The sequence below is a fragment of the Procambarus clarkii genome, chromosome 39, assembly GCF_040958095.1.
Source record: "Procambarus clarkii isolate CNS0578487 chromosome 39, FALCON_Pclarkii_2.0, whole genome shotgun sequence".
In the NCBI taxonomy this organism is placed as follows: Eukaryota; Metazoa; Arthropoda; class Malacostraca; order Decapoda; family Cambaridae; genus Procambarus; species Procambarus clarkii.
In genome coordinates, this window is record NC_091188.1 from 239994 (window position 1) to 509766 (window position 269773).

Sequence of the window (269773 nt, forward strand, 5' to 3'; positions counted from 1 at the left end):
TCCAGGACTCGCTGCCGTATAAGAGAGTGCTCAGGATGCAGGCTCTGTAAACCTGGATCTTTGTGTACTCGGTCAGCTAATTGTTGGCCCAGTCTCTCTGTCAGTCTGGAAATAGTTGTAGATGCCTTACCGATGTGTTTGTTGAGTTCTGTGTCAAGAGAGAGAGGGAGTCGGAGATTGTGGAGCCCAGGTACAAGAAGTCGTCCACGACTTCATTTGTAATCAGAAATGCAGATGTTAGGTGGGGAGTCCCCACCTAACATCTGATGTTAGGTGGGGAGTCCAACAGTCTCATGACCTGTTGCAGGTCTTCAGCTAAGTGGGCAGTGACTGCTGCATCGTCGGCAAAAAGGAAGCCATGCAGACACCTCAGCGGAACCTTTGACTTGGCTCTTAGCCTGGCAAGGTTGAATACATGCTTTAAGTATGCCACTTATGAGCCTGGGGTTGTTTAATCTTTCGGGAATTATTTGGTTGGTGAGGAGAGGACAGAGTGTGTTATAGAGGCTTAGTGTTTTGGAGAGAAGATGTCTGCTAATGAATTTATATCCGGTGTATTACTGAATTCAGAATCTCAGTTGATACTGTTGTGCGTATTTACAAGTTTGCTTATTGCTGCTTTACTATGTAGTCTGAAGGTTACTTTCATAGTATCTCATGGTGGTACAGTATGCCCATATTTGCTATGAGGAAGGTAGGATAGTTGTTGGCTGTTCTGTTAGTCATTATACCAGAGGCAAGGGGGAAGGGCTGTTATGTTAGTCCATATGTGATTCAATGTTGTAGCGGATGTTTACATGATTCGGGTGGGCTTGGTCATCATGGGGATTAGCATACAGGAATTCATGCTGTTTAGGAAGCAGTAAACTTGGGGACTATTTTGTTGACAATGGTCAGTGTTGAAGTCAGTAATTCTCAAAGGTCAAATAGCCATATTGTAATTGGAAATAGCTTTTCCCCAAGATGCTTGTGCAATTACCTTCAGTTTAAAAAGAGTTCAACCATCTGGGTTGTTCAGTACAACAGAGATTAGTTGTTCAACTTAAACCCTGCTAGTAAACTAGTAACCTGGTGTAGGAATACCCCTCTGGCTTCAGTGTTGAGCAGAGCGGGGAGAATCAGTGTGGGCCGGTCAACAACTGAGAGAGGTCATCCACTCTCGCCTCTCCCCCAAATAGATCAGTAGAAGACCAGCTGGTCGCATTAAAAGGTATAGTTTGCTACAGTTTGTATAGGGAAATAGTTCATTTTCATGCCTCGATAGGGAGTGTTAAGATATAAGGACTGATTTTATTTAGTTTTTGTTTTAGATTTTGTATTAATAAATAATTAGTTTGTTGTATTTTATTATTTCCATTTTTGAATGTGTACATGTCCTGGTCACGGGGTCTCCACGAGCATGAAGTTTAGTTGGGCCGCAACCCTAACAAAGTTTTAAGAGTTCATTTATCCCTTTTGTTTGCTATAATTCCCACACTTAACGTAGATTCATCCCCCCCCTCTTTTTCCAAGTAATTTGGGGATCAAGCCCCAAGGTTATAATGACTAATTGGTCCCGACCCCAATTAATTGACGCTTCTGGTTAATGGTCTGGTGGTGACGGCGTAAAGGGATGCCTTGAGTTTGTTAAAAAACCTAGTATGACGTCACGTGGCTGTAGAAGCTTAGCTGATCAAACTGCTAAGACCACGTGGCGTGGGACTCAGCTATAGACTATACTCTGGGGGCCTTTGGAAGTTGGTTAAGTTTCAGTTTGCATATTCACGGGCAGGGTAGAAGGACAGAGTAGAGCCAATACGTGTCCCGTGTTACATATCAATCAATGTATATCTTGTAACCTTTAAATATATAATAAAGCAAAAAAAAAAAAAAAAAAAGCATTCCCACAACCAGACCATCACCAGAGAAATCTTAACAAAAACACAGAAATCATCGATAGATACAGCGATAGCAGCCGGCTTGACATCAGCGAGGCACTACACATCAAAAAGTCAACACCAGCAATCAACAGCCAATTAATGCACAACTATATTCTACCCACTTCAAAACTCCGTACCAATATAGAAGCATCAAGAGGAAGTATGGGCCAATAGGCCCTTTGCAGTTACTTTCATTCTTCCCTTTCACTTATCCAATTTATACCCCTTGAACCATGTTCTTTCTGTCTTGTGTTGGTCAAAAGTTTGTCCACCTCATCCAAAACCGTTTCAACATATCACCTCACCCAAATGCGACAAGATGTTTAGCATTAGAATTAGTAAAAAACTGTTAAGTGTTTTCAGGTTACAAGTTTTGTGTGTGTAAACTAAAGTCTTTGAAAATGTAATAAGTTATTACGAAACGCGTTCAAGCGTCGCGTCAGACTAGAAATAAAAATGAATTTTGGAGAATTGATTTTTCAATTACCATCGACAGTAAAAAGAAACATAAGTAATAGTGAGAAAATTTGTGTTAGAATTATTAATCTTACTTTTTCGGTCATATTTAACAACATATTATATACTGTATATGACAGTGTCAGACCACGGAGGAAGAATTGAAATTAGGAATTTCCTTAAGTACTTTGGTATGTAAAATACATCTTCAGAAGGGTCCCTTCTGAAGATGTATTTTACATACCAAAGTACTTGAGGAAATTCCTGTTTCAATTCTTCCTCCGTGGTCTGACACTGTCACATTTTTCATCACGTGTTAACTTTCGTGATTTACACACATACTGTATATATATAAACCCATTGAACCGCCTACCCGCCGACCGAAGGCATAAATGACAACTCTGCAAACTTTAAAATCTAGCTTGATAAAAATCACCAGGGTTAATGTGGGGGGGGGGGGAATTTGACAAACTGCCGGCTTCCTGTCCTCGTCGAGACCACTTAAGTGTTAGTGTCCCTCAGGTAAACTCTACTTTTTCTTCTTGTTGGTAGTAGGTGGAGTGAGCATGAAGTGCCCGTCCTCCCGACCACTGGATCAGGGCACCGCTCCTGTGCCAGGCAAGTCCGCTACGGGCTCACCATAGCCCGTGCTACTTGGAACTTGTTCCGAGTAGCTGAATCTATAACAACATCATCCCGACCACTGCTGCTGCTGCATGTTAACTCTGGCATTGTGGTGTTTAAACGTCGGGGATGTCCGAAAGCGTTCCACTGATTTGGATTTTCTAATATCGTTTCCTCTGCATTTTTCATCTGCGCTATGGCTAAAAATAGTAAATATATTGCAATATTTAATAAAGTAACTAAATACTTCAATTAGAGGGTTATATTTTGGTAAGAAGTGAAGGGTAAGGATGATGGGAAGCCGAGGTCACTATGAGGCTTAAGGCGTAGTGTTGACATCATGGCGGGTGGTGGCGGGCAGACACTGGCGCTCTCTCACTACCTCTCTCACTCACACACTCATCAACACTTCACTAAGTCTTCACAGTATTCACTCCTAGATCTTGTTGATGATGTTATTGTGGCCTGGAGCAGGGAAGATGGCTGTCTTCTTTCTCAGCTACTAACTCCAACCAATTCTAAAGTCCAGGTAATTTTGTGACGTGATGTAATGTGTGTACAAGGTATTTATATACAAGAAAGTTTTTTGGGGTTTATGAGAGTACATAGCATTGATGATTTTACATTTTTGTAAAACCACTATCATGTATAGCATTTCGGGCAGATCCTTAATCTAACGGATAATTTTAAGTAGGTAATTTAAGAACATAAGAAAAAAGGTAACTGTAGAAGGCCTGTTGGCCCATACGAAGCAGCTCCTGTTTATAACCACCCAATCCCACTCATATACATGTCCAACCCATGTTTGAAACAATCAAGGGATCCCACCTCAACCACATTACGCTGTAATTCTTATATATATATATATATATATATATATATATATATATATATATATATATATATATATATATATATATATAATATATATATATAATATATATATCTATAACATACACACACACACACAAGAGTTATTACATTCTTGTACAGCCACTAGTACGCGTAGCATTTTGTGCAGGTCCATGGAATACGATCCCCGCCGCGAAGAATCGTTTTTACAACCAAGTACCCATTTTACTGTCGCGTTAAAACAGAGGCTACAGTTAAGGATTTTCACCCGGTAAATCCTCCCCGGCCAGGATACGAACCCATGACAAGGCGCTCGCTGAACGCCAGGCGAGTGTCTTACCACTACACCACGGAGACTGATAATTGAATTGGTTCCACAAATCAACAACCCTGTTACCGAACCAGTATTTATCCAAGTCTTTCCTAAATCTAATTTCTAGCAAATTTTTTTTTTTTTATGAGACTTCCAACTGCATTTTGAACTGCAGTAATGTCTTGGCATTTATGGCTTCGATGGGTAGGTAGTGCCAAGGGTTAATAACTCAATGGATGAAAAAGCATCTACTGTTTTCAGTCCTTCATTGTGGCTTGTTGAACTTGTTGCCCTTCAGATGTGCTACATGTGACCTTTTAAAGAATTGGTCTGAATTAATATCCTGTTTCAGTATTTTACTGAACATTGTATTGTATTAGAAAGTATTGTTCAGTACTATACTATATGTTTCAGTTTATGAATTTTTAAATCCAACTTTCCTGTGTGGGAATGTCCCCTCCATTTGGAGGAGGACGTGCAAACCCGTAGACTTAAATTGGGCTTGTAAAATCCGTAGTTTTTCTTACCCCCCCCCCCCTTTTTTGTAAGGTGTGAAGTTCGCAGACTAAAGTGAGTAGTAGTGTGCAAGACCGTAGACTAAAATGAGAAGCAGTATGCAAGACCGTAGATCATAATAAGTAGTAGTGTGCAAGACTGTAGACTAAAGTGAGAAGTGGAGGACATAAGCCAAAATGAGTACTGTAGTGGTGAGGAACTCTTTAGTAGAGAATACCTACTAAAAATCAATTGGTTCATATAAAAAATACAGAGTATTAATGTCCTCCTGTTTGTTCAGTATTTTATAGTTATAGTTATATAGTTAGAAGTTATAGTATATAGTTAGAAGTTATAGACTTCTATAAAGTTTTATAAAAAAAAATTATAAAAATAAAAAAAATGTTGGTTTATGAATATAGGAGGAACTTTGTCAAGTAAGATGTTTCAGAGTAAAAAGATGTGAGGATAAAACAGGGATGAGTTCATAAGAGGTGTAGCTTAGAAATAACATACAAAAACTTAATGGTGCAGTTGTTAAGGACATACTTTTGTTGTTTTTATAGATGTTCAGGTAAAGTTAATGTACAAATGTTTCAAAACTCAACCATTTTCATTTTAAAACACAAAGAGTGATGAAACCATGAAAAACATTAAAAATACTGAATAGCCTAATTAAAAAAATTTATAGCAAAACTCTCAAGAGTGTCGCAGGGCGTTCTACACAGCACGGTGGTTAAAATGGACAAGCAAATTTAGAATAAACTGTTGGGATGTGGTCCAATACACCAGATTCGGTGAAATAGTTACACAGTTGGTGGTACAATAGGCCAGGAGGTCTAAAATCTTTTACAGTTTCACATTCAACAATATAGTATTCAAGTAAATGTCTTAAAGGTTTGTCACAGAGTTTACAAGTTAAATATTCTCATAAATATAAGTGCTATCGTTTTAGGAGGATGGGGTTAGTTTGCGGGGTTATTTCTGTGGCACTCAACTTTCCTGGTATGAGAGTTGATTTCATACCAGGTTGACAAATCTCCAAGGTAAATATGGCCATCTAAAGATGGTCTCCATGCTTGGGTACAGTACTACATTATTTTTATTTTTTCATTTTCAGAAATTAGCTCTATCCAAGCCACCAGTTTGGGAGGTGGAACATATAAAAATAAACAAAAGTGGGAGTGATGTTGCCTTGATTGGCCACCGAGGTGTTGCCATCGTTGAGTTGCCTCATCGTTCTGGCACTCCTCCACTGTATGATGGAGGGAGAAACACAATAACGTGCAGGTAAAGTTGTGAGTTTAGTATTAATATACGTACAGTACTCTAAATATGGATTAAAATACAATTTTTCTGTCTTCATTAGACTGTCATATTGAATACTGTCATATGAGGCAATGTAACCTAGGCTACTTCCATATGAGAGTTGTTCCTGGGCATTCCCTCCCATGACTGAGGGCAGATATTTGGGAAACATTCTGTGCTCTATGAAACTGAAGCTCTATCGACCAAGCTGTTGAGTAGTTTTAATAAGGAAATAAAATTCCAGTTTGGCAGCAGGATGCTGTTTCTGTAAACTTTCCCCAAGACTGCTCAATGGCTCGGTCAATAGAGCTTCTGCCTCACACGCGTGGGGTCCACAGTTTTTCAAGTGCCCAGGTGAATGGAATACATGTACTACCAATACATCCACTTCTCATTGAAATACTGTAATTCCATTTGAGACCCTGAGAGGCATGACCAAAGGTGTTAAATAACCTCACTGAAGAGGGCTGCTGCAATAGATACTCTTTAAGGCAATAATATAAACATTAAGGGTCCAAGAATTTCTAGCATCCTCTATGTACTGTAAATATAAAAGGCATAATTAGCTGACCTCGTTCTGACATTGAAGCGGTAACTTGATAAACACCTCCAATGGGTACCCGATCAATGAGGCTAAGATTCATACATCAGACTGCATGCAGTGGTGTCTACAGCCTGCTCAACTAGACAGTCAGTCAGGAGTTATGGTTAGAGACCAGGCAGTAGGGACATTTATCCCTGGAACAATCTCAAGGTAACCTCAAAAGTACTGCCACATACCTACACATACCACTACTGCACCCCAACATTCATAAAAAAATTGATGCACTGAAAAATGCCAGAGGTGAGTATACGAAAGCAATGAGAGAAACTGAGTAGCAATTTGTAAATGACACGGCAGAAAAAAATAAAACCCAGGCAAAACTGCTGCATAGCTGTGTACAGAGGAACATGCAGTAAAGAATCCTTTGATCAAACTGAGAAATCAAAAATAAAAATTTAATGGAAAGTGATAAATTACTGTGAAAAATTCAACTAAAGGTTCCAGGTTTACAAAACAGAGTGGAGACCAAAACCAGGAGACAATAGGCAGGCAGAAGCTATGTTATACAGTACCTTATGCTAATCACTGAAGAAGAGGTAAAAAAAATACCTAAAGGAACTAGATAAAAGAGCTAGGAATTAATTAGGTGTCACTAGCCTCTGAAGGATGCTGCATACTTTATATCCACTAAGAATTTATATAAAGTGCTTGAAACTAGTGAACTTCCAGAATTCTAGAAAGAGGGCAAATGTATTCCCAATATTCAGTTACAGACTGGCATAAAGCACAAACCTCATGACTATTGTCACAAGCATGCATTCCTTACAGTGCACTGGAGAAATTAATTGGGAACACATCCCAGACTTTAACGTAACGATTTCAGTACTCGTTACACCAACCCGAAATCATTTTGCCACCATGTGATCATTGCATCCATTTCACTTGATACTTCATTTAGTTTGTGTCCCGAGATGTGCTGGCCTAGCGCACAAGTATACCTGGGTATACTTATCTCGATTGCCCTGATGCTATGTGAACCTTATCTAATTCATTTTGTTTATACATTGGCAATTCAAGAATGGAATAATTAAAAAAAATTGGTTTGTTCTACGTATGATTTTTCAGCGCAAAAGTTTTGTTTACTGCTGGTAATATAATGCATATCACTTTAGGGTGGAGTACGTGGCCGAGCGATTCTTCTCATGTCATCCTAAACTGGAGGTGGTGGCTGCTGCATGGCATCCAGGGTCTCTGGAGAACAACCACATAGTTATCCTTGCCTCGGATAATTACCTGCGGTAAACTGTTTACATTTAAACTACAGTAATTGTTGTTGTTATTTGGCCATTAAAAATAATAGTCTGTTTATTATAAAAGTGACAATAAAATTTGTCAAGTATTTTATATAGCTGTATTTTATAGTGTATAGTATATAGTTTAGTATATACAGTACAGTACTATATTATAGTACATTATAAGTATTTTATAGTACAGTAAAAGTGTTTTATTGTACTGTATATAGTTTATAAATGGATATCTAATGAGGAAGCTTGCTTCATAACTTGTCAACTTTTATCTTTCTTGAACATGTATAATTACAGTGCTGTATATATTTCTGAGCTATCCTTCTCTTTTTTACTAGGCAAGATCCTTCCTGGTCCCATTGTGTTGGGGATTATGCACAGTTAGAGGCCAGCAATCTTCATCGGCATGACAGGGATCCTTCCAAAATGTTCGATTGTGTCTAAGCATGATAATTAACATCATAGGAGGATGACCTCCATTTCAAATTAGTCAAATTTTTTAAGGCACATAATAAATCAACAATTATTATTGTACAAGTGTTCAAGGTCAGCTTTGACTACCAGCTGCAGAGTTTTCAGTGGTTGAATGTCTGGGTTTCTGATTTTACCAACCAGCACTCACCAAGCAAGCCAGGGTCATTGGTGCCTTCTCCTTTGTTGGGCTCACAGTATAGTTCGGGAGTTTGCAACTGTGTGACATACACTTTGGAGAGTTCGGATTCCTCTGGGCTCTGTGCTCCGGCTCCATTTTGTCTGTTTTCCCCATGGTTCACCGTCTCATCTGGGTGAGGGGGGGGGTTACTCAGTCTCTTGTCTCTTTGGAGTTGGACACTTCATGTAGCTCTGCTTCTAGGTCCTCAGGGTTGGCTGTCCAGGGTGTCCAACATCCTCACAGACACACTGTCCCAGTTCCTTCCCATTTCCATAGAGTTGACTGTCAATGCTTTCGCCTTCCTGTGGGTTTGTGAGACATTCGGGTGCTCGAACATGGACCTCTTTGTGTCGGCATGGAATCGGCGCTTTCCCCTGTACGTGGCTCCATTCTCCAATTATGAAGCTTTTGCAGTGGATGCCTTTCAGCTGGACTGGTCGAGGTGGGGATTCCTCTACTTCTTTCCCCAGGTCTGGCTGTTGCTCTGGTTCCTGGCCATGTTGGAGTCCCTACCTGGGAAGGGTGATCTTTTTCGCTCCCTGGTGGCCAGCTCAGCCTTGGTCTCTGCTGCAGCTTGTGTTTAGGGTCGATACTACTTCGGCTCCATTACGTAAGCTTTTTCATGCATTGTTTCTCCTCAGGCCTGATCATGTACCGCCTGAGCCTGCTTGGTGTTTAGACCGTGTTGCATTTCTGTCTTGTTTTACTGTGTCCCCTTCGGTCCATGATTGTTCATTTTAAGTCTTGTTTTTTTGGGTTTCTCTTGCTTCCGGTTGTCATGTTGGAGAGCTTCGTGCTCTCCTCTGAAGGTGGAGGTTTTGTTCTTTTAGCCCTGGTAGGCATTTTGTTCATTTTCACCCAGCATCTTTTCTGGCAAAGAATGAGTCGGTTAGGTTCCAAAGGAGTACTTTTGTCATTGATGGTTGGTTCAGCCAGGGATGCATTGTCCTGTGGCAGCTGTCCAGTACTATCTTCGTGCCGCTGATTATGCGTTGGTGGATTCCTTCTGGGTGGATCTTCTTTCCTTGACCCTTGTTCCAAGGCTCGTCTTTTTCAGGTCGTCTACAGTATTATTAAGTCCCGCTGGCCTGCGGTCTACCCTTGGGACCATGTTAGGAAGTATGCCGCTCTGTTGGCAGTGTTCACAAACGTGTCCCGGGCTAACATTCAGGTGTGGCAGGTTTTGGAGATCTTGTATCTTTTACTGTTCCCTAGACTTTGGTGCACTTGTGTGGCTTTGGGTCATCTCTAAGTCAGGTGTCTCATCTTCGTTGTGAATCCTGCGGTGTTTCCTCCTTCCTGGTGAGTTCGCATGTTTTCCATCTCGCTGGGTAGTTAGCTTCAGGGAGCCACAAGGGGCTATTCCCAGAAAACCACCATTTTTTTTTCTCTCTACCACAGACGTGGCCACACATTTACAATTAGTGTAAAACCACCACTGAATGTTATTAAATGCCAATTTTTGGGTGAACCCCAATGTCTCCTTGATTCCCTCTATCTCTTCCAGATTATCAAGTGGATACCTACATTTGCCCTAGAACTGAGGGCTGAAACGCCAGCTGGCCGTGAGCTACTTTCTTTTTCCCCTTCCCCTCCCCGCAAGTGGGGGAGAGATTGTCATTTGCCCCACCACCCCTACCACAAGTGGGGTGGTGGGTGAAAGGTCTCATTCTGCCCACCACCCCAACTCATGGTGTGGGTGGTGGGGAGAATGAGATCTTGTTAAGTCTAAGTGAATGCAATCGTTTGTTTGCATAGTTGAGGAAGTTCGTTAGGTGGGTTTTGTGGCTTCAATCCCTTTTGAAGACAGCAGTGATTTGTTTTGACTTGCAGACTTTATGGTTGCCTTCCTTAGTGAGGTGGCAAAAATAAATGTCACCACTCCCTGTGCCTCTTTGAGTGAGCAAGGTTTTAGAGTTGGTTTTCTGTAGGTCTTTAGAACTCCACAGCTGATGTGACATAGTAGATGGTACCATATCAGTATGTAGTAACTTCAGGGAGCCACTGGGCTTGCCCAGATATTGGCTTTTCATTACTTTCAACACTGGCATTTTGGTGCCGGTGCTACTGCCCGGTAGTGGCCTGGTGATCCTGCTGTTGGTTAGTGTGTGATTCTTGGCAGGTTCTGATAGATTGAGTGGAGCTTCAAATGGACTTAAAAGGCATTCTAATGCATTTTCTAGTAGTGGTGCTGGGCTTGATTGATCAAACTCCATTGTCTTCCAAGCACCAGTAAAAGCTGATGGATATTTTATTTATTATTACTATATTTTATTATATTTTAAAAAGATCCCTGTTACTCTGGGGCATATTGTTGACCTGCCTTACTTTGTATAATCAAGTCCATTAGAACACACATTGTTCTTTCCTTAGGGAAAAATTAAATGTCATGCTGGAAAAGGCTATTTGTAATGCATTCAAAACCATATTTTAGTGTCCTAAAATTCTAAATCTGTTTCAGAATATACAACTTATCAACAAATGAAATTCCAGAGCAAGCAATATCTGTTGGATCAGGAAGAGCAGGTGTTATTAGTAGTTCCAGTTTCACTTGTAGTTCTAATCTAGGAGAAAGTGCAGTTTCATTTGATTTCGGTCTTCCAAGTGAACCCGTAAAATGCCTGTCTGGGAATCCTGTCTCCAATGGAGTGATCGAAAATTTGGTAAGAGATCCTGACTTCATTATAATTTTGATTACTCATGTCATATGTTTTAGCAATGTTATTAAGTTCTGATAGAAAAATCACTCAAGATATTATAATGCTAGGTTCATTTTTTGGTGGTTCTGAGACTAGAAGTGGCAAGAGTTACATTTGAGGGTGAGGCTGCAGGGGTTCTCAACCTGGGTTATGCATGCTCTTAGGGGTTCACTAGTGGGAAATATTTGGGGTATGCAGCCATTTTCATGTACTGGTACGTTGGAGTTTTTATAAAATTTACTTGTAGAAAGCATCGTGTACCTGTCGTACACATACCCCACAGGTCCTAGGTTGAGAACCTGTGGTTGGGGAAACTGACTTGGTGTATAGTTGGGAGGTTTTACCAAAGTTAGAGAATTGTAGATCAAATATTTTCTCTAAAGGAATAAAAATATATTTACAATGGGTCCTGTTTCTAACAAATTCCTAGGGGGTTTGAACAGTGTGATTGGAGCAAAATGTTCAATTCAGTGAGGCATTATTGGAGGCAGACTCCATACACAGTTTCAAATGTAGATTTGATAGAGCCCAGTACACTCAAGAATCTTTACACCAATTGATTAACAGTTGAGAGGTGGGACCAAAGAGCCAAAGCTCAACCCCCGCAAGCACAACTAGGTGAGGTGAGTACAAGACTTGAGTACTCATTACTGCTAAATAAGACTAAAGAATTAACATACCCTCACAGGTGATGGGTATATGATTAACCTATTACATACTGGGAATACCATGGGGAAACTGACCTAACTGAAAATAACAGGTACTGTATACTGTAAATAAACATGAAGTGAAATGGCAGCAGGCCGCATGTCCGCCATGTTTGTGAGTGACTCACGGTTCCCCTCAAGTATGGAAATTTCCACTATAACTAAACATTCATAGGAAGTAAAAACATACGTGGACTTCACAGCATTCACGCACACATACTTGACTGTATGGCTCCAGAGATCTATAACTGACTTTGGGCCAAGGAAACCTCAAGAAACTCTCATGCATTCTCCCCACACACGACAATGTTGGTACTCCCTGACCACAACATCCTGTCTCCCGCCTCAGGCCTTGCCCACCAGACTCAGAATTTCACTCGACTTCAAAACCCGACGCTCTTGCGTGCCCTCACGCAAGAGGGCACCCATACAAAAGTACGAATACAAGCCTACATACCAGAATACAGTACTGTACATCAATAATACTCTCCTCCTTCATATATAATAAGACAACAATACAAGACATGAACCTAGCATCTTTATTACATCTTATATGGGTAATAAATTATCATCTTAATATAAACAAATCCACAAGGGCCGTGACGAGGATTCGAACCTGCATCCGGGAGCATCCCAGACACTGCCTTAATCGACTGAGCTGTGACAGGTTAACCCTGTCATAGCTCAGTCGATTAAGGCAGTGTCTGGGATGCTCCCGGACACAGTTTCGAATCCTCGTCACGGCCCTTGTGGATTAGTTCATTTGCTGCATCACGTTAGTGTGATCTCTGTGTAAATCTATAATAAATATAAATACGTTACGATTCAGTTTATTCACTCGGTTAGATAACTGGATTGTAATAGCCACGTCGAATCCTGGAACATACCCGGAAAGGGTTTTGGGAGTTGTTCTACTCCCAGAGCCTGACCTCGGGCAAGGCTCAACTTGTGATAACTTGGTCCAACAGGCTGTTGTTTGGAGCAGTCCACATATCCACTACAACCTCGTTGGTTCAGTACTTCTTGCTAGAACTTGTATAGATGTTTCTTTAAGATATCCACCTTTGTTCTAGCAATATTTCTAATGCTTTGCTGGGAGGGTATTGAACAGCTGTTGACCCCTGATGTTCAGACAGTGTTGTGTGTGTGCCTATGGCGCTTCTACTTTTCACTGGTTCTGTTCTGCATTTTCTTCCTTGTCAAGTCTTGTGATGAAAAACAACGTTGTTTGTTCATTTTCTGATATATGGTTTGATCATCAAATTCACACTATATGGTATGTGAAAAATAATGTCATCCTTGGCATGATAGCACAATTATGGAATGAATTGACATGGCTATGATTAGGTTCATTTACCTAAATCATATAAAATTTCATACATCTATTTGATCTAAGGGTTACTTAAAAAGAAAATGTATTATGACATTAAAATTAGCATATACAGTACAGTACTCTGATACCAGTCTATGGTTTACCATATTTGAGAGTATTTTCCTTTAACTAAAGCTTGTTCAATCTAATTAGTTTTCCTAGCCAGTAATTGAGGTGCATTATTTTTATTATTATTATTATTGGCTTATTTGTGTAGTACATTATCTGTGTCTAAAATTTCATCCAATACTTCAATAGTATTTTTTTTATACATGGGCAGGTTCAATTCTAACACCTGATGACACATATTAAGTATCGGTTAATAAGACAATATCATCCAAAATATTAGTATCAGTACCAATGATGATTCTAATTCTACTTTATACTCTCCATCACTTTCAGCTGTTTACTAAGGAAAGATCTATGTGCATAGGAATAGGTATGCAGATTAAAATACTTTACAATGTTTCCTCAAAGAACTTTTCCAGAGATCCTTGTAGGATCAATGCAGGTGTTCTGACCCAGATGATGGGGAGCCTCCTCCTCAGAGTTCTGAAATTTAGAGATTTTAATGTTGTTATTATTGGTATTTAAACTAATTGTACCTTTCAGATTGACCCAGAGAATGTGAAGAGGCAAACATATTTAGGCCTGCAGTGGCCAGTGTTTATACTGTATGGCAACGGAGAAGTCTACTTCACAATTACAATCCTCGGCTCAAACAGGTACACTCCCATAATTGGGTGTCACAGGGATACCGCATGGTTTTGTTGTTCTGTTTTATTCTGTTTCTTCTAATGGGTTTCCTTTCATTAACTCAAGAATGCCTCATTGTATTAACTTGAATTCTACATAACTTGTGTTTTTAATAAAAAAAAAATTGTACTTTGAGCACTGCTACATAAATGACTTTTTATAATACAGGTACTATTATATATAGATAAGTACTAAAGTATTGATTGTAATTTGTTTATTTTTGTAGTACATGTATTGGTAGAATTTCTGTAGAAAAAATACTTTATTTTATTATTCACTTAAATTTACTTTTGGAAGTCAAAACCAGAAATGACAACTAAGAAGCAGAAATTAGGCAAGCAATTACGAAAGAACTGGTTATCAACAGTAAATTAGTACAAAGCACTGCAGATAGAAGTAAGTTCATAATCTTTGGGTGTTTATAAAAATAAATATCTAGGGTGGACAGAGCAGCAGAAGTGATGAAAATCATTGAAAATATAATAGGTTTAGGAGAAGGCCTCATTTCAAAGGAAAATGTCTGTGATTTTAGGAGAAAAGGAAAACATGAGAAAGTTAAGAATCCCCCTTAACCACTGGACTGTGCTGGCCGAGAAAACTTGTTCACCAAAAACTACTCAGGCCGAGAAAACACCAATTTAAGATTTCGTACCCATTCAAAATGCGAGCACGGTTGGTTGGGTATAAAAGGACTCCTGGTACCTCCGGTGAGAGGCAGCTATCTTGGAAAAAAGTCCCAGAATGCCCTAGGACTGCTGGCTGGATCAGTTCGGATCCAAATAAGAGTGGTAGACGGTTGGAACAGGTTAAGTGAGGTGGTGATGGAGGAACCATCAATAGTGTTAGTGTGATATAATAAAGAATGCCAGCATTCTTTGTTATATCACACCACGAGCATAGCTCTCTTCCTGTAACTTCACTTAGGTAATCTCACACACACATACATACAAATACATATATTTTTTTTTCTAGACCACCCATGCATAGACTGTATGGCCCCCTGAGTATGACTCCATCATGTGACAGCAACTATGGGCTGGACTCGTGTAGTCTTCTCGTACTGCAATCCTCACCTCCGGTGCTTGTTATTGCTACCACGGCTGGGCAGCTTCACCACTGCATTGTCATTGACAGTGACATAAACAATGAAGGGGAATTACCTGTAAGTAAAGAGATATATCTGGAAAAACACATTAATTGATCTTCCCATGAGCAGAATAGTAGTTCAAAAGAAAGGAATGTATTTGGCAAAATGTTTATCAAATTTTGAAGTAATGTAGGTAGTGTTTACCATAGTTTTGACTATATTTAATTGTATATACAGGTATTTATATTTTATTCATATGCTATAATTCACAGCCTGAAGACAGTATCAACAAGTTTGGAGCCAAGTTTACTCCAACGACAGTCAAACTACACGTGTACGAGACTATAGAGCTGCAGTTATCTCTTCTCCAAGATGATGAACATTTCACTTCGCTCCTCTCTCTCCATCCAGACCCTACCACACCCACTCGGTACATTCAGATTTCATTTTGTATTTCAGAAGCTTTCTTACCTCTAAAACATTTGTCTATACAGTAGCATATTTTTATTGTTTAAGAAAAGTTGTCTTTAATTTAGAATTTTGCTATTGAATGCATTTGTGATACGGATTGATGTGGTATAATGAATGAGATTGACACTTTGTATATGAAGCAATAATTTTATCGTTGAAGAAGAGGGGAATAGAGGCGATGGTTATTCTTCTACATTATATATACAAACTGATGTTGCCATGTTTTATTCACAAGATTTGGCAGGGATGCTATACATTGGGGAATTTTTTGTTGTTGCTAAATCACATACCCACTTCTTTAATTTTAGAAATAAAAAATGTATAAAGATTTACAAATTAATGAATATTTGATAGTATTTTACAATTGACATACTCATAATACATAGGTAATGAAAAGACTGAGATACTGTTCTAGATAATTAGTGTAGTGGTATTACTTTGCTCAGATGCTGATCAGTTATAAATGTCTCGTGAAAAGTCAGGTTTCACTCTGGGATATCGTTCAGATGCCAGGCTTCAGGCACTTGACATAATTGGGCAAAAAGACAGTAGTGTGTTTATCTCAATGCATCCACCAATTAACCAAATCACATGAAGCAAAGAACATATCCCCACACACCCAAACGATATTTAGCAAAATGAAGCAACACCAATTATCACTAAACTATTACTACCCAAACTACTCAGTGCCACCTAGTTGGAACACCAGCCACCACACCCTCTTTATTGGAGCTGGCAATCCCAACTGGTCGGCCGAGCGGACAGCACACTGGACTTGTGATCCTGTGGTCCCGGGTTCGATCCCGGGTGCCGATGAGAAACAATGGGCAGAGTTTCTTTCACCCTATGCCCCTGTTACCTAGCAGTAAAATAGGTACCTGGGTGTTAGTCAGCTGTCACGGGCTGCTTCCTGGGGGTGGAGGCCTGGTCGAAGACCGGGCCGCGGGGACACTAAAAGCCCCGAAATCATCTCAAGATAACCAACCTAATGCCCTGACATGCATTAAGAAGTCAGGCACACATGGCAGTCTGAATGGTGCATCAGTACTCAGTAGCATTCTTTTCCAGTAAGGCTTGGATTACTGGCTGCCTTTGGATTGCCTTTAGGTGATTCACTGTTGAAATTTTAAAAAGTGGTTGGTCCACTTGTCCCTTTCCTCTGTGATTGTGGACTCTGAAGATAATTGCACCTCTCTCACTTCTGTCCTATTTCTGCAGACTCAGAGGTGGACAGGGTTACCTTTCGATGAATATCCAAGATGTTTGGGCATCTGTAGGATCCATATGCCTTGGCATGGAATCATTAATTGCCTCTGTATTTGGCTCGCAAAGCACCCGGACTAGATGAGATACCTTATTACCCGAGGTTTTGATGGGATACTATATGGCCCAAGATTTTGAAGGCATAGAGAAATGTCAAATTATGAATTATCTTCAAAGTCTCGCTTCAGGAAGGAGATGTAGATGACAATAGAAAATTGTAAATATTGTGCCAATATATAAAAATGTTAATGTGGCAAACTTTAATTAAATAATAAATGCCGGATATTTATTTGGGTATACAAGAATGCAGCCCTCATGATTATCCAGGACCAGATGTACAATGAACAAGGTAAGGACAAAATAGAAAGAGACAAAATTCATTAGTTTTTGCAAATTAATGAGCATTTATTTGCCAAAATAATGACCTTCTTTTTGACAGGTACTGGGTGAGTCACGACGCAGGTGTCCATGGCATTACTGTTCCGTTGATTGAGCATCTCCTTCAGTACACTGACTTGCCTGATGGTTAGCAAAAATATTTTGATTTTCATTACATCAGTTTTGTTTATATTTTATTAACATGGCTTAAATTTTATAAAAATTTTATTGAACCCCTGAACTGCGCACCTGTTTTTGGCAAAAATTTCATGGTGCAGTTGTTAAGGACATTTTTTATTTTTTTTTATAAATGTTCAGCTAATGTTAATGTCAATGTTTCCAAACTCAATAATTTTCATTTAAAACCACAAAGAACGATGAAAACATTAAAAACCTTAAAATATGGCCAAATTAAAAAAAAACACAACCCTCAGAGCGCCTTAAGGTGTGTTGCACAGTACAGTACAGTTAAAATGCAATATATAAATTTAAAATAAATAAATATATATGTACAGTATGTATATACAGTACTTGTACAGATATATACATGTATATATTGTGTTTTATTAGATGTTTAAAGGTTACAAGATGTATATTGGTTAATACAATGAATGCCTAAAGGTGATGGATTTCTTGGATCTCCTCTGCTTCCGGACAGGAACCGAGGACGCAGCAGGCATTTTCCCTCTGGATCGCCACACTGATGCGCTGAAACAAGTAACTGGTAGCCCTTGGGTCTCTGGTGATGTCAACGAGCCTGGAATTCTTTGAGAAATCCCAAGGCACTCCTACCCCAGGGGTCGAGCATCTCAGATGCTATGGGAACAAAAGTGTACAGCATTGACCTTCCAATCGACTGTATTTAACTAATTTTGCTATTTCTCTGTGGTTGGCTACACCCCCTGCTTGATCAGCACTGAAGTGCTGACACAAATACAGAGCTGGAAAACAGGATTGGTCAATGAAAAATGAGAGAGCTAGAGAAAAAACAAAAAGTAGCATCAGTGTTGGAAGAGGCCTAACCCTCAAACTTAACAATGCAAACAAATACGAAACAACTACATGGTAGTAAGAAGAGAGCCAGAAAGAAACATTAAGACAAGGATAATGGACAAATGTAAAACAGAACAAGGTGTTTTCTATCTTTTTTTTTTTTTAAGCAACTGCATGTTAAGGATAAGATCTAGAGATTGAAAATGGGAAAAAGATTCACAGAAAATGAAAAGTAAATGTGCAAAACACTAAATGAACAGTTCCAAAATGTGTGTGCACAATGAGGGTTTCAGAGAACTAGACCCAATGCGGATTTCAAGGGAAATCTAATGATTACATAGAGATGTCTTGAGACGAAGTAGAAAAGTTACTCAAGAAGCTAGGAAGAAATAAAGCTGTTAGCCCAGATGGCGTTTCACCTTGGGTTCTGAGAGAATGTGTACCTGAGCTGAGCATTCCACTTAAATTCATTTTTCACATTTATGTACATATTAGCAAATGTATATGCTGGTATAAAGGCAAACTTAGTTCCAATCTACAAAAATAGTAGCAGAGAAGAACCTCTAAATTACAGACCTGTATTGTTGACAAGTGTGGTGGTCAAAACACTGGAAAAAATAATTAAAACTATTTGGTTAGAATACCTAGGAAAACGTGATACAATAACAGTCTGTGATTTTTGAACAGGAAGATTTTGTGTAACAAATCTGCTTAGTTTTTATGATAGATTTTACAGGAAAGAGTGGTTAGGTTGACTGCATCTGTTTGGATCTAAAAAAGGCTTTTGACAGTCCCACACAAGAGGTTGTTCTGGAAACTGAAACATGCTAGAGGGGTAACAGGAAGACTTCTAACATGGATGAACACTTTTCTGACAGAAAAATGAGGGGTGATAATCAAAGGCAATGTATCAGACTGGAGAAATGTTACTAGTGGAGTATCACAGGGTTCAATTCTAGCACTAGTAATGTCCATTGTCTATATAAATGATTTACCAGAAGGAATATAGAACTATATGAACATGTTTGCTGATACTAAGCTAATAGGGAAGATAAGAGACTTGGACAGTTGCCAGGCCTTTGAAGATGACCTGGACAAAATAAGTGTGTGGAGCAGCACTTGGCAAATGGAATTCAGTTTGAATAAGTGTCATGTTATGGAATGTCAAAAAGGAGGAAATAGTCCCCCACACAACCTATAAATTATGTGGAAAGGCATTAAAGAACTCTTGACAAAGGTTCTGGATAGTAGACTGTCACCAGAAGACCACATAAAGGACATTGTGTGAGGAGCATATGTTATGCTCTCCAACTTTAGAATCGCTTTCTGACCATCCCCGCAGTCACTTTGTGTCTCGATAGAATTCTTGGTGAATCGGATACTTTTGATATCGTTTGCCTTATGCATTTCTGTTCTCATATTGGCATCTTTAGTGATATTTAGCGCCCTATAATTATTCCACACATTTGATGGTGCAACATAACCTTCCCGGGTTGGTGCCTTCTTTTGATAATTATCTTTAGAATTGCTTATAAATACATGGATAGTGAAATATTACAGAAACTGTTCACTAGTTTTGAGACCAAAACTGGAATATGCAGCAGTTGTATGGTGCCCATATCTAAAATAGCACATCAATAAATTGGAAATGGTGCAAAGACATGCTACTAAGTGGCTCCTGGAACTGAAAAATCAAGAGCTCTGAGGAGAGGCTAGAGGTGTTAAATATGCCAAAGCTAGAAGATAGATGAAAGAGACTATATGATCACTATGTACAAAATAATAACAAAATTGACAGGAATTTTTGAAGTCTGCATCTTCAGGAACAAGAGGTCACAGATTGTAAGGAAATAAATGTGCCAAAAAAATATAATTGCACACTGTCCAAGAAAAACAAATGTGGTTGTAGGTGTAAGAATCTGAAAGAACATAAACACCGTATGTAACGAAGACAAGTAGATCATCCCACCTCACAAACAAGAAGGGGGAATGCAGCAAATGCAGAAATAGGTAAAATTAACAGCTCGTTAATGGAGTTAGACAACTCCAATGCAGGGAAAGTCAAAGAAGTGCCTAAAGGAAATCTCTCCAATGAGAGGAAGATAGGTTCCCATGGAAAGGAGAGTAAACCAGGAGGTTCAAACCAAGTACTATTAAGAGCTGGTAGGAATTTGAACTCTGAGCAGGTATCTGTGGTAGGGCAGGCAAAATCCAAGCTGGCCACCAAGGAAGGGAACCTTGCCATAAAGTAAAAAATGAAATAGGAAACTAGGGCATGCAGGGTGGGTGATAAAAACATAATCATGAAGCTTAACCAGAAACCAAGGGGCAATGGCCTCCAGTGGAATTAAGTAACCAACATCACTTAGCTTAGCATGAAACAATGGGACAGGTCCAAGCAGAGGTTCGAGTATCCTATGCATGACCAGGCCAGTGATTGAGGGAGTTGGCTGGCTAAAACTTCAGATGGTCCCACTTTTGTGCCTAGTAGTGTAGTAGTAGTCATGTATAACATGGTTGTTGTGTTTGTATTGGGGCAATGGTCATTTGCCCTGTTACCTTCCGGATCCTAGTTTGTTTAAAGCAGGTGCTTGTTTTGTAGAGTTCATGCTTTCTGGTGGTTTTTTTCTCAGTTTTTGGTAGTCCTCCAATCCCCAAGCTTCCCTCACTTCATAGAGCCAGGTTCTGGTCCTGGTCCTTTCTCCTCTCCTGGTAAGCAAGACTGGGTCTCAGACATGGCTCTACCAGGACTGTTTTCAGGGTAGCTTCTGAGGGGCTCCTTATAGAAAAAGGAGGGACTTGGTTACATTAGAGACTATTTGGTTTAATATTGGTGCTTTTCCTTCTTCCTGCAAGTGCATCCCTACCTCTGATCATGAGCATGTTTGTACCTTCCTTCACACAACAATGCCTATGTCATAACACACAGAAATCATAATAGCGTGATGCATCAAATGAACAAATCCACAAGGGTCGTGACGAGGATTCGAATCTGCGTCTGAGAGCATCCCAGACGCTGCCTTAATCGATTGAGCTACGACATGGTAATAAGAATTGCAACCAGAAATTCTACTGAATTTACTTGGATCCTGCAGCCTCTCCGAGACACAAACCAGGATTTTGCACAGTTCTCCCCATGCACTCGAGCTATGTCAATAGGACGTTCTACCTCTTCGCCCTTACTTCATTATACACGTCTTACGTCTGGGATGCTCTCAGACGCAGGTTTGAATCCTCGTCACAGCCCTTGTGGATTTGTTCATGCCTATGTCATGTCTATTATATAAATTATACATTAATTTTTCAGATGCAGCTTTTTCAGTAAGTGAAGCTCCGTGTATTGTGGATCATTTACTTTGTACAAGATCACTCACTGCAGCTGGTCCGATGCCCGTGGTGGGCTTAGTCGCTAATCCTTCCCATACTCTCTATGTTCTGCTGGCTTCTGGCAGGATCATTCACATTAATCTACAGGCAGCTTATGTACCTAAAGTTGTCCAACTCCCAAATGCTGATTATGATCTTGCTGTGTCCCCACTTAGAAAGGTATAGTACCAACTGTAGATATACTGTATACAGATAATACTATATGCATGCCTTCTGCTTGTCTGTGTATGTATACATACATACATATATATTGTGTGTGTGTGTGTGTGTGTTTTAACTAATTTTTTTCACATAATTATGCAGGAATTGTTATACAGTATATTTTTATTTAAATATATTTTCTAATATTAAATGTTACAAAGTTTTATTTCTTTTTGTGATAATATATTCCCAGGCAGGGCAGAAATGGTTGAGCACATTTCTTTTTGCCTGATTGTAATAACCCCGGTACTTCTCTCCCTTTACTCCACTCAACACCCCAGCTCAACACTGCTCACAGCTCAGTATGACCCCCAGTGAACTACTATATGGCAGTGTAAATGTAAATGTACAGCTAATTATTAAACTGAAATATTAAATAGGGGAAAGAAGCATGAATGAAAAGGTTATGAATTTAATTATGACTAAAAAAGTCTTACGCATACTCGACTGCCACCACCTCCTGACCATTTGAATGTGTCTAAATTACTGACCTCCCAGGAAGAATAACTCAATAATCATGGAAATTCAAGGGCATATGAATCTTGGTAATAAAAATGTTTTGGGAATGAATTATGCAATTTTACTTTACTTATTGAGGAACCAAGGGCAACTATAATATCAATGAAATGGAGAGCACGGGAGGGGGGGGAGGGGATTCCAGTGCCGCATATAAATACAGAGCACCACTTGGTTTCCGAACCCCTTGGGGGATGAGACCCGTTGGTTATCATGTAAGTTCATAAACGAGAATTGGAGGGAAAAAAAAGTTCAGTGGAACAGGCTTCTCCCCCTCTAAGTTTTCCTAAGTCCATTTAAGCCCTGCCTTTCCAAGCCTAAGCCAATGAGTCCAAAATCTTGCTCCAGGCCTGAGGGCCCAGCCAATGGGACGTCTGGCACTACCCTGGGGGACTCCGCCCACTAGGCCTCCCTGACAGTTATGTTTTAATCCCGTAGAATCCTGAATCGTTTCCACGCTACAACAGGACGCCGGCTGGACGTTATATGGCCCCCAGCCACCTCACTCAAAACTTGAGAACTACGGTTTATTGGCCCTGAGTGAACTGCTCCTCGAATTTGTCAATGGTTATGGCATTGGCAAGGGGAAGAGGGGAACGATTGGAGGGGGGGGGGGGATTGGGTAGGATTGAGGATTGGAAGAAGAGGGACATATGGCCTGAGATGGTCGGACAATGTCCCTTGTCTACAAACGAGGAGTTTATGACTGAAGATGGTCAACAAGAGAGGGAAGGGGAACAAGGAAAGGAAAGGCAAACGAGGGAAGGGGAAGGGAGAGGAGAAAGGGGAAAGGGGAAGAGGAGAGCTATGATCATTACATGATGCTTTGTTCACCTAACAGTTATTAGAGACCTGGGAGTTAAGCAACTGTTGTGGGTTGCATCCTTGGGAAGGTCAGTAGTTGACCTAGGGAGACCTCAATAAGTATAATGGACTTCTTGTTACCCAGCAACAATAATTATTTTATGTTGTCAAGAGTTGTCCTTGACAGTAAGGGGACACTTTTCTCACTAGTAAGCTGCCCTTCAACCAGTGATATATATTATAATGTTTGGACTGTATAAAAACTATTATTATTATCCCACTAGTTTGAGAGTAATACAAATATAATTATAGTGTAGTATAGTACCTGTAACGTATGCTGATACACTGAAAATATAATTATCAGAATGTTCTTTACTAATATTTTTCTCTTTGTTATGTTGGCAGTACAAGATTTGTTGTATATTTTTAGTTTCAAATATTTTGAGATTGGGAGATGCAAATAATACTCCTTGTTCTGCAGATAATTTTATTAATAGAAATTAATAAACATTACTATTATTACTGGTGTTAATAAATTTGTAACAAATCAAGAAATGCTTCTGCACTAATTAATTCATAAGCAGATTGGATTGAATGCCAAGAGGATCTACACAGGTACTAATAAGTTATTTGTCCATTAGGTCCACACGGAGAACTTTGAGGATCACATTAGATGTGTTATGCAACGTTTGTCGTCTCAGCCGCTGTTGGTCTCTGGTTCAAACTCAAAAGTAACCCCTGGAGAGTACCTGAATCTTCTCAATCGTATAACAGCAACTCTTAGGAAGAACTACATGCAACCTCAGCGAGCTGCTAGAATAGACATACAGAGAAGGTAGTTTCTGGCGTAGATATATGATTGTAAAACTAAATTCCAATAGCAAAGCTAATTTGATTGCTGGCTTGAATTCTCTTCTTTTTTTTTTAATTCATTTAGCATTTTAAATACATAATGTAATAAAATCACAGGGTTAATAATTCACAATTTATGGTTTTACATTATTGCCAGAAAATTCTATCTGGATTTTAATTTTCCTTTCTTCTTCTTCACATTAACTGCCCATATATTGCACTTTGAGAGCTACAGCAATATCAATGCTCAAAGTAAAAAAAAAAAAAAAAGGCAAACATGAATATAACATATAAATATGCAGACTAAGTCACATAACTGCCAAAAAAAAAAAAGGCAAACATGAATATAACATATAAATATGCAGACTAAGTCACATAACTGCCAAAAAAAAAATGCAAGGCCAAAATTTGAAGTCCTGTGTCAAGATGATTTGCAAACAAGGAGCAAAATGCACGCACGCACGCACGCACGCACGCACGCACGCACGCACGCGCACACACACACACACACACACACACATACATATATACACATATACATACATATATGGGGAAGCCGGTGGCCGAGCGGACAGCACGCTGGACATGTGATCCTGTGATCCAGGGTTCAATCCTGGGCGCCGGCAAGAAATGATGGGCAGAGTTTCTTTCACCCTATGCCCCTGTTACCTAGCAGTAAATAGGTAACAGTTAGGAATTAGGAGTCCTGGGAGTTAGTCAACTGTCATGGGCTGCTTCCTGGGGTGTGTGTGTGTGTGGTGTGGAAAAAAAAAATAGTAGTAGTAGAAACAGTTGATTGACAGTTGAGAGGCGGGCCGAAAGAGCAGAACTCAACCCCCGCAAGCACAACTAGGTGAATACACATACATAAATACATACATGCATTCATATGCCTCAAACCACACAAGAAGTAGGAACCCTACTTCTAGTTTATTCAGCATGGCTGAATAGTTAGAACTCAACCCATCCTCCTGTTTAGATAGTAGTTTTTGTAACTGCACCATAGTACAAAGATTGACGTATTAATCGATTAGTAGAATTTGGTTCTATTCACTTTACAAGTCCAAAAAAATGAAGCTAAAACAAACTTAAATATTCCTAGGCCTAGTATAGCACACATATGTACTATATTAGGCCTCAGATATCATGTATTAGGCCAAGGAAGGTTAGGTTAGGGTATCAAAGGCCTGGCACAATTCTTAGGTTTAGCAGTGGAAACCTATTCATTAGCCAGAGAGCTAATGCATTTACCAAGATGGGTGTGTTTCATTATTTTTAGAAAATAAATGTCTGGGTAATCTGAAACATTGGATGGAATGAAGTGATCTAATTTCCATTGTTCTAGATAATCTGGACGTCTGTGAATTAAGAAGTTCAGTATATAATAATTGCTTTTGTGGCAATAGTAGCAGTGTGGTGTAAATTATGTTCAGTGCATATATGCTTGTTGTCTTTTGTTACCCATGTACCATATGTTCTTAATCTCGGAAACACTCATATTTTGTAGGTCAGACATACTTAACGAACAGAAGCAAAGATTACAAGCTGAAGTAGATGACTTGCAAGTGAGAAAGAAATCGTTAACAGAGAAAGCCCATGAATTGGCAGAAAAGTATGAAGAAGCCAGTGATAAGAAGAAACAATTAGTTGAGAGGTACAGTATGGTCAACATCCTTTATTGTAATACCTCCACCTTGAATATTTTACTGTGTTTACATTTTAGCTAGAATAGATTACATTATGTGAAGTCTCACTCAAGTGAATAATAATGTCCATGAAGCCATTTAAGTGTTTTGTAAATTAAAATGAATGTTTTAAGCAGTAAATTGACACTTTCCTTAACCGTATATTCAGAGTATAAACATCTAGTTAATAGCAGACTTTACTCGTAGATGACATTTTGGCTGTAAGGTCTTTCTTGTATCTAACAAATACACAGGGCAAGAAGTTTTAGAGGGAAAATATGTCAAATGGATGAGGTCCAGTGGGCATGGGATTACCAGGTCACAATTAAGTTTTGTAAATGTTTAACCAATGGGGTAGTACTGTAAAATTTTACTTGTGCTCATTGGTGGTGTAGTGCATGATGGCTTTAGAGTTCATGCCCTGCCTTCTAGTGTTGCTTTTCTCAATAAGTTTAGCATATCTGTAGGCTACCTTGAGGATCAGTATGTGGTTCAGAGGATCAATATCCCAGCTACCTGGTCTCTGACCAGGTCTTCAAGTTGGTCTGGTCAACCAGGCAGTTAGATGCCACTTGTGCAGTTAGCAGCACCTAACAGCATTCTTGAAGTTCATAGTTCCTGTTTGTGGTACATTCATCATTGGTGTTATTTACACAGGGCATACTTGCATAAAGTTTGAATCCAAGTTCCTGGATATCTCGCCATCTTGGGCTGTTACAATTACCACATAGTTTTGAATAAATCCCTCTAATGTAATATTATTGATAGGTATGCTTAAGATGAAGGTGTTGATGGCAGTGGATGTTGTTTGATATTTGCTGTCTCTGAGAGAAGGCATTGTCATTCTAGTTCCGTGCTGTGGCTGTTAATGTTTATGATTTTTGTTGCTTGTTTTCTGTGTTTTCTAATGAGGGGTAAAAGATATTAAAGGTTTAGGAAGGAATAGTGATGCACTGTATTGGGACACATCAAACAGGAACTACTTACTTAAATTATAACTTCCCAGAGAACAGCCAGGTTTGAACTGTGGACAAGGATAGACTGTGCACTGATCCTTTTGAACCTTGGACAGGGAGGGTAGACTTCACCCCACTCCTTAACTATTCACCTGGTTGTAAACTAGTCCATGTTCACCTGGTTGTAATTAATCTGTTTAATTAATTGCCTGGTGCAACTAACACTCTAGAGGTGTGACTTTTTAATTGCTAAGGCCAGACAACCTGGCACCTTCCATATCCTGTATGACTGACTCATTGTATGTAAAATAAAATACAAAACACCTTTATGGTGTTACACCCTGTGGTGGCAGTCATCTTTGCTGTTGACATGCTTCTGTTTTGAAATATCAACTTTATATAAGTCCTGATTTTTCACTCACCTTTGCTTATTTCTTATACTGTATCTTAGTTACTTTTCAAATTCCCAATACAGTACATTTGTATGTGATGGGACGCCAGTCATGGTTCTCATCCATGTGTCGGGGAGCACATGAGTGAGTGACTACGAGCAAACCAGGATAGTGTTAACCTTGCACGGGATGTGTTAAGGACAAGATTGGATGGAAGTTGTTTGTAAAGGGGGGAAGGGATGTACAGTATTTGTATAGTACATGATAATTCAAGAGGAATTACAACTGGTGCTATAATGTTGTGGGTTGCTGATGTGGCTAATGGCTGGAATGTGGTTGGGCTTGATTATATGCTATATTGTACCTGTATAGTATACTGCATGCAGTGTGAATAATAAAATGAATATCAGTTATATTTTGCATTTCTAATATACCCTTTTCACTGTATTATTCATCATTTTGAGTGGCCTGATGCTTTCCCTCACAATAAGTGAGAAATAAAGTAATGGTGATGAATGACTGAATCATTGTTGTCAACATTGCCATTAAAGGTTTGAAGAGAGCAAGGTATCCATCTCTTAATGGATGTCTACTCAGATTGTACACATTTTGCATTTATTTTTCAGATTAGAGAGGGTATTGAGCCTAGTGATGAGAGCATTACCTGTACTATCCACGGGAGAGAAGAACATGATGCAGGAGTTAGAGTCCATGCAGAACCACACCTCCACGTTAATGAACCAGTTAGCACAAATTAAGGCAAAGGACAAATGGCAAAATAGTCAGGTGAGACTTGACATAAAAAAAAAGAACGTAAGTCAGGTAATTTGTTTGAATGCATTTTTATTGAAACTTATTTTTTCTGTGGCGAGCCCCTTAGGCTCCCCGGAGCTATACAAGGTTGTTGTATATATTTGACCATGGCAACAGTCAATCGATGGAGTTCTAAGCCTATAGGAGACCAATGCCAGTACCTGGCCCCCTCAGAGAGGCACGGGGAGTAATAGCTTATAGACACCCTCATGTAATTGGAAGCAGTTTGTCTGCCATATACTAGGTCAGGCACCCAAAAAGGTAAGAGTCCTAAAACAAACTTCAGCTGGTGAAAAATTGCTAACCGAAAGCCAAATGAGTAAACAGAACTCCCCAATCAGAAAACGAGTAAACAAACAAGACGTCGCCTCAGCTGCTGTGCCGCTGTCTGCGCATCCTCCCCCTTCCCAGGAGGGAAAGGGGTGGGGTCTTAGACCTTCTGCGCCGGCTACCCGACCCCATTTCAGTGGCTGTTGTGTTTGATGGCAGTCGATCGACTCTGGCTCCATCCTTTTGAGCAGTGCTATCCGTAGCGGTGTTGCTCTGTGTGGTGGTGAGCGAGCCACGAGTATTGAGGCTGCATGCACCTAGGACCACCTTCCCTAGGTGCCCTATAAGTACTACCCTTGCTGTTTAGGGTTATCTTCCATAGGCCGTTCGGAAAACTACCTCCGTGTGGTTCTTTTGCTGCTCGGTGATTGCCCTCCCTTGGGGTCAGCTGGGGTTGTTCTTCCTCCTGTTTGACCTTGGGGTAGGAGGGCTCAATGTGGGTTTGACTTTGGGTAGGAGATTAATGCAGGATTAACTTCGCCATCCTACGCTGGACGCGTTCTAGTGAATTTATATCCATTCCATAGTATGATGACCAGAACTGAACTGCATAATCTAATTGGGGCCTAACAAGAGTAAAATATAGCTGAAGAACAAATCTATCGAATGCTCATGGGCATTTGGCTTCGGTCTTGCACTTTTTTCCCTGCTGGAGCTGTCTTCGGACTGGCTTGAGGAGGATGTGGAGGAGCTGTTTTTTTATATTAAGCCTCTGAACTTGGGTTAGATGGCCGGCACGAGAGTTAGGGGTTCCCCCTTTCCCTCTCCCGGGGAGGGGGGAGCTGTGCAGACAGCGGCGTGGCGGCTGTCAATCACAAGCTGTTGTGACGTCATGCTTGTTTAGATTGGGGAGTTCTGCTTGATCGTTCGAATTTTGGTAGCAATTTTTAACCAGGTGGGGTTTGTTTTGGGACGCCTATCTTTCTAGGTGCCTAACACTGTAGATGACAGACATAGAATGCCTCCAACCACATGGGGGTTTTTATAGGCAATTGCTCCTTGTACCTCTCTGAGGGGGCCAGGTTCTGGCTCGTGGTCCCCGGTATACTAGAACTCCAATCCAACTGACTGATGCCACGGTCTAATACATACATATCAGCCCGGTATATCTTCGGGGAGCCTCTAGGACTTGCGTCCCTAATGATTAGGGACATCATTATGTCCCTAATCAAGTCATCATTGTAAAATTTTCTAGTTGTTTCCACTATTTGCTGTATAAGCAAATCTGTCACACATTGGCAAAAATGTCATTTGTGTTTGACTTTATTTAGGCCGCTTCCTGTGATTCACTCTGGTATAATTGTATTCACCACTTTTTCAATTCTAGGTCCAGGTCCAGGACGGACCTAAACATCATCGTCCTTTCATTTTCTAATGTGTGGTCTGGTCAACTTATTTCAGCCACGTTATTGTGACTCATCATCTGCATTTGCATCTGGTGATTTATATACCAGGACAATAACCACCTTTAGAATTTCTATTTTGATTATCAGCAACTTCCATCATATCATTTGCGGTGGTTAGCAGCTCTATGCAAATGGGTGTGTCTTTGATGTATAAGCTGACCCCACCCTGTAGCCTGCATTTTATGTCACATACAGTATGTAGATATTAAGTTCTGGTATCCATATCTCACTGCCATAATAATTCAGCTCTTGCATCAGTAATGTACATTGTCTATATAAATGATCTACCAAAAGAAATACAGAACTATATTAACATTTGCTGATGATGCTAAGCTATTAGGGAAGATTAGAGAATTAGATGATTGTCATGTCCTTCAAAATGACCTGGACAAAATAAGTTTATGGAGCAACACTTGGCAGAAGGAATTTAATATGAATAAATGCCACATTGTGGAGTGTAGAATAGGACAAAATAGGCCACACACACATCCTTCAAATTACAGTACAGTATGTGTTAAAACTTTACTTTAAAGAATTCTCATAAAGAGAGAGATCTAAAGACGGTTCTGGATAAAAAATAATATTGTTACCTGGGGATCACATAAAGAACATTGTGTGAGTAGTGTATGCCACTTTTCTGACCTTAGACTTGCTTTTAAATACATGAATGGCAAAATATTAGATAAATTATTCACGACCTTTGTGAGCCCAGAGTTAAAATATGCAGCAGTTGTATGATGCTCATATTTTAAGAAGCACATCAGCAAACTTCGAACGGTGCAAAGACAACTAGGTGGCTTCCAGTACTAAAAAATAAGAGCTATAAAGAGAGGTTAGAGGCATTAAATATACCAGTTAGAATATAAAAGAAAAGTAGGTAATATGATCACTACATACAAAATAGTTACAGGAATCTATAAAATTGACAAAGAAGAATTTTTTAAAACTGCTACTTCAAGAACAAGAGGACATGGGTTCAAACTAAGGAAACAAAGCTGCTGAAAAAACATAAAGTTAACTTTTGCAAACAGAATAGTAGACAGTTGGAAAAAGTTAAGTGAGAAGGTGGTGGAAGCCAAAACTGACAAAAGTTTTAAAGCATTATATGACAGAGTACTGGGAAGACAGGACACCACAAGCATAACTCATCCTGTTACTACACTTGGGCAATTACAATAAATGGAAGGAGTGCCTCCCATATAGTTTGAAATATGTGAGAGGTGCTCATCTCTGTCAAATATATTCTGGTCGCATGCCATAAGTATGCTCCAGATTGAGAATGAAATGAATTCCATAATACAAATATCAATACCATACTTGTATAGATAGTACTGAACGACATGCTTGGGCTGTGAGCCAAAACTCCCTCATACTAAATAACGTCTCAATTGTATCTTCTCAGTGGTTTCGTTTTAGCCCTGTCACCTCCATCTGGGTCAGTAAATATCTTTTAAGAATATCCTTATAGTTTAGCTATATAATATGTTCATTTGGAGTCCTTCAGTCATGTAAGAGCTTTGTGGTGTTTTCCTCCTTGCTTTTAATTGCTGGTTTTCTGTGAGGAGCCCCATTGGCACCCTGACGCTATCATACATTCTTCATTGCATGATATCTTCAGGAAGCCTCTGGGGCTCGCCTAGAAACTGGTGTTTCATTATATTTAATGCTGGTTTTATAACTCCATTATCAGAGTCGGAAGTCTGGATGTGTTTGATTTGCATGTCACATACCTTAATACTTTCATTGCAAATGATTGCTTCTTCCACAGATGGAAAAAATTCTGAATACAGAAGCTGAAAAAAACCACCGGGTGGCATGTGTGTCGGAACAGCAGCTCAAGGTCCTCAAACAGGCCTTGACCAATGAGTAAGTCAATATATGAATTTTGTAATAAGTTTTTGTGCCGTTGCATAGAACAATGTGTGAACCATTTTTTCATAATTTGGGCATTGATACTAAATATTGTAGGGCGTTTACTTTTGATTTGCATGTAACAAGCAAGTTATACAATTTTACAAACTAAATGAACAGTTCATCCTCATTTTAATACATACAAGTATGATGCCGGGTATAACATACCACATGTGATAAAGCATTTAACTTCACAGTGAGAGTTGGAGACATTAATTAGATCATAACATATTTCACTTGCAGGTATTCAATATTGTTCACTTTAGTATAATGTCCAATATTTATACCAGTGTACAATACCCCCTAACCAAACTTAACAAACCCAGCAGGTCAATTCACATAACCTAGGCATATTCGTGTGCCCACAAACCCGCACACTTAATGTGCATAAATGCCATGTTATGGAATGTGGAATAGGAGAACATAGACCCCACACAACCTATAAATTATGTGGAAAATCTTTAAAGACTTCTGATAAAGAAAGAGATCTAGGGGTGGTTCTAGATAGAAAACTATCACTTAAGGACCACATAAAGAACATTATGTGAGGAACTTATGCTACGCTTTCTAACTTCAGAATTGCTTTTAGATACATGGATGGCGAAATACTAAAGAAATTGTTCACAACTTTTGTTAGGCCAAAGCTAGAATATGCAGCTTTTGTATGGTACCCATATCTTAAGAGGCACATCAACAAACTGGAAAAGGTGCAATGACATGCTACTAAGTGGCTCCCAGAACGAAGGACAAGAGCTACAAGGAGAGGTTAGAGCCATTAAATATGCCAAAACTAGAAGATAGAAGAAAGGTGCAATGTGATCACTACGTACAAAATAGTAACAGGAATTGATAAAATTGTTAAGGTAGAATTCCTGAGACCTGGAACTTCAAGAACAAGAGATCATAGATTTAAACTAAACAAAGCTGCCGAAGAAATATAAAAAAATTCACTTTTGCAAACAAAGTGGTAGACAGTTGGACAAGTTAGGTGAGGTGGTGGTGGAAGCCAAAACAGTCAGTAATTTCAAAGTGTTATATGACAGTGTGCTGGGAAGACGGGACACCACGAGTGTAGCTCTCATCTTGTAACTACATTTATGTAATTATACATACACACGCGCGCACACACACATGGACAAAATGATTAGAGAACAAATTAAATTTTATATTGTGTAAATTGTTTTAAATACATTGCTGAAATAATAAACTCCTGGAACTCTGGACAAAATTATTCATTGTGTACAAATTTCATATATTGATCAGATGTGAAATATAATTTCCAAGTACTGTCTCCTGGTACTTTTTTTCTTGAGCCTAAAACAGACACTGACATTTTCAGGGATGAGAAGTTGTCAAGTCTACTGGAGCGAGTGAAACAAGTTAAGCACGACCTGCAGTTATGATGAGTGGTGTGGGAATAACACAGCCTCATTAGGATTGAGGGATTGTATTTGAAGTGTCGCATGTTTTGTCATTTATTCTAATGATTCAGATGCTCTTATTGGTAACGGAACATGTTTGTTTTTTATTCGTACTGGTAAATTAATAGATCACATTTTAAACGTTATCGAGTTTTGGAAGATATTTTTGGTTATTTTTTATTTTCTAATACTATAGTAAATTTATATGTTCAATAAACTAAAGGAATTGTCTGTAAAATCTTTTTTTTCCATGCTCAAGTAGTTTTAATTTTGAAGATCATGAAATTGATATTTTAATATTGCTAGACTGATATACTGTAAATATTTTTTTACATTTCCAGCTCTTTTTAATATTAGCAGATCTTTGTATTCTTCTCATATTGCAATCCTAAATGGTATCTTGGAAGTTTTAAATAAGCATTGTGACTCATGTGTGTGTATGTGTATGTATATATTCACCTAGTTTTGCTTGCGTTGGTTGAGCTCTGCTCTTTCGGCCCACCTCTCAACTGTCAGTCAAATTTTTTCCTCACGCACACAAACTTAGACTCCCCCTTTCTCCCCAAGGAAGCAGCCGGTAACAGCTGTCTAACTCCCAGGTACCTATTTACTGCTAGGTAAACGGGAGTATCAGGGTGAAAGGAACTGCCAATTTGTTTCTGCCATGGCCAGGTATCGATCCCAGATTCCGGTTCTTAGGATTGCAATTCCCAAGTGCTGTCCACTCAGCCGCCCCCCCCCCCCCCCCCACGTGTATATATATACAGAGCACCACTTGGTTTCCGAACTTTAGTTATCCGAAACTTCCAGTTTCCCGATTGGGGTTGGGGAGTCATGCTACCCGAACAAAGTTCGGGTAGGAAGGGGTCCACCAAGCGTCACGCCGGCTTGTGGTGGTGGGTGGGCGATGGTCCAGTTTGCCCACTGTGACTTCACAGATTCACGGCCTATTATTCCTATTATTTTGAATTGCCATAAGGCTGGAATGTTCATTCTGTGCTTTTGTTTTACATATCTGCACAATGAAGAAACATCTGTGCACCATGTTGGCTCCAAATGCACGCATTGCGTCAGTGATGGCTGACTGGTGGGTGGATGGACGATGGAGCTGAGGTGGGAGGCAGTATGAATGAGGGGGGGGGGGGGGAGAATCAGTGAGAGAGGGGGGGGGAGAGAGATGCTAGGAGGGAGGGGGAGGTATGGAGAGATGTTAGGAGGTAGGGAGAGATGCTCAGAGGGAGGGGGAGGTAGGGAGAGATGCTAGGAGGTAGGCAGGAAGGGATGGAAGTACTGTAGTGAGAATTAGGGAGGGAAAGGCAGGCTGGCAGGCACAGGCAGGCAGGCAGGCACAGGCAGGCAGACAGGCAGGAAGGCAGGCAGGCTAGCTTGCAGGCAGGGAGTGAGTGGTAGTCACGCGGTTGAACCGCGTGACCTTGAGAGATGGGATGTAGGGGGGGCGGGTGGTTTGTTGGTGGTGGGGGGTGAGACCGGCTCATTCCCGAAGATAAGCCTAACACACACTACCCGTTAGCATGATGGCAGGGGGGGAGGCAGGCTGGCTGGAAAGGAAGCAGGCTGGCAGGCAGGCAGGCTGGCAGGCTGGCTGGCTGGCAGGCTGGGAAGGAGGCAGGCTGGCAGGCTGGGAAGGAGGCAGGCTGGCAGGCTGGGAAGGAGGCAGGCTGAGAAGGAAGCAGGCTGGCAGGCTGGGAAGGAGGCAGGCAGGCAGGCTGGGAAGGAAGCAGGCTGGCAGGCTGGGAAGGAGGCAGGCTGGCAGGCTGGGAAGGAGGCAGGCTGGCAGGCTGGGAAGGAGGCAGGCTGGCAGGCTGGGAAGGAGGCAGGCTGGCAGGCTGGGAAGGAGGCAGGCTGGCAGGCTGGGAGGGAGGCAGGCTGGCAGGCTGGGAAGGAGGCAGGCTGGCAGGCTGGGAGGGAGGCAGGCTGGCAGGCTGGGAAGGAGGCAGGCTGGCAGGCTGGGAAGGAGGCAGGCTGGCAGGCTGGGAAGGAGGCGGGCTGAGAAGGAAGCAGGCTGGCAGGCTGGGAAGGAGGCAGGCAGGCAGGCTGGGAAGGAAGCAGGCTGGCAGGCTGGGAAGGAGGCAGGCTGGCAGGCTGGGAAGGAGGCAGGCTGGGAAGGAAGCAGGCTGAGAAGGAAGCAGGCTGGCAGGCTGGGAAGGAGGCAGGCTGGGAAGGAGGCAGACAGGCAGGCTGGGAAGGAGGCAGGCTGGGAAGGAGGCAGGCTGGGAAGGAAGCAGGCTGGCAGGCTGGGGAGGAGGCAGGCAGGCAGGAAGCGATATATGGGTGTTGAAGTGAACTGTGAACCACGTGACCTTTGAGAGTGTGTGTGTGTGTGTATGGGTTTGGGGTGGGGGTGGTGTGTCGGTGGTGGGGGGAGAGGGGGAGGTGTGTCGGTGGTGGGGGGAGATGGGGAGGTGTGTTGGTGGTGGGGGAGGGACCGGCTGACTCCGTAAGCCTAACCACACTCCACAGACCTGTGACCCAGATTTGTTTCTTAAATGTACAGTACATCATCGTATATTTTAGGCAGGATGTGCCTGCAGGCTGGCAGGAAACATCCAGAGGATGTTTGCCAGACGTCTTAATAATCAGTTAGGAACAATTAAGGACTTTTATAAAGCGGATCAGGACTTCACTTATTGATGAGTACAAACAAAACACGGTCGCATTTACGCCATGAACCTGACGATTTTTTCCCCTAGAGTTTTTTTCATAAATTTTTCGGAAAAATTTCTTTTTACATTTCTAGTTTATTTTTTCCCCTCTATTTCTCGTATACGAACTTACATGTTAACCGACGGGTCTCGTCCCCAAGGGGTTCGGAAACCAAGTGGTGCTCTGTACTGTGTGTGTACTTACCTAATTGAGCTCTGGCTCTTTGGTCCCGCCTCTCAACTAATGCACAGGTTCCTGAGCCTACTGGGCTCTTATCATATCTACACTTGAAGCTATGTATGGAGTCAGCCTCCACCACATCACTTCCTAATGCATTCCATTTGTCTACTACTCTGACACTGAAAAAATTGTGTGTGTGTGTGTCTATTTTTTATATATATATATATATATATATATATATATATATATATATATATAATTATCTAATAGCCAGAATGCATTACGCCGCTTAGTATGCAAAGCCCGATTTAATAAACATCAGCAATTTATAAAATATTGTGACAGAGGAAAGGGCACCTGACTGTCACAGTTATTAGAAACATGAAGTAGCGACTAATCGTGACACTGGTCAAAACTGTCAGTAGCTTCAAAGCGTTATTTGTCAAAGAATACTGGGCACCATATGCGTAGCTCTCATTTTGGAACTACACTTAGGTAATTACACACATACACACAGATTCCAAACACCCTGTGCTGGGACTGGAACCTTAACTTGTGTGATGCGAAGCAGTGCTGTACCATTCATTGTCCCACAAAACCATAGAGTTTTTATCAACTCATTCAGCCCCGTGCCCAAGTGCATTTGGGTTATGTGGTCAACTATGTCATCTAGTCCAGGTTTAAGCTACAGAACATACAATATAAAATGATAAAACCTGAATGGTCATCAGGCTGTTTTAAATATGCTAGACCTAGACCACCAGAAACTCCCTAGACCACTAACCCATGACCATTTTGCCCCAAGTAAATGCCCCTAGGGCATTTGCTTGGGAGTACCAAATGAACGGGTTCAAATCATTCTCATGGCTCCTATTGATTTTCTCGTATACATAAAGTATATAATAATAAAGTACATTTGAATAACATACATGCAACTTTATAATAAACTGATATGTATTAAAGTATTTGGCTATTGACGAATGTAAAATTAAAAAAAAAAAGAATAAACTTTTTGAAATGTGTTTCTGAATACTGTACATCATCTAACATCACTCTCTTAATACCGTATTTATTTTTCATTGTATATAAAAGCATACTGTATATAATGTACAGCATGAAAAATTGTATTTGTACAGATTAGCATTAATAATGTGACTAATTATAACATTGAGTTATTAATACTCCTTGTAAACACTTGAGTTTACAATATAATAAGTAGATAAACTAGCCTTAATTTGAAGACATGTTAATGATACAACCGAGACAATGATCATGAACCTGATAATCAGACAACCATGTGTGTAATAGTTATAATATACTGTATGAGACATTTGTGTCGAGGTCTACATGTTACAGACATTTCATTAGTAATCAAACATTCTCCAAGCTATGCTATTTTCAGTGTCCATATTATTTTATGGAGTATTGTTCGCTGGCTCAGTAGGAACATCATCCAGTAGCTCGGTAGAAATATTGTTCAGTAGCTCTCTAAAAAATATAGTTATCACTAATTTGGTATTGTACATTGTCTTCACTACCCTAGGAGAAAAATTTTCTTTGCTACATGGTAAAATATTTCCTTAAATTCCATACATTGCTGGAAGTGAGAGCTGCAGAATGATCCAGATCACACATGTATTTTGTGCAAGAAGTAATTTCGGGGTGATATGATCCAAGACAAGTAGACAAGTATTGAGAGTATTACTATATATTAAAATGTAATGCTTATTCCATGATTTACTTATACTGTACTATAGTATTTTAGTTATCAGTATTTTCCTCTAATGGATTATCACAAAAATCCACGATAAGCTGACCTAAAAACCATTTCATGATAGCCATCTCTCAACTTTAATGGTATCATCATGATAATGGTGATAAATTTTTATACATTTTCCATGGCTAAGTAAGCATCATTAAATTCTCCCTCCCAAGATGAATCGGCTGTTGAGCGCATGATCATGCGCTCTTCTGAGCCCCTCTTGCAGGGCCATTAAGCTTTGATGGTTCATTTTCATATGTTGAGTGCGCATGTCTTGGGAACTCGTGCAACTCCTGGGTAGGGTTCAGTCAGATAGAGGTCCCCAGAATAGCTTGCTGGGTCGAGTGTCGTCCTCACTGAGGAAAAACTCTCGCCCCAACTTGATGAATTCTTTCATACTTAATTTTCCATCGCCATTCTTGTCGATGGCTGCAAAGGAGACTGCAGCATCCTACAGGTAAGTTAAAATTAGAATAAATTTTTTGTGCAGATAAAGACAATTATACCTGAAAGTTCTGTTACATTAATACTTATGGTTACAATACTTTGCTGTTTTGTTGTGGGCCTTATCATAATGTATTATCTTAAAATAATGTATTCAAACATGAAATAAAAAATTATAATATCTAATATGGCAAATAATAGTTAAAAACATTGTGTATAGTGTATTTTTCAGCTATAATACTTTTTTTTTTTTATGAGCCCCTTTTGGCTCCCTGAAACTATCATCTCCAATGTAGGTGCCATCAGTCATGAAGTTCTCTGGCCTACATGAGAATAAAGGTAACTGCAAAGGGCTTATTGGCCCATTCAAGTCGGCTCCTATTTATAACCACCCAATCCCACTCATATACATGTCCAACCTAAATTTGAAATAACCAAGGAACCCCCACCTCCACCACATTACGCAGTAATTGGTTCAACAAATCAACAACCCTGTTACTAAACCAGTATTTACCCAAGTCTTTCCTGAATCTAAACTTATCCAATTAATACCCATTGTTTCATGTTCTGTCTTGTGTTGATATTTTTAATACCCCTATTAATATCCCCTTTGTTATGCCCATTGATCCACTTGTAAACCCTCTATCATGTCATCATCCCTACCGGGGACACAGTACCAGAATCTGGTCCCCCTCATAGAGGCACAGGGAGCTGTGGCATTTATATCTTTGGCTATTTATGCCACCACTGACGAAGGCACCCAGAAAGTCATCGGGTCAAACAAAGCACAGCTGGCTGCCTCCAAGACCTGCAGCCTCTAAAATGGCTTTAGAACACCAAAAACTATGTAAACAAACTATCAAAAATTTTATAAAGCTAGTGCCCGTTTGTTCACCCCACCCACGCTTGTTTTTTTTTTTTTTTTTGTATTTTTAGGGGACAGGCCATTCCACTGTCAATTCTCATCTTATGTTTGAGTGCTCTTTTGCCTTGGTGGCTGTTCCTTCTATGTTTGTGTGCATGGGCCAGGAGTTTATTGCATTTGGAGGTGTATGTATTTAGGGATCTAGTGCTTCCCTGGAGTGTTTGGGCGACTTTCCTTTAAAGGTCCACCTCACTTGTAGTGGCCTGTGCCTTGGGGCAAGTCTAGGGTTTTTGGCTTCCATCTCTCTCTCCCAGTTGGAGCATCTTGGCTGGTGAGGTGCACTGGGTTTTATGTGAGCTGCACTTCAGAGTGCTTAGGTAGGTTTTCCCAGCTGTGTTAGGCTAATTTAACTGTGTTAGGTTAATTTTCCCAGCTGTGTTAGGTAAATTAACTGGGTTAATTTACGAGTACCAATGTAGCATTCCAGTGCCTGGGTGTCCAATTCAGATTTTGACTTTCAGCCCTGATAATTTCCCTGCAGGCTCAGTGGCCATGGATCTTCTCCCCTGAGCCCACTCTTGGTATGTGCACCTTTGAAGGGTGTACATCATCAGTGCCACGTGGAGATGTTCATTTGTTCTACCTTTGCTATGCTGCCTGTTGGGTTGGTGACACCTTCGACCCTGAGTCGTGTGGGGAGTGCTGCCATCATGCTCCTCTTCTCAAAGTCAATTCAACTTTGACTCCACCCAAACCTGCTCGTCCTTCCCCATTGGGCATCGTTCACTCCCCTTCTAGTCCTCCTTTCTCCTTCATTATGGTCCTGAAGCATTAAAGGGTTTAGGGTTTAGCTCAGGATATGACTTGGCTGGCTTTGGGGGATTGCTTCTTTGGATTCGAACGCGGAGGCAGTCGAGCCTTTTGTTCCTTCTGAGGCCTCTGGTTCGTCTTACCACCTGGCCCCTTCTTTTGAGGACTTTTCCCTGGACTCCGCCGGTCTTTTCTGGGCAGTGGGCACGGATGATGGCTCAAAATGAGTGGACAGATCTTACCCTAACTACGTAAATTTCTGATTTTTTATGTAGAAATACAAATTATTTTGGTTGTGGTATAAAATATAGCAAAATTGTCAAGTTTTGACATTCCTTGAATGTTTGGATGATTTGAATGGGAGTGGGCCCCCATATGATTTGGATTAGCAAATATTTGCAACCAAGGTGCTGAGCAACAAACCTCTTCAGAGAGGCCAAGCCCCGAGTAGAACATCTGGAACTCCTCGACAGATATTTCTCCACTACCGTCTGTATCGACAGCCTGCAAAATATAACAGAGTTAGCAATTTTAATGAAATCATGGTACAGTGTACTGTATTAATAGACAATTCACTTTAAAATATAATTTTGGGTTATTATTACTGTACAGTATTATTATTAGGGAGAACGCTGGTATGTTTTGGAAAAGTACTTCAAAAGTTTTCATCCTACTACCAATAGATGGCAGCATAGATGTGTGCTGTTGTGATAACATCTTTGTGTGCAATTTGCTTGAATATAGCTCTCATATTTTTATTTTATGTTAAATGTATGCTTTTGTGCACCTATTTTTAATTTTGACAAATGTCTGCCATATGCTTTAGTATTATGAATTTGAGTCACGTCTCATAAATATTTAAAATTTTTATAGTACTGTATTCAAAACACAGGGGTGCTTCCCTATTATTACCATTTTAAGGGCGTTTACTAGCAATTTGTTAGTGAACATTCATAGTTGGAAAAGTTTTAAAAAATATGGAAAGTGACAAGAAATGTATGTGTGGTACCTTAAAGAAGTAGATGAGGGGACTGGCAACTCTCTTGCGGAGTTCCTTGGTGTTAACTACATGTTCCATCTGCGTCAGAAATTGTTCCTGTCCTATGAAGACGTAGGGATCACTAGATGCCCCCCACTCTTCCTCCCACACATGCTGTCACCAAACATAAGAATACATTGTAAAGGAAAATGCCAGTGTGAGGCTACTCTTATTTATATATTTATGCACAAAAAATTCATTAATACATGTGTCTACATTTCACTTAAAACAATTCATCAAACTCTCACTTATTAAATATTACCCAGTGATTTGTTTCATAAATTTACAGTCCTCCCTTGTTTAAAAACTCTCAGCTATGGAATTGTCAATAACAGAATTGTGGTGTTTAAAGGTTTATAATTCTTGCTTTACACACTGACAGGTGGTTATAGCTCTGGTGTTCATAAACTGACTAGTTATAGCTCTGGTATCCATGTAGTCACAATACAGTACTTAAGTTACCTTGTGCCTTCTTTCTTCACAAATTAATTTCCAATGTAAAAAACTGAAATAAAAATTGTTTGCATATACTGTATAATATAATTAAATTACACAAATCTCTAGAAATGATAAAGCACGCAACACAGGTCCTGACTTAATCTACTGGCTGCCATTTACTGTTAGTGCACTAGCTCAGGATCCAAACAAGGCACACTTTGATAACAAATTAAGTTCAATGTTTTATATCAGGTTAGTAAAGATGAGATACAGTTGTGTGTAGTGTTGGTGTATTATTGTTCAATGGTGGTTAAATTGTTGTGTAGTGTTGGTCTTCTATAACTCTGTCTTGTGTTTAAATAGGTATGGACTCCAGGCTGGAGCTGGATACTCTAGGATTGGTCTGGATAAGTGGTATACAAGGTTCTGAATGATTCCTTACACAAGTTTCTAAAGGCAGTTCTTATGTTAGTCAATCTTGCATATGCTGCTGCTGATATCCTTTTGATGTGAAATTCTGGAGACAGGTTCAGTGTGATATCAACCCCCAGATCTTTCTCTTTACTTGACTCTTGCATGATTTCTCCTCCCAGATGGTACCTTGTGTTTGGCCTCCTGCTCCCTTCACCTAATTTTATTACTTGACACTTACCCGAGTTAACCTTTAGTATCCATTTTCTAGGCCATTTCTCTAGTTTGTCTAGGTCATCCTGTAGTCTCTGTCTATTTTCATCTGTCTTGATTCTTCTCATAATTTTTGCATTAAAAGCAAACATTGAGAGGAATGATTCTATACCCTCTGGAAGATGGTTTCCATGTATCAGAAACAGGATTGGTCCGAGTACAATTAAGAGCTGTGTGGAACTCCGCTGGTGACATCTCGCCACTCTGAGGTCTCCCCTCTCACGGTTATGTGCTGCTTCATGGTGCTTAGATACTCCCTTATTCACTGGAGGTCCTTACCTAGTATTCCTGCTTGTTTCTCCAACTTTTGTAACAGCCTCTCATGGGGGCACTGTGTCAAAGGCTTTCTGACAGTAAGAAAATGCAGTCAAGTTAGGGAACCTGGGCAATAGTTCAGTGCTTTTTTGCGTGTCACCCTTTTGTATATTGGAACTACATTAGCTGTCTTCCAGCTTAACAGTAGGTCTCCTGTTTCCAGTGACCTGTTATACACCATAGAGAGTGGCACACTGTGCTTCTGCACCATCTTTGTAGTATCCATCTGAGATTCTGTGAGGCCTAACAGCCTTTGTCACATTCAGTTCCAACAAATTCATTTTGACCATCACTGGTAAGTTCAAATTTCTTCAAGGGTGCTTGGTCTATCACCTCCTCTCTCAATACAGGGACTTTTCCTTGCTCTATTGTGAAGACCTTTTGGAATCTTTTGTTGATTTTTCACATGTCTTTCTCTGTTGATCTGTTCTCCCCCTTTTTCAGTTTCATCATTTGTTCCTTCACTGCTGTTTTCCTCCTAGTGTGGCTGTGGAGCAGTTTTCGTTGGGGCTTGTAGTGTTGGTGTAGTTGTTGTGTATTGTTGTAATTGTTGTGAAGTGTTGTAGTTGTTGTCTAGTGTTCGTGTAGTTGTTGTACTCACCTAGTTGTTCTTACAGGGGTTGAACTCTGGCTCTTTGGTCCTGTCTCTGGACTGTCAATCAATTAGTGTACAAAGCCTACTGAGCTTTATCATATCTACATTTGAAACTGTATGGAGTCAGCCTCCACCACATCAATGCATAATGCATTCCATCTGTTAACTACTCAGACACCGAAAAAGTTCTTTCTAACATTCCTGTGGCTCAGAGCTCAGTTTCCACCTGTGTTCCAAAGTTCACGTACCTTGAGTATGCAGCTCCAGCATGGAGCCACATACTTTGTCAAGCACAGGAGGAAGCTGGAGAAGGTTCAAAGTTATGCCACTAGACTAGTCCCAGAACTAAGGGGCATGAATTACTAGGCAAAGCTGCGCGAATTGCATCTCACGTCGATGGAAGACATAAGAGTTCGGGGAGACATGATCACCACGTATAAAGTTCTCATGGGAATTGACAGGGTAGATAAGGATATTGTTTAGCACGGGTGGTACTCTCACAAGGGAATGCCAATGGAAACTGAGTATCCAAATGAGCCACAGAGATATTAGAAAAAAGCTTTTCAATGTCAGGGTAGTTAACAAATGGAATGCATTAGGAAGTGATGTGGTGAGGGAAGACTCCATACACAGTTTCAAAAGTAGATATGGTAGAGGTCAATAAGCTGAGGAACCTGTAATCCAGTAGATTGACATTCGAGAAGTGGGATCAAAGAGCTGGAGCTCAACCCCTGCAAGCACAATTAGGTGAGTACAGACACAGTTTATATGTCACCAGAATACTTAACTAAAATTAGATGTTTAATTGTGACAAGATCACATAGCTGTATATGGTATAATTGTTGTCATACTTATAAGCAAATGTGATGTGATAATACAAGACTGTGAGAGGTGTACTAACCCTCAAGGCGTCGGTGAAGTTGGTGACCTCTTGGGGCGTGAGGCGGCCCAGCTCCCTGAACCTTGTGATGAGGGCGTCGAAGTCATCCCAGGACACCACCCCGTCCTTGTTGACGTCCAGCAGTCTGTGGTGAGTACGCATCTTCTGCCTCCAGAACGATGATCTTCCCTGCACCCACCACACATTATCTCCTTAATCACATTATTTCAAAATTTTTGCGTGTAAATATTTACTGAGTGAGGCGTTCATCCACATATCAACCATGACTGAGCACTTCATGGACCAAAACTCTGCCCAGATGGGAGGGGTCACCTGTGTGAGGGCAGCCCAGGTGCATCACTATGAAATTCAATGTGAACAAATTCAAAAACTTAGAAATAATTAAATCCTAAATATTGAGGACATTGTAAGTATTTAATTAAAGATGATGGACTACAAGCAATCTCAGTCAGGTATCCAAAGTTAGCTTACCGTTGGAGTTTCCAATCTGTTGTCAAAACCATATTATTTCAGGAAACAAGGGCTGACACAAAAGCAATCTGACAGTGGGCAGAAAGCACAAGTATAAAACGTCATGATATATTTAACCCCAAGAACTATATGTAGGGCATCATAAAACCTGCAGGAACCTGTGTGACATTGTAACATAAGTGCCAGAATCATGCTGGGATATGGATACTTACGGCAGGTGGCTGCAGGCAATGTGACTCTACCAACGGTAAACTCCACTTGTAGACTATATGAACAACAGCTGAGAGATACTTCCCAACACTATATAAGACAAAATATATGGTTGTCCAAGGTTGGAGGCCAGATGCTAGGGACTAGCTTCACCCAACTTTGAAGGCTGGTTGGGGGTCGCCACAATTCGAGAGGGAACAGCTTGCTGGAGTCGTCTGACCTCACGACGATTTTTGGCACTGTTCACAACCGGGCAACTCCCAGTATATGTGATTGTGCACTCACCTAGGTGTCTTTGTGGGGGGTTGAGCTTCAGTTCTTTGGTCCCGCCTCTCGACCAACTGGTGTATAGGTTCTTGAGCTTATTGAGCTCTATCAAATCTACACCTGAAACTGTGTATAGAGTCTGCCTCAACCACATCACTGCCTAGTGCATTCCACTTAATCATGGCTCTCCATGTTACTCGTATGCCTCTCCTTCGACTCTCCGTCATCTTGATCTTCTGCACCATACTGGGTTATGCCTCAGCTCTGGTGTCTTCCGTTTGTCCCCTACCTTGAGCCTGTATCTTGAAACTAGCGTCTATATATCTATTGGAGCATTTTACCTGTTATTCCTGATTATTTCTCCAACTTTTTGTAACAGCCTCTTATGAGATGTGTTTGCAAGGTCGAGCTAGTAGGCTTCTAGCCTCGCCTTCCAAACATTCTTAGATTAATGCAATGACTAATTTCTCACACTTTTATTGTATTTATATTAAAAAAATTTTAATGGAATTAGCTTCAACGACTTCTGCATCTAACCTATTAAATTTATTGACAGTTCTAACACTGAAAATGTTATTCCTGATGTGTCTATGACTAATCTGCGTTTCCAGTTTCCATCTATAACCCCTCGTTTTGCTGTACCTAGCTTCGAACAGCACTGCTTTGAACAAATCCACAAGGGCCGTGACGAGGGTTCGATTTCTGTGTGTAATGAGCACTATTTTGTTTAGTTTTCAATTTCCGTTAGAATCTTATATGTTATCATGTCCTATCCTGTTTCTCCTTTTCTCCAGTGTGGTAAGGTCCAGTGTTTTATAAATGTGAATAGACCGTTGTTGCATTTGTTTACAAACCATGTAACAGACTTATCAAGACTGTAACTTAGCTAAACGAATTTTGGTGTTCATTTTCTGAGTCATGATGTGCCTCTGTAACCTTTTCCACAGGATGGGTATTTAGGCGCATAATACATGAACTAAAACATTACAGTGCAAGATATGTTGCGGTAGAGTGAGAGAAGGATTGAGTGGGGGTTGGAGGGAAGTCAAGGGCGTGTAGTGGGGGCGCAGAAACCAGTTCTGGTGCACGTGATGACTGATACAAGGATAATAGTGTCTCGCAGGAGACATGTGTCTGTGCCCAGCTCGATGCTGTAGAGGACCACTCATCTACAACTACTCGTTACCTTCTTCCTAACAAGAAACACAAGCTAGTCATTGTACTTCATGTTTAACTGGGCAACAATACGGCGCCTGTGGTTGTCTCTGACAACTGTTGGACTTGCGGCCTTATATAGTGAGTGGACAAAGAGTTAGTCGGCAACTCTAACCTTTCCACTTGGACAAAGGTACCCGCGGAGGACCCCCGAGGGAGGGTAGGAGTTGCAGGTTAGGGCAGGACCCTATGGACTGGGATCATAGGGTTATCCAACGGCAAGATTCAATGATGGAAGTACCCCTCGAGTGGAGTAACAAGGTCGTTTACCCCAGAATTGCCTTGCATCAGTTACACTCTTAGGAGCTCTTGCCTTACTGTTTAAACCGGGATGACATATTACCCAAAAGCTCTTTAAATTAATTTATATTTCTTTTTTGCACCCGATATACATCCTGGGAGTGGTGGTGGACCCCATACCCATCCTGTGAGTGGTGGTGGACTCCATACTCATCCTGTGAGTGGTAGTGGACCCCATACTCATCCTGTCAGTAGTAGTAGACTCCATACCCATCCATGTGAGTGGTAGTGGACACCAAACCCATCCCGTGTGTGTGTGTACTCACCTATTTGTGCCTGCAGAATCGAGCACTGGCTCTTGGATCCCGCCTTTCTAGCCGCCGGTTGTTTAAAGCAATGACTCCTTTCCTGCTTCCCTATCATATCTAAAGTTTTAAAACTATGAATAGTGTTTGCTTCCACAACGTGCTCCTTTACTTCATTCCAGATGTACAGATTATTTACCCTATTGACTCTATCAAATCTGCATTTGAAACTGTGTATGGAGTCTGCTTCCACCACATCACTGCCTAATGCACTCCATTCGTTAACTACCCTGACACTGAAAACAATTCTAATGTCTCTGTGGCTCATTTGGGTACTCAGTTTACCACACATGTCACCAACCACCACCACCACCTCCACCAGTGATCACAATATACCATGCTCATGTGCTTGGCATCACGTAGGCCTATGCCAGTCAAACTAGGCTCACGTCATAACGATTACGACACGACTATCTCTTCCACTTAGTCCTGATATCTCTTGTAAGAATGTAGACACATTTCCCTCCATGTGATATTAGGGATAAGTATGAGGTATAAAGTGCAAGGGACTTGCTAACTAACGCGGTCATGTTTGCTTGTGGAGAAATCTGTAGGAAGAAGTAGGTTGGCTGAATGAATTGTTGACATAAGATGGCCTGCTCTCAGTGGAAAGCTGCGCCTCTATGCTCTCTGACGCATGTCTGACCTGTATACGTGTATTACGTGTATGTTATGATCTTTGGAGCATGTCTGACCTGTATACGTGTATTACGTGTATGTTATGATCTTTGGCGCATGTCTGACCTGTATACGTGTATGTTATGGTCTCTGACGCATGGCTGACGTGTATGTTATGTTCTTATTTAATTCAATGTGTCGGGGGACAGGCAGCCAGTTTATACATATAGTACATGTTAGGCTTATATCGAGGTCCCCCCCCCCCAGGGTGTAATTACTAACCCCCTCCCCAGGATGTAACGCCACCACAAGCTGACTAACTCCTGGGTACCTATTTACTGCTGGGTGGACAGGTGGCCCAAGGGTCTCTGTCTACTCAATGGAAACCCAGTCCCACAATACATAATTCCCTGATGAAATAATGATCAGAAATCCCTCCCAACCCCTCTTAAAAATTATAATAAACTAAATAAATAATTAAATGATAAAATAATAATAAAATTAATAATAAAATAAAGATCGATAAACAGAACATGAAGACATGTGTTAAAGCATCTTAATGTATATGTGTGAATGCTCCACAGTTCATCTATAGACATCCAAATATGCTGAAATACACGTGAAGAACGTCTCGCACACATCACAGCTCCATGACAAGAGAGCGAGTTCACCTTAGCTGTCAACACCCACACATCGTGCCAGCAAGGCTGACAGCCCGCCTCCTGTCATAACTCACACTGTATTTCTCATTTCTAAACTTTCTCTTCACCTGTGCCTCTCTACCCCTATTCTTCACCCCCCCCCCCCCCCCGTTTTGAGGGAGCTATGAGTGTGTGAGGTTCTTCAAGTGTATATCAGCATATATATATATAATGTGTGTGTATGTGAATGTCTATAGATGAACACTGTAGCATTCACATATATACTCCGATGCTTTCACACATGATTTGACGTTCTGTTTAATAAGGGTCTTTATTTTATTGTTATTGATTATTTTGTTATGTTATTTCTAGGAGAGGGACGGGGTTTCTGGTCAGTATTTCATCCAGGAATTATGTACTGTGGGGCTGGGTTTGGGTTTTCATTGAGTAGATCGAGGCTCTTGGACCACCAGCTGTGAAAGCGGGGCGTCTCATCTTGAAGTAATCTTTCTAACATTGGGTCCTCTTAACATTTCGATGGTGTTCCACACCCTGATGGCTTGGTGCTGTAATCTGATGTTCAGGAGCTCATGGAGCTCCTGGACTGTCTGATCACATGGTGGACGGTGGTTTGCAGCTCTCCTTAGCGCTTTATTTTGCACTGCTTGGAGTTTCTGCATGTTAGTTTTCTTTAAGGTGTGTAGTGGTACTGGAGGGTATTCTAGATGCGGCCGGACTAGGGCCATAAGTGTAGCTGTATGTTTGTATTGAGGCTTCCTAATCTCCGCAGTTTTCCCTAAGGCTGTTTTTTTGCTTTGTTTATTCTGTCTTGTACGTGAATCTTTATACCTGTTCCATTAAGCTTGAGCCGCAGTATTCTGCCTACATCCGCATATTGGATAAGACGGTTGTCAAGGATGATGGGGTCTGGGTTTCTTTTTGCAATGTGCATTATCTGGAACTTTTGTTCATTTGTACTTATTTTCTATTACTTTTCAATTTGGTTATGAGTTCAATTGTTGCCTTGGTCTTGTTGGCTAATAGCGGCTTTGATGGTCCCAGTTGGCATATTATTTGAGTGACATCAAGAAGGTAGCCTAGCTCTTAGAGGGTCAGGGATCAACCCGTTCTCGCAAATAAGTAAAGTCAATATTGACTTATTAACTACGTGCATAGGTGATATACTAAACATAATAGATACCCCTAAAAAGATTCATAGAAAACACCGACCTTACCTAACCTTGTTAGTATCTTAAGATAAGCATCTTATTGCTTCGTAATTACAATTATTACTTAACCTATACCTATTATAGGTTAGGTAATAATTGTAATTACGAAGCAATAAGATGCTTATCTTAAGATACTAACAAGGTTAGGTAAGGTCGGTGTTTTCTATGACTCTTTTTAAGGGTATCTATTATGTTAAGTATGTCACCTATGCACATATTTAATAAGTCAATATTGACTTATTAAATTTGCGAGAACGGGTTGCAGGGATGGAGAGGGTAGCCTGGCCCCAGGAAGGGTAGCCTGGCCCCAGGAAGGGTAGCCTGGCCCCAGGAAGGGTAGCCTAGCCCCAGGAGGGAGTAGCCTGGCCCTAGGAAGGGTAGCCTAGCCCCAGGAAGGAGTAGTCTAGCCCCAGGAAGGGTAGCCTAGCCCCCAGGAAGGGTAGCCTAGCCCCAGGAGGGAGTAGCCTGGCCCCAGGAAGGGTAGCCTAGCCCCAGGAGGGAGTAGCCTGGCCCCAGGAAGGGTAGCCTAGCCCCAGGAGGGAGTAGCCTGGCCCCAGGAAGGGTAGCCTAGCCCCAGGAGGGAGTAGCCTGGCCCCAGGAAGGGAGTAGCCTGGCCCCAGGAGGGAGTAGCCTGGCCCCAGGAAGGAGTAGCCTGGCTCCAGGAAGGAGTAGCCTGGCCCCAGGAAGGAGTAGCCTGGCCCCAGGAAGGAGTAGCCTGGCCCCAGGAGAGCGTAGCCTGGCCCCAGGAGGGGGTACTGATAACAGCGTGGACAGGCTAGCCATGTTGAATGGGGTCACTGTGATGGTAAGTCGTGACTGGTGGAAAGTATTGCAAAATCTTGACGCGTTTCTAAACACAAGAACTATGTTTCGTAATATATGAATTTCATTGTAAGAAATATAGATATTTAAATATAACTAGCTAAAATTGTAATTAGGAATTAAAAACTATATTAATCATACTCATAACTCTAAACTACAAATTATATTCGCGAAAATGAGAGTCGACAAAATAAATGTTTCCTTGTAGAGGTGAAGTTGAGCTGACAGCAACAGCTGCAATTAAGCCTTTATGCAGTTGCCATTACTGAAACACACAGTTATCCCACAACAGTTTTGCTGTCATCCTGCCTGGCAGACAGCAGGAAAGTTATGCACAATATCAGAGGCCTTCACAACTACCATTATCATCAATTAATACTGATTTTGTTACTGATACATCACGTTAATGTGATTTCATTGTGAACTCACGTCTTTTGTAGTTAACAAATAATATCAGAACTAATCCAAACACCGTGTATGAAATTGATACTCTGTATTATGACCCAGATATTGGTCATTACTGCGGAAAATGTTTTAAGCAGTATAAATACGACTGGAGCCTGCAAAAATCTACAGGATGATCTGAACAAAATGAAAGAACATAAGTTTCCTTACTACTAGTATAATACGTATGTGTACTAATTATGCCTGAACAAATTGTTATAGCTAGTTTTGCTTATTTAGGCCTCGAACAAATTAGATTCGTTTTATGGTTCCTCTCACCTTTCATTATATCATTTGGACTTCTAATAGTACAAAACGTGAACTTTTTTACGGGAAAATCAGTATATATTTTGTACAGTTCGTTCATAGTAGCTATATATAGAGGTGCTATAGTTTTGTGAGGCTGGGTTGGTAATACAGTAATGCCAATGATATTACAATTATTCCATAACTGGAAAGTGCAGAGATCCTTTACTAGAAGCATAGAATCTGTGAACTATTTGAACTACCGGCACCGACTCTGAGCACTCAACTTGTACACCATTGAACCAAGACGATGAAATTATATCATCATATACACATGGAAAATCAGGTTCCAAACCTGCACAATAACAAATACGGCATACTGGAGTGAGAAATGTAGTATTAAGTGTATAAGAAATTCAATGGAAAGTGAGCGTGCATAAGCTCAATAGAGAACAGTAAATACCAAAGGCCCAACACTCTTCACCCTCCCACTGACAAATATAAGAAATGTTGTAGGAACTGTGGAAGCAAGAGTGAACTAGACAAGTTTCTGCTGGATCAACCCGGCTTGATGGTCATGTGGCAGCCCGTCCTCGCATACAAAGATCCATCCTCCTTAATTAATCAAGCCTCAAACCCCCAACCCGTCCTCGACTCAAGTCCATTACATCCAGCGGTCGACCCCACAGATGCATTCATAAATTTTTACATGCTGGTCATTCAAAACAGGAATTTTCTCAAATATAAAGTATTATTATAATATATTAGCATATTGTGCATGTATAGACTTAGGTTAGGTGTTTAGGTTCTGTTGGCGATTATTTGTATTTGTAATACGTGGGTGAAGTATTTATAGCATTGTAGTTCGAACAAAATTCGTCAGTGAAGCACTTGTTCCAGAAGTGTTCGAACGAAATCAGTTGTGAGTCGTGTGTAAACCGCTTTTCATTCATAAACAGGGGGTTTTACGGGTGTATGGAATCACTTTTGGGTCTTTGTTTGAAGGACGGGCTGAAACCCCCTGCTTATGAAGGAAAAACGGTTTACATACGACTCACAACTGATGACGTCCGAACACTTCCTGAACAAGTACTTCGCTCACGTCCTCTGTTCGAACCACAATTCTATAAATGTTTCACCCACGTACTTCAAATACAAATAACCGCCAACAGAACCTAAACACCCAACCGACGCGTAACTATACATAGAATTTTTATGGATAATAATAATCATTTTTATGAGAACAACCCAATTTATAATACACAGTATGTTAAAATTTATGAATGCGTCTGAGGAGGACGGCAGCTGCTTTAAACAGCCTAGTGTGAGGACGGGTTGTATGTGGACCTTCGGCTATTAAAACAAATAGCCTCTTAGATAAGGTTGCGGAAGTAAAACTTTCGAAACCATCAGTAAGTATCAGAATAATTTGATACACAAAATAGAATGAGGACTATTGAAAACTGGTGTTTAGTATGTAAAAGGTTATACGTGCAAACTTAATAATTACCGGGAGCAAGACTAAGGAGGTAGAGTCGGAGGGGAGAGTCGTGACTCGCCTGGCAACGTCACCAACCTGACTTGCAGAAAGGGGGAGGGGGGGGAGACAGTTCTCCACACATCCTTCACAGTCACAGGCGTCTAGATATTCTGGTTGTACAGTGATCAAAATCACTGTTAGATGTATTTCGAAAGTTAAGTATTTTGTTTCCATATATGACAACCCCTGAAGTGGACGAACAGTTTAGACTATGAGTCATACGAGTGGGACTAGGGTTGATAATGAACCTATCAACCGCGGGAGGGTTATTAAGGCCACTTCAATGATTTATTCAGCAACCAGCAAGTTTACTTTAGTCCTTAGCAGGACTAAAGTAAACTTTCAGTGTATATACACCGATAAGTGGGATATATGCCTCTCGGTATATATACCGTGAGTGGGAGTGAATGAACAGCAAGTCCACATTGACCAAATGCTGGGTAATCCAGCCGACCCCAGACTATGAATAACCGCCACATTACACCAGCCCCCTTTTCCAACCCGTCATCAGTCTATGTTAATTCCATCCAGCGGTCCACCCCAAAGACACATTCATAAATTTTAACATGCTCTTCGTTCAAAACGGGAATTTTCTCAAATATAAATTAATATTATATTAGCATATTGTGCATACATAGGTTAGGTTAGGTGTTTAGGTTCTGTTGGCGTTTATTTGTATTTGTAGTACGTGAGTGAAGCATTTATAGCGTTGTGGTTCGAACAAAATTCGTAAGTGAAGCATTTCGTCTGGAAGTGTTCGAACTAAATCAGTTGTGAGTCGTGTGCAAACCGTTTTTCATTCCAGCCCGTCCTCCAAACAAAGATCCAAAAGTGATTCCATGCACCCGCCAAACCCCCTGTTTATGAATGAAAAACGGTTTACACACGACTCACAACTGCTGACGTTCGAACATATCCGGAACAAGTGCTTCACTGACGAATTTTGTTCGAATCACAACGCTATAAATGCTTCACCCACGTACTACAAATACAAATAATCGCCAACAGAACCTAAACACCTAACCTAACCTATCCTATGCCTATATATACACAATATGTTAATATATTATAATATTAATTTATACTTGAGAAAATTCCCGTTTTGAATGAACAGCATGTTAAAATTTATGAATGCGTCTGTGGGGTTGACCGCTGTATGTAATGGACTTGAGTCGAGGACGGGTTGTTTCATTCATAAACAGGATTTGGCGGGTGTATTGGTTAGGATGTATTCCTAGGATGGTTAGGTTAGGTTAGATTTTATTAGAAACATAAATACAAAACCTTTTCCGGTTTGTCCAAATTCAGTAGTACCAAATTCTACTTTCTAATTGTCCATTACGTCAATATATGTACAATGGTCAACATCGTAACTTTATAAATATAAAGTACATTATAAACATGAAGATGGGCTGATGTGGTGAGTGTAGGCGGGGATATGTCTATACCAAGTTGTAACTTGTACCTAGGTTCTCCCCTAGGTACTCCCTCTGTATTTACTATTTGTATCTGCATATTCGAACTATTGGACCTCGCCTTTCTAACCAATTTTATTTTTCCTCCATTATGTCTACTACATATATTTATGTTACACGCGCACACACACATCCCCAGGAAGCAGCCCGTAGTAGCTGTCTAACTCCCAGGTACCTATTTACTGCTAGGTAACAGGGGGTACCAGGGTGAAAGAAACTTTGCCCATTTGTTTCTGCCTGATCCGGGAATCGAACCCGGGCCACAGAATTACGAGTCCTGCGCACTGTCCACTCAGCTACCAGACCCCTACACAGACTGTGTGTGTGTGTACTCACCTATGTGTGGCTGCAGGATCGAGCTCTAGTTCTTGGACCCGGCTTTCCTAGCCGTTGGTTGTCTAATGGAATGACTCCTGACCTGATCCCTATCATACCTGTTTTTAAAGTTATGAATGGAGTAAGCCTCTACAACCTGCTCCTTTAGGTCATTCCATTTACTCACTATCCTTACGCTAAAAGAAAACTTTCTAATATCTCTATGACACATCCGAGTCTCAAGCTTCCATTCGTGTCTCCTTGTTCTGTTGTTATTCATTGCAAACATTTCCTCTGTTTCCATCTTGTACCTTTAAGTACTATATACGTCTGTATTATGTCCCCCCCGCCCTCTCCCTCCTCTCTAACGTCGTCAGGTTTAGTTCCTTCAGTCTATCTTCGTACCTCATCCCTCGCAATTCTGGAACGAGTCTCCTAACAAACGTCTGCACATTTTCGAGATTCCTTATGTGTTTTTTTAAGATGGGGCTCCACGATGGGGCGGCATACTCTAAGACTGTCCTCACACAGGCGGTATACAGTGATCTAAGAGCCTCCTTATTCAAGTGCCTGAAGGATGTTCTGATTTTTGCCAGCGTAGAGTATGCGGCTGATGTTATTGTATTTATATGAGCCTCTGGAGTTAGGTTTGGTGTTATGTCCACTCCCAAGTCTTTTTCTCTAGACGATATAGCGAGGCAGTTTCCCTTCATCGTATATTGGCCTTTCGGTCTCCTGGCTCCTGTCTCAATTTCCTTCACCTTGCACTTGTTAGTGTTGAACTCTAGCAGCCATTTCTTGGATCATCTCGCACAACCTGTGTGTGTGTGTCCGCCTTGCTGACACGATGTGTGTGTGTGTGTGTGTAGTCACCTAATTTTATTCACCTAGTTGTGGTTGCGGGGGACGAGATTTGGCTCTTTGGCCCCGCCTCTCAACTGTCAATCTACTGGTGTACAGATTCCTGAGCCTACTGGGTTCTATCATATTTACATTTGAAACTGTGTATGGAGTCAGCCTCCACCACATCACTGCTTAATGCATTGCATTTACTAACTACTCTGACACTGAAAAAGTTATTTTTAATGTCTCTGTGGCTCATTTGGGTACGCAGCTTCCACCTGTATCCCCTTGCGCATGTACCACCCGTGTTAAATAAGCCATCCTTGTCTACCCTGTCAATTCCCCTGAGAATTTTGTATGTGGTGATCATGTCTCCCAAGCTCTTCTGTCTGCCAGCGACGTGAGGTGCAGTTCACTCAGCCTTTCCTCGTAACTCATGCCTCTTAGTTCTGGGACTAGCCTAGTAGCATACCTCTGAACTTTTTCCAGCTTTGTCTTGTGCTTGACAAGGTATGGGCTCCATGATGGGGCCGCATACTCCAGGATTGGTGTTACATATGTGGTATACAAGGTTCTGAAAGATTCCTTACACAAGTTTCTGAGGGCTGTCCTGATGTTAGCCAGCCTCGCATACGCCGTCAATGTTATTTTTTTATGTGAGCTTCAGGAGACAGGTTTTGCAGGTTTTGCGTGATAGATCCTGTGATAAAAGGTCCTTTGAGAGGATTACACATGCCATGCATAATGTCTTTAAACCTTTTTTCTGTTTTCACATTTACCTGGCGCGGGTGAGGCGTGATGACGGGACCTGGCGCGGGTGAGGGTTGCCAGGTCAGCTGTGTGGCGACCGTGGCAGTGTAGAGGGAAAGTGGCGCCAACACTTGACACCTTGTACATGTGTACTGCCACCTGGCTGGTAGGTGGTGGGTGTGGGGGGGGTGTAGGTCAGTGGGGAGGGTGTACAGGTAAGGGGGGGGGAGGGAGAAGTCAAAGGGCACATAAATGAAGCTGCAGCTGAACACTGTGATAGTGTCTTTGTCTCTGGTGCGTGTACACACACAAACACACACACACACACACACACACACACACACACACACACACACACACACACACACACACACACACACACACACACACACACACACACACAATGGGAGTAAGGACGTGGAGGAAAGACAGTCATCAAATGATAGAACAAATCAAATGCTGCTTTTTCTGCCATGTTCCCCCTTTTTTTTTATTTTTTAATTGTTCTCAACACATTTTATACTTTAATCTCAATTAGTATTTAGTTTTAGTCTGGCTTAGTGGCTTTAGGCAGTGTATGTACTATAAATCTATCAACTTTTGTAAAACCTCTTGTATGTATGTACCTTACCTGAATAAACATTTATTTATTTATTTATTTATCAAACCGAGATGCAAAGAGGCAGAAGAGAGAGTCATACTAACAACAAGAGAACACATTACGAGAGAATATAATAACCCAAGGTTTAATAGACAATGCCAAGAAGCAAAATTGAAAAGTAGGATGGAGTGGGAAAATACAGAGGTCAAAGAGCAGGGAAAGCCCTTTAATAGGTGCAACAGTGCTAGGAATGAATACATAAATATACAAGTAACTTGTGAAAGAAACTGAAAATGATGACTAAACCACACACCAGAAAATGGAAAAACGACGAAGTTTCGGTCCATGGTTTATGAAGATAATATTGCCTCTATAGCAAGACACAACAAAGGCTCCTACATAGTCATATTAAAAAGGAAAATTACATCAAACAATCAAGTGACTGTGTTACAAAAAATGGGAGGTAAATATGCAAGAAATCATAAAGAAATTTGTGAGGAACTTAATGCCAGCTTCCGTAGAGTGTTCACAACTGAACCTGCACAGTTCCCAGTGCTAAAAGAGGTTACCTCTAGATGAAAGATTATTAAAAATTGAGGTAACAGCAGAGGAAGCAAGGAAACAACCTGGTGCGGGTGAGGCGTAAGGCCTTCACTTATGTGGCCTTACATCACAAGACGAACACACACAGAGATCACACCTACGTGATGCATCATGTGAACAAATCCACAAGGGCCGTGACGAGGATTCGAACCTGCATCCGGGAGCATCAGTCGATTAAGGCAGTGTCTGGGATGCTCCCTGACGCAGGTTCGAATCCTCGCCACGGCCCTTGTGGATTTGTTCACAAGATAAAACTAAAGCTACTGGACCAGACAACGTATCACCGTGGATGTTAAAAGAGCAGCACAGGCCCTCAGCGTACCTCTACCTTTGATCTTAAATGAGTCACTTATAAAGGGCAAATTGCCCAGCTGCTGGAAGACGGCAAATGTGAGATGAGTTACCAATTTACAGAGAGACAGACAAGAAGCACTCAACTGGAGACCGGTGTCACTAACGAGCATCCTCTACAAAGTACTTGAAAGAATAATAATAACAAGACTAGTTACACACACGAAGAGAATTAGGCGTATAAACATGGTGTCTGACTAACCTACTGGAGTTCTATAATAAAGTAACAACAAGTACGGCAGGACAGAGAACAATGGACAGATTTTATATTTCTGGGCTGTCAAAAAGGCTTTGATACAGTACCTCACAAGAGAGTACAACACTAACTCGAGAGGAAAGCAGTCGCTAGCGGATAAACACTAACATGGGTGAAGACCTAAAGCCTAACAGACAGGAGTCACAGTGAGGGGGAAGAAGTTGGAATGTCGTAGAATAACAAGTGGAGTACCTCAAGGTTTCGTGCTGGGAACCATACTATTTCTGATTTATGTAAACGACCTATCTACAGGAGTCGGGACTTCTATGTCAATGTTAACAAATGCAAAACTAATGAGAAGAGTTGTGACAGATGAGGATTGTAAGATTCTCCAGGACGACTTAAACAAGCTGCAGAGTTGGTCCGAGAAATGGCTACCGGAGCCCAACACCAGGAAGTGTAAGGTGATGGGAATTGGAATAGGCGTCAGGAAACCAAAAGGACAGTACACGATGAAGGGGAAACTACCTCCCTATAACGACTAAAGAAAAAGACATGGGAGTGGATATAATACCAAACTTACCTCCTAAAGGCTCATACAAATAGGACAACAACAGCAGCATACTCTACGAAGGCAAGATTGACCTTCCAGTATGGTAGGAGGCAAGTGACATCCTGGCAGAGATGTCCTGGTCACCAGGATCACTATGAAAATGGTACTCATATAAATATTGTTTCTTGAATGACAAAACAAGAATACATTCAGTTCATCCTTCACAAAGTTAGACACACGAAAGTTGTGTTCGATCACCACTGTAATTATAATTGTTCGGTACTCACTCGTGCTTCGCCTGGAGGAGGAAGATAACAGGGTACTCACACTCGTGCTCCGCCTGGAGGAGGAGGAGGATAACAGGGTACTCACACTCGTGCCTCGCCTGGACGAGGAGGAAGATCTCTCACGGTCCGAGTCAGAAGAATCGGAGCTGGAGGAGGACCTGGTGTGCGGGTGAGTGTTGGGTCTCTTGCTGTACTCCCTCGCTGGCACCACGTCACTCTGTACACATCAGTATATTTGTTTAGTGTTGAGTCTTCACACTTATAATATTTCAGCCCTCAATTTAGGGTACCTTCCCGCCTCACTTTCTACGGTACTTCCAACATATTTCATGAACATTTTGCCAACATGAGGACTTTATACTACCCACGACTGTCTAAAATATTTTCTCTTTAGTTTTGGGGCAAACTTTCTCTTCACTTTCCTTACTATGAGACGTATTCTCCCCTTTTATATTTAATGTTTTAAATTATAGACATATTTTCTTCTATTTGAATGACATCTTCGTTATTACTGTCTCTGACAACTGATGAGTACTTCCTTACTGGCCTTACCTGAAGCGTGGCGAGGCGGCCGCCCGCCTGCAGCACCCCGCCCGTGGTACTCTGTAATGGTCACAACCGGTGTTAGCTGATGACTGTTACTGTGAGGGGCGGTGATGGTGATTGTGACTGTGACGGACGGTGATGGTGACTGAGGGTGGTGGTGGTGACTGAGGGTGGCAGTGACTGTTAGCTACAATGACAGACCATGTGTGACTGAAGAGAACACTGGAACAAAGCGGACAAAGTCAGTGGAGTGGTTAATATTTTCCCCCTGAAGGCAATATCTTGGGTTATGTAGTGTTTATGTGCCCTGTAGTGTTCATATTATGTAGTGTGACGGGCTGTGTGACGACACAGCCCGTCACACTACATGGGCAGCTGTGGACACCTGCAGGACGGGGACGGACTATTATTTAATAACACAACATAAGCAAGCCAAGAATGCACCCCTAGAATCCTAGATGCTACACAAGATAATTCATGGGTGTCTGACAGCAAATGGGCGGCGTTATATATGGTAATTATGGGGAGGGTGAGAGGCAGTTGTTGGTCCAGTGTCTTACTGAAGAGGCGCACTCTCGTAGATAACTCGGCAACTGTAGAGTGTTCACGGTACACAGGGGTGTCCTGGGTACACAGAGGTGTCCTGGGTAAACAGGAGTGTCCTGGGTACACAGAGGTATCCACGGAACACAGGTGTTTCCTCAGTATACAGGGGTGCCCCTAGGTACACAGGTGTATCCTCAGTACACAGGTGTGTCCTACTACTCAGCGCACAACAGTTTTCCTCACCATAATTTTCATTACATTGTATCCACATAACAGTAGGGCTGGCGGCCTGTGTTAAACGTGACACCTTTCCTTACACACTTGCCTCATGTTGTTTAATACGGCTGTAATAAGATTGATTGGTAAAATTTGGATTGGGGTCACTGGCATACAATTGATTCGATACTATTGATTCATGCTGAGTTCTCCAAGGACACGAGCAGCATGTAAATACACCCCCCACCTCAGCACACCTCCACCCCAGCACACCCTCATCCCAGCACACCCCCATCCCAGCACCTCCCGCCCTTTCCACGTGGTCTCTGACTTTCAATTAGCATATAAAGTACAAACAGGTTACTCTACGCCACAATGCAGCCTCTTGGTGGAGAGTATAGAGTACAGCTCGCGCCCCAGCTCCGTTATTCTCTCTTTGTTTCTTCACGTTTAGAAAACATTTTATAAACTTGAATACGCCACTTATAGAGAATTCTTAAACAGAAAATTATTTTTGCAGAGAAGCTGTGAAATGGTATAATTTTTTAACTGAAAATATTTACACAAACAATATTGTCATACAAACTTTTTGCTTTTACTTTTATATTCATTCATAATTAAAAAAAATAGTTCAAATATCTGCTGCATAGGCAGAACTAACACTTATGTGTTTTGCTAGCAGATCATTTATTATGCTAAAGCCTATCAAATATGCTATGAATTTTGTTTATAATTATGAAATATATTGCTGAATACAATCAAACGTTCAATTCTAGTATACAAGTTGTAATTTTCTCCTAATCTATGGACTCGTTTTATATAAATCACGAACTAAAAATACTGGGCAGAAAAATTTCACTAAACTATTCCGATTAGTATCTGGGTCACATTATATGAGGTTGGCAACCCTTCCTCCTCTGAGAAGATAGTTCTTGCAGTAACTTTTGTGAACGATCGTACAAATATCAACAATATGGACAAATAGAAAGTAGAATGTGGCAATATTTATTTTATAGTCCGGAAAAATTAAGCTAAAAACCAAAATTAAATATTCCTAGGCTTAGAATAGCAAATATGTACTATATTAGGCCTCATATAGTCTGTTTTAGGCCTAGAATGGTTACTACTACTACTAATACTACTAGTAGTAGTCGTAGTTGGTAAATTTAACAATGGGGATTCACATACCGACACGCAGTTAGCTGCGGTCTTCAGCGACCCACGAGCCAAGTAATCCACCGTTAAGAGTTGTATTTGTTTATATTAAGGCCTGTCGGCCGTCTATCACTCCATCAAAGGAGGACGTAATGTATGGGAGGTGTGATCGGGCTGGTTAGATACCGGCGTGGGTTGGAAGACATAGATATACTTCTCTCTCTCCCTCTCTCTCTATCTCTGTCTCTCTGTCTCTCTGTCTCTCTCTCTCTCTCTCTCTCTCTCTCTCTCTCTCTCTCTCTCTCTCTCTCTCTCTCTCTCTCTCTCTCTCTCTCTCTCTCTCTCTCTCTCTCTCCCTCTCTCCCCTTTCATTCTCTGCCGTACATATACATTTACATATATAGTAAAGTGAAGGGGAGGGCCCACTGGGAAGCGTGTCAAGGAAAACCCAGCACAAGACGCCGCCAGAGTAGCAGGCGCCGACCCTGTCAACGAGAGGAGCAGTCTTTGCCTGCTCTCTCTCTGTATGGTGTGGGTGCCGGAAGCCACTGAGCGATGGGAGACAAGAAGTTTTCTGAGGCTGCGCGAGCTAACAATGGGGAATTTACATAAGGGAAATTTTTCCTTGAGTAGATTAACAATGGGTAACATTAACATTATAAGAGTTTAACTTGGACTGTAACTTAGTTCAAGGAATAAAATAAATGAAGGGTACAGTGCAAGTGAGTAATTATTAAAAGAAGGCGCTAAGCCGAGGAGACTACGTAGTACCACCAAGGGTGCAGTGCAGAGGCGGAACCCTACTAACACGAGTAGGCAATACATGGAGGAACAGTGACAAAGTAAACTGCACCCTGACCTAAGCCAATACAGTGAACATTGTTTACTTCTTAACACCCAAGGAAATAACATAAGAAGAGGATGAACACAAGCCTTATCAAAGGAACCCAACTAGTAAGTAAGGCATGCAGAAGCAAGCGGAGTAATTATGAGAGAAGAGGTGAATGGGCTCTGGGCGCACGCAAGAGTACCATAGATAAGGGCAACAACCCGACTGTAGTAGTGTATTGCCGGGTGAGGGATCGGGTGGACACCCCCTTTTTCACTACAATAAATACACAAGAGGAAGAAGTGGCAGAGCACCTTGGTGAAATGAGCCATTGGCCTTTGTTTGGATGAGCAGCAAAGTGGCAGCGGCGGTACACACGAATGAGGACGGACGTTGTATCAACATGATCATAAAAATTATAACTAAGAATCAGTGACATGTATATAATAGGTTAGCAAGTCTACAAGGTAACACAACACAAGCAGTCGGTAACACGGAGAGTTGATACCTACCTACCTAATCTGCTGGTGACTTATAACTCATTTTGAAATCTTAATTGCCTTACAATAATTTTGTTATACATTATGTTCCTCAACTGTAATTCCTAGGCTATGCAAGTCATACAGCGAAACATTAAATTTAGGCTATGTACCATTTGATTTGTATAATATGTTTAACTATATGTCACCGTCAAGTTATAAACTATATGTTATTTAATGTCTTTATGTAAACATGAAGGTATGGACTTATTATGCTTCTCAAGACCACCTTATCGTCATCTCTTTTCAAAGTGGATCAGCACAGAAACAAAAATTGGTATAGTTTAATCACGTTTTTGTTGCAAAAAGAATTATCCTGTAAATTTCTCGTTAGTAAGATTATTACATTATAAGTGTTGACTGTAACCTTATTACATTATAGGTACTTACATAGTTTTTAAATTGTACAGGTAATTTTCAAAGTATATCTCTAAATGTTTCTTATAACTTTTAGTTTTGCAAAATTAATATAAAGCTCCGCATTATAACTTAAAACCGTTGTTAAAATTTAAATATATGTTGTATATATTCAGTATATTTAATTATTTTTTCTGGGGCATAGGGAGTTTTTGAAGAGTGTAAGTTGTCTTTTTTATGAGTCAATATATAGTTTTAAGGGCATGTGTAGGTTTTGTTGAGTGTAAGTAGGTGTTGTGGGTTCAAGTAGTTGTTGTAGGGTGTAAGTAGTTGTTATGGGGTGTAAACAGTTGTTGTGGGGTTCAAGTAGTTGTTATGGGGTACAAGTAGTTGTTGGTTGGTTCAAGGCTAAATGGAGGTGCTATTTAGTCTGTATGACTTTGGTTAGTTGTTAATTATACAGGGGCTGGTTGTTCGCTAAGTATGCATGGGTTGTTATTCATTAAACACTCCACATACCATAGTTATTTGGCATGCATGGGCTGTTATCCATATATACAGTTTGGTTATTAATTTAATAAGCAGGCCTGGTTATTTATATAATATGTTTATATAACATATATAAACAAGGCATATAATATGCCTTGTTTATTCATTTAATTTTGATGGTATGACCATTTACTTGTCCGCAAGAAATTATTTCATTACTTATTTCTTCTTATTTCGTGGTTTGGTTATTCATTCGGTATGAGCGGCCTAGTTTTCATTGGGAATGTATTGCCTGTTATTCATTAAGTTTACTAAATAACCAAGGTTTTTTTTTAAACAAAATTGCTAGTAACTGCAGTTCAAAGCGGTGACATCAATGCGTTGCGTCACTGATCACTTCAACAATGTCATCCAAACTGGAGATGTAAACTCAACTGGTATACTATATATAATAAAGCATATAAATGAATAGAAACCAATACATGTATGAATATGTATCCCTCAAGTATGGTAAATAGCACTCAATATTTGACTGGTGTAAAAAAATTGTTTTGTTAAGTATGAATTGGCTTCCCGGTAAAGATTTGAACAACATTCGCCTGAACAAGATATAATTTTGTATAACTGACGATAAAAATGGCGTCAGACGGCTGTCATAATTTACTCTCAATAATTGCACATGTGTAGACTTGCGATCTGCCTAATGAAAATGATGCAGATCTTTTAAGGATTTTTTTAAGAAATGTGTCGGTGTTGTCACATTATTATACTATTATAACTATTGTTATTAACTTCAAGGTGTTACAGTCAATATTATGTTGTAATTTTGGCAGCCTCAATTTATGATTATGAGTCTAAGTCTGTGAATTTCAACAATATACTGACAACCAAGGTAAGGTTAAGGTAACCAGTCAGTAGGCCTACCGTATTTATAACTATTGCTACATAACTGCCTTAAATTTATGATAACTTCTTTGTCAACGGTGTAGCACCATTTGCAATAAAAATTGTTATATGATATAGCAACTGTTTAACTGTCAGCAATCATCATAAGGCATAAAGCTCGATTAATATACATATATATTAGTGTACATATACATATGTATATATATTAATATACATATATATGTATGCGCCCACACTGCATTTATAACCAAAAACAAGCCCATTATAATATCAAAACTCAAAATGTCTCCAGTGGCTTTGTACCTTAGTGAAAATAGTGGGGAGAGCGGCCAGAGGAAAAGCCAGCCTACATATGGCTTGGCGGGTCCTGAAGGCGGAGACTACACCTCGCGACACAGACATGACTACACCCCAGCACAGTCAGGCGCTACACTGACGCTACACAGGACTCACACTGGTGAATAGCCATGCCTCCGCCGCCGCCCTCTTTATCTAGGACACCCTCGTGGAAATCGTAGGCTCACAGGCTCAAGCTCGGGCATTATTGTCGTTATCTGCGGCTCGCTTGTAAGGAAGTTGTAGAGACTTTGTGGTGGAAGCGACAGGAGTGGTATATTACTAGTGGTTGGTATATATTAATGTAAGATTATGTTAGGTATAGGAGGCGCACTAGTGTTCCTGTTGCTGGGGGTCGCCACACACCCATTTGGTCCAGAAAATTGCATATATATTTACAATTCCTATTTAGTATTTTATTTTAATAACACAATAAAACTACACGAGAACTCTGCAAACAATTATACATGATCAGCAATATATGAATATTATAAAACATGACGGCTTCTTAGAATATATATAGCTGATATATTGACCCTGCGGTGTGTATATAATTCAGTGTAGATATATTGTTGATTCAACAGGTATTCGTTAATAGCCATTAATTGGCAACATAAAATTACCAGTGGTGGAGGTTGGACTCTTGCGGTGAAGCTACTGCACTTAGCGACAGGCGGTGGACGTGGCTAGCCTATGTTGCATCCCCCTCCCACACCCCCATTCAACTCCCCCCATCAACACCACCCACCTCAAGCCCTCCAAACCAGCCCCTACCCCCTTCACCACGCTCCTTCACCACTGAATATTCGCCAGTACCAATACATACCTTAAAGAAAACTAATATGCAAAACTACAAAAGTTTCCTAGGCGAAATACTGACCAAAAACTCCCTTCTCCTCATAATAATAATAATTAATAAAAATAATAATAAACTTACCCTAAAACAGACCAAACGTGTATATATAAGCATCTGAGTGTGAATGCATCTTCCCGAAACGCTATACATGCTGGTGGCTTTGCATGCAACCCGTCCTCTTAAAATAACGTCGCTTTTCGCAGGTATGCGCGCTATGGCCAAAAATGGACGTAATTTGAAATGAAATCGGCTCACGAAAGTGACGTACTTTCCCGTTTTTCTGTTTTAGTCCTCCGGCTTACTCGGAAAGGTTAGGAGAGGAAACTTTCAATTAACGACTTTCATGATGTTTTGAAACCCTTGGAGAACTTCTTTCCCTCCTAACCTTCTAGAGGACCCTTGACTTGCTGTTTTGGAAAAAAAATCCAAAATTTATTTTCAATTATTTTTCATTTTCAAATTACGTTCATTTTTGGCCATACAGGCAAACGGCCGAATTCAGACGTAATTCATAAGAGGACAGGTCACAACACACATATCTTATGTAATTTTAGCAACCCATTGTATCTTCTTGCAAGTAAATTATTATTATTATTTTATTATTATTATCAATATTTATTATTATGTATATGTGAATGTTACATGTATAGTATTCACGTATACACATCTATACATACTGAAATACATGTGAGGAACCTTACACTCGCAATTCTCTGACAAGAGAGAGCAAGCCTAGCTTAGCTAAAACACACATACACGTATTAGCAAGGCGGACAATCTGCCTGCTGTCAGAACTCATGCTATGTTATCATTTATCCTCATAGCTTCCTACCTTGTGCTTTAAACTCACACTGTATCTTGTACTACCCACTTCCCCAATATTAGTAATTAAGGATCCGTCGGTAAATCAGGATGATTTCCCGGTTGCAATTCTTTTAACCGTGTCGTAGCTCAGTTGATTAAGGCAGCGTCTGAGATCCTCTCGGACGTAGGTTCGATCCCTCGTCACGGCTCTTGTGAATTTGTTCATTTGATGGAACTAAATCTCGCAACCCTAGAGGAAAGAAGGAACAGAAGTGATATGTCACAACATACAAGATACTGAGATGAATAGATAAGATGGACAAGGTAGGCTTCTTCAAACTAAAAGTAGTACAAAAGAAAACAGGTCGGATTTGGAAAGGAAAATGAACCAAAAGAATGTAAGAAAATATTCGTACCGTTTACAGGTTTTCAACAAGTGGAATACACTGAAAAAGTAAGTTATGTAAGCCACTCCATCCACAACTTTAAGATCAGCTTCAACAAAGAATTTAAACATAAAATTAGTTCAATTGTAACACAACAGATACAACAAGGCCAGTAAGCCGGGCATCATGCGCTTGATGTTCGGGGTCTTGAAGTGGGTAGAATATAGCTGTGCATTAATTGGCTGTTGATTGCTGGTGTTGACTTTTTTCTCTGGTGATGGTCTGGTTGTGAGAAGAGATTATATGTTCCTTGATGGAGCCCTGTTGTTTATACATTGTTAATCGCCTGGAAAGAGACGTTGTTGTCTAGCCTATATACTGAGTTCCTTGGGGCTTACAGTCCCCAAGTGGGCATTTAAAGGCATAGACGACGTTGGTTTCCTTCAAGGCGTTCTGCTTGGTGTCTGGGGAGTTTTTCATGAGTAGATTGGCCGTTTTTTTGTTTTATAGTAAATTTGTCAATTGTATTTTCTGATTTTTGTCTGTAGGGATAACGTTCCTATCAACAATATCTTTCAGGACCCTTTCCTCCGTTTTATGAGCCGTCGAAAAGTTCCTGTAAAGTAACCTAATAGGGGGTACAAGTGTTGTGTTGGTTGACTCTTCAGAGGTTGCATGGCATTTCACCTTTCTTTTTATGATATCTTCAACAAAACCGTTAGAGAAGCCGTTGTTGACTAGGACCTGCCTTACCTATAGAGTTCTTCATCGACTTGCTTCCATCCTGAGCTGTGGCTGGGAGCATGGTCGCCGTAAGCGTTGACAACACTCCTCTTGTACTTATCTGGGCAGTCACTATTGGCATTGAGGCACCTTCCTATGTTTGTTTCCTTAGTGTAGACTGCAGTGTGGAAGCCTCCGCTCCTTTCCGTGACTGTTATATCCAGAAAGGGCAGCTTCCCATTATTCTCCATCTCGTAAGTGAAACTCAACATAGAATTACAAATGCATAAATGCCTCCTTCAGCTTCTGCAGACATCTGGCATCAGGTACCTGCGTAAAAATGTCAACATACCTGCAGTATATGACGGGTTTGCAGTCCATGTCAACTAAGACCCTCTGTTCGATATAGAAGTTCGCAAACAGGACACCTATGGGAGAACCCATGGCGACCCCATCAACTTGCTTATACATGTGCCCATCTGGGCTCAAGAAGGGTGCCTCTTAAGTGCAGGCTTGAAACCCGCCATATACTGCAGGTATGTTGACGACATTTTTACGCAGGTACCTGATGCCAGATGTTTGTCTGTTAGGGATTTAAACAGAGGGGCTGTGTGTTGTCTGAAGATAGAGTTTGTTATAGTTCAGATAGCAGATTTTTGCTGAGTGATAATAGGCATCCATCAGTCTCAGGAGACTATTTAAGTTGCGCTCTGGTAGTCGGTCTGGAGTGGCCTCTCCGGGCGCAAAGCACACACACACTACATTATGTATAAAAGCTATTTTTCTTATATTTTTTACTTTTGTTTGTGGAAAGAGTAACAATTTAGAATGATACCAGCACTTTTTAAACTGTACTCAATAGTGTACCTCATAAGCCTCAATCCAATAAAGTCCAGAATCTTGACATTTGGTAAGAGTTCAAAGCCCAATAGGCTTGAGGTAATTTGCAGGGGTTGAACCCCATGCACAGATACCGTAGAACATAAGAACATAAGAAGGACATTTGAGACTTTTTTGACTATGAGTTGCATGTGGGTGATAATGTTCAGTCTCCTGTCTATGTATAGGCCTAGGGACTATATATATATCCCTCATTTATAGTAGTAATGTTTAACATTGTCTATAAGGTTGAATCTGATTTGATGATTTATTACCAAATAAAATGTAGTAGGTTTTTTCTATGTTAGTTTAGTTCATTTATTATGCACCCCATACCCACCTTGTGGGCGGTAATGGAAAGGGTTACAGAGGCACATAATGGGCTCAGGGACTGAACTCCACAATTCATTTAGCTAAGCAAGTTACAATCTTGATGAACTAGTTACAAAATTCAGTATAAGTCGTCACATAGTCAATGGGTTCGAGATCGACCACAAGTTCAGTTTCAAATTAAGCAACTGACACATATGGAAAGATAGTGTCACAATTGATATGTTTGGTATACTCTCTATATTGGTATACTCTCCAAAATCAGATATTATGCACCTAACTCATCTCTATATTATGCACTAGTCTATCCCTATCTTAATTATGGTATCTGTGCATGGGGTTCAACCACTGCAAACCACCTCAATTTACCCAGCAAAAATCTGCTATCAGAATAATAACAAATTCTGCTTTCAGACAACACTCAGCCCCCTTGTTTAACTCCCTAAACATGCTAAACATAATATCACTCCACAAATTCTCTTGTGTCAATTGCATTTACAAAACCCTGTTTTCAATGCAAATCCTGCTCTGAAACTCTCCCTGGACAGATGTAATAGGACCCATTATCACCACACCAGAAATAAATATCTCTTTGATATCCCCAGAGTCAAACTTAATCTGTCTAAACACTCTATGCAAATTAAGGGACCCAGTCTATGGAACTCACTCCCTAATGAATTGAAAAGCTGTCCAACTTTTGCGTCATTCAAAAACAAAACTAAAAAGTACCTAATTTCATCTTCATAGTTTTTTACCTTGTTTTAAAATTGCACTGTATCTATTGTTACCCAATCTTTATGTTCCCAATCTGAACATCTTTACCAATGTGATCATTGCTGTCTTCTTATATGTGCTATCAATCTGCTGTATGGTGCCTATTAATCTTGTTTAAATTACCAATCAAGCTGTTAATGTAATCAATCAGAGCTTTAATATACCAATGTGCTGTAATATACTTATTTATCTCTCACATCTCATTTTTTTTCTTGCATTGTATCAGTTATCATTTTATTAAATCTGCTAGAATTTACCTACTTAAAATTATCTGTTAGATTAAGGACCTGCTGCGCGTACTAGTGGCTTTACAAGATTGTAAATACTATGCTATGTATTCTCACAAACCCAATGTACCTTCTTGTATATAAATAAATAAATAAATAAATAAATAAATAAAAAGTTTGTCCTGCACACCGCCCCCCCCCATCCAGTGGGCAGCGGTGGATAGGTTACAATCACTTAGTTACTACCTACAGTTAGCAAACTGGGGATATTTGGCTAAAATTTCTGGTAGCAGGTCATTTTGAGTGAAATATTGACACACCGCTGGAACATTGGTTATAGAATTGTTTCTGAATTCACGTATCTTTTCGCACTCCATCACATAGTGATGGAGTGTGTGCGAATAATTTTGTTGACACAGTTCACATTTGATCTGGTCTATATATTTTTTTTTTTTTTTTTTTTTTTTGTAGCAGCAGATAATGAGAATTCCCAGAGATACTTGTAACCGAGACTAAGCCGAGCAGTAGTAACATCTAGAAGTCTGCTTTGATTTTATGAACCATGGATGTGTGGCTCCTCTTGCATGATAGTATGATGATAGATAGAATTACTGGTGTCGATTTCACTTTGCCTCAGATCTACAAGACTTTGTTGAAGTTCTTGGTGTACTATTGCTGTCAGATTGCTCATTGACAATCAAAGGTTACACTCAACGTCTCCTCTAAAGCAAGATTCTTTTACTAACTCGCCAGCTCTATCATGCATTCGGAGGCCAACATGAGATGGAGACCACATGAAATGGACTGTTACCATCATTAATAATTTTGTTGTATTTGTGTCTAGCTTCGGACACGAGCATGTTACAGTTATGTCTTAAGGAGATGAGAGCATTTAAGGATGATAAAGAGTTGCTTACAATTAATGTATCAAGTTTGGAGACTTGTACACATTTCAGTGCAAGGAGCAAGGCAAAAAGTTCGGTCTGAAGGGTAGATGCCATTCAAAATATAAGCCTTTTTCTATGTTTAGTGTAAGTTTGTTGATTGGCATCCATGAGTGGACTTTTTTTAAATTCATTGTTGACAATGTTATTTAGTGTGTGGGGGTTAGGGTCAAATTAGATGACGGTAGTATTGTCAACAAATAGTATAGGTTTAACAAATAGTATAGATTTAAGAATGTTATAAACATTTGACATATCATTAATTTATTTAAGAAATAGGAGAGGTTCCATGATGTTGCCCTGTGGCATCCCTACTGTCAATGGTAGAGTGGGAGAGGTTATGCAATTGATGGCTACATATTGGTGTCAGTCACTCAGAGAGGAACAAATATAGTTCAGAGCAATGCCTCGAATAGCATAATGGTGAAGTTTAAGTAAGAGGTACTTATGGTTTACAATATCAAAGGCCTTTCTCAGGTCAATGAAGAGTAAATTCACGTAAATATGTGTACACTCTGTGATCTAAAACAATGTAATAAAATACATTAAATAAATAAATTCCATTGCACGAAATATTTAAAAAGTAGGGGTAGTAGAGGGAAATACTAATGAGGTATTCAAGGAAAATTTGCAAGGTCTCTTAATAATACCTTAAGGTTACCTTGAGGTAACCTCAAGGGGCTTAAGGGGATTACTTTCCGGGGCTTAGCGTCCCCGCGGCCCGGTCGTCGACCAGGCCTCCTGGTTGCCGGACTGATCAACCAGGCTGTTGGACGCGGCTGTTCGCAGCTTGACGTATGAGTCACAGCCTGGTTGATCAGGTATCCTTTGGAGGTGCTTATCCAGTTCTCTCTTGAACACTGTGAGGGGTCGGCCAGTTATGCCCCTAATGTGTAGTGGAAGCGTGAAGTCTCGGGCCTCTGATGTTGATAGAGTTCTCTCTCAGAGTACCTGTTGCTCCTCTGCTTTTCAATGGGGATATTCTGCACATCCTGCCATGCCTTCTGGTCTCATGTGATGTTATTTCTGTGTGCAGGTTTGGGAGCAGCTCCTCTAATATTTTCCACGTGTAAATTATTATGTACCTCTCGCGCCTGTACAATAATACTGTAGCTTTTATTCTCTTCTCCGAGGCTATGGATCCACACAATTGCGCCAGAGGTGGAAGCCATAATATGAAAATATAAATAATATTTATTGATAATATTGTCAGGTTTGGTGACATATATCGTTGGTTTCATGGTGGAGTGGAACCAATTCTCGTCCTTCCGGTCAGCAGCACACTGGCCACAGCACACAGGGTATCTTGTCCTATATTTAATTGATTGATTGATTGAGTGGAAGCCAAGAGGAGGAGGAATAAGGTGGTCCACCGGAGGCGGTGTTCCCACTATAGTGATGTATGGTGGCCGGCCGGCCAGTGTGCTGGTGGCCGGAAGGACCAGAATTGCCTGAATCACTCCAGTTACTGCCACTTGTTTCCTCGGGGCGACACCCTGCTGACCCTCCCGGCCCACCCTCGGCCCACCCTCGGCCCACCACACACACTACCGGCCTCAGTGGAGCGTGTACTGGTAAAGTGTGAGTATATAATGAGTGTTGTAAGGGAGGAGAGTGAGGGAGCAGTGTCCCAGGCAGTGCGGACGTCACCACCCTCCACACAACACCTCCAGTGAGTCACCCTTGTTGCTCCTCCTGCTCCTGCTGCCTCTCACGTGTTGCTTCAAGTCTTGGTGACGGCTTTACTGCCTCCTAGGTATTGCTGCCACCCCAGGTGTTGCTGCTTACACCTAGGTCTTGCCTCCCACCCTTCACAGGTGTTGCTTCCCTTGTTAACGGTTTTACTAGCTAGCTCTTAGGTGTTGGCTCCTCCAGATGTTGCTATTAGTATCCAGGTGTTGTCTACTGGGTGTTACTGCTAGCACACAGGTTTTGCTACTAGCACTCAGGTGTTGTCTCCAGGGTGTTGCTACTAGCATCTAGGTAGCAGCAACACCTGGGTGCTAGCAACAGCACCCAGGAGACATCATTGTTGCTGCTAGCACCCAGGTAATTACCTAAGTGTAGTTACAGGATGAGAGCTACGCTCATGGTGTCCCGTCTTACCAAACTCTGTCATATAATGCTTTGAAATTGCTGACGGTCTTGGCCTCCACCACCTCGCCTAACTTGTTCCAACCGTCTACCACTCTGTTTATGAAAGTGAATTTTCATATATTTCTTCGGCAATTTTGTTTAGTTAGTTTAAATCTTAGTTTAAACCTCTTGTTCTTGAAGTTCCGGGTCTCGGGAATTCTTCCCTATCAATTTTATCGATTCCTGTTAGTATCTTGTACGTAGTGATCGTGTCGTCTCTTTCTTCTAGCTTCGGCATATTTAATGCCTCTAACCTCTCCTTGTAGCTCTTGTCCTTCAGTTCTGGGAGCCACTAGTGGCATGTCTTTGCACCTTTTCCAGTTTATTGATGTGCTTCTTAAGATATGGGCACCATACAACCGCTGCATATTCTAGCTTTGGTCTAACAAAAGTCGTGAACAATTTCTTTAGTATTTCATCATCCATGTATTTAAAAGCAATTCTGAAGTTAGAAAGTGTGGCATAGGCTTCTCGTACAATGTTCTTTATGTGGTCCTCGGGTGATAGTTGTTTTTATCTAGAACCACCCCTAGATCTCCTTCGTTATCAGAATTCTTTAAAGATTTCTCACATAATTTATAGGTTGTGTGGGGTCTATGTTCTATTCCACATTCCATAACATGACATTTATTCACATTAAATTTCATTTGTCAAGTGGTGCTCCATATACTTATTTTGTCCAGGTCTTCTTGAAGGGTATGGCAATCATCTAAGTTTCCAATTTTTCCTATTATCTTAGCATCATCAGGAAACATATTCATATAATTCTGTGTTCCATCTGGCAGATCGTTTATGTAGACAATGAACATTACCGGTGTAAGAACTGAACCCCGTGGTACTCCACTTGTGACATTTCTTCAGTCCGATACATTGCCTCTGATTACTGCCCTCATTTTTCTATCGGTTAAAAAGAATTCATCCATGTTAGCAGCTTACCTGTCATCCTCCAATATGTTCCAGTTCCAGAACAACCTTTTATGTGGAACTCTTGAAAACCTTTTTTAGGTTCAGATAGATGTATTGAGGTGCACCCAGGTGTTGCCTCCTGGGTGTTTCTGTTAGCACCCAGGTGTTGCCTCCTGGGTGTTGCTGTTAGCACCCAGGTGTTGCTGTTAGCACCCAGGTGTTGCTGTTAGCACCCAGGTGTTGCTGTTAGCACCCAGGTGTTGCTGTTAGCACCCAGGTGTTGCTGTTAGCACCCAGGTGTTGCTGTTAGCACCCAGGTGTTGCTGTTAGCACCCAGGTGTTGCTGTTAGCACCCAGGTGTTGCTGTTAGCACCCAGGTGTTGCTGCTAGCACTCAGCAGCACTCGGCTGTTGCTGAGTGCTAGCAAATTCTTACCTTACATATGACTTAATAATGGCAAATTTGTGATTTCCCAATTTAACAAATACTATACTGTAAATTGCTGGCAGGTGGTGGTTCCAGCATTGACGAATCAAGCAGGTGGCTGCCATTTAACCCTAGATGTATGCTCTGGTCTACGGATCTCCTGAACAGCTAAGCTGTTTTAATGTTTACTAACAGTTTAAATAATCAAGTGTTTTCAACAAATAAATAAATTTAATTATCAAATCAAATAGAAGTTAAATTAAAGCACTAGATCTGAATTTAATTCATATAAAAATAATTTGCCCTAAATGTGGGAATTGTGTCGAACACAATGAATACAGTCCACTTGCTTTTAAAGAATTAAACAATGAATTTATCCACATAACCCCATAGTAATGTAAGAATTGGTGTAGTATTGATGTATGCTAATTAGCAGCCCATCCTCATCAACATAGGCAAATGCTCATTAATCTAGCCGACAAAATTCTGAATGAAAAGGGGTTTACAAAAGACTTTCAATTGATGTTGGAACATTTCTTGAAAAGTCCTCCACTGATTAGTTTTGTTCACATTGCAACTTTGTAAATGCTTTACCCATACATTACAAATAATTGTCAACAAAACTTAAACACCTAACCTAACATATGTATAATATGGTAATGTATAATAAATCAGTATTACTTTATACAGTGGAAGCTCTGTCTACGAATTTAAACCGTTCCTAGAGAGGGATTGTACACCGAAACTAATTTTCCCATAAGAAAAATGTACCGTATTTGCTGGTGTATAAGTTTTTTTTTTTTTACATTTTAAAATGTACTGTATCAAAAAATTGCCCTGTGTCTAATACGGTTGTATTACAGATGTGAGATCAAGCTCCATAGGCTAGCGAGCTGGACAAATATACTGGGTAAGTTCGCTAGGTACAAAAATCGTTGCTAATACTGTAATCAGATATTGAAAACAAGTCAAGTTATTACAGTAAATAGTGTTACTAATAATAAAATATTGAAAATGGGCAAAGTTATTAGTCTATTATAACAAACTTACGAAAAGTTGCTTACGATACGTCGGCAGTTATGAAGGAAGCTCACATCTCATAACATTACCCAGCATACATAACCCACACCTGATACGTCATACATTATTTAACAACTGGGTTACCTTTAAGACACACTTGTTCACTATCTAAATGTAAAATACTCCTAGAAATTTGAAAGGAATAAATTTTCATATGCCTGTCAGCCATTTGCAATGAGTGAATGACACCATAACCAGAGCGCCGTGATGGTGCACCACTACTGGGTGTACCACCCTGGTGGTCTGATGCAGCAACACAAAATATCACATCCAGAAATACAAGTTTCACATCATGTATGGCAATTCTCTTGCCCAAAATATAAACTACTCAGCTTTTGATCTTACCTGATCAAAAAGTCTTAAAAAAAAAGAATAAAAAAAAGGATAAAAAAAATCTTTGATCTTAGCTTTTACTTTAAGCTGATCTTAGAGGAGGTAAGTGTTGGGTTACAAAATGCACTTTAAAGTATCTTTAAATAAATGTATGATGAAACATACTAATATAGTTTTTTCCACAAAATATCCTTGTAAAATATGGGGTGCATCCTATGTGAGGGTGCATTTTTTACTATTGCAAATACGCTAAATTGAATTGATCCGTTCCATACCCAAAAATATTAACTAAAAAATAAATTTTATGCAGAATACTACTGATATTGAGCATGCCTTGCCCTGTGCCCAGCAGAACCCATGCATATGACGAACAAAAGTACTGTATCAACAAACATGTCGTATTCAGAGGCAAACTACGTACACGAGTAAAATTTTACAATAACATTAACTTCATACACAAAACAATTTGTACTCTGGGGCATTTGTAGACAGAGGTTCCACTATACTGTATTGGAAAATTCCTATTTTAAATACACAGTAAAATAGATAAGAGCGTTTTTGGGGTTGACTACCAGATGGGCAAGCATTGCCTGAGGATGTGTTGCTAATTAGGGATGCTCTCTTAGACCCACAATGAACTTTGGAGCTTGTAAGGCCCAATGAGAGTCCTGAGTGGGGGGGTGGGGGGGAGCAGCAGGAGGGAGGTGTTTTGTTTGACTAGTATTTCTAGTTTTGTTATATGACAATTAACTATTTCAGAATGTCTGGGAAGGTGAAGCAGCGCAGTGCAGCCAATACTGCCGAGGCAGCTACGGTTACGGTGAATGAGAAGATTCTGAAGGAGTGCCATGACCTCTACACTGATCCTGATAATGGTATAGTACTTGGAAATGAAGTGCAATTAAATATTTATTATTTATTTATATATACAAAATAAAACAGTATAGGTTATCAATACAGATTTTGGTGATTAATTGGTATTCCTGCAAAGCCACTAACACTTCCATGATCATCTTCCATGATCCTGATGCTTTACTTTCCCCATTAGGGGGATGGTCACAGTAGAAGTTTCTCCAGGAGGTTCTTATCACCACACAAACCTTTCACTCTGACCCCTCATTCACCTCCCTATTATACGGTACTGTATTAAACTCTTCCTTTCTTTTTTTAAATTCTTCCTTTCCACAAAACTTGACATTTGCCTCTACCATATAATCCATTTATTTTTCACCCTTGTTTTTGCTAAGTGAGTCTGAGGCATTCTACAAATGTGTCCATTTCACTTAAATATACAGTGGAACCTTGGTTCTCGTATGCCCCTGTTCTCGTATTTTTCGGTACTCGTACTCAATTTTTCAGAAAAATTTGATTCGGTACTCGTTGTTTGCCTCGGTTTTCGGAATTTGTTCATACACGTACGGGTCCACCGCAAGCATGGTGCTTCAGTTTACCAGTGTCTCTCACCTAGTGATGATTGGGCTTGAATTCTTTATGAAGAATTTCATTGTTTTTTTGTTTTTTTGGTTTCTGAACATAAAAGTTCTTATTATATATCACACCATGGGTTCCAAGAACATCAGTGGTAATGTTCAACCTAAGAAAATAGTTGTGAGGATGACGAGAAAGGAAAAACAAGAGATCATTCACAGTGAGACAATGTGATGTCTCACTACAGACACGTTTTAAAACATAGGGAAAAACAAGTCTGTTGACAGATTCTTAGTAAGACGAGCAAGCAGTGAGCCACAAGCAGGTCCTAGTGGTATGCCTGCAAAACGTAAGAGAGTACCCCAGAAATGTCATCACTGCTGTAAAAATTGAGTGGGACTTCCCTTCCAAACACTAACACCTCTCCTCTTTCCCCCTTCCTCACTCTTTTCCATACGCCAACAAGAGTTCTCAATAAAGGTAAGGTACCTAAGAGTATTATTCTGTATAAAATGTATTTTTTTTTTTAATATATTTGGGGGTGTGGAACGGATTAATTCAATTTACATTATATCTTATGTTGAAATTCGTTTCGGTTTTCGTATTTTTCAGTTTTCGTACCATCTTTGGGAACGGATTAACAACGAAAAATGTGGTACCCCTTGTATTATGCTTCACCCACTGCACAACTTCACATTTCATTCACCTTATCCCCTTCACTATTACCACATCTCTCATATACTTTCTCATTGCTCTACCCATCCCACATACTTAACCCAGCTGTGTTTTCATGAAATTAATTTCCTCCGCTTTTAATTTTCAATGCTTAGACGTGAGTAACTATGATTATCAGTACAGACACAAGCAAAAACTAACCAAAGTGATGGCTCATTCCTCTGACATGACAGATAGCAAACAAGCAACACCTTCAATAAAGCCAATACAAATAAAGTCAGAACTAGAAATGTCATCACAGCTTGTGTGAATGATATACCCTGTTAAAGTTATGACAAGGTATTCATAGGTGAAACATCCCAAAACGCATATTCATAAATTCTCATATCTAAGTACTGTACTGTACTTATTGTAAACCTAACATGTGGATAACACCAACAATGCTTGTCACACAGGAACCAGGAGCAACACCACATAAACTCTGGGGATGTTAAACTTCCATCAAAGAATAAATTAACAGTAGGAGACAGTGTATAGAGTCTGCAGCTACAACATTACAACACCTTCCAACAGAATGAAGAAAAAAAATCTATTATTTCTCTCTGCTGAGAGAGAGTTCTTCATAAATATGAAGGATTATGTATTACTATTTATATGTGTTGCCTTCAGCTTACTGATCTTGACCCACCTTGACCATGCCCTGTTTTGTTTTTCAGTTGTAGTAATAAAACCAAAAACACATGTCGGTAAATGACAAAACAGTAAAAACTTGCAGATGAGGAGTCACAATAACGTGGCTGAAATATGTTGACCTAACCACACACTAGAAAGTGAAGGGACGACGACATTTCGATCCGTCCTGGACCACAGTCGACTTGAGAATGGTCCATTCTCCATTTTACTGTTCAGGTAGCACTTATAGCAACAATAAGGACCATTGTACATACTGTACTGTATATTGACATAAAGAGCAATTAGAAAGTAGAAATTGGTACTATTGAATTTGGACAAACCAGATAAGCTTTTATGCTGATATTGGAAAGAAAACTTAAGCTTGCTAGGTTTAATACACGCTAACCGAGGCATAATATACTACGTATATGTGCTATACTAGGCTTAGGAATATTTGTTTGGTTTTTAGATTTTGTTTCTGTCAGAACCCCCTACAGTTCCCCGAAGCTTGCCGGGCTGATATATATGTATTAGACTGTGGCATCAGTCAATTGGAGTTCTTACCTACAGGAGACCACGAACCAGAACCTGGCCTCCTCAGAGAGGTACGAGGAACAATGGCCTATGGAAACCCCCCTGTATTTGGAAGCATTCCATGTCTACCATCGACTGGGGTTTGACATCCAGAAAGGTAGGGACAACAAAACAAATCCCACATGGTAAAACAAAATTAGTTGCTACCAAAGGCTGAACAGAGAAACAAACTCCCCAAATTTTTAAACAAGCAAGCATCACACCACTCACCGTCGCTCCAATCATCTGTGCAGCCTCCAGCAACCCTCCTCCACTCCGGTTGCTCCACCATTCAGTTCTCGGGTGATGTCTGACTGTGGCGGTCATTGACTGACCTGGTCGACAACCAGGCCGCAGGGACGCTAAGCCCTGGAAAAACTCCAAGGTAACTCCAAGGTAGCCTCTGATTCAATGCAGTTTTGTGCCTTGTGTATTTCTGCAGTGCAGTGTGCAGACCAGGAGTAATTAATCAGTATTGGGAGCGTTAGGGCCACCTTCCCTATGTGCCCTGTAAGTACTGCCCTTGCGTTCTAGGGTTACCTTCCACAGGGCATTCGGGAACAGTTTCTGTAGGGGTCTTTCGCTGCTTGGAAATAGCCTGCCCTTGGGGCCAGCTGGGGTGTTCGTAGCTACTGTTTGGCCATGGGTAGATTGTGGTGTCTTTGCCGGTAGGGGCTTAGGGTACGGTGCAGCTTGTCTCTCATTATACACAGGGGCTGGTTCTGTTCCTTCTGGGAATGTGCTTTTTTTTTTTTACACCTGGTGGGAGTCTGCCCTCTTGGTTAAGGTCCACCTTCTGTTGTCAGTGTTTCTCCGCTAGGCTCCCGTCTTTGCATACGTTGCAGGGGTTCAGTTTTTAGCAGTTCTCTTGGTAGTTTGGGCCTAACTGGTTAGCAGTACCTTGCCTGGGTTTCCCTTAGCAGTCAGCCTAAGGGTCCTGGAAAACCCCATTGGGGCTCATTGGACCAATGGACGCATCCTCTGGGTTCCAACTCGCGAAGTGAGGGGTTTGAAGGTTGCTCTGTCCCCTTATCTCAGTGTGACACTCGCCTGTTTTGCCTCAGTCATGCTGCCCATTGGGTCAGTGACACCTTTGACTCTTGAGTCTTGCGAGTCATGTTTCTAGCTCGTACTCCTTGGGTTTGTGTCGCTCACGGATCAACGATCCATCTCCATTTGGACTGCTCCCCAGGGGTTCATTGTCTGATCCGCGGGGGTTGGATGCGGTCCTTGGCTCTTTGGGGCTGGTTGCTTTGGGTGAATTGTCTGCTGAGTTCTCGGGGTTTGATTCTCCTGGCGGTTCATATCTAGGGGGGGTTGTCCATTGTCCCAGCAGATGGCCCGTCTCAATTTCTTCCTGTCCATGGAATAAATGGTCAACGCCGACTCATTCTGTTGCTCTGCCGGACGTTTTGGCGCCCAGAGATGGACCTTCTCGTCGGCCTGGTATGTGCCGCTCTTCCCTGACTGGCTGTCGGGGTCGATGCCTTTTGGCTGGACTGGTCGAGGTGGGATTACCTTTTCCTCTTCCACCCCACCCCCTGGTTTGGTTGTTGCTCCAGGTCCTGGCTCGCTTGAAGTTATGCCAGGGAAGAGTAGTCCTGTTGGCCCCTTGGTGGTTGGCCCAGCCTTGGTTTCAGGCGCTGCATGCTCAGTGTCCAAACCCGAGGGTCTTCCCACGGCTCTGCCTCTTTCAGCAGATTGGTCCAGTCTGGTACCCTGTACATTGTTCGATCTTCTCCTCCGCCTTTCACGTCTGGTCTTTTTGATGTGGGTTTATCACCACTTGTATGGTGATCAGGTAGCTTCATTGATGGTGTCCCACCTGCGGGGGTTTCGTCTCGGCGGCAGTATGAAGTTTCCTGGCAGTCCTTTTGCACTTTTCTTCTCTTCGTAGTTTGTCTTCAATGTCTGATCAGGATTTTTTGTCCTTTCTCTTGGTTGTTTCAGGACTGTCATCTTATGCCAAATACTGTCGCCACGTATTGTGCAGTGCTGGTGGAGCTGCTTCAGCTTGTGTTCAGGGTGGATGTTACTTCTGCTCCGTTCTGCAAGCTTTCTCAGACGTTGTTTCACATGCGGCCTGCTCATGTGCTGCCTGAGCCTTCCTGGTCATTGGACTGGGTACTTTTTCTCTCTTTCTTCTCCTCCTCGGTTTGTAGTGGCTCCTTCGGTTCAGGATTGATAAACTTGATTTCAAGAGATTATGGGGAACTTAGAAAATTCTTTAATTAGTTTAGTTGGGCAGACTTGTTGCTAGGCAAGGAAGTGAATGAGGTGTATGCCAAATTTTACAAAATATACAGTGAAGGGACACGAACATTTATACCTTTCAAAGGCACACAAACATTCAAACAAGGACAGATTCAAGCTTAGGAAACAAAAGAAAAGTGCCAAAAAAATATTAGAAAATTTCCTCTTGCAAACTGTGATAGATGGTTGGAACAAGTTAGGTGAGAAGGTGGTGGAGGCCAAAACTGTCGGTAGTTTCAAGGTGTTGTGACAAAGAGTACTGGAAAGACGGGACACCACGAGCGTAGTGCTCATCCTGTAACTACACTTAGGTAATTACACTTAGGAAATTACCAGTCTGTAGTTATATTGTGCACAATATACTCAGTAGCCATAATCCACCATTCTGTGATTGTATTGTGTTCAGTATAGTTGTCAATAGTATTTTCAACATATGTATGATTGTTTACATTCAATTTGATATGAAAATGTTCGTTTTAACAGGTCTGGTTGCTATTGGTACAAGCCTTGGTCTCAAACTACTACCGCCAAGAAAAAAGATTAATGTGATGTTAATGGGCAATCACTCTGCTGGCAAGAGCTCATTTGTCAACTGGTGAGTGTTGCACGAGAGTAATTATTGTTCCTTAACTTTTTTTTGAGGTATGGTGGCAGAATGGTGTTCATACTGGGCTGGCAGTCCAGTGGTTCTGAGCTCAAATTCAGTTTAACCCCTATAATACTAACCTCATTTATAAACATAATTTGATATAAGCATACACTGCTAACAGCATTTGTAAAGTATTATCACATGTTGGCTTGGAAGACAGTGTCACCAGTTGTATGATTCCTGCAGTCAGTGGGCTCGGTGTTTCTAGTGCCCAAAATATTTACAAATAAAATTTTTTCGGGGGTGGCTACCCCTCGGTGGCTCCTCAAACAACACACCAAGTTAGTTTGAATCCTATAGCACCCCTCAGGCCCTTGTGAGTCATGGGCATCTGCCATAGTCCAGGACCATAATCGGGCATTCTTAACACTTTGCTAGGACCAGCGCCCGACCCCCAGCACACCCCAAGGTCAACCTAACGTTTCCCATGAGCGCGCACCCGCACTAAAATGTTTATACTGTACTCTCTTTTTTTACTTTTCCCACCTCAATTTTTGTGCTACGTCGTTGATTTTGGTATCAAATTGTTTGCAATAGAATTCTCTAAAGGGATATTTGCACATAAGGTCAAAAGGCTTGGTGCGCCACCCACATCAAACTCGAAAATCAGCTGAGCATTACCCATGAATCCGCACCCACCCGCACTCAAATATTTATATGTACTCTTTTCAGTGTTTTTACCTCAATTTTTGTGCTTCATCATTCATTTTGGTGTCAAATTGTTCACAATACAATGCACTAAAGGGATTTATAAGGTCAAATGGCTTGGCACGCCACCCACAGCACACCCAAAGTTAGGCCGAGTTTTACCCGTGAGCTCGCACCCACCCACCCGCACTTAAATATTTATACTCTTTCCAGTCTTCCCACCTCAATTTTTGTGCTATGTAGTTCTTTTTGGTCTCAAATTGTTCATAAGTGAAATGCACGCATTTGAAAACTTGTCCCATAATAATCGAACAATAACCGGAATTTTAACAATCATTTTAATTTTGGATGCAGAGTGTATCCTCGCACATACACTGAGTATATTCATATACAGACACATTATGTGTTATGGGTCAGGTAAAGTGTTAAGTGAAAGCCAAGATAAGGTTAAATAAAAAATGCCTAATAATCGCCAGTATTCGAACACCTAGGGCCCCTTGAGCGATGATCTCCCTATAGATGGAAAAATTGGAATCACTTAAAGATCAATGTTAATTTTATCTAGATATGGTAATAAACATAATATTTTTGTCATCAGAAAGACAGAAATATAAGCTACATTTTAAATCATTTAGCCAAAAAACTAACCGAAGGGAAAGCAGAGATACGGTGCAGTTGTATATGTATATTTAGTAAATTACTTGTGTGCTGGTTGCGTCCTGCACACCACAATTCAATTGTGTAATTTACATTGAGACCTGTTGTGGTATCGCAGCTATACAGAACCAAGATGGTATGGCTCACCATCACATAAATAAACAAAAATGCTGCTATTGGTCCTTGAAGTGTTTAAGTTGCAGGTGGAAACAAATGAAAATCAAATAAATAATTAAAACAATTTACTGAAATATTAATGAACAAAAATGGCAACTAAGAACACTTGGCAGTCATATAATGCAAAGGTGGACAAGATAATATGAAAATTAATACAAAAATATACTGTAAGAACAATGAATACAATGCATGAAGATATACTGGTGTACTGAAGACAGCTACCATACCACCACGGCATCAGACACACGTTGTTGGCCGAGGGCAGGTGACGGGTGAGAGAGCAACACATGTGAGGATGACCATAAAGGCAGCCGAGTAAATTTCTTCAGGGAAGGAGGAGGCAGTACAGAATGTCCCTTCCTCAACAATTAGGAAGTGGTGTAGACTGTGGGAAGAAATGCAAACCTTTGTTGAAACAACTCACCCAGAGCAAGCTGTAGTAGGCCGTTGCCTTAACCTTTTCAATGTCACTGCGATGCATCACTACAGTCAAATGTTAAAGCGAAGGGAAAAATAAGTGTTGTTAGACAAATTTTTAGTGAGACAAGCAGTGAACCACAACCAGGTCTTTGTGGTATGCAGGCAAAACGTAGGAGAGAGTATACCCCAGAGAAGTCATCACTGCCCGATGTTATAATGGAAGGGGACTCCTCTTCCAAACAGTAACACCTCTCCTTTCCCTCATCACCATCTTCTATACGCCATAAAGAGTCCTCCATAAAGGTAAGATAAACATATGTATGGTATTGTAGTTATAGAAAAAAATTGTATTCAGTATATGTAAAATTTATTTTTAAGTTAATATTTTTTGGGGTGTGGAACGGATTAATTCAATTCCCTCTATTTCTTATGGGAAAAATAGTTTCGACTTACGATACGTCTCTGGGAATGGATTACCATCGTAAATCGAGGCCCCACTGTATATGCTAATTAACTTAAAAGTTCTATATATGAAAGGCAAGATAGAGATATAGATGTTATTGTAACTACATTTCAAGGAATATATCTTATATCATGGAATATATCATGGAAGTTAAGACATAATGAAATAAAGAATATCTAACAATTGTCAATATTTGGACACCAAGGCAACATTGACTAGCCAAAAGGGGAATACAGGCTGCACAATAATGATAAAGTAAGTCATGTTAATATTTTTTGTGGAGAGTCCCTTCGGCTCCCTGGAGCTATACTGGGCTGATGTGCATATATTTGATCGTGGCAACAGTCAATCGATGGAGTTCTAGGCCTAAAGGGGACCAGAGCCAGAACCTGATCCCCCTCAAGAGAGGCACGAGGAGTAATGGCTTATAGACACCCCTCGTGTAATTGGAAGCAGTCTGTCTGCCATCTACCAGGTCAGGCACCCAGAAAGGTAGGAATTCCAAAACAAACTACAGCTGGTCAAAAATTGCAAACTGAAAGCTGAACTAGCAAGCAGAACTCCCCAATCAAAAACAAGCAAACAATCATGATGCCACCACAACCGTCGCCAGCCGTCTGCGCAACCTCCTCCCCCCCCCCCCTCTCCCAAATGGGGACCGAGAGGAGGGGAATCTCAGACTTCTGTGTTGGCTACTTACTTCAGTTAAAGAGGCTGTTGTGTTGTGGCGGTCGATCGACTCTGGCTCCATCCTTTGAGCAGTGCTGCAGAGCGGTGTTGTTTTTTTGTGTTGATGGTTTGTGAGCCAGAAGTAACACAAGAGTACTGGGGCTGCATGCACCTAGGGCTATCTTCCCTAGGTGCCTTGTAAGTACCGCCTTTGCAGCTTAGGCTGATCTTCCGTGAGCCGTTCAGGAAAGACTACCTCCATGTGGTTCTGTCACTGCTCGGTGATTGCCTGCCCCTGGGGGTCAGCTGGGGGATTCTTACACCTGTTTGACCCTAGGTAGGCGGTAATATTGTCGCTGGCTGGAGCGCAAGGTACTGTGCAGCTGTCTAATATATGCATAGCGACCTGGAGACGTTGTGCTGGTGGTGAGACTCGGGCGGCTTTGGGGATTACCTCTTCCAGATCGGCGGTAGAGGCATTCGAGCCTGTTCCTCCTGCCGGAGCTTTTGGGTCATGTCAGTGGGCACCCTTCGTCCCTGCTTTTCTGGTGGACTCTGCTTTTTCTCCAGAGGCAGAGGGTTTGGAGGACGGCTCGGTCCCAGGTCCTGACATGAAGGATCCCAGGACCCTGGAGGAGTTGTATTGAGGGGCTCAGGCCCCGTTTGACCCTGCTTTGGTGTTGGTATGCTCAGTGTGGGGCTTGTTGTTACAGGAGGAGGGGATTTTCCTATCCCCTTCCCCCCCTTGTACAATTTTGATGAGTTAGACTCCTCCCTGGGTTCGGATCTGGGTTCCCTTGGGTTTTTTGCTTCCCCTCCTTCCGGAGATTTTCAACTTTCCACATCCCACCGAGGTAGGTGCGGGAGGTTCTTGCGGTTTACCTCCTGCGAGATCCGAATCACGCCTTGATAATGGATCCTTCTTCTTTTGAGTTTGGCTCCTCTTTCTTCCTTATTGGGTGCATTACGAGGTGTCAGAGTCTTCTTGGCTGGCAGATTACCCTTTCTTTTCGATAGGGGCTTGGCATTCGTTCTATTGGATCCGCACACTTGAATGATGAGAGTTGACTACGGTTGTTTAGGTTTACTTGGAAGGGGGGGGGGGAGCAAGTTTGAGCACCTCGATGCGTGCTTTTTTTCCATCCTTCCTCGTGATGTCGACCAGGTGCAGCTTCACATGCAGATTTTCTCCCTTTCAGCATCCTTGGTGGCCGAGAATTTGTGCACCCGTGGCCATTTGGCTTCGGTCTTGCGCTTCTTTTCTCTGCTGGAGCTATCTTTGGACTGGCTCGTGAAGGATGTGGAGGAGCTGGGTTCCGGGCTGGTGTCTGGTGTGCTTGCTTCGGCAGCTCAGGCGTCGGCTGCCTTGTTGAAGTTGTATGCACCGATTCTGAAGAAGGCAGGGTGTCTGTTCTTTCCTTCTCGCCTCGCGTGCCAACAGGTGGTGCTCGTCCACTCTTTGGAATCTGCTTGGGCTCTGGCTCTTGGATTTTCATCCCCCTTTTTGTCCGTTTCTGTTTACACAGTCTGCAGTGGTGCATTTTCTGCAGGCGACTTCGTCTAGTTGCCGGCCTATGTCAGACTTGTTGGTTCTGTGGGGAGAGGGGGGGGGAGGCGTGGTGGTCCTGCCCAGAAGGATCATGCCAGGGCTTGGAGTTCCTTCTGTCGTTGTAAGTCAGTAGTGCCAGATTCGGGGCCCTACCCCTCCTGCGGAGCTGTCGGCAGAGCTGTCGGCATCTGATCGGCACAGTGGTCGCTCAGAGTGTTGGTCGGGCTCTCCTAGGGGTCGTCGGTCCTTTTGTGATTCGGCCCATTGACGGGGCGATAGGGGGGAGGCTTGTGCTGTTTCCTCTAACCTGGTTCCACAATTCATGGGCATTATGGGTCATTTCCTCCAGCCAGCAGTGGTGTTGGGTAGTTCCTCTTTCTTTGGGAGGATCGGGGCTGGCAGGGTGGGCCTCTTTCCCTGGGCTCTGTCAGATCATCCTGAAGTGGGTTTGCTTGGGCGTGGTCGAAACGACGGCATCCCTCAGGTGGGTCTCCCGCCTGTTTTCAGTTCCGAAGCAGAACTGTGCGAATCTGCGATTTATTCTGGACTTGTCCCGTCTGAACCCCTTGGATCGTTTGCCCCTCCTTTCGGATAACCACTCTCTCATGTCCGGCTGTTTTTGGTGCCGGGTGCTTGGATGGTGTTTCTGGACCTCCGGGATGCGTATTGGCATGTCCTGGGGTTCAGGGACTGGCTCAGTTTTGTTGTGGGGCAACAAGCTTACAGCTTTTGTTGCCTTCAATTTGGCTAATCTGGCACCTCGCATGTTCACGTGCCTTACCCAGGTCGTGGTGACCCCATTTGTGTCTTGTTAGCAGTTGGTGTTCTGGCTTACCTCGACGACTGGCTCTTCTGGGCTCCCAGCCAGTCCACGTGTCTGCTCGCCAGGGATTTGGTTCTTTCCCAGCTCGCCTGGTTCGGGTTTTTAGTGAACTGGAGGAAGTCCCATTTAGTTCCCTCTCAGGTTCGGACTTGGCTGGGTCTTGTGTGGAACTCTCGGACCGCTTCCTTGTCTCTCCCTCCTGTGGCGGTTTGCGGCTGCAGTTCGGCCTTCAACTGTTTTTGGAGGGCACCCGGGTCACACATCGGTTGTTCGAGCAGCTGTGCGGAAGTCTGAACTTCGCTGTGCTGGTCTACTCATCGGGTCGGATCTGGCTTCGACAGCTGTTCTGGTTCCTTTGGGGACGTCCCTTTCGCCGCTCTCATGATCGCTGGGTTCGGACCCCGAGAGCCTTGTGTCGGCTGCTGCATCTCCGGCTTCCTCTTCATGTTTTTTTTTTGGGGGGGGTTCTGTACCGTGGCACCATTGGGTTCACAGCACAGCACGGGAGTTTGCGGCAGTGTGGCATTTGCTTCAGAACGTTCGTGTCGCTCACGGAGCAATGATCCAATTCAATTCGAACTGCTCCCCTATAGTTCATTGTCAGAACTGCAGAGGTTCGATGTGGTCCTTGGCTCTGTGGGGTTGGTCGCTTCAAGTGACTCGTCTGCTCAGTTCTCCGGGTTTGGCTCTCCTGGCAGTTCACGCTTAAGGGGTGTCAAGCATCCTAGCAGGCGGCCTGTCTCGGTTCATTCCCAATCCACGGAATTAACGGTCGACGCCGACTCGTTCAGATGGCTCTGTCAGACGTATGGGTGTCTGGAGGGGGACCTCTTCTCATTGGCATGGTTGAGGTGTCTTCCAGTGTATGTGGTGCCCTTCCCTGACTGCGAGGCTGTCGGGGTCGATGCCTTTCGGCAGGACTGGTTGAGGTGGGGTTACATGTACCTCTTCTCACCGGTTAAGTTGCTGCTCTGGGTCCAGCCTCGCTTGGAGACTTAACAGGGGAGAGTAGTCCTATTGGCCCCTTGGTGGCCGGCCCAGCGCTGGTTTCAGGTGCTTCTTGCTCGATGTCCGAACCCGAGGTTTTCTTTTTCACGGCTCCGCCTCTTTCAGCAGATCGGTCTGGTATAGTACGTGGCACGTTCCATCTTCTCCTCCGCTCTTCACATCTGGTATTTTTGACACGGTTAATCACCACTTGAATGGTGATCAGATGGCTGGGTTAATGGTGTCCCACCTTCGAGTTTCATCTAGACGGCAGTATGATATTTCCTGGCGGTCCCTTCGCCACTTGTTGTCTCTTTATAGGTTGTCTTCGATTTCTGATTGGGTTGTTTTGTCCTTTCTGTCTTGGTTGTTTCAGGACTGTCATCTTATGCCAAATACTGTCGCCTTGTATCGTGCGGCACTGGCGGAGTCGCTTCAGCTTGCGTTCGGGGTGGATGTCACCTCTGCTCCATTCCTCAAGCTTTCTTGCGTTGTTTCACCTCCGGCCTGCTCATGCACCTTCTGAGCCATCCTGGTCGTTGGACCGGGTGCTCTTTGTCTCTCTTCTCGTCTTGTGGTGGCCCCCCCTTCAGTTCAGGACTGTTTTTCTAAGGCACTTTTTCTTGTTGGTATTGGTCTCTGGGAATCAGGTTGGGGAGCTTCATGCTCTTCTCCAGCACAGGTTTTCTGCTCTTTCGGTCCTGGTGGTCATTTCGTTCATTTGCAGCCGTGTCCTTCTTTTCTGGTGAAGAATGAGTCTGCATCTTTCCGAAGGAGTCCTTGGGTTCTTGATGCTTGGTTGGTTCGGCCGGGGTGCATCGTGTTTTGTGTCCGGTTGCGGCCCTTTGCCATTATTAGCGGGCTACAGCCTCCATGGCAGGAGACGCGCTTTATGTGGACTCGGTTTCCATTCTTCCCTGTTTCAGGACAGGGTCTCCAGGTCGTCTGCAGGATTATTCAGTCCAGCCAGCCTGCAGTCTATCTTCGTGCCCATGATGTTCGTGGCTTTGGCTGCTGTTTTGGTAATATTTTCTGGACTGACATTCAGGCACGGGGCTTTTGGAGGTCGAACAGGGTCCTGGACGCACGGTACCTTGTTAACTTTTTGTCCAGTGGCGACGCAGTCTGCTTCAATAAATAAATTGACGGATGTCTGCTCGTGATGCATGTTGTGTCAAAATTTTAAATATTTGTTAAAATTCCATTTATTGTTTGATTATTATGGGACTAGTTTTAAAATGCGTGCCTTTAGATTGCGAACGATTTGTTACAAAAACGAATGACGTTATACGACATTTGAGGTCAGAACACTGGAAAGATTATAAATACTTGTGTGGTGATGAGCATCCAAAATTAAAAATATTTGGTAAAATTCCATTTCTTGTTCAATTATTATGGGACTAGTTTTATTTAGATTGCAAACAATTTGATACCGAAATGAATGTCTTAGCTCAAAAATTGAGGTCAGACCTATGGAAAGAGTACATATGTTAGTGTGGGTGCATGCTCCCAAGAAACGCCAGGCCCACCTTGGGGTGGGTTGGGGCGCACGCGCCGGGTGCATGAAAGTGTTAATTAATGTTCCTGGCCTTTCTTGGGCTCGTGTAGCCTTGGGTCTCAGGTTGCAGCCAGTTGTCTCGATTTCGAGTTGAGGAGCAAGTGACGGCCGCCTCCCGAGTAAGTCCCTTTTTTCCTTTATCTTTGGTAAGGAAGCTCTGTGGAGCCAAAGGGGCTCTCCACAGAAAACCAGCGTTGAATGTAATGAAACGTCATTTTCTGGGTGAGACCCAGAGGCTTACTGACAGCTGAGTGGACAGTGCTTCAGATTCGTAGTCCTGAGGTTCCGGGTTTGATCCCCGGTGGAGGTAGAGACAAATGGGCAAAAGGTTTTTCACCCTGATGCCGTGTTGTGTATGTTCTCTGTATTCCCCCTCTTTTCAGCAATCTCTCCTGCTCTGAAGGGGGAAGTGAGTACTGAGCAGTACTCAAGATGGGACAGCACAAGTGATTTGAAGACTACAACCATTGTGATGGAATCCCTGGATTTGAAAGTTCTCGTAATCCATCCTATAATTTTTCTGGCTGACGCAATATTTGCTTGGTTAGACTCCCTAAATGTTAGATCGTCAGACATCATTATTCCCAAATCATTTACATGCTGCTTTCCTACTATGGGCGCATTTGATTGTGTTTTGTACCCTGTATTATGTTTAAGGTCCTCATTTTTACCGTACCTTGAGTACTTGGAATTTATCACTGTTAAACATCATGTTATTGTCTGTTGCCCAGTCTAAAACTTTATTAATATCTGCTTGTAGTTTTTCAGTGTCAACTTGTTTGCTCGTTTTTGATTGTGGAGTTTTGCTTGCTAGTTCAGCTTTCGGTTTGCAAGTTTTGACCAGCTGTAGTTTGTTTTGGAATTCTTACCTTTTTGGGTGCCTGACCTGGTAGAAGGCAGACATACTGCTTCCAATTACACAGGAGTGTCTGTAAGCCATTGCTCCTCGTGTTTTTCTTGAGGGGGTCCAGGTTCTGGCTCTGGTCCCCGGTAGTGATAGAACTCCATCGATTGACTGTTGCCACACTAATATATGCACATCAGCCCAGTAAAGCTCCGGGAAACCAAAGGGTCTCGCCCAGAAAATGGCATTTCATTACATTCAACGCTGGTTTTATATTGCCTTAGAAATAGATACAGATAAACTTTGTTTTCAAACATTTAATATAATAGTATTTCAAATAAGAGCAAAGATGTATATAATTCAATTAAGGTTTCCTATAATCGTGTTACAATGACATCTTATTGCAATATTTATCTTCACCTTTCCAACTTTCCTTTCTTTTTTTGCTTCTTTACTTTGTTCAAAATATAAGATAATAAATATTTAACTTCTATAACATGTATATTGTGTGTGTTTTGGTAAAATATATTTAGTAAATTATCATTATCTCTCTCTGTCTCTCTTCCTCCCCTGTTTTTTTTCTCCCCCTCTTTTTCTCTCTCCCTTGTTTTCTCTTCCCCCCCCCCCCCCTCATTTCCTCTCCCCCCTCTTTTCCTTGCCCCCGTCTTTCTCTCTGGCTTTTTTTTCTGAGTGTCTTGTCTCATTAACATTAAAGCATTAAATGTTTTAAAACAAATTTTTAGCTATTTCTAATCAAATATTAAATACCAAAATGAATTAGATATGAGTAATGTGCATCACCTGCTCACCCTTCAGTGTTGCCTTGGTGTCTCAATACTGGCCATTGTTAGGTACTCTTTATTTAACTATGTCTTAGCTTTCAAGTAATATATTGGGACTACAGTTCAAGGAATATAATGTTTATACTGAATATATTTATATTAGCTTGAATAAATATATGGAGTGCAAATGTTTACATTTATTTGTACATAAGTATATTTTTAAAGTTATACATAATGAACACCACCAATGACACATCATTACAACTTGTTAGAACAAAAAAGTTAAATAACGATTTAAAATAGTTATTTTTGTGTGGCACCTCGCCTAATTTCTACCAAAAGAGTACCTTCTCCAGGCCACTGCAGCTAAACCACAAGAGATAAACTTTTTACTTGGATTTTTCTGCTTCCTGGATGCTAATTAACCGTCAAAAGAAAGTTTTTTTTTTTTTTTTTTGTTTTTTTTTTTTTTTTGTTAACAGCTCAGGAATGTCACATGTAACAGGTGCAAGATGCAGGAGTTAAATATGTTCATGGTTAAGGATTTAAAATGAAGCTTCTAGTAAATAAATAATAAATAAATGTTTATTTAGGTAAGGTACATACATACAAGAGATTTTACAAAGTTTGTTGGATTAATAGATAGAGCTAGTACATACAATGCCTAAAGCCACTATTACGCAAAGCGTTTCGGGCATAGTATGCGTGCAGATATGCAGAACATGTCTGGTCAACATACTTTAGCCACGTTATTGTGACTCATCGCCTGCACTGAAGCTTCTAGTTCTATTATTCTTGAGATATATAAAACATTTATGTTTATTAACCCTAGGCTGTGGTTATTGTCTATTGACATACCCTAGGGGATTGAGGTTATCATCAAAAGACAATTTAAACCATTATTATCTGGCTTGGCTCTGGAATGACCTTTGTTGCCAGGTGTTGCACCTTCTCCAGAGCAGCTATGTCCTTTTAAAAATAGTCTTCATGCTTCATACAGTAATCTAAGTGGGGGCACACCAGATATTTATACAGTTAAACAATTACCTTCTTTCCCTTATAGTCAAAAGTAAGCTTGATTATCCCAAGAGTTTGACTAGCTTTTCTGACTGCTGCTCCCACCTGTTGTGCAACTTTCAGTGAGTGGTGGATCTTGACTCCAAGGTCTTTTCTTCATCACTCTGCTGTAATGTAATGCTATTAATGTGATAGTTGTGGCGTGAGTTGTTATGCCTCACGTGCATGGTCTTGCATTTGTTGATATTTAAAATCATTTGCCAGTCTTCTGACCATTTGTGGAGTTCATGTAGATCTCTTTGTAAGGCTTTAATATCATTATCGTTTCCCACTTTACTATAAATCTTTGTGTCATCTTCAAATGATGTGGTTTGTAATATTCTCATCAATGTCACTGATATATATGGCAAAAAGGGTAGACCCCAAAATAGACTCTTGTGGCACCCCATTTATCACATTTTCCACTCAGATTCGTTTCCATTTAGCACGACCCTTTGTTTTCTTTCCTTCGACCATTGTTTTATTCATTTTAATACGTTATCATATCTTCCATGAGCCTGTAATTTCCTTGCCAGTCTTTCATGGTACCTTATCAAAAGCTTTAGCAAAATTCATGTATACGATATCCACTGGAAGGCCTTTGTCAGAGTAGCTGGTTACCATTTCCAAAAATGTGAGCAAATTTGTAAGGCAGGATCTCTTTTTAACAAAGCCATGTTGTGTCGATTGTATAAGGTTGTTCACTGAAAGATGGTGAATGATTCCCCCCCTGAGAATGCTCTCCACGAGTTTGTAGATGTGTAATGTCAAGCTGATTGGATGGTAGTTTTCTGCTGAACCCTTTCTGCCTTTTTGGAAAATAGGGGGTAACATTTGTATATTTCCAATCTAGATGGACTACCTCTTGGCCCATAGATTTTTTGAAAAGTAGTTTCAGCAGTAGGCATAGTTCTTCTTCCTTTTATTCCACTAGTATTAATACACTAGTATTCCCCTAGTGTATGTACCAAACATTATGGTATTCTTCTAGTGTGTGGTACCAAATATAGCGGTATTCCCATAGTGGGGTACCAAACATCCTGGCCATCTGGTATGGTGAGACTCCTGGGCGAGTGATGTTATCTAAGGTCGGTAGGGACAGATAGTGCCACAGGAAGTGTGACTTCCGCTGGCACCATCACACCTGCTGCTCCCCCTCCTGGCCCCTTGTTGGCGTAACCGTTGAGTATACTGCCAGGTGTACCTTTGGGTTTTACCTTGGGGTCTCATTTGTTATTTTTAGTATCCAGTTATATTATTTTCTAATATCCTACCACCACAGCCAAGACCAGTTCAGATCCATTAACTGTTGGTGAATCTGAGGTCTACAAAGCAGCTTTTTTTTTTTTTTTTTTTTTTTTTTACACCTGGGTTAGCAGGCAGCTTTACAGGATTAAAGCATCAATGCATCAAGCAAAAGCTTAATCCTGCAATTGGTGATGCTTCACAAGATCTTCTTATTGAACTCTCAAGATTCATCAATACTGTACATGCCTGGCTGGTGGTATACCAGAGGTTGTCATGGCCCCTCTTTTTTTGGTCCCTCCCTCTATGCACTCAGCCAGAAAGATGAGGAAATCGAGCCAATCGCTGTTGGCAACACTCCTCGACACCTGGTTGCCAAGGCTGCCATGAAGGTTGTCATCCAGCAAGCGGTTGAATTGCTGAAACCAATTTAGCTAGGATTTGGAATACCCCAAGGCTGTGAAGTGGCTGCCTATGCAGCACAAGCGTACATTGCCAACATTTCTGATCAAAGGCTCTGATCGAACTGGACTTCAAAAATGCCTTTAACATGGTCAGAAGAGAGGCATGTACGTCACCATTTCCCGCCCCTCTACCCATTCATTCTGTCTTGCTAAAGTGGTGAATCAAAATTGCCCTTTGGCGAACACGAAATCAGATCAAGGGAAGGTGTGCATCAAGATAATCCTAAGTGTGCAACCTATAATCCTAGTTGCTCCTCCTCTTTTCTGCTTAGTCTTAAAAGAAATCACCAAAAGCTTGTCCAGCGAGTTCAACATCTAGTTTTTGGACGATGGCACTATAGCTGGCCCCCTACTTCCCCTCTTGAAAGAAATCGACAAAATAAAGGAGCAAGAAATAAACCTGGGTCTCCCTAAATCCATCCCAAGTATGAAGTAGTCTCATCAAACCCAGACATCAACTAGAATAAGATCCATCTTGCCCGAAGTCCATGTCATTAGGTCTGCAAACAGCACCTGCCTTGGAGCCCTCTCTCGGGTCTAAATCGATCATTGATAAAAAAATCACAGACCTCAGGAGGATGGAAGACAGGACAGGTGATACCGATGCTTACAGCGCTTTTTATCTCCTCCCTAGATGCCTATTCCTTCCGAGGCTAACTTTGAGGTGCGCCCATCTTACAACAGCCCAAAGCTTGAAGTGTATGACTTCCTACTGAAGACCATGCAAGAAAAAGTTGTCAACATTTCCTTCAATGACTGTCGGTGGAAAGAAGCCACTGTCAAATCTGAAATATTGGTCACGTTGCCCGTAGACTTATTCACCTGTTTCAGTGCTTCATTACATACTTTTTCAAAGGGAGAGAGAAGAGGAGGTGGGAGAGAAGAGAGGGAGGGAAAAAGGGAAGGGAGGGAGAAGGGGATGTTTGAATAGAAGGGAAGAAAGAGGTGGGATATAGGAGGTCAGGAGGGAAGAGGTAAGAGTGGGTGGGAGATTAGGAGAGAGTGGGGGGGGGGTGAAGGTGGAGAGGGGATCTTGGAGAAGATGGGAAGAGGGGGGATTGGGAAACCAATGACAGGGGGTTGGGGGGTTGGGAGAGACCCGGGTGCAGCTGGGCATCCCCAACTAATTACTTAAATTATTTACATTAGTCATTATATGGCTGCAATTGTGATAATTCAAATTACTACATTTTCTCGATGTCAAACATCAGTCACATGTTTTATTGCTTCCAGTTACTACTTCACCTGATGCCTTGTTCACCGTGTTAGTTGGTGTGTGTATTGTATAGCAAGGAGTAGTGTTGGTGTGTGTATTGTATAGCAAGGAGTAAAGTAGGTGGGTGTGTGTATTGTACAGCAAGGAGTAGTGTTGGTGAGTGTGTGTATTGTATAGCAAGGAGTAGTGTTGGTGTGTGTATTGCATAGCAAGGAGTAGTGTTGGTGTGTATGCTGTATAGCAAGGAGTAGTGTTGGTGTGTATGCTGTAGAGCAAGGAGTAGTGTTGGTGTGTATGCTGTATAGCAAGGAGTAGTGTTGGTGTGTATGCTGTATAGCAAGGAGTAGTGTTGGTGTGTATGCTGTATAGCAAGGAGTAGTGTTGGTGTGTATGCTGTAGAGCAAGGAGTAGTGTTGGTGTGTATGCTGTAGAGCAAGGAGTAGTGTTGGTGTGTATGCTGTATAGCAAGGAGTAGTGTTGGTGTGTATGCTGTATAGCAAGGAGTAGTGTTGGTGTGTATGCTGTATAGCAAGGAGTAGTGTTGGTGTGTATGCTGCATAGCAAGGAGTAGTGTTGGTGTGTATGCTGTATAGCAAGGGTAGTGTTGGTGTGTATGCTGTATAGCAAGGAGTAGTGTTGGTGTGTATGCTGTATAGCAAGGAGTAGTGTTGGTGTGTATATTGTATAGCAAGAAGTAGTGTTGGTGTGTATATTGTATAGCAAGGAGTAGTGTTGGTGTGTATATTGTATAGCAAGGAGTAGTGTTGGTGTGTATATTGTATAGCAAGGAGTAGTGTTGGTGTGTATATTGTATAGCAAGGAGTAGTGTTGGTGTGTATATTGTATAGCAAGGAGTAGTGTTGGTGTGTATATTGTATAGCAAGGAGTAGTGTTGGTGTGTATGCAAGGAGTGGGTTAAAGTGTTTGAAGGAGCGAAGTGGTAACCATCCTCACTATCTCATAGTGCAGGGTGGTGGTGGTGGTGGTGGTGGTGGTGGCGGCCTTATCAGCCGAGCGGATACCATGCCTCACTCCAGCTTGCCTCTTTGACAGTTCAGTTAATCAGGATTCTCTTTACAACATCCCATTGTAAAATAATGTTACTTATGACAACCATTTGGTCAAAAGTACTAATTTGTAGTGATGGCCCATTAAAAGGTTGACGTTGTATTAATTAATATGGCCAAATAGGGAAAATTACAAAATAAATTTGAGCAATTTTAGGCCTAATACATGCTACCATAAGCCTAAAATAATACGTGTGTGTTCTGCATTAGGCCTAGGAATACTTAAGATTGGTTGTAGCTTTATTTTTTTGCAGACTGTAAAATTAAAAGTACAAAATATAATTTTTGGGTGGTCCATCATTACATATTTGGTACTTTTGACCAAATAGTTACTATAAGTACTGTCATTTCAGGAAGGTACTTGGCTTTACACAATGCTGGAGCCGCTTTACACAATTACAGGTCGGCCGAGCGGACAGCACGCTGGACTTGTGATCCTGTGGTCCTGGGTTCGATCCCAGGCGCCGGCGAGAAACAATGGGCAGAGTTTCTTTCACCCTATGCCCCTGTTACCTAGCAGTAAAATAGGTACCTGGGTATTAGTCAGCTGTCACGGGCTGCTTCCTGGGGGTGGAGGCCTGGTCGAGGACCGGGCCGCGGGGACACTAAAACGCCCCGAAATCATCTCAAGATAACCTCAAGATGCTCACAATTACCTGTAGCCATCCAACTATTGAGCTACGCACACGCACGTTCCATACACGCACACATACCTGTGTGCGTGTATGGAACAGATGGACACATATGGAAGCAGAGTATCCAACTCTCAAAATCACTCGCTCTCAAACTCACTCTCTCAAAATCACTTACTCTCTCTCAAACTCTCAATCTCTCTCTCAAAAAAAATAAATAAATAAATAAATAAATTTAAAGTGGGGACCATTTTTTTGGATGGAGGTGTGGTGTTAGGGCGGGGGAGGGTGAGGGGGAGGGGGAGGGGGATTGTGGCTGGGGGGGGGTTGTGTTATGGCGGCGCAGTTAACGCTCGGCCAGATACCGCAGCCGCCGCCGCTACTAATTATGTCTATCACACACACCAATCTCACTTTTTCCACCACTATAACGAGTCCTGACCATTGTCTACTGCTTATTTATTCCCTTGCTAATTCTCTCATTAAATACTTAAAACAAACAATTGTATATTTTTAATGATACTTGGACATTAATGTATAAAATCTAAGTAATAATAAGTAATAGTTGATGCATGCGAGTTATAACATGGGTAGTATTATTTTTTTTTTTGAGATATATACAATAGTTGTTACATTCTTGTACAGCCACTAGTACGCGTAGCGTTTCGGGCAGGTCCCTGGAATACGATCCCCGCCGCGAAGAATAGTTTTTTCATCCAAGTACACATTTTACTGTTGAGTTAAACAGAGGCTAGGATCCTTTACTGCTAGAATCCACTCAGTAAAACATCTAAACTACTGGGACCGACTAAAGAGCCTAAATCTGTACTCCCTTGAGCGCAGGCGGGAGAGATACATAATAATTTACACGTGGCAAATAATTGAGGGGCTGGTCCCAAACCTGCACACAGAAATAACACCACATGAGACCAGAAGACATGGCAGGATGTGCAGAATACCCCCATTGAAAAGCAGAGGTGCAACAGGTACTCTGAGAGAGAACTCTATCAACATCAGAGGCCCGAGACTGTTCAACACGCTTCCACTACACATAAGGGGCATAACTGGCAAACCCCTCACAGTGTTCAAGAGAGAACTGGATAAGCACCTCCAAAGGATACCTGATCAACCAGGCTGTGACTCATACGTCAGGCTGCGAGCAGCCGCGTCTAACAGCCTGGTTGATCAGTCCAGCAACCAGGAGGCCTGGTCGACGACCGGGCCGCGGGGACACTAAGCCCCGGAAGCACCTCAAGGTAGGTAGGTACACTTACGGAATTGCGCCCAGTAAATCCTCCCCGGCCAGGATACGAACCCATGACATAGCGCTCGCGGAACGCCAGGCGAGTGTCAGGTAAGCACATTATAATAGGTAGTATAGTTTGGGGGTAGTGTTGGTGTAAGTGTGGAGGTGGGTATGAGTGAAGGAAAGAGTTGTAGTGCGATACAATAAAGGTGGTAAGTGTTGTAACATTTAGTGTGGGTGTTATCTGGGCGAGGTGTCATTTCCTGTGTGTTGTGTATATTTAGTGTACACGTGGCGCTCTACCGTGGCTCTACCCGCTCCTCTTTGCTCAAACTTCCCCTCACAGCTTGCACGCTACCCTCGGTTGCACATCTTAATTTGTCACACCCGGCCGCCTGACAGCTGGGTGGACAGCATTTCCGATTCGTAGTCCTGAGGTCCCGGGTTCGATCCCCGGTGGAGGCGGGGACAAATGGGCAAAATGTTTCTTTCACCCTGATGCCCCTGTTACCTAGCAATAAATAGGTACCTGGGAGTTAGACAGCTGCTACGGGCTGCTTCCTGGGGGATGTGTAACAAAAAGGAGGCCTGGTCGAGGACCGGGCCGCGTGGACGCTAAGCCCAGAAATCATCTCAAGATAACCCGTATTAACTCCCATCCTCTTATACTGACACCTGTTATTCAGTATTATGTTTGTCTCTTACTGTACTCAACGGTGTGTGTGTGTGTGTGGGGGGGGGGGTTATAATCCCACCCCAATGTCCTTTCTCTCTTCTGTATTCCTTATAAATGGCTGGAATCACGAAACTGCTCGCATTTATTTTGTTTAATTTTTATGTGGGTGTGTGAGTATTCACCTAGTAGTGCTTGCGAGGGTTAAGCTCTGCTCTTTCTGTCCGCCTCTCAACTGTCAATCAATCAACTGTTACTAACTACTAACTAATCTGCACTATGCACTCTGACGCTCCTGTTTCAAAACAGAGTAATCACTGTGTATTGAGGTAGAACATTCCTACATGAGTCAGAGTGCATTGGGGGGGGGGGCTTGTGTGAAAATTCTGATCAGGCTTCAGTGGAAGCCACAGGAAACCCTCGTGTATTCAGTACAACTCCAGGTAGCAATCTTTTTCCATGTCGTGACCTGATTATCTGGGGTGTGTGGGGGGGGACTATCCACCGCATAGTTTCGAATCCTCATCATGGCTCCTTTGAATTTTCTCATTGATACATTACGTTAGTGTGATTACTCTGTATATTTCTTCAAGTGGCTCTGTTTGGTATCCTCTTACCTCCTGGCTTGCTCCTTATCTTGGTACTTTTCTCCTGGCCACCTCCGTCACTCTCGGGACTTCATGGAAAGATTGCGTCTGCAGCCCTCCTGTAAGATGCCGAGTCTTGATGTTGACTCTGATTACTAATGTTCCCATTGATGACGTTCTCACTATCAATAGTCAGAAGGCGACTGAGGGCCTTCATCATCTCCCACTTCCCACTGACAGTAAACACACTGACGTTTTCCTCCATTTCATCAGTCTCTGTGTTGACTCTTAACTCCTTCAATGAAAAATGCTTTTCAAACTTTCGGTGTGGCTATGGGTTGCCATCTCTTGCTAATCTCTATACGGAGTACTTTGAGACCGTTCTTCTTCCCACTAGGGAGCCGGTCGGCCGAGCGGACAGCACGCGGGACTTGTGTTCCTGTGGTCCTGGGTTCGATCCCAGGCGCCGGCGAGAAACAATGGGCAGAGTTTCTTTCACCCTATGCCCCTGTTACCTAGCAGGAAAATAGGTACCTGGGGTGTTAGTCAGCTGTCACGGGCTGCTTCCTGGGGGTGGAGGCCTGGTCGAGGACCGGGCCGGGGACACTAAAAAAGCGCCGAAATCATCTCAAGATAACCACTATTGATACTCGTCCCTCTCTCTAGCTTCGCTATGTTGTTGATATTTTTTATCTATGGCCTCATGACTAGTCTTTTTCTGCCTTTTCTTTCACAACAATCTGGCTCCTTCTATCTGTTTCGAAGTTGAATGGGAATCTAATTCCCTCCTTCCTCTTCTAGACGTCAATGTTCACAGCTCTGTGTTTGGTTTATCTTTATCTGTTTACCGTATGCCTGTGCACAGTTCCCTTCTTTTCCTACCATCCTCATTTTATTAGGAAAAGTGGGTGCTTCCTCCCTTCAGATTGATGAAAAAGAGGGAATAGAGAGAACATATACGGCATACATAGACTCGATAAAGCACCTAAATTATTGGGATCGTCTCAAAGCTCTCCAAATGTACTCGCTAGAAAGGAGGCGAGAGAAATATCAAATATACACGTCGAAAATACTGGAGGGCCTGATCCCAAATCTACACAGTAAAATAACAACATATTAGAGTGAACAGTATGGAAGAAAATGCAGAATAGAACCAGTGAAGAGCAGAGATGCCATAGGCACAACCAGAGAACACTGTATAAACATCAGAGGTCCGCGGTTGTTCAACATTCTCCCAGCGAGTATAAGAACTAGATAATTTTCTCCCAGGAGTGCCGGACCAACCGGGCTGTCTGTGGTGGGTATGTGGGCCTGCGGGGCCGCTCCTGTTCCACCAAGCTCTCAAGTCAAGCCTGGCCCCGGGCCGGGCTTTGGGAGTTGAACTCTCAGAACCCCATCCAGGTAGTGTACCCCATATGCATCTTGTGAGTGATAGTTTACCTCATACCCATCCTGTGAAGGGTAGTAGATCCCATACCCATCCTTGTGAGTGATAGTTTACCTCATACCCATCCTGTGAGGGGTAGTAGACCCCATACCCATCCCGTGGGGGAGTAGGGGGGGGGAAGGATCATGTATAGAGGGTAGGATGGCGGGGTACGTTATCTTGGAGGAAATAGTATAGGGTAGCGTTGGTTGGGCTGCAAGGATGCCCTCCCCCTGTCTTGTATCTTACATGCCCTTCACTTGTCTCCCCCCCCCCCCTCCTTCATCGCCCCCCCCCCCACACTACCCCTTCATTCTCTGACACTTGCCTTGTGTATCCTTCATCCCCTCATCCCCTCACACCTCCCTTGTCTTCCTGTCATTCGCCAGCTCACAACTATGGCGTTTAGGGTTAGACGCAATATTCCAGATTAGACCGTAGTAATGAGGATAGTCCAGCGTTTAACCACGACAACTTTCTCTCATTAATGTGAAAGATCCATTTACGAAGAGATAGCTTTTGACGTTCTTTTAGACAGTAACAAAGTATGTGAAAATGGCGAGAATGGTATATATTAGCAAACTGAAACTAGTCATCACTGCTGTATGGGAGGCCTCTAACATCACTACAATCATTAGCTGTGTGTACTGGCAGTATCGTAACCATTGTGGTACATTCGAGGTGCGATTATTGCTAGTTGACAAACACTACAATCACACCATGTAAAGCAAATAAACTAAACATAATTTTACTTACTATGAAGCCTGATATCCTGGGTATCCTGGGTATAACACTTATTGTGACGCCTATCTTTCGGGGCTTAGCGTCCCCGCGGCCCGGTCCCCGGACCAGGCTTCCTTTTTGTTACATACCCCCAGAAAGCAGCCCGTAGCAGCTGTCTAACTCCCAGGTACCTATTTACTGCTAGGTAACAGGGGCACCAGGGTGGAAAAACTGTCCATTTGTTTCCGCCTCCACCGGGGATCGAACCCGGAACCGTAAGACTACGAATACCGAGCGCTGTCCACTCAGCCGTCAGGTCCCCCTAGTGTGTGTGGACACGTATTTTTTTATTATTTTCTACCACAGACGTGGCCACACATTTACAATGCTAACCAGAATATATACATTTTCTGTCCTCCATGGACAGGGTTAGAGATCAGTTAAACATATAGTTCAAGGGTTTATTGAACAATCAACTACAGAAGGTGATTCGGTGCTTATAAAATGCTAAGCTAACCTACATACGTAAATACATAGATACACAGATTTACGTATGCCCTACATGAAGTGTTCGATGTGTCATTTACATAGTGTCATTAATGTGTGAGGACACGTAGTGTGGGGACACGTGGCGTTTGTGGACACGTGGCGTTTGTGGACACGTGGCGTTTGTGGACACGTGGCGTTTGTGGACACGTGGCGTTTGTGGACACGTGGCGTGTGTGGACACGTGGCGTGTGTGGACACGTGGCGTGTGTGGACACGTGGCGTGTGTGGACACGTGGCGCGTGTGGACACGTGGCGCGTGTGGACACGTGGCGTGTGTGGACACGTGGCGTGTGTGGACACGTGGCGTGTGTGGACACGTGGCGTGTGTGGACACGTGGCGTGTGTGGACACGTGGCGTGTGTGGACACGTGGCGTGTGTGGACACGTAGCGTGAGTGAGGGGACACAGCGATGGCAGACGATGTCCGCCGCCGACCCCTGGACTCAGCAGGCATGCGGGGGTAGAGTACTTAGGGCAACTTCTCTAGTAACGCGAGCCACTGTTAAAGGAGGTGGGTGGTGAGTTTTTAATGTGGCTCTCGGCTTGAGTGACTGGCTTGTTTTACCTCCCGCTGGGCGAGGGGGGAATCTTGAGGCATTAGTGGCAGTGATGCCACTCACACAGCACGAGGGGCATCACCAACCAACCTTCTGTCACGTCTCTCCTGGGATATATAACTGTACACGTCTCCTGCATCTGTGTGGTGTGACGTGCACCGGTGTGACGTACACCGGTGTCACTCGACAAGTCTAGGGTAACAAGACTGCTCTTAGTGGATGAGCACATGGAGGTGGTTTATGAGGCTACAGTAGTGCGTGAGGTATCGCCGGTGTGCTGGATGACCTCCCTTCCCCCCGGCCACCGCACCAGCCTCTGTCCTCGCCCCCACCACCACCCACAACCTCCGGACATGGTCTCCCCACCACCACCCACAACCTCCGGACATGGTCTCCCCACCACCACCCACAACCTCCGGACATGGTCTCCCCACCACCACCCACAACCTCGGGACATGTTCTGCCAGCCTCCTGCAGGCGTGGTGGGAGCGGAAGCGTGTCAAGGGCAGCAATAATGTGTCATCACCGCCTGTAGCTTCTTGCCTCCCCCGTCCGTCTCGCCTCTGTGGCTACTACCAACCCCAACACCATCCTGCAGGAGGAGGAGGAGGTGAGAGGAATTTTTAGGTTTTGCATTGAGGGGCGAATGTATTGACAGTTGAGAGGCGGGACTAAAGAGCCAAAGCTCAACTCCATGTAAACACAACTAGATTAGTACACATTGTGCATATTATACACATTATGAACTAAACAACTTATTGAACTCTAGAAGGGGTTCCCAGCTATGCCTGGGTCTCTTCCCCCTGAACCAACCTCCCTCTTTTTCCCCCTCAACCTCCCTTCCCCCTGTTTTCCCCTTCAACCTCCCTTCCCCCTCTTTCCCCTTCAACCTCCCTTCCCCCTCTTTCCCTCTTCAACCTCCCTTCCCCCTCTTTCCCTCTTCAACCTCCCTTCCCCCTCTTTCCCTCTTCAACCTCCTTTCCCCCTCTTTCCCTCTTCAACCTCCCTTCCCCCTCTTTCCCTCTTCAACCTCCCTTCCCCCTCTTTCCCTCTTCAACCTCCCTTCCCCCTCTTTCCCTCTTCAACCTCCCTTCCCTCTCTTTCCCTCTTCAACCTCCCTTCCCTCTCTTTCCCTCTTCAACCTCCCTTCCCCCTCTTTCCCTCTTCAACCTCCCTTCAACCTCCCTTCCCCCTCTTTCCCCTTCAACCTTCCCTCTCTTTCCCCTTCAACCTTCCTTCCCTCTCTTCTCCCCTCAACCTCCCTTCCCCTCTTTTCCCCTCAACCTCCCTTCCCCCCTCAACCTCCCATCCCCTCTCAACACCCCATCCCACCTCTACCCTCTTCCCTCCCCCCCCATTAACCTCCTTTTTTTCCTTTCTACACCCTTCCCCTTCCCTTGCTCCCCTCCTCTTCCTACCTCATCCCCTCCTCTTCCTGCCCCCCTGTCCTCCCCCACCCATCAGAAAAGTTATATTATGATGAAGCACTGGACCTGCTATACCATGGAGGAGAGGAGAAGGGGGGAGATGGGAAGTGGAAAGTGATAGAGAAAGAGAGACACCTATTTCCCACAGCCTATGGGAAACGCCACCAACATTCCATATTTTATGAGAATCGCAAGGAGGAAACACAATAAATGGTGCTATTTCTTAGAGCATTTCACTTCTGCTGAACTTGACTGGCCTATGACAGTCCCCCCCCCCCCCTCCTTCCCAACTTGATTCATCTTGGAAAATTTAGCGAGGGCCAACCCCTCCAAGCATCTGACTTCCCACCTTGAACAGACATTAAATTTGTTAGATATACTGTAGATAGCTTGGGAGCTACAGTTCCAGGATTCTAAGTAGGAGGGGCGAGTCAGAAATGGCATGAGTTTGGTATGTGAGAGGCAGGATTTGTGTGGCTTGTAAGGTTGAACTAGGTTAAGTCTCTACTGTTAACTTACTTATAACAGGTATCCATGCTTATCTCATTGAGCTAGTGGTAATGGATAAAGTACAAGGGACATTGACAAGGTTTTTGATAGTTCAGGATCTGAGCCTGTTATTCGTTTATTCGTAGGCTATAAGAAGGGTGGTAGGCAGGGAGCGAAGTGCACTCGCCGGTTTCCTGTAATCATATTCCTTCTGTAATAATAATCTTTTTGGCCTGTCTGGGTTTTAAGAAACAGAGGCATACACAGAGGAAGATAGACACAGACCTACACATAGGGAGAGTGGGGGATGTTTGAAGAGAGGGAAGGAGAGAGGTGGGGAGACAGGTGGATACATGGGGAGATTTGGAGAGTATGTGTAAGGAATTTCACCTTAGATTGAGTTGTTTTTTTGAAACTTATGAGATTTCTGTTGCTTGGCCATCTGTCTTGAGGTTGTCGGGTCTAGACAACTTTTGGGGTCAAGAGTAACATTACTGTTTTGAGCTTTAAAGATGTAGTATGAACAGGAGAATATGTAGCATTTCTATTTTCAACATACAAGATATACCAGTAAGTAAGTGTACTATGGTATGGTAGCATGATAGTTGTCAAGTGAGACATAATACATGTAAGAGTGTGCTTCCAGTTTAACATGCTTTTTTTTTTTGCTATACTGTGTGTATACATAGTGGTGACTAAAATTAAATATGTCTATGTACAGACCTAAAATTTGTCACATTTTCAATTAATTTGAACCAGGGTTTGGGGAGTAGAAGTACCCCATGTATTATCTGTATTAGGTACAGTATAGTATTTAGTGGGCAGTTTTGTTTAAAAACTGTAATGTCTATTAGTACTATATTTCAATTATTAATAAATGAATGATTTAAAATAACAAATTTAGACCAAATATTACATTGGCAAAGAGCATTTCAAGCAGAGCGTTGGTAAAGTAAGACAGATGTGCTGTAGGTTAATTATGCAACCAGAGTTCCATTTGACTAATGAGCATTGTTTACATCTTACAGGTACATTGAGGAGCATGTTCAAAGGACAGGTGTGGCCATCGAGACACAGGGGTTCACCTTCATCACAAGTGGCCGCAAGCGAGAGTCTCTTATGGTGGGTACTTGGCTCACTCTCGCTCACTTTCCCCCTCCTTTTGTAATACTTCCTCTTTGAGTGAAGGAGAGGGGAATTGTGTGCTCTGACATCCTGTTAATTAATCAACTGCCCCTTCCACCTATCCTCTCCTTTGTTCCTATTTGTATGTGTCATTTTGAAAAAAAAGACTAACTGCAATTGCATGCATTAAAACAAACAATCTTGAAGCTAAATGGTTAAACAAGAGGAGGTTTTTTCTACAAGGTGATAGAAACCTGAGAACTGGTGAAATGGAACATTTAACAGCCACCAAAGGTAACAGGAGGAGGGGGGAGAAAAGGAAAACAGTGGTGATAACCTGTTCCTAAAAATACTGTATACAAATGTAAATGGGGTGAGATCAAAGTGTTGAAATTCAAAGGTATAATGCAGCAGAAAATCCATAACATAGTCTCTCTGGCAGAGATGCAACATGGAGAATATTTTAAAAAATATATTTTATTATACCGGTACGTATATACAAGAGTTCTTACATTCTTGTAAAGCCACTAACATGCATAGCATTTCGGGCAGGTCCTTGATCTTGATTTTTCCTGGAATACGACCCGCCAAATCGTTTAACAACCAGGCACCCATTCACTGCTGGGTGAACAGAGGTGTACCGTTAGGGATTGACACCTAGTCAGTCCTCCCTGGTCAGGATACGAATCCAGGCCAAATAGCTCATGAAGCATGGGGTGAGTGCTACCACTGTCCCACAGGGACTAATTGACCATGTATTTCTAAGAGGATACTCAGAGATATGATGGAAAATACAGGAAAGGTGAAAGTGATGCTGTGCTAGTGACAGAATTAATTCTCAAGTGCAGATGATGAGTCACAATAATGTGGCTGAAGATATGATGACCAAATCATGCATCAGAAGATGGAGAAACGATGACGTTTTTGTCCATTCTGGACCAGTATCAAGATGTGTAATAGAAGAGAGGAAGGTACGGGCAAATAAATAAGATAGTGAGGTGAGGAGGAAGTATGAGATGAATGTAATTTCAAGAAGGTAAGAGTAAGGTGAATGGTAAGAATAGAATGAAAGGTACGAATGGGATGAGGAAGAATGAGATGAGGTAAGAATAAGAGGAAGATAAGAAAAAGAAAAGGGGGGTAAGAAAAAGGGTGTAGGCTTAAGTCAGGTCATGTTTGTTAAGAAGGTTGGAGCATTTAATTATGTACTGTGAAGGGGAAGAGTCAACCTTAACAAAGCCACGACTAAGAGTCCCTAACATGACAGAAGAGAGATTGTTTGTATCTGTAGATTTAACACTTCTTTTGTTCCTTAAGTCTGTCAATTGGTGTACAGCCAGTTTCACCAAAGTATTGGAGGGGACAAGACAAACAGGAAACAAAATTGACACCAGCAGCATTAGAAACAGTAGGAGCAGTGTGAACCAGATTACTACAAAGAGTGTTAGTTTGTTGGAAGGCAAGCTTTATCTCGAGGACAAAGGGTATTTGTTAAATTTTTTAGCTCGGATATGAAGGGAAGGCAGAGCACAGTGGAACTAGTGTTGGAAACAAGTTTGGGATGAAAGAAATTACATTTGGCTTAAGAATAGGCACAGTTGATCAAATGTAAGGGGTATCTAAGATGAGAGACTTATAAATAACAAAAATCAGAATCAAGAAACTGAGGGGTCACTGGTGCATAGAGCAGAGAGAGAGAAAAAGACAAGAACACTTTTCTTAACAGGAGGAGAATGGAAGGAAAAGAAGCGAATGTACATACCACTATGCATGGGTTTGTGGTAGACAGAGAGAAAGAAACTGGACACAGAGCTGTGAACATGAACGTCAAGAAAAGGAAGGAGGGAATTGGTCCCATTCAACTTTAAAACTGATAGGAGCCAGATTGTTAAGAGTAGAGGAAAGGCTGGAAAAGGCGAGTCAAGAGGCCATAGAGCAAAAGTGTCAACATAACGAGGCCATAGAGAGGGACGAGTATCAATAGTAGGAAGAAGAACGGTTTCAAAGTGCTCTATATAGTGATTGGCAAGAATAGGGGAGAGAGAAGAACCTATAGCCACACCGAAAATTTGAGAGAAGTACAGTATTTTCCATTGAAAGAGGAGGAGTTAAGAGTCAACACAATCTGATGAGTTCGAGGACTCTTCTCTCCCTTCTTTCTCCTTATCTTCCCAACAACCACCAGAAGATGGTTGTTGGGGATGGTAATATTGGGTCATGGTTGACCCAAATGCTCTCCTTTGAATTAAAGTGATAGTTATACCATATTCCAATCTTGTTAAATATCAGACTCAATCTTCACTAAGATTCATCCAGCATATTATTTTCAGCATCAAATGTTTGTCTTGTGTAGTTTAATAATTGAAGATGATAGTGTGTAGTGAAATGATTAATGATTATAGCAATGATGGTTGTGTGTATTGAATGTACCTACAGTGATGAAGGACAAGAATAGTGAAGATAAATACAGTGATGATAGTTGTATATAGTGAGGATGGTTATGGTGATAAATATAATGTGTAGTGAAAATATAATCTCCATCACCTGAGCAATGCCAGGTACCCCTTCTAGTTATCTATATAAACAATCTACCAGAAGTGATTCAGTTCAGTGAATATATTTGCAGGTGGTAAGTTACTAGGGGAGAGCAAAAGATTTTGAAGACTTCAGTGCTCTTCAAAATAACTTAGACAAAATATATGAATGGAGCAACAAATAACAGTTGCAATTTAATGTGGACAAGTGACAAGAAATGTGGAATAGGTGACATATGTGAAAACTAATTAAAGAACTTGAACAGAATAATGTAGACCACACCAAACACATTGTTAGAGGAGCCTATACCACACTTACATACTTACAAATATGTAGATAGGGAGACAAAGAAATATTAATGGCATTCATGAGACTGAAATTGGAATATGCAGCAGATGCATTGTTTCTGTGTCTAAATGGGAACATAAACTAAATATAAAACATGATACAGAATGGTTTCCAAATCTTAAAAATAAGAGCATAGGAAAGACAAGGAGGTGCTAGAAATACAAAAGCTAGTAGATAGAAGGAAAGGAGATGTGATCACCACATTCAAAATGATGATAGAAATTGACAAAGTTGACAAAGAAGAAATTTTGTAAACCTGCAACATCTAGAATAGGGGAACACAGACTCAGATCTAAAAGCCAAAGTTGAAAAAATACCTGAACATTCTCTTTTTGAACAGATTTGAAGACACTTGGAACAATTTAGGTGAGGAAGTGGTGGCTGCTTAAGCTATTAGTAGCTTCAAAGTATCATATGTTAAAAATTATACGAAAGGTGGGACACCATGAGCATAGCTCTTGTCATTTAACTACACTTTGGTAATTATACATGCAGACTCACACATGCTTGTGTAATTACCTAAGAATTTGGCTTGCACTTAGCCAAATACTGTATGACGTTAGTACTGTACTGGTTGGATTTTGCTATTACAGTATAACTAGATTGCAAAAAAATTAATCTAGTGTAATTATGTCTAATAGCCATAGGATTTTTGTTTATTTTCTTTTATCTTTTCTAAAATTGGTCTATGTTGTGAAATTGTTACATTATACTGTTTAGTTAATGTGTGGTTGGAGGCTTGCTATGTGATTCACGCCTTTGATAACATGACTGTCTTTGTTCTTTGTACAGGGCAATGCTACCCTTCATCTCTATCCCCACTTCAAAGCTCTACAAGAAATTGATGGTAAGAATGTTTGTGCCTGTTGCTATACTGTATTTGTTGGATTTAAGAAACGCTTATTTTTTATTAAGTTTCTCCTAATTTGGTTGTAATTATCTCTTAACATAAAAAATATTATTTGGTAAGAAAATACTGTATACAGTACTGAGAAATATATTGATTGAGATAATGTTTAGCATTCTTAATGGAAAGTGGAAATAAAAATTATGTAAAATTTATAATTGATAATAATATGCTTTTGAACCATATCTTAGTTTTACTGAATTACAGGTATTAACAATATACTGTACTACAAATTCTTGCTAATTACAATTTCAAAATGTGGCTAAAATTTATTATTTTATTAATGCTGGCATTATATTTAGTATATTATGTATTCTACTGTACTGTGTTTAATTAGTTTTACTGGCGATTCCAAAAATTTGTTAGGGACCATTTTAGATAAATGTTAAATAAAGCATCCCTTTAATATATAAAATATTCAGTAATATTTCTGTAGTGACGTTATGATGAGCCGTTATCAGAGTCTTCCTGTCTTGGGTCAAGCTGGAGTGCACGTGTGCGGATATACCAGCTGCGTATTATCTCTGTTTGTCCCCGACAGATAGTTTCAAGATTCTTTCATCTTTTTCCAAACAATTTTGTTTATCATTGTATGCCTGTTGTCACTATATGCATTATGTTTGTGACTTTTGTATGCAACACAAGTCTCTCTTTCTACGCACATACAGAAGTGTAATTACACTTAATTACACAAACACACACTGAGCTTAGTGAGTAGGTGGAGGAGACTAAAACCGTCAGTAGTTTCAAAGTGTTACGTGACAGAGTACTGTACTGGGAAGTTGGGACACAACGAGCATACCTCTCATCCTGTAACTTCATTTAGATAATTACACACACACATATGACCAACTAACTACCACCCCACTCCAATCTTACTTGCTCTCTACTCAGAAGGTATATACAGTATACGATACTCTCTTAAAGGTACTGTATTCATATTATAGACTTCTGAAGTTACACATATGATACTCTTCTGATATACTTAGGTTAAATATATTGAGATAATACCTATGAGTAAAGTTGTAATTAATGAAACACTACATTAGAGAATGTCAATGTCTTTACAGTGGTTGGCATTTTATTTGTTTGCAGTTGTTAAGTTCGTGCTCAAAATGTGCACAAATATAGAAGTATTTGTACTGTTATTCAGAAGGAAATCCTGTCAGCTTTTCCAAATAAGGACATTAAATGTTTCAAGGCTTGTGATTGGTTGATGCAGGTGAGTTTCTTTTATTGTGCTTGAAATGTTGCTTTTAACTAACCTATTAGCTTCAGCTTTAAAATAAAACAAATTCTTCAGATAAAGTACTTTTTATCCATTTGAATATCTAAGTTGTATTTGTATTGGACAATATTATAATGTATAATAGGATATTATAATGTAGCTTTGTCATTAACAGATACTCTGTGGCATTCTCTCATTGGTGGAGGTAAGAGTCCTCCTTCCATGGATTAATTATTGTTTTATTATTGGTCTTTGCCTGCTTATCATTAAATTTTCTAAGTTTATTCGGCTTTTCAAGTTATGCCGATAATAATTTTTGAGAAACAAATGTATAAGAAAAAGTGACAACTTTAAAGGATATGTTATTGTAGTGTTGGTAACTTGACACCGAGCCTGGGGCCAGCGTGTGATAAGGCCGGGCACCAGAGCGTCGCTCCCGGAGCGTATATATCCACGCTAGTATGATCATATTTTGTCACAACCGTCAAAGCTACAGTAGCACGAACACGCATCATCTCTTGTGCCTAGTATCCTTGTCGTTTTCCATATTTGTGTCCAAGAGCCTGGCCAGGAAAAATGAAACTTTCCAACATTGTCTTCTGTATAAATCAGTGTGGCGCTGCTTTGTGGTGTAATGAAAAATCTTTGAACGTCAGTGTTGCTGTTTGTACAAAAACAAAGGTATTGCTCTTATGTAAATAATTAGTTTTTGAGATAAAAAAAAAAAACAGCTTGTTGACTGGTTCCTTGTGAGACCCTCTGTTTCACTTAATTTGATTAGGAATTGTATGTAGTTGAATGATAGCTTTTATGAGAGATTTTGCCAGAATCATATCTTGAATATAAATACTTTTAAGTCCTTGAATCAATAAATGCAGTAATTTTTCTGAATTGTAGCCAAGGATGTTATATAAATTTCTTGGTAAATTTGGCCAAAAACACACGTTCATTACTAGGGGAATAACAGTAGTGCATTTTATCATAGAATATAAATATATATTAAGTATTGAATATGTTACTCTCAGTGATGAGGTTTATAACTGAACCCATATCAATATTGTAAGTGTATTGTGCTCAAGTGCCTACCTACAGTGACACTGTGAGGTGTGTTACTGGTGCTGCAGTAGTGGTGCTGCACAAGATTCTCTGCTGTGTCTGCAGGAATTAGTGTGTTTAGAATGTCTCTTCTTTGGGCTCCTAGCGAGATTCTAACAGCGAGCTGCCCAATGAAGGGCTGTTCTCAACACTACAAGTCATCGCTTGCGGGCACCCAATACATCACACTGCCTAGTGGAGACCTGTTCTTGATGAGAAAATCGTACCCATCATGGCTCATTTGAGGACTCCCATTGTAATGGGATTACTTTATACTGTATTCCAGTATTAACCCCTATTATTATGGGATTAGTTTATACTGTACAGTATACCAATGTTAACCCCTCCTTATTATGGGATTAGTTTATACTGTATACCAGTGTTAACCCTCATTATTATGGGATTGGTTTATACTGTATACCAATGTAAACCCTCACTTATTATGGTATAACTAATTTGATGACTAAACCACGCACCAGAAGAGGAAGAAACAATGTTTCGTTCCATCCTGGGCCATTATCAATTCGTATGTGACGGTCCGGGACGGACTGAAATGTTGTCGTTTCCTCATCTTCTGGTGTGTGGTTTGGTCACCATATCTTCAGTCATGTTACTGTGACTCATCATCTGTGTATAACTAATTTTCTTTCATTTAGTTGAAATGTTCAAAATTTGATGTTCAATGTTTTTTTTCAACTAGGAGTGGTGGATTACTTGAACACTGAGATAAGCACTTCGAAGCAGAAGAAATTCAGCTTAGTGACATTTATTGACACGCCTGGCCTTGTTGATGGTGACATGAAGTACCCGTTTGATGTCAACCACTCAATGCTATGGCTGGGTAAGTGATGATTATATTTTGATTTCTTACAACTGTACCCTGGGGAAGTTACTGTAGCAGCATGGCTGTGATTGCTAAATGAGCTCTTTTCACTACGAAGGCAGAGCCTCACTAGGGAAAGGTTGCCACAAGTCAGGCTGTGGGAGTATGAGAACTCTCAGGATCAACAGGCAACAGGTATATTACACATAGGCATTTCATAAATGGAAAAATAGCATTTCAATCTTAGTTCGATGAAATAAATTACAGTACACTTTAAACTAATCAATTTAACGTTAGATTCTTTTCCTAAGCACTTCTTTAAGGGTTATTATAGCTACAGACATCTGCTCTTGGTTTCAAGATTGAAAAAAAATGATTATTATTCATTGCCAGAACATGCTCAAGACATATAGAACATATATAAAATCATGGTTAGCCGATATGTATAACTATTACAAATTTCATACAAGCATTGTTACCAAGTGTAAATTATTATGTTCTGTTGTTATTTGTTATACTAATTACCATTCCCAGTACATAATATTGAACTGAACTGAGAACATATCTGTTCAATTTAAGGTAAAAGCATTGAGGTTTTCGCAAGCATATTTACAAAAAAAATTGTTCTAGGCTGTGGCTGTGTCAAGCTGTAGTCGAAGATTTGGCTAATTGTTAGCAAACTGGAATGACGGGTATTAATATTAGAAAGATTTTGACTGTAATAGAGTTGTGCATAAAGTACGGTATATGTTAGAAAAAAAAATGAGAGAACTTGATCATTTTAAATTGGGAAGTAAATTATAATTTGTTTTATTGTACATTGTTTTTGTTGAATGACATACATAAGATATTTGCACATTGTATCACTGACTGTCAAGCTGTAGTCATGGCTGGGTGTGGTTGTAGTCATGGCTGGGTGTGGCTGTGTCAAGCTGTAGTCATGGTTGGGTGTGGCTGTGTCAAGCTGTAGTCATGGTTGGGTGTGGCTGTGTCAAGCTGTAGTCATGGCTGGGTGTGGCTGTGTCAAGCTGTAGTCATGGCTGGGTGTGGCTGTGTCAAGCTGTAGTAAAGACCTAAAGGAAAGAGGGGGGGGGGAGTCATGTCTGACCATGCTTGGGAAGGGGGTAAGGAGCTGTCAAACCATAGCCATACATATAAGCCACTAACAATCTATGCATTTTATTTTGCCATCACAGAAATGTAGCATGTTTTCTTTATTCAGGTGAGGTTCTTTTTTTTTAATACAGTAGTTTATTTATATACAGTAGTTCAATTTTAAATAAATCTGTAAATTGGTCCCATAAGGATTTCAAATACTCAGTGATTTGGCTATTGGTTACTTTGTCATAACTGTATTGCACAGGCATTTTAAATTTATGCACTGCATTTATTCAACATTACCTTCAGTAACTTGTGTAGATATTTATAGCACATAACATTTTGATAAAATATTGTATTTTGCTCCAACAGGGGATTTGTGTGATTTGATTTTTGTCTTCTTTGATCCAATTGGGCAAGCATTATGTAAACGAACTCTGAACATTGTTGAGCAACTAAATGAAACCCACTCGGACAGAATCCGCTTTTACTTATCCAAGGCTGATGAAGCAGGCCATGAAAGTGATAGACAGAGGTTAGTACAATGCAAGCTTGTTGTAATTACTAACGTGTACACGATCATTGCCTCATTATAACCACTATAGTGTATAATTTTAATCAGTTACAGTAGTTGAAAATATTTCTTTACATTATAATTTTGGAGAATCTTCTGCAACTTGAGACAATTTTGAGTTTTGAACTTGTGGTCTACTTGAAACTCCCAGAATGGGTCTACAAATTTTAAACTTTTTCTCTATAGGGTGATGATGCAAATTGTACAGGAACTGTGCAAACGGCCAGGGCTGAACAAGACGGGCTTTGACATGCCTACTATTTACATCCCAAATCCAAATAAAGTAAGCAATATTTTATACATATATATATACTGTTATGTACAGTACTTTATTACTAAAATAGACCATTGGTTTCCAAAAAATTTTGGCCCACTAGCCCCTGGTTCCAAAAACTGTTCTATGGGGTAAGCTATAGTCATAAATCATAAATTAACAATTAAGGCACTCCAAGGGGCTAAAGTCCAATACCCCGCTAAGTAACCCCACTAGGCAGTACCACCCTCTGGGGGTTGTTCTGGAAAGCACTGATATACGCTGTGGTATATCATGTACATAAATATTGAAATTAACGACTTGGCTGTTCTACTGTGTATAAATAATATGGGTTTCTGTTTTACAGGCCACTCGGTGCGTGAACCAGATTGACGAGGTGTGTAAGGATATAGAGAAGACTATCAATCAAACTATTCAGAACACATTAAACCAGTTGGAACGGGACTGTGAGAAAATTTCCTCTCTTGTTGACAATGCAATCGAAGCCGATAACAGAGCTAGAGCATACAATTTCCATGCTAAGGTAATGCTTTGGTGTTTGATATCATGAATACAGTAATAATAATCACATCATAACCAAACAAATATGTGGAATTTTGGGGTACCTGTTCATGCATTTCTTCAATGGTCTTTAAGCAATTAATGTACATATATATTATGTTACAAGATTATGATATGTGTGGGTGCCCTTTTAAGAATGAGTTGCTAAGACAAAATTTGGCACAGAATGATAAATTCCCTCCAAATTTGTTCTGCTGTTTTTCTAAATCTTTTAATGTACTTTCCTCTCAGAATTGTTTTTGCATATCAAATTCACGTGTTGGAATATCTCAATCATTAGTGTTCTTCCATAAATTATGCTCATTATATTTATTGTTGTTATTTTTTCTTTATTTTATAAATATAGCACAATTCTTAATTTCCATGTCTGTAGGATACTTTGCAGTACTTCTGTAAATATTTGCATACAGTATTTTTAATGGTGTGAGCAGCTACTGTCGTGATGCCATAAAAATATAATTTTAAATTGCTCTTGTTTGCTCCTTTTTTGTAATGATCATACTTCATTTTAGTTTGCTTTATCACTTATCTTTGTATACATTAATCTACAAGAATGTCTGTCTTAGGTTGGGGCCAGATGCTTTTGGCTAGCCTTGCCAAACTTTGCGGCATGACTTGTCTTTGGGGATTGTCATAGATGGGTCAGGGTTGAGCCCCATGGCCCCTTTGCATGAAATGGCAAATCCTACCAATTTCTTGTATCACTAAATACGAGATTCCATCCTCGCCAAGATTCACCTAGCATATTGTTTTCTATATGATTAAATGTTAAGTTTCTGTTGTATAGTTTATTGATGACGGTATTTAGTGAAATGGTTACTGGGATGAAGAGAAAATGGTGAAATGGTTACTGGGAGGAAAGGGTCCTGAAAGATATTGTTGATAGGAACGTTATCCCTACAGACAAAAGTCAGAAAATACAATTGATAATTTATTATAAAACCAAAAAAATGGCCGATCTCATGGAAAAACTCCCCAGACACCATGCAGAACGCCTTGTAGGATACCAACGTCGTCTATGCCTTTAAATGCCCGACTATAAGCCCCAAGGAACTCAGTATATAGGCAAGACAACGTCTCTTTCCAGGCGACTAATAATGCATAAACAACAGGACTCCATCAAGGAACATGTAATCTCTTCTCACAACCAGACCATCACCAGAGAAATCCTTAAACAAACAACACAGAAATCATTGATAGGTACAGCGATAGCAGATGGCTCGACATCAGCGAGGCACTACACATCAAAAAGTCAACACCAGCAATCAACAGCCAATGCACAACTATATTCTACCTACTTCAAGGCACTGTATGGGCCAATAGGCCCTCAGCAGTTACTTCCATTCTCATATACCTACCTCACCCAATACCCACCTTTGTGTCACCTCACCCAAAATGAATAAAAAGCAAATTATATTATATATATTATACATATATACCACGTTTGACTGCTGTAAAGAGTTCTCAGTTGACTTGGGGCTGTTTTTAATGAGGTCGGTGGTCTTCTTTGATTTATAGTACATGTCTGTTTTAGTTAGGGTTGTGGGTTTTGCTCCTTTATGGATTATTTTCTCCTCCTTATATTCACTGTGCATGGTAGATTTGTAATATAATTTTATTATAGGACTTGTAGTTTCTGTTGTTGGTTCAGGGTTGTACCATCGGTCCAAGTGTTGTCTTATAGTGGTGTTTATCTCTTGGTTACTATAGCCATTATTCACCAGTATTTGTGTTATCATCTCAAACTAAATATTATCAATCATTAAAAGCTACTTTTTCTTGCTGTTTCTCTGCATGTATACAGTACTTTGCTTTGGTTCTCAAAAATATTAATTTCTAAGCTTTATGAGAGATGGTGAGATTTGTTCAGCTCAATCTCTCAAGTTACTTGTCTTCAGATGATATTAATTATGTATTACAGTAATACACTAACAGAATAGTATGATATGCATCACAAGTGCATATTTAGGAAAAGGGTTGATAGAACAAGGATATTTTGTATACTTTCAGATGAAAGGATTGGCTCTATCAACATTTGGATTTTTCCTTCCTGTAGCATTAGTAATGCAAGTGCTAGTGTCAACAGCTCCCCGGGAACTTCTAAACAATCTGGCTGGAGAAGAACTCGCTGATGCTATTTCTTCTTTCCTGGTTTGTATTTTTGTTATGTTCAAATTTGCTGCCCACTGATATTAAGTCTTGGCATGTGGCTGTGAAAGGTGCCACTCTGCCAGTGCACAAAAAAAAAAAAAAAATTAAAAGATACATTTTATGCATGTAAGAAGTATGAAAAAGTTTTTATTTTTATTTGGTGTGTGGATTGGAAGAAAGGTGGTGGTGGGGGGAGTCATAGGGTCTGTGGACTTAGGGACATAGCCAAAGGTTGGCGTTTTCCCAGATGAGTAGCTCGGGAAGCCACTGAGGAACCCACCAGAGAGAGACATTTCGTTACATGTACATTCAATGCTGGATTTTTTTATGCACATTTAAGTTGCCATTTAGAAATGCCTGCATAAATCAAATGGAATAACTAAAACAAGATTAGACTTGATATTTTAATAAAATAAGATATTTTAAACAATTTGATATATTTCTTTTGGTGAAATTGCATATATACAGTACTGTAACATTATATATGAAAAAAAAAAACAGAGGCTGATCTGTAGCATTGAAGTTAGCATAATTTTATACAGGCTCCAACTACTGCCATTTGGGAGAGCATTGATGATGACAACCAGATGGTGATCTTGGCTGTGGTGCTGGTGCTGTCGGGATTCTGTCTCATAATCTCCCGCATCATAAATCAAGCCAAGCCAACACTCCAACGTCGCTCCAAGAAATTACTTAATGAGAAGCGGGAGTATGTCAACGGCCACGTGAAGGCTCAAAAGGTAAGTGTGTTTCTTTGGCACATGTTTTTTGGTTATTTGTTTTTATTATGACACTTGCAAAATATCTATAAATGCACCATTCATTCATATTTTTATATTGTTACTAGTCAACACTGTACTAATTTTCTTTTCTTCCACAGCAAAAACTTTATTCTGAATACCTGCAGCAGAGTGTATCTGATCATGATTTATAAGTCAGTGGTTAGAGGACCTTAATATATGCTTTTAAATTATCAATCTCGAATTAAAATAGCTGTTTTCTAGTACAAAACAAAATGTATGTTCACTTGGTGCCTAAATCTTCTTACAGTAATCCAGATAAAAAACAGTATTTTTGTAAAGCCAGTAACTTGCATGATAGTACTTTAGTTAGCCAAATGTTGTTCCATATATGAATTATATTATTAAGAAGTTTGATATTTTGAAAGTCCTCAGAAAACATACATGGTTTTTTATCCTACATTTAAGAATTTGAAAAGTTATATATGTGAAAACTCACCAACATGGTGGGGTTTCCAAACCCCTGACCAGCTCCACTGCTTGGCAATTCCAGCCTCAACCTGAGAACTCATTCTTGCACAGATCCTGAACGTGAGGTTGTGAGGGTGGTGTTTTAGGTAAAGCATTCCTAGGCAATATGCAGCATGGTTGGGTTGAAATGCACTTGGTGCTACTGAATGCTTACACCCACATGTAATTTGTATCCTGTACAATGTTTATAACTGTTTTGTTTGATTATATATGTAGAATTGATCATATATGTTGAAATGTTTGTTTATATTTAGTGTTTTTATAGGCACCTGTTATTTCAATAACTATAGCATATTTATTTTCTTAATACTGTATTAACCAAAGAAAAATGCCCTACAGACAATGCCAGTGCTAATGTTGCTAAACCCTGTATGAAAGCTTTAAATTTGCATCTGTTATGGATTACACATGAGAATTTGGCATTATTAGCAGGAATTTCACTATTACTACAGTATTGCATGAAAGGTATGAACATTAATACCAGCAGCAATACTCACTTGAGAGGGATATTTTTGTATGTGCGCATATGGAACACTAATGATATTGCAGACTGTAATAAGTTTAATATAATAAAAAGAGGACTTTGTATTGTTGCTTATGACTTGCCTTGCTTGGAAAAATGCTATATTATTATATGAAAAGTTATGTTCATCTTCCAATGCCTGACATTATGCATTCCAACAGGCAGGGTAGGCCAATGGATCTTCATACCGTCCCCTTTTCCAGACATACCTTTTTATCAAAATTTCTTGATACTGTATATGAAAGATCAACCTCATTCTGCCCCCTTTGTGTAAAACAGGGACTGCACATTCAAATCCACTTAAACACTGGCTTTATCCTGTTAAAAATAATAGACAAACCTTAATATAAACAACAGTTTGGGGTCATGGGCAAGTTATTGGTCTTAAATGGAACAAAATCCTGTGGATTGTTATATTTGAAATCAACATGGTTGAAAAAGACTTAGTTAGATTCTAGGTTTAAGATTTTATAGTGAAATTTGCCCATATAGTGGAAAATAAGCAGCAGGAGTATGAATGATACCACCTTAAATATTACCTGTACTCAAAATGCAATTTAAACAATTTTGCTACATGAATGCTATGTTAAGAAGTCAAAACAAAACATTGATTGGTCTCATTTAAGAGTTTGGTAAAATTTTCATTTACCTGTCATGGTGAACGTACAGAGATAAGAGGGAGATTATATGGTTACTTTCTGTAATTAGGTTCTTGACAATATATGCATGCTTTAAACTAATGTGTCCCTGAATATAAAAGCCATAGAGTGCTGGAAAAAGTTGAAAAAAAATTACATTCAAAATACATTTTTTATATATACAGTACTGTATATATGCGAAACAACCAGAGAAATAGGAAAGGGAGATAAACGTTTCAGCTGATCGAAGCCGTTGTCAACACTGGACTGACCGAGAGAAACATTGGGAGGGTGGAGGCCAACAACTGCGACCTGACCCCCCCATCCTTGGGAAAAGATTTACCCAGAAACAAGTATAGATTAGCTTAGAACAGTCAAAAGGAACAAGCAGTCAGAGAATAATTAAACAAAAAGTCTCATTGAACAAACACATAATATTTGATTATAATACTGTAATGAGACACTGTAACTCTCCACCATCAGAGGTTTTACTTAAACTGTTGTGCAATATTGTAACTTAAAAATGGGTCAAGTTCTTACATACCAGTACTAACATTGAGAAGATTTGGACACTGACTAATTAGGGCAGACTCAATCAAATTCCATTCCACGAAACTGCTGCAATTGTAATGTTTTTCGCTTCTTCTCAATTAATAGTGTGATCACACAAACCTGTGTGTAGATACAATGCACTAGACATTTGGGCAGTTCTAATACTATAAGCATGTTGGGATAAACACAATTGTAAGGATTTTCCAGTTTGTCCAAGGTACAGAATCACAATCATTGCAGGGAATCGAATACACACAACCTCCTGTACCAGGGAAGTTTGTATTAAATAGGACTTTATCGTTCTATTATTGAACACCAAACTGATATTAAGGTTCTTAAAAACCAGGGAAAGTTTTTCAAATCCTACTGCATAAGGTACCACCACAGAGTTTTCTAATTTCTGGCTTAGCTTTGGGGATATGATTATAAAACTTATGTTTAGCTAGCCTGAAAGAGCAATCCAAAAACATCTTAGTATTGAAACTCTTCCCAATTTCACATATTTTAGTAATCTTTTCATAAAAAAAACTCGGGGCTGCACACCCTCAAGACTCGAAAGAACATTCCTGAAAATATTGCCCGTTTAACTTTATTATGATTTGATTAATAATGAACATACGAACCCACGTTGGTAGGTTTCCTATACACATTAAATTTGAACCTTCTTTTGATTCTGGATTATGTCCAAAAACAGAAGAGCATCATTCTTCTCATTCTCACATAGGAATTTTATTGAAGGCACCAAAGAATTAAGTTCATTGAGAAAAACTGTTTGGTCTTGGTCACCCGGCCATAAGATTCGAATCAAATAGTTCTTAGTGATCTATGGCTTGCGCGTTCATGCAACTTCCTCAGACATAAATTTTGGTAGCATTCTTTCTTGCAAACATATTTGTTGAATATGACCGAAAGAGTGCATTTAATAATTCTAACAAATCTTTTTCAATATTTCTTATGCTTTTCTTCACTGTCGAGGGAAATTGAAAAATTGACTAAAGTTCATTTTCACCCTTTTGGTCTGATGCCTAGGTATGCATTTCACAAGGTCACTCCTTACATTCTTAAAGACTAATTTACCATGACTGAGTGATGAAGATTAAGCCACCAAAGAGGTGAGGTGGCGTGGGCATAAATAGCCCGTAAGTGGTAGATTTTTTGGAGTGAATGTGATCTTTGGTCGTGAAAGGATATACTGTGTACTGTGCTCACATTTAAATTGCCAGTCCTTACTATATGACTATCGCGGGGAAAGGATACTGCTTTACAATATTTATGAGGGTGTCCAGCTGCTGAAATTTACCATGCTGCTGCTGCTGCTTTTTATTTAGCTACTCAGAACTTAATGTCCATGTAGCACAGGCAATAGCGAGTTCGGTTATGCGCGATAACTTTGTTACTGTGATATTTGGGTCAAAGTTTTAAATGGAGGTGGAGGTTTCCTCCTTTTTTCCCCCCTGTTTATTTTTCACTTCTGTTTTAGTGCACTGGTTTTAATCTTGTTTTAATATTATCTTGGCAGATATAGATGCACAGTGTTCACTAGTGTGACTCATTCTTCATCTGCTTTTCTAATCATTGTAGTCGCTGTGGATTTTGCATCTAATGCAGCTGCTGTCATTAGATTAATGTCAAGTTTGATGCACGGGGCTTCAGTTGATTTACCATGCTTTTGCACAGGCTTATATTCTCTTTGGGTGAGGTGGTACAGAACATGTGGATGAATGGCATATCATAGGGGATATTGATAGCGTATTACATGCATCAACATGTAATGTTGATGCATGTAATACGGTAATCTCGCCTCCATTAATAGATATTTTAGCTTATGGATCTTTGTCCACTCAGGTGTAGTTGGGTATATAATCCCAACTCTTATGTCATCTGTGTATTTCCTTGATAATGTGGTGAAACACAAACATTTGGAATTTTCATTTCATTTTCCTAGTGGATATTTATGCATATATATGCAGCCCATCCTCCTGTTTTGGTAGTACTTATAGTAACGATGAGGACCATAGTATATATACCGATGTACAATGAAAGAGATCGGCAATACTGAGTTGGACAAACCAGAAAACTATTTTCTATTTATGTGTCAAAGACAAACTAACCTAACCTAACCTTCCTAGGCCATATATAGTGCATGTGTGTATGCTATACTAGGCCTAGAAATATTTAAGTTTGTTCTTTAGCTTCATTTTTCAGACTATAAAGTGACTAGTACCAAGTTCTACTATCTAATTGCTTAGAATGGCAATCTTTGTACTATGGTGCACATAGTTACAAAAATTACTATATAAACAGGAGAGTGGGTTGATATATGGATTGTTTCAAAGGAGAGTCCTTTGAAACAAACACTCCATTACATTTCTAATTTATCATTCTTAATTAAATTTGTAAAAAAAATCTGAAACTAATAACCATTTAATAAATAAATCTCATGTGCTAGTTTTTTATAAATGAAAATATCAACTGGATTTTTGCCCTTTGTGTAAGACAGCCAACAGCTGTGTGTGGAGAGCAGCTGCCGCCTTCTTCCTGGTGGGCAGAGTTGCAGTGTAGGTATTACCATAAGGATGACCAGCACAGTCTTCAACCAAGGAGAATAGTAAGGGATACTTCTCCATTACCCATGAAGGAGCAGTATGCAAGAGACCTTCAGGAAGATCTTGGGAAAAGGCTGACGATGAGAGCATTCCCTGAAAAATGTCAGAAAAACAAATGGTGAACTTGAATAAGTAAATAAGTAACCAATATTCCTAACCAGTGATGGAATGCTATCAGCTCTGACACTACCATTAAATTCAATAGTTTCTTCTCATCCATTGGCACATCCCTTGCAAATGTAATCCCAGTATTAATAACTAATTTACAGGCAGCTATCCTGAGTCTCTGTACCTAACTTCCACTAATTCCTCAGATGTTAATGATAAAATCCTCTCACTTAAAACTAATTCAAGTACCCTTGCTGAGATACCAGCCCTAATTTACAAAAAAGCCTCAAGATTTTTAGCTCTGGGCATTGCATTGCTCTACAACATACCATTTGAACTCTGAACCTTCCCTGATATCATAAAAAAAAAAAAGTTGAATGTAATTAAATATTTCAGTGTGAGCCCACAAGGCTTCCTTAAGCTATTATCATTGACTCAGTGCCATACTACAAGGTGCCATCAATTGCAGATTTCTATTGGCCTACCGGGGACAACGAGCCAGAACCTGGCCTGTATGAATCTATCTGGCCTGAAATATGTATCTACATATACAAGGGGGGGCCAGATGCGCCTGGGGGTGCGCATCCGACCTGGCTGCCGGAACTACAGATGACCCACCTCGATTAACAGCAGGCGATGCCCTGGCTCTATTGGATCTCTACAAAAGGCGAGAACTGCACACACACACAAAGTCCGACAAAGGATGGCAACCAACAGCCACAGCAGCCAAGGACTGAGTGAAAACTTGGCTTGAGAACTGGTTAGAAGGGCCCCCCACATGCCAAAGGTTTTTCTTCCTCATATTGGGTGTACTGTATTACAAGGTTCCAGAGTTATCCTGGCTAGTGGACTGTCCTTTGTTCTCCCCTTGAAGAGACCTTAACAAGTCATCAATAAAGAAGACATCCTTTGCAGATGACACAAAAATCAACATGAAAATTACCTCGGCTGAAGACATTGAAAAACTTCAATGTCAAAACTTCAGGCAACATAAGAACAAATCCACAGGAGCCTTGATGAGGGTTCGAACCTATGCAGTGAGAGTTCCCAGACGCCCTCTAGTCAACTGTACCACGTTAGTCAAAATAATTGCAATCTGGAGTGCTACTGCGCCCACAAGGGTGCCGAGGTTTCCACTGAATCCTAACAGAGGTTTCACACAATTCCTCCATGCACTCTGGCTCTGTCAACCAGCAGTACTACCCGACACTCCTACTTCAATACACAGAAAAATCACATTAACAATTTCTCTGGCCCGGCCCAGTAACTGCTGCTGTCTGGCAGTAAGAAAATATAGCATCATCCCATGTGGTATACCATTATCTAAATGTGTCACTAATATCTTGTTTATGTTCAAAACTCAGTCACCATTATATTACCATAATGATTAATGTGAAAAACAGCATACATTTTTCTAATAGAAATATATAAAAACAAAAGTTTACTAAATTACATAATTCCTTGCCAAATGTTCTTATTTGCATTTATACCAATATTATATGCACCAATAACACTTGTAACCTACTATTGCATTAATTAGACCATATTCTTATACTGTATGTCATTATGAGACCATTTTCAAATTATATAATTACTGTATTTTGAAATTTATGAACTTTATTAACTATGGTATCTAAACATTTTTAATGAATTTTCAGATCTATTGGATGCATTTATAATGATATTCTATTTCTTGGGAAAATGTATGGTCGGGTATTGAAATCTTTTGGCCATATTTCTATTGGAAAATGTACCCCTAATAATACTCTTTTGCATAATACTAACCTTACATACTGCAAAGAAGTTATGGTCAGAAGAGGTATGGCCACACAGATCTTCATATGAAAAGCTAAGACAGTCTCGACATCCAAATCCATCATTAACATGTTCTGTGGGGTCTGCAAGAACATAGCAATAGCCATTTTTAATCTGCTTCCAATTAAAGTTATTTTTCTATCTACATTTCTATTTTAATTATACTGTACTCGACTAAAAATAATTACCAAAATAGATCTAAATCAGTATTGCTATGGAGCACTATGTGTATTGAAGTTTATTAATATAAATGAATTATTAACTTTAAAATATTATTACTAAGAGTAGAAAGACAAATGTTTACTTGCATTTAATAAACATTTCATCTAGACATTTTGTTTATAAAATAAATTTTTGGATTATGAAAGTAAGTGCATTCTACCAGATGCATAACTAAGCTAGTGCATCCCAAACTTTTTGAGGTCCACCGCAACCCCAAAATTTGAAATCACACTGGCCTTGCAAACCCAAATGCTACTAGTATCTACTCGGCACCCAGCAATGGACATGTTCACTTTTTATGGGGAGACAACAATGAGGTCTTGATAAGGATGATTGGATTTTAGCTTTGAGGCTGTTGTCGGATGACAGATTGACGAGTCTTTCTTTTTCATTCATGTTTAAATTGCTATCTTCAATGTTTATTGCAAATGGATCTATTATCCACATATTGCATTTCTGGGATCTTCTTTCTTTGAATAATAATGAGCAAAAGATTCTGCGAGTGATCGTAAGTGCTATTGAACAATGGTTACCACCTGCCGGTTGACATCCTTCTCTCTCATATACAGTAGTCATCAAAATTTGAAAAATTACAGTACTATACAATATAGAGTATGTCAGCAACATGTCCATATGTAAGTAGATTCATATCTAACATTTGTATGATGGGAACCCAAGCCCTTACCATAACTAAAAATGGATAATTATGTACTAAGGTACATGTGAGCACTTATCACAGGAAAGAATAAATGTATCTTTCATACAATATCCAATACAGCAGAAGCATACAGTATGCTTCTTACTGAAGTAAAGAATGACTGGGTCTACCATAAAATATTCAGTACAACAAAGAAGCACTTACCAAGGCCAGGAATAGATGGATCTACCATTACAATATTTTCGGCATCAATTATTTTTACTTTGCCATTAGAGTCGACAGCGAAATTGTCCAATGACACATCAGTCAAGTACAACCGAACATCCCCATCTGTGAAGTCCTGAGCAAGTTCTAGCAATTGGTGAGCATAATCAGCCCGAACAATCCAAGGCACTTGACTGAGTTGTGTGAGAGTTGGTCCAACGTAACTCTCCACCATGACACGGCCACACATTCCATGTAAGGAAGGAAACCACTGCTGGTGCTGGTAGGCCTAGAAGTCAATACATTATTGTATCAGGATACTGAACAAAATTAATGAATCCCTAAGCATATTCATGAAAAACAAATGCTTAAAAATTTAAATATAACATATGAAACAATTATCTATACAGTACTGTATTTTAAGTACAAAATGGGGATGATTAAGAAAAAGCATCTCCTGTTTTCTGACTTACATTATGGATCGTTGAGCTTGAAACTGTTGCTCCATATCATATCATATCTCATCATATATCATGGAAGCAATAATATGGGTCAATATCTTGAGGTTATCTTGAGATGATTTCGGGGCTTTAGTGTCCCCGCGGCCCGGTCCTCGACCAGGCCTCCACCCCCAGGAAGCAGCCCGTGACAGCTGACTAACACCCAGGTACCTATTTCACTGCTAGGTAACAGGGGCATAGGGTGAAAGAAACTCTGCCCATTGTTTCTCGCCGGCGCCTGGGATCGAACCCAAGACCACAGGATCACAAGCCCAGCGTGCTGTCCGCTCGGCCGACCGGCTCCCACTATATGAACCGGCTCGACCGGCTCCCACAATAGACCAATATGCATTCCCAACCTGTGCACTGTATGGGTTAGTAGAGAAACCTTGATATAGTTGTGTTCAGGCAACACAACAAGTGTGAGACAAACCTTCCAAAGAGTGGACGAGCACCGCCTGTCGGCACGTGAGGCAAGAAGCAAAGAACAGAGACACCACTTCCTTCAGAATCGACGCAAACGACTTCAACAAGGCAGCCAACGCCCGAGCTGCCGAGGCAAACGCAAAGGATGCTGGCCTAGAATCCAGCTCCTCCACATCCTCCATGAGCCAGTCTGAAGACAGCTCCAGCAGGAAAAAGAAGCACAAGACTGAAGCCAAATGCCCATGGGCGCACAAATCCTTAGCTACCAGGAACGCCGAAAGGGAGGGAACCTGCACGGGAAGCTGCACCTGGCCGACATCACAAGGAACCACAGGGGCGAACAAGCACGCATTGAGGTACTCCAAATTCCCGGGTAAACCTGAACAACCGTAGTCAACTCCTGCCATTCAAGCATGCGGATCCGACAGAACGTATGCCACGCTCCCAACGAAAAGAAAGGATAGTATGTCAGCCAGGAAGACTCCGGCACCTCATAACACACCCAGTAAGGAAAAAGAGGAGCCAAACTCAAAATAAAAAGGATTCATTAAAGAAGAGTAATCTGGATCTCGCAGGAGGTAAGCCCGCACCTTCCTAGGTGCGGGCTTATGTACTACACATAAGGGGCATAACTGGCCGACCCCTCACAGTGTTCAAGAGAGAGCTGGATAAGCACCTTCAAAGGATACCTGATCAACCAGGCTGTGACTCATACGTCAGGCTGCGAGCAGCCGCGTCCAACAGCCTGGTTGATCAGTCGGGCAACCAGGAGGCCTGGTCGACGACCGGGCCGCGGGGACGCTAAGCCCCGGAAGCACCTCAAGGTAACCTCAAGGTAGGTGGGATGCGGGAAGCCGAAAACCTCCGGAAAGAGGGGACCGAGGAACCTAAGGGAATCCGGAACCGAACTCGGGAGGAGTTGAACTCATATCAAACGCGTACAGGGTGGGGGAATACGAAAACCTTCCCCAGTGTAACATCAAACCCCAAACCGAGGGTACCAGCACCCAAGCAGGGTCAAACGGGGGCCCCAAGCACCCTTCCCCCCAAGTCAACTCCTATCCAGCCCTGGGATCCTCCATGTCAGGACCCCGAGGCAGAGCTGAACCTCCAAACCCTCTGCCTCTGGAGAAAGGGCAGAGTCCACCGGAAATTCTGGGAAGAAGGGGGGTCCGCTAGCATAACCCGAAAGCCCCAGCAGGAGGAACAGGCTCGAATGCCTGGACCGCCGATCCTGGGAGGGGGGAACAGGATGAACCACAGCAGGGGAAGGACTAAGGACGCAGACGAAACCAAAGTCAAGGTGACAAACGCCCCCAAGTTCGGGTCCCTATAACCAAAGTGGGGCAGCCTCAGGGCATCTGGAAAGGCAACCAACCTAGAGCAACCAACCTTAGGTTGCGCTGCAGCAACCTAAACCTTGCTATGCCGAAGCTGCCTGCACCCAAATATCAGTAGCAGTAGACTGGGTGAACTGAAGTACAAGCAAGGAACACCACTCGCGGGACCCCAGGTCAAAGATGTCATTGACCAAACAGGCAACATGGTGGAGGCAAAAATGGCAAGTGTCACCCTGAGACAAGGGGACAGCAACCTCCAAACTCGCATAAAGCGAGATGGGACTCAGAGGATGCATCCATCGGACCAATGAGCCCCAATGGGAGTTTCCAGGGCCCTTAGACTGATTGCTAAGGGAAGCCCAGGCAAGGTACTGGGTTAACCAGTAAAAGCCAAACAAACAAAAGCTGAACCCTGCGGAGTAGGGTTCAGCTTTTGTTTGGCCCTAGCGGAGGGCCACCAAAATAATACAAGTGGTCTTATAGCCACACCAGACAGACTCCCTACCAGGCAAAAGAAAAGAAAAGAAACACCCAGCAAAAGCACAACGTCTCCAGGAGGAACAGAACTGGCCGCTATGCATAGTAAGACAGCTGCACAATACCTTGCACCCCAGCCAGCGACGATACTACCTCCTACCCAAGGTCAAACAGGGGTAGGAAAAAAACCCAGCTAACCAAAAGGGTGGGCAATCACCGAGCAGCAAAAGAAGCCTGCGGAGGCAGTCCCTGAATAGTTTGTGGAAGGTAACCCCAAACTGCAAGGGCAGTACTTACAGGGCACCTAGGGAAGATGACCCTAGGGACATGCAGCCCCAGTACTTCTTGAATTACACTTGGCTTGCACACCATCACACTGAAGCACAACACCACAAGGCACAGCACTCCTCAAAGGATGGAGCCAGAGTCGATCAACAGCCTCAGAACTGGGGTAGGGTAGCCGGCACGGAAGGTTTGGGGGACCCCCTTTCCCTGCACAGACAGCGGTGCGGTGGCTGTGGTGACGTCATGCTTGTTTGGTTGTTTTCTGATTGGGGAATTCTGCTTGTTCTTTTGGCTTTTGTTTGCAATCGTTAACCAGCTGTAGTTTGTCTTGGGAGTCCTACCTTTCTGGGTGCCTGACCTGGTAGATGGCAGACATAAGACTGCTTCCAACTACATGGGGTGTCTATAGGCCATTGTTCCTCGTGCCTCTCTGAGGGGGACAGGTTCTGCCTCGTGGTCCCCGGTAGGCTAAGAACTCCATCGATTGACCATTGCCACGGGATAACACACACACATCAGCCCGGTATAGCTCCAGGGAGCCAGAGGGGTTCTCCACAGAAAAATAATAAAAAGAGACAGAAAGAGAGAGAGAGGGATGTGAGGGGGGGGGGGGAGGGATGGGGAAGAGAGGGGATATAGGAAGAAAGAGGAAGAGCAAGACCCCGGACACCCCCGGGTACACCCATATGATACAATACATAATGCTATGTAAAATATTGTAAATATAGTATGTAATTTTCAAAAGAAGGCACTAAGCCTGTAAGACTATGTAGTACTGGTACTGCATATACTGTAAATTTTTTTTTTTTTTTTTTTTTTTTTTTTTTTTGAGATATATACAAGAGTTGTTACATTCTTGTACAGCCACTAGTACGCGTAGCGTTTCGGGCAAGTCCTTAATCCTATGGTCCCTGGAATACGATCCCCTGCCGCGAAGAATCGTTTTTTCATCCAAGTACACATTTTACTGTTGCGTTAAACAGAGGCTACAGTTAAGGAATTGCGCCCAGTAAATCCTCCCCGGTCAGGATACGAACCCATGACATAGCGCTCGCGGAACGCCAGGGGAGTGTCTTACCACTACACCACGGAGACAAGTACAAATGTATAAGGTTAATGATAAATGAACTTACATTTAATATTAGAGGTTCCATGTTGACTGCTAACATAGTGATAAAGTGGTGGTGGTGATACGGTCCATTGTCAAGTTTTACATAGTTATCATATAAGTGTTGAATGCTTCTATTATGGTTGCATTTCACACCTTCACTCATTTTGAACAACTGTGGATATCTACTAATTATTTGTGAGAAATTATGGCTGGTCTTAATTAAAAGAGTTTTTATAGCTTGTGATACATCACATTGCTCTGTGTCTCTGCTTGCTTTGCATAAATTACTGTCAAATTCCTTTAATTCTGAATCATGAGCCAATTTCTTTAACACAACTGAATTTTCTGCACTTTCTCCATAATACACATTTTTAACATTAAAAAAATTCATAATTTTCCAAGTTGAAAACCCTGTTAATTGTATCTTGGTTGTGGAAGAGTACTCATCGTGCAGCAAGTGGGAACAGAGAGTCTGGCCGTAACAAGCTGGGCACGTATGTAGTGCAACAAATGTCTTGTCAAGTCTCTGGTACCACCCACACAAATACACCAACACCACCACTGCCAGGCCACATAGTAACCAGGTCTTTCTTCTTCTCCTCATGGTTACTGGCATCCACAAAATACCTAGAAAAATACACACACCATTAAATATGAAATTAGTAAGGCAAGATAATTATCATGAGAAAGAGCTAATACAACTACCTGTATATAGCACGGAAGGGATATGAAGACAATACAGTATATTGATGTAAATAGGTGGATGGAGTGAAGGTATGGTGCCCAATCATTTGGATCATCAAGGATCAAATGCAGAATTGTAAGAAATTAGGTAATCTCTGTACCAATCTGTCCAAGTGGATTGTTAATAAAAAGTTAGGTACCAATTTATTTAATTAATTATCACTACTTTATTACTCATCAACTCAAGAATGAAAAAACCAAGCATTGAAAGCCAATTTCTGGTTGAGCCCAGGTGACTCCCTGAAGCTGCCATCTACTAGGTGCCCTCAGTTGCTATAACTATACTAGGGTAAATACACTAGAGGAACTACACTTCAGGAATCTGTAAACCAGTTGATTGACAGTTGAGAGGCGGGACCAAAGAGCCAGAGCTCAACCCCCGCAAACACAACTAGACGAGTACTAGAGTACCTACACTAGGGTAACTACACTAGGGGTAAGGGGGGGGGGGGCGGGAGTGTAGGGAGCAGCCTGGCCACCGGGGCTGTGAGGCGCCGCCCCAGCACCACCCACCTGGTGTGAGGGTGAACAGTGTGACACAGCAACAGCAGCAGGTAGTGTGACACAACCATCACCAGGTACTGGGCTCCATGGTGAGTGGTGAGTGTTGAGTGTGAGGCAGGAGAGGGAGGAGTATGACCAGCCGCCGGCCTCACCACCTACTGCGGCTCCTCCTCACTCTCACCAGCAGCAGCAGGTAACCTTCCCTACACTCTTCCACTCTTCTCCTTCTCTTACTCTATCACCTAATATTTGGCGGTTTGACCTGAATTTACCTGAGGGGCCAGCATTACTCCAATGGCCTCGACGAGGACAAGAAGCCTGCAGCTTGTCAATTGTTCATTTGTGCAGATTTAATCGGGATTACAACATTCAGCAGTTTTGTTATTTACGATTTCAGCGGGTAGGCGGTTCCCTGGCCTTATATACATACATTTAAACATTTCATCTAGGTAAACGTACATATACACACATAGCATACAAGCAGACTGATGGGATGATAAGTATAAATAGCCGTGTGGGTGAAGCAGCAGCATGTGGTGTTCTCAGACCAACATTATGGCTGTTGAACCTGACTTTCTGAACACCTTAGTCTCCAACAGCCTCCAAATTGTTCACTATTGTAACAGTTTCATTGAGATCAGCTGTCATGCCTGGTCTACAGTGTTAGGCCTATGGCCCTGTACGGCTGTACCGTGTGTGTACTCACCTAGTTGTGCTTGCGAGGGTTGAGCTTTGGCTCTTTGGTCCCACCTCTCAACTGTCAATCAGCTGGTGTACAGATTCCTGAGCCTACTGGGCTCTATCATATCTACATTTGAAACTGTGTATGGAGTCAGCCTCCACCACATTACTGCTTAATACATTCCATTTACTAACTACTCTGACACTGAAAAATTCTTTCTATGTCTCTGTGGCTCATTTGGGTACTAAGTTTCCACCTGTGTCCCCTTGTTCGTGTTCCATCCATGTTAAATAGTTTGTCTTTGTCCACCCTGTCAATTCCCCTGAGAATTTGTAGATGGTTATCATGTCTCCCTTATGTTTTCCAGGGACTTGTAATTCAGCTCCTTTTAGCCTTTCCTCGTAGCCCATACTTCTCGATTCTGGGACGAGTCCAGTGGCATACTGCTGAATCTTCTCTAACTTTGTCTTGTGTTTAACTAGGTATGGACTCCAGACTGGAGCTGCATATTCCAGGATTGGTCTGACATAAGTGGTATACAGGGTCCTGAACGATTCCTTACATAAGTCTCTAAAGGCAGTTCTTATGTTGGCCAACCTAGCATATGCCACTGATGATATCCTTTTCATGTGGGTCTCTGGGGACAGGTTCGACATGATATCACCTCCCAGATCTTTCTCTCTATTTAACTCTTGCAGGATTTCACCTCCCAAATGGTACCTTGTGTTCAGCCTTCTGCTCCCTTTGCCTAATTTCATTACTTTACACTTTCCTGAGTTGAACTTTAGTAGCCATTATCTAGACCATTCCTCCAGTTTGTCCAGGTCGTCTTGTAGTCTCTGTCTATCTTCATCTGTCTTGATTCTTCTCATAATTCTCTTGATTCATACTGTGGTATTAGTTCTGTACCCCAGTATACTGTGGTGTTAGGTATGGGGTACCACAATTATGTAATTTTGAGATTATATAAGATTGGTATTTTTACATTCTTGCAAAGCATAACACTAATGCGCATTACATTTCGGGCAGATCTTTAATTTAACCTATCAGGTAATATGAAAAGTATAGTATAGCAAAAAATTTTATCAACGTATAACTACAATATAAATTGACAGAGGTGATTACACTGGTGAAGATATGTCTTTAAGTACTAATATTTGGGAAGTAGATAGTACAAGATACAGTGTGAGTTTGAAGCTCAAGGAAGGAAATTACGAGGATGAAATTAGGTACTTTTTGGTTTTACTTTTGAAACTTTTATAATACTGAACAATTTGGAGGATGTTGATCCAGACAATGTCTTCAGAAGGTCAGATGTAACACAAACAAGGAGCAACAGTCTCAAGCTCAACAAGTCACAATGTTGGACTGAGAACAGGAGATGCTTTTTCACCCACAGGGTTATAAAACCATGGAACTGCCTGTTGAAGCTGTAAATGTTAAATTTAAATAAACAAATAAATTAAATACAAATTTTAAGCTCTGTTAAATTTTAAAATTCAACTGGAGAAGATCATCAGGGCAAATGGGAATCTTTGACACGCCTCGGGCTTTGTCCTCATCGAGGCCACTAGTATTAGTGGTCCTCGGGTAAATTCAGGTTAATAAATCTGTACAATACTGTACAATACTTATATTAATACAAATTTAATATCACAATAGAGCTACATATGTTTACTGTGTGCTAATGTAAAAAATAATTTACAGACTAATCAGTGGGAAAATGGAAACGAAGGAGACGCTGCGGCTTGGCGCTGTCAGTGGTGCCAGCGGGCTAAGTAATCATCTAGTATATGCTCCCCCTTCAGCCTCAACAACTTCCACATCTGTACTAATGTTCTTTGGAGGTGATGTGCAGGTACAATACTAAGTTTTGTATATTTCAGATATAAAATGTTTATTATAAGATTGTACATTCCTAATTAGAGATACCATATGGTTTTGTCATTTCTCTTTTTCTTATCTTTCATGTTTTTCTTTTAAAGGGATGTATATAATATATTTTGGGGAACAGGAAAACTGTTAGGCTTATCGATCTAGGTTCCCCTTGGCCAGTGATCGACTTTTCCTAGGATGCAACAGTTGACTATCTCACAGGTACTTATTTAATGTACTTATCTCACTGATACAGAGGTTTAAGACAGCCATAGAATTAGTTAGGAGCAAGGGAGGAATCCTAGTAATATGTGGCATTCTTCCAAGAAAAGGAGTTGGAAATGAATGGTTGTCGAGGGCACTTTGTGTCACTTGCCGACTGGACAAATATTGTAAATCAAATGCAATATCCATCATTGATAACACTTTTATAGAAGGAATGACATGTATGCTTGGGATGGGGTGCATGTATCCAGGGCTGGGGGGTGTTGCTGTTGCCAAGTCATTGGGACCTGTGGTTGAAGGGGGTTTGAGTTTAAACTGTTAATAGATAGTGGTATGGGAATTGATATGGAGAAAGGAGGCAATAAAAGTATGTGTTGGTGGAGGAAAAAATGGCAAAATGAACAGGGGAGAAGGGCCTCAAAATAACAGTACACTTAAGGTATATTACACAAACAGTAGGAGTCTAAGAAACAAAATAAACGATATAAATGCTTTTGTTTGCACAAAAACAATAGATATTATTGTGTATATCTATAACAATGGATATTATTGTGTATATCCATGCTTGTGTCTTTTGATCTCTGGTCCTCGTGCAATTTCTGTTGAACCAACCCTGTTTCCTATGTCTGCATCTCTGTTTTGGTATGAATGTTTGTATGCCTTCATTGTATATTTTGCAAAATATGGCATACATCTCATTTACTTCCTTGCCTAGCAACAAATCTGTCTAATTATACCCATGAAAAAATTTCTAAGTTACCCATAGCATCCTCTCTTGAAATCAAGTTTAACAACTGTTTCAGTGTCCCCATTCTCTACTAGATTATATCACAAAGTGTATTTAATGTCCAAGAGGACATGATCACTCTTTCCCAAGGGAGGAAGGTACTGGATGTCAAATACCTCTTCTTTCCTAGTGAATATTAGCTCCAGTATTGACAGAACATCCCTTCCCTCATTCTTGTGGCCTGCTTGACGTGTTGATACATGAATGTCTCCAAAATGAGGTTTACAAATCTGCCTGTCCAAATGTTCTGTGTTCTTGCCTCGTAGGCCTTCGTAGTAAATTATAGTACTATTCACTTTATAATTGGTACTGTTCACTTCATAGAGTTTGAAAAAATTGAGCTAAAAACCAAATTTAAATATTAGTAGCCATATAGCATTAATACTGTGTGTATAATATTAAGCCTCAGATAGCATGAAAGGTTAAGTTTTCTTTACAACATCAGTACAAAAACTTTAACAGTTTATCCAAATCCAATGGTACCAATTTCTACTTCCTAATTGAATTTTACATCAGTATATGTACGATGGTCCTCATCGTTACTATAAGTACTGCCTAAACAGGAGGATGGGCTGTAATAGGAAATATTCCAGAGATACCTACCTGCTGTCCAGCTGGAACTTTAGGCCTTTCCTAGGGTGCCTCTTTGGCATGAAGGCTGGTCTAAAGTGCCATTTGGACAGCAGATAGGTGTCCATGGAATCATTCCTATTAAGGGGTGCTGGTAGCCCAGTTGGTAGAACTGCGGGCTGCTGCTTTCATGGTCTGCACTTAGAGGGCCCCTATAGTCCAAGTGAATAAAATGTTTTTTTCCACAATATGGTAATCAGCAATTTATGACTATGTAGGATGTAGATCACCTAACACCTTCATAGTAAAGTGGCACCCCAGGGAAGGCCTCAAGTTCCAGTTGGACAGCAGATGGGTGTCTCTGGAATCTTTCCTATTAAGGAGTGCTGGTGGCTCTGTTGGTACAGTTGAGGCCTGCTGCTTTTTGTGGTCTGTGGTTCAAGGCTTTGATGGTCCAAGTAAATGAAATGTTGTTAATCATGATATGGCGGTTAGCAATTTATATGATTATATGGTCCTCGGGTAAAAGCAGTTAAATTTGCTGTCTCCAACTAACTAAATTTACATACAGTTAATATTGTAAAATTAATATGCAGATTCTATTATGCATCATTTAACAGAGACTTTTCAGTCAACCCGAAAAACAATTTCTCATTTCTAAAATAAAGGGATAATTAGGTTAGGTTAGTATTGTGTGGTTATGTAAGGATGTACTGTATTATGTACATACAGTATCTAGAAAATGCAAACCAGAATCTGAAATCTAATTTCATTTAAGTCATTGCCACAACAAAAATTTATTAAAATTAAAATGAGAAATTTGTGGAATAAATTTTTTAATTGAGAATAATAAATCTGGGATGATTATGGTAAAGAAAATTCTAAAAATAGTAATACTCCAAACCTTACACATGGCAGGACTATCCTGAGATCATGCTTGCACATCGTGATAACAAGCACTATGTGGAGTGGTCGTTGACTAACACTGCACGATTACTTGCAACAAAGTTCCCAGCTCATCATGTTTTTGTTGTTAAGCCTAACAGGTAAGTTTAAATTAAATTGGTTTGGTAGATTATATGAAGAAGGCATATCTACAGTAGGATACTCTTTGTTTCATCTATTAATAGACACCGCATAACTGCACAATAAAAAACACAATAGCGTCATAAATCTATGAATAAATATTGAAGCTGTATAATGGAATCTGTGTTCTTGATCACTCCCTCCTCGTCGACACCCAAGTGTGGGCAAATTTCTTTTAAAACCTGGATTGTGGTGCCAGATGGTGCCTTCCAAACATGATGTTAGTCGAGTAGTATTTCTGGTCGAGACACTTTTAGCTCGTCATAGTTCAATGGGTAATGCATGTGCCCGAGGTGATCAGGGTGTGGGTTGGATTCTGTCGTACAGCCCTAATATTTATAAACATTATACATCTAGGCTTTCCCCTCTGAGGGAATGGCTATAACAGGTATGCCTCCAGGTGGCCATATTATATTGTAGTACTACAGTATATACAATACTCAATCACTGTTATGTAAACTAAACTAAACCAATGAACATAAAAACCAATAGTGCCTTAGGACAGCCATCGAGCATATTTAAAATCAAAGTTATGTACAGTATGTCATTTTGAGTTTAATACAGATAAATATGGAGATACATTGCAAAACTTTTTTGCTATGCACCATTTTGGCTGGGATTTGAATTTGAGAGATAATAGTGTAGTTAAAGTAGTCTTTTGATGCTCATCCATGTCTGGATTAAGATTTGTCTTTATGCCTGACCCAGTAAAGATGGCCACATGAAAAGATTCCCATTTTGTCAATGTGAATGTGTCACTCCTCAGCTTGGAATTTGGTTGTGGCTATATTCTGGAGAGATGAACACTTACCTAATGTAGTGATTGAATGACTTGCTCAGAATTTTTTTTTTTTTTTTCCATCTACAATACCTATATACTGTACAATATATGTGTTTGTTTCAGAATGGAAAGAAAAACTTTCAGCTGCTTTGATAATTTTGTGATGAGCAATAGTGTGGGTGCACCAACTCATGAGCCTGGTACTGCAGCTACACGTCATCTTGCTTCCCTCATGTCAGCGGGTCTTAGAACGGCACAAGCTAAAATGAACTTCCACTCACAGGAAAATGATATCGGTATTGCACCACACAGTGAAGATGACGACCTGCAGCAGTGCAAAAGCTTTCAACATAGCTCTAAATCTCAGACATGTGATGAAGTCAGCATTGAAATACATGATGTAACACTTATTGGTTTCAGTAAAGGATGTGTTGTATTGAATCAGCTAATAACCGAGTTCCATTCAATGGACGTTATAGAGAGTTCACACGATGAACTTCATAAAGACTTTATAAGTAAGGTAAGAAATGTATTTCTTTATTCCATCTTATTATAATAGTCTCATTCAGTAGATTAGAATAGTTCCATGAACTAACAAATCTTGTATATTAATCCTTAAAATATCATTACAGTACTAATGTTGTTTCCCCCACTTACATTTTTATCTATTTTGTGTTGGCATATTAAATTGGGTTAGACCTATCACTTTTTTTATACAAGTAATTTAAGAATAAGTATTATTTATATATTAGAATGCTTACATTTAGTGTGTTCAGGAGGAAGTATCTTCATGCAGAACACACAAGTTGCAACTCTTTAAAAAAACATAACAGTTACTGTCACAACAGCAACAAAAATGACAGGTTGGATTAAAAGAACCTTCCAAACAAGAGATGCCATGCCAATGATACTTTTTTTAGACATTAATCTCTAGATAGTATTGTTGCACACTAACAGGCCCCATTCAAACCTGACCTGAAGAGCATGCAAAGATCCTTTACCACTAGAATCCACTCGATAAAACATCTAAATTATTGGGACTGTCTAAAACTGTTAATTCCGACATCAAAGGCCCAAGACTTTTCAACACTCTTCCCCTTCACATATGGAGCATAACTGGCCGACAGCAGTGTTCAGAAGAGAACTCGACAAGCCCCTTCAAAGGATACTTGATCAACCAGGCTGTAACTCATTTGTCAGGTTGTGAGTAGTTGCATCAAACAGCCTGGTGGATCTGACCAGCAACCAGGAAGCCTGGTTAGAGACAGGGCTGTGGAAATATTGATCCCTGGAATCTTCAGCAGGTAGGTAGGTGCCTTCCTCCACTTTCTGTCCCTTTGTTATTCTTCCTCGGTTTTTCATCGGGTTGTTCTGTCCTTTCTTGGCTTTTCCTTGGTCTGCATCTTATGCTGAATACTGTCGCCTCTTATTATGCGGCATTGGCAGAGCCACTCTAGTTTGTATTTGGGGTTGATACCTATTCGGCCCCATTTTGCAAGCTTTCTCATGCATTGTTTACCTCTGGCCTGCTCATGCGCCACCTGAGCCTACTTGGTCCCTTGACCGGGTTCTTTCTTTTCTTTCGTCCGCTCAGTTTACAGTTGCCCCTTCAGTCTGGAATTGTTTTCAGACAGTGTTGTATTTTCTCTCTGGTTTCTTCTTGTTGGATGGAGGAGCTTCATGATCTCCTTTAGCGCCGAGGGTTATCTTGAGATTCTTGTTATCTTGAGATGATTTCGGGGCTTTTTTTTTAGTGTCCCCGCGGCCCGGTCCTTGACCAGGCCTCCACCCCCAGGAAGCAGCCCGTGACAGCTGACTCACACCCAGGTACCTACTTTACTGCTAGGTAACAGGGGCATAGGGTGAAAGAAACTCTGCCCATTGTTTCTCGCCGGTGTCCGGGAACGAACCCGGGACCACAGGATCACAAGTCCAGCGTGCTGTCCGCTCGGCCGACCGGCTCCCTACGTCCGAACTTACGAACGGCTTAGGACGTCTGAACACGTCCGGAACAATTGCCTCGCTGACGACCTTCGTTGGAATCACAACGCTGCAAATACTTCACCCACGCACCACAAATAGAAATAATCGCCAACGGAACCTAAAACCTAACCCAACCAATGCCCAAATATGCACAGTAATCTAATATATAACAATATTAATTTATATTTGAGAAAATTCCTATTTTTAATGAACAGCATGTTAAAATTCACGAACGCGTCTCTGGGGTCGACCGCTGGATGGAATGGACTTGGTCTGAGGACGGGCTGTCCAGGAAGTTTTACTCCCCAAGCTCAGGCTGGGGCCAGGCTGGTCTTGAGAGCGCGTGGTCCAACAGGCTGTTGAACAAATCCACAAGGGCCGTGACGAGGATGCGAACCTACGTCCGAGATCGTCCCCAGACGCTGCCTTAATCGACTGAGCTACGACATGGTCAAAAGAGTTGAAACCAAAGTTCTACAAACTTGCTTGGGACATGTTTTAGTCAGCCCATCCACGTGTTTACTAAAGCGCTTCTCGTGCGTTGTTGCGTGGATTATTAATGACAAAGTTGTCTCTAAATTACTGGATTTGTTCACATTGAATCACACAATGTGATGGAGCCTCTATGTGGTGGAGGCTGACTCCATACACAGTTTCAAGTGTAGATATGATAAGAGCTCGATAGGGTCAGGAACCTGTACACCTGTTGATTGATGGTTGAGAGGCGGGACCAAAGAGCCAGAGTTCAACCCCCGCAAGCACAATTAGGTGAGGACAATGTTATACAACATAACACAGCCTTGTTATGCCTTATAACATTGTGTCCACCTTCCTGTACACTCTCATCATGGTTGTCGCGTTTTGCTCTACTCTTCTCGCTAATATTTACATTTATTTCAACAAAGTTTGAAAACTGAGAAGTTATCTAATATTATATGAAGTAAAATCCACAAGTTCTATTTGACTAGGCATTTTATATACATGAAGATCTCAATAATAGTTGATGAACCTTCCTCCCAGGTGGTGGTGCTTCATTTTTTGGGCGCTAACTGCTAAAGGCTCGTGCCAATAACACGGTAAGCGAGACGGTATTGAAAGAGAAGCAATTTCTGCTTACAATTTGTAATTGCTGTTGGTTAAGGATGCAGCAATACAGGGTTGCCAGATTGGGCTATAAGTAGCGAATTGGGCTACTTTTGAGAGCCCCACGCTCCCAAATTTTTAATTTCGCTTAAATTTTTAAATTTAATTAAATGAATTTATTTATTAAATAATTTAAATTTAAATTATTAAATAATTAAATTAAAATTTTTAATTTAATATATGCAGAGATAATATTAATAAAACAATTAAAATCGTTTATTGTACTTTATATATCATATTAGATTACTTTGAAACCCGTATCGGTCACTAAACAAAAAATTGGGGTACTCTTATTACAAATTCGCTATTTTTAGACCGTCAGCTCGCTACTTTTAGCAATTTGAATTTGGCAACCCTGAGTCAGAATTCGGATCAAAAATCACGCTCGGGAGTCAAATTTCCAACATTTCAGATATTCTGAAAACTGCAGGGGGGTTTGGGCAAAATATGACCCATCGCCATTTTCAGTAATTGGCATATTTTCGGTGTAAAAAGTCGTAATTTGAAAATGAAAATAGGTGCAGAGAGTCAGAATTCGGCTCAAAAATCACACCCAGGAGTCAAATTTCCGACATTTCAGATATTTTGAAAACTGCAGGGGGGTTTGGGCAAAATATGCCCCATCGCCATTTTCAGTAATTGGCATATTTTCGGTGTAAAAAGTAGTAATTTGAAAATGAAAATAGGTGCAGAGAATCAGAATTCGGCTCAAAAATCACGCTCAGGAGTCAAATTTCCGACATTTCAGATATTTTGAAAACTGCAGGGGGGTTTGGGCAAAATATGACCCATCGCTGTTTTCAGTAATTGACATTTTAGGTGTAAAAAGTCGTAATATGAAAATGAAAATAGGTGCAGAGAGTCAGAATTCGGCTCAAAAATCACGCTCAGGAGTCAAATTTCGGACATTTCAGATATTTTGAAAACTGCAGGGGGGTTTGGGCAAAATATGCCCGATCGCCGTTTTCAGTTATTTGCATATTTTCGGTATAAAAAGTCGTAATTTGAAAATGAAAATAGGTGCAGAGTCAGAATTCTGCTCAAAAATCACGCTCAGGGGTCAAATTTCGGACATTTCAGATATTTTGAAAACTGCAGGGGGGTTTGGGCAAAATATGACCCATCGCCGTTTTCAGTAATTGGCATATTTTCGGTATAAAAAGTTGTAATTTGAAAATGAAAAGAGGTGCAGAGAGTCAGAATTCGGCTCAAAAATCAAACCCAGGAGTCAAATTTCCGACATTTCAGATATTTTGAAAACTGCAGGGGGGTTTGGGCAAAATATGAACCATCGCCGTTTTCAGTAATTGGCATATTTTCGGTATAAAAAGTAGTAATTTGAAAATGAAAATAGGTGCAGAGAGTCAGAATTCGGCTCAAAAATCACGCTCAGGGGTCAAATTTCCGACATTTCAGATATTTTGAAAACTGCAGGGGGGGGGGGCGTTTGGGCATAATATGACCCTTCGCCGTTTTCAGTAATTGGCATATTTTCGGTATAAAAAGTCGTAATTTGAAAATGAAAATAGGCGCAGAGAGTCAGAATTCTGCTCAAAAATCAAACACAGGAGTCAAATTTCCGACATTTCTGATATTTTGAAAACTGCAGGGGGGTTTGGGCAAAATATGAACCATCGCCGTTTTCAGTAATTGGCATATTTTCGGTATAAAAAGTTGTAATTTGAAAATGAAAATAGGTGCAGAGAGTCAGAATTCTGCTCAAAAATCAAACCCAGGAGTCAAATTTCCGAGATTTCAGATATTTTGAAAACTGCAGGGGGGTTTGGGCAAAATATGACCCATCGCAGTTTTCAGTAATTGTTTTGTTGTTTTGTCCCTGAGGGGTACCTTACCTTGAGGTTACCTTGAGGTGCTTCCGGAGCTTAGCGTCTCCGCGGCCTGGTCATCGCCTAGGCCTCCTCGTTGCTGGACTGATCAACCAGGCTGTTGGACGTGGCTGCTCACAGCCTGATGTATGAGGCACAGCCTGGTTGATCAGGTATCCTTTGGAGGTGTTTGTCAAGTTCTCTCTTGAACACTGTGAGGGGTTGGCCAGTTATGCCCCTCATGTGTAGTGGAAGCGTGTTGAACAGTCTCGGGCCTCTGATGTTGATAGAGTTCTCTCTCAGAGTACCTGTTGCACCTCAGCTTTTCAACGGGGGTATTCTGCACATCCTGCCATGTCTTCTGGTCTCATGTGATGTTATTTCTGTGTGCAGGTTTGGTACCAGCCCCTCAATTATGTTCCATGTATAGATTATTATGTATCTCTACCGCCTGCACTCAAGGGAATACAGATTTAGGCTTTTTAGTCGGTCCCAGTAGTTTAGATGTTTTACTGAGTGGATTCTAGCAGTAAAGGATCTCTGCATGCTCTCCAGGTCAGCAATTTCTCCAGCTTTGAAAGGGGCTGTCATTGTGCAGCAGTACTCCACTCTAGAGAGCACAAGCGTTTTAAAAAGTATTATCATCGGTACAGCATCTCTAGTGTGAAAAGTTCTTGTTATCCAACCTGTCATTTTTCTTGCAGTTGTGACGGCTACTTTATTGTGTTCTTTAAAGGTAAGGTCTTCCGACATGAGTACACCCAGATTCTTTACATTGCCTTTTCGTTCTATGTTATGATTTACCTGATTTTTGTACGTGGTTTCCGTTTTTATATTTTCATTTTTTCCATAGCGCATAAGCTGGAACTTATCTTCGTTAAACACCATATTATTTTCTGTAGCCCATAGAAAGACCTGATCTACATCTTATTGAAAGTTTGCCGTGTCCTCTATGTTGCCTACTCTCATGAAGATCCTAGTGGCATCTGCAAAGGGTGATACAGTGCTATAGGTTGTGTTCTTGTCTGTGTCTGATATGAGGATGAGAAAAAGTACTGGAGCAAGCACAGTACCCTGGGGGACTGAGCTCTTCATGGTTGATGGGCTGGATTTTATTTTGTTGACAATTACACATTGGGTTCTGTTAGTCAGGAAATTGTAGATCCATCTGCTTATTTTTCCGGTAATTCCTTTTGAACACATTTTATGTGCAAGAACACCATGGTCACATTTATCAAAGGCTTTTGCAAAATCTGTGTAAATTACATCAGCATTTTGTTTGTCTTCCATAGCATCTAATGCCATATCATAGTGGTCCAGCAACTGTGACAGGCAAGAGCGCCCTGTTCTGAAACCATGTTGTCCGGGGTTATGGAGATGCTCTGATTCCATGTATTTTGTGATCTTACTTCTTAGCACTCTCTCAAAATTTTTTATGATGTGCGATGTTAGTGGTATCGGTCTGTAATTTTTTGCCTCTGCCTTAGCACCACTCCATAAAGGAGGAAATATCTCTGCTGTTTTTAGTATGTCAGGGATAACGCCAGTATCTAGGCTTTGTCTCCGCAGAATGTGAAGGGCCTGCGATAGTGGTTTTTTACAGTTTTTGATGAATATGGAGTTCCAAGAATCCGGGCCTAGTGCAGAGTGCATAGACATACTGTTTATGGCTTCTTAAAATCCAGTGGGAATAGGGTGACATCTGATATATGATTTGATGTTGGTATCATATCCATGAAAAATTCATTTGGGTTATCAATCTTTAGTGCATTTAGTGGCTCGCTAAAAACAGAGTCAACTGCTTCCTCAGTAGCTCGCTCATTTCTTTGTTGTCATCGGTGAAAGTGCCATCTCCCTTTCGCAGGAGCCCGATACTAGATGTGGTTTTTTATCTTGATTTTGCATAGAAGAAAAAATATTTCGGATGTGTCTCTATTTCACTGATGGCCTTTTGCTCTCTTTGCCTCTCCTGGGTTTTGTATGATTCTTGTATCTTGAGTTCAATTGTTTCTATTTCTCTCCCTAACTTTCTTTGCCGTTCTTGAGATATGAGATATCCTGTACTGCAGGATATGAGATTCTCCTCATATCCTGCAGTACAGGTAAATGTGTAGCAACCAAGAAGTATAACTCAGAAATAAGGCTTAGTACACAATTCACCTTAAAAAGTTCAGACCTCCATATAATGAATCTCCCTAAACAAATCATTTGTTTCATATTTTTGTTAATCTTGCTCTTTTAATTGTAAATATAATTACAAATAATGTAATATATAATTTCAACTGTTTTACTAAGCTTGTACTGTACTATAAATTATACAAAAAAAAAGCCCACTGTTTAAAATCATCAATCCTTGAGCAAATTAAATATAGTAAATTACTGTTGATGCGACAGAATTGGGGAATGTGTCATTATACAGGTCTGATAATAACTACTCACAGATATTTTTCTTTTCCAGGTGCACAATATGTATTGGTTAGATGGAGGTCATGCAGGTGGCAGCAAGACCTGGATTACCACACCCACCATCCTCAAGTTTCTTGCTAGTTTGAAACACATAAATATCCACATACATGTTACTCCCTATCAGGTAGGGCTGCCATTATTATTTGTACAGTATTATTTCGTTTTATACTTTTTTATTGAAAAATTATTAACACTTAACGTTCCAAGCTGTAAACGTTCTGGGCATCTCTAACTCAAAAACTAACTATAAATTTGGTGTCAAATGTTCGCAGATGAATTTGTTAAAGTACAGATGCCATACAAAATGTATTTTTATAATAGTTTATGCATGATGGTGCTGAATATAACATTTTCTAGTAACATTCTTCATATACAGGCCCCTGTATTTTTCAATATTCCTCATCTATTTTTATTAGTTTTAAAATGTGCACACATTAGTCTGTATGAGTGAAAAGAAGACATAAGTTTCATACTTTTATGACAGGTAATCTGCCAAAAAGTGATATTACCCCATTTCATGTGGTAAGTAGTTGACCAATGTTATCTCTGGATGGTCCCCGATAAGTTGTGCTCCTAAAAAGGGATTTTTGCTTATTTTGAGACGAATAAAGTATTTTTACCATCATCAGAATGTTTACTATCAGAGTACAGAGGAAACTGTAGCATCATCAGAATGCTAAAGTGTTAATGCAAAAATGCCCTACCAACATTAATTTATCAGAGAAGAGAATATACACATACAACATTATGAGGCTTCTATATGCACTTGCATATTGTCTTATCTTACCCTCCCTCTTATTTTTTTAACGATTACACAGGATTGATTATGACAATGGTTACATAGATACAAAGGTCATTTACAGCCTATGACGAGTTCCTCAATCTAGAAAAACTGGAAGCAAGAATGCAATCCTCTGTATTGTAAGATGTGCTGGAAAAAAGGTAGCTGGCAGCTCTTGGATATTTTGTTTAGAAACGTCTATAATCCAAACTGTTGATAAAACTCTGCACTTTGACTCCAGACAGTCTCTGAAACAGCGGGTACAAAATTGTACTGGCAATCCAAATCTCCGTACTTTCAGTATACACACACACACAGTACTTGGCTGATTTCCAATGGGTGGCCCTGCCACCTGGATGCCAAATACTATAGTCAGCATTGGTGTTAGCCAAGGTTAATGTGTATGAGTAGTTCAATACCAACAGCCTACCATTCTTCCAATAGTGCACTGCAATCCCATTTAAGGGACCAGCAAGATTAGCAGTGTTGCAGGACATTATGAAAAAGAGGCTGTCTGCTGGAAACCTGGTTGTATAAGGCTCCTCTTAATGATTTCATTGACTTCACCATGCCTTGTATGCTTTGGGAGAGCATGCCATGCTGACTGTACCTGTCAACTGCTGCCTTGCCACAAAACACCTGGATTGGAGCAGCAAGGCAGAGATACTGCAATACAAAAGGATGCAGCTTGAGATGAATGCCTGTTGCTGACATGGCCATTAATAGGAAATTATCTGCACGGAGAGCTGCCACCACTGTGAAGAGAGAGATCTTGTATTGTGTTGATGCAGCATCGACACACTGCAACTGTTCTGGCCCAGCTGGATTGCTTGCAAATTTAAATGAGGCTGTTTATAGTACTGGGACTGCAAGAGTAACACTTTGCAGGAGTACACAATTTCAGTTTTATACACTCTAAAGTTGTCTAGGTAATTCATTAGAATTTGATTCCCAGATTGTTAGACACTGAGAAGAAGAAGACAGCTAGTTCTCCTGTTTAGATAGTACTTATAGTGACGATGTGGGCAATCGTACACATGGGTTATATGTACATTTTATGTATTATAAAAACATGTAATTATATATATATACTGTACTGTATGTATATATGCATACATATGTAATGGAATTTGGCGCTATTGAATTTGGACATAATGGAAAAGGTTTTGCATTTGTTGCTAATAAAGCCTAACCTAACCATCCTATGCCTGATACACTGAGTCCTATTAATACTACAAATGTGTGCTATACTAGTAGTATTTAAGTTTAGTTTTAGTTTTTCTGAACTCTAGAGAGAGAATTCTGTAGTGCCAAATTCTGCTATTTAATTGTCCATTACATCAATATATGTATGATGATCCACTGAGTTACAAAAAGTCCTATCTAAACAAGAGGACGGGTTGGACTAAAAGGCTGATGGAGCAATCTGGGCCTTGACCAGTCTAAATATAAAGTTTGTTTTGCTCTACAGGTACGAGATGAACAACGGCCTTGGATCAGAAAGGAATGCAAGGCATTTTATGATATTTTGCGTCGAGCTGGAGCCAAAGTTTACTACACTCTACATTTTAAAGATGAGCCTGCTTCTCTAATGTTGCACTTTAGAGTTCTCGAAGAGTTTAACAGAAACTAAAAATATCTTATCAGTACTGTAATTACATTTTGTATACAGATCATAAACTTTAATTGCAGAATAGTTAGGATTCAGTCATGTAGTTAATTTGATTTTTTTTTTAGTAGTAATGCAGTGTAATTGATACACTTGTAATTGGCAATTAGATTTCATTGTATACAGTACTCGTATAACCCGTAGATTGTAGTACCAGCAAATAGTAATCTACTGTATTTGAAGTTTAAGAGTTCCCACCGTAAATTTGGATCAAAACCCAAATAAAATATTAATTATGTTTTGTATTATCACTCCTGATATGCAACTATTTTCTATAATGAAAAAAGTACTGAGACTGGTAACTTAATTACTTTTAAGGGGACCAAGTCGCATTCATTCTGATGGGTAACATTTATAAATGTCCAATTTTCATGAAACTTCATTTACAAGGTCTAACCTGTAAGATAAACCTCTAGCTCAAGTTTCAGCTTTGTAACTCAAAAGGAGATGTAAAGGAAAAAATGACAGCATTTAAAAAATTCCAAGACTATAGAATTTCTAGCCAATTTTTTAAATCTTCAATATAACTAATACAATAGTAATATTCTGAAGGATGGTATTATGTAATAATGTTTACTTGCTGAAAAAAATGTAATAATTTATCATTTTGCTAAAAACTGCACTTTAAAATTGATAAAATATTTCAAATCCATACACGAACATAATACATTATATGAAATTTATGAAAATTGGTTCATAAATAACAAAACAATTTTTAAAGATGTACAATTGTACTTTTGAGTAAAATAACATCAATGAGTGTACCACCAGTAGATGGGATAGATGGTGCTCGATTGTCTTCATCTCGTTGGATTTTTGGTGGTGTTGCATCCATAAATGCTAGCAAGTTTCTGGAATATCGTATGCCAAACAATGGAGAAAAAAATTACATACCACTGTTTATATCTGTTTAAAAATTGCGACCTTTGTCCTCACAGGAGCAAAAGAAATCCCCCACAAAGAAAGAAACGAGAAACACTTCTTCCAACTTCTGAGACAAACCCATAGCAATGAATTTGCCACAATTATTACAGTTGCACTTAAGGTGTGGCTGTATACATAATGCAATATTTAAGGGATTGATTCAACAAATCCGTATCATTTACAAATTTATTAAAAATCCTAAATATTCTCATAATAGCACAACTATATTACATGACTGGCTGCTTGCTGCACTTTATATAGAATCGTGCATATAGTGAATATCACCATCTTTCTTATCATACTGGGCCAGTAAACAAGTTTTTAATGTATTGTATCCACACTTGCAATTCACAAGGATGTCTCAAAAATGAACATATATGAGTGAAGTACAGTAGTTGTCAATGGCTAACACTTTTCACACATTTTCTGAAATTTAAAAATACATTTGCATAAAAGTGTAGAAAAAAAATGATTCCTTAAACAGTTTCTATAGTAGTTAATCTTGGGACATTCTTACACTTGTATAAATATACAAAATTATAAAATCTGGCACAACAATTAATTATAAAGCACTTTTTTTTTCTCGAGCATTTATTGTGGGTGTGAGTGTATTTATCGAGTTATCGTCCACATTTGTTAAAAGTGCACATTTTTAATAAGCAGTCTAATTAAAGTTAATGATTTAGTTAACAAGGACATTACCTAATGAATGCATCATCTTTTTAAGACTAATGATTGTTGGGTTACTGACCAAAAATATTATACAATATTTACACATGTATAATACACACACATTGGGTGTTATATAAGTATATGTGTACGTGTGTGTCATATGTGTGTATGTGTATGTGTGTGTGTGTGTATGTGTAATATATATGTGTGTGTGTATGTGTAATATATATGTGTGTGTGTGTGTATGTAATATATATGTGTGCGTGTGTATGTGTAATATATATGTACTCGCTTAATTGTGCTTGCGGGGATTGAGCTCTGGCTCTTTGGTCCCGCCTCTCAACTCTCAATCAACTGATGTACAGATTCCTAAGCCTACTGGGCTCTATCATATCTACATTTGAAACTTGTGTATGGAGTCAGCCTCTACCACATCACTTCCTAATGCATTCCATTTGTCAACCACTCTGACACTAAAAAAGTTCTTTCTAATATCTCTATGGCTCATTTGGGCACTCAGTTTCCACCTGTGTCCCTTGTGTCAAATAGCCTGTCTTTATCTACCCTATCAATTCCCTCAAGAATCTTGAATGTGGTGATCATGTTCCCCCCAACTCTTCTGTCTTCCAGCAAAGTGAGATTTAATTCCTGTAGTCTCTCCTCGTAGCTCATACCTCTCAGCTCGGGTACTAGCCTGGTGGCCAACCTTTGAACCTTTTCCAGTTTAGTCTTATCCTTGACTAGATATGGACTCCAAGCTGGGGCTGCATACTCCAGGATTGGCCTTATACATGTGGTATACAAAGTTCTGAATGATTCCTTACACAAGATTCTGAATGCCGTTCTTATGTTGGCCAGCCTGGCATATGCCGCCGATGTTATCCTCTTGATATGGGCTGCAGGAGACAGGTCTGGCGTGATATCCACCCCCACGCCAGACCTGTCTCCTGCAGCCCATATCAAGAGGATAACATCAGCGGCATATGTCAGGCTGGCCAACATAAGAACTGCATTCAGAAACTTGTGTAAGGAATCATTCAGAACTTTGTATACCACATATGTCAGGCCAATCCTGGAGTATGTATACATGTGTATATATATGTATATATATATATATATATATGTGTGTGTACTACAAATACTGCAAATATTTAATACTTTTGAAAGATGTTAAAAACCTTGCAAATGCAAGAATGTCTTTATTTCAACTTCTTAAAAATGTGAAAGGAAATGAAGCACATATATTGGCACAAGAGTAAATAACATTTATGTATTTAGGCCATACAGTATAATTTAATTGGATTTCCAATGATGTAAACCTACCTATTGCTCATGGTAAAGCACACCCCAGTTACCTAACTCGGTTTTAATTATACTTTTAACAATTTCTAAAAGATATTATTTATGACTGATAATAAAAAATATCTGGTTCTAAAAAAGCCAAAAAAAAAAATTAAATTAAGCTGCCTTAAATAATTATATTCTTTATCAATTGTACTACTTAATAAAATAAAACTTGGAATGTACCTACTATTTTTTTTCATGGGTAAAATAAACAGTTTTGAGTATTACCAGTTTGTGAAGTACAGTATATAATGTTATTGAAACATCCAAACTTTATAAAGTACACCTTCTGCAGCTCCAGTGCACACCTAACATGATGATGTGGTGAACATTATCTACAATAATGGGTGGCATGAACTTTCACACAGCACACTTGAGTCTCTTAAAACTGCATCAAATAGCAAGACACTCTTAACAAGAATGATTCATTCAACAACTTGGCAACGCAACACACTTTCACAAACCAATTCTTTAAATGCTAAATTACTGTGACTGATACACTGATATGAGGCACCAGACAGCAAGGATCAAATTGAGATTCACGTTCACGTAGGCATCAATGTCCTGGCTTGAGGTTAAGGCCCGACTTTGGCCAGCACTCGACAAATGTTACTTATGGCAGTTTTCAATATGTATCTTGACTGAAATTTTTGTATACCAAAATATTGGAAATGTGTGTATTAATGTGAAAAATATATGTATATTATTGTATATGCATGTATTAATACATTTATATATTGATTTATATATTGATGTACAGTGTGTGTGTGTATTAATTTTGTATACAGTACAGTATTTAAAAACTATCATGTAATTATTGCATTTGTATATATTGAAGTAGGTACTTTATATGTAAGTATTAATGCATCTTGCATATAGAGAAGTGCTGTACATGGATGTATTAATGAGAGTTGCAATGAGATTTTTCCAACTTCTTGTTGACACGGAGTGTATGAGAGTAGGGGATTTGGGCCCGGGTTGCGGGGGCATGCACTTATCTAACTACAGCCCTATCATAAATACAATAGCATTTTTAATGTGTTTTCATTCATACATAATCTCATATTACTCAGAGAAAACTCTAATGATCTCTTTCTTTACCTTGGCAGTAAAAATATTGTGTGATCCCCTTTGATATGTTGTCATGAAGGTGTATAAAATAAGTAGTACAAGAAAACCCAACTAAATGGGTGGTACTACTGATCATCACAATGTACACTTCTCTTACAAGTAATGAACTACAAAAATCTCACTAACGTCAATAAATAAATCATGGATCACAAATTGGATTAAGACCACTTGTAAACAATTCAACAATTTAGACCTAACAAGAATCGGTGCATCTGATATAGGCCTACAAAGTGTCATTTCCTCTGGAAGTTGGAACTGTATTGCTATCACAGTTTTTTGACACTGAACACCAAGTGTGGCTCAGTTGTAAACACTAGTGAATCTTGATTGGAATTCATCATTACCACTTGTGAGGTGGAAGACACCCCGAGAACTGCTCTTAACAGATCACTTAGAGATAAATTAACAAGTGCACAGGCAGGAAGGCAGGCTATCATATGCTTCCTCTCCATACATAAAATATGCATAAATTACTTGTTTTTAAAACTTCTATTTGTCATTTATTTACATTCCACATTTAGTTTTTGTGAAGACTTCAAATTTTAAAAAATAATAGCACGCATTAAATGTTTATACATCATAAAAGATAAATAAAATTCATATTTATTAAAATTAACTTCAAATTATCTTAAAACAAATTGCACGTTGATAGTTAAAAAAATGACTAACACCATTTTACTTTAAATTTAAAAAAAGGGATACTAATGACTAAATATTTCACTAAATATTTCAATATTATCATTAGTAGGATTACTCAAGTCATTGTCTTCATATGTAAACTGTTTCACAAAATATTTTTTGTTTTGATATTATTTATCACATTTTATTCATAAACACGAGTCATATACTTTACGCAAATAATTTCATGCCTCTTTTTAAAAGATTGGTATTACACTCATAACTCACTCTACAGCAAACCCACAGGTTTCCTCTACAGCCTGGGTAAGCTTCTCCAGCATCTTGCTATGTGACTCGTATGCGGGAAGATCAATGCGATTGAAACACGTATGTGCCTTTGGCAGGTTTTCTGAAAGTTAAAATATGTAAAAATATATTGCTTAAATTATTTGGTTGTCACCTGCTGTACCTTAACACTTTGGTATCCCTCAACTGACCAATATTTGTTTCACATTTACCCACTTGAAATAGAAAATTTATAAGAACATTAAAAAAAAAAAAAGGAAACTAAACAAGGCATATTGGCCCATGCAAGGCATCTCTTATTTATACTCTCTCAAACTCATTCGTTTACAGTATACTGTACCGAACATCTAACCTATGCTTGAAATAATTAAGCAATTCCATATCTATTATATTACACTGAATTTTTTTTTCCATAATCTATATTATTTTCAAACTAGATTGTGCCCTTTGCATCTTGTTTCATCTATCTTGTGTCCATATATTAACAGGGAACTAAATGTATCGGTATAAAATAGAACATGAAACATAGGGTATGACCACTTTCTAGTTTTGACATACCTGTTGGAGCATCAATTTGATGAATGGTAAAAAGTCTGGGTCCTGCAGCACCAGTAGAGCCCTGCAGAGCTTTGAAGCCTTGTAGTGGCACACGAGATGATCCCGTCACAAACTGCAGCAGTCGTGCTCTCATTTCCTCAGTGTATGAGTCAACTATCTGCCAGAACCACCCAACCACAGGTGTTTCTGGAGTGCAGTGCTAGGAAAAAGTATATAATATTAAGACAAAGTAATTTATAACAAATACATATGAAGCAATATTTCACAAAGTGAAGTTATTATCTGTGCAGTCGTGTAAATTAGGGTTTACACGGATGACAATGAATACGTAAGCAACAACTATAATATCCAGAATGTGTGTAATTATCTAACTGTAGTTACAGGATGAGAGCTATGCTCGTGGTGTCTTTATTATCTTGAGATGATTTCGGGGCTTTTTAGTGTCCCTGCGGCCCGGTCCTCGACCAGGCCTCCACCCCCAAGAAGCAGCCCGTGACAGATGACTAACACCCAGGTACCTATTTTATTGCTAGGTAACATGGGCATAGGGTGAAAGAAACACTGCCCATTGTTTCTCGCCGGCGCCCGGGATCGAACCCGGGTCCACAGGATCACAAGTCCAGTGTGCTGTTCGCTCGGCCGACCGGCTCCCATGTCCCGTCTTTTCCAAGTACTCTTTGTGGTATGAAGCTTTGAAACTACTGGACAGTTTTGGCCTCCACCACCACCTTCTCCATTAGTTTGTTCCAACCATCTACTACTCTGTTTGGAAAAAAAAAAAAAAATCTAATATTTATTTTTGGCACCTCTGTTTTCTTAACTTGAATCCGAGTCCTCTTGTTTGTGAAGTTGCTGGTTTCAGATATTCCTCTTTGTTAATTTGGGTGTATTCCTGTTAGTATTTTGTAAGTGGTGATCACATCACCTTTTTTTTATCTTCTAGTTTTGCCACATTTAAAGACACTAGTCTCTCTTTAACTCTTGTTTTTTCAGTTCCGGAAGTCATTTTCTAGCATGCCATTGCACCTTTTCTGGTTTATGTGCTTCTGAGATTTGGGCACCATACAACTGCTGCATATTTCAATTTTAGTTTCACAAAGGTCATGAAAAGTTTTAATATTTCACTATCCATATAATTAAAGCAAGTCTTAAGTTGCAAAGTGGTGCATACGCTCCTCTCACAATCTTCTTTGTGTGTTCCTCTGGTGACAGCTTACTATCCAAAACCACCCCTAGATCTCGTTCTTTACTACTCTCGTCTCCCACTACTGTGCTACAAGTCAGGTATTAATCACCCACTACAATAGTTAGGTAGCATGTCTTGGGTTTGCTGCTAAGTGACCTAACAAGAGTAACAATATACCACCCATTCTTTATGCCAAACCAAGCAAATTTTGCCCCCGTCTCCATACCAGTTATGTATTTCAACTGAAAAAAGAAAAAGAAATTCATGTCTCTTACCTTGAGTCTTGTGTTGGCTTTCCAATCTTCAATATCTATTTTTCCTAAACCGCCAATGATCAGTTCTAGTTCTCGTTCATCAAAAGGCTTCAACAGCTGCTGTGGGACAACTTCAGTGAAGCCTTTTTGAAGAGCTGCAAACTGTTGCTCAATACCCTGAAACAAAAGACACTTATAAACACTTACTCTTTCTCCTTCATAAAAACATCATTGTACAGTATTTATCCCTTAAGCAGTGGACATCGTCAATTGTTGATTCATAGGATAATGTGGTTATCAACTGCATTAAATATATGAAGATTGAAACCATTATTATCTGGGTTTTACATGTATGATGCAAATACTGTATGGATATAATAGGTCTAAGTGGATGTAATGGAGTTCACCTGGACCCATGAAAAAAGCCTGTTGCCGTTACATGGTATGAATGTGGTTAGCATCATGAATGTTACTAGGGGAATGCGGTCATTGTCATGTGACAATTTAAACAATTATTGTCTAGGTTTTACACATGTGGTGGAAATATGGAAATACAGGAATAGCTCTCTGTAGATGTAGATAAAGAAAAACAATCAGTAAAACATCTGAGAATAAAACAGGAAGCATCAGCAAAGTTGAGCACCAGGAATCAACAAGTGCCAGATGCAGCCCTGCAGAGTGCCTCTACCCAGTGAAACGATAGCCATACATAACTACTACCATACATAACATTTTCCACTATATTAACTATTTTTTTCTGAGCTGATGCCTGGACACCATGAAAATTGGGAAAAGTAATGATCACAAAAGAATGTCTTGGCTACATGGAAGACTAGGGATCACACAAACCACATCATTTGCAATATACATGTCTAATTACCAAACAAATTGCTTCACCTTGACCCTGTGCACCACTATTTCTCGTGCATTAATAACATATCTTGCCAAGTTTTTGTACACAATTATCATAACTAACCATCTTCTTGGCTTTCATTTTCCCCTCTTACCCACATATTCACACAATTCTACTTTATCACTGTTATCATTCTTTCAACACGGACAAAATATCTTAACACGCACACCTCAACCTTATCAATCGCACAAAAATAATTTCTAAACTTAATTTGTGGACAAACCTGCATAAATCTATAGTTGACATACAACCTAACATATTCCTTTTTGTTGTCTTCTGTGACCACCACGCTACTACCCCCCGTCTTCAGTTCTCTCATCTGAAGAACACCAAAGCTCTCGTGCTCAACAGTAAAAGTGCTGTCAATGACATCTGTGATGTCATTTACCCTGTAAACAAGACAATATTATAAGCAGGAGTTTAACCTCGGTTAACATTTACTCAAGTATGTACTGTACCACCAATCCTTTTTAATACAAGTGCAGTATACTACTTAAATTTAAATTTTGTACTGCAATAAAATGCATTTTAGAAACCAAAATGTAGAGAGAAAAAAAAAAAAACTTCATATCCTCCTCGTGGGTCCAACTGATTTTCTCATGGATCTATTATAAATAAAAATAAAAAAAGGGCTCTGACATAAAACATCACAGAACACTGCTTATACATGTGAAATTACTACCACAAGGAGGCTACACTACTCGCTAACAATAGGGAATTTCCATGTACAGTACTACTACTAAAAGGTAAAGGTGCTTCAAGGCACAAGCTGATATACAAAAGCATTCTCCAGAAATTGTATGGACACTGCCATAAATAAAATAAGCATTTGAAAGCCATTATATAGGCTTTCACAAAACATTACAGGAATTATTTATTGTACAGGTCTATAACATTCCGTTAAAAATACTGTAAACAAGTTCTCACAGCATCCAATTAAGCGAACGATGAAGATGCGGATCAACAGCTTCGATATCATCAAGAATGATGAGTTTATTCAGCAACATTTTGTAGAATGGCATGGAGAAGCCACCATCAATGTAGTGCCCATGAAATATTGCCATCCCTATCACACGGCCGACAAAATGGAAATATGACAAGTGCTCCTGGAAAGCAGAGAAAGATGGTAATTAATTACAAATAGAAACATATCAAGCTTAGGGTAAACTTTAGTGAAAATTAACATTTGGATTTACAATTCGGTTAATAACATTGCAAAGGTGGAAGGTGTAAATGGTGATCTAACAACTCCCATTAAACTGGATGCTTTCCAAGGTAGGCTAGTTGAGCCTTGAACTTTTGCCTGAGCAGCTCCTCTGCCTGACCTGACCTTTTATCTCCATCACCTCTTGTATCACTTCCTGCTCCATACAACTTTTACTTCCCAATTTTATTTGCTTCCCCAAATCCAATCTCCATGTCTATAGCTGGGGATTGTATGTATGTATATATGTATGTACTCACCTAGTTGTGCTTGTGGGGATGAGCTCTGGCTCTTTGGTTAAGCCTCTCAACTGTCAATCAACTGATGTACAGATTCCTGAGCCTACTGGGCTTTTTCATATCTACATTTGAAACTGTGTATGGAGTGTATGGAGCAAGATCATCTTGCTCTGAATCCGAGTGTTTTCTCCAAACTACACCAAGCCCTCATGCTACAGACACTTTACATTCCTTAATAAATATGGAATTGCCCGAGTCTGAACCTGGGGTTCTTTTTCAAAATCTATAATGTTCATGTTGATATCAGCTATGTTATCAGAGGTTTGAATATCATTCATAAAGAAGCTGTCCAGATCTCTTTTGATACTACTGTATTTCCATTTTCACATTGTTCATTGGGGTGCTACACACTCATATTGCCCTTCTAGGATTTCACTCAATTCTTTGTTGTCCTCTGTAAATGAACTTTTACTTGCAAGTATAGATCAAATAGCTATTGCTATGAAAGATGTTCAACTTTAAAATGATAAGGGTTGAAAATTTACACAAAATATAGTAATTCTTCAAGACATACATATTTCAAATTACAACTACATTTAAACATATACTATGCTATATTGAACCATTCTTGTGATAGATACAGTACAGTATATAAAAATACTAGTGTGATAACTTAGTCCAATAAACTGGACCAAGTCGTCCAGTTTATTGCTTGCAGTAGCCTGCAGGCTCTCATATCTGCAACAACCCAATTGGTCTTGAACTTCTTGCAGGAACATGTCTAATTTTTTCTTCAAATCCACTTTCATTCCAGCAATGATTGGCTCCGATACAAAACATTCTAGGGTACAGTAGCGTTTGCATATTACTGGGAGTATTCCTGGCATTAGGGTGTGCATGTAAACATTTTGAAGAAACCAGTAGATTCTGTACACCAGCAGATTAACAATTGAGATGCTCAATCCCTACACGTACAACTAGGCGAGTACAACTATTCTAGAACACATTTTATTTTATATACATTCCCTATCTCCCTGGGAGGGAGCCAGTCGGCCGAGCGGACAGCACGCTTCTGATCCTGTGATCCTGTGGTCCTGGGTTCAATCCCGGGCGCCGGCAAGAAACAATGGGCAGAGTTTCTTTCACCCTATGCCCCTGTTACCTAGCAGTAAACTAGGTACCTGGGTGTTAGTCAGCTGTCACGGGCTGCTTCCTGGGGGTGGAGGCCTGGTCGAGGACCGGGCCACGGGGACACTAAAAGCCCCGAAATTATCTCAAGATAACCCTTCCCAACACTGACATATGCTTTCTCTTCCTACATTTGCCACATGTCATCCTCCTCTACACTGGCATGAGAAGGTAACAAAAGATGAAAATTTTAAATTTAGCTGAAATATAATGTAATGTTACTAGAAACAACTACAGTATACTTACCGGGTTAACGCTGGAGTCTGGATTAATTTGGAGAGTGTAGATGTCATCCCTGGAATACTGGAACAAACCATAGTAGGGGTTGAGCATCTCGTGAGAGAGAAGGTACAACCATTCACGAGCAACACCACCATAATCCAGTCCTTCTTCTCCTTTAAACTTCACCATTAATCTCTTGCGCAAGTCCTTTGGTCTCATTTTCATGATTTGTCTATAAGATTCCTCAAAGACTTCACCACGTGGAATGTCCAACCTACAGTGACCACTCTGAGGTTGAAGACACTGCAACTCTGCTCTCAATACCTTCATCTTAGCAACTAAATCACGCTTATACTTAGGCAGACAGTCAGCCTCCACATCTATCACTGCTGGCTCCTTGGACCCAGACATATTATTGTTACTACTTATTTGTAGGTTGGTGCTGTTGTTCTGGAGCACCACTGTGTTACTGCTGTCTGCACTAGTAGTCACCCCACTTCCTTCACTGCCTATATTGTTGCTAGTGTTAATGCTAGTGGGTGCAACACTTGGGCTACCTGCAGTACCATTAACAATTGAGCTATTTGGTTCTTCGCTATTAGGCACAATATTGGGAATAGTTTCTCCTGGTATGTTAGACTCGGGAGACGGCCCTCTACTTCGAGACGAGCTATTTCTTCTACTGCTAGAGGATCTATTATTTCTATTATTTGGAACACTGCTGTTAGACACAGAACTGTCAATATTCATATGGCTTCTAGTATCACCGTTACTTCCCGTTTCTATTATACTTGTTCGATTACTTCCCTCACTGCGGTTCCTGGAAATATGTAGATAACATGTCAACATCGATAAAGAAAAATTCTCTTAATAATATACACTATAATTACATTACTTGGGCCAAAAATTGATTATTGTACTAAGTTGTACACATTAAATTTATGCTTGTATGAGTTATACATACAGTATATTTACATTTAAATACATATTTAGATTTAAATGAATAGGTATAAGTCAGGTTTATCAAAAAACAAGAAAAGCTAGAAGCTCATGTGATATTATAATTTTACATCACCTAAAAATAATATTGATGACAATTCCAAAATAATAACCAACCTGAGAATGTTGTTGAGAATATGACTATTAGAGAGCCTAGGATCAGTGAACTGTGTTGTGCGGTTAGTGTGATCCAGGAAGTAAGGCCGGCCACTCGGAGTGTGTCTCAGTTCCCATCCTCCTGGAAGAGGTGCTATCTCGTCGATGTTGACCTGGCCTAAATCACGAGGCACTCTGGGGTCATGCCAGGTGGACGTTCCAGTGTGAATGTTGTAATAGTATACTTGGCCCTGCTGTGTGGTTCGCATTTCTAGAAGGTAAATAAACAGTCATTGATTAACAAACTGTATAACTGAAGAAATAGTAACAAACATTCTTCATTACATTAAATACTTTTTTGATATAAGAGGGCTAAAAAATATTAATTTTGTTTCTTTTCAATTGGGTTCACAGAATATAATGAGCAAAATATATGACCAACAAATTTTTTTATGATGGTTTCAGCCATTCATTATTTTTTAATATTTTTTCAGTGAACTTGCTGTTGATTGGCACCAATTGAACCAAGCCGCCTCAACAGACCAGGAATACAGCTCTCCTCTGAATTGATCTCTCGAAAACCCCGGGCAAAATGAAAAAACGAGGGGATGCCATTCTTGGTAGTCTTACTGATGAGGATATGCTCACTACCGATTTTAATTTTGATAAGAACCTTGCTCTATTTGAGAAGCAGGTAACTGGGTTCCTTACATTAAAAAATTATATATTTTTTGCTCTTTGGTAGCTATTTGCTGCACCTTGATCAGATTTGATAAAAAGCTAGTAATAATATAATTTTTACTACTTTTCCTGTACACAGAGAAATAACATTATTGTGATATATCAATGAACACGTCCACAGGAGCCGTGATGAGGGTTCACAGCAAACCCAGAGCATAGATTCCAACCCTCATCACGGCTCCTGTGGAACTGTAGTATTTCACGTGTTACTAAATACACCATCTAAGCCTTTCCCAGTCGGTAATAACATTTTCAAGCCTGCAATTCCTGGTGTAAAATTTATGAAAATTATGAAAATTATTAGTGGAATGATAAATATTCACTTATTTTTGTATTTTTATTACATTCTGCATACGATGACCAAACCACACACCAGAAGATGAGACGATGTTTCGGTCCGTACCGGACCATTATCACAATCGGCTTTATAACGGTCCAGGACGGACCAAAACGTCGTCGTCTTCTCATCTTCTGGGGTGTGGTTTGGTCAGAATATCTTGAGCCACATTATTGTGACGTGTCTGCATTCTGCATGCAAATTAATAATTCTATAATGAAAAATTAACTGTTGGAATTTTTTTTATTTTCTGTGCATAGGTGGGTACGACTATTTCTCCATAGCCACTGTTTAAGGGTTAAAATAATTATTATTATAATAATTCATTGTGTCAGGGAACAAGCACCCAGAGTGTATTCAAACACATTAGGCTTATCTCGAGGTCCCACTCCAAAATCAAATTACTGACTCTGCCCAGGATGCAACTCCACAACAATCTGATTGACACCCGAGTACCTACTTACTGCTAGGTGAACAGGGGCATTAGGTATACTTGGATAGGAAATGCATCCAACCATTCCTGTCCTGCCCAGGATTCTAACCCAAAATTCTCGACTCTGAGTCAAGAATGAACCCAACTACTACCGGGACCCAACCCTATATAATTCTTAATATCATAAAAATACCTGCAAATAGTGCAGGGAAACATTTGCATATTTCCAATCTATGGGAACTATTCCTTTGTCTAGATATTTTCTGAAAAGAAGTTATAGTGGTAGACATAGTTCATCTGCAAGTTCCTTTATAATTTTGGACTGAATTCCATCCACACTTGGGGCTTATGAGTCATTATTGTTGAAGGGTGTCCCAGCAGGTGTTAGAAGTGGTTATATATTGTTTGATAAAAAAATGATTCCATTTCTTGGGAACCACCGACACATAATCTGATACACACGTAATATGCAAATTAACATGGTTCATTTGTCATGTGCCAGTTATATTTTCATTTGATATGCCTTGGATGCCCTCTAATGCCACATTGTTTCAATATGTTGATAATGTATTCTTATCAAAACAAAAATTTGAACATATTTTTAGGAAAATTAAATAACATAACCCAATCTCTTAGTTCACAATGGAAAGTCTTATTAAAATATATGGTCAAATTGCTCAGGATATTCTCTTACTGTAAGTTTAAAAAAGAAAGAATATAAAGAACACACTAATTCTCTTGTTTCATGATGTTTAACCACTTAACTGCGCCAACCGAGTATTCTCGGTCGGTGGGAAACTGCGCCAACCGAGAAAACTCTGATTTTTTCGTACCCATTCTAAATGTGTGCGAGGTTGGTTGTGTACGAAATGGACTCTTAGGACCTCCAGTGAGAGGCACCCATCTTGGAAAAAATTCCCAGAATACCCTAGGGCTGCTGGCTGGGTAATGGTGGTGCGCTGCCCTGGTGGCCTGATGCGGCATCACAAAGCATCACATTCATCAATACAAATTTCCCATCCTGTATAGAAATTCTCTTGCCCAAAATATAAACAACTACACAGTTTATCTTAATGAGGTAAGAGTTGGGGTACAAAATCCACTTTACAATATCTTTCAATAAATGTATGATGAAACATACTAAAATATTTGTTTTTCCACAAAATATCCTTGTAAAATAGGATTGCGACCTTTGCGAGGGTGCGTCTCTTACGCCGGCAAATACGGTATTTATTTTACTGTGTGGTAATTAGAATATATAACATGGCCTTCATTTAATAAATCAAATACAGTACAATATTTACAATACTGACCAAAACCATCGGGAAGATCTGGTGGTTGATGAAGCTGGTTGCGGGAAAGGTAATGTCGATGTCGTGCAGATCGTCTCCGAACTGAATCTGGATTTCGTCTAGATTCACCGGCATCTCGCTGACTAACCCGTTCTACACTTCCTGCCCTACTCCTCCTGTGCTCCCTGTCCCTGGGATCCCTGAAAACATTGAACAAGAGTAACTCAATGACCAGGGTAAGTTATTAATTAAGAAACAATACGACACTGGAGTCTCAGTTCTTGGACACTCATTAAACAACATGTAAGGGGGTTCATCCTGGAATTAACTTTATATAAGGCCAGAGAGGAAAAGAGAGAGGGACATAAATAAAACATGGCTAGTATTTTTGTACAATAGATTAAAAGCACAGATTAACTACTTATCTTTGATAACTTCTTAACCTTTGAAATGTAATTACATAAGTGTAATTACAGGATGAGAGCTACACTCGTGGTGTCCCGTCTTCCCAGCACTCGTCGTCATATAACGCTTTGAAATTACTGACAGTTTTAGCCTCCACCAACTTCTCACCTAACTTGTTCCAACCGTCTACCACTCTGTTTACAAAAATGAATTTTCTTATATTTCTCCAGCAGCTTTGTTTCATTAGGTTAAATCTATGACCTCTTATTCCTTGAAGTTCCAGGTCTCGGGAATTCTTCCCTATCAATTTTAGCGATTCCTGTTACTATTTTGTACGTAGTGATCATATCGCCTCTTTTTCTTCTAACTTCTAGTTTTTATATATTTACCACCAATAAGCAGCTCATCTTTGAAAAAATAATTCTCAACGTGCCTTTTTGTCTTTCTTCTCACTGTCGTGTAGATGTGTCTTGCTTGTTTGTATTACTGGTACATCTGAGCGTTAGGCCTCTTCCTATATTATTCCTATAATAACTCCTATATTATTTTGTCTTATTCTCTGCCGTTCTTGCAATTTCTGTTGAACCATTCCTGTATTCTAGCTCTGCATCTGTGTTTTGGTATAAATATTATTGCACATGCATAAGAACTCTTTTCAATGCAACTCATTAAAGTACTTACTAAGTTTCCCCATGGTGTTCTCGCCTAAAATCAAATTTTTCAACTACAGTATTTAAGTTCCCCATTCTCTTTTAAATTATAATGCATTGCATATTATATTTCCAAGAGGACATGGTTGCCCTTACCCAAGGGAGGAAGGTACTGTCAAATACCATCTCTTTCTTTCCTGGTGGATATTATATCCAGCATTGATGGAACAGTCCCTCATTCGCATGACCTGCTTAACATGTTAAACATCTCTAGGATGAGGTTTATAAATCTGCCAGTCCAAATGTCGTCCATTCTTGCTTCATAGGCTACTCAGTCTATAGATTCCAAGTTCAAGTTACCAAGTACATATTATATATTACTCAGATCACAACCTAATCAAAGTTCAGACAAGCATGGGCAACACACCTGTGCAGCCAGTCTCAACGCCAAGAGGAGAATTAAGCAAATTAAATTTTAATAACAAACTGATTAACTGGGAACAAATAAACCACACCCTCACAGAACTATGCTGGGAAGAATAGTTAGATAATGTAAACCTAAGCCAGTGCCTTGAGAAAACAGATACAGTAGCACTTGAAATATGTGTAAGTCACATACTAAGAAAATACTAACACACAAACACCACTAAGAAAACGGACAAAAAAAAAAATGCAAACTGGAACGAGAATGACGTTCCCTCTATAGGCAAAGGAAACAAATCGCAGAATAATTTGAACGCTCTACTCTATCCCTAGAACAAAGAAGGCTAAGCCGAGAAATAGAAATGATTGAGCTAAAGCTGCAAAATCATTAAATCCAAGAAGCAAAGAGAGCAAAAAACCATCAGTGCAAGAGAAATCCAAAAGAATCTCTCTTATGCAAGATTTATAATAAAAACTATTGAACATGCACTCTATACCAGGCCCAGAATCTTGGAATTCTGCAGTCATGAAAAAATTCCTAAAAACCACAATCACATGCTCTAAACATCTTTTGGAGAAAGAGCCTAGATACTAGTGTTATCACCGACATTCTTAAAACAGCAGAGGACATAAAGTAGATATAAAAAGTTGTAGACTAACAGCCGTAACATCACAAAAATCTTCGAAATAGTGATAAGATCACAAAACACATGGAATTGCAATGTTTACATAACCCTGGACAACAGGAGTTCAGGAGAGGGGAACTCCTGCCTCTCACAACTGCAAGACCACTAAAACATGGGCCATAGATGCTATAAAAAGACAAGCAAAATGCTGATGTAGTATACAGAGATTCCACAAAAGCTTTCTATAAATATGATCATAGTGTTATTGCGCACAAAATGCATACAAAAGAAATTACTGGCAAAGTAGAGATATGGCTCTAACTTAGTAACAAACAAAAGTCAAAGTGTAATAGTCAACAAAGTAAAATCCGGATCATCCACAGTGAAAAACTCGAGTCCGCCTAGGTACTGTGCATGTTCCGGTACTTTTCCTCATCCTAACATCACACATACAAGGATACAGACACTAGGATTTTCATGAGTGCAGACAATATAAAGGACACAGCAAACCTTCATCTGGTGTTAATCAGGTCTGAAGTTTAGTGAAAAAAAGTTCCAGCTACTGTGCTATGGAAGAAACAAAAATATAAAAATGGAAACCTCATGAAATATAGTCAAACCACACAACTGAAAGAAAAAGCAATATCAAATATTTGGGAGTAATCATGTTGGAAGACCTTACTTTTAAAGAACACAATAAAGAAGCTGTCACACAACAGCAAGAAACATGAAAAGTTGAATAACAAGAACCTTCCAAACAAGAGATGTCATACCAATGATGATACCCTTTCAGACACTAGTGCTCTCTAGGGTAGAATATCGTTATATACTAAACAAGCGTACATGCAATACGTACGCCTATATTACCCTAGGCTATTATACACTGCATATATATATATATTACCTTTATCTGTTGTCTGAACACATTATTCAGAAAAATATTAAAACACTGGTAGGCAACACCCAACTGTGATTTGATAATAATCGCACGCCACTGGTACACAATAACCTCATCGCAGAGAAACCTAACCTAGCCTCATCACAGAGTATACAATTACAAGTGATAGCATAATTTTTCTTCAGTCCACATTAATTCCATTACATCCATATACAGAAGATGTATTAAAATCATTTTTCCATCATTTGTATAGAAATAGGAGACAACTTAAATCAATATAAGATGATAACCACATTATCTCAGGGATCAACACATGACAATTAGACTAAGGGGTGAAGGGTTATCTTTGGCTGCAAGAAGCAGACATTCTCCAGATATTACAGACACTATAAATTAAAGTTATTTGTACAAAACCATATGGTATCATTATCATGGATACCTAATAAATAACATTTGTTTACCTTCTACCTGGTGTTCCTTCCTGTGGTATGTCTGAAGAACTCGTATTGGGATTGCTCAGAACTATATTTCCTCCAACTGGCGACGTGGTGGAAGCTGTGCTCGCAGCAATGGTGTTGGATGAAGTGGAATGTCTGCTCGGAGAACCCAGAATGCTTGTGTCACCTGGCCTGCAACACGCGGCACTGTGTCGTGAGGTCGATGCTGGGTCACACCGAGAAGAGGGGGAGGGCCGAGTGCAGGGAGAGCCAGGGGCAGTGTAGGGAGGACAGGCCTCATTACAGCCAACTATGCAGGGGACTGGTGCAGATGATAGTGTAGGTTGGTTGGGTATGTGAGTAGAAGACTTGTGATATACTACACAACAGTTAGGATCTAAGGAAGAGGATGTAGAAGGTTGAATGTGACTATAGCCTCCTACACAGCTGGAAGAAGCACAGGATGAGGGGCATGCTTGACTAGAATCTCTGGCACAGTTTGGAGAACCCGAGGATGAGGGACAATCAGAGGAGCAGGGAGGGGAGTTGCAGGTCTTGGGAGCAACACAGGAGAAGACAGACGAGAGGAAGACATAGATGGCACATGGACACACGTACGTCTTGTCACGCCGTCTGCGCTCCACTCTGTAATAAGCCAATTGGAAAGACCAATCACTTTTGTCTTTCACGGTGAACAGCCCTTCACAATCTTGGGAGCCCTAACACACCCTGAACATTGTTCGACGTCTCAATGACACCGCAACATTCATTATTCTTTAATTTAAATATTAAGCTGAGTTCTCTTTCTCATTGCAGTGCAGTGTGCAATTGGTACATAGCAGTAGCAATTCACCAAATACACATTGCATTTGCATTTGTCAAAGTCAGTCAACCAAATTGGTACACTGCAATTATTTTTTTTTAATATGATACCTAATGTGGACTTGTGCACATTAATACAAAAGAAAATATTCCTTAATCAGAAACTTAATAATACAGAGAAATTAATACGATTTGCCAGAGGCTGTTATTTACCATTACCTATTAGTTAAATCTACAGAACAAGCTCAAAAAAATTTTTTGCCAACAAATAAATCAGCAGTGGAGCTGCAGGCAGACAGTGCATATGCAACACACATGATAAAGTTGAAGGTCATCTAAAAATAAAAAATGTACACGATTGCACACGGTCCCTTAACCCTTAAACTGCGCAAGGCGTATATATATATACAGTATATACGATGGGACATATCACTCGGTTTTTAAAATTTGCTGAAACGCTTTCCAATGCATAATCTACTAGGCAAATGCTTCAACTGTCTAAATGATCAACTTGAAAAACAAGAAAAATAAAAAATTGTAAAATTGAATATTAAAAACTTAAGATCTTCAAATCTGATTAAAAAATATCAAGTATCACCAATTGTTCATTTGGTGTTATTAGACACTCAGAATAGCATATGAACTTTATTTTCATCAAATTAGAATACAGGTTTTCAGTATTGTTTACTGGAAAAAAAAAATCGTCAATATGGCATTTGAAATATGCAGCAAATTTAGACAAAAAATTTATAGCTTCAAACGTTTAGGGTATATGAAAACCATTTTATAGCGACTGTAGAACAGACAGCTGTGCACACTGTATGTTAAAATGGTGAGAATCCGTCAGAAACGGGATTGTTTGACCCTACTCAAAAATTGAAATTCTAGTTATAGATATACTGTATTTGAAGTTGAAGTTATCTACAATGAATAAGGTAGTTCTAATTCATTAATTTACATGTATGTTTTGATAAACACTGTTTGGCATTCGTACTCGAATATGTGAAAGTTATAGGTCAATGTGTGTTTAAATGAAGTCAAGACAAAAATAACCCCACAAAAAAACAAAAATACTATAATAATTATAATGATTTAGGGTATATAGATATTTAGGGAATACCTTACATAAAAGCAAAAAAGTCCTAATCTGGTCCCTAATCATCAAAACAACCTAAAGAGACAAAGAAAATAGAGTTTGAAATCTGTGAAAGGATCTGCCCAAAAAAGTTCAAAATCCTACGCTTTGCGAGTTGTGACAGATTTATTTGTTGACCAATTTCATTCTATCTTCACATAGTTAGGGAGGAGTATACACTCTCCAGGATGTAGTGTGTTCAACAAAATCGGATAATAAAGAAAAAATGAAGAAAAAAAAATCACCCCCCAAATGAATTTTTTGGGGACATTGCTGAAAGTAACAGATATAAACACTGGGCAATGTATTTATATGATATATATATACCTGTACTATATATATATATTACAAAATAGAGCATAATAATATACCAACTCATTATTATTTGTGTCATTATTATTTATGTTATGCGTTACTCAGCAATGCTATAAAGGCACCAGCTGCATATCCACTTAGTGGATACTTCTTACTACTACTATTCTTTCAGCGTTGGACAGGTGCTTGCATCTCTCTATTACTGCATTATCCATCAGTTCCAGTTAATAGGAGCTGTTCCAATCAACAAAATGTTGTTCTTTTTAAAAAATTCGTCTATTTAAAAAATTTGTCTAAAATCAATTTCTGAAAATATCTTTATGAAAGTTTTACGATGCTGTGAAACTGAAGCCAATAAGTTGGAGATTTATTTAACATTTTTTAAGTAATTTTTACATAATTCAAATATTTTTCGCTGCCTGACCCCTTATGCTTAGCAGTTTAAGGGTTAAAGATTTTTTTCTTTTACTCTTTGCTTGGACTGCATGGCAGCAACTTGCTATAACATTACATATTTTCTATTTCCATTACTTATGAACTACATTTTGCAGAGCAACATACACCAATGTGGTGCAATGTGCACAACTGTACTATGTTTTTTATAAAGCTTGGCTCACTGATTTTACTCCAATTATTAAGGAACAAAATACTGTTCATCTACAGATGCAGTTTATGTAAAGTCATTTTTGTCAAATGTTTACACTATAATACTAAACAAATTTTTACTCTAATACTTCATTACAAATTAAATTAAATTTTTAGTTTAGTTCATCTATTATGCACATCATACCTAACCTGTGGGCAGTAGTGGAAAGATTAGACGCCCATAACGGGCTCAGAAACCGAACCCAAAAATTAATTTACCTAAGTAAGTTACAATCTTGATAAGTTAGTTACACAAGTTGAATAAATTAGGTGAACACAGTTAAAAAAAAAAAAACAAGTACAGTCTCTAAGGTAGGCAACTTACATATGCAATGAGCTAGATTCATAATTTGATGTGCTCATCATGCACATCACCCTCTCCAGTGAGTGGCAATGGAAAGGTTATAATTATAATCGCCCACATTTATTATCAACAGCAAACTGGGAATATTTGGCTAAAATTTCTGGTAGTAGATAATTTTTAATGAAATATACATTCCTAGAATATTTGTTGTAAACCTGTCTGTAAATTCATGTATCTTTCCACACTTTCATATACTGTAGTGATGATGGAGGGTGTAAGAATTTTGATGACAGTTTAAATTTGGTTAGGTCTACAGCAACTTCTAGGAGTCTGCTAATTTTATTGGATGATCTATAGATGTGTGGCTCTTTTTGCACTATAATGTGATAAGATGGAAATGATAGTGTAAATTTACACTTTTCTTCAGGTTCTTTGTGTATTGTTAGTCTTCAGTTGCTTATAGGCAATCCAAGATTATAGTCAACTCCTCTGAAGGCAGATTCCTTGGCTAACCCATCAGTTCCATCATGCATTAGGAGGCCAACACAAGACAGAATCCACATGAAATGGATTCTGTTACTATCAGTAATTTTGTTGTATTTGTGTCTAGCTTCAGACAAGTATGTTCCAATTGTATCTTATCCACTGTGCTGCGCCAACTGAGAAAACTCAGTCGGTGGGAAACTGCGCCAACCGAGAAAACACCTTTTGAATCTTTCGAACCCAATCAAAACGCATGCGCAGTAGGACGTGTGCGCAGTAGGTTATGTATGAAATGGACTCTTGAGACCTTCAATGAGAGGCAGCCACCTTGGAAAAAATTCCCAGAATGTCCTAGGGCTGCTGGCTGGGTTAGTACTGAGTAAGCAACCAGGGGTGGCACACGCGCCTCTGGCTCCCAAACACTTGTCCAACGCAGTATTGAAAGATCGCTCTTTGGCGGTGAAATTCAGACCTTATTGTTTGAAGAACATAAAGACCATGATATTTATGAAGCTAGGCGCAATAAAGACCTAACACAAAGGTCGGATGCAAGTGATAACAGCACCGATGAGGACAATACAGCGAGCGTACAGTATCCAGTTGTAGCTCTGAGTGCCCTATTGCCCACCCATGCCATCTCCAATTTTTATAGATGATACATAGATGCAAAATTGAATATTAAATAACCGACTATCATAATATACTGTACTGCAATGTTAAAGTTTTTGTTAGGGGATAATGCTTATGATAATATACCAGTCTTTATAATAATTAACAGAACTCTTAAATCAAAATCTGTGAGGGCACCTGTACTTTAAGTCAGTGCATCAAATTAGCATACTATTATTTTTTTTATTATTATTATTATTATTTGTGGCTCACACTGAAGGTTCCCGAGAAAAAGTGAACACGGCTTGTTATTCACTTTAGGAATAGCTTCATCATCCTTAAAGCATCCAGGAACTTATTGGACACCGATTGTTTCCAAGAACCATTTAAACATAATTTTGCAACGACTCTAGTTATCATTAATGGTAAGGCTGATACAAATGTTATCATTTAAAAAAAAACTTTACTGTCCATGTACCATATCTGAATACAGTAACTGAAAATAAATTAAGAAACAGAACATAAGAGTGCAAGCCAAAAGCGGATACCAAAAGGGTGCAAATAGGTTAGATGTGAACTTATAAATAACTAAAAAATAAATAATTAAGAAATACATATTGTATCTTGCCAAGATGAACAGGGAAACAAACTCAAGAATTTGTGAGGGTGGAGTTAGCAGTGGCTGCACAAGCAATACCACCCTTGTGGGTGGGGGCTCAGAAGGAGGTGGAAGACAAAAGATATTCTGATAAATATGAAACAGGTTTCAGCACAGAGCAGCAAGTCAAACAATATTAACGTATATTAATGGAAAGAATATTAACGAATAAATAAAACAGACAAAAATATATATAGTCTATTGACCTCTTGCACATGACATCACCCAGCCACACATTTTGCTACAAGGGAAAACCAAAAAAAAAAAAAAAAAAAAAAAAAAAAAAAAAAGCGAGTCGACTGATTTTTTCATTTCCTTAAATATACCTGCACTGAATGTATAGTATTTTATTATTTGAAAGATTTTAAAATAATTTTATTGTACATAATTACAATGCATTTTACATGATCATACATATGATTAAGTAGATCATGCAGGTTCCGATGACTATCAAATTTAAAAAGCAAATTTATGTGCACCTATGAATATTGGTCATTGATCACGGCAGGTATACTTTGTCACCTGATAATATTGTCAGCAACACACTACACACTGGAAATCTTATTATCTGGAAAAAAGAATAAATTTAGCACCAATACAATACCCATAAAATGTAACAAAGAAGATACTCCATCCTAGACCCGTGTCACTGATATTCATTCCTTGAATACTACTGGAGAAAGGAGTTGGGGAGAGAATAATGGTGCACCTTAAGAGGATAGTCTTTATATATGGTTTAAAAAGAGAAGTCATGTCCAATAAATTTGAGATTTCTATGACAATATTACCAAAATACGATAGAAAGAAGGCCGAGTAGACTGCTTTTTCATAAGACTTTCGCACACCAACAGCTAGTGTACAAAATAAGGAGATAAGCAGGGATAACTTCATAGACCCTAAACTGGGTGAGAGTACCTGACAGTCAAGAAGACAATGAGTCACAGTCAGAAGATACATGTCAAGCTGGAGGACTGTGACAAGCTGGGGGGGGGGGGGGGGAGGGGGGGGGAGGGGGGGGGGGGAGGGGGGGGGAGGGGGGGGGGGGGGAGGGGGGGGGGGGAGGGGGGCCAAATATTGCATATTCTTGAAGGTATTATACTTTAACTTTCTCAGTAAATAGGCCTAGAGGCAAGAAAACCTGGTATGGGGGTTAGAAGCCGGCTGTGAAGGGAATAACCTGTTGTTAATGACATGTTTGTATGCACATTACTTGGTGTTCTATGTCAAGTAAGGAGGAACTGTAGAAGACAATGTATTTAATAGTGTATGCAAGAAATGAAATATGAGAGTCAATGTAGAAGAGGCAATATTATTTTTTATATAAAATGTACTGGGATGTTAGGGACTTCATAGAGCCTTTCAGAGTTGCAATAAAATGAGCAGAACTGAAGAAACATAAATGGTAAGAGATATCAGAGGAAACTATGTATTAAATACAGTTCAGTACTGTATTGTACAAGGGGCTATGCAAGACAAATATGGGAGCATGCAAGGTGAATTAAGAGGTTAACAGAGTAAGATGGGATGTGCAAATAATTACAAGTGTGTAGTTACAGGACAAGATGTGCACTATTTACTATATTATTTGTCACACATTATGCCAAATTTGCCGAGATAAATGATGACAGCACAACAAAATTTATACCAATACAGAGATTCAAAACTAGAAAATAACACCGATTCAGCAGAAATTGTGAGAGGGTCAGAGATCAAAAGAAAAAAAAAATTAATCAATATAGGAAGAGATCTAACCCCCAAACATACCAGCAAGAACAACTACATGGGAACTGCACATCTTTTACATGTGAATACATGTTATATGAAGTATCTGTGGCTATTATAGTACTAGAGTACTGGCATTATTACATACATTATGTGTGCCGGTAATGTTGGTCGCTCCCAGGTGGTAGTGCGGTCATGATGGTTTACGTAATATAAACGACCAGTAGTAGTTCGCCTCTCCTCCCAGCCCTAAAGGTGCACAAACATTCACTGTCAACGTTTTGAAGGTTTTCATAACTTACATTTCAGGATCTTGGCCTGTTTTTAAATGTTCAACCCACCCTCCATAAAAAAATATTCTAATCATTTGATCTACAATATTGTACTCAGACTCATTTCTGTGTACTGAAAAGTAAATTGTGAACAAATGCATGGCATTGTAAAAATGTGTAGAAGGTTAATACTATACATAATGTACTTCAATGATACATGAAGATGATAAAATTAATTTTTAGTGGCCAGCATTTCTCCAGTAATGAAGACGTGCAAGAGTTGCTCACCTCGGGCAGGTCATCTGGCGAAGAGAGATTTCCCAATGTGTCAACAACAGCATTATGGGAGCCAGTTCCTCTGCCATCCCTTGACATTAGAGACACCACTATTTGCCCCCGCACAGGTTCACAGTCGTCGTGACCAATTCGTGTTAGGTCCAGTCTTTGGTCTGCCAGGAATAAGCATACATGCAATGAGATACACACAAAATACTTCGGGGTGTACACTGGGTGGACAAACTACTGTACTGGAAATGTGAAGGGCCGGGACAGCCGGGACACGGGTGGGAAGGGCCGGGACACGGGTGGGAAGGGCCGGGACACGGGTGGGAAGGGCCGGGACACGGGTGGGAAGGGCCGGGACGGCCGGGACACGGGTGGGAAGGGCCGGGACACGGGTGGGAAGGGCCGGGACACGGGTGGGAAGGGCCGGGACACGGGTGGGAAGGGCCGGGACACGGGTGGGAAGGGCCGGGACACGGGTGGGAAGGGCCGGGACACGGGTGGGAAGGGCCGGGACACGGGTGGGAAGGGCCGGGACACGGGTGGGAAGGGCCGGGACACGGGTGGGAAGGGCCGGGACACGGGTGGGAAGGGCCGGGACACGGGTGGGAAGGGCCGGGACACGGGTGGGAAGGGCCGGGACACGGGTGGGAAGGGCCGGGACACGGGTGGGAAGGGCCGGGACACGGGTGGGAAGGGCCGGGACACGGGTGGGAAGGGCCGGGACACGGGTGGGAAGGGCCGGGACACGGGTGGGAAGGGCCGGGACACGGGTGGGAAGGGCCGGGACACGGGTGGGAAGGGCCGGGACACGGGTGGGAAGGGCCGGGACACGGGTGGGAAGGGCCGGGACACGGGTGGGAAGGGCCGGGACACGGGTGGGAAGGGCCGGGACACGGGTGGGAAGGGCCGGGACACGGGTGGGAAGGGCCGGGACACAGGTGGGAAGGGCCGGGACACGGGTGGGAAGGGCCGGGACACGGGTGGGAAGGGCCGGGACACGGGTGGGAAGGGCCGGGACAGCCGGGACACGGGTGGGAAGGGCCGGGACAGCCGGGACACGGGTGGGAAGGGCCGGGACAGCCGGGACACGGGTGGGAAGGGCCGGGACAGCCGGGACACGGGTGGGAAGGGCCGGGACAGCCGGGACACGGGTGGGAAGGGCCGGGACAGCCGGGACACGGGTGGGAAGGGCCGGGACAGCCGGGACACGGGTGGGAAGGGCCGGGACAGCCGGGACACGGGTGGGAAGGGCCGGGACAGCCGGGACACGGGTGGGAAGGGCCGGGACAGCCGGGACACGGGTGGGAAGGGCCGGGACATCGGGGACACGGGTGTGATGGTCCGGGACATCGGGGACACGGGTGTGATGGTCCGGGACATCGGGGACACGGGTGTGATGGTCCGGGACATCGGGGACACGGGTGTGATGGTCCGGGACATCGGGGACACGGGTGTGATGGTCCGGGACATCGGGGACACGGGTGTGATGGTCCGGGACATCGGGGACACGGGTGTGATGGTCCGGGACATCGGGGACACGGGTGTGATGGTCCGGGACATCGGGGACACGGGTGTGATGGTCCGGGACATCGGGGACACGGGTGTGATGGTCCGGGACATCGGGGACACGGGTGTGATGGTCCGGGACATCGGGGACACGGGTGTGATGGTCCGGGACAGCGGGGACACAGGTGGGAAGGACCGGGACAGCGGGGACACGGGTGGGATGGTCCGGGACATCGGGGACACGGGTGCGAATGTCCAGGACATCAGGGACACGGGTGCGAATGTCCAGGACATCGGGGACACGGGTGTGAATGTCCAGGACATCAGGGACACGGGTGCGAATGTCCAGGACATCGGGGACACAGGTGTGATGGTCCAGGACATCGGGGACACAGGTGTGATGGTCCAGGACATCAGGGACACGGGTGTGATGATCCAGAGCATCAGGGGACACAGGTGTAAAGGTTCAGGACATCAGGGACAAGAAAACTTAGGAGATAACTCTAAACCAAGGGACCAAGACTTTTCAACATCCTCACTGTAAATATATGGACCATACTAGCCGAATTGTTTTGCTATTGTGTTCAAACAGAAAAGAAACCTGATCAACTAGGTCATGAATCTGATAAGACAGCATGCAACAGCATCTAACCACCTAATCGCTCAGATCAACAATCAGGAGGCCTGGCTGGAAACCTAATCATGGGGCCAGTCATACCTGAAACCACTTCAAGGTAACTAAGGTGGTAGTTACCATGTGAGAGAGTCAGGTGAGAGAGAGAGAGGAGGTCGAAGCCGGTACTTACAGCCAGTGTCCTTGAGCCTGTGTATAGCAGAGGCCACGATACGGACGCACCCCAGGAAGCCGCTACCAGCCTTCTTGTGGATCTTGCGACGGTTCCAAACACTGATCGTAATGCCATCGCCCTTACCAACATATCTGCCAAACACAAACAACGTTAAACACACGTGTACATATAATAATTTCTACACTAACATTTACAGTGTAACAAGAAAGCAGTACACAACATAACATACCGCATAACAGCAACAGTTGGGCATGGCACCGGCAAAACACAATTGGAATTCACACCTCAGTCAGGCCCTAACCGAGGGCCAATGGTAAACTCTGGTCAACGGTAAAGAGGTCACGAAGTTGTCACAAACGATGCTGTCATGCTAATATCCACGAGAACTACCTCTTCCACATCAGGAGGCACAGGGTCTCGCATGCCCGTATATAAGATCACGTTCAATGAGAGAACAGAGTGAGTGAGTGAGTGTACTCACCTAACTGTGCTTGCGGGGGTTGAGCTTTGGCTCTTTGGTCCCGCCTCTCAACCGTGTGTGTGTGGGGGGGGGGACTGTGGGGGTGTCGGGGTGTTCAGAATCCAGGAGGAAGAATATCGAGTCTCAAGGTCATGTGGAACTCACTGTGTTAGTAAGTTACGGCACTATTGTAACCAACACATTTTCAATTATCTTTGCGTCTGTTAGGGAGCATAGTTAGGAATTGTCTTTTTAAATTCATAAATAAAGTAATATTTTCAAAGTGGCATCTCCTTGAGTAGTAATGGTACCTACGATGTGATACTGGACTTGCCGTTCTCTTTGCTCCCTTGTGCCCTAGTGTCCTTAATTGTCCGGGTTACCTCCCACTTCACATTCCATTTAAGGTGTTTCAATACTAGTGTGTCCAGCATTGCTCTCATTATTCTATGTAGTACACCTAAGTAGTTTCAGTTGTATTCGTGTCAGGCCAAGATCCTTTTACCATTCATTTGTTGCTTGCACCTGTCCTGGTAGGATATGGAGTCTACGATTCTGATTAGTAGGATATTGATTCTGTACTTCAGGGTGGTGGTGGTGGTGGTGGCGTTATTTGGGTGGTCACATGTACAGTACCAGCTAAGGCTTCTATCTCTCGCCCTCTCCTCTCTCACTCTCTCTTTTCCCATGTCGAGTTGCCTATGCAGAGCTCTGATCATCTGGAACTCGCCTCTGCAACTTACTGAAGGATACGACACACCCAACAGAATAAAAGTAACCAGCCAGCCGGCCAGCCAGCGGGCCCAAACCAGCCGGCCAGCCAGCGGGCCCAAACCAGCCGGCCAGCCAGCCAGCCGGTCAACACGTGCAAAAACATTTGAGAATAAATGTGTTAGAGGAGCATGGGCACATTACTATACAACACTGGTGTTGAGCGTAGAGGCTGCAGCTGAGCCAACACTGTAATCACTACCCGCTTCCGATGTCTGCCTCAACCAAACCGAGATGTTCATTAATCTCCTCCATTACCATGCCAGGGCGGGTCCTCCTCCTCCCACGCTACCCCTGACAGGCCGGGTCCTCCCTCTACCCCCACCCCCCTCCTGCTGACAGAACAAGTCCCCACTCCCTCCCTCCCTCCCTCCACTTTGACAGTGCGATTGCCCCTATGTCCCTCCCTGCCCTCTGACAGGCGAGTCCAAACTCTCTCCCTTACCAGGAGAGTCCTCGACCCACAACCAGGGATCACATATGGTATCCGCCTTCCTCACAACCAGAGTTCACAACACCAAGTAGTTCACCACCCTTTCCCCTCCCTAAAAACAAAATACAAACGAGGGTTTGAAATTTATGAGCGCCACATGGTTCATAATGTGGGTGCCCACCACCACCAGGGATCACAACACTACGGGACGTGGCATGGGGGTGACGTGGGCCGTCCCATCCCCCACCCGTTACTGGCAACACATTATAAGTTCTAACTCGGTATTCTCTAAAGCGCAAGCCAGATACATGATAATCTACAGGTGTATCATAATACACTACTGCGGGTGGTGGAAGTAGGGGGTGGTGATGCTGCGGGTGGTGGGGGCAGAATACACCCGTTGAACAGCAGAGGTGCAATAGGTACTCTGAGAGAACTGTCAACATCAGAGGCCCGAGACTTCACGCTTCCACTACACATTAGGGCCATAACTGGCTGACCCCTCACAGTGTTCAAGAGAGAACTGGATAAGCCCCTCCAAAGGATATCTGATCAACAAGGCGGTGACTCATAACATCAGGCTGCAAGCAGCCGTATCCAACAGCCTGGTCGACCAGTCTAGCAACCAGGTTTGGTCGACAACCGGGCCGCGGGGACGCTAAGTCCCGAAAACACCTAAAGATAGGTGGTGGTGCGGGTGGTAGTGGGTGGTGGATGACTGGTGGAGTGGTAGCGTGGTTGGCGGTCTCAGTAACACGCATATCCGCCCAGACTTGGACCATTTCCTGTCCTGAAGACCCTTTACCCCAGACAGCCAGACAGGTCAGTCATCACGCCAGACCCTACAGTAACACACCCTCTCCAGATATAAATCTAGCCTTAAGAAATTAATAGGAATTAACGACCGCAATGAACGTAATTTAGACAAGACAGAGAAGATTGGATGAACTACAAGTTTCTGGGTTGTGAGAAAGCCTCTGACAGTACTCCATAGTGTAAACGTTAGTGTACATGTAGAAGTATACCTATGCCGCACCTTGAGTTGGTTACGGGGCGTAGCGTCCCCGCGGCCCGGTCATCGCCTAGGCCTCCTTGTTGCTAGACTGGTCAATCAGACTGTTAGACGCGGCTGCTCGCAGTCTGACGTATGAGTCACTCCTGGTTGATCAGGTATCCTTTGGAGGTGTTTGTCAAGTTCTCTCTTGAACACTGTGAGGGGTCTGCCAGTTATGCCCCTAATGTGTAGCGGAAGCGTGAAGTCTCGGGCCTCTGATGTTGATAGCTCTCAGAGTACCTGTTGCACATCTGCTTTTCAACGGGTGTATTCTGCACATCCTGCCATGTCTTCTGGTCTCATGTGATGTTATTTCTGTGTGCAGGTTTGGGACCAGACCCTCTTATTTTCCTCGTGTAAATTATTATGTATCTCTCCCGCCTGCGCTCAAGAGAATACAGATTTAGGCTCTTTAGTCGGTCCCAGTAGTTTAGATGTTTTACCAAGTGGATTCTAGCAATAAAGGATCTCTGCACGCTCTCCAGGTCAGCAATTTCTCCAGCTTTGAAAGGGGCCGTCAATGTGCAACAGTACTCCACTCTAGAGAGCATTAGCGTCTGGAAAAGTAGCATCATTGGTATAGCATCTCTTGTTGGAAAGGTTCTTGTTATCCAACCTGTCATTTTTCTTACAGTTGTGACTGTTACTTTATTGTGTTCTTATAAGGGAAGTTCTTCCCACGTGAGTTGTAATATTTTAAAGCCCGGCCGAAGGCCAGTCTTGCTTCATCGAGTTAGGTGAAACTTACCTGGATTCTGGGAGTTATTTTACGCCTCAAGCCCGGTCTGGAGGCCAGACTTGACTGGAGACAGCTTGGGATTTTGCAGCTCGCAGGCCCACGTATCCACTACAGCCTGGTTGATTCGGCACTTTTTGCAGAAAAATGTAGAGTTTTTTCTTGAAGACTTTCACTAGTGTTCCAGGAAAATTTATAATACTTGCTGGAAGAATATGGTACAACTGTGGGCCTCTAATGTTCTTATAGTGTTCTCCGAGTGTGCCTATGGCGCCTCTACTCTTCACTGTCTCTATTCTGCCTTTCCTGTCATATCGTTAGCTCCAGTATGTTACTCTACGGTGCAAAATTGGGCCTTGGTCTTCCAGTATTTTCCAAGTATATATTATGGGAGAGGTGTGTGTGGCCCCAAGTGGGAGCGGGCATGATGGGCGTGCACAACCAGTGCCGACAACACCTGAGCAACACCAGCGTGCACCTGCACCACACCTTCCTCCACAGTGTCACCAGGGAATAATGAGAATGCACTAACATCCCGGTGACAGTTACAGCCCCGCTCCTGTGCCCAAGTCCTCCTGTGCCCTACTTGAAACGGTTTGTTCCCAATAGCTGAATCTAAAAACAAGAATAAGAACAACAACAGATACGAGTGAGTGGAAGAAGACTTCATAAGCATTTTTAAAAGCAGATATGATTGAGCCAACGGGCTCTAAGGAATTGAGCCAACGAGCTCAAGAATCTGTACACTATGTTAATGAAAAAAAAACTGTGGTGAAGTCAAAGAGGTGAAGGTGGACCTGCACAAGCAGCCACAGGTGAGAGCAGGGAACGCTCCCACACACCTCAGGGAAGACAAATGAACGGCTAATTCCTTGTATAACTTGACGCTGCAGGTCCCACACTTAGTGTCCCAGGGGGGAGTGTACTAGGGGTGGGGGGGGGGGTGTCCTGGGAGGAGGAGCAGGTGGTGGGCCGGAAGTGCTCGCCCTTCACTAACCTAGTCCTCCCTCCTGTCTCCTCTTTACTACACCCATCTTGCCTTCCTTGTGGTTACCTTGTGGTGGTTCCCAAGTTCAACGATCTGAGGCTCGCTCTCTGATCACGCCTCCTGGTTGGTGGTCAACCAGGCAGCTGGTCGCAGCCTCATGCTTGAACATCAAGAGAGGTCGGTTACTTATGCTCCTTATCCGTGTTCAACAGTCTTCGACCCTTCAAGTTGATAGAACAGTCTCTCAACGTACCTATTGCACCTCTGCTTTTCATTGGGGCTATTTTGCACATGCTGCCATGGCTCCTGATTTCACGTGATGTAAACACCGTGTTCAGACTTGTAACCAGTCCCTCTGATATTGCCCACGAGTAGATTATTATGCATCTATCGCCTGCGCTCTAGAAAATACAGATTTTGAACATTTAATCTGTCCCAATAATGGAGATGATTTAAAAAGTGCTGGCTAGCGGTAAAGCATCTTTGTACGCTCTCTAGGTCAGCAATTTCGCCGGCTCTGAATAGGGCTGTGCAACAGTATTCCACCCTAGAGAGCAGTAGTGTCTTGAAATGTCATTGTATGGCATCCCTTGTTTGAAAGTCTTTCTTATCCAACCTGTCATTTTTCTTGCAGAGATAGATCATACGCTTCCCTTTGAGCGCATTTTGACCGCAATAACACCATCGTCACGTTTGTCGAAAGCTTTTGCACAGTGTGTGTATATTACATCTGAGTTTTGTCTGTCTTTTAAGGAACCTAAGGCCATGTCATAGTGATCTGGCAACTGTTAAGAGGCAGGAGCGCACATATCCGTATCTCAGGCCCACATATCCACTACAGCCTGGCTAGTCCGGAACTTCTTGCAAGGACTTGTCTAAGTGCCTCTTCAAGACATTCACATTTGTTCCGGCATTATTTCTAATGCTTGTTGGGAGGGTATTGAACAGTCGTGGACCCATGACGTCCAGACAGTGTTCTCTGATTGTGCCTATGGCACCTCTATTCCTCACTGGTTCTATTTTGCATTTCCTTCCGTATCTTTCGCTCCAGTATGATGTTATCCTACTGTGAAAATTCAGGACCTGCTCCAGTATCTTCTTTGTATATGTTATTTGATACCTTTCTCGTCTCCTTTCCAGAGTACATTTTGAGAGCGTTGAGACGGTCCCAATAATTTAGATGTTTTATTGTTTCTATGCGTGCCGTATATGTACTCTCTATTCCCTCTAATTCAGAGATCTCTCCTGCTCTGAAAGGGAAAGCGAGTACTGAGCAGTACTCAAGACGGGACACCACCAATGATTTAAATAGTAATAGCATTGCTGTGGAGTCTCTGGATTTGAACGTTCTTAAAATCTATCCTCTCACTTTCCTGGCCGCCGCTATATTTGCTAGGTTAAGTTCACTAAATATCAGGTTGTCAGACATAATATTTCTCTGATCTTTCACATGTTGCCCTCCTGAGTAAGTCTGATTGCATCTTGTACCATATATTTCGTTTAAGTTCCTTGTTTTCGCCATTCCGAAGTACCAGCAAGTTATTCCTGTTAAACGTCATGTTCTTTATAGTTGCCCAATCGAAGACTTTGTTTATATCAGCTTGTAGTATTTCAGTGTCTTCTACAGATAAAATTTCCATGCTGATTTTTGTATCATCTGCAAAGGATGACACCAAGTTCATACCTGTTTGATGGGGTTCTGGGAGTAATTCTACTCCCCAAGCCCGATCCGAAGCCAGGCTTGACTTGTGAGAGTTCGGTCCACCAGGCTGTTGCTTGGAGCGGCCCGCAGGCCCTCATACCCCGCCACAGTCCAGTTTGTCCGGCACTCCTTCAAGAAAACTATCTAGTTTTCTTGAAGATGTCCATTGTTGTTCCGGCAATCTCTCTTATATTCGCTGGGAGAATGTTGAACAACCGTGGACCTCTGATGTTTATAGTGTGCTTATGGCACCCCGTCCTAATAGGTCCTAACTAGGTCCTCGCACTAGTAGGTCCTAACTAGTATTTTTGTCTATATCCGAGATAAGAATGGGGAATAGCAGCGGTGCAAGGACTGTCCCCTGGGGTACAGAGCTTTTAACTGCACTTGGACTTTATATTATTTGACTGACTGTTACTCTCTGCATTCTGTTTGACAGTTCAAAATCCACCGCCCCTTTGCCAGTTATTATTATTGATCTCATTTTATGGGATCTATCACTCCATGGTCACTTGTTGAATACATTTCCAAAGTCTGTATATATAACATCCGTATTTTGTTTTTCTTCTAAGCCTTCTGTGATTTTGTCATAGTTACCTTGAGGTTCTTCCGGGGCTTAGCGTCCCCGTGGCCCGGTCGTCGACCAGGCCTCCGACCAAGTGGTTGAGTAACTGAGACAGGATGTTCCCGGTCTGAATCCATGTTGTCCTGGGATGTGTAGTTCATTATTTTCCATAAAACTACAAATTTGAATCCTAGTCACTCTTTCAAAAACTTTTATTTATGTGTGATGTTAGTGCAACTGGTCTATACTTTTTTTGCGAAAGCTTTACTACCCCCCCCCCCATTCTGCAGAGGAGCTATATCTGCAGATTTAATAATTGAGCGCTGTTGGTATCTCCCCTGTATCCAGGCTCTTTCTCCATATTACACCGAGCGCTCGCGCTACTGGTACTTTACATTTCTTTATGAATATTATATTCCACGAGTCAGGACCTGAAGCAGAGAGCATGGGCATGTTGTCAATGTCTCTTTCGAAGTCTTCTAAGTTCATGTTAATATTAGTTATATTGTCTGAGGTTTGGATGTCATTCATAAAGGTGTCCGGATCTTAAACTTTCATGTTGTTTATTGGAGTGCTAAACATACCTTCATACTGGCCTTATTGGCCTTTCAGTAATTTCTTTAGTCATCGTCTTTGTACAAACCTTCAGTTCTAAGTGTAGAGCCAATACTGACGGAGGTTTTCCAGTCTTATTTAGCACATGTGAAAACTGGAGATATAATGTAGGTGGAGATACTCACAGGTCATAGTACTGGTTCCACTTGGGGTCGAGTGTGTTGCGACAGGTGTCCGTAGAGTGACACTGGCCAGAGCCCTCCACGCTGATCTTGGCGAACGGGTCCGGCAAACCTGAAACAAAACAAATATCATAATGAAACAACTACACCAATCTATAAGAATGACCCAATTACAAAAGATAACACACTAGACCTCATTTTCACAAATAACGATGAATTGCACAGGAACATAATGATTACAAATACCTGTTACTCAGACCACAATGTAATTTATGCGCAGTAGACCTGTACACCCAGTCCAAAATTCGAGAGAAGAATTCAGCAAATATAATTTTAATAATAAACCCATTAACTATCATCAGAGTTAAAGCCCCGCTCCTGTGACAGGTAAGTCTACTACGGGCTCAACATAGCCCGTGCTACTTGGAACTTTTTGTTCCCAGCAGCTGAATCTAAAAACAACAGATTAACTGGGAACAAGTAAAGCAAGACCTCACACATGTAAGCTGGGAAGAACAACTAGAAAATGCAAACCTAAACCAGTGCCTCGAGAAAATAAACTTGGTGGCACTAGAAATAGGCTCAAGACGCAGACCTCTAAGAAGAAAAGAGGAAGACAGACAGACTGGGACGACGTTCTCTCTATAGACCAAGAAAACAAATCGCGGAATAACTTTAACGTCCCAACCTATCTCAAGACCGACAAAGAAGGCTACATAGAGAAAATAAAACGATTGAACTAAAACTACAAGAATCATTTAAAATTCAGGAGAGGCAGAGAGACAGAGCAAAAGGCTATCATTGACAGAAATCAAAAATACTTTGTCCAGTATTGGGCCCCTGCAGAAGGGGAGATAAAACTTTCACAGATGACAACAAGGAAATGAGAGAAATACTATTCCGTTTTCAGCGAGCCCTTAAACACACGGAACATTGATAACCCAAACGAATTCTTCATGAATGGGATACCTGGAGAGGAGTCTGGGATTTCTACTCCCCGAGCCAGGCCTGAGGCCAAGCTCGGCTTGTGATAACTTGGTCCAACAGGCTGTTGCTTGGCGCAGTCCGCAGACCCACATATCCACTACAGCCTGGTTGAAGTCTTTATCAGACCTCAATCTAAGTTGAGGTCTGATAAAGACGTTTTGTGCCCTCTGTAATGCTTTTTGCAGGCGATGAGTCACAATAACGTGGCTAAAGTACGTTGACCAGACCACACACTAGAAGGTGAAGAGACGACGACAATGGTCCGTCCTGGACCATTCTCAAGTCGATTGTGCTTTTTGCAAAAAACATTATACTTAATGGAATAGGAGTGAGAAGCCCTGTGCTTCCGTACATGTTGACAAATTCTTGAATCCGAAAAGGAGAAAGCCATAACCACAAATCCAGTGCCAGAAACACACGTTAGCAGAATAACATCAGCAGCGTATACCATACTGGCCGCCCCAAAAATAAGCTAAGTTTAATGGTTTATAATCTATAATGGTTTACCTGTCGTTGGTTCCGGGAATCAATGTCCCTGCAAGCCGGGCTCAGAGCAGACCTCTTAGTTGGTGGTCTGGTCAACCAAGTTAATTTTTAATCTCCCTGTCTGACGATCTCTTCCCGTGAGACAGTTAAGCAAGTGCCAACAGCGTCTGGGCAAAAGTTACAGGCTGAACAACCCAGTGGGGTTCTTTAATATTGGGGCGTGTTGAACACACTCCAATGCCGGTATGTCCACTTTCAGGATGAGTGACGCCGCCGTACGAACTCTGCACGAGGCAAAATGGAAAAATGTGAACATGATAAACACAGGAAAGGAGTTATTACAATAATCTAAGGACGTTGTGGGGGGGGGGGGATGTAGGTGTAGACAAGAATCTTGCATGCTTAAGTAGACACACGCACACGCCTCCGCGGCCTAGTCGTCTCCGTCACCTTCACCACCGGGCGTATACATCATTTCCATTTATCACAACAACAAAAATTCTAAAGAAAGTGTGAATGTTAAGAGTGTTTGCATGACGGGTATGAGAGCAAGTGTTGAGGTGAGGAGGGAGACGCGGGTGGTGTGTTGTTGACAGTGTGACTACGTGCACGTGCGGGGCGCTGTGTACATTAAGTCTGTACACAAGGCCGGGTATTGTCTGCCCCACATAAACGTGCCTCCCTCACTTAACACCCCCCCCCCCGGCTCCGCCCCCCACCATCACCAACCTCACCAGCGGAAATATATTTGTACGGAGAACTTGCCAACTATAATGTGCAATGGGACACGACCAATATGTGTATCAAGGCATCAACTCTCGCGCCCACCTCAAACAAGACGACCCAACACAACCAGAACAAGTGAGAAAACTGAACTATAACACCAAACGAGGGAATGGAAACAGAAGAGATGTCAAACCACACAAGAAAACTATCCACGAAAAAAATGCAGCCAGATAGAATCAATGCAAAATACAGACAGCACGAGAACAGAAAAGATGAACCAGAAAGTCAATTATATATGTAAATACTTGGTCAGGGCAGTTACCCACGTGCCCCCAAAATGTAAATACTCAAAAGGTATGTAACAGCGTCCAACAGCCTGTGTGAGCACACCAACCAAGAGGCCTGCTCAGAGATCGGCCTGGGTGACACACATTCTCGGAACCGACTCCAGGTACCTACCTTGTTGCTGCCTTGTGTAGCTTCCGGGGATCAACGGACCCGCAGCCCGGTCTCTTGACGTATGAACCACAGCCTGGTTGATCAGATATTCGTTGGAGGTGTTTGTCGAGTTCTCTCGTATGTTCGAGTATGTTCTAGGTGGCGGATGTAGGAGCAGAATGCTCACTAGTGAGTCCCACTCTTTAACGGCTTTTCTAATCATTGTAGTCGCGGTGGAATGTGCATCTAATGCAGCTGCTGTCGGTGGATTAATGTTTAGTTAGATGTGCAGGGTTTCAGTCACTTCACATTCCAGTAAGTAGTGCAATAGTGGCGCCTCTGCTTCTGTTCCACAGATATGACACACTTTAACTATTGGGTTTATTACCTCCCAGCAGTACTTGTAACCAAGTCTGAGTCTGTGTATGGCTACTGTAATGTCTCTGGATATATTTTTGCCAGGCTTGAAAGAGGAGTAACCAGTGGCTTGTTCGTACCATATCGCAGTGGATCTTCCTTCCGTCACTGGCTCTGTGGCGACTTTTGATAGTTGGCAGTATTTTCTTGATTTGTTCCTTAATCTGTGAACAACTTTGAGGTATTTGAACCTGTACAACAGGTAGAGCAGTGGCAGTGTTTGCTAGTGAGTCTGTCTTTTCATTACCATCTATGATTCTATGCCAATGTGACTTGGTATCCAATTTAGGGTGATTGACAGCCCTAGATTAATGGCTTCGTTTCCTATATGTTGGATTTCTGTGAGGAGTTGTATATTATCTGTGTGTTGACTGGATAACAATGCCTGGAGCGAAGATTTAGAGTCGGTATGAATGATGACATGTAAATTATTCTCAATTGTATAGTTTATGGCCTCCTTCAGGGCATATAATTCTGTCAAATCTCAATCTTACTACATTCATTCATATACTCATCCTCTTCGTACTGTTGTTGTTTTAGATTTACCTACTCAGAACGAAGTGTCCATGTAGCACGGGCTATGGTGAGCCCGTAGACCTGTTCGTACCTTTCATCCTTTTCTTATCCTTCACCTTTCTCTTACCTCAATCTCTTATTTATTTGCCCATACCTTTCTCTCTCCGTTTACGGACTATTCATGCCCGTGCCACCTCTTGGGTGGCTCCATCACTCTACATCATGCTACAGGTGGGGGGGGGGGGGTACAAGTAATTTCCAAAATAAAGAGGCCTGGTGGACCAAACTCTCACAAGTCGAGCCTGGCCTCGGGCCGGGCTTGGGGAGAAGAACTCCCAGAACCCCATCAACCAGGTATCAAGCATATAGTGTTACTTCTCTAATTCTAATTGCATTAGACGACTGACTAGTGACTAGTGATAAGGTAAAGCCCAAGAGGTAAAGCTCAGTCGTGCACACTCTGGTTAGGTAGCACGTGCACGCCCAGGTAACCACCAAGTAAAATGTCTGGGCTTCAAGAGCTACAATAGGACTGTGCCTGCAACACTAGGCGAGTGTGTGTGTGTGTGTGTACACACACACACACACACACACACACACACACACACACACACACACACACACACACACACACACACACACACACACACACACACCACAACTTCTTCAACAGATACTTACTGAAAAAATCCTTCTTTGACAAATTCTTGGCGCAGAGAACTGAAAAGAGAAAATGTGGACATTAGTCAAGACATACCCTTACAAAAATATAATGGGGCAAATCATATACAAATAACAATGGTTCTCACTCTCATAAAAGACTTTGAAAGAGAGCTAAGAAGTAAGATCACAACCCACATGGAATCCCAGCGCTCGTATAACCCTGGACAACACGGGTTCAAGACAGGACGCTCTTGCTTCTTACAATTACTAAACCACTATGGCATACCTTATCTTATGGTTACCTTACCATCTTGAGATGATTTCGGGGCTTTAGTGTCCCCGCGGCCCGGTCCTCGACCAGGCCTCCATCCTCAGGAAGCAGCCCGTGACAGCTGACTAACACCCAGGTACCTATTTTACTGCTAGGTAACAGGGGCATAGGGTGAAAGAAACTCTGCCTATTGTTTCTCGCCGGCGCCTGGGATCGAACCCAGGACCACAGGATCACGAGTCCAGCGTGCTGTCCGCTCGGCCGACCGGCTCCCCTGTGAGTGTTTTTGTGCAATTCTTGATGAATATAGAATTCTTGTAACCTGGTCCAGGTGCAGAGTTGGCATGCTGTTTATGGCTACTTCAAATGTGTGTATATAACGTTGGCGTTCTGTTTGTCTTCCGTGGCTTCTAAGGCCATGTTATAGTGGTGCTGTAATTGTGATAGTCATGTGCCAACCATGCACACGCCAGTCACAGTTACCGCCACACCCCACAACAGTTACAATCACGACAAGCAACAACACTGCAACAACCAATACAAGTCTACCTACCTTGAGGCTACCTTGAGGTGCTTCCGGGGCTTAGTGTCCCCGCGGCCCGGTCGTCGACCAGGCCTCCTGGTTGCTGGACTGATCAACCAGGCTGTTAGACGCGGCTGCTCGCAGCCTGACGTATGAGTCACAGCCTGGTTGATCAGGTATCCTTTGGAGGTGCTTATCCAGTTCTCTCTTGAACACTGTGAGGGGTTTGCCAGTTATGCCCCTTATGTGCAGTGGAAGCGTGTTGAACAGTCTCGGGCCTCTGATGTTGATAGAGTTCTCTCTCAGAGTACCTGTTGCACCTCTACTTTTCAACGGGGGTATTCTGCACATCCTGCCATGTCTTCTGGTCTCATGTGGTGTTATTTCTGTGTGCAGGTTTGGGACCAGCCCCTCAATTATTTTCCACGTGTAAATTATTATGTATCTCTCCCGCCTGCGCTCAAGGGAGTACAGATTTAGGCTCTTTAGTAGGTCCCAGTAATTTTGATGTTTTACTGAGTGGATTCTAGCAGTAAAGGATCTCTGCACGCTCTCTAGGTCAGCAATTTCTCCAGCTTTGAAAGGGGCTGTCATTGTGCAGCAGTACTCCACTCTAGAGAGCACAAGCGTTTTGAAAAGTATCATCATCGGTATAGCATCTCTAGTGTGAAAAGTTCTTGTTATCCAACCTGTCATTTTTCTTGCAGTTGTGACGGCTACTTTATTGTGTTCTTTAAAGGTAAGGTCTTCCGACATGAGTACACCCAGATCCTTTACATTGCCTTTTCGTTCCATGTTATGATTTGCCTGAGTTTTGTACGTGGTTTCTGTTTTTATATTTTCAATTTTTCCGTAGCGCATGAGCTGGAACTTATCCTCGTTAAACACCATATTATTTTCTGTAGCCCATAGAAAGACCTGATCTACATCTGATTGGAGGTTTGCCGTGTCCTCTATGTTGCCAACTCTCATGAAAATCCTAGTGTCATCTGCAAAGGATGATACAGTGCTATAGGTTGTGTTCTGGTCTATGTCCGATATGAGGATGAGAAAAAGTACTGGAGCAAGCACAGTACCCTGGGGGACTGAGCTCTTCACGGTTGATGGGCTGGATTTTATTTTGTTGACTATTACACATTGGGTTCTGTTAGTCAGGAAATTGTAGATCCATCTGCCTATTTTCCCGGTAATTCCTTTTGAACACATTTTATGTGCAATAACACCTTAAGTCACAGCAAATACAACATTTCCTCCATAACGGACTCCCTGAAAAACCTCCCAGGCAAAATACATATAATATAGTAAGCTGACGTATCTTTGCCAACTTGCAGGAATTAAAAACAATGGCGAAAATCAACATACCGTTCATAAATGACCTCACAAAGGCAAATGCCGTATTTGGAGCTTTCTCACACACACACACCCCAGAGGGAGTGCTTGGGAGCCAAGAGTCCCAGCAGCGGGAGGGGGCGTGTGGGAGCCACGAGTCCCATTACTGGAGAGCACGGACTTGGAGCCAGGGGAGACGGCAGAAAGGTCACAGTTAAACATAGCTCATCACAACCCTAAACAATTCATGTACATAACTGGCAATGAGGTTTAACAAGGAAGCCTGGGTCGGGGAGGGCAGGAGGGAGGCTGGAGGGGCTGCTGCTGGCCAAGACTGTACGGAACTGTGGGGGGAGAGGGTATGAGGTGGACCTTACTCAACATGTCCCCTCTTGCTGGCTCGCCCTCCAATCAATGCCGCATATCAGACAGGAAGAACATTGTAGCAAGTAACGCACCCTGGAAGACCCAACTCTAGTATCTAGCTTTACTTCCTTAACTTGCTTTCAGCAACGGTAAAAGTGATTTTCACGTGATAAATTCCGCATAGTTATGGAAGGGGATAGTACTTCAAATTAATTTTGGATTCCCGCCTTGAGTACTACTCAGTAGTTGAAGTTAAACAGATAACATATGGCCTACCTATAGGTCACCTTTCCATCATTAGGAGGTATCACTCCCCAAACTACTCAGGGGAATTGACAATCATGTCGGAAGACCTTAACATTAAAGAACATAAAGTAGCCGTCACAACTGCAAGAAAAATGACGGGTTGGATAACAAGAACCGTTCAGACAAGAGATAGCTTAAATAGAGGGAGTTTAGAGAACATATACGACATACATAGACGCGATAAAGCACCTAAATTATTGGAATCGTCTCAAAGCTCTCCAAATGTACTCACTAGAAAGGAGACGAGAGAGAGAGATCAAATAATATACACGTGGAAAATACTGGAGGGCCCAAATCTATACAATAAAATAACAACGTATTGGAGTGAACTATATGGAAGAAAATGTAGAATATAACCAGTGAAGAGCAGGGGTGCCATAGGCACAATCAGAGAACAGTGTATTAACATCAGAGGTTGTTCAACACCCTCCCAGCGAGCATAAGAAATATTGCCGGAACAACCGAGGACATCTTCAAGATAAAACTAGATAGTGGTGGATATGTGGGCCTTCGGACCTCTGCAAGCAACAGCCTGTTGGACCAAGCTCTCAAGTCAAGCCTGGCCTTGGGGAGTAGAACAACTCTCAGAGCCCCATCAAGAAGAGAAGATTTAGAGGTACACCACCAGACTAGTCCCATAATTGAGAGGTATGAGCTACGAGGAAAGGCTATGGGAGCTGAACTACAAGTCCCTGGAAGACAAAAGAGTAAGGGGGAAGTGATAACCACCTACACAATTCTCAGGGGAATTGACAGGGTCAAAGGACAAAGAAAAACTATTTAGCACAGGTGGAACACGAACAAGGGGACACAGGTGGAAACTTAGTACCGAGATGATCCACAGACATTAGAAAGATTTTTTTCAGTGTCAGAGTAGTTAACAAATGGAATGCAATAATTAAGCAGTGATGTGGTGGAGGCAGAGTCCATACACAGTTTCAAATGTTAATTTGATAGAGCACAATAGGCTCCAGAATCTCTACACCAGTTGATTGACAGTTGAGAGGCGGGACCAAAGAGCTAAAGCTCAACCCCCGCAAACACAACTAGGTGAGTGCAGTAGTCCACCAAGACTGTCACAGTGGGCCACCAACTGGGAGACTGGAGGGCCCCGCCGTCCACCCAGGCTGCCAGGGTGGCGTAGACGTTCTGGCGACGTGTGTCATTTAATTTTTTTTTTAATTTGCCCGGAGGGGCGAGTTTATTGGGCAGCGCCTCTCATCCTGTGAGCGGACATATCGCCATAGCAGCGTGTACAACACTCCCCAAAAGGAAGAAAACCCGCTGGGTTGTTCATTCTGTCACTTGTACTCAGACACAGCTGGGACTTACTTAACTGTCTCAAGTGAACAGCGCCTCAAACAAGAAGATTAAAATGTTACGTTACCTTGCGGGTGCAAAATAGGGGAATCTTTTAAGAATAGTATCAATATTTGACATGTAATCATGCTTGTTCGCACCCTTCCAGTCAAGATTTGTGTGTGTGTGATGTTAGTTATTTTGGTCTTAATTTGTTTTTGTTTTTTTTGACATTTGCTATGGTGCCCTTGTTTTGAAAGGTATTTCCAGTGTTATTAGTATGTTGGTGAGGCGAGCTGCGTGTTGGTCCCGCCTGCATAGGTTATTTAGTGGAGGGCGTCACTCACTACTGATGTTCTCAACCAACCCAGCTCTGACTCACTCCCTTCCCCACAAGTATATCTCCACCACTTGTGGTCGGCGCCACTAACACCCTCCCCCCCCCACCCTGGTGGTGGGCGCCATTAACCACATCACCGCCACTGCTCGGCGCCCCTGTAACAACACCTACCGTGACTGACGTAACCTTCAACACAACGCGTCAATGGATAACAATTCCAAAATATTAGTATCCTTCACACTGGCTGCCCGTTTGACGGTCTTTTGTTTTTCCTAATACGACCGCCTGCCTCTTTTTTTCTTATTACCACTCCTCCAGCCACCATGGGAGGTACAGCCACCATGGGGGGTACAGCCACCATGGGGGGTACAGCCACCATGGGAGGTACAGCCACCATGGGGGGTACAGCTACCATGGGAGGTACAGCCACCATGGGGGGTACAGCCACCATGGGGGGTACAGCCACCATGGGGGGTACAGCCACCATGGGGGGGTACAGCCACCATGGGGGGGTACAGCCACCATGGGGGGGTACAGCCACCATGGGGGGGTACAGCCACCATGGGAGGTACAGCCACCATGGAAGGTACAGCCACCATGGGGGGTACAGCCACCATGGGGGGTACAGCCACCATGGGGGGTACAGCCACCATGGGAGGTACAGCCACCATGGGAGGTACAGCCACCATGGGAGGTACAGCCACCATGGGAGGAACAGCCACCATGGGAGGTACAGCCACCATGGGAGGTACAGCCACCATGGGAGGTACAGCCACCATGGCTGGGATGTACAAGCTACGGGCTTCTCTACCCAAAAAGGTAGTTGTACGATAAAATGAGTAGAGGGCCTGAGAAGGCGGCAATACATGTACTATTTAGGCCAGAGATTGCCTGTTAGAATTTCTTTTAGGCCGTTTCAATTTTTGTTACGTCTATACAAATCCAGTTACAACCCGGACGTGTTTGGGTACATTGGAGGCAACATTGGTGGAGGCAACATTGGTACAGGCACTAACATGTGGGAAAGATGGAGTGCAGTGATGACGTGGGAAGACCTTACCACCATGTAGACAACAACCAACTACCTCACCACTAGCTAAATGATGAACCAAACCACTAATGCCAATTGTGAAGGTGGTGAGCACGCTGTCAGAACCCTCCACCACCACCTGTGTGTTGCCCTTGACCGCTGCCAACTGCCCACTACTGTACTATGGGGATCGCCAACAATGGGTATGGCGTCAAAATGTTCATATTTGTAGACGCACCAGTTTGGCTACAAATACAACAAAAAAAACTTTAGCACATACAAAAGTCAACAAATGATTTATAAGTTTCATTAGACTAAGTTGTTGAAGAATTGATTGTTCATCAACTGCTCAAAACATGGCTTGAGGATGACTGATCATTGACATTAACAATAAATTCGGGCACTTAAAAATGTGAGTTATTGGGAATGCTTAAACCATCTTGGATTGTGATGACTTAGGCCGGTCACGCCGAGAGTTAGGGGTAGGTGGTGAGTGTACAGTGACGCCCTCACCGCCTCTCACCCATGATCCTCACTATCACTCAAACATTTATATTGATCTCCCACTCATTATTCTTCTCTACTCCTTCCCCTTATTAATACCTTACTTCATAACCATTCACCCGCCCTCCTCCATCACCTCCCCCCCCCCTCTCTCTCTCTCTCTCTCTCTCCCCCCGGAGGGGGGAGAGAGAGAGAGAGAGAGAGAGGGGGGGGGAGGTACTCCCTTTGTCTCTCTCTCCCCCCTCCGGGGGGAGAGAGAGACAAAGGGAGAGGAGAGAGAGGAGAGAGAAAAGAGAGAAAAGAGAGAACAGAGAGAACAGAGAACAGAGAGAAAAGAGAGAAAAGAGAGAAGAGAGAGAGAAGAGAGAAAAGAGAACAGAGAGAAAAGAGAAAAGACAGAAAAGAGAGGGGGGAGGGGGGGGAGAAGGAACAAGAGCCACAATACTGGAGGTCACCATGAACACTTCCTGCTGAGCGAGACAGGTGACTGGGTGTGGTGAGCGGGCACCCTCCACCACACCACACACCAACAACAACAACCTGGCTACAACACCTACACACACAACTCAAGGCATCTACACGAGAAAACTAATGAAGTGATGACTCAACGTCCTCAAAGTTTCACTCCTCTAATTGTCGCTTGAAATTCGCCTGTGTACTTAGGTGACGGATGACCTTATAACTTCCTCGTGTCTGTAATATACTTAATAACTTTTATTGTGAGTTTTGCGTGTGCGTGCGTGTGTGTGCACGAGATGGCTAGAGTTCGATGCTATGAGATCATTAGAACAATGTACTATGAAAAGTAGCGGGCTCACAAAAATTCCCGTTTTCTATGCAACAGTTGAGTGGGGGTGTGGGTGGACTGGATTAATACTCACCTAATTGTGCTTGCGGGGGTTCAGCTCTGGCTCTTTGGTCCAGTGATTAGTGCGTGTCTGGTTAGGTTGGGTATTGTGTACGGTGTGATCAACCAAGCATAAGGGTTAGAGGCGGCTTCGTTATGCATGCCCCTTGAGAATTGCTGCCAGCAGACTTTAAAATTATGGCTCTTGAAAAAAAAAAAGAACCAGACTAATGCTCATCTGGTACGTAATATTGCATATAGAAGCAAACTTGGCATCTGAGAGTTTCACAAACTTCACAGATGGATCAGTAGACCAACAGGGACAAGAAATAGTTGGAGACTCTCAAACGGGTTTTCAGTTTTACAAACGGAGATGCTAGCCATTTAAAAGGCTTCGGAACATACTCTTGCTGAACATCGACAACATGTTATCGAGATACAGATTCGAGAACTGCCACTGAAACCTTGCAAGAAGAACACATACATGATAACATCCATCTGATCACAAATGTCCTATCATTAATGCAAACACTCAAACGTCAAGGCCGTCGGGTACTTATCAACTGGGTGCCAAGTCATGTGGGTATAATAGGAAATGACACTGCAGACGAAGCTGCAAAATTTGCAACAAAGAGATGAAAGACATTTATATACCACAGAGTCTATCACAGATTAAGAAAGTAATTACAAACAGAGCAATGTGAAAGATGTACAGTGACCACAACACAGCAGTTGCAACATCAGGATCTGCGGGTTGGTACAAGAATTCAACCAACTACGAACCACTTAGTTTGATGAAAGGGAGCAGTAGAACAGAAGTACACTTACATCGCATCAGGCTTGGATACCCATGTGCATGGGAAATAGGCTTACAGGTTCCAGAAGATGAGAGGAAATGTCAGCACTGTGGAGAAATGCCCGACAGACCACTGGAACATTATCTAACACAGTACACAGTTACAAACCCAGTAAGATTTCAATTTAGATTCAACAGAGCAGAAGTTGTTAAACACATGGGACAAAATCTTACTGAAGCGACCATACGAGTCATACATACTCATACTCCGCTTAAGTAAAACAAACAAGGAACACTCATTGTAAGTCCCGTGCTGGAATATCCCCCCCCCCCCCCCCCGCCAAAAAAACAGGGTTCAAGAACAGATTAAATAGGTACATCGGTGAGAAGGGTAGATATACAACCCGGTCTCCTTATTTGCCACAACGAACCAAATACAAAGTGCAGCCATAACCCTATTCCGTAACCACCACCTCAATATATCCCTCCTAAAACTTCATTTTTGCAGTCTGTACCCACTGCTGCAAATTCTGACATGTTGACAGTCTCCCAGTCTCTGTCTCTCTCTCCCTCTCTCTCAGCTTCTTTCTCTGTTCGAGTCTCCTAGAGTCCAGGTGAATCAAACGTTTATTTCCATGGAAGTGTAGATGATAATTTAGTATTATTATTCTTCATATTTTGTAAAGATTATGTCCATTGTGTAGTAGAGTGACCAGAAGTGTAGAGTCGTTCAAGTGGTCGTCACCAGAGCACTATAGCTATATAGTTGGCTATATAACTATAGATAACATGTGACCAAGGATGTGCCGCAGGGCGCCATACTCTTCAGGCACTCTGCTTACCATACTCTGCTAGAATAGTCCCAGCCAAATTTTCCACTTTACAATGTCTTAACTCGAAATCACCAAGCATGATGATGTTAGGAGCAGGGGTCAGCGGCGGCCGACGGGTAGCCAGGTGTGTACTCTGATACATTTCCTTGCAGGGTTACGCATAACCCTTAATAGTGGTAATGTAATGACTATTCACTCATTTTGCTTCTCGTTAATATTCGGGTGTGGACAGTGTTAGCGTCCACACCTTCATTTAATACATGACTATTTATCAGCTCCAGCTATTAAGGAAAAGAAGAGAGGAAAAGGATGGAAGGAAAAGGGGAGGGAGGAAAGAAGGAGGAGGGAGGAAGGGAGGAACAAAGAGGGAGGGAGAACTAAGGGAGGGGAAGGAAGAGGTAGGGAGGCTGGGGCCCACACTGCCCCCCAACACCCACCACTAACGGACCAGACCGCTCTTCACCTTGCAAGTTTTTGTGACCCGCCCTCATTGATACGTCCAGGGAGAGGCATTCCCAGTCACGCCAGTACCACTCACTCTCCCTGGGAGTACCAGGCCAGTGTGGGTAACAGTCACGCCAGTACCACTCACTCTCCCTGGGAGTACCAGGCCAGTGTGGGTAACAGTCACGCCAGTACCACTCACTCCCCGGGAGTACCCGTCACTCTCCCCGGGAGTACCCGTCACCCTCCCCGGGAGTACCCGTCACTCTCCCCGGGAGTACCCGTCACTCTCCCCGGGAGTACCAGTCACTCTCCCCGGGAGTACCAGACCAGTGTGGGTAACAGTCACTCTCCCTGGGAGTACCAGGCCAGTGTGGGTAACAGTTACTCTCCCCGGAAGTACCAGCCCAGTGTGGGTAACAGTCACTCTCCCTGGAAGTACCAGACCAGTGTGGGTAACAGTCACTCTCCCTGGGAGTACCAGGCCAGTGTGGGTAACAGTCACTCTCCCCGGGAGTACCAGACCAGTGTGGGTAACAGTCACGCCAGCACCAGTCACAGACCAGAGTGGTGGTGTCAGTGTGTCAGCAGCACCAGCCTCACACTAAACAGTCACCTTAAACACTTGCACACCTTGGTAACACCAGTACAAATGTTGAGCAAACAATTTGATCCGTATTGGCTTGGCTTTTTTTAGGGACAAGCAGTCAGTCAGGTTTATCAACAGCTGACCTTCCCTACAATACAACCAAGGCCTCACTTAAAAGTAATCGAACCCGGGACCTTTCGCTTCTCGACGAAATCAGTTGCAGGTTTAATTGTTCAATAAAATTTGCATTTTCTTTAGGCAATAATTCGTGTAATGCGGTGAAGCAAGAGACAAGAGGAAGTTAGCCTAAGATGCCACCTGCGCTCCCATGACGTAGTGAATGTCCTCTGTGTACGAGGCTTGTTGCTCCATCTCTGCACCTCAGAGACTACGGGCTCACCATAGCCCGTGCTACTTGGAACTTCTTCCGAGTAGCTTAATCTATAACAACAACAAATCTGGACCTAACAATCTTTACCCTAACATACAAACTGAATGCTCGACACGACATTGAAGTCTCCGAGACTCTGTAACCTTGGAGTGCACTTAAACAGCCTCAGAACAATACTACACCAAAAACTTCCACAAAGCTTAGCTGTTCCATCTAACACCTTATTACTATGATTTTTTTTTTGGGGGGGGGGAGGGGGAGGGATATTGGTGGGCGGGCGCTAAGCCTCTGGCTGGCCCACTAAGTGTTGCTTGTTTCTGTTTTACTTGGGCGAAGTATGAGTATTTATGACTCGTATGGTCGCTTCAGTAAGAATTTGTCTCACGTGTTTAACACCTTCTGCTCTGTTTACCTGCTTGATACCTGCTTGATGGGGTTCTAGGAGTTCTTCTACTTCCCAAGCCCGGCCTGAGGCCAGGCTCGACTTGTGAGAGTTTGGTCCACCAGGCTGTTGCTTGGAGCGGCTGTTGTTGAATCTAAGTAGAAATCTTAATGGGATGAATATGCTGAAATGCTCCCCATTGCTTAGGATTTTGTGACAAATCTTGCTGCCACCACACACACTGTGGGTCTAGTAGGCCTTATAAGCTAGTGATCTTAAACTACATCTTTACCAGGCATCGACCGCCTGTGACACCGGGAGCTACCAGCTACTGCAATTATAAGGTCACACAACCCTCCCAGCCACACACCCCCACGACCTTCACCACCCCCGAGCCTGACACACCCATGACCTTCACCACCCCCGAGCCTGACACACCCATGACCGTCACCACCCCCGAGCCTGACACACCCATGACCTTCACCACCATCTGAGCCACAGACACCCATGACCTTCACCACCATCTGAGCCACAGACACCCATGACCTTCACCACCATCTGAGCCACAGACACCCATGACCTTCAACATCTGAGCCACAGACACCCATGACCTTCACCAACATCTGAGCCACAGACACCCATGACCTTCACCAACATCTGAGCCACAGACACCCATGACCTTCACCAACATCTGAGCCACAGACACCCATGACCTTCACCAACATCTGAGCCACAGACACCCATGACCTTCACCAACATCTGAGCCACAGACACCCATGACCTTCACCAACATCTAAGCCACAGACACCCATGACCTTCACCAACATATAAGCCACAGACACCCATGACCTTCACCAACATCTGAGCCACAGACACCCATGACCTTCACCAACATCTAAGCCACAGACACCCATGACCTTCACCAACATCTAAGCCACAGACACCCATGACCTTCACCAACATCTAAGCCACAGACACCCATGACCTTCACCAACATCTGAGCCACAGACACCCATGACCTTCACCACCATCTGAGCCACAGACAACCGCGATCTTAGCAAGCATGTCCCCAGCCAACCCCTTGAGTATTCTTACATGAACAATTAGTACATACTGCCAGAGTAGAGGACAGCAGCGTCGGGCATACACAAGCTCTGCTGCAAAGTCTTCACCTTAAGATAAGAACTGGATCTTCCAGTGGACTACAAAAAACATGGTCAACGAAAGTAATTTCCAGCTACTGTGCTATGGTAACACGAAAATATCAAAACAGAAACCACATAAATAACGCAGTCAGTCATTTCACATAATAGAAAAAAATCTAAATATTTGAGAGCAATCATGTAGGAAAACCTTACTTTCAAAGACCACAATAAAGTAGATGTCATAACTGCAAGAAAAATACCAGGCTGGATAACAAGAAGCTTTCAAAGAAGAGATGCCAGACCAGTGGCGGTACTTAAAGTCACTAGCTAACTCACACCTGTATAAAGACAGGCTGTTTAACACAAGGGGCACACGCACAAGGGAACACGGGTGGAAACCGAGTGCCCAAATGAGCCACAGAGATATTAGAAAGAACTTTTTTAGTGTCAGAGTGGTTAACAAATGGCATGCATTAGGAAGTAATGTGGTGGAAGCTGACTCCATACACAGTTTCAAGTGTAGATATGATAGAGCCCAATAGGCTCAGGAACCTGTACACCTGTTGATTGACAGTTGAGAGGCGGGACCAAAGAGCTAGAGCTCAACCCCCGCAAACACAACTAGGCGAGTACTACCTTAAAGAGACACTAACGACCCCAATTCAGAGCTGCAGAAAATGCTTAGAGGGAAAACGTGCCAAGAACTTTTACCGCCTGAATCCACAAAATAAAAATATGAAGTACTGGGAACATTTAACATTTCTCAAAACTATATTTTTTTAGAGAGAGCAGGAAGGAGACATACATAATAATTTGAACTTGTAAAATATTAATAATAGGGTCTTCTTCCAAGTCTGCACACACAAATAACCCTGAGAATAATCACGGCATATATCCATACCCTGAGAATTCTGTCAACGCATCCAAGTTCCTAGGCTTCTGATTTGGGAAATCCATTTTAAATTTGGCGCTGCTTAATTCGTGAGAAGTGTCAACCTTCACCACGCCTCAACGCACCACTGCTTCACCTCCCCCGAGATAATTCATGAAGCCTGTGCGGTAATTAGCGACTAGAGTTCTCAAATTACACGGCCGCCAAGAACCTTTCCGCAGTGATCAGGCTTCTGGCGCATGCGATACACCTCCACACTCCCACTACTCCCCTACACAATACTTTACAAACCAACTCCGTTATTTAACCAGGCATTAAATATGCCATCATCAAGAAGTAAAAACTAGGACATTCATTAAGAAACTAAATACATAATACTGAATAACAACCCAGACCCCTTTACCAAACTGAATACACGTTGTGTTAAACTGGCTACTACTTAACATGGGGTCCACTACCGCCCCCATCACGTGGGGCGGCAGTGGACCCCCACGCCCCATCACATGGGTGGCAGTGGACCCCATACCCATCCTGTGGGTGGTAGTGGATCCCCATACCCATTCCGTAGGTGGTAGTGAATCCCCATACCCATCCTGTGGGTGGTAGTGGATCCCCATACCCATTCCGTGGGTGGTAGTAAATCCCCATACCCATTCCGTAGGTGGTAGTAAATCCCCATACCCATTCCGTAGGTGGTAGTAAATCCCCATACCCATTCCGTAGGTGGTAGTAAATCCCCATACCCATTCCGTAGGTGGTAGTAAATCCCCATACCCATTCCGTAGGTGGTAGTAAATCCCCATACCCATTCCGTAGGTGGTAGTAAATCCCCATACCCATTCCGTAGGTGGTAGTGGATCCTCGTACCCATTCCATAGGTGGTAGTGGATCCTCGTACCCAATGCGTAGGTGGTAGTGGATCCTCATACCCAATGCGTAGGTGGTAGTGGACCTTCATACCCAATCGTAGGTGGTAGTGGATCTTCATACCCAATCGTAGGTGGTAGTAGACCCCATACCCTTCCCAGTGTTAAAAATTAAAGAGGCACGTAATGGTCTCAGGAACTAAACCTCAAAGTTCATTTAGTTACATACGTAGTAATCTTGTGGCCTACATTACCTTTCGATGATTCCAAGGTTCAACGTCCCTGCGGCCAGTCTCCTGGTTGGTGGTCTGGTCAACTAGGCTGTTCATTGTGGCTGCTCACAGCCTGGTTAATATAGTATCCTTTAAAGGTGTCTTTGAAGTTCTCTCTTCAGCACATAGAAGTCAGTCAGTCAGTTATGCCCCTTATGTGTACAGGAGAGGGAGTGTGTTTAAAAGTTTTGGGAATATGATGTTGATAAGAGTTCTCTATCATCATACCTATTGCAACTCTGCTTTTTATCAGGGCTATTTTGCACATTCCTATCATGCCTTCTGGCCTCATGTTATGTTATTTTCGTGTGCAGATTTGGAACCAGCCCTTCTAATGTTTTCTAAAAGTGGAACAAGTTAAGTGAGGTGGTGGTTGAGGTCAAAACCGTCAGTAGTTTCAAAGTGTTACATAACAGAGTGCTGTACTGGGAAGCCGAGACACCACGATGTGTACAGAGCCACTCCTCTATGATGTGTGGATGTGTTTATTGTTTTTAGCATTTTGACTACCATGCTTGTTAATTATAAGGGGTCTATAATTTAAAGATTCTTTTCGATTACCATTTTTATAGATTGGTACTGTTTACCTTTCTCCAACATATCTGTTAAGATTCCTGTGTACAAGGATGTCTGGAATATCTATTTGAGTGGAATGTTCAGCCGAGTTGCACATTCTCACAACACTCAAGGTGAAACTCCATCAGGTGCAACCGTTTTATTTCTTCCTAGCCCTTTGAGTAATTTTTCCACTTCCTCTCCAGACCCCTCCATTTATACTATGGCGTGCTCGGGAATTGGTATTGGGCCCGGCTCTCTGAAATTTTCATTTTGTACAAACACACTTTGGAACTGTTCATTTAGCATTTCACACATTTCTTCTTCATTCTTGGTAGTCCTGTTCCCCATTCTCAATCTCTGGATTTTATCCTTTACATGCAGCTTGTTTTTAATGAATTTATAATAAAGGCCTAGATATATATTGCATTTGTCTGCAATACACCTTTCTGCCTCTCTCCTCACAGCTGTGTAAATGTTTCATGCTTGCTTGTAGTGCTGGCATGTTTACATGTTAGGCCTCTTCCAATACTGAACCCACTTTCTTGTCTTTTCCTCTCTGGTTCTCACAATTTCTATTGAACCAATCTTGTTTTCTGGTCCTGCATCTCTGTTTTGGTATGAATGTTTGCGTGCCTTCATCGTATATTTTGAAAAATTTGGCATACATCTAATTTACTTCCTTGCCTAGCAACAAATCTGTCCAATTAAATTCATTAAAGAATTTTCTACATTCTGCAGTGTCCTTTCTTGAATTTGAGTTTAACAGGTTTCAATGTCCCCATTTTCTTCAAGATTATATTGCAAATCATATATAATTTCCAACAGAACATGATCACTCTTTCCTAAGGGAGGAAGTTACTGGATGTCAAATATCTCTTCTTTCCTAGTAAATATTAGATCCAGTATTGACAGAACATCCCTTCCCTCATTCGTGTGGCCTGCTTGACGTGTTGATACATGAATGTCTCCAGAATGAGGTTTACAAATCTGCCTGTCCAAATGTCCTCCGTTCTTGATTTGTAGGCTGCCCAACTAATTGCTTTCAAGTTGATGTCCCCCAGTACCAACAATCATGATTTATCTTTATCTGCTTTTACTCTAATCTCTCTCATAACCATTATGAGACCCTCTCATTTATCATGCTGGAGGGCTGTAGGCATTTACAATTATCAGTGTATCATTCTGATTCCAAACCTGCATGTTTGGAATCAACCTACAAACCATTATGTCAACTTCGAAGGTTTTCGATTTTTAACTCTTATCTTCAGGTGTTCTTTCACCAGTGCAGCCACTCCTCCCTCCTTCCTAGTTTTCCTGTCACATCTCCAAACTGAGTATCCCCTTGGAAAAACGACCTCTTTATTTTATTTTTTATCTCGCTCCATCTATGACGGTACAGTATATACAATTTTCAGGAATATTTTCCCTTTCCCTTTCTCTATTACTCCTCCTTCCTCTAATAAATTTTTGTTTTTATGTACCATTTCACTAGCTTTCCAGTCCCTAATACTTTGTAGAAAAAATATTTTTCTTCATTTCTATTCACATTTAGACATTTCACTTCAAGGATAATTTTCAGTGTTTCTCTGTTTTCCTTTGAGAAGTCTTGTCTTATTGACCAAAGTCTGCCATCCTCATTACTGCAATTTCCTGGCATTTCTAAGCACTTCCATCATTTGTTTCACTCCATTAAATGTCACCCTTAAGGGACAATTCTTGTCTCATATTTTCCTATCCTCCTACAATCACTGACATTTTCCTTTGAACTGAGGCCTTCTCCTACATCTACTATTTTCTCAATGATTTTCTTCTCTTCTGCTGCTGTTCATTCTAGATGATATTTCATTTTCTAAACACCCAAAAATTATTATGGACTTGCTTCTATCTGCAGTGTCTTTTACTAATTTTCTGTTAGTTACCAGTTCTTTCCTGATTGCTTATCTAATGTCTGCTTCTTGTTGGTCATTTCTGGTTTTGACTTCCAATTACATTTCCTTGATCATCTCTCTCTCTTTTACAACTTGTGCAAATTAAAGTAACTTTAATTTCATTTTTGTACTTTTCTAGTTCTTTATTAACCACCTCTACGTGATTTGTCAATAAAGTTTCTGTTTGCATATCCTTGTTTAACTCCATGTTAGTCTTTAGGGTTCCTTAAAGTTGTTCACAATTCGAGTATTTTCTTGTTCATTTTTTAAAAGTCACCCCTCTTCACTTTCCATACTTCATTTTCTAGCACTAGCTCCCTGATTTGTTCAAGCAACAATATTCCACCTTAGAGTGCACTACTGTCTTAAAAAGTACCATTGGTATGGCATACTTGGATCTTAGACCCTCTGTCTCAGGAGTTCTTCTCCCACTAGCCTGGCCTGAGGCCACGCTCGACTTGTGATAACTTGGTACATTAGGCCGTTGCTTGCAGCTGCCTGTAGGATAATGTAGGATACGTAGGCTGCCTGCCCACACATCCACTACAGCCCAATTGGTCCAGTACTTCTTGCAACAACTTACCTCATTTGAAATGTTCTTGTTATCCAACCTGCCATACTTTCCTTCCAGTTCTGACAGCTGCTTTATTGTGTTCTATAAAAGTAAGGTCTTCCAACATGATTACTCCCAAAACTGTTACATTGTTTTTTCTTTCAATAGTGTGGTTTGACTGCATTTTATGTACGGTTTCCATTTTCATATTTTAGTTTTTCCATTGTGCAGTAGCTACCTGCTTGATATCTGGGAGTTCTTCTACTCCCCAAGCCCAGCCTGAGCCTAGGCTTGACTTTTGAGTGTTTGGTCCACCAGGCTGTTGCTTTGAGTGGCCTGCAGGCTGGAACTTATCCTCAATAAACATCATGTTTTCTGTGGCCCATTGAAAGACCTGATTATCATATTGGAGGCTTGTTGTCTGCAATATTATTTAATCTCATGAAAATCCTAATACATGCACTGTAGTTACACAATTTGATATGTTATTAGTCTTTTCTATCAAAGTGCACAACAACCTCTATATAGAGCAACTATCATTTATAATGTGCCAGTTACACAGATACTAATCATGCTCCCACATACCCACACAATGAGCTGCAGCTGTGGAAAATTTAATTATGTGCATGCACTAATTACAGTTAGCAAACTGAGTATCTGGGCAAGATTTCTGGTAGTACATCATTTTGAATGACATTAATAAAATATTGTACTAAAAGTACAATAAAACATAGCCTCATACAATACTAAAAGTATTGTATGAGGCTATGTTTAGCACCCCCCAATAAGCATTGAAAATGGGGATCAGGTCAGCTTCTTTATCAATGATATCCAAATGCCTGACAATATAACTGATATCAACACAAATGCTGCATATATGGATCTGCATTGACAACATGGCTATGCACTCAGCTCCATAAAAAGATCTGGGATGATGATTTAACATTTAGGAAGCATAATTAAGCCAATAAAGATATCAACCAGAAAAGGTTGTACAGTATTATGAGAACCTGCAAATTCAGGGATCCCATCACTATGCTCATTTTATTCAAATCACATGTGCTATCTCACTTTGAGTGCAGCTTGATATTCAACTTCTCCCTTCAGAGCTGGAGAGATTGCCAAAATATAGGAAATACAGAAAGCATATACTGCACTGTACACAAACATGATAAAGCATCAAAATTTTGGGAACCACCTCAAAGATCTCAGAATATACTCTCTGGAAAGGAGAGTAAATATATATGGAAAATATCAGAATATTCTATAAACATTAGAGGCCCAAAATATTCAATATTCTCCCAGCAATTAAAAGAAACATTTCAAGAACAAAAGTGGACTTCAAGCAAAATTGGGACGATTTCTTGCAAGAAATGCTGGACCAACCGGGTTGTAGTGGACATGTGGACTTACGGGCAACTCAAAGAAACAGCCTGTTGGACCAAGCTCTCATAAATCAGGCCTAGTCTGAGTCATGGGAAGTAGAAGACAAGGAAGTAGATAAGTAGAACTCTCAGAACCCCTCTAGGTACAATGCAGGTACTTTAACATTTCTTGAATAATTGAAACTTTAGTTATATTTGAATTCTGCAATTTGTTTCATATTCAAGCACATAGCAATGTAAAGTACAGTATGTAAATGTGAATAGTATGCAAATACATGTACAGTAGTTATTCTGACAGTTTACATTTTGTCAGAGCTACAATACTTCAGCATGTGGTGCACACTCCCAGAGGTACTTTTAGCCAAGCCTACATGTAGCAGTATTTACCTGAATAGCACCATCTATCTAGTGGGCATGATGGTGATGGGGACGGGAAGCCGGTGGCTTGTGAAAGTCCCCCCCCCCCACCAATTTTTATGAATTTTTTTAATTGGTTTTTAACTCAAGTAATGTCTTGGCATTTATAGCTTTGGCATGTAAGCAGTTCCATGAGTTTATAATTCTATGGGTGAAAAAATATCTATTTCCTGTCCTACATTGTGGCTTGTTGATCTTAAAGCTACTGTATTGCACATTTCGAGTGTTACATGTGACCTTTCATATGTGCATTACATGTGACGAATAGAAGTCTCCCGACCTTACTGAATGATCCATAAATAATTGTGGCTCTTCCTGCATAACAGATGGAATTACTGGTATGAGTTATCACTTTGCTTCAAGTCTACTGGACTTTCCCGCATTTATCAGTACAGTACTGGTATATTACTGCCATCAGACTACTCAAAGGCAATGCAAGATGGTAATTGACTCCCCCTCTCAGAGCACATACTAACTCTTCCACTCTCTACATCCAGGATTGTCTAGTGATAACTTGATAGGAAGACTGTTGCTTGCAGCAATCCAAAGGCCCAAATATTCACTAGCCCAGGTAATCAGACCTTTTGATACAGGAACTTTACAAACATCCTGTTAAGTTCCAACTGGCCAGTGAGAAAACACTACCCCACACATGGGGAGAGACTGGCCAGTGAGACAACACTATCCCTCACAGGGAGAGAGACTGGCCAGCGAGACAACACTATCCCTCACAGGGAGAGAGACTGGCCAGTGAGACAACACTATCCCTCACAGGGAGAGAGACAGGCCAGTGAGACAACACTATCCCTCACAGGGAGAGAGACTGGCCAGGGAGACAACACTATCCCTCACAGGGAGAGAGACTGGCCAGGGAGACAACACTATCCCTCACAGGGAGAGAGACTGGCCAGGGAGACAACACTATCCCTCACAGGGAGAGAGACTGGCCAGGGAGACAACACTATCCCTCACAGGGAGAGAGACTGGCCAGGGAGACAACACTATCCCTCACAGGGAGAGAGACTGGCCAGGGAGACAACACTATCCCTCACAGGGAGAGAGACTGGCCAGGGAGACAACACTATCCCTCACAGGGAGAGAGACTGGCCAGGGAGACAATACTGCCCCTCACAGGGAGAGAGACTAGCCAGGGAGACAATACTGCCCCTCACAGGGAGAGGGATTGGCCAGGGAGACAATACTGCCTCTCACAGGGAGAGAGACTGGCCAGGGAGACAATACTGCCTCTCACAGGGAGAGAGGGACTGGCCAGGGAGACAATACTACCCCTCACAGGGAGAGAGGCTGGCCAGGGAGACAATACTGCCCCTCACAGGGAGAGGGATTGGCCAGGGAGACAATACTGCCTCTCACAGGGAGAGAGACTGGCCAGGGAGACAATACTGCCTCTCACAGGGAGAGAGGGACTGGCCAGGGAGACAATACTGCCTCTCACAGGGAGAGAGGGACTGGCCAGGGAGACAATACTACCCCTCACAGGGAGAGAGAGACTGGCCAGAGAGACAATACTACCCCTCACAGGGAGAGAGAGACTGGCCAGGGAGACAATACAACCCCTCACAGGGAGAGAGACTGGCCAGGGAGACAATACTACCCCTCACAGGGAGAGAGACTGGCCAGGGAGACAACACTGCCCCTCACAGGGAGAGAGACTGGCCAGGAAGAGTGGCGGGGAGTATCCTGCCCCCAGAACAACCTTGCCTCTCACTCTCCACTACTCTTCCATCAATAACCTTCACCCAGGTCAAGTCTTGACCAGTTGGTGCATCAGTAGGGCAGCGCCCCAGCCTCCCAGGATGGTGGAGGACGGGTCAAGTGAGCCCAGCCAAGGATGGGAGTTAAAACCCCAAAAGTGGGAAAGAGTCCAGCCATTTTGGGTTAGTCCGTGCAGCACGGAGCTGGGCCAAGAGATCTGCCAATTATAGTACCCACATCCACCGCCACGTCCCTCAACACACGCCTTACTTACTTGTAAGACGTATCTTCATCGCCCCGGTCCTCCTGGGCGGTGCTGCATTAGACATTGTTTAGTGTTAATTACAAACTAATCACCATCACTATGAGCACGTCCTCCCGCACTGAGTCACTCACACACTGACGGACCCACACACCAATAACAACACTGGCCCCGTCCTCCCCAACGTTGCCAACACCACCGGCATCTATATTGCCTGCAATAATCTCAAACTTCAATAATAATATATATATGAAGTACTATAAATTCTCACATTTCATCAATTTGATTCAATACTACTTATTAACATATGTCGTTTAAAATTTTGGTGGATGTGCTTCGCTTCCAGCAAAAATACTAATATTCCATTGTGTTATGTTGGTAGCACCAAACAGTTATCTGGGGTGCCAAAGGCGGCTGAGAGAACACTCTTTATTTAACCTTATTTATGTTTACCATTTAAGTAATCAGCAGCGACACTCTACATCTGCCTTAAAGTGCTCCCGGAACCTGTCTCACCATTGTCATTACAAACATTGAGGGCAGTTATGTCTCAAGACAAACATTTACTTGTGAATGACACCATTCCAGTGGTTTAATAAATATATGTGAATACTGTCTGTGTCTATCTATATCTATAAGAATGTTTGTTTGTCCAAAGTTGTAGGCCCGACACTTAAGAGCTTGCGTCACCAAACTTTGCAGGGAAAATGGTCTGTTATACAGGACGGACAAAGGCAGGTCGGGGTTGGCCTAATTTAAATACAGTGCTTATTACTAAGTACTAAGTTAAATTCCCGAACAGCCACTAACACGTGTTGCGTTTCGGGCACGTCCTTAAACATATGTTCCCCGGAATACGACTCCGCCAAATCCTTTAACAACCAGGTACCCATTTTACTGTTGGGTAAACAGAGGCTACAGTTAAGGATTGACACCCAGTAAACCCTATACCCGGCCAGGATTCGAACCCAGGACAAAGTACTTGCGAAACACCAGGCCAGTGTTTTACCACTACACCATAGGAACTGCAACAGTAAAGTACAGTACAGAAAAGTACAATAAAGTACACGGGGACTGTGCTTAAAGAAATATTAGCATTTACAGAGATCCTCCAAGTGATTTTCATGGAGCCGTGTGAAATAGTGGGTGTATTTCCCATTCAGTTGTTTTGGTGCGTTTTAATAATAACTTTATTGAGAGAAGGAAGATGAGGGAGGGAGAGGAACAGAGTCGGGGACCAAAGGGGAAGATTGGAGGAAGAATGGGTGAAAGAGTGAGGAAGAGTCCCGGATGCAGCCGGGTATTCCTTATATATATATATATATATATATATATATATATATATATATATATATATATATATATATATATATATATATATATATATATATATATAACTGAAAACTCACACCCCAGAAGTGACTCGAACCCATACTCCCAGAAGCAACGCATCTGGTATGTACAAGACGCCTTAATCCACTTGACCATCACGACCGGACAAAATGAGGTGATAGCCGAGGTTATTTGAACCACCCCACCGCCGGCACTCGGATAGTTATCTTGGGCATAGCATTTTACCAAATCACCTCATTCTTTGGGGCAACACGTGAGGAACACAAATGCGAACAAGCCTGAATGGTCTCCAGGACATATGCAACTGAAAACTCACACCCCAGAAGTGACTCGAACCCATACTCCCAGAAGCAACGCATCTGGTATGTACAAGACGCCTTAATCCACTTGACCATCACGACCGGACAAAATGAGGTGATAGCCGAGGCTATTTGAACCACCCCACCGCCGGCACTCGGATAGTTATCTTGGGCATAGCATTTTACCAAATCACCTCATTCTTTGGGGCAACACGTGAGGAACACAAATGCGAACAAGCCTGAATGGTCCCCAGGACATATGCAACTGAAAACTCACACCCCAGAAGTGACTCGAACCCATACTCCCAACTCTCACGTGTTGCCCCAAAGAATGAGGTGATTTGGTAAAATGCTATGCCCAAGATAACTATCCGAGTGCCGGCGGTGGGGTGGTTCAAATAGCCTCGGCTATCACCTCATTTTGTCCGGTCGTGATGGTCAAGTGGATTAAGGCGTCTTGTACATACCAGATGCGTTGCTTCTGGGAGTATGGGTTCGAGTCACTTCTGGGGTGTGAGTTTTCAGTTGCATATGTCCTGGGGACCATTCAGGCTTGTTCGCATATATATATATATATATATATATATATATATATATATATATATATATATATATATATATATATATATATATATATATATATATATATATATATATATTTATATATATATATATAGTGACGATAATCTCTTTCAAGAGAGATTGAGCCTGCTCTTCCCTACACAAGTACTTCAATATACAAGATACTATAGAAGATACATCCACCAAGTATCGCCAAAACGTTTTGCCCAGAGAGCAAATCGTACCCAGCACACAGTGACACCTGCTACCTACCACCGCCGTAACCAGCAAACTGCTCATCCTTTGCCTGCCTGTCGCTGATTGGCTGGTGTCCCGTCGCACCTGCCCTCCGCCTCCGCCACAAGTTGACGTCTGGGCTGCAGTGCGCTAATATCGTCAGAATATCTCAGTGCTCCAAGCAGTTGACATCTCTCGCTGGTAGACTAAGCCTTGGCTTTCGTGTACTAAGGGAGGTGGCAGCTCGAAGCCGGTATTCCAGCACCACTAATACTTTATTTTGCTATCACTGTAACTCACTTGTCTTAACGTAACTTTTCATTTGCCAGTGATTATTCATATTATTTTGTTTGTTGACTTGTCTTTCATATTTTTATGTGCTTAACTTTATTCATGTCTTGTTTTTCTAGAGTAATTAAAATTTCATTATTAATTTACTTGTGTTTTGTGTGTCTTCCCATTACCTTACCACAGACGAAAGCTCCAGCTTTTCTCTTTTTTTTTCCTATTATGTGACAAAGCCCTGCCCCTAGCTTTTGAAACAGCCGAACACCAACGCTTTACCGTCACAATATATCTATCTATCTATCTATCTATACAATAAGAGAATTTCCGTTTGTCTGTCCAAAAGTTAGATGCTTGAGTTAAGTCTCACACAAATTTGCAAGTGGTATAAGACGGACATAGGCTGGTTCAGGGTAGACCTAAGATAAATGCTTTAAGAAATAATAGTACATTAATGCAGACGATGAGTCAACAACGTGGCTCAAAAATGTTGACCAGACCACACACTAGAAAGTGAAGGGACGACGACTTTTCGGTCCGTCCTGGACCATTTTCAAGTCGATAACATAGTACATTAATTATAAACTATTAAGTCGATTGTCTTAATAAACTATTAAATTTCTATGTATGGAAGAAAACGCATGCATTGAATGGGGGAGTTCTTGAATTATTAAATAAAAATTCTTAAAATTGTAAGGGTCCTGCAACCCGTCCTCGATTCAAGTTCATTACATCCAGCGGTCGACCCCACAGACGCATTCATAAACTTTTACATGCTGTTCAGTCAAAACGGCAATTTTCTAAAATATAAATTAATATTATATAATATTAGCATATTGTGCATATTTAGGCAAATGTTAGGTTAGGTTACGTGTTTATGTTCTGTTGGCGATTATTTGTATTTGAAGTACGTGGGTGAAGCATTTATAGCGTTGTGATTCGAACAAAATTCGTCAGTGAAGCACTTGTTCCGGATATGTTCGAACGTCAGCAGTTGTGAGTCGTGTGTAAACCGCTTTTCATTCATAAACAGGGGGTTTGGCGGGTGCATGGAATCACTTTTGGATCTTTGTTTGGAGGACGGGCTGGGTTCCAACAAAATTTGTCAGTGAAGCACTTGTTCCGGAAATGTTCGAACGAAATCAGTTGTGAGTCGTGTGTAACAGCCTGTCCTCCAAACAAAGACCCAAAAGTCATTCTATGCACCCGCCAAAACCCCCTGTTTATGAATGAAAAGCAGTTAAAACACGACTCACAACTGATCTCGTTCGAACACTTCTGGAACAAGTGCTTCACTGAGGAATTTTGTTCGAACCACAACGCTATAAATGCTTCACCCACGTATTTCAAATACAAATAATCGCCAACAGAACATAAACACGTAACCTAACCTAACATTTGCCTAAATATGCACAATATGCTAATATTTTATAATATTAATTTATATTTTAGAAAATTGCCGTTTTGAATGAATAGCTTGTTAAAATTTATGAATGCATCTATGGGGTCGACCGCTGGATGTAATGGACTTCGAGTCGAGGACGGTTGTGTGTAAACTGCTTTTCATTCTTAAACAGGGGGATTGGCGGGTGCATGGAATCACTTTTGGGTCTTTGTTTGGAGGACGGGCTGGGGTCCTAATAGTACAGTCTCAAATCAAATGAAATCAAATGTTTATTTAGGTAAGGTACATACATAAAAGAGATTTTACAAAGAGTGATGGATTTATAGACAGGGCTAGTACATACAATGCCTAAAGTCACTATTACGCAAAGCGTTTCGGGCATGAAAAACTTAAATGACTAAAGCTTAATACTAATTGATCATAAAGAATAAAATGAGTTGAGAACAAATAAAAAAAGAGATAAAAAAGGGGGGAACATGGCTGAAAAAGCAGCACAAATACAATTCTGACGACAAACAGCGCCATTTAAAAAAAAGACATTGGTTGACAGTAGAGGGGTAAGGTAGGTTACAGGGAATTTATTAGGTATAGCTTCGTTTTTATCTTAAACTGGTTGAGAGAGGTACAGTCTTTAACATGGTTGGGAAGGTCATTCCACAATCTGGGTCCCTTGATTTGTAGAGCATTTTTAGTTTGATTAAGTCGTACTCTAGGAATATCAAAACTGTATTTATTTCTGGTGTGGTGCTCATGGGTTCTGTTACAAACTTCTATGAAGCTTTTGAGGTCAGGATTGGCATTACAGTTTAGCGTTTTATATATGTATAATACACATGAGAGAATGTGCAGTGACTTTAGATGTTTATTCAGGTAAGGTATATACATACAAATGATGTTACATTAATGGATTGATATATAGATAGAGCTAGTACATACAATGCCTAAAGCCACTATTACGCAATGCGTTTCGGGCAAGAAAACATTAATATCTAGAACTTAATACTAATTGAGCATAAAGAATAAAAGATGTTGAGAACAAATACAAATAAAGATAAAAAAAAGGGGGAAACATGACTGAAAAAGCAGCACAAATACAATAGGTTGACAAACAGTGTTGATTAAAAAAAAAAAAAAAAAAAAGAAAATAAAAAAAAAAAAAAAAAAAAAAAAAGAAAATAACAGACATGGGTTGACAATAGAGGAGTGAGGTAGATTACAGGGAATTTATTAGGTAGTGTTTAGTTTTTATCTTAAACTGGTTGAGAGAGGTACAGTCTTTAACATGGTTGGGAAGGTCATTCCACATTCTGGGCCCCTTGATTTGCAGAGCATTTCTAGTTTGATTAAGACGTACTCTAGGAATATCAAAACTGCATTTATTTCTGGTGTGGTGCTCATGGGTTCTGTTACAACCTACTATGAAGCTTTTAAGATCAGGATTGGCATAATAGTTTAGCGTTTTATATATGTATAATACACATGAGAGAATGTGCAGTGACTTAATATCTAACATATTAAGAGATTTGAGTAGGGGTACCGAGTGATGTCTGGGGCCAGAGTTGGATATTGTTCTAATAGCGGCTTTGTGTTGGGTAATTAGAGGACGTAAGTGATTTTGGGTAGTAGAACCCCAAGCACAAATACCATAGTTGAGATAAGGATAGATAAGGGAGTAATAGAGAGTCACCAGGGCAGGGCGTGGTACATAATATCTGATCTTAGAAAGAATGCCCACCGTTTTTGAAACTTTTTTAGATATATTTAGAATGTGTCCCTGGAAATTCAGCTTGTGGTCAATGAGAATGCCAAGGAATTTGCCATCTAATTTGTTACAAATTTGGGTATTGTTTATTTTGAGATTTATAAGACTAGAGGATTTATTGCCAAACAGAATATAGAAGGTTTTGTCAATGTTAAGGGTGAGTTTGTTGGCAGTTAGCCAAAGATGGACTTTATTTAGCTCAGTATTTACTGTGGCATTTAGAGCAAGAGGGTCAGGACTGGAGTAAATGAAGGTTGTGTCGTCAGCAAATAGAATTGGTTTGAGGTGTTGGGAGGCATTTGGAAGGTCATTAATGTAGATGAGAAAGAGGAGAGGGCCAAGTATGCTGCCCTGAGGAACACCAATGTTGATGGGTAGGGTGGGAGAAATTGTATTATTCACAGAAACATATTGGAGCCTGTCAGTAAGGTAGGACTCGAGGTATTGTAGGGAGTGTCCTCTGACTCCATAATGATGTAATTTAAGAAGAAGGTTATGGTGGTTGACAGTATCAAAAGCTTTACGCAGGTCCACAAATAACCCAACAGGGAACTCCTTTTTATCAAGAGCTGTATGAATCGAGTTAAGCATACTAATAAGTGCATCATTAGTGCTTTTTTTGGGTCTGAAGCCATATTGGCAAGGGCTAAGTATATTGAGTTTGGCTAGATATGAGTAGTGAACTTTGGCTAGTAGTAGAGTAGACTAGTAGTAGTAGATATGACTAGTGAGTTTGGCTAGATATGAGTGAACTTAATATCTAACATATTCAGAGATTTGAGTAGGGGTACCGAGTGATGTCTGGGGCCAGAGTTGGATATTGTTCTAATAGCAGCTTTGTGTTGAGTAATTAGAGGACGTAAATGATTTTGGGTATAGTAGAACCCCAAGCACAAATACCATAGTTGAGATATGGATAGATGAGGGAGTAAAGAGAGTCACCAGGGCAGGGCGAGGTACATAATATCTGATCTTAGAAAGAATGCCAACAGTTTTTGAAACTTTTTTTTATATATTTCGAATGTGTCCCTGGAAATTCAGCTTGTGGTCAATGAGAATGCCAAGGAATTTGCCATCTAATTTGTTACAAATTTGGGTATTGTTTATTTTGAGATTTATTTGATTAGAGGATTTATTGCCAAACAGAATATAGAAAGTTTTGTCAATGTTAAGGGTGAGTTTGTTGGCAGTTAGCCAAAGATGGACTTTATTTAGCTCAGTTCATTCTGAGGTCTGAATTCATTCATTCAGGTCTGGTTCATTCCCGACTCATAACCAGAATTCCGAGTTCGAATCGCGGGTTGAACTTTAGAAATAGTTGGGCGCATTTCCCGTCACTTAATGCTGTGTTCGCCTAGCAGTGAGTAAGTACCCAGGAGTTAGTCAGCTTGTTGTGGGGTTGCATCCTGGGGGGGGGCGGTTGAGTTTGAATTGAAATTGAAATAAGTTTATTAAGGTAAAATACACACAAAGGGATGAGGTAGCTCAAGCTATTCTCACCCCGTTCAGTACATCGTGTTAATATATACATAGACACACACATCACAAACAATAAACATATTACCGAACATTCAGTTAGTAATTCGACTTTGAGTGCGGTAAAACAGGATACAATGCTAAGGTGTATGAATGCACTCTTGCTTCCTGTCCCGCGACACATTGAATTATTATTATTTTTATTATTAAATTATCAATAAACCGCCTACCCGCCGAATCCGTAAATGCAAAGACTGTTACATTTTAAAATTCCAATTGGAAAAGAACACGAAAATAAATGGGGAACCTTCGACAAGCCACCGGCTTCCTGTCCTCCTCGAGGCCACTAGTGTTAGTGGCTCTCGGGTAAATATAGTTAGTTTAGTTCACTTATTATGCACCCCATACCCATCTTGTAGGCGCACTTATTATGCACCCCATACCCATCTTGTAGGCGCACTTATTATGCACCCCATACCCATCTTGTAGGCGCACTTATTATGCACCCCATACCCATCTTGTAGGCGCACTTATTATGCACCCCATACCCATCTTGTAGGCGATAGTGGAAGAGTTAGAGGCACATAATGGACTCTGGGACTGAACATTCATTATTTATTTATTGCAACTTGCTAAGCATGTTACAATAAATAAATAAAATAATAAATATAGGATTTTAGAGAGTATGCATAATAAATGATATTAGAGTATACAGACAGATTTTGAGTTTGAAAAAATCATCAGGGCAAATGGGGAAGCTTTGATAAGCCGCTGAATTCGTCTTTGTTGAGGCCACTAAACTTAATGGTCCTCGGCTTAATTCAGGTAAAGTTAGCGGTGGTTGGGGCGGAGGGTTGCGACAGGTGGATCTGGTGGCGGCAGCCGCCTGTGTGTGGACGCTGCCGTCAGCTGATGGAGATAAACAAAGTCTCGGGAGATGCGGGACGGCAGCACCACGGATTCTCAGGAGTATACCGACAGCATGGAGCATCAGGAGTATGTTGACAACATAGAATCCAAGACGCATGCTGGCAGCATGGAACCCCAGGTTAATACAGACAGTATGGAGCCCCTGGAGAATACTGGCAGGATGGAACCCCAGAAGCATGCTGGCAGTATACAACTGAAGTATATCGGCAGCATGGAATCCCAAAAGTATACTGGCAACATGGAGTCAAAGAAGCATGCTGACAGCATGGAACCTCCAAAGTATGTTGGCAGAATGGAACCCTTAAAGTATGCAGACAGCATGGAACCCAAGTATGCTGTCAGCTTAGAACCCCAGAAGTATGCCGGCAGCATTCTCCTGCCTGATACAGATGTCGTCTTTAGGAACATAAAGAATGCTAAGCGCTTTGCTATTGATATTGGTAAGCACTCTAGAGTTGGGATTTGTGGGTTGTGCTCTGGTGTTATTTTCCTAAATTTACTTGAGGGTTACTAACACTAGTGGCCTCAACAAGGACAGGAAGCCGGTGGCTTGTCAAAGGTCTCCCATTTGTCTTGATTTTTTTAAAACTGGATTCTAAAATTTAAGTGTTTTGGTATTTATGGCTTCGGCAAGAAGGCAGTTCCACGGGTTTATAACCCTGTGGGTGAAAAAGAATCGCCTGTTTTCAGGCCAACATTGTGGCTCGGTTAGCTTGAAATCATTGCTCCTTGTTGGTGTTGCATCAAACCCTTGGAAGTTGTCTGGATCAATAGCTTCCAGACTTTTGAGCTGTTCTCTGGTGGTGTGGGTTGTGCTGTGATGTTCTGGGTTGTGCCATGGTGTTGTAGGATGTGCCATGGTGTTTTGGTTTGTACTCTGGTGTTGTGGGTTGAATCTGGTGTTGTGGGTTATACTCTGGTTTTTGGTGTTGTTAAATCACTTGTATTATGGCATTGTTAGTTGTGCTATGATGTGAGTTGTACTTTCTTGTTGTTGGTTGTGCTCTGGTGTTGAGTTATTTTCTGGTGTTGTGGGTTATATTCTGGTGTTTTAAGTTATACTCTGGTATTGTGGGTTATGCTTTGGTAGTGTTCCAGATTGTATGCTGGTGGTGGTATGCTCTGATGTTGTGGTTTATACTCTGATGTTGTGGGTTGTACTCTGGTGCTGTGGATTGTATTCTGGTTTTGTAGGCGGCCCTTTGGTGTTGTGGTTTGTGCTCTAGTATTAAAAGTTATACTCTTGTGGATTGTACTATGGTGTTGTAGTCTGGTGTTATGGGTTGTACTCCGGCATTGTGGGTTTTCTCTGGTGTGGGTTGTATTTGTTTCTTGTTAGATAATGTTTTACTCTTGTTTTCTAGGTGGTTCACTGACCAAGATTGCATACTACTCTACGGTGTCTCACAGGAAGGTGATGTATAATGCAGAGAAAGACAGTGCTGCTTCAGTAAGTAGTCTTCATTTTTTAATATTTTAATCAGCACTTTTATTATAAAACAAACTTCACCACTATAACCATCTCGTGTATCAATCATCGTGTAGAAACTAACCCAGAAGTTGGGTTGTATAGAAGATGTATTTACAAAAGCTGTGTTGCTCTTTGGTTATGTTGAGAAAATGATCCTAGTTAGAGTACAGTATATGGAAATATTGTTTCTGTAAATTGAACCTTCATTTTCAGGTTGATGGTGAAGATTACCATTATGAGAGCTCAGAGACAGAGCGATTGCACTTTGTGAAATTTGAAACCAAATACATTGAACACTGCTTGGACTTCATACGAGACCATCTAGTCTTCAGTAAGGAATCTATGGCGGGAAAAAGTATAAAAGCAACGGGTGGTGGAGCCTATAAATATGCAGAGCTAATTCAACAAAAACTAGGGCTAACGTAAGTGCATTTCAGACATAAATATGGTGGAATGCTGGAAAGGCCTAAATAAGATTGTTTAACAATAAAATGCTATACTGTACTGGGAATGTATTCCTTTCAAATGTATTCTTGTAGTTTCAAGTGCTTTGTACCAGCTTAATGAACTTTAATATTTTCTTTGATGCAGGGTTGAGAAGGAAGATGAGATTGGCAGCTTAATTAAGGGGTGCAACTTTTTGCTTCGGAACATCCCAGATGAACAATTCTCCTACAGCCGACATGATGACCCAGAGTATCGCTTTATAAATACTGAACCCAATATCTTCCCATATCTTCTGGTCAATATTGGGTCTGGTGTTAGCATTATGAAGGTGAGGACAGCCTTGTGGTCAATGATGGGGTCTGTGTTAGTATTACAAGTTTACGGGCTCACCATAGCTCTTGCTACATGCACACATCGTCCTGAGTAGCTAAATCTGAAACAACAACATAGTATTATAAAGGTGGGGGACAACCTTATTTTCAATGTTGGTTCTGGTATTAACATTATGAAGGTGAGGGGAACCTTGTGGTCAATGCTGAGGCTAGTATTAGCATTATGAAGGCTCACATCATTATCATGTCATATTACACTGAGTGGATGCTGTCAACAGTATGTTGTCTTATTACACTGAATGGAGGCTCACATAATTATATTATCATGCAAACCATCTAGTTTAGATAGTACTTTTTGCAACTATGTGGACTATTGTATATGTACAGTATTGAAGTAAATGAACAATTTTATAGTAGAATTTGGTACTGTTCATGTTATAGTCCAGAAAAATAAAGCTAAAAAAAATTTTTAATATTCCTTGGCCTAGACACATCAGCCAAGAACTGAGGTGGGGATAGCTGGTGCGAGGGGTCTGGGGCTCCCCCTTCCACTTCCTGGGGAGGGGGGAGCTACGCAGACAAGCGAAACGGCACATGTGACATCATGCTCGTTTGCTTGTTTTCATGTTTCACCTCCAGGAACGCCCCTAAACGTGCACAGTGCCGTGATCACTGCATCATTTATCGTCTATAAGGATTGGTCAGTCCTGGTGCATACTAAGCTTCTTGATTGACAATCCCCGATGACACTCGCGAATCCATTTTTAAAGTTTTTATCAAATTGTAGCACATGCATGGACTGCGCCGAGTTTACAAATGTGAAACAAACTGCATGAACGTGCAAGCCATGGATCACTAAGAACTCATATTTGACCCGGCCAGGATTCAAACCCGTGATGTCAAGGATCATTTTGACATTTCACTGTTTTTGTTCACAAATATGGGCCTCCTGGAGCCATCTCGGGTTGCAACACATCCCTCACTGCAATGAATTGGGTGTTGATACCATATAGTTCGTTGAATGGAGGGTGCACTGTATATATGATTTTCACCCTCAAGGGTTAATCATTTTATGGGTTAAGCATTTTGGTTATATTAATAATATTGCATTATACAGCAGTTGAACCATGAAAGTAGCTTAATGATAGTTGAAAGATTTGTGATTTTATTTCAGGTTGAAGCAGATGATAAATATGACCGAATTGGAGGCACAAGTATGGGTGGTGGGACGTTCTGGGGCCTTGGGTCACTACTGACTAAGGCTAAAGGATTCGATGAACTTCTGCAGCTAGCTAGTGAAGGGGACCACCGGAATGTTGATCTTCTTGTCAAGGATATATATGGTGAGCCTCTGTAAATATTCATATAAATGGTTATATGAGAAATAAGGAATTAGCCAGCATAAATGTAGCACAGGAACTGATTTATAATATTATTTACTTATTTTTTCTTAGATTCTATTTAATCACATTACTAGATGAAAGTATTCACCGAAGTATTTAATTTTTTACAGGGGGTGACTACAGTGCCTTGGGACTAACTGGAGGTATAATAGCATCAAGTTTCGGCAAGGCTATGCATCACGGTCATACCAAGAGTGATGATAGTCCAGGTAGGTCTTCATCCACAGAACATTTTCTCTTCACACATGTCCTATTGTTAACTCAAATTTGCCTGTTTTTTTACATCTTTTTCTCTAGTGTGCCTTCCCTATATTCCTTCATCAAACTTATGGTCTTCATCTATGACTTATGAGTTATTTCTCTTCAAAACACTCTTTGTACTCCATTTAAATATGCTCTTGCTGTATCAACATTATATGATACTTTTCCAGTCCTGTACTGTACATAAATTATTACCATTTCCCACTTTTATAGTGTGGATGAGCTTTATTCAATTTATTCAATTTTAGTACAGTATACTGTTCTTTTCATATCTACAAGAAATCATTCACTTAACCAGATGGAGAGACCCACAGGATCCACCTTGCAAAGTGATGGGAAATGACTTTTCATGCATATTGATGAATCCCCCAGAATCCACACTACATAGCACTGTTTTCCACACATCTGTTTTTATTCTTTATCCACACGGTTCAACATCACTATTTTTTTATTTTTATCTTTGTTTGGTTTTCCCGATTGTTGGGGACAAGATGCCTTTTAGTGAGAAAATCTGTAGGAGCCGTGATGAGGATTCAAACCTATGTGCCGAGTTTTCCAGGTACACACACCCCAGACAACTAGGCCACAACATGGTAAAATGAAGACTTAGACTTCTACTGAACCCTCGAGGATTCCTGAGGCTTCCATTGAAGCCGATCCAGAGTTTCACACAATTATCCCTCTCCCCCCCCCCTTTACTCTCTGGCTCTATTGTCTAGGAATGTTCCACCTCTGATATCCTCTTCAATACACAGAGAAATCACAGTATCGATGAAAAAATCCATAGGAACCGTGATGAGGATTCAAACCTATGCGCTGAGTATACAAATGCATGCACCCCCAGACAACTAGGCCACAACATGATAAAAATATTGCACCCTAGAGTTCTAATCCTTAATACATCAATTTGGTGTATTTCTTTCTGTACCTGAGAAATACTCGGCACATAGATTCGAATTCTCATCACAGCCCCTGCGGATTTTCTCATCGATGCATCACGTTAGTGTGATTTCTCTGTAATTACCTAAGTGTAGTTACAGGATTGGACACCCCGAGTGTAGCTCTCATCTTCCCAGTACTCTGTCATATAATGCTTTGAAACTACTGACGGTTTTGGTTTCAACCACCACCTCGCTTAACTTGTTCCACCTGTCTCCCACTCTGTTTGCAAAAGAATACTTTCTAATATTTTTTTGGCATCTTTGTTTCCTTAGCTTGAATGTAAGCCCTCTTGTTCATGAGGTTGCTGGTTTTGGGAATTCCACTTTGTCAATTTGGTAGATTCCTGTTAGTATTTTGTAAGTGGTGTTCATATCGCCTCTTTTTATTCTGTCTTCTAGTTTTGGCATGTTTAACACCTCTAGTCTTCCCTTGTAGCTCTTGTTTTTCAGTTCTGGAAATTTGTTTCTCTATCACTCCCCTCCCTCTATCTCACTCTCGCCCATTTTCTCTCTCGTCCCCCCCCCCCCTCTCGCCCATTCTCTCTCTTGGCCCCCCCCTCTCTCTCTGTCTCACATGTGAGACAGAGTGCGTGCGTGCTCCTGTAACCACCAGCTTTCATATCGCTCAATCCCTCATTTTCCGTTGAATTAATGGACTCGAATCTATTAACGTCTTGTAAAAAGTGATTAGCCTGCCAACCTTTGAAAGTACCCGAGGTGAGGTTTCCATTACCTTAAGTCACCTCCCTGGGAAAGTCTCAGAAGGCAGTACCCCACGTCTCCACTAGAGTAACCTCAACAACTGTTACATAGCAAACCATTTTTATTCTGTACTATTATGAAAATTTTATAATTATTATGTAATCCTAATTTGATTTGATTTTTAAACATGGAAATGAATTTTATTTCCTATTCATGAAACATTTATTAAATTTTATGCTATGATATTTATGTTGGATATTACAGTGGATTTTAATTAGTATCTTAGCAAACTAAGATGTAATAAGGTTACAACTTTTGGATATCTTTGGACACAGATGATAAGTGCATGAAATGTCACCTGGCCAGGCACTCAAGAGGTATGGGGGAACAGTCAATCGGTTGACCACAGTTCGTAGAACAAGGTGTGGCTAAGCCTTAAGATTAATGGTTTTGTGGGGGTGTGTAGGGAAAGGCTGTGTGACTTGCTGTACTTGTGACCACGGAAACAGGGTCTCTGCTTCTTGTAATCTTTCAGGACACTGGCTTGTTGTGGAAGTATATAAATCACATTATCATGGTGAAGAAAGTTTTTAAGTGAATTTGAATATTAAGGTTTGTGAGACAAAAGCTCTAGTACAGCTTTGTGAGGATGTAATTTTGTGTCATGTGCCTGTTCAAACATTTTGGGTACTTTGCACAGTGTGATTGATTATAAGCCTGTTTGCTTGGCAAATATTTAATTACGTTTGAGCATAACAGGTACTTCTATGATAATGTAAGTGCACAATGGCAGTTTGCAGTTTTTTTGCAAGAATTCAGTGAGATTTTGTTTCATGTGAAGTAATAATTTTTTTTGTGTGAGCTTCCAACATTTTTTTTTAAGAAATAATATGGCTTGAAATTTTCTGAAACTAATAATGTTGAAAAATAATACCGTGTGAAACAAGAACTTTATCTTTGGTTAAATTTTGTAAAACTGACTTGGGAAAATTCTGGCAAGTGAAGTATTATTCATAAAGTTTTTGTTCCTACATGGTGGTGATCCTAAACTACTTTGCCAGCACTTATTACCAAGAGTTGGCAGTCTGTTTTATGTCAATCATGTCCACACAATCATTAACCTTATACATGACCAGCTTGGAATAGAGTACTATTGAAAGTCTGAGCAAGTATGAAAAATTAATCCATCTATCCATGCAAACACAAATTTGTACTTGCCAAAAATTGTAAGATCATGAGAATAGAGGAAACTACAGAAGGCCCATTGGCCCATGGAAGGGCAGCTCCCATTTATACCCAAGAAAACTCGCTCGTATCTCTATGTAACTTACATCTATTATGTTACTGGTAATCTAATCAACAACCCTATTTTCCAAACTAGTATATGGTATACCCAGATACTGTGTATTCTAAATTCAAACATACTAAATTTGTATTCTCTTATTCATACTAGTATTCTTGTTTTATTTTGGTTTATCTAGCACCTTATTATCCTTGTACACACAGAAAATCACACTAATGGGATATGTCGGTGAGAAAAATCACTGGGGCTCTGAGGTGACGCAAACCCGTGACCAAGGCAATGCCAACTGCTTACTCTACCACTGTATCACCACTGACTTGAAAATCGGTTGACTTGGATTTTCTCATTGATATACACTGCATATCACATTAGTGTGATTTTTCCATCCCATCCTCTGTTTAGGTAATACTTGTAGTAATGATAAGGACCATCGTACATATATTGACGTAAAAGGAAATTAGAAAATAGAAAGTGGTACAATTGAATTTGGACAAACCAGACTGAACCAGACTGGCCACAGACCGTTCAGTCTGGAGGCACTGTTCAAAAGGTCTCTCAAAGATCAAGGAGTCACTTGCCAAGAAATTGGAGGCAAAGAGACAGAGAAGGATAGCCGGTAGCCAGGAAGACAGACCAGAATCGGACTTCGTTTGTGCTCAGTGTGGGATGGCCTGCTATTCTCGGATTGGCCTCATCAGTCACACCAGACGCTGCACCAGGATTGACAACCAGAGCGCAATTCCATAGTCTCCAGAGACTGAAGGATGCTTACTACTACTACTATTACATTCAATGTTGGTTTTCCTTGAGGGAGCCCTTGTGGCTCCCTGAAGCTACCTACCCATGGAGAAAGAAAATAAGGGGACAAACCAGGAAGAGAGGGAGTACCTCAGGTATCACAGCGAAGAAAACACGGGCCATGACACAAAACCCAAGGACACACAAGGCCGACAAGGATATATCGGCTACAATGTAGCTGAACTCCACGTGACTGCTTGTCTGCTCACCAGGGGTTTGATTTTTCCCAGCTCGCCAGGTTCGGGTTCCTGGTGAACTGGAGGAAGTCCCATTTGGTTCCGTCCCAGGTTCAGACTTGGCTGGGCCTTGTTTGGGATTCTCGGACGGTATCCGTGTGTCTCCCTCCTGCGGCATTGCTCCAGCTGCGGTTCTGCCTTCGGATGTTCCTGAGGGGGGTCCCAGGTCACTCGGCAGTTGCTCGAGCAGCTGTGTGAGTTTGAACTTCGCTGTGCTGGTTTACCCGCTTGGTTGGGTTTGGCTTCGGGGTCCATTCTGGTTCCTTCGGGGCTGTCCCTTCCGCCGCTCTCACGATTGCTGATTGGTGAATTCAATATTGTCTATCTAATATCTGGGAACTATTATAATTTTCTAGGCTTAGAAATTAGATTTTAATAGATCCTGAATTACAAATTTATTAATTTGGGTGTTATATAATTTGAACTGATTTCTTTTGGCATTTCATAATATATAAAAATATGGTTTAAAGTGCATATTAAATCACAATGTCGTGTATCTATGAATACATATTGAGGCAATGTAATGGAATGGAACTTGCATCTCTGGATTTCTCCAGACACATGCATTGTCGAGTCCAAGAATGGCACTTGCATCCCATCACATTACCTTAGTATTTTTTTGTATTTTAAAATTTCTTGGTTATGATATTTGATTATATACATCTTTGTATCCACTTGCATTTGAGCCTTTTGTCTTATGGGCATATCACAACATTAGCCTTGGAAATTGATACCTAAAAGTAATGAATGATATATTTTGATTAGCCATACAAAAAGTTTCAGAACTGTGGTCCATGCTTTTGGCTTTGGATAAATAATAGAAAGCACATATACAAACTTGTATATTCACTTGCTTGTAAGGTATAGACGAGTGTGGTTGTGGTGCGTTACCCTTGCTGGTAGGATATAGATGACATGTTTATCCTTGAAGAATGTCGGGGGATGTCATACGCTATTTTAATATTTTTGTTGTGCAAAATTTCGCCTCTGTTCTCCATGTAAATTTTAGAATATAGCAAGCCAAAAATCTGCAACACCTATATTTCTCGCTCATACATTGGTAATAAATACAGTTTACTTTTTTGGTCATGGTTCGTTATATCATTACACTTCATGATCCTTATTAAAATACTAACATTGAAAATGTTATAAATACAGCATTCTACTCTGAACATGCATAAAGTAAACATTTCTGAGGTAACTTATTCTGTTGCGCCATCGGGTATGATCATCTGTGGTCAGTGGACAGGATCATGCATAGCTAGGCAGGATGACATACTGCACCGGAACCTCGGGCAAATTTCCAAACTGCATTTAGAGGGTCATTTAAGATGCTAGGGAGTCATTGGAAAACAATGTCTAGTTAAGAGTGACCAACAGAAATATATTCATAAGAATCAAGCTGTACAAAATCCACATTCCCTTCAGTGACATCAGTGTGTGACCGCAATGGGAGAGCACTGGATAACTGCTAATTTGATGTTAAATTACATTTAATGCAATTAAAATTTATGTGAATTATGTGAGTTGTCAAGTTATTCAACACACACTCTTGTAAATAAACAGAAACAAGTAATAAACAATCAATGAAACGTCCGAGGGAAACCACAGAAGTAATGTCTTGCATACTTCAGTGTCGGCAAATTTGGCATAGTGCGTTGACAGATGCCAGATAATATGGCCATCGTGCATCCTTTGACAGCTCCTCCACCCAGTAAAAAACCAGCGTTGAGTATAATGAAACACCAATTTCTGGGTGAGCCCCGGAGGCTTCCTGAAGCCATTATCACCGATTCAGTGCCATGTTACTAGGTGCCATCAGTCGTGGAGTTCTATTGGGGACCACGGACCATAACATGGCTCCCTCAGAGAGACGAAGGGAGCAGTGGCACTATGAGCACTTTAAATGTAAAGTTAATTATATCTGTCACCACCAGGGATGCACCCAGGATGTTAGGCAAAACAAAACAGACTGCTGTGTAGTTAAAACAAAGCTGCAGCCTTAAAAAAGACACAAGAATTCTCCCAGCAATGAAAACAAACCACCTGTCTCAACCAGCCCCCTGTTGAAGCTGATCGCTTCATGTAGCTGATGAATGATGCAACTGGGATGCAGCATTCACTTTGTACGGTGGCAGCTTTGCGCTGCTATGTTTGAGCCACCGTTTATACTTCAGTGGATTCCTTGTGAGTTGATCCAGTTTCCCTGGTTCCCTGTTCCAGGGCTCGTATTTCTCGGGTTATACGCAGTGTCACAAAAGCTAGCCAGCCTGCGGTGTGCCCTCATACCCATGATGTCCATAAGTATGCCACTCTAACGGATGTGTTTGCAAATGTCTTGGGCCAAAATTTGGGCATGGGTTTTGATGGTCAAACAGGATATTGGTGGCCATGTATATCGTGAAGATTCCTGGTCCTCAACGGCTTTGTGTTTCTTTGGGTCATGTGTTGTGGCTGAAGGTATCTTTCTTGATCGATACCTGTGGTGCTGCCTCCTCCCAGGTAAGTGCCCTCTTTTCTTCTGTGGGTAGTTAGCTTCAGGAAGCCTGAAGGGGCTTCCCCAAGAAAACGAGTATTGAATGTAATGAAGCGGCAATTTCTCCTCTCTCTGTCTGTCTCTTACTCTCTGTGGTTGTGGCAGACATGAATTAAATGCAAAGTGTTCATAGTACCATCGCTGTGTGCACCTCTCTAAGGGGGCCAGGTTCTGGCTAGGGAGGCCAATAAGAGCTCCGTGACTGATGGCACCTAGTAGCATGGCACTGAATCAGTGTATTAGCTTTAAGGAGCCTCTGGCACTCGCCCAGAAATTGGCATTTCATTGCATTTAACATTGGTGTTTTATGTTTGCTAGCTTCTCATATGCTGCTGATGTTATCCTGTACACATGAGCTTCTGGTATTAGTATTGGGATTATGTCTACCGCTAAGTCTTTTGTGTTATATTATTTTTTATAATTACTTTCCCCATAGTGTATAGTTAAATATAGTATAGTTACCCATTAACTATAGAAACGCTATGCGTACTAGTGACTGTACAAGAATGTGAGAACTCTTGTATATATAAATAATATTTATTTGCACATTTGATTGATTGTGCCCTTTATGTATAACTTAAGTACAGTAGCTTGCAGATGAAGATTTATCCATCAATTTAGAGATTTGCATTGACCAGTATATTGTTATAAGGAGATATTATGCATTGTAAATTATAGTAGTGTTATCACAGCCTAAACAATAGTACAGTATTTTATATGGAAGCTGTTTCTTTCTGCATAAGGTCAGGTGGAGTTTCTCACAACTGTTTGTTTTAAAATGTTTCCTTTTTATGCTATAATTATTTTTGTTATTCAAATGAAATGCTGTAGAACTTGACTGTTAGAAAACAAAATTAATAAATTAAACTAATCAAACTAATGGTTTGATTTAATAGGCATCTCGTAATAATAATGTTTTATTGCTTTTAGTTTTATTCTTTTTAATCAGTTCTTCATAAAAAGTAATGCATTACATGTAATCCACAGGTTTTTCGGAGGCAGACATTGCAAGAAGTCTTTTGTTTACTGTCAGCAATGATATTGGACAAATTGCTTCTCTTTATGCAATGCTCCACAGCTTGAAGAGGGTAAGGAATTGTACTAAGCTCTGGTACTCAATATTATAATGTATAAAGTAAAGGGCTCTAAATGGATTTAATATACTTTCTACTACTATATTGGCAATTTGAAACATATGGAGCCCTCCCCCAATTATAATTAGTCAAACATTTGACCTGGCAGAATTTCTAACCAGAACTGTCCAAAAATTAACAAACTTACAATTTTATGTACAGTACCACAAACAACATAATATAAATAAATTCCACCGTTTACCTGGTTACTCTTGCCGCTTGTTACTCCTGGCCTTTATTAATTATGAACTAATTCATTTGGATTACTGAGTTCTTGACAGTACAGTACAACCTCGATTCAATGAATCTCCAGCTAGGTCGCACACTTTTCAGGCCTGATTTACTCACCCAGGCACCTGACAGCTGGGTGGGTTGCGCTTTGGATTCGTAGTCCTGAGGTTCCGGGTTCGATCCCCGGTGGAGGCGGAGACAAATGGGCAAAATGTTTCTTTCACCCTGATACCCCTGTTACCTAGCAGTAAATAGGTACCTGGGAGTTAGAGCGCTGCTACGGGCTGCTTGCTGGGGGTGGAGGTCTAGTCAAGGACCGGGCCACGGGGACATTAAGCCCCGAAATCATCTCAAGATAACCCGGTTTGACGAACCATTGTTTGCTAAAGCGGGGGATGTGTGGATTTGCTTAAGATGTCGAGACAGAGTTCACAGTCTGGTGGAAAACTTTCCCATTCTATCACAGCTTACAATTAATAATTCCTTCATATGACAAGTTAGATCACACAAGTGAACCACACAATAAGTGAACCATATGAACAAAACACCAGCCAGAGTGGTCAACACAATTGAACGACTGTGTTTCCATGATTTTCGTTCGCCGATTTGTGGCACATGTATCTTTGCAAATTAATTTAAAGGCTGAGTGAGTACCGAGTTGCAAAGATGCTGAGTATCTTTGCAAATTAATTTAAAGGTACATGAGTGAGAGGGTTGGATATAAATGGTACCTGCCTATTATTGGCCAACAGGCCTGCTGCAATGCTTCATAATTCTTATGCCCTTCTATTCTCTAAATGACCCAATTTTTATAGGTATACTTTGGAGGTTACTTCCTGCGCAACCACCCAGTCAGCATGCATACCATCAGCTTTGCTATCAACTACTGGAGCCGTGGGGCTGTACAGGCGCTCTTCCTACGGCACGAAGGCTACCTGGGAGCAATTGGAGCATTTCTTCGAGGCGCAGAAGAATGTGGTAAGAAACATTAGTATTTAATACTGTACTATATATAGAATGTGACATCTTAATTAGAAATTTAGATCTGTGGCATTGGTTGCATCTGTAATATTGCTTCATTTGCATTTTTTTTTATTTTCTAAAAATATATAATGTTTCTTTGGTTATACACATGAAGTTAGCGAAGTAATAATGATAAAAATGAATCCACACTCAAACACATTTCCTAATAAAGTAAGTACTGCTGTCAGAATTATGGTATTTAACTTATATTGAATTAAAAAATTTGTGGAAGTTGCTTTACTTAAGACAGCCACTTGGTTTGTGAACTTAAGTTATCCGAAAGTTCCAGTTTCACAATCAGGGTTGGGGGCTTCTCGCTTCACGAATTAAGTTTGGGAAGCAATGGTCTGCCAGGCCTCACGCCGCCCCGGGGTGGTGGGAGGGTAGGTGGGAAAGGGTCTAATTTGCCCACTGACCGTGTCGAGCACCACCACTCTAGTACCTTCTACCCTGTGACGTCACAGATTCACTACATGCTTACCGTTTTCGTTGATTTCCATTCGGCTTGGCTCTGGCACCTCTTTACACGCCTTACCCGGGTCGTGGTGACCTGTTTGCATTTTTTAGGGGTTCGGGTTCTGGCTAACCTTGACAACTGGCTGGTCTGGGCTTCCAGCCAGTCCACGTGTCTGCTCGCCAGGAATATGGTTCTTTCCCAGCTCGTCAGGTTTTGGTTCTAGGTGAACTGGAGGGAGTCCTATTTGGTTCTCTCAGGTTCAGGTTTGGCTGGGTTTTGTGCGGGACTCGTGGACTGCTTCCTTGTCTCCCTCCAGTGGTGTTGCTGCGGCTGCAGTCCCGCCTGATTTTGGAGGGCACCCGGGTCGCTCGTTGGTTGCTCGAGCAGCTGTGTGGGAGTCTGAACTTCCCCATGCTGGTCTACCCATCAGGTTGGATCTGGCTTTGGCGACTGTTCTGGTTCCTTCAGGCACGTCCTTTCCGCTGCTCTTGGGATTGCCGGGTTTGGACCCCGGGGGCCTTGCGTCGGCTGCTGCGTCACAGACTTCGTCTTCGGAGTTACAAGGTTCAGTGCCCTGGTGCCTACCTGAACCCTCACTCGATGTGTTAACGGATGCGTCGTCTCTTGGCTGTGGCTTTGTGACCAGTGCTCACCAGGCCGGCCATGGACGCCTGGGTCTGTCCTTCTGTAGGGCTCAGAGCACAGTGCGGGAGTTCGCAGCAGAGCGTCTTTCGCTTCAGAGGGTTCGTGTTGCTCGCGGATCGATGATTTGGCTTCATTCGGAGTGCTACTTGGTGGTTCATTGCCTAAACTGAGGTGGTTTGATGCGATCCTTGGTTCTTTAGGGCTGGTTGCCTTGGGTGACTTGTCTGCTGACTTCTCAAGGTTTGGCTCTCCTGGCGGTTCATATCCAGGGGTATCCAACATCCTGGTGAACAGCCTGTCCCGTTTCATTACCCCTGTCCATGGAATTGACGGTTGATGATGCCTTGTTCCTTTGGCTCTGCCGGGCATTCCGGCGCCCGGAGGTGGACCTCCTCATGCCGGCCTGGTCTAGGCACCTTCCATTGTATTTGGTGCCCTTCCCCAACTGTGAGGCCGTTGGGGTCAATGCCTTTCAGCTGAACTGGTCAAAGTGGGGTTACCTGTACCTCTTCCCTCTCAGTTCAGTTGTTGCTCCAAGTCTTGGCTCGCTTGGAGACTTACCAGGGGAGAGTAGTCATTTTGGCTCCATGGTGGCCGGCCTAGCCTTGGTTTCAGGCACTGCTTGCTCGGTGTCTGAACCCGAGGGTCTTCCTGCAGCTCTACCTCTTTCAGCAGATCAGTTTGGTCCAGTTTCAGCAGATCCTGTATGTGGCTGGTTCGATCTTCTCCTCCAATCTTCGTGTCTAGTCCTTTTTATGCAGGTTTATCACCACTTGTATGGTAATCATTTGGCTTCATTGATGGTGTCCCACCTGTGAGTTTTGTCTTGGCGGCAGTATGAAGTTTCCTTGCAGTCATTTTAGCATTTTTTGTCCCTTTGTAGGTTCTCTTCAATATCTGACTGGGTTGTTTTGTCCTTTCTCTCTTGGTTGTTTCAGGACAGTCATCTTATGCCGAATACTGTCGCCTTGTATCATGCGGCACTGGCTGAGCTGCTTCAGCTTGTGTTCGTGGCTGATCACTTCTGCTTCGTTCCGCAAGCTTTCTTGGGCATTGTTGCACCTTTGTTTTGCTCATGTGCTGCCTGAGCCATCCTTGTCGTTGGACAGAGTGCTCTCTTTTCTCTTCTCCTCGGTTTGTGGTTGCCCCTTTGGTTCAAGACTGCTTTCCTAAGGCTCTCTTCTTGCTGGCATTGGCCTCTGGGGGTCGGGTCGGGAAGTTTCATGCTCTCCTCCAGCGCAGGGGTTTCTGCTCTTTCGGTCCTGGTGGTCATTTTTGTTTGTTTGCTCTAGGAAGACCCGGAATAGCTCTAGGAAGCCTTCGGGTCTCGCCCAGAAAATGGTGATTCATTACATTTAATGCTGGTTTTATACAAGTAAAATTAAAACTTAATTGCTCTGACCCCTGTGCTACAGGTCACCTGATTGCACTGATAACTGTTACAGATCACCAATAACCACAGTGAAACTTAATTCCAAATAAAGCTGGCTCAGGATTTAATGTTTAAACTTGTCTATTTTATTCTAGCACACTAACTTAGTATAAGTAAAGTGATGTAGATATTTCATAACGTGTGGGAATACAAAACTAGTTTTGGGAGTTATGTAAAAGCAAAAGAATATTTTGTTTCCTTTAGAAATACAATTACATTTTTATTACCTTTCAATAGTAAAATAGAGAGATAAATATATTTATCACTTGAGAGTGAAAAGTAAATTTTTGTTTCGTTTATTTTACAGATACAGAGAAATATTCGTGGGGAGAAAATTATGCAGGATCATCCGGCCTGCAGTCTCCATTGCCTCATCCTCCTGTGGGTGGGTGGCCAGGTGGCACCATTGACCAGCTGGAGATTGACCGTTGTGACCAACAGCTAACGTTCTTCCCTTTATTGGCTCATCCGGAGGAATATGTGCCGGATGCTGTGGATCTCACCAAGGATAAAGAAGCTAGGTATAATCTAGTGTTTGTCTCTCAGAACTGTAAATGCAGCCGTACATGTATAAAGTTATATGGGAAGAAAATAGCTGTATTTCAGACACCTGCTAGACATTTTTGTTTTCACATCTGTCTTAAGAGAAAGCATACAGTAAACAGTATTGGAGAGCTGCTTCTACCTTCATGCCAGAATTACAGAAGTTGTCACCACTGAACAGTGTTGGACAAATGATTATTGGAAGTGGGATGATGTTGGGTAATGGTTGGAAGGAGATGACTGGAGAGTTTTCAGGGTTCAGCTCCAGATTCGAACCCAGAATTTTCAATTGCGAGTCAAGAACAATCCCAACTGTACTGCCGGGGCATGTAAAGGATCTGGGAATAATGATGTCTGACAATTTAACATTTAGGGAGAGTAACAAGCAAATATAGTGTCAGCTAGAAAGATAGGATGGATTATGAGAATCTTCAAATCCCAGGGATCCCATCACAATGGTTGTACTATTCAAATCGCTGGTGCTGCCTCGCTTTGAGTGTTGTGCGATACTCGCTTTCCCCTTCAGAGCAGAAATATTGCTGAAATAGAGGGAATGCAGAGAACACGCATGGCATGCATAGACACGATAAAGCACCTAAATTATTGGGATCGTCTCAAAGCTCTCAAAATATACTCTCTAGAAAGGAGATGATTGGGGTTTCAAATAATATATACAGTACATTAAAAATACTTGAGGGCCAGGTCCAAATTTACACAGTAAAATAGTAAAATAATAGTGAATGATATGGAAGGAAATGCAGATTAAAGCCAGTGAAGAGTAGAGGTGCCAGAGATGCAATCAGAGCACACTGCATGAACATCAGAGGCCATGGTTGTTCAACATCCTCCCAGCAAATATAAGAAAGATTGCCAGAACAAAAGTGGAAGTATTCAAGTAAAAACTGAATACTTTTCTGCAAGAAGTGCTGGACCAACCGAGTTGTAATGAATGTGTCGGCCTCTCCAGGCAACAGCCTGTTGAATCGAGCTCACACATGTCAAACCTGGCCCAGGGCCAGGATTTGTGAATAGTAGAATTCCCAGAAACCATAAAAGTACACTCCAGATACAGTTGGGAATGTGAAGTCACCAAGAAAAGACCCCATCAGAAAGCATTTCATTACATTCAACAATTAAATTTTATGAGTATTCACGGGTGTCTCATGGCCATGTTCTCCCATGAAGAGCAAGGTCGGTTACATTCATTTTTATTTTCCTAAATTGAAATTGAAATAAGTTTATTGAGGTAAAATACACACAAAGGGATGAGGTAGCTCAAGCTATTATCACCCCGTTCAGTACAGTCCATCGTGTTAATACATACATAGACACACATCACAAACAAATTATCCTAAATATATGTATAACTAGTAGGTAATCTTATTCTCATCCTTTTAGAGATTACTGGCTCTCTTGCTTCGAGAGCTCATTGGGGAGTTTCGTGAATCATGCAATCAGTTCACAGCCAAACAGCCCTGACAGCACAGAGAGAGCAAATAAGTTCCGTGATAAGTACCTTCAGCGACTCAACAATCTCAAGAACCATCCATTGTAAGTGGTCTAAACAGCCTAGAGATTATTATTAAACCCATTTGCCACATTGTTAAGCTGTATTTCCTTTGGCATTTGTATTTATTTACTAAACTTGTGTGAGAGATAACTTACATTTGGCAAATATATAAAAATTTTGCTTGTCTCTTTGACAATAAGAGTTATAGCTTATAAAATGTTTGGCTATGATTATATATATATATAATATTGCTCATATAGGCATTATCTATAAAACTAAGTGCAGTGGTTAGCACGGTTCTTTCACAACTGAAAGGTCCCAGGTTTGATTCCCTTGGCAGGACAAAGACATATGGGCACATTTCCTTTCACATGATGCCTCCATTCATGTAGTAGTAAATGGGTACCTGGGAATTAAGCATGTGTTGTGGGTTGCCCGGTGTTTAAAGTCAGTAGTTGGTCTATGGGGTAAGTGATGAACCTATCAGGCTTCCTGTCCATGACATGCAAATTATGTCCTGTGTAAAAATTAAAAATGCAGTTACAGTATATGATGAGTAAATTTATTTACATTACAAATAAATTATCCAAATAATCTTTTTATGTATTGGTATCTGAGAGCAAGATGACTATACTGTATATGAAAAGTTCTTTTCTTGCAGTGCATATGGTAATCTGACTGTACGGAGCTTACTTGACATGCGGGAACATTGTCTCAATGAATTTGACTTTCCTGATCCATACCTGCAGCAGAAGAAGGTACTGCAACATGTGGCATCATTCATCAATATTTATTATTTATTTATTTATTTGTTAATTTTAGAAGGTACAATTGCATAGCGGTCTACATTCATGACTCGCAACCAAGGGATCCTTGGTTCAATTCCTGGGCAGGACAGAGATTGGGGGGGGGCATGTTTCCTTTCACCTGAAGCTGCTGTTCACTTAGCCATAAATAGGCACTTGGGAGATGGGCAACCGTTGAGGGTTGCATCATGGGAAAGGGCATCAGTAATTGACCTCAGAACTTTTATATATACAGTGGAACCTCCATTAACGAATTTAATCCGTTCCGGCACCGAGCTCGTCATGTGAAATGTTCTTTTTTCAAAACAACTTTCCCCATTTAAAACATTGGAAATCAAAATAATCTGTTCCACCACCGAAAAACATCAATATGATATTCGATTTTTTAAACAATGGAGCAGCCTACCTGGCATACACTGAACGAACCTTTTTGACATTTGTTCTTTTTTCAATTTTTTCAATTTTTTTGTTTATTCTATATAAAAAATTCAATGCTTTGCAACATCACAGCAGTCACCCCTTTACATCCCAGCATCATTAGCATCTTAAAAAAAAAAAATTTGCATCGTCGGGGGTGTCCGAGAATGTACGAGAAGCAGCGGGAACGCGCCATGTGGTTTTCTCGTTAATCAAACGAGCACTCGCCAGTCGAGTCAAATTGTCAGCGATGGGCGCACTCGTTATTCAAAATGCTCGTGAATTGAGGAGCGCGTCACTCGAGGTTCCACTGTATGTATGTATGTATGTGTATATATATTAGTCTTGGCACTCTGTCAGGTGATTAGAAAGTGACAATCAGGTGATTGGAAAGACACTGCCAGACTATTAGAAGATGATACTGTCAGGTGATCAAAGGCTGATACCCAGATGATTGGACACAGGCACTGCATCAGACTATGAAAAGGTGATGTTATGTTAGATTAGAAGGTGACAGTGTCAGATGATTGGAAGAGAGCAGCAATTGTACCACTTGATAAAAATATGTAGGAGCATAGTAAATGTAAGAATTATAGTCATTTTGTCTAGTTTACTAAGTGTAAGGGGGAAATGCATGACAAGATAGTAATTAAATGTGTAGAAAATAACAGAAATTGGTCAGTGGTGGAATAGGGTGTGCAACTCGGGCATTTGCATTGATGCAGGTAGTAAAGCATGTGAAAGATATTGTAAGAGATATACTGTACCTAGTCTCTTTGTGAGTTGGAGTAAACATACGACAGCAGTAAGTGCACACGCACTGGTGCCCCACCAACACCCTTTCTCTTCATCGGCTACTGTTGAGACACTTTTCTTTTGTGAACAACTTAAATGATGCATTCTTAGGGCTAATGTGAGGGCTTCAAAATTGATTTAGAAATAAAGGTCAATTACATGTTGCCTCAAGCTGGGAAAGCATGGCTTCTCGTTGTATCAAAACAAAAACAATCAAGTAGTGTGAATAGGACTAGAATAATTGATGTTTGGTGGCCGTGCTGTGTATGACACACCGGTGAGGAGCACCTTATACCTAGTCTTATGACATGGTGGGTGTTGCTGCCGAGGGTTTTTAGCAGATTAGCACTGCTGATTTTTCCATGTTACTATGTGGTGGGGTGATATATGTTAAATGAATAGCTGTATATTTATAATATAATGTATAATAGGTGTTAATTAAGTAATATCTTTAGCATTTTCCTCTACTTCATCTGTTTTTTTATGGCTGACTATTCCCCACTGTACAGAAGTTGGAAACTGGGTAATGTTGATGTCTTTAAAGTTTAGTATCACATTACACTCGTAGACTAGGACCTAAGAATTCTCTGTTGCTTCAAATTGTGAAATGAGCACATCATTATAGGTGGTAAAATTTAATGTTTGTTTCTGTAATTCAAGTTTGCAGTGTTCATTATTTCACTTAGAATATGGGTACCTCCCTATCTCATGAATATGGGTACCTCCCTATCCCATTTATTTGAAATAAAAGATTGGAATAATAATGATTAAAAATAGTTTCTTAATTAAGATTAAGTTAAATACTGTACAACATACATATTTTTTTTCAGTTGGAAAATGAAAATGCTTTAAAACTCCTTAAGGACCACCTAAGCTTCTTAGACAAACAAGAATATAGTAAACGTCAAGAGACTTTAGTCCGGGGCGTTCTTGCAGGCAATGTATTCGACTGGGGCGCCAAGGAAGTAGTGAAGCTAATGGAGCAAGGGCTGGGATTTAAGGAGGCAGCAGATAAGCTCCAAGGTATTAAGGCTTTGCATTATATTTGTATATTTGTTAACAAAGAAGACAGTGCATAATAATGGTATCGGTATCACTGGTACGTATCTGCCTATTTCTAGGGGAACCCCATCGGCTCCCTGAAGCTAACCGAGCTGATATGTGCTATAATAGTTTGGGGTCTTCAGTAACTTGGAGTTCTTAAGGCTACTGGAAAACCAGCACCAGAACCTGGTTCCCTCAGAGGCACAGATAGCAATGGCATACAACCACTCTACATTTAAAGTAAGTCTTATTCTGCCATGGACAGGGGGTGGGCACCCCAGAAAGATAGGCAAGACAATACAAACAACTAGCCAGTAAAATTGTGACCACCAGTCTGAAAATGCAAAGAAACTCCTACAAAAGAAAGGAAAATAAACAAAATAACCAAAACTGGCAACCTTGCCTTTAGTACTCCCGCTCATTATTGTATCCCCCCCCCCCCCCTCCACAGGAGGGAGGGGAAGCCCGCTCAGACAAGTCGGCTACTTACCACCTCAGTTCTCGTCCTGATGTGCTGGTGGTCATTCGGTCATCTCTGGACTCGCTTTCCTGTTCTGAATTTTGCCCTGTGTGGTAGTACTAGCTGTGTGGTGGTGTGGTGGCCAGGTGTTCTTTGTACTTGTAGCTGCATGTACCTTGGGTAACTTTCCCAGGATGCTCTGTAAGTACAGCCCTTGCATGCCAGGGATGACTTTCCTGGGCGTTCGAGATTTCCCGGCGGCATTGAAAGTTCGCCTCTCGAGTCACTCGGCGGTTGCTTGAGCAGCTGTGTGAGAGCCTGAATTTTGCCCTCTTGCTTTATCCATTGGGCAGGATTTGACATCGGAGGCTATTTTGTTGTCTTCGGAGCCACCGTACTCGCGACTGTTGGGCTCGCAACTCGATGTCCTTCCATTGGTTGCTGCGTCACCAGCTTCCTCTTTGAGTTTTGGTGCCTCAGTACTTGGCAAGTGCGTGATATTCAAAGCAGCAGTCCATGAGACAGTGTGGCACTTTGCACTCAACGCATATGGTACACACAGATTTTCGCTTCCTGGGGTTTTCGTTCCGAGTTCTTGCAAACAATGCACTCGCATACACCTTTGGCTTTGAATATTGTTTGAAAAAAAATTGTTGAAAAACAAAAATTCCCTCCCTTTCTATTTAGGGTGCAATACTGAAATGTAGATCAGTTGCAGCCCTTTTTTATATACAGTATAACTTGTAAAAAAAAAAAAGTTTGACATTAAACATTTAAAATAAAGTAAAACAGCCCCTTAACAAGCAACACTGAAATAATTGACAGGTGTAACGATAACAGAAGGCTGGACATTGAGGCCATACACACAAAAATGTCAAGACCAGCAATCGACAACAGTTAACACGTACAGTAATTACATTCTGCCCACTTAAAGACCCCAAACCAACACAGAGACAGTAGAAGTAAGAACATAGGCATTTAATAGCCTATTAATATCCGTTTTGCCATTAATCCACCTGTTCATCTCGATCACGTCCTGTACCACCTCACTCCAAGCGACTATAAGCCTTGGCAAAGCCTGAAAAATTTGTCTTTGAAAATGTAAGGAGTGCCTTGTGAAATGCATCCCTAGGCATCAGACCATAATAAATTATGAAAATGAACTCTGGAGAGTTAATTTTTCAACTTCCCTCAACAGTGAAAAAAAAAAAAAAAAATATTGAAGTTCCATGTTAGAATCAATAGTCTTACCATTTTGGTCATATTCGACAACATATCTTGTTGAATATGAAGACAAGAACAAGAAAGACTAAAGAATTAACAAGAAGAAAAGGCTAAAAGAATTTACAAGAAAGACTAAAAATTAACTCTCCAAAAGTTCATTTTTACTTATTATTGGGGTCTGACGCCTAGTGATGCATTTCATAAGGTCTCGCCTCACACAGACACATTGTTCTGTGTTAGCACCTGATAATATTCTCTAATGGTGAGGTAGAACGCAAGTTCCAGTTGTTCAGGAACGGAAGCAACCAGAAGAACAAACTGCCAACATGTCACAGGATGAACAACCCAGCGGGTTTTCTTCCTTTTGGGGAGTGTTGTACATGCTGCTATGGTGGTATGTCCACTCACAAGAGTGGCGCTGCCCAATAAACTCGCCCCTTGGGGAAAAATTAAAAAATTTAAAATGTCACTCTTAATTTACTACCCCATGTATGTCATTCATCCATGTCACCTACCACCTCACCATAAATATATATATTTTTATTTTTTTCAAACGGCTTAAATCTTAAAATTGCACATAGCACACATTTTGCTTGAAATATATACATGGTAATCGCTTATTTGCTGTTGTTAAAAGTTTAATGTTTCCTCTATGGCTGCACTAAATGTTCAGACACTGGATGGTGATGTTCCCAAAAATGGTCCTCATATATTTTTTTTATTAAGGCTCTAGGAGGAAAGTGAGGGACTTTACATTTTTTCTTCAAGTTGGGGGGGGGGGGGGGGTGATGGTTTCTGGAGGCCTGAGGAAGCAAATGTGAGCCCTGTGTATGTGCAGGACTATTATCAGTATTTAAAATCTCTAAATCATATACTGTATGAACATATATATGATGTGCGCCCTCCAGGGAGTTAGACCAAATTATATATATTTGATTTGCATCTTCAAAGGGTTAACCAGAGTGGGAATAATTAATTGTGGAATTTAATTTAATTTAATTTGGAAATTGGTTTGAAATGGAGAATAAATAAGATAATTTTATTTAGGGAAAGTATATACATAATGAGTTACAGAATGTTGGATTTCTAGATAAAGTAAGTATGGTATATATACTATGCCTAAAGTAAATAGTACACTCAGCATTTTGGGCAAGTGACTACAAGACTTAAAATTAAGCCTCACCTATGATCTTGATGTCATATATATTGTAGTTTCTTGAGCATTTTAAGTAGACTGTTGTTGGAAATGCTGGTGTATATAAATTATTTTATGTAATACCATTTTTAAGTCAATATCATGAGTTAGAGCTTCATTAACCCCATGAATATAAAAATTTATTATAATAAATGATAATTTCACTCATTCAGTTTTCTCAAAGGCTTTTATGTTTTAATTTTTAGATCTTGTTGTGGAACTGTTGTAACATCAACCCCTATAATGGAAGGTCTGGGCAAATTAATGTATTGGTACTTGTTAATCGCTGAAATTTTGGACATACTGTATTCCAGCTCGTCCATGGCTGCATGATGATCTAGATGCTTGGATTACAAGACAGCAGCAGTCTCCCTATAAATGTGCAGTTATATTTCTTGACAATTCTGGCTGTGATGTTGTCCTTGGAATTATACCATTAGCTAGAGAGCTGCTTGTCCGAGGAACCAGAGTAAGTCCATAATCTTAATTTAACTTTTAAAATTTTCTCTTCCATATTATTTAACACTTTCGTCCGGGCATGACAATAAGAAATGGGGAAATTGCATGACAAAATATGCTTAAATTTTGAAGAAAGGGGAGTTTTGCTTTGCCATAATTCTTCCCCATAAACACAACTTTATGCGGGGTTGAGTTCTTCATATGAATGTTCTTTTCATTTATTTGTATTAATATTTTAAATATTCTTTGCAGGTTGTGTTGTGTGCTAACAGCAAGCCCGCACTGAATGATGTGACTGCTGAGGAGCTTAGTATGCTTATGAAACAAGTAGCTGCTGTGTGCCCTATCATCAGTGAACACCTAGACACTAACACCCTCTGTATACGCGAGTCAGGTCAAGCTTCACCTTGCCTTGATCTCAGGTAAGTAATGTAAATGCCTTGCCTTCATTTCAGATAAGTGAAAATTGCAAGTCAAGCCTCATCTTCCTTAATATCTGGAAAATTATGCGGCTTCCATTCATACAAGTTTTAACTAGAAGGTAATGCTGATTGAGAATGGAGAGAAACTTTTGTATAACTTTTACACTGAGGAATTGGATGTGAACAATACACTGACATGGCAGATCACTGTTGTGAAATTGAATTGGAGAATTGCTATAGTGTATTGGTGTTATTTGTGATGGTATATACTAGCATGAATGATATAATGAATGGGTGATTGTTTTTAATAGCGTTTCCATACCCCCTTGGTACTTTATATTATTACTCCTTTTCTGGGGGGAGCCCCGTCGGCTCCCCGGAGCTTTACCGGCTGATATGCTAATGTCAGACTTTGGCATCAGTCATGTGTATGGAGTTCTAGGGCCTACCGGGGACCACGAGCCAGAACCTGGCCCCCTCAGAGAGGCAAGGGGAGCAATGGCCTATAGAAACCCCCGTGTGGTTGGAAGCATTCTATGTCTGCCATCGACCGGGTCAAGCATCCAGAAAGGTAAGCATTCCAAAACAAACCCCTATTCTGGTGAAAATTGCTACCTAAGCCGAACTAGTGAATAGAACTCTTCAACAGAAAACACGGAAACTAGTATGACGTCATACGTCACCGCGCCGCTGTCTGCGCAGCTCCCCCCTCCCCGGGAGGGGGAAGGGGGAGCCCCAGACCTCCCACGCCGGCTATCCACCCATCAGTTCTTCGGCTGATGCTATAGGCAATGGTTATGTGCTCCGGCTCCAGTGGTTGTTTCAGCACTGTACCTAGAGTGTGGTGTCTGTTTTCTAGGTGGTGCGTGAGCCGGGTGTGATTCTTCAGTACTCGGGCTGCATGCGCCTAGGGTTCCCTTCCCTAGGTGCCCTGTAAGTACTGCCCTTGGGGCTTGGGGCCACCTTCCACAAGTTCCTTGGGTCCTGCCCCTGCTTGGCCGTTTACCGCTTGGTTTTCGGCCGCTCTTTGTGTGCTCGGGTGTTCTGTCTCCCTTGTTCGCCTTCGAGTAAGGGGCAGTGTTTGCACTGGTGGGGCGCGGGGTACTGTGCAGCTTGTCTTTACCAATCATAGCGGCCGGCTCTGTTCCGCTTGGGTACGCTGTCCTCTTGCGGGGTTTTCTTTTTCTTTTGTTTATATACCTGGTGGGGGGGTCTGCCTTCGTTCTTGCCCCTTGTGTCCCTTGTGTTCTGAGTATTTCTGGTGGTACCCCCTGCTAGGTCCCCGTGAGTGTACACGTCCCGGGGGTTCAGCTCTTAGAAAGTTGTTTGGTAGCTTGGGTGCCGGTTAGCAGTACCCTGCCTGGGATTACCTGAGCGCGAGTCCTCTTAAAGTAAACGCTCGGGACCCTGGGAAACCCCTGGGGGCGCGCGGGTCCGATGGATGTGACCCCAGAGCCCCCCCCTCGCTTCCAGCGAGTTTGCGGGTTGCTCTCACCTTTTGTCTCTGGGTGACTCTCTGTTTTGCCTCCGTCTGCTGCCTGTGGGGTCGGTGACACCTTCGACCCGGTGTCCTGCGAGTTTGGTTGCTCGTTGTGGCTCGGTTACCCAGTTGTGCTAACAAAGCGGGTGCGGGCAGCAGGGGCGTTGCACTTGAGCCTTGGTGGTGGCAACGTTCTCGTGGTTTCCTCCCCGGGAGCCCCGGGGCTGCCCCGTTGTATTTCGTTTTTCCCCTGGTTCACCCTTCCTGCCTGCATCCGGTTCCTTACCGTCTGTAGGTTCAGGGCGGGGTGTTTGGTGGTGTTGAGACTCGGGCAGTCTCGGGGAATTCCCCTTCCGGGGTAGTGACGGGGGCATTTGGGCCTGTTCCTCCAGCCGTGTTGTATGAGTCTGCCAGTGGGCTCCCTTCCTTAGTGTTTTCACGGCTGCCCCGGTTTTCTGGTACGGCCGGGGCTTTGGGGGAACGGCTCGGCCCCGGGGCCTGTCGTGTAGGTTCCCGGGGCTGGGGAGGGGCTGACTTGGGGGGCCTTGGCCCCGTTAGACCCCGTGGGGGGTTTTATCCCCCTCTAGGCGGGGCTTGTGGTTACGCGGAGTGGGGTTTTTCCTCCCCACTCGCCGTACGTGCTGTTGGACGTCGGCCCCTCCCCGGGCTCGGTTCCTTGGCCTTTGAGTCGGTTGGTTCCGTCCTGTGGGTGGATGTTTCCTCCCCCGCTTTTTGGGACGGTGTTTTTGTCATGTTTCCCCGTTCGATGGGGTTCTGCGTGACTTTTGATCTCGGGTGCGCCTGCGCCTTCGTGTGCCTTCGGGACTAGTGTTGGCTTCTGTGTTCTCGAGGGTACGGGAAGGTTTTTCGCTACTTCCCGCATTATTGGAACGTCTGTCGGCTCCTAGTACTTGTCGCCCTGTTGGGCTACTTGTCGCCCTGTTGGGCTACTTGTCGCCCTGTTGGGCTACTTGTCGCCCTGTTGGGCTACTTGTCGCCCTGTTGGGCTACTTGTCGCCCGGTTGGGCTACTTGTCGCCCGGTTGGGCTACTTGTCGGCCGTTTGGGCTACTTGTCGCCCGTTTGGGCTACTTGTCGCCCGTTTGGGTTCCCTTTTTTTGGGCTCTTTGCTTCTTTGGCCGGTTTTCTTGTTCCTGCTTCCTCTTTTGGCTCTTTTTCTCGTGCAATAGTCCTGGCTGGCGCCTTCCCGCAGGGAGGGTGTGCGGTTCGGCCAGCGTGTTATGCGCATGCGCCGTGGAGTTTGTTTTGGTCTGGGCGATGGTTCAGTGCTGGGGTTTTGCGCCCTTTTTTGCTACAGTGCTTCGCCTCTCGTTCTTCTCCCTGGCTGCGGTATGTGCCCCTTTGCGCCAGGGGTGTCCTGGTTCCCAGTTGTGGGGAGGACACCGCGGTTTTCTGTGTCATGGGTGTGGACCGCCTCCTTCGCCTCTCCCTGTTCTCCTGCGGGTCCGGCTCTGGCGTCTTCACCTGGCGGTGCTCCCAAGTTCTTCTGGGCACGGTTGAGTCGTGTCAAGTTCGAGCCACCATTCGCCAGGTGAGTTTCTGCGGTCTGGCGTCTTTTGGCCGGGCGCTGGATGCGGCGGTGTTCATATACCTGTCTTTATTTAGGTATAATTTTGTACGACTGAGACCGTTCGCACACCAGTGACTGTCCCTTTATCACCCCTTCCTGTCCCCCTCCTGTGCATGTCCAACCCATGCTACAGTCGTTCAGGGGACCCTCCTTTTTTAATGTTGTGAGGTGTGGGGGTTGTAGGGTTGGTTCTGTACTCACCTGGTGAGGCTCCTGGCTGTGCTTGCAGGATTTGAGCTCTGGCTCTTGGGTCCCGCCTATCTGGTAGAACTTGCGGGATAGTACCAGTGGAGTGCAGTGGTGCTATTGGCACTTTTGGGGAACACTGTATTACCATCAGTGGTCTGTGCTTGTTACACGACCTACTTGCGAGCATAAGCCTTCTTGCTGGTTCGTCCGTGGACTTCCAGGGCGCACTGGCCTGTTTTCGTATGGCAGTTCCGGCCCGTCCTGGTTGTGGGGGTATGTGGGCCGGCTCCTAGCAGCTGCCTGGTGGGCCATCCTCTGGCCGGTCTGGCCTGACCTTGGGCCGGGCTTGAGGTGTAAAAGAGCTCCCAGTACCTCATCCAGCAGGTATCGAGCGGGGTTTCTCCGCCGTCGGTCGCCTGGTGCAGGTTTCTGGGCCTGCAGGGTTTTGTCGTGTCTCCGTTGGCCCTGTCTGGGGTCTGCCTGCTCCGTTCTCTGCCTTTGCAGAGGGGAGTTGCTATTTACATGTTGCATGTTGCAGTGGTGCCTGTTGCTGCTGCTGCTGCACGTGAGCATTGGTACCGTGTTTCACGGTGGCGTGTCCTTGTTCCTGTGTCCGGTTGTGGAGTGGCGCTTTGCTGCCGTTTTGTGCCTGGGGATTGCGTGGGGTTTTTGTCCCTGCCTGATTGTCCACCCCTGGTTGTTCTGGTTTTTTTTTTTGTGCTTCTGCTCTTTCTTCCTGCCTCTTCTGCAGCAGGAATGTTCTGCGTGTGTTCTTAGGCGTTGGTCAGCCTGTGTCCTGTGATGTGCTTCTTTGTTTCGGTCTGTTGCAGTTGTTCGGGCCCCTTGGTTCGGGTCCTGTTCTGGCGGCGACCCTTCCGCCTTCTTTGGTTTTCCTAGCTTGCCCTGCCGGTTGTTGTTGTTGTTTTATTTTTTTTGGGGGGGTTCTTGCGATGTCTCGCGTCGGACCCGTCGTTTCTGAACTCCTGGCGGGCTTGCATGCTTCGGAGTTTTTCTGTTCGGCAGACGTTCCATCTCCTTGTGCCGCCTGGGTTTCGGTGGTCGCGCCCGAGATCTTCTCGCGGCTCCGCCTTTTTCCTGGGCTCGGGGGGGCCTTGTCGGGGCTGCTTATGTTCTGCCTCGTGGTCTCGCCTCCGGTTGGTGGTCGGGTGGCTTCGTGGTAGGTGTCCCACCTGCGTGCTTCTTGGCGGCAGTATGGGGTATTTTGGCGGTCCTTCCTTTTCCTGTCCCTTCTTCGGTGGGTCCTTCTTGTTGGCTTGGTTTACTCTCGGCTTGGTTTTCTAGTGGGGGTTGGGGGCCGTCGTCTTGCCACATACTGTCGCCTCTTTTCGTGCGGCGCAGGCGGAGCCGCTTCAGCTTGCTTTCGGTCTTGGTGTTGCTTCTGCACCGTTAGTCAGCTGTCTTGTGCGTCATTTCACCTCCGGCCTGTTCGTGCGCCGCTTGCACCATCCTGGTCTCTGGTCAGCGTGCTCTGTCTTCTCCTCGGTTGGTAGTGCCCCTTCGGTTCCGGTGTGTTTTTTCGTCGGCTCTTTCCTTTGGGCCTTTGCCTCTGGGGGTCGGTTCGCTGTGTTTTCTTGCTCCTTCGGTTTTAGCGTTTTGGTTGTTTGATGGCAGCAGTCTCCATCTTTTCTGGCGCGGGGTGGGGCTGCTGCATTCTGGAGGGGTCCAGGGTTTGTTGGTGCTTCGTTGGTCGGGCCGGGGGTGTGTCGTTTTTGTGTTCAGTGGCGGCCCTCTGCTGTTGTTTGCGTGCCACGGCGTTTGGGTCCGGAGCGCGTTTTGCGTTGATCCGGTTCTGTTCTTCCCGGTTCGCGGGTGATGGTGTCCCGGGTGGTCAGCCGTGTTCTTGTGGCTAAGCTGCCTGTGTTCTTCCCTTATGCCTGTGGCGTTCGTGGCTTCGCTGCTCTCGCTGCCGTCTGGGCGACGTGGCCTTGCAGTCTTTCGGGCATGGATTTTTGGTGTTCGTGCAGGGGCCTTGCTGCTCGTGGTTCTCGTGTTGTTCCCGGGATTTTCGGGGCTGTGGCGCCTTGGGTTGGCGTTTGCTGCCGGTTGTCTCGCCTCCTTGGGGGGTGCGTGGTGTCCGCCTCCCGGTTTTGTCCCTTTGACCTTCCTCTGTGGGTAGTTAGCTCCGGGGAGCCGACGGGGCTCCCCCCAGAAAACCAGCGTTGAATGTAATGAAACGCCATTTTCTGGGTGAGACCCGGAGGCTCCCCGGCAACCCTCCCTCCCTCCGGTCGGCGTTTTTCGCGTGTTTTGACATCCAGCCTCAGAACTGATGGGTGGATAGCCGGCGTGGGAGGTCTGGGGCTCCCCCTTCCCCCTCCCGGGGAGGGGGGAGCTGCGCAGACAGCGGCGCGGTGACGTATGACGTCATACTAGTTTCCGTGTTTTCTGTTGAAGAGTTCTATTCACTAGTTCGGCTTAGGTAGCAATTTTCACCAGAATAGGGGTTTGTTTTGGAATGCTTACCTTTCTGGATGCTTGACCCGGTCGATGGCAGACATAGAATGCTTCCAACCACACGGGGGTTTCTATAGGCCATTGCTCCCCTTGCCTCTCTGAGGGGGCCAGGTTCTGGCTCGTGGTCCCCGGTAGGCCCTAGAACTCCATACACATGACTGATGCCAAAGTCTGACATTAGCATATCAGCCGGTAAAGCTCCGGGGAGCCTCCGGGTCTCACCCAGAAAATGGCGTTTCATTACATTCAACGCTGGTTTTTTTGAGCTGATATCTTCTCACCCCATACAAGTTAGAAGTGGGGTAATGGTAGTGATTAAATATACTGTACATTAATTAATGTTCGTGATATTTTTCAGTCGCCTTCCACTTTCACTAGTTGATGAAATAGTGCAATGGGGCTGTGACCTTGTGGTTATGGAGGGAATGGGGCGTGCCATTCACACAAACCTGCTCACTCCACTCACCTGTGATTCTCTCAAGCTTGCAGTCATCAAAAACAGGTGGCTGGCCCACAGGTATGTATCACACATTATTAATTATATGAAAAATTAACATGAGTAACTTAACTATACATTATATAGTACAGTCGAAGACTGTTTCTGGGAGGGATCCTTACCTTGAGGTTACCTTGAGGTGCTTCCGGGGCATAGCGTCCCCGCAGCCCGGTCGTCGACCAGGCCTCCTGGGATCACTCGGTAGTTCCTCGTAGCTATAACACTAAGGGTGCCAAGCTTTAGAGAATGGTACCAGGCCTCTAAGACCCACTCGAGTCTACTGGGAGCCATGATTATAATCTGGTTCTCTGAAAGATGGTGACAGAGCTCGGAGATCGGAGATTGGCCTAGAGAGAGAATCGAGTCACTGCCTGAAAATTTGGGTAAGAAGGCATATGATTGTTACTGTAATGTAAATACCATAACTGTGATGTGCCTGACTGTCATCAGGTGGCAACCCAGATCACCCCAGGTCTCAGTTAGTCTGCCCCCCGTTACTCACCAGCCACACACACCTAACCCCTCCACCCATGTTGTTTTTCAAAATAAAGTATGCAATGCATTATAATCTAGAAGAGATAGAGGAAAATGAAGCAGTTGGAACACTTTATTTCACTAGAGGACAACATGGAGAACTTACAAAGTTGTTTAGTGAATTTAATTGGAAAGACATTGTTAGGCAAGGAAGTAAATGAATTGTATGCCAAGTTTTGTGAAATATGATAAAGGCACAAAAAAATATGCCAAAACAGAGATGCAGAACTAGAAAACAGGATTGGTTCATCAGAAATTATGAGAGGGCCGTTGACCAAAAGACTAAAAAATGCAATCAATATAAGTAGAGGCCAAAGCCTCAAACATACCAGCAATACAAGGAAGAAATGACAACATGGCAGTGGGAAGAGAGGTGGAAAGAAATTTTGAGAAAAGGATAGTAGACAAATGTAAAACAGAATGAGGCCTATTCTATAAATTTATTAAAAGAAAATTGAAGTTCCCTGGTTCCCTGAAGATTTCATTTTGTACAAACACTTTGGAACTTTTCATTTAATGTTTTACACATTTCCTTGTCATTTTCTGTGAATCTGTTTACCATTTTCAACCTCTGAATATTATCCTTTACCAGCAATTTGTTGTTTATGAATTTATAGAATAGGCCTGGTTCTGTTTTACATTTGTCCACTTTCTTTTTCAAAATTTCTTTCTGCCTCTCTTCCCACTGCCATGTTGTCATTTCTTCCTTGTATTGCTGGTATGTTTGAGGCTTTGGCCTCTACTTATATTGATTGCATTTTTTAGTCTTTTGGTCAACTACACTGCCGTGTAGTTGTTTCTCGCTGCTTTATATCGCTGGTATGTTTGGTGGTTTGGCCTCTTCATATATTGGCTCAATTTTTGTGTCTTGGTCTCTGGCCCTCTCACAATTTCTGTTGAACCAATCCTGTTTCCTGGTTTTACATCTGTTTTGGTATAAATTTTGTTGTGCCTTTATCATATATTTCACAACTTGACATGCATCTTATTTACTTCATGTCCTAACAAGTCTTTCCAATCAAATTCCTTAAAATATGGGTACCAGAGCCAATTTTTATTATAATAATATATATTATTATAGTATAATGTATATTATTATTATACTGTATATTATATTTATTACATATATTACATTACATTATATATTACTGTATATTATTATACAACCTCTGCACATTCCAGTTTGTCTCAAAGGTTGTGAACAGTTTCTTTAATATTTCACCATCTGTGTATTTAAAAGTGACTATGAAGTTGGAAAGTGTAGCAAATGCTCTTCAATCAATGACATTCATGTGGTCCTCTGGTGATATTCAACTATCCAAAATTACCCATTAGATCTGTTTATTTGTCAGAGTTCTATAGTCCCTTTCCATATAATTTGTAGTGTATACACAGAGGAGTGCCTACACCTCTCACTGTAACCCTATTCGGTTATCTGGATTTCTGTACGGTTATGGCAAAGTTTAGCTAGGAATTTTTCGCACTTAGACATTGTGCCAGTCTGCAGTATCCAGCCAAATCTCTAGTTACCTGGATTTCTGCCCAGGTATGGCAAAGTATTGCCAGAAAATTTCCAGGTGCAATTATGTATGGATAACCCAAATATTTGGTTCAGCGGGCTTCTAATAACCGAGCTCATACAGTATTATATGCTCTAATGTGTAGCTGGGCATATATTTTGAAGTGCAGTAAAGTTTTATGGATATCTTACTGATTTTTACAATGCCCTCAATACAGTACTGTATTCATGTATTTTCTCTTTTTACAGACTTGGTGGAGACATGTTTTCAGTAATGTGTAAATATGAAACGGGAAGTTCTAAGGTTAGTGGCAACTCCAATACAATAGCAAGTAGTTAATACACCTAACAATGTAGACATTGATGATAAAATTGATGATGGAAGCTGGAAAATATTTTAAATTTACGGAGCATTTGAGTCATCTTTGACCCTAAATCAACACCAACACATTTTAAGGTATAACTATTAATATATTGATAATAGTGTACTTCCGAGATGTAAAAATACAGTATATGTTTATTAAAATAAATTAAATGATTGTCTATTACTAGAGGCAAGTAAGGGTTACTTGTGTTACAACTTGCACTAAGGCAAGTCATATTTAAGCAGTTATTTTTGTGTGGTATTTTAAATTTAGGTAAGGTGAAATATGCTAATTGTAATTTTTTTATGTAGTTAATATAAGGAATAATTTGAGTAACTATTTTTGTAATGCTGACAGTTCTTTGGTTACAATATTGGGTAAAGTTACACACTAATATTTAAATTGCTAAATAAGTAAATATATACAGGAACAGCACAGAGGACTGAAATCTTGAATATTAGTGGGATTTAAACCAAGGTCTGCAGTTATCTATCCTTAGACTGCTAGTACACCACTTTACCTTTCAATTCTCAACTTTATAATACTTGATTTTCTCATTGATATATTAATGTGATTTCCTTGTGTAACTGTACAGTATTGTAAAGTTAAATACTGTACAAAAATAGTTTTTTCTACTATATATGTGACCCATCCTTTCCTGTGCTAACCAGCATATATACTGTACATTTTATTCTGTCCTCCATGGACAGGGTTAGAGATGTTTTACACTACATGTAGTGTACAGTAGTGGGTTATTGAGCACTCATCCACAAAGGTGATTAAAGTCATTTTACAAGCTTGGTTTATAATTACATCACATATATACTTGTTGCATTATATGGTAAATCTTGGGTGTTCCAGGACAATATTCAGATAGCATTTACAGAGCATCATATCTCCCCTCAGCGGGTCTGAAGCCAGTTAGCATGGGACAGTCTACAATATATTTTTCAAGAGAACACGTTTTCTCTTCCATAAAGATGATGCAATGCATTCACAAATTTTAATGCTGAAGGCTTTAATGCATCAGGGATAACTGAAACAACGCCCTGTCTTTTTTGAGCATGAAGTCATTCAAGGAGCCCTGCTTGGGTTCAGGGGACCGGAGAACCTCCTAGAGAACTCGGTAGAGTTCTGGGTTGGTGGACTTTTGTACCATTGTGCTCAAGTTGGTTAAGGCAGGCATCTGGGAATCACCAGAATGTGAGTTAGTCATTCCTTTGCCTCAGTGATTTTCATTTATATATCAAACCATTGTAATCACTGTATCATGCCATCCACTGCCTGTGGATACAAAGGGGTATGTGAATACATTATCTGTACTAGCATAAGATTTTATTCTATACATCGGTATTTACTACTTTTAATTATTGTGTACAAGATTTGCAATACCAACACTGATGGACAATAGGGCAAAATGCTTATATTTATCAATGTTTTATTATTTACAACTTAAAGCTAACAGAGTTTTCTGTTGCAGTCATTATGCCATCAAGATGTCTTTTGTCACTCATGTTTAAATGTTTATTTTGTGTTGAAATGTATAAAAAAATTCCTACAATGTAATGAAATGTATAATAAAGGATTTCTACAAAATCTAAATGCATAATACAATTTTTGCAATGAAACGATATGTATAATAAATTATTTCTCGAATAGATTTTTCCCATACATGAAATGTGATTGGTAAAGGGGAAATTTATTTGAGTCAGTGTTGTACATGGTGTACAAAATATTTTTGTATAATGTAAGTACTTGAAAAATGTTTTCTGAATATTCCCATATCTCGATGTGAAAAGAAATTACAGTAATTGATCCAAGAGGTGTTGTATTATTGATATTAATTAACGTCATTACACAATATCGGTATCAGTCAAAATATTGGTATTAATGCAGTTTTATTGATTTCTTAGATAACTTTAGATATACATGCTTGATGTGCTTTCCAAAACAGACCTGATCAGCATTTTCTTTGGTATATTTCTGGAATACAAATATTTTTAGGATTGTACTTTCATTCTGGTGTTCAGTGTGGTGGTTGTCCACACATTTCTCCCGTGATACTTACCCATTCTAGAATTTTTTGTTAAATCTATAAAGAATTTGTTCAATAAGTTTTGTTATATCTTTGACATGTGTGGCTTTTATAGTAAGATATGTTATTGAGAGAACCCATAGAGTGTATTGTCAGTTTTAAAATTGACAAATGTTCTTATCTTGAACATGCTAAATTTTCTAAATCGTATCATGGAATTCCCTTATATATTGTGTAGCAAATTAGTTGTTATATCTGATTATACTTCATTATTGGTCATTCTGTCTGATGAAAACCTAATAAAATGATAGTACTGTACATTTGAAAATGTAGTTCTGTACTTTATTACTACTCATAATTTGTTAGGACATGTAATGGTGAATATTTCAACATCTATTCTTTAATACTGCCTGTTCTATTTTGTATGTTGCTTCCTTATGTAAGTAATTTCTTACCATTAGTATTAATGCACTGTGTTATACAAATTACTTATGATCTGTTGAATTTAGACATACTGTACTGTAATATGAGTGTACTGAACAGAATCATCAGTAATGGGTGTGTCATACAATATGTACAAATGTACTGAACAGTATCCTCAATAGTGGGTGTCATTCAATATGTACAAATGTACTAGGCTCGAGCTTGGGGGAAGTAGAAAACCTCCCAGAACCCCATCAAGCAGGTACTGAACAGTATCCTCAGTAGTGGGTGTATCATGTAGAGTAACATGAATGTACTGAACAGTATCCACAGTAATAGGCATATCATATGAATATTACCAATAATGGGTGTACTATATATTAATGGCTATAGAAAATTTGGGTTTCTCTGATTCTATAGTACTGAGCATAGGAAATTTAATACATAATTTAATAACATCCACCACAGCCCGGTTGGTCGGGCACTTTTTTGAAAAAAAAAAAAAAAAAAAAAATGGGTTTTTATCTTGAAGATGTCCACAGTTGTACCGGCAATATTTCTTATACTGGCTGAGAGTATGTTCAACAACGGTTGACCTCAGATGTTCATACAGTGTTCTCTGATTGTGCCCAAGACTAATAAAAATGGCTTAACATATCAAAAGCCAGAGGATCATTCTATATTTTTACTCTGTAATCAATAGTGCTATACATAAATATTTGTCTACAGGTATCTACAACCCAATATAAAATACATTCCATAGAAAAAAAATTCTCCTTATATAAAGGCTATGGGTACTATTACCTCAAATATCCACATGGACACTGAAATGAAAAAAAAATTGCATTAAGTCGTGTTACAGCTGTGCATTTTTGAGTAATGTTTGTGCTACATAGCCTTCCTGGCTTGGTGCCTTCTTTTGATACTTACTAGTCAAATGCTTCGATTTTCAGAGTGCTTAAAAAACTGACTTCCTAATTCCTTTAAACCAAATATGGTACATAAGGCACATAAGGAACCTTTGTTACAAACAGGTTATGGGTCACACTGGGCAATGAACTAGTCACCACAGGTGATGTCACTGCCAAGGAGATTGTAATGGGAGGGAGATGATCAGAAGGGGAAGTTTAGGACAGCTGCAGATCCAGCAGGGAAGGACCTCCCCCTCAGAAAAGGGGTAGCTGGTCTTCCAAGCTGATAAGACTTAAGGGCCTGGGTTTTTTTGGGCAGTCATTGTCAATGCAAGACTATTCCATACTCTTAACCTAGTGGTGAATTATGACAAGTTTATGTAATATTGCTTCCAAGTAATTCCACAACATCCATGTGTTCATCTAAATGATTTGGTGCAAGTCTTAAGCCATACTGTAGTTTCAGGATTATTCATGGTGTTGGTTACTCATTCTTGGGGGGGGGGGGGGGGAAGAAGCCTGTTACAGTTAAAGATCCCCCTAGACCAACTATTGACCTTCCCCAGGATGCAACACACAACAGTTGCCCAACTCCCAGGTACCGACTATCTGCTAGAATGTGTAGCAGCAACCAGTTTTTACTGGGTAGAAAACTTGTAAATTACGTGGAATGTGTTTTATTGCTCGAGTAAAACGATTGTATGTTAAATTAAATAAATGAGAAATTGTTTCCTTTTTTTTATGCAAGTCAAAAGTATAAATTAATAATGTTAGAGAATGGGTCAGACCACCTTGTGATCAGCTAGGAACTATTATTTCTATAGACACCTGAAAGTCATGTCTATATTTTAAGTGGATGAAAAATATCAAAATACTGTAGCACAGCACTGTATATAACAATATTTGCACATAGGAAAGTAGGTAAGTATCAAATGCACACAGGACAGATTATAGGTATTCATTTATATCCAAATCTGAATGGTTTGAGAGCTAGTACATGAAGTACCATACAAGAACAATTATGAGGTAGGCCCATAGAGATAATCTCACTCCATCAGGTAAATTCTAAACATCACTAAATTGATATTGTAATGCCCCTTTCAGGGACAGTTTCAAAATAGAAATACATTTAGATAATGTGATTCCCTTGTGTATTTTTCTAGTACAGTATGTGTACTTTATTATTTACAACAATCTGGAAATTATAATACCTAAAATATACATACATTTTACAATTTTTTCCAACATATTTTAGTTTCTATACCATATTTATATCAGTACCCTTATTTGTTCTGAAGAGCCCTATCACAACTTATAATTTCACAGCAACGCGTACTCATTTACAACAACCTGCACAAAATATCTTCCAACAACAATGATGCTTGGCTTTTAAACTGTGACACTTGAGAGGTAAAGGTTTATGATGGCAGAAATTTAGGAAAATTCTACATGGCATCCTGTTTAGAATACAACAGTGAAGAGAATAAAAATTAAAAGTTAGGAAACGTGTGCATTTTTCTGATTAGAATGTGAAAAAATAATAATGGGAATTATTATATAGTAATTACAATAAAAAAATACAGTAATCCCAGAAATTTAGTGGACAAATGTGAGGATGTCATATAGTAAGCACGAGGAACAACAGGTTAACTTGCTAAAGAGTTAGGATGTTAATGAGAAAATCTGAAAGAGCAGTGATGAGAGTTCAAACCTAGTCGCTAGAGGGTTCTAGTCTAGTCATTAGAAGCGTGTGCGTGGGAACATCCACTGCACAGGTTCAAACCTTCATCACTGCTACTATGGATTATCTTATTGATGCAATCACGTTAGTGGCATGACTCTGCGTATGTTTATCAAATATTTTTTGCTGACAAAGAATAAACCCAGCATTAAACATAACGAAATGCCTCTTACTGGAGAAGTAATGGTGGCTCCCTGAAGCTATCTTGCAGCAATAGCTCCATAGTGAAAGGTCACAATCAGCCGTGGAGGTTTTGTTTGGCCTAAGAGACCAGAATCCTCCATGGAAGCATAGGATGCAAGTGACGATCTGCCGCTGCACCGGAAAAAGCCTCCAGAAAGTTTGTGAAACTTTACAGACAACTTAGAGGGTTGACCTCAAACGAAGCCTTGAAATTACCAAACAACTCCGCAAACAATTCACAGAACAAGGGATTCATTCAAATTAGCTTGGAACTTGTTAGTACTAATTGTCATCACTAGGCAGCCTGGCCCGAGACCTGTTTTGAAGGGTGGGTGTCTGGGAGCCACCACAGGGATCCTCCAGAAACGGGCATTTCATTACATTCAACACTGGGTTTCTGGAGAAAGCCCTCTATTAGTTTTGTACAGCTAACCACAAAGAACAAAAAATGCAGCTTAACAGGAAGGAGAATAGGGGGCAGGCACTAGGATGAAGCAAAACCAGACTAGTAGACATGACTCAAAACAACACACAACCGACTGGGACTAGGAACACTGGCCAAATATTGAGCCACCAGAACACCAGGTTAAAATGTCAATCTCCAAGCTCGATACGCAATTCCCCCCCTTCAGAGCAGTTGAATTGCTGAAATAAGTGGGAATACAGAGAACATGTACAGCACACAGATACGATAAGCACCAACTATTGCATTATTTCAGAGCTCTGAAAATGTACACTATAAGATTCGAAAGAGGTATCAAATAATATATACATGGAAAATATTGGAGGGCCAGGTGCTAAATTTGCACAGTAAAACAACATATTGGAGTGAATGATATGGATGGAAATACAGAATAGAGTCAGTAAAGAGTGGAGGTGTCAGCAAATAAAAGAAATATGGCAGGAACAAAAGTGTAAGTCTTCATGAAGAAATTGACAGTTTTCTGCAAGAAGTGCCGGACCAACCGGGCTGTAGTCGATATAGGCCAAACACAACTTCCACGAATGATGTGACTTTTTAGTATGGAGCAATCTCAGCAAAATAGGTTGAGGGAGCCACTGGGAGGCTCCCTCCAGAAAACTATTCACTGATATTTAACACTGCATAAAACATTCACATTTCAACATATCAGTTACTATCTGAATGGAGATACAGTACTGTATTTCAATCATACAAGTTCATTTATATTTAATAACGTAATATAAACTAAAAATTAAAGAGCTTGTGTTTAGCATTAAAATTGTATATCAACTAATTTATCTATATAAATTATTCATTTAATATACAGTACAGTACTGTAATGGTGTTAACGTAGAAATAAAATATTCCATAAAGTGCTACAGTTGACGTGTCAAAATAACAACAACCTTGACAGTTACTTACCGAGGATGTAGGCTCATATGGCCAATAGTAACTACATCAAAATAAAAAGCCAATACACTGAGTAACAAGCCATGTCTGAATACTCGTAACATTCCATTGTCAACTGAATATTTCAAAATACTCCACCTTCTTCAAGTGCATCATCCTCTTCATCAAGATAATCATCACCATTATCAAAGTAGTTGTTCACATAATCTGTCCCTTCATCTAACTCTTCATCAGCTTCTTCCATTTCCTCCAATATTTCACCTTCAGTTTTCTCTTCATCTTCTCCTTCCTCTGCCTCCTCAGCATCTAAAGTAGCTTCATTTTTTTCTAAAGCTTCAAATCTTTCAATATCATTAATATCTTTATGTCTAGCTTTTTTAACACTAACATTAATTTTTACCGAACGTGCCTTTCTCTTTTTACTTAAGGTAGATGGTGTGGAGGGATGGAGTTCCTTTGGAAACCTAGACCAATTGAGTGTTAGCTGCCCATGATGGCTAGCAAGCAGTTGATATCTGTCCGAGTACCTCTCTATGTCAGGTCTCTTGATTCCAGGCTGAATATAATACTGGGAATTTTGCATGTGTTCTCGGTACTCCTTTTTAACTACCAGCAGATATGACTCTGCTAAATTTTTCTCTTGAGTGGGTTGAACTGGGCGGAATTCCAGAGGAGGATATGTCTCAGGGGGGCCAACAACTCTCTCTGGTAAAACTTCACCCTTCTGCACACCAAGCTGCTCCAAGGTCATTCCACGGCCCCTGCCTCTACCACCACCACGACCTCTGCCACCCATACTGTTATCTGCTATGAAAACATGGTTAAAAATATGCATATGGATATACATAAAAATTATATAAAAATCTCTCAATTCATAACAGTATAAATATATAAATATTTATTAGAATGCTCAAGAAAGCTATTAATCTGCCCTAGTAGTGATACACATAGTGGTCATTGACCAAAGAGCCAGAGCTCAACCCCCCCACCCCTGTAAGCACAACTAGGCGAGTACATAGGATACAAGTTGACTATGTTTACCGAGTGAAAAGCTATGAAATGTTTGTATGGTTCCCATTGTTGAGGACAAGAAGTTTGTAAGGCTTTTCAAGGTCCTCCTAGACCAGCAACTGAATCTGCCTAGGATGCAACCCCACAATAATTACCTAACACTTGAGTGCCTATTTACTGTTAGATGAAGAGAGGTTTCAAGTGTAAAAAAATATGCCCAAACTTCTCATCCTGTCCAGGAATTAAACCCCGAGACGATTCACTGGCGAGGCGACTGTGCTGACCACAGATTACAGAACATATGCTATATAGCTGGGTAGCTGGGGGGGTATGCATGCCATCTGTGGTTGCCAACTGGGGCTATACCTGTCAGCTGTGCTTACTGGCTAATTAAATGCATCCAGTAGATACAGTACAACTTTCCTAATCCTGATCAACATAGTTACCCAAGTGTAGTTACAAGATGAGAGCTACGCTCGTGGTGCTCCGTCTTCCAGCACTCAATATGAGAAAATTCACTTTTGTAAACAGAGTGGTAGACGGTTGGAACAAGTTAGATGAGAAGGTGGTGGAGGCCAAAACCGTCAGTAATTTCAAAGCGTTATACGACAAAGAGTGCTGGAAAGACGGGACACCACGAGCATAGCTCTCATCCTGTAACTTAGGTAATTACAGTTAGGTAATTATACAGTACAGCATTTGTATATAAATACTTACAAACAAGGATAATATTTTGCAATTGTTCAGAACTAATTTGTTGCTAGTGGCTTCTCTTTAGTAACAGACTCACTTTCTTCTTCATACTCTGCAAAATCCTCCTGCAAATACATAAAAAATAATTACAGACAATAGCATTTATCTACATTCCAGAAAAGATGTATAATAAACTTAAGAATGTAAAAAGATTTCTATATTCCGTGAATGCTGTAATTATTATTGTCTAACTCGGTTTGGAACAGATTACCAACTGTTGCTCATAAACAGACTCAAGATAGAGAAATAATTTTTCCCTCTTTTTTAAATTAATAATTAGTATCCCATTTCTTGGGGAGCACCTTGTGTCTACCTGAAGCTATCTCGCCGAGATGACTTGCAAACTACTTGATCACATTTGATTTGGATAAATCCACAAGGGCCGTGATGAGGGTTCAAACCTACGTCCGAGAGGATCCCAGACACGCCTTAATCGACTGTGCCTCGACATGGTAAAAGAATTGCAACCAGGAGTTCTACTGATTTCACACAGATCCTGCAGTCTCTCAGAGACAAACCACGGTTTTACACAATTCCCCCATGCACTCGGACTCTGCCAACAAGCTGTTCTACCGCTTCGCCCTTCACTACACACACAAATCACAATAGTGTGATGCATCAAATGAACAAATCCACAAGGGCCATGATAAGGGTTCGAACCAGTCGATTCAGGCACGTCTGGGATCCTCACGGACATAGCTTCGAACCCTACTGCTTCATGCAGGTCGGCATTCAATCCCCGACTATCCAAGTGGCTGGGCACCATTTCTTTCCCCCCCGTCCCATCCCAAATCGTTATCCTGACCTCTTCCAAGTGCTATATAATCGTAATGGCTTGGCGCTTTCCCCTGATAGTTCTTTTCCCTTCCCTTGTTTCAAGAGATTCAGTTGTTTGTTTATGTCGTTGGGGGAGTTCATTTGGCACTTTTAAGAATTCGGTCTCTTTGAACCGACCAGTAGTCTGTATTGATTCGCTGACTTTTTGAATGCTTTCTCATTGGGTGGCAAAGTGTCACCTGATCTCTACACCTCTAGTGAGATGGGGCCAGGCTCTGGCTCTGGTCCCAAGTAGGTCAAACAGAATTCCACGGCTGATGTCTCCTAGTAGTTGGGAGGGAGCCATCTCAGCAAGATAGCTTTAGAGCCACCAGGGCTCACTCAGAAAGAGGCATTTCATCACATTCAACACTGGGTCTATTTTTTTCCAAAATAATCCTATTTGAATCATTTTACTTAACTACAGGCAGTTGGTAATACTGTAGTAAACTTGGCAGTCTTATGAATGAAATGTTGAAGATTTCAGCAATGCTTATACAGTACCATATTACAAAAGATCAGCAGCTGATTGATGTAGTGATAACATGGCAAATATTGTACAGTACAGGAATAATTTTACTCACAATGTTGTATATGACTCGAACTATAAGTGAACAGCTGGGACAGGTTGCTGTATCTTCCCCCGAGGCCAATTCTTCCTTTGTTATCTCAAAGCGATCTCCACAGGGACAAGGGTAGTAAAAAGTCTCTGTTTCTTCTTCAAAGTCAAAGTCTTCAATTTCAATCTCGTCATGATAGACGGACATGCCTGAAAATCATAAAACAAAACAGGCTTTGAGCACAAAAAAGCAGTCTTCTGAGCAGTTCACTCAGCTGTACTTCAAGGTAAACTTTATTGAGGCACTGAATAAAACTTGGACAGTAAGGCAAAGTGATAATGGCAATGTCACAAAACACCATAATGAACATTTAAAATGATGGTCATTACAGGTACCTGTACTAGGGATTCACTTTAGAACACTTAGTCTAACTTGGAATGATGGTCAGAAATTAATACAGTAATTAAAACTCAATAGCCCTCCAGCATAGGATTCCTGCTCACTACCAGTAAGCCAGCTTGGGCACCAACACCAGCCATGACCAGGTGGCAGCAAGATCCACACTTCCAGCACCCCAGACAATCCACATACTTCCTCACACTAAGACATTGCTATTGCACTCAGGACAACAGAAATAAGAGCAAAATAGGAGCAGTCAAACAAATTGGTACAAAATTTCCTTTTTATAGACCTATACAATAATCAAAGCCTGATTTCAAAGCAGTCTCTTTTGGCTGCTTTCTAAGGTATCCCTTTATAATAGAAGCAAATTATTAAAAGTAGAACTGGAAAGACTTGGGTGCTACAGATCAAAGCTCAAAGCTGTAGTATGAAGAACAAGCCAACCAGACTAGGGAGATCAGGAAACAATGGCACCAGCACAGCTGCCCAAAGATGACAGGACCGATGAGAAGAGAACCCAATTGAAGCCACAGGCTAAAAGTTCAAGCATAGGATCTTGGGAAGACAGTGCCATCACATGTCACATACTCCTTGCAATATCAAGACAGCTAAGTAAATATGAAAGTCTCAAACACTTTATTCAGCCTACGTAATTACCCAAGTGTAGTTACAGGATGAGAGCTACGCTCGTGGTGTTCTGTCTTCCCAGTACTCTTTGTTGTATAACGCTATGAAACTACTGACGGTTTTGGCCTCCACCACCTTCTCACTTAGCTTGTTCCAACCATCTACTACTCTGTTTGCAAAAGAAATCTTTCAAATACTGTACTGTATATTTTCGGCACCTTTGTTTCCTTCGCTTGAATCTGTCCTCTTGTTCATGAAGTTGCTAGTTTCAGGAATTCCTGTCAATTTGGTCGATTCCTGTTAATATTTGTAAGTGGTATCATATCGCCTCTTCTTCTAGTTTTGGCATGTTTAACACTTCTAGCCTCTCCTTGTAACTCTCGTTTTACTGTTATGAAAGCCATTTTGTAGCTTCCAATGGCTTATGGAAGCCATTGTAACTTTTCCAGTTTACTTATTTGCTTCTTGAGACTTGGGCACCATACAACTGGTGCATATTCCAATTTTGGTCTCATAAAAGTCATGAACAGTTTCTTTAGTATTTCACCTCCATATACTGTACTGTAGTTAAAAGCAAGTCTGAAGTTGAAAAGCGACGCATATGCTCCTCTAACAATGTTCTTTGTGTGTATCCAAAACTATCCCTAGGTCTCGTTCTTTATAAAAAGAGTTTTGTAATTCCTTTCTACATAATTTACAAGTTGTGTGTGTTGTTTAATTTCTCCGATTCCACATTCCATAACAGCATTTATTCACAATGAATTTCATTTGCCACTTGATGCTCCAAGAACTTATTTGATCTAGATCAAATTGAAGGACATTACAATTGTCTGTGTGATTAAAAGTCAGATGTGTGCCTCGCTAAGAAAACCGGGACCTGAGAATTCAGAGACGGCACGAGACCAACATACTCCACAGTGGCAACCAAATACAGTACAGTACTTGCTGGAAGCTTCATAACAAAAATCAAGCATTGAATGCAATGAAACACCTTTCACTAATAGGCTCCCTATAGTTCCTAACTTAAGTTCTGGGACTACCTAACCATAGCCTAACACACCAGGACTCCAAGACCCGTCCATGCCTACCAGGAGCCATGCCCAGAATCTGGCTCATTTTACAAAGCACGGGGAGCAGATCAGTGATCAGCTACAACACTGGGGTCTTTTTATTTGTATGGAGTGTTTGCACCGATTTAATTTGACTCTGGGGATATCAAAGAATTTATTTCTGGTGTGGTGCTCATGGGTTCTAATACACCTATCAAGGTATGCACCCCCATACCCATCTTGTGGACCCTTTCCACTACCGCCCACAAGATGGGTATGGGGTGCATAATAAATGAACTAAACTAAACTAACCTATCAAGGAAGTTTCAGATCAAGATTAGCATTTAGGAACAACGTTTTGTACATGTATTTAGCACATAAGAATGTATGGAGTGAATGTTTAGCATGTTTAGGGACTTAAACCGAGGGGCTGTGTCTTGTCTGAAGGCAGAGTTTGTTATAGTTCTGACACCAGATTTTTGTTGACTGATGATAGGCATGAGGTAATTTGCAGTGGATGAACCCCCCCATGCACTGATACCGTATGTAAGATACCACATGCAAGACCATACCTATGACAACAAAGAGTGCTGGGAAGTCGGGACACCACTAGCGGAGCTCTCATCCTGTAACTTCACGTGGGTATTTACCCACACCCAGCGTGGGCCACCACCTGCACCCAGCGTGGACCACCACCCAGCGTGGGCCACCACCCAGCGTGGGCCACCACCTGCACCCAGCGTGGACCACCACCTACACCCAGCATGGGCCACCATCAGTCCGTCTAATTACCACAAGCTACACAAGCTTCAGAAAGCTTCCTGGCAATATGTTAGTAATGAATAAATATGATATATTTACTCATTATAATGTTGGTGCTGAATGTACAATACAAAAAAACAATTTTAATCTGAAAAAGTATCTTTTTATAAAGAAATTAGGCAAAAATAAAAAGCTGGTGACGCCAAATCAAGTCGATGATCCAAGTGTCGGTTAGGTTAGGTTTGGTTTGGTTAAGTTAGGTTAGCCTAACCTAACATATCATATTTATTCATTACTAACGTATTGCCAGGAAGCTTTCTGAAGCTTGTGTAGCTTGTGGTAATTAGACGGACCCGCCACCACCTACACCCAGCGTGGACCACCTCCTACACCCAGCGTGGACCACCTCCTACACCCAGCGTGGACCACCTCCTACACCCAGCGTGAACCACCTCCTACACCCAGCGTGGACCACCTCCTACACCCAGCGTGGACCACCAACTACACCCAGCGTGAACCACCACCTACACCCAGCGTGGACCACCACCTACACCCAGCGTGGACCACCACCTACACCCAGCGTGGACCCCACACCTCCGGTGTGGGAAGTCGGGACCACCACCCACACCTCCGGTGTGGGTGGTGGTCCACGCTGGTCCTACACAACAACAACTCACCGCCACCTGCTAGTCTAGTCTGGTCGAGTTGGTGTCATTTCGTACTACGTTAAGTCCTAGTACGCATTTCATACATTCGCTCTCGTACAAGTTAACTTTTTAGTACAGTTACTGTAGAGACTACATCTTTACTATGTATAATAATAATAATAATAATAATAATAATAATAATAATAATAATAATAATAATAATAATAATAATAATAATAATTTCTTTGGACCCCGCTTCTCTAACGATCTATTTGTTTCAGATTCAGATGTTTATTCAGGTAAGGTATATACATACAAGTGATGTTACATTAATGGATTGATATATAGATAGAGCTAGTACATACAATGCCTAAAGCCACTATTACGCAATGCGTTTCGGGCAAGAAAAACATTAATATCTAGAACTTAATACTAATTGAGCATAAAGAATAAAAGATGTTGAGAACAAATACAAATAAAGATAAAAAAAAAAGGGGGAACATGACTGAAAAAGCAGCACAAATACAATAGGTTGACAAACAGTGTTGATTACAAAAAAGAAAAAAAAAGAAAATAACAGACATGGGTTGACAATAGAGGAGTGAGGTAGATTACAGGGAATTTATTAGGTAGTGTTTAGTTTTTATCTTAAACTGGTTGAGAGAGGGACAGTCTTTAACATGGTTGGGAAGGTCATTCCACATTCTGGGCCCCTTGATTTGCAGAGCATTTCTAGTTTGATTAAGACGTACTCTAGGAATATCAAAACTGTATTTATTTCTGGTGTGGTGCTCATGGGTTCTGTTACAACCTTCTATGAAGCTTTTAAGATCAGGATTGGCATTATAGTTTAGCGTTTTATATATGTATAATACACATGAGAGAATGTGCAATGACTTAATATCTAACATATTAAGAGATTTGAGTAGGGGTACCGAGTGATGTCTGGGGCCAGAGTTGGATATTGTTCTAATAGCGGCTTTGTGTTGGGTAATTAGAGGACGTAAGTGATTTTGGGTAGTAGAACCCCAAGCACAAATACCATAGTTGAGATAAGGATAGATAAGGGAGTAATAGAGAGTCACCAGAGCAGGGCGTGGTACATAATATCTGATCTTAGAAAGAATGCCCACAGTTTTTGAAACTTTTTTTGATATATTTAGAATGTGTCCCTGGAAATTCAGCTTGTTGTCAATGAGAATGCCAAGGAATTTGCCATCTAATTTGTTACAAATTTGGGTATTGTTTATTTTGAGATTTATAAGACTAGAGGATTTATTGCCAAACAGAATATAGAAGGTTTTGTCAATGTTAAGGGTGAGTTTGTTGGCAGTTAGCCAATGATGGACTTTATTTAGCTCAGTATTTACTGTGGCATTTAGAGCAAGGGGGTCAGGACTGGAGTAAATGAAGGTTGTGTCGTCAGCAAATAGAATTGGTTTGAGGTGTTGGGAGGCATTTGGAAGGTCATTAATGTAGATGAGAAAGAGGAGAGGGCCAAGTATGCTGCCCTGAGGAACACCAATGTTGATGGGTAGGGTTTCCTCTATCATGTCTAGTGTGTATATTTCTCTAAGACATCTCTCTACCGCTGCCCAGTGGACGGGGCAGATAACATATCAATTATAACACTGGAAAGAATTTTGTCAGTGTCAGAGTAGTTAACAAATGGAATGCATTAGGCAGTGATGTGGTGGAGGCTGACTCCATACACAGTTTCAAATCAAAATCAAAATCAAAACGTTTATTCAGATAAAAGTACATATAAAGAAGATATAGATGTAGATAAATGTAGATATAGTAGAGCCTAATAGACTCAGGAACTTGTACACTAGTTGATTTACAGTACTAGTGGCTGTACAAGAATATAACAACTCTTCTATATATCTAAAAAAAAGTTGAGAGCCGAAGCTCAACCCCTGCAAGTACAACTAGGTGAGTACTAGCTCTCTACGTATGTCAGCTGCTTAAATAATTTAGTTTAGTTTAGTTCGGTTCATTTATTATGCACCCTATACCCATCGTGGGCGGTAGTGGAAAGGGCTAGAAATTTTACTTGTGGTCGCTCTCGAACCTGTAACCACAATTGTCTGTGTATGGAAGAAAACGGATGCATAGAGTGGGGGGAGACTTCTTTAATTGTTTAATAATAATAATTATAATAATTATTTATTTAGGAACAGTACATACATAGTTGCAGCGTTACAGTACAAACATTCTGTTAGATTTAAAGATAGAGGTAGTACATACAATACCTAAAGCCACTAGTACGCATAGCGTTTCGGGCAAGGAGAGGTGGGGAAAAAATACTTAAACTGAAACTTAATAATAATTGAGCTTAAAGTATAAATTGTGTTGAATGAAAAAAAAATAATAAAAGATAAAAAAAAGGGGGGGAACATGGTAGAAAATAGCCAATATATAAGTTGGTCAACAAAGCTTTTTTTTTTTTTTTTAAATAGTAAGACATGGGTTGACATTTAGAAGTAAGGTAGGTTACATGGAGTTAATTAGGTAGTGCTTAGTTTTCATCTTAAACTGGTTGAGAGATACAATCTTTGACATAATTGGGAAGGTCATTCCACATTCTGGGTCCCTTGATTTGCAGAGCATTCCTAGTTTGATTAAGTCTAACTCTTGGGATATCAAATAGGTATTTGTTTCTGGTGTGGTGCTCATGGGTTCTGTTACAACCTTCTAGGAAACGTTGAAGGTCAGGATTGACATTACAATTCAGAGTTTTAAATATATAGAGTACACAAGAGAAGATGTGCAGTGACTTAATATCTAACATATTCAGAGATTTGAGTAAGGGTACCGTGTGCTGTCTGGGGCCAGAGTTATTGTCCTAATTGCAGCTTTGTGTTGAGTAATTAGAGGACGTAAATGATTTTGGGTAGTAGAACCCCAAGGACAAATGCCATAGTTGAGATAAGGATAGATGAGTAATAGAGCAATTCAGCTTGTTATCGATGAGGATACCAAGGAATTTACCATCAACTTTACTACTGATTTGTATATTGTTTATTCTTAAATTAATTTCATTTGAGGATTTATTACCAAACAAAATATAGAAAGTTTTGTCAATGTTAAGGGTGAGTTTGTTAGCAGTTAGCCAAAGATGGACTTTATTTAGTTCAGTACTCACAGTGACATTTAGAGCAAGAGGGTCAGGACTGGAGAAAATGAAACTTGTTTCATCAGCAAATAAGATTGGTTTGAGGTGTTAAGAGGCATTTGGAAGGTCATTAATGTAGATGAGAAAGAGGAGAGGGCCAAGTATGCTGCCCTGTGGAACACCGATGTTTATAGGTAGTGTCGAAGAAATGGAATTATTCACAGAAACATACTGGAGCCTGTCAGTAAGGTAGGACTGAAGGTATTGCAGGGAGTGACCTCTGACTCCATAATGATGTAATTTAAGAAGGTTTTGGTGGTTGACAGTGTCAAAAGCCTTACGTAGGTCCACAAATATCCCGATAGGGAACTCATTTTTATCAAGAGCTGCATGTATCAAGTTAATCATAATAATAAGTGCATTGTTAGTGCTTTTTTTGGGTCTGAAGCCATATTGACAAGAGCTTAGTATATTGTGTTTGGCTAGATAAGAGTAAAGCTGCTTGTAGATTAGTTTTTCAAATATTTTTGACAAGTTTGGCAGAATTGACATAGGTCTGAAGTTGTTGACATCAGTGAGATCACCACATTTATGGACTCAGTATATAGGCAAGACAACAACATCTCTTTCCAGGCAATTAACAATGCATAAGAAACAGGGCTTCATTAAGGAACATATAATCTCTTCCCACAACCAGACCATCACCAGAGAAGTCTTAACAAGCAACACAGAAATCATCGATAGATACAGTGATAGCAGGCGGCTTGACATCTGCGAGGCACTACACATCAAAAAGTCAACACCAGCAATCAACAGCCAATTAATGCACAACTATATTCTACCCACTTCAAGACTCCGTACCAATATAGAAGCATCAAGAGGAAGTATGGGCCAATAGGCCCTTTGCAGTTACTTCCATTCTTCCCTCTCATTTATCCAATTTATACCCATTGCACCATGTTCTGTCTTGTGTTGGTCAAAAGTTTGTTCACCTCATCCAAAACTGTTGCAACATATCACCTCACCCAAATGCGAGTATACAAGACAAGCTGTTCAATGTTAGCATTAAGTAAAACTGTTTAGTGTTTTCAGGTTACAGTTGTGTGTGTGTAAACTAAAGTCTTTGAAAATGTAATAAGTTATTATGAAACGCATTCAAGCGTTGCGTCAGACTAGAAATAAAAATGAATTTTTGAGAATTGATTTTTCAATTACCATCGACAGTAAAAAGAAACATAAGAAATAGAGAAAATTTGTGTTAGAATTATTAATCTTACTTTTTCAGTTATATTTAACAACATATGTTTACAAGAAAGACTGCTACCAAAATATACTAATATATACACACATATATAAATTATATAATATATAAAATATATAATATATAAAATACATTATGTAATATAAAATAGATTATCTAATATATTGTATATAATACAATTCCTTACCATCTAGAGGGGAAAGAAGCACCAAATCACTTAATGTTTTCATTTTATTTGAAGATTTTGTAAAAAATGCGACATCTTCAGGATTATTTGCTCAAGACTACGCACACAGGTATGCCAAGTTTATATAGAAAAACAAACATTCATAGGCATGGGTTCACCTCACCCTATGAAAAATTAATCCCTAATTGTTTAGAAAAAAAAAAAAGGCCAAGGTGATTGCTGCCTAATTTCCTGCTTATGGTTGTCTACTCTTATCTTCCCTCTGGATCAAAGGAGAGCAATCAAACAAATGTATGCCCGATGTCGAATTCATTTGAAAGTGTGAAAGTGGGTTACTGGGATCAGCTCTCAAATGAATATGGCCTCAAGTGTTTGTTGCCTCCATTTTTTTTTTTTTGCAGGGATATTCCTTTGCGGGCCCTAAGCCTCTGGCTGGCTCACTAAGTGTTACTTATTTCTGTTTTACTTAGGCGGAGTATGATTATTTATGACTTATGGTCGCTTCAGTAAGATTTTGTCCCATGTGTTTACAACTTTTCTGCTCTGTTGAATCTAAGTTGAAATCTCATCGAGTTTGTAACTGTGCACTGTGTTAGATAATGTTCCAGTGTTCCGTCAGGCATTTTTCCAGTGCTGACATTTCCTCTCATTTTCTGGAACCTGTAAGCCTAGTTCCCATGCACATGGGTATCCAAGCCTGATGCAATATAAGTGAACTTCTGTTGTTCTACTGATCCCTTTCATCAAAATAAGTGGTTCGTAGTTGGTTGAATTCTTGTACCAACCCACAGATTCTGATGTTGCAACTACTGTGTTGTGCTCACTGTACATCTTTTGCATTACTCTATTTCTAATTACTTAATCCGTGATAGACTGTGGTATGTAAATGTCTACATTTTTTCTCTTTGTTGCAAGTTTTGCAGCTTCATCTGCAATATCATTTCCTATTATTCCCACATGACTTGGCACCCAGTTGGTAAGTACTTGACGGCCTTGGTGTTTGAGTGTTTGCATTAGTGATATTATATTTGTGGTCAGATGGATGTTGTCACGTATGTGCTCTTGATGCAAGGTTTCAATGAATGGCAGTTCTCTAATCTGTGTGAATGATAACATGCTATCGGTGATCAGCAAGAGCATGTTCCAAACTCTTTTGAATGGCTAATATCTTTGTTTGTAAAGTTGAACACCCGTTTGAGTCTCTCCCAACTATTTACAGTTTCCTGCCTTAATTTTTGATCATGTACCAGGTACAGTACTAGCTTGATTTTTTTTTTCTTCTCTGCAGTCACCTGAATTTATTTTGTTCTCCAAGGATATACAATGGTTAGAAAGATTATGTTTTATGCTTTTGATTTACACCATTTTATTAAAAATCTATGAGCAACATTTATTAAGATAAATTTTTTTTAGTTCAGATATATAGCATCCAAAACTACTTTAACATAACATTTTAAATGTACAAAATCCTGGTTGAAGCTGTTAGTCTTCCCTTGATGCATCATGATCCGTGTTCTCAAATGAAGTCTGGTCAGTAATTGATCGAGTCAGGGCAGAAGACAGCTCCATCTGACAGATGAAAAAAATTAATGAAAATTGACACTAAAATGATACTAAATGATACTACTTATGAATGTTACTAAAACTTGTGTATAATAAAGTTAACTAGCACAGACAATTAAAAAACTGAAATAAGAACTGAGCAGTTTACTATACCATTTTCCTATTCCTGAGCCATCTTGAGTATCCAACAGACTACAGTAAATTTTTTTAACACCCTTTATCTCCAATCATTTAAAAACTGTTCAATGAGGTACACAGTACTGTATTTTGTACAGAAAACTGACACGTTTCCTTCTACAGAATTATGTACTTTTTGAGCACCCAATTCTCCCTTTACAAGGATTGTGTGTGTGTGTGTGTGTAATTATTTAAGTGTAATTACCCAAGTGTAGTTACAGGATGAGAGCTACGCTTGTGGTGTCCCGTCTTCCCAGTATGCTGTCATATAACGCTTTGAAACTACTGACAGTCTTGGCCTCCACCACCTTCTCAAAAAGAAGCATCTTGGAAGTCATAGGGTCGAACTTCAGGCTACGAGGCCATGGAGGATGCTCCAAATAATGTATCTCACTGTTGGACAATCGACACATAAGGAGTTTCATTCACCTGGGCTCTAGGAGATTCGAACCGCAGAACCCACGCATGTGAGGTAGAAGCTCTATCGACTGGGCTATGAGCAGTCAATATCTGGTGGGGCAGCAAAGCTAACAGAGTTATGGTTCAATAGATTTGCGAGGCCCTCTCTCCACTGGATACTGGGCAGAGATAATGCCCCTATAATTATATAGGGGCAATATATATAATATATATATATATATATATATATATATATAATTATAATTGAAAACTCACACTCCAAAAGTGACTCGAACCCATACTGCCAGGAGCAACGCAACTGGTATGTACAGGGACGCCTTAATCCGCTTGACCATCACGACCGGACATAAGGAAGTGATGCAGTATGGGTTCGAGTCACTTCTGGGGTGTGAGTTTTCAGTTGTATATAGTCCTGGGGACCATTCAGGCTTGTTTGCATATATATAATTATATATATATATATATATATATATATATATATATATATATATATATATATATATATATATATATATATATATATATATATATATATATAATTATATATATATATATGCAATTGACGATCACAAAACACTGATCATTTTATGCGGAAAATCCACAGAGAAATATGAAATGAGGTGAACGTTTCGGCTTTGTTAAAGCCTTGAGTCAGTCTGGTGTTGACAAAGGCTTTAACAAAGCCGAAACGTTCACCTCATTTCATATTTCTCTGTGGATTTTCCGCATATTATATATATATATATATATATATATATATATATATATATATATGTCGTACCTAGTAGCCAGAACGCACTTCTCTGCCTACTATGCAAGGCCCGATTTGCCTAATAAGCCAAGTTTTCCTGAATTAATATATTTTCTCTTATTTTTTTTCTTATGAAATGATAAAGCTACCCATTTCATTATGTTTAAGGTCAATTTTTTTTTATTGGAGTTAAAATTAACGTAGATATATGACTGAACCTAACCAACCCTACCTAACCTAACCTAACCTATCTTTATAGGTTAGGTTAGGTAGCCGAAAAAGTTAGGTTAGGTTAGGTTAGGTTAGGTAGCCGAAAAAGTTAGGTTAGGTAGTCGAAAAACAATTATTTCATGAAAACTTGGCTTATTAGGCAAATCGGGCCTTGCATAGTACGCTGAGAAGTGCGTTCTGGCTACTAGGTAAGACATATATATATATATATATATATATATACAGTATATACAGTGGAACCTCTATTAACGAGTTTAATCCGTTCTGGCACCGAGCTCGTTACCTGGAAAACTCGTCTTTGGAAACAAATTTCCCCATTTAAAATAAAGGAAATAAATTTAATCCGTTCCACTCCCAAAAACATCCATACTTGTATGACTTTTTTTATATAAATATAATATTGCACATGTAAATATAAATGTTTTGTTGTAGTGTTTTAATATTTACTTTACCTTATGAAGAGTAGTTGCTGGCTTGAGGGAGACGATGGGGAGGTGGGAAGGATGAGAGGGGTTATGGTGTGGAAGGAGAATCCACCTCTGAGTCAGGCGGACTCTCTCTTCTTGGGAATTTCACCCAAATTTCATTTCAAATGTCACACAAGGATGCGTTAGACCAGCACCAAATAAAAAACTACGTTGATTACACTCGTTGTGTCAACAATATAATAGTCTTACCACGAAGATATAATACAATGCCGTTTTCTCAAATAGGCAATGTGGTTATTAAAGAAAACGGAAATTTCATGGCAAACATGTATACAATCCCCAAGTCGATCGGATAAGAATTGGATTTTATAGAAATATTTGCTCAAATGACGCTTGAGCGCGGTGTTTGGGTGCATTCAAGAGAAAAAAAGTGTGTTACGTTCAAGCAACATATACCTGCGAAAGTGATAACACTCATAAAGTGTTATCACAAAGTGATAAATTAATTAAACATTTACACACACCGGGTTGTCACTGCTTTATCAGGGCAGCTTTTCCAAGAATGCGTTCACCTTTTCAAACATTCCAAACACTTCCCTGATTTCAGTGGAAGAGGCAGCATCCTCCCTTACCTCCTCATTCCCTTACTAATGGTGTAAATTGTTGATGAGGACCTGCCATACTTCCTTGTGAAATCAATCACACAGACACCACACTCATGCTTTGCTATAATTTCCTTCTTTAAATCCACAGTAATTGTGTCTTTCTTCCTCTTGACAACACTATCTTTAGCAAGCAGCTTCTTTGGAGACATCGTGTGTTACAAATTGTAGTCGCAAAACCACTAAAAACCCAAAGAAAAGCTCAAATAAATCCAGAGGGATGCTTGTCGTGAGAGATACAACAACAACACTGGCGTCGGAGGCGTCCGAGAATTTGCGAGAACCCGCGAGACGCTAGGAAGCGCCATGTGGTTTCACTCGTTAATAGAGGCGAGCTCGTCAATAGAGACAAATTTGCTGCGAGTGGCTTGCTCGTTACTGGAAAAACTCGTTAATAGAGCCACTCGTTAATAGAGGTTCCACTGTATATATATTATATATATATATATATATATATATATATATATATATATATATATATATTAAATATGACCGAAAAAGTAAGATTAATAATTCTAACACGAATTTTCTCAATCTTTCGTACATTTCGCTTCACTGTTGGAGGTAAATCAAAAATCAATTCTCCA

The 269773-nt window shown here is 41.3% G+C and overlaps 9 protein-coding genes, 1 long non-coding RNA gene and 1 pseudogene across 37 annotated transcripts in view; 5 read left to right on the forward strand and 6 right to left on the reverse strand.

Annotated features, from left to right (window-relative positions):
* Positions 1-3315: 3315 nt before the first annotated feature.
* On the forward strand, positions 3316-33105 carry LOC123760382 (Nuclear pore complex protein Nup88). Its single transcript, XM_045746048.2, has 14 exons — positions 3316-3528; positions 5780-5949; positions 7684-7809; positions 10929-11130; positions 13858-13970; positions 14974-15163; positions 15361-15518; positions 17262-17347; positions 21501-21739; positions 23743-23936; positions 25461-25607; positions 27613-27772; positions 31304-31401; positions 32786-33105. Exons 1-14 carry the CDS (start codon positions 3340-3342, stop codon positions 32847-32849), a joined length of 2136 nt encoding a protein of 711 aa, XP_045602004.1. The 5' UTR covers positions 3316-3339; the 3' UTR covers positions 32850-33105.
* Positions 31498-63898, reverse strand: CBP (sarcoplasmic calcium-binding protein). Of its 2 annotated transcripts, XM_045746047.2 has the most exons (7): positions 63733-63898; positions 58399-58449; positions 57932-58063; positions 43565-43732; positions 40602-40745; positions 40016-40096; positions 31498-37924 (listed from the first exon to the last, which is right to left on the reverse strand). In XM_045746047.2, exons 1-7 carry the CDS (start codon positions 63829-63831, stop codon positions 37778-37780), a joined length of 822 nt encoding a protein of 273 aa, XP_045602003.1. In that variant the 5' UTR covers positions 63832-63898; the 3' UTR covers positions 31498-37777. The 2 variants fall into 2 exon arrangements, with proteins under 2 accessions (XP_045602003.1, XP_069194342.1); XM_069338241.1 differs by lacking the exons at positions 57932-58063; positions 58399-58449; positions 63733-63898 and adding an exon at positions 51843-52361.
* On the reverse strand, positions 43742-51831 carry LOC138372721 (uncharacterized). Its single transcript, XR_011230894.1, has 3 exons — positions 50796-51831; positions 44036-44103; positions 43742-43876 (listed from the first exon to the last, which is right to left on the reverse strand). It is a non-coding gene; the product is annotated as an uncharacterized lncRNA (long non-coding RNA).
* Positions 63899-70586: 6688 nt separating the features above from the next.
* Positions 70587-118331, forward strand: LOC123760377 (uncharacterized). Of its 9 annotated transcripts, XM_069338246.1 has the most exons (14): positions 71330-71360; positions 73240-73293; positions 74020-74066; positions 75329-75444; positions 80654-80765; positions 104782-104875; positions 108554-108608; positions 111692-111832; positions 113285-113447; positions 113673-113769; positions 114107-114283; positions 116332-116472; positions 117015-117212; positions 117353-118331. In XM_069338246.1, the coding sequence occupies exons 4-14, from the start codon at positions 75330-75332 to the stop codon at positions 117404-117406; spliced, it is 1347 nt and encodes a 448-aa protein (XP_069194347.1). In that variant the 5' UTR covers positions 71330-71360; positions 73240-73293; positions 74020-74066; position 75329; the 3' UTR covers positions 117407-118331. The 9 variants fall into 9 exon arrangements, with proteins under 9 accessions (XP_069194344.1, XP_045601995.2, XP_045601996.1 ...); XM_045746040.2 differs by lacking the exons at positions 71330-71360; positions 73240-73293 and adding an exon at positions 71108-71269; XM_069338247.1 differs by lacking the exon at positions 74020-74066.
* Positions 100645-100771, forward strand: LOC123760561 (U4 spliceosomal RNA; annotated as a pseudogene).
* Positions 116863-130864, reverse strand: LOC123760378 (divergent protein kinase domain 2A). 5 transcript variants are annotated; one of them, XM_045746043.2, is made up of 5 exons: positions 130729-130864; positions 129231-129835; positions 125070-125358; positions 123956-124068; positions 116863-122155 (listed from the first exon to the last, which is right to left on the reverse strand). In XM_045746043.2, the coding sequence occupies exons 2-5, from the start codon at positions 129822-129824 to the stop codon at positions 121925-121927; spliced, it is 1227 nt and encodes a 408-aa protein (XP_045601999.1). In that variant the 5' UTR covers positions 129825-129835; positions 130729-130864; the 3' UTR covers positions 116863-121924. The 5 variants fall into 5 exon arrangements, with proteins under 5 accessions (XP_045601999.1, XP_045601998.1, XP_069194351.1 ...); XM_045746042.2 differs by lacking the exon at positions 130729-130864 and adding an exon at positions 130466-130603; XM_069338250.1 differs by lacking the exon at positions 130729-130864 and adding an exon at positions 130368-130492.
* On the forward strand, positions 130400-146568 carry LOC123760379 (mitochondrial protein C2orf69 homolog). Of its 3 annotated transcripts, none has more exons than XM_045746044.2 (6): positions 130400-130649; positions 132846-132996; positions 135514-135641; positions 136586-136982; positions 143873-144004; positions 146133-146568. In XM_045746044.2, exons 1-6 carry the CDS (start codon positions 130588-130590, stop codon positions 146292-146294), a joined length of 1032 nt encoding a protein of 343 aa, XP_045602000.1. In that variant the 5' UTR covers positions 130400-130587; the 3' UTR covers positions 146295-146568. The 3 variants fall into 3 exon arrangements, with proteins under 3 accessions (XP_045602000.1, XP_069194352.1, XP_045602001.1); XM_069338251.1 differs by lacking the exon at positions 130400-130649 and adding an exon at positions 131113-131150; XM_045746045.2 differs by lacking the exon at positions 130400-130649 and adding an exon at positions 132542-132738.
* An 858-nt stretch (positions 146569-147426) lies between these two features.
* On the reverse strand, positions 147427-206084 carry Smurf (SMAD specific E3 ubiquitin protein ligase). Of its 3 annotated transcripts, none has more exons than XM_045746034.2 (15): positions 205927-206084; positions 185689-185727; positions 181441-181549; positions 173989-174122; positions 171680-171840; positions 171268-171368; positions 164451-165071; positions 161009-161187; positions 158206-158455; positions 157114-157909; positions 155164-155342; positions 154460-154625; positions 153345-153500; positions 151884-152082; positions 147427-151428 (listed from the first exon to the last, which is right to left on the reverse strand). In XM_045746034.2, the coding sequence occupies exons 1-15, from the start codon at positions 205979-205981 to the stop codon at positions 151304-151306; spliced, it is 3270 nt and encodes a 1089-aa protein (XP_045601990.2). In that variant the 5' UTR covers positions 205982-206084; the 3' UTR covers positions 147427-151303. The 3 variants fall into 3 exon arrangements, with proteins under 3 accessions (XP_045601990.2, XP_045601991.2, XP_045601992.2); XM_045746035.2 differs by having other exon boundaries at positions 164451-164618; positions 205927-206083; XM_045746036.2 differs by lacking the exon at positions 164451-165071 and having other exon boundaries at positions 205927-206083.
* Positions 206085-213253: 7169 nt separating this feature from the next.
* Positions 213254-249463, forward strand: LOC123760373 (4'-phosphopantetheine phosphatase). 3 transcript variants are annotated; one of them, XM_069338252.1, is made up of 17 exons: positions 213254-213272; positions 215587-215672; positions 215907-216115; positions 216285-216468; positions 217647-217815; positions 217986-218084; positions 220115-220156; positions 225640-225740; positions 226832-226994; positions 229881-230094; positions 231515-231667; positions 232288-232384; positions 234475-234667; positions 237882-238036; positions 238279-238448; positions 244541-244699; positions 246981-249210. In XM_069338252.1, the coding sequence occupies exons 2-17, from the start codon at positions 215640-215642 to the stop codon at positions 247069-247071; spliced, it is 2232 nt and encodes a 743-aa protein (XP_069194353.1). In that variant the 5' UTR covers positions 213254-213272; positions 215587-215639; the 3' UTR covers positions 247072-249210. The 3 variants fall into 3 exon arrangements, with proteins under 3 accessions (XP_069194353.1, XP_045601984.1, XP_045601985.1); XM_045746028.2 differs by lacking the exon at positions 213254-213272 and adding an exon at positions 214158-214662 and having other exon boundaries at positions 246981-249463; XM_045746029.2 differs by lacking the exons at positions 213254-213272; positions 220115-220156 and adding an exon at positions 214160-214662 and having other exon boundaries at positions 246981-249463.
* Positions 249464-251408: 1945 nt separating this feature from the next.
* On the reverse strand, positions 251409-260402 carry LOC123760374 (diphthamide biosynthesis protein 3-like). Of its 3 annotated transcripts, XM_045746032.2 has the most exons (4): positions 260316-260402; positions 256926-257110; positions 255490-255590; positions 251409-254568 (listed from the first exon to the last, which is right to left on the reverse strand). In XM_045746032.2, the coding sequence occupies exons 2-3, from the start codon at positions 257106-257108 to the stop codon at positions 255522-255524; spliced, it is 252 nt and encodes an 83-aa protein (XP_045601988.1). In that variant the 5' UTR covers positions 257109-257110; positions 260316-260402; the 3' UTR covers positions 251409-254568; positions 255490-255521. The 3 variants fall into 3 exon arrangements, with proteins under 3 accessions (XP_045601988.1, XP_045601987.1, XP_045601986.1); XM_045746031.2 differs by lacking the exon at positions 260316-260402 and having other exon boundaries at positions 251590-254565; positions 256926-256964; XM_045746030.2 differs by lacking the exon at positions 260316-260402 and having other exon boundaries at positions 251590-254568; positions 256926-256964.
* Positions 260403-264980: 4578 nt separating this feature from the next.
* mRpL10 (mitochondrial ribosomal protein L10) overlaps positions 264981-269773 on the reverse strand; it is a 13815-nt gene continuing 9022 nt past the window's right edge. For all 7 annotated transcript variants that reach the window (XM_045746021.2, XM_045746025.2, XM_069338254.1 and 4 more), the window contains exon 6: positions 264981-266523. In XM_045746021.2, the coding sequence (XP_045601977.1) occupies positions 266437-266523 (87 nt within the window). In that variant the 3' untranslated portion in view covers positions 264981-266436. The remainder of the gene's footprint in view (positions 266524-269773) is intronic.

Excerpts from the sequence above, each read along its gene's own strand:
- LOC123760382 (XM_045746048.2), top strand. The coding sequence starts at position 3,340 with ATGGCGGGTGGTGGCGGGCAGACACTGGCGCTCTCTCACTACCTCTCT. Across the intron at positions 23,937-25,460 it reads AGAATAGACATACAGAGAAG|GTCAGACATACTTAACGAAC; the intron begins GTAGTTTCTGGC and ends CATATTTTGTAG. Across the intron at positions 25,608-27,612 it reads AAGAAACAATTAGTTGAGAG|ATTAGAGAGGGTATTGAGCC; the intron begins GTACAGTATGGT and ends TTTATTTTTCAG.
- CBP (XM_045746047.2), bottom strand. The coding sequence starts at position 63,831 with ATGTCTGTGTCGCGAGGTGTAGTCTCCGCCTTCAGGACCCGCCAAGCC. Across the intron at positions 58,450-63,732 it reads TCCCCACTATTTTCACTAAG|AGTACCACGGGCGGGGTGCT; the intron begins GTACAAAGCCAC and ends TGACCATTACAG. Across the intron at positions 43,733-57,931 it reads CGTCCAGGCGAGGCACGAGT|GGAAGATCATCGTTCTGGAG; the intron begins GTGAGTACCCTG and ends TGGTGGGTGCAG.
- LOC123760377 (XM_045746039.2), top strand. The coding sequence starts at position 71,091 with ATGGTGGCCGGCCGGCCAGTGTGCTGGTGGCCGGAAGGACCAGAATTG. Across the intron at positions 113,770-114,106 it reads ACATCCCAAATCCAAATAAA|GCCACTCGGTGCGTGAACCA; the intron begins GTAAGCAATATT and ends TCTGTTTTACAG. Across the intron at positions 114,284-116,331 it reads CATACAATTTCCATGCTAAG|ATGAAAGGATTGGCTCTATC; the intron begins GTAATGCTTTGG and ends GTATACTTTCAG.
- LOC123760378 (XM_045746043.2), bottom strand. The coding sequence starts at position 129,824 with ATGCCAGTAACCATGAGGAGAAGAAGAAAGACCTGGTTACTATGTGGC. Across the intron at positions 125,359-129,230 it reads TGGAACCTCTAATATTAAAT|GCCTACCAGCACCAGCAGTG; the intron begins GTAAGTTCATTT and ends ATTGACTTCTAG. Across the intron at positions 124,069-125,069 it reads TCCATCTATTCCTGGCCTTG|ACCCCACAGAACATGTTAAT; the intron begins GTAAGTGCTTCT and ends ATGTTCTTGCAG.
- LOC123760379 (XM_045746044.2), top strand. The coding sequence starts at position 130,588 with ATGACCAGCCGCCGGCCTCACCACCTACTGCGGCTCCTCCTCACTCTC. Across the intron at positions 135,642-136,585 it reads TTTGTTGTTAAGCCTAACAG|AATGGAAAGAAAAACTTTCA; the intron begins GTAAGTTTAAAT and ends TGTTTGTTTCAG. Across the intron at positions 144,005-146,132 it reads TACATGTTACTCCCTATCAG|GTACGAGATGAACAACGGCC; the intron begins GTAGGGCTGCCA and ends TTTGCTCTACAG.
- Smurf (XM_045746034.2), bottom strand. The coding sequence starts at position 205,981 with ATGTCTAATGCAGCACCGCCCAGGAGGACCGGGGCGATGAAGATACGT. Across the intron at positions 157,910-158,205 it reads ATTCTCAACAACATTCTCAG|GAACCGCAGTGAGGGAAGTA; the intron begins GTTGGTTATTAT and ends ACATATTTCCAG. Across the intron at positions 153,501-154,459 it reads TCAACTATAGATTTATGCAG|GGTATTGAGCAACAGTTTGC; the intron begins GTTTGTCCACAA and ends CTTTTGTTTCAG.
- LOC123760373 (XM_045746028.2), top strand. The coding sequence starts at position 214,230 with ATGCGGGACGGCAGCACCACGGATTCTCAGGAGTATACCGACAGCATG. Across the intron at positions 217,816-217,985 it reads TCTTGTCAAGGATATATATG|GGGGTGACTACAGTGCCTTG; the intron begins GTGAGCCTCTGT and ends AATTTTTTACAG. Across the intron at positions 230,095-231,514 it reads ACCAAGGATAAAGAAGCTAG|AGATTACTGGCTCTCTTGCT; the intron begins GTATAATCTAGT and ends TCATCCTTTTAG.
- LOC123760374 (XM_045746031.2), bottom strand. The coding sequence starts at position 254,557 with ATGGGTGGCAGAGGTCGTGGTGGTGGTAGAGGCAGGGGCCGTGGAATG.